Below are 240502 nucleotides of genomic sequence, written 5' to 3'. Positions count from 1 at the left end.
CCTTGGGGAAGATGGAGGCTTTGGTGGGTGTGATTGTTTGGCGTCAGATATGAGTTCGTTCCTTGGTCTGTTTCAGTCCCTGAGGGGGGTTTACGCGTTCTGATGCTGCGCAGATCGCTTGTTTTCGACTTCTCAAACTATCAGGATCTTGGAAGGAGGGGGCTGTCAACCTTGCGTTTTGCAGCATGCGTACCAAGATTTGATGGGAGTTGGAGTAGTCTTACGTGAGAAGTTTGTTTTGGTGTTTTCCGGCGCGCGGGCTGGGCGGCGGCGGCGGAGCATGTGATTTATTTGCGGACAGGTAGCGATGGGATCAGCAGGCTTTTTCTCATTTACTCGATTTGAACGTTTTGGAAATTTACGGGCTGTGATTGTGATGAGGGATGGTCATGCGGCTTTGTGCTGATGACTTCGGGGGAGGTTCTGATTTGCTGGTTGTTTGAGGATGTCGGCGATTACGTGGGGATGTGGTGATCCGTCGCCTAGTGCGGTTGTGATTATGCGGTAGTCGGTTCCCGGGTGACGAGGATGTTTTCAATGTCGTGGTGTGAGACTTCTAGCAGTTAGATCTCTTAGGGCCTGGTCTGGCGGTCTGATCTGATGATATATACCTTAAGCGTATGAGGAGGAATTTTGAGATTTTGAGGTTGAGGGACGTCCACTAATCCTCTTTGTCTGAACGTCCCCTTTGCTTACCATGTGTTATACCCGAGACGTCAGGGGTTCTTTTGAGTTGAGTCTTGGGGTAATTGCATTGATGTTCATTCAATTTGAGGGCAGATACGATGCGTGTTATGCTTGTAGGGACATACCTTAGGGGGAATCGCGCCGTGAGTTTAAAGTGTCGCTCAACTTCAGAGCTTTGAGTTGTACTACTTGAGTCTCAGCTCATTCTAATTCTAACACCAGTGTTCAAATCTAGTCCCTCTAATCTCTTGGCCATGCACGTCTAACAACTTCAGCTCGACTCTGAGTACCTAGACATACTGAACGCAATCCCATGCCAATTCTCCATATGCCCCGATTTATGTACACAGCACCTATAACGCCTTGAAAATTTTCTATATGACTTCACGCCAATCGCTCCGACCGCAAGCTCTTGCCACCTCCATGGCCAGATTGAGTTGATCTCGTTGTCCTTCGTTCAACCTGATCCGATAACGATTCAAGTCTTGCTCCCGAATTGTCGCCCCGTGGGTGCACAGCAGAAGCGCAACCTTCAACTTGTCCGTCGTAACAGTAGCCGTTTCCAAGCATAGATCCAATGCCGAGGATCCCCGCATGTTCCTGGCATTCACATATGCCCCCATGCTGATGAGCTTCTCAAGGATTTTCTCATCCTTTGGTATAGATGACCGGAACCGCGATAGAAGGTGATGATGCAGGGCTGTGTTGCCAGTCGCATCCGCCACATTGGGATCAACCTTGTGCTCTGCGGCGAGATACTCCATCACTTCAACGTTCTCGAACGCAGCAGCCTGGTGAAGCGCATGAAGGCCCGTCCCTTGATGCGTGATAAGCGACGAGCCGGCCGCGATCAGCGCCCTCGCCATGAGCGCCGTCTTTCCCTTGGCTCTCATCCCGCTCGTTCCAAGAAGAAAGTACAAGGGGTTCGCTCCGCCGGTGCTCAACTCCGGCCGGATGTCGAAGTTCGTCTGGAGCGACTCGCACGGAAAACTCGCGTTGTACTCGTCACAGAAGTCCTCTACATACCTCAATGACCCGTAGTTGCCCGCATCGAGCACAGGCTGCACCGTCGCCCTCTTGTTCGCATCCGCCCCGCGGGCCAGCAGCTGTGTCAGAATCTCCTCCCTGCTGCACATCGCAGCCCAATGCAGCGCGCCCATGTCGAGCCTCCGCGGCTCCCGCCACCACACCTGGTACTCGCACTTCTCGCAGTACCGGAAGCACTCGTTCGTCCACTGCAGGGGCATGGTGTGGTCGTCCTCGTCGACGTCCGCCCCGTTCTCCAGGGCCAGGCTTACGGCGCGCGCGTTGCCCTTCTTGGTCGCGATTAGCAGCGCGGAGGCGTGGTTGTGCCGCGCATCTTTCCGGTACAGCACGGGCGTGACGAGGTCGTAGAGCGCGCGGCACGTTGCGGCGAGGTTGGCGACGTCGCGCCAGACTTCGAAGCGCGGGAGCATGCAGAAGGGGCAGAAGGTCTCGGTCTCGTAGGGCAGGCAGGAGGACTCCCAGTACTTTTCGTAGCCGAGGGAGACTTCCTTGGCGTGCAGGTCGAAGAGGGCGTCGACGATGCAGAGGATAATCTCCGAGGGCAGGCGGCGGGTGAGGCCGGGTGCGCCGGGTTTCGCGGGCGCGTGGTGGTACGGGAGACGACGTTTGGAGGCGCCGTAGAGGGGGACATGGCTCCAGATGCAGGGGCAGCCAAAGAGCGCCGGAACCTTTTCTGAGGGTGTTGAAGACATATCTGGTGAGAGGTTAGTTATGATGAGGTCGTCATGAGAAGTGCGGGCTGAGACTTGCTTGCGTGTGCCATGTCGGTGAACTTCCGAGATATCGCCGGATGGAGGAAGAAGGAGGGAATCAATCAGCTATAACACAGCATCAAATATGGCGAAGTTTGTGTGTAAGGCTGAAGTTGCACTCTCTGAGGGGCCAAAGAGAGAGTGTGGGAGAGAGGATAGATGAATGAGTGAATGAGTGAACGAACGGGAACATCCATCGTGGCCGGGACGAAATGCGATGATGCATTTCCGAGAGTCATTCGCGGGAAATTTTTTCGTCTCACCTTCTCCGGCCCCTATTCATTTTCTTCGATGGAATCAGGGGTACGCCTGCGTGTCTTTCAAAGTGTCCAGCCGTTAGGAACCGTGTCATTCAGATGTTGGGGTTGAAGGGGCATTCCTTGTTCGAAGCTTGGTTAAATGCTGCTTACTCAGTTCTTCAACAACCGGATGAGGATTTCGGAGTGAACTCGAACTCCGAAACCATTCATCTGTAAACATCACGGCTGTGCCGGAACTTGGTGATTATTCTAACATCGCCTTAGAAGCGGCAATTCGTGATACGTCGCAGCATCATTCCAGCTAGTCATTTCCAGATTGCAGCAATGTTGACGAGACATTGGTTCATTCTGCAAAATATTCAGCAATCAGCCGTAACACATTCTATATTAATTTGATCCGTTGCGAGATAGTTGCGTTGATATGCAGTTTTGACGACGATCGGAACTGCTGAGCCGATCTAGCCAATAGAACTCAATTCTAAGCACACGCTAACGTCTCTCGCAGGTCTTCAAACGGGCCAACATCACGCCCTTGAATTGACTTTGGTGTGAGTCACTCAAGCGAGCTAATTATTTAGAGCCGGCCCGGGACAACGCGCAATTCAACTTATCTTTCTCAAGAAAAAAAGCATCAATTCTCATTCATCACTTTCGCCTCCATCGAGAATTCGCCGCTCTTGGCCTGACGTTGACTCTATCAAGTCCAACCAACGAAAATGGCCGACAATGAGGGAAACCCCATACGGACGCAGCTGCGTAATCTCAAAGTTCTTCAAGGATGTCTCGAGAAGTGCGACTTCACCACCTTTCCCGCTTCGCCCCAAGAAGCCTTCACCCACTGGCTCCTGGAGGCCGTAGAAGCTGGAGTCAAGGAGCCCCACGCAATGACCCTCTCCACGGTTGACGCGCAAGGGTGTCCGGATGCTCGAGTCCTGATCCTCAAGAACGTGGACCATCGTGGCTGGCATTTTGCGATCAAGGCAGATAGCCCAAAGGGCCATCAACTGTCAAGCAACGGCTACGCTGCTCTGACTTTCTACTGGCCCGATCAAGGTCGCCAGATACGCGTTCGAGGGAAGGCGTACCCGCTTCCTGTGGATGAGAGCCGGCGTGACTTTGCTGATCGTCCTTCATCTTCGAAGGTTTCTGCGCTAGCTTCCAAACAGAGCCAGGTGCTCCGGGATGAAAAACAGCTTCTTCAAGCTTTGGATGCGGCACGCCGAACTGTGGAAGAGGATCCTGATCTTGTTCTTCCGGGATGGACGGTGTACACTGTTGACCCGACGACTGTTGAGTTCTGGCAAGGTGCTCAGAGTCGCCTCCATCAAAGACTGTCTTACAGAATTAGGTCGGACGAAAGGACATGGGAGAAGCAGCTTCTCTGGCCTTGAAACGACCAAAATGTCCTACTAGTTTTCATGGACTTTGCCTGGGTCGCTTATTGAAGCATTGACGGTGTCTTCAGGACTGGATTCGCAGAAATGGAACTCGATATTTGACTGACATGAAAGAAATCTTGGGTTGCACGAGTTCTCACTAAATTCAGAATACATACATGTTCAGTCAAATCTCCTGTGAAACGAAACCCCAGGACACCAATTGCGCATGCATATGTCTGTATAACCGAAGATGAAATGTACGCAAGCGCATGTAGGCAGTAACTTTGATGGTGTTAGATGCAAAATAACTAAACAAGATGCTAAATGTCTCAAGCCAGGTACCCTGAAGAGAGAAATTGGAATAACAGGTAGCCCCTAGTAATCCTTGCTTCCAGGACCTCCCATTCACATGTGCCATTGCCGTTTACGTGGAGGGCGAACTCTTGGCCTTTTCGAGGTCTTTGAGTCTATCGGGTTCGGTTGTCTTGATTCGAGTGCAGGAATTGGCCGTTTTACGTCTGTGTCGCGCCATCTGAGCCTTCCGAGACGCAACTGGTGACCCCATCGCATGTGCGACGAAGCCTTGGGTTTTGCCGTAGCCTGGTATCCGGCAGTTTCTTTGTCGCTTTTCTTCGATGACTTTAAACTTGTTCTGAGTAAAGAAAGCCGTTGTGGACGAGGGACTGATGTGCCTTCTTCTCTGATAATCGTGTCCCGCCTCAGATATCCTTGCTCTGGGAGTGTTTCAAGAGACCTCCGAGGCCGTTGTGTTGGCAAAGTCGTCTGAGCAGGTGGATCATCTCTCGAAGTGACCGCTTCTTGAGGTGTAGACATCATTTGCCTCTTTAAGACTTCTGAAACCCTCATGTCAATGCCAGTATAGACACAGACACTAGTGAACAGCTCCTCTCGCCCCACAAGAGCCAAAGAGTTGTTTGCTTGGTATGAACGGACACTGACGGTGTTCCCAAGTACTTGCGCAATTGTTCGAGCCCAAAGAACTTGATCTCCAGTGCCATTGGTGAGGTCGCCGAGTTGAAGTAGCATCCGTGTAAAGAATTGAACACCAGAACGCTGTTCGTATGAAGCGTCTCCAGTTTCCGGAAGATGGCTCTCCAGAGCGATACCGGATGCGTCTGCGGGCTCAGCGTTTCCTCGAAGGAAGGCTTCAGCACTCAGAGATCCTCTGCTGCCCGGAAATAGTTCATAAATTCCCAGATACGGAGCGCCTTTGAATCCTGCTAAGCAATGAGATACGAAGGCCTGCATCTGAGGCTGGCTAGGAATCTGAATCGGAGGGAACTCTAGACCTTTCAAAATTGACCGAAAGAGTCTCCCAATCCAAGTTGCTCGAAGTTCACTAAGTGAGCTTCTCGAGCCCTGGTTTTGTATGTCCCCCCGATTCAATTGCAAAAGCACCTTGAGAGTACAGATCAGACCTAACAGGTTCTCTCCAGCTTCAGTGCCCAGACATTCTTCGAGGATTATTCTGACAGCAATCGCTCCAGTCCCGCGAAGGTGGGAGACTTTGTGACGTGCTACCCACCCGAGGAAAATGGTGCGGTATTCTGAATGTATCGGAAAGATGTGCCCAATCTTCATAAGAGGCCTGATGGTGTCCATTTTCATACTTGTAAGGCGCTCGTATATGCGGACCTTGAAGTTTGGATCAGCAAACGGTTCGACGAGAGTGAGTGAGTTTCCCATAATCTCTTCCCTCCTCATACCAGCCCAACCTATTCCATCGCAACTGCTCGCGTTGGTAAGTTCGTCGTGGTTGGTCTTAGCCTCCGCCTGTCTCACAGCCAATAGTAAATCGCGTTCTAACGAGTCACTTAAATTTGCTGGCTCAAGCCATGTCGATGCGTCAGAAAGGTGATCCAACTCAAATATTCTAGTCTCTACAGCAGATGGAAGTGAAACGTTTGAAGCTTCGAGGGCATTTTCGATGCTCAGAAACGTTCCTTCTATGGGAAGGATATAAGCGCGAGGAAATGTATCTTCCGCGGCAATGATACTTCCCAGAAGCCGGTTGTCAACTATTACCCACGATCCTGAGCTTCCCGCGGCTATATTTTAAACGATTAGCCACAAATTTGAAAAAAAGAATTAAGTGAAGTAGAACATACGTATCAACTCTTCCAGCTCTATGCTTAGGACTTCAAAGGGGGCATTATCAAGCACCATGGTCGAAAGCCCTGTGGCCACAAAACCAGGAATCAGACCCTGAGGAGTTGCGACAACGCATTTCGTTCTTCCGGTGCTTCGGATATCCGGCAGCGTGACGAATTGACGTTCTGTTATTATTTCGTCCACAAACAAAGAAAGGTTCCGTTCCGATGACAGCATGAGATGATTAGACATGAAATGAGTTCCGTCATTGATTGAAACGAGCGTCCAATCAACAGCTTGGTTGGTCCTTTCATCGAACCCGAAGCATTCTTCTTCGGCCACCTTTTCCAAAAGTTCCTTACTATGTTTTGCTAACGACCAACTTTCTTTGCCGTGCTTGTTTGAAGCTGAAAAGCTCCGGTAGTGCCCAGTCGTCAAATCCGTAAGGCAAGTCGTCAACGAGAATGATACCGCCAACGGTTACAACCCAATTCTCGTCTACGTCATCATGATTTCTCAGCCGAATCCTTGACCCAAGGGTATCACCACTGATGTGTGGAGTTGAAGCCGACGGCTGATAGTCCTGATTAGCATCGTAGCTAAATCGATCGAAGATGGGGGGCCCTCGAAAGCTAAGTTCAGAAAGCGTGGTCGAATACGACGCGAGTTCGGACTTCAAGTAGTGCCGTAGGTTTTCGGTGCCACAGAGAATCAGGAGTCTAGGCTGCCATTCTCTTTCATCGTCTGACACCATTCTGACTTGAACCGAGTATCTGACGTCGTCGGGTTCCCCGCAACTTGGATGTCGCATCAGGTATTCGATATCATTCTGAAGCAACGGTAGGATTTCCCGCAACTTCAGGTGTACGTCCGTTGGGACACGCGGTGCTGCCTGCGTCTCGAGGCGATCGAAATCGTTTCGGAAATGTTCCAAGATGGAGACAAAACTTCGGTAAGCCCGGAGTCTCAAAGCTCGTGGGGAAAGATCCAGCGGGTGTCTCCCTTGATCACTGTTTCTGGGGCCAAATAAGGATATCTCAATGACAATGGATGGTAGGCTAGAAAAGGCTCCAATACTTAACGCTCGAAGGAAAACCGCTGGATTTCATAGTTGCGGGTGTTTGATCATTTATTATTCGGATTCGAGTGAGAGCCTTGCCGCAGCATGCTCCTCCCCAACCAATCCTTCCGAGGATGGGTGTGGAACCTCACACCCTGCAGACAATATTGACTGCTTTTGGCATCCAGCCATGTCAAATCATCAAATCCAGCTGACAGCTGTGGTTTCACAAGCACACCGCTTGATTTACTGGGCCGCTTGAATTGGTCAAATATTCACTGCATCTGCATTGCTCGGCTTATTGCTGCCCGAATAGCCAGTGAAACTTGGCCAAGATGCAGCTCTCATTTCATGCCTTGCATCTGAACATGTCGCACACCCACCTCATCTGAGGGAGGGAGGTGAAGGTTGCAGCAAGAGACAACAAGCGTTTTTTTTATAATTTATTGTGGAGTTCCTGTCATCATCGACTGTGTCTTCTCTATGAACACATCGATAGAAAGCGTGCTACAGCGCTAAAGCTGACCACGGCTTCACCCCAAGGCAACCATCCTGGATCGGCAACACACGAAATTCACCGTAGTATGTATGCTGCTCATATAAACTGGAAATCCGGGTCATCAAGAATGCTGAGTCGTTTAGTTTCTGCATGTAGTCTTTGGGATGGACACCGAGCAGAAGAAAATCATACTTGATTGGCTCGATGGATACCGAACGGCTGAAGAGGAAGTTTGGCACACGCCATACTTCGAATTCATCGAGAGAGATCTTCTTTCGAAAACTAAAACAAGAGAATACCAGGACCTCTTCAAATGCCTTCAACTCACATCTCAAGCTGTCAATTTGCTCCTGAGGAAAGCGCAGCCTACAGATGGCAACCTTGACCTTTCAAGAGCGACAGAAGCGGATATTCTCATCAAGCTGAAGGAAATAACTGAGAATCGAGAGGAACCCTCGGATTTGAAAAGCGCTATACATCGCGCTGTTCGTTTGGCATTCCGTGTAAGCTCCGTCTGCCCAGGGGAAGATCGAACCGCTCAGGTATCCCCAGCCTGGCCAGACGACAAAAGCGTTGGGGAGTATATTCGCAGTACTTTCGACGCAGGCAGGATCGGCACATCTAACGAACTGTTGTCTCTCATAGAGCCTGAGGACTCCGAGATCGCTGCGGTACAAGCACGTCTCACACACCGCCTGACTGCTGTCAACATTAAGAAGCACACTCGCATCGAGATTACCGAGACCAAGTATCTGCCATGGCACCTGAAATTCGACGCAACATCCGATTACACCGTCTTATACGTGTTCAAAGATATGAGATGGCTGTTGGATGCATTGGAGATGAAGTACGTGGGTTCTTAAAAGAACACAGGAAGCCTGTCGCTAATTTCGCATAGAGACTTCCTCGTTCCCCGGGAGATCATCCAAGAGACCATCGCCTCACTCAACTACCTCTACCCTCGCGGCGAAAGGGAAACGTTCAAGTTGCTCGACCAGGAAGGGGTGAACTTGCACAAGTTCAAGCAGCCGTTCCCAGATAGGCCGCGACTCCGAGACTTCAGATACTACCGCGCCCGTCTTGTAGACGTTGCATACGAGTTCCTCAATCCGCCCAGAAGATGGCGAACAATTTGGAAAGACAGACGGAACCCCATGCAATTCTGGACCTTCTGGCTTGGCCTCTTGATTTTCTTCTTCACCCTGGGTTTCGGTGTTGCAGCCACGGTCTTAGCTGTCCTGCAGCTAGACGTAGCACGACACCCACCGAAGAGTGAATGAGGTGTTTATTGGCAGTGCATGGTTACCAACTGTCTTGTTGCCTTTCAACTCGCTGAGAAAGCCGAATAGTATTAAGGAGGTTTCATAGCCCATTCAGTAAGGGGTTTCGTAGTGGGGGAAACGGAGTAAGAGCACTTAGGCGTGTGCTCCATCCAGTACAGAGACCGCCTATTTTCCCTGTATTAGAGCGACCACTTTGCTTGAGCTTACATACTCTATCTTGACGTCGTCGTCATTATAAGTATTGTTGATATTACTTCTTCTATCGTTTTTTCCGCTTCATCATCGTCTTCGACATAAGCAATCACAAACATGCAAGAAACAGATCCGCGTAGACACAGGAGAATTCGGCGGTCTTCTCGTAATAGGATAGTAGTGTGCGAAGAAGCTGAGTGACGTATGCGTAGATCAAAACGTACTAAATCAACAGATAGACATACAGGACTAAGGTAGGCACTATTCGTCAGTCGAGTTGCGTTCAAGTTGGAAGTGTATGAGTTACGGCAGCAAGTGACAGATCAATCACTTATTATCATGAGCATGATCTGAGGATTTTGATCCGCAGTAGGAAATGGTAATCGGCTAGAAACCTTTGCCCATCCGCGACTCATACAAAACCCAAATAGATTACATTCTCAACCCACGTCTCCACCGCAAGTCCTCATCTCGCTCAACTAACCGAAGCAGAATGTCTTCCTTTCAGTGACAACATAATCATCATCAAAGAATCTGAGTCCGAATAAGACGGAAACTCTCGGATACCTTCGACCAAAGTATAATCGCAACGTGGGAGGACAATGTCGCATTTGACCATCATCCGACGGGCTGCTGCGTTCCATATTCCCCACGAGTCAGGCAGCCTTACGGGGCTCAATTCGAGTTCATCGCATGATGTCCGACACCCAGGCAGTCGGTAAACAGGCACATCAACCGCCGGACTTCGCGGGGTGCCGATTCACCGCCAGGACCCTGAAGTACCTAATTATCCCGGCCAGATAGTGGTTAGGTTTCTGCTCGTGTTCATATAAGTTGTGTTCTTGGCCCGCTAGACGAAGGCTTGAGTTGACACCTTCCCTTTCCCTACCCAGCTATTTCGATTTCCACCCTCATTAAAAGATACCCAATATGCGTTTGTCCACCTTCCTGTCCGGCGGTCTGTTCGCCATCTGGTAAGGATCCCCATTTCTCCCCATTGTACTCTTTCTTCACCCGCAATCTTACCATTGGCATTTTCAAAGCGCCCTCGCCGAGACCTCAGGCTACTGCTGCACCAGCAACGATAAGCAACAAGTCGTCCCGCACAACGACCAGACGCAGGATTGCTGTCGGGGGCGTTTCGACGGCGTAAGTTGATACTAACCCTGATTAGTGCATTTCCTATCAAGCGACCCCACGTTGAAATATTCTAACTCTCGGTAGACGGAATGCTGGCTTCCCGACAACGGACTCGACGCGCTCACGAGCTGTTGCAAGGGCAAGGGAAGCGCCATGTGCGCCTTCTAATTATTTGATGCAAAAAGGGATCTTATGTGTATCTAGATATTACCCAAAAATACAGCGGGGATTTATCTGGTGTCTCAATGAAAGCACTTAAACCATCATCATCTGACAAACGCCCCCTTTTTCAAATCAGGCGATGCATAAGCTCTTCCCGTACCTCAAGCTACCTCAAATCAGAAACCAAAACCAAGATTTCAACATGACTCCCCGACGCCCGTTCATTTCTCACGCCCTTTCAAAGCCTCAAACAAGTACGCAGCCGTAGCTTCCAAGATAGAGAGCAAGATTGAATATAATACCTCGCCCAAAACTCATTGGTTAAAAGACATATACCCAGGCCGCTCCAACTCCCCCGCGTCCAAATCTTGCCTACACGCCTCGCAGTACGGCAGAAAGCCCTCGAGGCGGTCGACGCGGCCGACGGGGCAGTACGGGCGTGTGCACATCAGCCCGTCGGCGCCGCGGACGGGCAGTAGCACGCGCTGCGCGCACTTGTGCACGACTGAGTAAGCGCCCATCACGACGCGGCAGAAGTGGCACTTGTTGGTCACTTTGAGGGTGCGGCACATCTTTTCTATCTTTTCGGCTGTGTTTAAATTCAGTGGTTACTTCTCCGGTTAAGTGGGTGCTTGGGGGTGATGGACGAGTTGGCGGAGGAGGTGGTGGTTGGTGATGCTTCGGACTGGAGGTTGTGTCTGAGGTCATTAGTATAGTGAGAAGAGGCATCGGAGGCATTCTTAAATAGGCTTGCTGAGGTGGTCGAGATGGTGAATTGGGAATGGGAACCGTCTTTGTGGGGTTTGACAATGTTAGTGTCTGGGGAGTTGGAGTTTGTCGTGGGACAAACCGATCAAAGGTCGTCTTTGAGAACGATGCAAGATATACATACCCTCTGTTCGCCATGAACAATGACTTGTTTTCTTTCTCTTTCACAAAGTCCCCGTGCTGTATGGCGGGTTCATCCTCGAGGGCTACCCGAGGGACATTGATGTTGACGCTGACAGTGACTTCTCATCTTCCAATTCATCGCGAGTCGACCCGCTGATCGATGGAAACACAAACACCATAGTAGCACACCATACTGTCTACAGTATTCATGTTTCTATGTCGTTGCTGATGCACGGTTGCCTTTTAGCCTCTCCACCCCTCTATGCATTCCAACCAGCCCATCCCCAAACTCCAAACACCCCGTTTCCTACGACCCTAAAGCCGTCCCGTCCCAGGCGGCATCCGGATCCCCAAACTAGCCATCCCCTTCGCGCCCGTCCCGACCTTCTTCACCTCGTCAACCCGGGCCCTCTGCAGACTGAACCCCGGCGTGACCCATCCGCCGCAGCTGCACCTGAACCCCCTCCAGCTGTACCTCCCCACCGCCGCGCCGCACTTGCCGTTGGGACAACACAGCCGGCCCTCGAGGGCGCCCTTCTCGAGCTCCTCCCGCATCCAGCTCAACGGCTCCACGAACAAGTGCCCGCACTCTCCCTGCGCCTGGCCCTGCGGCTCATGCTCGAGCACGAACCGCGGCGTGGCCAGCGTCCGCCGGCACTTCTTGCACCGCAGCTCCTTTCCCTCCCCCTCCCCGTCCTCCTTGACCTCCTCGTCCTCGAACCGCAGCCTCGACGGCGCCTGTCCTGCCGCGACGCTCTCATCAATTTCTCGCTGGAACGCCCACCGCTGGTAAATCGGGTGCCCCTCCACGTCCACGGGGCACCCCATCGCCCACCACATCTCCAGCTGCGCGATGAACCCAGGGTTCGGCTCCGCGATTTCCCGCGTGTTGCGCACCCACTTCACCGCCGCCTCGACGGCCTCCTTGGCGCGCTGCTTCACGCCCGCGGCGGTCTTCTCGTCCATCTTGGACAAGGACGCCTTCTGCGCCGCCTCGGTCGACGCCTTGGACCGCCCGAAGCGGCCCGGGTGTTTCCAGAGGAGGTACGCCACGACGACCGAGACGGACCGCGACTTGCCCATGGCGCAGTGAACGTACACGGCCGGCGGCTTGCTCTCGTCCGTCTCCAGCTTCAGCTCGTTGAACTCCTTCGCAGGGGCTGGGGCGTCGTCGTTAGCAGGCGTGATGGCGTCTGCATCCTCGGCCAGGTCCTGCTTCACAGTCGCCTTGAGCTTCTTCTTCTTTTCCTCGAAGCTGTCCTCATCTTCGGCCTCCTTCTTGCCCTCGGCGGCCGCCGACCCAGGATGCAGCCCCTCCTCAATGAAGCGCACCGCCGCAGGCAGATGCACCAGCAGATCCGAGTCCTCGACGTCGTCCACGTCAATGACCATGTGCTTGTAGCTCTTGCCGTAGTTCTCCCACGTGTCCGTCTCGCTCTTCAGCCCCGCGGGGTCGAAGCGTACGACGGAGAGGATGTGCGTGATGTTGCGCTCCTTGAGCGCCGACGGGCGGCGGAGGGCCCAGATGCTGGGCGTTGCGCGTTAGGATGGCGGGGTTATGGAGGGGAAAGGCAGGTAAAACTCACCCGCCGACGTAGAGCTCGTCGTTCCCATCCACACGGTTCAGCGCCATCTCAACGCAGCTTTTCCTGATGAGTCGGTGTAGCGCCGCAGCCTGCTCCCGTCCGTCGAGATTCTCAAACGGAAGTTCCCCGTCGCTGGTGCCTCGTGTCTGCCGCGTCGTCTCACTCTCCTCCGCGTTGGCGCCAAGGCCCATGAACACACACGCACTTTTTCTCGTCCAAGGCGGGGCTACGTCCGTCTCTGTCCCTCCTGCTGACCGGAAGGCACCTTCCGAAGTGTGATGAGCCGCTTGGAAAAAGCAAGGAATTGGGCGGTGCAAATCGTAAAAGCAATTCCGTGTTGCTCGGTGTAAAAGGTGCTGCGATATGAGAATGACGCAGTTGACGCAGCGCTTGGGAGAAGGTGAGTAAGGTTTGCGCCGAAAAGAGTCAACGTCTCCACTTTTCGTGTATCCGTAGTGTAGGTACTGCAGTCAGCGATGGCCGCAGGTGCGTGCTGCTGTGCTTGTTCCTGCTCTTCTCCTTCACCATCACCAATTCGCTTGCGGCAGGCACCCGCGGTAAAGGTTCGGATGACCTCGTGGCACCAGGCACCCTCCCCTCACTTCGTGACTTACCTATACGGGGCAGGTAGGTGCTACCACAGCAGCCCGAGTTGCCCCTCACCAAGACATTTTCTTACAGCAACCCGACCCCACCAAAACGTGACCCTTCCAAAAGAAGAAGCCGATCGTTTTTCTCTCCCTCCTGCTTTCTCGCTGCACCGCCCCCTTCCCGCTTCGCCAAACTAGTGATCGCCACATCTGCGAGTGGCTTGTAGGGCTGAAGTCATGTGACGTTCGGCGGCCTCTCTCGTCCATCACGATGGCCATGATGGTGTTGAGATCCATACGGATAACCAGGCCAGGGAACATGTCCCGACGCTGACAAGATGGCCGCTTTGCCGAGGAAAGCGCCACTACATCACTGCGAAGGATGAATTTTAGCGAAATACTCATCCGCAGGATTGCCCTCGGCCCTTGTCGTCGGGCAGATCATCATCGACACAGAACCAGACTTCAGTCACCAGCGGCACCCAGAATGTTTTGAGTCTTCTTGTTGTCTTATACTATTCTTATTCGCTACTGACCAACTTGTTTTTTTCCCGGAGCCCGTACAAAATACAACGCGGACTTGCCGCTCTTTCTAGTGCCATCATGTCATCATGTCGCTCCCCTGCTCTGGCCCAACAATGCCTGGTATTTCCTCCAATAAATATGAAAACATGTGCAACTAGACAACTTCCATCAGTATATACCCGGTGCCTGAAAGCCCCCTTGCTGCAATCACCAGTACTCCAAAAGCTCCGAAGTGGCAGGCCTCCACCTGTGGACACCGAGCCACATGCTTGAATCGACTACTTTTGATTTTTTGATTTGCTCCAGCTGTCAGAGAGCCGTCTCGTCCACAGCCAAGAGCGGGTATTTTCCAAGCCTTCAACTCTGGATAAGCGAAACGAAACGAGATATGTGATGTGGCCATCATCAGTGCAATCCAAATCTCTGGTTGCTGCCGCCAAATTATCGCTTTGCGCTGGGAAACGATTCCTCGTCGGGTATCCAAGTCGCAAATGCCGCCCCTCTCACTCGTCCTTTGCCGCAAATAATGCCCTCCACTGCATCCCTGCGGAATGACTCGTGCTCGCGGGGCTTGCTTTAAGCTCGACAACCTCCTTACTCGACACCCATCGCCTCATTCCAGCATGTCGGGTCTTTCAGTCACTTGTCGAGATTGCTCCGGTTGATCGTCTACCTGGGGGTGGGATCCTCATCCAGCATGCAGGCGTTCTCCAACATGTTGGTCCACTTGCCGCTGGTTCCAGCGTGGCTGTGCTTGAGGTGCTGTCGGAAGTGGTCTGCGCGGAAGAACTTCTTGCTGGCGTTGCACTCCCGGAACTTGTGAACCTCTTGCAGGTGGCGGATACGCTCCTCCCAATCCTGGTCCGTAGCATGACGGGGTGCCGTCGCACCAGGTCCCCGGCCGTTGCGCGGGAATTCCTCTCCACAGTAGCCGCAAGTGTCAGCTTCTCCGGGTCGGTTGGTGCTGTCGTGGAAAGCGCGGTCGTAACTGTGCAGAGCCGAGCAGCTCCAGCTGTGTCTGCGTACGTGGAGACTGTTCTGGTGGCGTTCCGCTTCATTCTTGTTCTTGAATCGGTTGCCGCAGAACGAGCACTCGTACTGCTTCTCTGCCTCGTGTGCGCTATGTCTGTTAGTGAATTGTCTCGTGCGCGTTGGAAAACCCGAACTTACTGTAGCTCTTCGGCCGTCTCGAACTTCTTTGGCTTCTTCGGACAACAGTCGCACATGAAGAAGCCCGAGATCTTGGCGCTGCCAGGCTTGCCAACCTCGGCGAGCTTGCGCGGGGAAGCGAGTGGCCTGTTTTCGCTGATGGTTCGCTGGTGAGGCGCACGGGACAACGAGCCACGAGGTGAGGGGTTCAGCGACATGGACGCACTGTAAGGCGAGCTGCAGCTAGGGTCGGTGCCGTTTGGTGAAATGCCGCCAGGTGAGATACCGCCGGGAGATGCACGTCCATAGGAAGACGCACCCATGCTGGCGATGCTGCCAGTGAGCAACGACAAATTGGAGCTGTAGGAACCGGCACGCCCACTGGAGGACACCGAGGTTACAGACCCTTGCGGGATGACGCTCAACCGGGGCGTGGGGGAGCCTCTCGAGTTACCATCGCGGCGACGCATCAAATCGCCCTGGGTCGTGAAGCCAATCGGCACACTGTCGTCGGGGTCGGCCGATGCGCGGCGCTTGACTCCTGCACCATCATAGTGCGCTCGCAATGGGTCCTCGATACGTAGTCTTTTCATTGAGTTGGTCTCCTCCATCTCCATATCCTCCACCTCGTAACTGTGCGAAGATGCATCGTCACTGTTGTTCCTTCTTGACCTGGTAGGCGGCGAGTATTCTTGGCCCAAGTGGAAAGGCTGGCTTCTTGGTGAGGGCGTGACGGCAGAATGAGGAGGAGTGTTGGTGTAACTGTCGGGCGAATCCAGCACGTTTGTCTTCAGGTGATACGGCAGTGTCGCGGAGGGCATGGAAAGCGGAGATCTCAGGTCACCGGACAATCTTCTCGAAAAGGGGTCTGTGGAAGAAGCGCTAGAGGCACTCAACAGAGACACGTTCGGTCTGTTATCAAAGGTCTTTAAAGGGTCGAGCTTCTTCTTCATGTCGGTGAAGGCGTCAGCGCCGGACTGGAACTGGAACTTGTTGTGGTGCAGTCCGAAACCAGCACTAATGCTTGGCAATGAGCATTCGGATCTGCAAAACATTGGCTCGTTAGCACATTGAACCCAAGACTGACAACAAACATTGGCTGCCGAGGTTGTAGAGGCCGACTTACCTAGACGAGGCCGAGCCCATGCTGGCATAACCCTCATCTCGTTCGTGCCTGTAGCCTGCTCTCTTGTAGTGAGGCCTGTCATCGAAGCTGCTCAAGCTATCGTAGCCACCGTGTTCCCTAGGGCTGTAGGATGACGGGTCGCGGTGGTATTGTCTGGGCTCCTGTTGAGGATGCATGGGACTTTCAAAAGGCATTCGTGGAGGAGGTAACGGGGGCGGCGCGTTGATTCCTCTGTCTGAACCAGGAATGGATACGGCAACAGAAGACGAGTACATGCTGAACGGGTCCGATCGGTCGGAGGATCTGGGGTTCGAATCTATAAGGATGCTGGGAAGGCCAGCAGGCTCCCTGTATCGTGATGGCGCCTCCATGGTGTCGGCTAATATCTGTGCAATGACAGCTGAGGCTTTGTGACAATCACAGCTGAAGAGGAGGCCACTAAGGTTTATAGTGACGGCAGCACGGGCGTCATGGGTGATGCGCCAGGGGGAAAAGAATTGAGATCGCGACGGGATACGAGATGTGTCCGAGGCCAAGGAGGATGCGGTGCAGGCCGTGGGTGGCGATGAGGGTCGGGTTCGCCGTTGGTTGGGGCTGGGGGCCAATGCCAATCCAATGCAGGTCGAGAGAGAAAAAGAAGAGCCTGTCTGTGTTGTTGTTGGTGGACTGTCTCCCTGGACGGAGCGGGCGACTTGGAGAAGAAAAGACAAGACAGCGGCAACGGGAAACAGGCAAGCCGACCGGTACTGGAATGGGAATTCGAAAACGAAGTCGACGAAAGAGGTCGTAGTTGTACACGGGACAGGGCGAGTCTGGCGATCTATTCGCAGACAAGACAGGTAGAAACAGCAGAGGACCGGACGGCGTCGAGGAATGCGAAGTGCAAATGTCGTCGGAGGAAGAGGAGTGGCTGGTGCTGGGGTGGGCAGAGTTCGGGTCGATGTCGTGGGGAGCGGACAGCTGAAATAAGAGGCGATGTGTGACGACGCCGCTGAACCCCGGGGGGCTTTGAGGCAAAAAGAGAGGCGACAGGTCGACAAGGTATGGGCGGGTACTGCTTCTGCAATCCTTGTCGAGAGTACCCTACCTTAGACCTTAGCAGTGGGCTGTATTCTGGGTAAGGTACTTGAGCCAGGTACCACCCAGGATGTGCGAGGGCAGGGCAAGGTAAGGTACTTGCTCCCAGGTCCAGGACCAGGTCGGGTACGGCTAGGGGAGGGTAAGGGTAAGGTCGGTAGGTACCTAGCCTGGGTAGGCAGTCCAGTCAGTGGTGTCAAGGGTGACAGGTGAAGGAACAAGGGAAGCGTACGGTGGGCGTGGAAAGGGCTGGCGTGGTAGGGCAGGTGGAGATGGAAGAGTGAGGAGGAGAAGAAGAAGAAGAAGCCCTGCTCGTGCTGGTGCTGGTGCTGGTGCTGGCGTCGGCAGCGGCAAGCAGAGCGCCCAGTAAGCGGTAAGGGTCAGAGGGGGGTGTGCACTACACTTCTCTCTCGGCTATCGTTCGCCCTCTCTCTCTGTGTCCGTCTCCCGTCTCTCGCCCTGAAAAGGTGTGTGCCGTAGGCAGGTACCCTTCGCTGTCGTTCGGTCGAGGATGGGAAGAAGGAGGAGGGCCAGCCAGGGCAGAGAAGAGCACAGGGGACAAAGTGCCGCTTTTCCTTCCCCTTCCTTTCCTCAAGGAGACAGGTCGATAGATAGCCAGGTCGGACCAGTGCAAGGCCCAAGTCAGGTCAAGACAAGGAAGGACAAGACAATACAGGAGGACTGAGAGCCTGTCTACGCCGTAACAGTATGTAGATGAAGGAGTGCCCGGTAGAGGCAGAGGTAGAGATGGATCGCTGGGTAGGCAGGAGAAACCTGGGAATGAGGAGACGCACAAGACAAGACACGCCCACACGCATACCACACTCACGTACAGCGAGCGGGAGAGGGGATAGGCCAGCACGGATAGGATAGGAGAGGAGAGGAGTGAGTGGATGGGGGGGGAGGGACAAGTTACAACGGGTAAGGTAGGGTAGCGGGAACGGTGTCGGCGGGCAGCCCTAAGAGGAATAGGATGCGGAAGGACTGACTAGTAGCACGCCAGGGAGCCCGACGGTTGGCGTGTGGCTGTTTCTTATGGCCGTCTAGCGGGATGCAAGCACAGAGCAGCGATGCAGCCCTGTCTGTCAATTTTGGGTCGGGGGGTCGGGGTCGGGTTCGGGGGTGCGCGTGGTGCGTCGTGGTCGACGCCGGGGTTCTCTATCCAGACAGGATTTGGGATTTTGGGACGGACGGACGACTTGGGACAGGATCCAGTGTCGATGTCGTCGCGGCTGACGAGGATGAGGACGGGGGACGGCGTCGAGGAGTCAGGACGAGGGACGGAACACAGACGGGGGGACGGGGGAAGGGGGACGGGGGACGGGGGACGGGGATGAGGGACGGGGATGAGGGACGGAGACGGGCTGGCGGGGGGTTGGCTCGGATCGAGAGTTCGAGAGTTTAAGAGGGGGGGTTGTTGTGTGTTGATATTATTATTGTTATGCTGATGACCCTGCGATGTGATGAAGCCCATGCGGCATTGGTGCTGGTGTCGCGGTGCTTCTGTGTTGCTGCTTTTGCCGCTGGTAATGTTGCTTTTTTGCTTTGCGGGCGGCAGGGCACACAAGCAAGCGTACAGGAGCAGCAGCTCAGGCAGACGCCGCAGCAGTTAGAGGCAGGTGTGAGTGAGCGGTGATGAGTGTGCGCGCGCGCGTGAACGAAGTGTGTTGTGTGTGGCAGTGACAGCGAGGACGTGTATGTGTGTGTGTGTGTGTGTGTGTGTGTGTGTGTGACGAAGCGATATGCGAGCGTATATCTGAGAGTGTGCCTGTCTAATGTAGGCAGGCAGACAACCTAGTTCTGTGTGTCTGTCTGCAGTTTGGAGGTCCAAGGCAGGCAGGGGAGGAAAGGGTTCAGAGGTGTTGACAGCCCGGCGTCGATATTGCAGTGAAGCAGAGAAAAGGTATCCAATGTATTCGTAGGCGGATCGGGGAGGCGCCGAGTACTTGTGCTTTATTGAGCAAGCAACCAACAAACAAACTCGTCGTATGTAGGAAGCGGCGGCCCAGGCAGACGGGAAGAGATTGAGAGCAGTCGAGCTTAGTTCAGCTGATCGGCCATCTGTTGCTTCCATGCGCATTCCTTTCCTTCCACGAGAACGAAAAAAGGGACCTTTGCGGGTTGGTCCTGCGGCACGGATGAGGAGAAGCTGCGCGAGGCAGGCGCAATGGGACGGATACCGTGCAAGGTACTTTTTGACCGAGGCAGGCAGAAGGCGTCTGAGAACTTTTCGCGATGTTGTTTGTTGCTGCCTTTTGCAAGTGCTTCCTTCCTTCTTGCTCTGCTGTGCTTTCCTGCGATGACGAAACAAGATGGGGGAAGCCGCCACAAACACCACACGGTCAAGAACGGTGAGATGGAAGCCAGAGCTACGGATACCTGGCCTAGCTAAGTCACCTACGGTACCTTAGGCAGATCACGTACAGATGGAGATGGATGGGGCCCCACGGTCCTGGTCCAGGACAAGGCAAGGCAGAAGAGAATCATCTTCTTCACCGCATCATCAACCTGCAGCCGCTACAACCACGGCAAATCGACGTTACCGCTGCTTGCTTGCCCGTCTGTCCATCTACTTCGTAGGCACGTCGGGCACATGATGCATCATCTTGGTGAGGTCCCCGCTCTCTGGTATCCATGGCCAAAAGGCCATTCGTTGTCAACGACGAGCAGGAGAATGCATGTGCACGAATACCTGGACGTGGGATGATGGCACCGGGAGACAGTCTTTTGGGCAGGGCAGAATGGAAAGCACTTTCCTCGAGGCACCTTGCCTTGCGGCAGGTAGCTCCAGGGGGCCCTATCGGGCTTAGCGCGCCATGCAGAGACCGGGTGGGAGAGGGGAGAGAAGGAAAGAGCAGGGGCTGACGGGCAGGGAAGGAAGGACATGGCCCCCGGAAAGCACTCAGAAGACAGGACAAGACTGGGCAGTCGCATGGTGGGTCAGGCAGCCAATGGAGTGGACCTTATTTTCGGTCCACAGATTGGGCGTTTCCCTCTTTCACGTCCTTTCCTTCACAGTACGGATACCTTCTTTCACTCAGAGGTGAGCAGCAATCGCAAACCGATGGATGCAGCTTCGACGACAGATAGATAGATAGATACCTGCCGCTTCCTTGCCGTCTGGGTGCTTTCTTTCTCAGTTGGGACGCAATGAACGAGACTTTGACTCTATCGTCCTGCTGATGTCTGGGTACCCTCTGGTTATTCTCTCTCTGACCCGACTCAGAAATACTGCCTAATTAGAGTAATCTGAGTAAATGCTGCTGCTGCCGTGTTGCGACGAAAGACACCCTGGCTGATCTTACCCATTCATCAGTCCCTCTGCGCGCATGTCTCTGTGTCTCGCCCTCTCACTCTTCCTCTCTCCTTCGCTCCTGTCACCGCAGAGCGAGCAGTGGTTTTAACCTACATGCTCGGTAAGGCAAGGAGAGAAACGCAGAAGACGACTGGAAGCACACAACTCCACACTCACCCATCGTGGCGTGGGAGGGGGGGTGTGAGTTACCAGCGCACACTCTCTCTGCTGAACCAAGCACTGGTGTGGACACAGCTAGGAGCACACCCTCTTCCAATGAACGCCGCCATGGGAAGGGGTGAAGGACGTTGAGAGGGTGGGGTGTTTTCTAGCCCTGCTGGCCCTGCTGGCCCTGGCTGTCTCTCGCACGGGAAGAACAGAGCGACGCTGGAGGAGTGGGTACCCGACGTCGACATGTCATTGGACAGTCATTGGCAGAGGGTGCAGGAGCACCTGGGACCAGTACTTGCCCTGAAGTAGCACTTTTTCTGAGTACAGGTCACTTGCGAGGAGGGTATCCGTACAGAGCAGGTGTCCCTTCCTTTCCTTCCTGCTTCTCCAAGTTGCACCTGCCTTACAATGCGCCTTCCTCGATTACACTACCTACCTACTACCAGTCGAACCTGCCTACACCGTACTGCGGGCTGATGAGGCACCTCGCACAGAGCAGGCAGGTGGCAGCCAAGCAGGGCAGGCAAGGCCAGGCAGAGCAGAGCAGGGCAAAGAGCAAGACATGATGAAAAATGCCAGCCGGACACAGATACGTACCTGCCTACCTACCTCAGCATCGTGCTGGGTTTTTGGCAAGCAAGCAAGCAAGCAGCAGCAGCAGCAGCTTTCGCTACGCCATGTAAAATCCTCCACTGCATCCAATGCGTACGACGGACCACGGAACTACACGTACTCTACACATGCAGTCCAACAAGTCCATGTCGACGACACTTTGACTGTCTCTCTCGCGATTCCTTTGGCAGCCAGGCTTGAGTCTTGTCAACATGATCCTCTTTTCGGCCCCCCTCCTCTCCCCACGTCCTCTAAGCTCCTCGCAAGGCAAACACCAAGAGTCATCATCGTCATCAACGCCATCAGCATCACTCATCACCCATGTCCATAACCATGGCCTTGCCAACGGAAATCACGATGGCACCTTACCGACATTCTCTGCCTCGCTCTCTTCGCTGTGGGGCAACTCGGGCACTCTCCACGAAGGAGGTATGGAGATGGAGATGGAGATGGAGCCATCTCCAAGTCGAGGTACAAGCGGTACAAGAGTACCCGTACCTCGGAACGCGCCGACAACTCCCTGGGCCCCAGGTACCTGAGACTTGTCAACGCCAGACCTCCGACCTCCACACTTTTCACTGCATTTTCTCAGCCGTCTGCTCGGCCATATGGTGGAGTCTTGGCATCAATCCTGACCACCAATTGTTGCAGTCGGCTTCGTCGTCGTCGTCGTCGTCGTCGTCGTCGTCAACCGTCAATGTCGTTTTCGCTCTCGATTCAAGGTGTCCCGTACCAGGGCAGTGTTTTGCCTCGCAAATTACAGTGACCTGCTGTAGTGGGGTCGATGCCACGCACGTCAACCTCGTCCCGTTTCTACGATGAAGACCAGACTCACCGTCCGAAAGGGCTATGCCGGGCGTCGAAGGCAGAAACACAACATACACCGTGACGGCCTGGCCAGACTTTCCTTGGATGCCGCCTTCAACGACACAGACTATTCAGAATGGCATGTTGCCCGGCATGGACCCATTGGACAGCACTACTGACTGCCTGATGCCCGGTGCCTGGATCCAGCGGGGCCGGCATGGACACGAGGATAGGTGCCTGCTTCATGCCTTAGCGGTTGTTGCTTCGGAGCATCTGAATCTGCGGTCATGCAAGCCTCTGTACGCAGTAGAGGCTCACGGAGCCGCCAGGGCCACGGCAGTCTCCGTCCAAATGCTGCATGTTTGAGATGTTCCGAAGCAACGTGCATCCGAACTGCTGAGCCGACCGATGCCAATGAGACACACTCGATGACTAGCACCATTCAACATCGAGCCTGGACCATCTGCGGCTCCTCTGTGTCGGAGTCTGGAACCATCGCCCAGTCCAAGTCAGTATTCTATGTTGCCAAGAGGCTGCCATCTGGATACGACATCTCCAATATCTCGCTCCCACTTTGGCGCAGAACCGTCTCGGAACGTACACGGACGGGATCAGCTTGCCAGTCCGCCGTCTTCACGGGGCTGTGCATGCCGGCACTTCGTCTCTTCAACCAATCAGCCATCGTAAACCTCTCGGGGATTACGCCGTCAGAACGTCTATCCCTGGGGCCCACCGTTTGCATATCTGCTGTCAGTCAGGTCTGCCCGCCGCCCGGCCAGGCCCTCCCCCTTTCGGCCTCGACGTGCAAGAAGCACACTTGTGAGGTATCTCCTACCCACACGATGCTGCTGCTCAGAACCACCACCACCACCACCACCACCATCACAGTCAGAGAGGGACGGGACGACGGAGCCCGAACTACAACGTTTATGTGCTCACCAGCACACGTCCCCTTTTCATCATCATCCACCTCTTTCCGCGGCTCCGGTTTGGAGTCTGCCACTAAAGAAGCCCGAGTTATCGCTCAACCGCGCATTATGCCTCTGTGCATATCAATCTCCGGCTGGCCATTGAGACTTAGCACCAAACTTATGACGGTCCTTCCGGACTGTATTCCCAATGGAGTAAGTTTCCGTCCCACTAAACAAGGACAAGATATTCGACGGACCATCAGCCTCGGTCCGCACGCGCTTCTACCATCAACTCGACTTCATCGCCGCGCAGCTTACTATTTGACAACTATTTGGAAGCTCGCGAAACCCCCCGTCTGATCTAGCTTGAGCTGCCCCGAACTCCCTTTGTCAAGGCACCCCCAGCTTATGCCCGACGCACCAAACCCCAATCAGGCCCCTATCCGCTTGCCGCATAGCTGGGCACAGAACTCCTGGATTTGATGAGACGCCAGTTGCCCTTGCCGACAATGTTGAAGCACCTAGGGCATCAGTCTCCTCGGGCCAACTTCCAACTTTTGACCAAGCGCCCACGACTCTGTGAAGTCTTCACGGGAACAGCTGCCCGTATTGGAACGACTATTCACCATGTCTCCAAGCGCCACAGATGCCATTTCGTCATTTAGGGCTGACACCGTAATATCCTGCCATCCTGGCGGTACCTTTTTTTGGCTTCTCACCCCAGTCGACTTCTAGCCAGCCTTCTTGAATGTCTTCCTGCTTTCGCCTTACAGAGACGGAGGACCTAGCTCGCTTACCTGCTTACCTAACCCACTCAGAAACTTGCATCCTACGGATACGCATACTTCACTTCACTCGGTCCCTCATGAGCAACCCGGCTTAGCTTTTTTTTTTTTTGGTCAAACGCGCCATCAAGCAACCAGTTCGAACTGTCCCAGAAAGGTGACAGATTGTTAGACAAGACATTGTCGCACATGACTTGGTATGGAACAGCTAGGCCTAGTATCTTTTGGTCGGGACATCGGCGCTTGTAAGACACTGACATGCTTATGCTTGGTCATGCTGCAGCATGGACTTTGAGCGAGGTTTACAGCGTGCATCGTCGTTCCTTTTCGGTGCATCGAACCACCCAGTAGCACCAAACGGCCACGAGCAATCCAGGCCTTGATTGCGGCACAGCTTGCTCATCCCAACTTTCACATGAAGATACAGCCACGCCGAAGTCATCCCTTCCATCGGTGGAGCTACTACCAGAGCTGGCCTACAAGGAAATGCCAAATCTTGCTGTCATTTTTGTCGTCGGAAGTCCATCAACCACAATCCAGTGCGTTTCTTTCCAGAACACGACGGCATGCACCGCACACTTGCCAATCTGCATTGTCCGCAGAGTTTGGTCTCAGCCAATGCCGTGATCAAACCATCCAATTACACTTTTGGAGACTCTCTGCTGTTGTTGCCAAGGGGCCCCTAGACAACTGTGCTCAGTCAGCCACAGACACCTCTGTTCAGCTATGCACGCTACGGAGCTCATTCCGACAGCAGCTTGTCTTGCCTTCACACGTCAGAGACGACACATCCACAGCCACGAGTTGTTGACGTGGAACAGTGCTTGCGTGGTAAGCACGACAAGACCTATCCAATCGAAGGGCAGGTTATCATGGTTTTTGGGGTTGCAAACTCCCACATCAGGCCCGCCTTTGTTCTGTTCATTTGCTACCGCCTGTTTTGGTACGAGTCGAGTCACACACGCCCAGCCTCCTGCAGCGGCACAGGAACCAAAACAGCGCCGGAAGGTGGAGAGCAGTGGCGTTCATCGGCTCCGATGAGGTATGCCCTGCATGCAAGTCTTCCAGTCTCAAGCGCCGCGCCCTATTCCTACTGTCGAATGTCATAGTCAACATTCCTTGTCTCATGACTGATCACCTTACTGGTGGACAATCGTCGTCGCGCGAGTCATCCTAAGACTCATATCGAATTGAAGAAGGAAAAATTCTGAGCGATTTCATGTGGCGAGGCCACAGCCAGCGACCTTCATCTCTGACCACATCCGCGGAGACTGGGAAACCAGAAGCCAGTCGACAGGATTTTGCTGGAGGGATTCTGAGGCGGCGTCGCACTAGGACGATTCGAGGCGGTAGTCCAAGTCTACCCCTCTCAGCCCTACACCGTTTAGGCCTCTGATTAGCTTCCTGCCACCAACTTGGCGTCAATATCGATGCAGGGATGCTCCCTCATGGCTCCGGGCGGAGACAGGGCGCTGATCTTACCGGTGCGAACCACTCGTGCACATTGATCGCAATCGGAACATTGTCCCTCCTGCGGGGAATGGGCGGGCAACGGATTGTTTGACACGATAACGAGACCTTCGCTCGAGGTTGCAATCCTCTCATGCCAGCGACCATCACCATGTTGGATTGCCAAGTATGGATTGGCAACCTTGGCAACCTTCAGAGACTGAGACAGTGATTGGGATCGTTGCGAGCGCTTCGGGATACAGCTTGTCGTTGCCCCAAAGACCCCAGCTCTTGTGCGTCTTATTCATCAGTGGGAATGGTTTGGCCCAATCCCATCGGCCCTCCTGTGTTTCGAAGGCAGATGAAAGGTAGTATTCAGCACGCACCCGAATGTGTCACACAGCGGCAAGTTCCCCAACCATTCTAATAATAATTTATCTTCAGGCCCGACTCCCGGCCGTAGTCGCGGCGAGCGACCTTTTCTGGGTGACTGGTTGCAGGACTCTTGGATTTCAATGGACCGCATCAACAATGAACAAAATGGTCGAGTTTGGCAGCGACGCCAATTTTGAAGCCAAATCCGCACGTCTTGATCTAGCAGGCGAGTCTAGGCAGGATCCAGTGCTTGTTGCGAAGTTGGCGCCCGTAGGGCAAAGAGGAAACCCGCCGTCGTGGTTGAGGTCGATTGCGCCTCCGCCACCAGTCTGGGCCTGCGCATTATGGGGTTATCACGGACATGTCTCCTACTTCGCTAGGAAAGTAAGCGGCTCTCGCAGCACGAAACTCGGCCGAGATAAGCACACAAACGCTGACAGTCAATGAACTGCTGCATCTTAGGGGCGTTGGCTAACTAATGTCATACTGGATGACAAGCACATCTCAACACTGAAATTGCAAAGCAACGAGCAGCACGACAGCCGCCGGACCCATGAAGAGTTGTGTACAACGCATCCACATCGGGCAATCCAAAAGCCGGCTCTGTCATGGCAGCTTCACATAACTAAGAATGCTAACCACTCAAATGTCTCAGTCGCAACCGGAGTGGTGAATTTAACGGATACAGCAAAGGCAATCCGGAAGAGTCCCCCGGGTCCGATGGCCATTTCCTGACGGCGAGAGGACCCCGGACCAACGGTCTTGCGGAGCTCAGGGGCTTGCCACTGAACCTCAAACCACCGCCGCTCGAAGGGACGCGACTGCTCGATGGCCCCCTCCTCGACTGCACGTCAACGAAGTCGACGACTCATCTTGAGTATCCCCCACATTTTCACCGAGGGCCCGAAACAAGGCGCATCCACCTTAGCGGTTGTGAACGGAGACGAGACGGATGGAATTATTCAAACGTGCGCGGTGTCCCAGGATTGGGGATTGCCACTCTACGCGAGGCTAGCGTCCGGTGGCAGAGCTTGGCAGACAACCTGATCAACAAGGGGGTTGAATGGAAAGTTCTCTGAAAGGGGACGATGCCACGCACACCTTCAATCACTTGTCCTCGTAGGGCGAGCCACATTAGCCGGTTCACCACCATGTAACATAAGGCATCACATCCCAGGCAGTGGGAGTCCCATGCCTCGGCACATGGAGACCCAGAGACCACCCTAGGCGCTGGAGACTGGAAGGCTGTGCAGCGGAGTGCGATGGAGCTTGATGGAGTCGCTCCGATGGGCGAAAGGGCGATGCCTTCCGTATTCGACAGAGCTCCGAGTCTCGTCGCCCAATAGGCCGCCGAGAACAAGAACGGCATGAAACATCACCACTTGTCCGAAAGCCAAAGCTTCGTCCATCCATACCGCAGTACTGCATTGCGCATATGCGACTCAACGATCCAAGCTCCAAGCTATTCATCCCTACGCAGTATTATTGCTGAATCATGACCCGGACAGCCGCGGGGGGCGAGACGGTGCATACGACATCGTGTAGGACACGCCAAAGGGTTGCTTACGGCGTACGATGCACCTCAATTTTAATTGACCGCAGCCATTACAGCACATACCGAACTCGCTCACACCCACAACCCTTGGTATTGCAGATCACATAGGGGTTTTGGCCCCCTGGTTTCCCACCTCCAACTGCCGAGGGTGTTCGCCGGCTTGGCAGGAGAGAGGCACGTCAAATCGCTCGCTGCTTGGGAAAGAATGTGCAACGATCGGCTTTAGTTTGAACGAAGCAACTAATAACGCTTGTCGACTCGCTTGATCAACCATACCGGTGTCTTGATCTCAAGCGGTCAGCTTGAGGCACCGTTCACGGGTGTGCAAGCGATGAACGAACGTACATGGCTCTTAGGGCTTGCGGTTTGCACCGTCGATCGCTTGGACCTGGACGAGTCACGAGCCACGCGACGAGCTGACTCATAAAGATGAGCTGCCATTTGCAGCCGCCCCCAAGCTTCTTTTCCGGTTGTCTGACAGAAGGTGATATCGTGGCTGGGCGGAGATTTGAGGCTGTCAAGTCTTCGATGAGAGTCGACTTACCGTCTAAGCGTCCCCCCGTCATTGGCGTCCTCTACAAACAGGACCTCAACCGATCACGCCCCGGAGATCACCATCGCACTCACATTCCGCAGCGAGGTATCTGCGCAGCGCGGATCACGACTTGCTCGCAGGAAGTCAAATTCCGTTTGTGTTGATCATAGCTTCTAGTCTCGGCTTGAAGACTTCAACGGCCCACCGTCAGCGCGCGAGTTCACATCAACATTTGGCATCCTTTCCACCGATAACAGCAGCACAGCTTGCAGAGGTGTGAACACCTATTAAGGCCTGCGGTGCAGTTCAATGCAGTCAATCCGGCTCCTGTTCAGACCCCCCGTAGATCTAAGTCCCCTGCCGGAAGAGATCTTCCACCCTAGCAGGCAACGCCCAGACCCCGTTGCAGCGCGTGCGTTACATGTCCATTCGAACTTCGAGTAACTTCGTGCTCACTTACACGGCCACGACGCCAGCCTTGTGTCGCACACCCCTATTTCCCATGTTAAGCGATCCAGTAATGGCGAGGGCGGGTTTGGGACGGTGGTGCTGATCAAGAGAGGCCGCACGGATGCTGTTTTTAGCAACATTTCACAGTTTGAAGTAACGCGGAAGACGCGCCCAGATTCTGCGATCTCGACCAACCAGCTTCAGATGCTGTCACATTGTCGGTGACAACCAGCTCCGGAGAACGCGCATCTAATGTCGGCTGCTGAGCAGTGTAACAAGCGCCTAGCAGCGAGGCCCAGAACGCACATGAACCAAACCTGTCCGGGGGTCAATTATCTTTGACCTGGGTCGATACGGATTCCTGGTGGGTCGTGGGGGCCATCTCGAATTCATCAAACCTTGGTTGCGAAAGCCATGTTCCAGCTAACATCAATCGGGATCCAATTTGCGGAATGGCAAGGTCGCCGGGTGGCCGGGTGCCGTGGTATGATACAACACCTCAGAGCGTATCAGACGAGGCGTTGTTCCTTGCAGCATGTCATTGTCCCGCCATCAGTGGTAGCAAATTTACCAGGCCTGTATTACCAGCGCTGCGAAGTTGCTGTAGCTGCCTACAACCTACGCGTAAGCAAGTTGCAGGGCACTATTTCGACTCAGGAACGCCTGTCTCTCCCACGAATAGTTTAGCCTCTCGTTATCAGACAGTGGGTCGCTCGGCCTTCATCTCCGACCTAGACGCAAAATGGCTCAGTCGAGGAGGGACTCTAGTTCAGTCCGTCGAAGATCTTGGGCAACGTTCATCATACCGGACAGGCGCTCAGGCTTGGAACAGGCATCGACGATTACTGAACGCTTAACATTCATGTTTTTTGCGCTTGGTAGCAGCGAAATATCAGTTCGATACTTCTGTGCAATTTGGAATCTGCACTTCTACAAGCTGACTAACTCTCGGTGCTGGAGGCAACCGAAGTGTCCGGGGGCCGGACCCAAAGTCTCCAGCAACGGCGGCGCGCTTCGCCGTGATTGGCATCGGGCATTCACAAGGGACAGAGAGAAAAAAAAATCCTTATAGGTGGCCTCCTCACTCTTGGAAAGGAGAAAGCGCAACCTAGCCCGACTGGGTGTCATTGCATGTCGTCTTCCAAGGCAGCGCGGTCCATCATGCAAGCGACTGACAAAAGACTGGATGTCATTGTTTCTGTCCCTTTGGGTCGTCGGGGTCTGGCCTCGTATCGGCGGAGAAAACAGCAGGGTCGAGGCATGACAAGAGACGAAGGTGGCAGAAAAACTATCAGGGTCCAGCAACAGCGTTGTCCAGATGTATCTGGCTGTTGAAGACAAGTCTGTTGCAACGACACCACCTGGCAAGGCTTAGGCGTTACGCGTTGACCAACGTCGTAGCTGTGGCGCATGCCTGCGAGTGTGGCCGACACTGAATATCGTTGGCTAACAGCGCTTGTCATTCTGACAAAGTATTGTCGAATATCGGCCTTGACATTCTTGGTTTCTCGCCTCTCTGGCGATGGGGAGCACACAGGTCGTGCGACAAACCAATTGCGCATCGGGCGGTGAAGGGCAACCCCCAATCAGTACTGACTCACTATCCAGCGACAGTCTCGCGGAGGAGAAACAAAGCGCCTAAGCCCGTATCACCACAGAGCACCACCGGCATCAGAGATCATCCCCAGGAACACAATGACGCCGGTGCACAAGCAACAAATCACATCCAGCAGGCCATCGCCATGGAATGTCTGCTGGCTGACTCGCTCATGTGTCATATGTTGACTCTCGTGGATAGAAGTCATACCAAGATCCCGGCTAATTGTCCTCAATAACACCTTAGCTGGCCTGCTTCTATGTGACCTCCAGCTGGCCAAAGAAAAGGTCTTGGGGCTTAACCTTGGTTTTGACACAGCGCCTCAAGATGCACTTCCCGGCTCGGAAAATCGGAGCAGAAGGCGAAGCCGGCACCTTCATTCCACGGAACCAAATATTCACGACAACGATGCAACCGCATCGAAACAGCAACTGTCCGACACGAACACATCCGGTGGTGATTGGGGTCTGAATGACGCCGCACAAGCTTTTTTGCGCCATCAATTAACGAGCTGGACTGGATTGTTCAATCGCTCAATCCCGTCATCCTGAAATTGGTACAGGAAAAGGTGTCACCCAAAGTCCCGAGTTCGGGCTGGATGGTCGATACATGCCCATCAAGTTTCACTTGCAACCATTGGGACGCACGTCAGTTTCGTTCGAAGAATGATACGCCCGCGGCGGCAACAACATTGGCTTTGCGACGACCTGACTTGGTCCTTTGTGGCTGAGTAAAAGTCTCTGGATATGTCTCGCTTGGCAATGTTGGGGTTGGAAAGCTGGGGGCTCCCAGCCTGGTTCTTGGGAGAGAAGCGCAACGCACGAACCAATCAAGTACCATGGAAACATGTTTCAATGCTGGCTTTAATCAGCACTTACAAGTGCATGCCGGAAGCAAAGGCCGGAATTGCGAATTCAAGCCTGGAAGGGCAGAGTGGCACGCCACAGATGCAGACCAAGCCCTACGAGGAGACTTGAACGAAGCCTCAGCTTAGACACGGTAATCGGAAGCGAACTGTATCGCCACCGGCTAAGTTGTCCAAGCTTTTTCAAGCATGCGACGTTCCAACGTCATGAGCACTTCAAGGAATGGCTGGAACAGTTGGGTATCTCTGCAGAGTCAGGCTTAGAAGGCCATGGACTCGACCAGGCAAGGCTGGTCGTTTAAGCATGCACAATCAACACGACTCACGCTTGCGCGCTGCGTGTCAACTGTAATAATTGAGTACGTTCGGCCATGCTTCTTCGTATTGCGGTTTTCCATCGGATTGGGTTTCGTCACGGCACCCTTGCTGCTTAGCGCTAATCGCAACGTCCCTTTCCAGGCTCGTGGTCATGTAACAAACGCCATGGTGCCAATTGCCTGGTCCCTAAGCTGACAGCCGAATTTTCAACTGCAGCAGCTATGGAGCAGCACCATGCGTGTCTCGCGTCGGATGGAACACCTACCAGGCCAAGTCTGTATTCGTGTGAGCAATTGTCCTCGACAGAATGCACGACACAGGCAGGCTACTCCAAGAGAAGCCATTGGTAACGTGCAATCAATCACCGGGATTCCAGGCCGGTCTCCCAGACAGACACCCCTGTCGGTCAGCTTGCTTCATTCCCAGAGCTACCACCAACAAAGGCAGGCCGGACTCTCTTGGGTCTGAACGCAAGCACCCGGACTGCATGCCTCTCCAACAGTCAGCCGGAACCACAGGGCTGAGAGACCTCAACGCCCGCGTCGGAGCATGGCAATGAGTTCCTTGCCCGTTTCGGCGACCTGCATGCATGGGCTGACGAGACACCACCACAATGGTTTGGTGCCAGCAGACTAGCTCACCAGAGGCGCAATGGACCATAGTTGTTTCGCCCGACGTGGCAGGGCCTGAACGTCAAAAGTGGCATGTCATGACTGACTGAGAAGCTCATGGGGGCGTGGCTTGAGCTGGTGTCTCGGGCATACCAACACCCACAATGCCGATGGAAATCGCACAGTTTTCGACGGAACTGCTTGTCAGCTCATGAACGCACGCTGGAATGGGGAAGATAGTGTCTCTTCGGCGGTCTCGACCTTCCCCCCTCTTTAGTCTTGTGACTCAGCGACGCTGCATGGGGGTTTGCTTTCTTTTGGTGATGGCACCCTTTTGGGAAATCAACCAGGCCAGCCACTTACACAACTCAGCCTTGCCAGGCATGCAGAACTACAGCGCCAAGAGGGAACACAACGGCATCTTGGGTCTCGGTGATGGAAGAACTCCAAGATTGGCCAGTATCTTCGTTTCAAGATGCGCCTCCATGACAGGGAGACGAGAATGATTCTCTAGACATCACGAGACAGATGCGGGTTCTCGCCTCGCCTTCATCACCCGATACGACACCGCTTTTCTTCAATGCAAATACCCGGACAGTGCTGCATCCTACACGTTGGCATTGAAGCCTGGCGTTGGCTACGAACCAGATAGGGTCACAGGCTGTCCCCCGCGGCAAGCCTTGCCACATTTCTTGCCTTTCACTCCATGGCGGGTGTACTTTGGGGGCGTAACGGCAGATCTCCACGGCCTTTATCGTCTGTCAGCAGCCACTGTGCCTTGAACTTGCAGCCTCGATCTTGGCACTTCGCAACATACACACGATCCTCCGATCCTGTCAAGCCGTATACTGACCAACGAGAAGCCTGGATCATATCTGCAAGCCTGACGCCGCCGCAAACCAGCGTTCGCGTGGACGCTGTGAGTGGTCGCGCTACGTACGTTTGCACCAAGGGGCTAGTGCGTTTTTGAATGACGGCTCAAGCACCAAATCCGCGAGGACATGTCCTCTCTCAAAATTGCTGATACGCAGGTCGCGGGCTGCAACGCTGCGGCCTAAGCACATGGAAGTAAGAACCTCATGACAAAAGGACTTTGAATGAAGTGACAAGCTCATTGTCCGCCTTTCTCTACTTATTTTTGGTGTCGTCGGATTTGGACATTGCAGACAGATCTGCTGGAGGGCGTCTGAAGGTGCGACCTCCCAGCCTGCATGAGCTTCCATGCGCACCTCGGACTTCCTCCTGCTGGTCTCTGTCTGCAGTCAGTTGACGCTTATGCACCCGGGCCTTACCGCGCCCCAGGTGTTGCGTCCGAGGTCACGTCAAATTGCCTCTCGACGACGACGTCTCCGGGCCGTGTGGTTGAGCGCAATCCGCGGGATCATGTAGCATGCCTCCAAGGGGGCGTTGGACTGGGGTAAACAAGCCGGGGACAAACAAAAGATGCGCATTACAACTCATATCGTTTCTCTGAAGCTATTGAGGATATTTACGCTTCCTCCATTTAACAGCCCTGGATGACGACGCGCTGCCGAGGCCCGTTCGGGGCTGAAGCGGGACTCATGCCGGCCTAGCTTCCGGATCAGTCGGGTGTCCGTTCGGTGGAGACGGTGTACAGAGGCCAAACCGATGCGTCGGGCAGGTGCGTGGATATCAAAGTGCACGGGAGAAGATCGTATGGTCCAGACAAGGCTGATGCCGTCTGGATGTTTTGGGTTCGCAATGTACCCAAAGCAGATCTACGTGGTCTCCCGTTCTACGGATACGGATCCATCGCGGCAGCATCGCCACCTCCCTGACCTGGACGAGTCAATCTCCGGGTGACGAACGACAGACGCTCAGTCCTTCTTAGACGACGGAGGTGTCAGTGCACTACTCAAAATCCGACGAAGAGCCCACTCGCAGAGTTACAAAGACCGACTTGTCAAGGACGTGGTTATGTTGGATCGCGACCTAGTAGAGAAAGCTACGCTGACATTTTTGGCTCGTTCTAGACCCCGCAAATACACGGGAGAGCTGGAGTTCGTGATGTTCCAGACAAGGGCACTCTTCACGTCGCCTCTGGGGTGATGCTCCATCAACACGGGGGGTGTCTATCTGAGCTGACTCGAAACGGGCAGGTAAGATGCTGCATCTAAATTTGACAGGACAGCAAGCGTTCATCACGAGATCGGCTTTCCGCACTACACGACCCAACAGCCTGACAACGACGCAGAAGGGCATTCGCCTAGAGGGCTGAAAGACTAAGAGACGGGGGAACTGCCACTTTCGGCAAGCGCATGGAATTGGTGCAGAAGGCTTCTGGAACTTTGGAAGCTCGACTGGTTAATATCTTCGCTGTCAGCTTATGCCGGTGATTCCTTTTGGACAGCGGCCTTTGGATCTTGAAAATTTGCAAGACACGCGCAAAGTCTGTCGACGCATGTATGTCCTGCAAGACGTCATGCTACCGATGTGTCGGGTGGCATTAGTTCAATGACTAGCCACCTGAGCGTTTACGACGTTGCATGACACGGGATACAGGATGCAGTTGACTCGCCTGGCTGGAGCCCTGCTGGGCGGAAAAAGTCGCCGCCGCGCCTAATGTCCTTCAAAGGAGGCTTTTGGTTGGGTGGACGACGATGATCTACCGCCCCGGCCACAGCAGCCCCGCGGTAGCACCGGCTGAGGAACAAGGTCTCGCAACGCCTGAAAAGCCATGCTACTGGTGCCAGTGGGCGTGTGCAAGGCCTCGCTTCAGGTGTTGAAGTTTGCAATTGCGCCGAACCGGCCACGGGTGCGGTGGCGGACCGTGTTTGCCTTGGCTGCGGCTGCTGTTGCTTCAGCCGCCGAGGGCTGGGCTTTGGCTGGGCTTTGGCTGGGCTTTGGCGCCGATGTTCTCGACACCTAGGTGTCTCCGGTCAACCGAGATCTTCATGTCGCACGGGGTGGCTGGCTTCTCTCACGCCGCGAATGAACGGCTCTCGATGACCTTGGGAGATGACCTCCAAGAGTGCCGGCCCCTGAGATTTCCTGCCCAAAACAAGCTGCGCCCAGCGATCAGCCATGCCGCAGCCGTAACACCCGGGATGGAACCCTTTCATCGGCGCGAATGCAACGACGCAGGCAAGTCGGGATCGACTTGCTACATGTCTTGCTCCTGTCCGTTTCTCACCGGCAGAAGCTTGACAGAGTGACAGACCAAGTGACATTTTCTCTCGGTGCTTACGCGGTCATCGGAGGGTGGCGGCGGGGTTGAGGAACGGAACTCAGCTGGTGTTGTAGCGACTCTGTGTCTCCCTGTGAGGCAGCCGTCAGAGCATCATCAAAGAGCATTGTTGTTCCCCATAGCGGCTCCTGACAGAGCTTCGGGACGCATTCCAAGCAGAAAGGCTGTGCTGCCATTCCATTCCCACCCTCACGGCACTGGGTTTGTTATGGGTTTGCAGCACGGCCCCCTAGGCCCTAGGCAAAACGGCTCGATGGGCTGGTGGACGGCGAAAAAAAAAAAAAAAAAAAAAAAAGCGTGTCACCCTTGGCTCCGAAGGTTCCTGGTTACGCACGCGTTCGGCGGCGGCAGCCAATGCCCGCGGTGCCCCGGCCGGAGGAATTGCTGTCTTGGAATCCCGTCTCCGGCGTCTCGACTGCCGGAGCCCTAACGCATTCTAACTCTCCCCTTCCTACTGGACACTAAAATCCCGCGACGCCCCCGTTTTAGGGAGATTGGCATCGAGGACAAGACCGGCCCCCCTCCCCATCCCTCCCCATCTCCCCTACCGCTGACCGGCCCTGTTTGTGGATACTTTGCTCGACCGGCGAGTGTGGCAGTGCAAGAAGCAATGTCCAGGAGGTTACGAGGGCCAATCGACGAGTCATATCGACCTTTGTGTGCTGTTGGGCGACAAAAGTCGTCGCTCTGTCTTTCTTCCTAGCTCAAGGAACGAAAAAGCTGGCAAGGCGGGGTTTCATGTGCTTGTTTTTGAGTTCAATCTCGGCAGGATTCCCACCAGGGACAAAGACGGGACGATAGACCAGGGCAATTTGTGTTCAATGGTTCATACTTGTATCGATTTGGACGAAGCTACGATAGCGTTCAATTACCGTGCCGTCCCTACAGGCGAGCGAGACCCCATCATGATACACGCACCCGTACGAATACTTGCCTACCTGAGGTACACTCTCCATCCGACACGCAAAACACCAACCAAGCCCGACGATGTCACTGACTTGGGGCGATTGATCGCTGGAGCTTCGAAAAAGGACCAGGGGTCGGCCCTTTGAACTGCGCTAATCGACAAACTCCCCTAATTATCTCCTTGGACTCCAGTCCGTGGTCCCCTCTCACACGCTAGGGCTTTCCCAGTCCTCCCCCGTATCAACCTCCACTGGCTCTGTCCAGGCCAGGCCCCCGACGTGCCGAGGTCGAGGACGGGGATAACCTCTCTTTTTGGTAGAGCGCGTTCACAACCATGGCCGAAACCACGCTGATCATGATCCCGCACTTTCCGCCCTACCGGCCACAGGTGGTGGTTTTAGCTTGGGGGGCTTTGGGAACACGACGCCAAGGGTCCGTTTGCCGCTAGGACAGCACGCTATCCCTCCAGCTGGGAATATGTCACAGGCCCGTAGGGCGGAAGAGGCAAAGCAGCCTCTTTCGGACTTGCTCGTTAGGGCTCATCTGACGGTGTGCTAGTGGTGGTCGACAATAGGGAGGGAGGGAGGGACATGCGCCGGCGCCAGCGTTCGGGTGAGCGAGAACCGGCCGTCTGCTGATGCTTCATACTAAAAGTAAAGTAGCACACCTTCTCGAAGGACACGCGAAGCGAAGAAAAGCAACAGTAATCGCCGACCACTTTGTTGCGCTGTGGTCGTCGTCGGGGTTCCATCTCGGACCGTGGCTTGCAATAGTCCGCACGCTAGCTGCCCTCGAGAGCGTCAAGTTCCTTCACGCAGACGCAGCGCTCGATTGTTGATTAGTATTCAGCAGTATTACACACTGCTTGGTAACAAGCTACAGAAACGACGAAGCGATTGAGCTACAGAACTAGCTACACTACCGCGATCGAAACCGTGTCCCGAGCCCCCCAAGCAGAACACAGATGCCGAGCCACAGCAGCGTTACGCGCGGGGTTCTTTCCACCATTCCATTGCCTCTCCTCATGCAACCTCGAAGCTTGACGGGATCGCATCGCGAACTATTCCCCATACGTGCCGTCTCGTCCGCTGTCAAATCTGCCTTCTTTGCCCAACGTCACTGGCACGTCAGCCACCCGCGCATCTACCCTGCCCTGCGAAATATTGTCAGGGCTGGCTCTGCTAAGGGTTCCTGCTGGGGTGAGGGGGCGTTCCCTCAGCGAGAATGGAACTTAGGAAGAACCCGCCCAAGGCGAGAGGGGGCCACAGGTAATCAATCGGTGAAATCTTGACTGGGCCTTTAGGCGTGTGCCGCGCCATTTGCGTTGTTGCCCTGTCCTGTCCCCTTCCCAAGCGGCGTGCTTCTTCGCCTTCGCTCCGTGAACCCCCAATTGACCAAACCACCCCTTCCATGCCGGAATATGGATGGATCATCAAGGGGGTCTTGCACTCTGTTAGAGTTTACGCCCTGGGCTGCTGGACATTGCACGCGCAGTTTTGGGGGCCAACGGGGGCCTGTTTTGCGACTTACGAGGATTTACACGAGGAACCACCACGGCCTCCTCTTCTCTCTGCTGATGCTGCTCTCACTTTGGTGGTAGGGCGAAGAAAGGGTAGCAACTATCCGCAAAAGGGCGTTTCATCCCCGTCTGGTTTGCCCATTTCCCACGCGATCAGCGGCTTACGGTGCAGTAGTTGTCCCCTCTTTCGGTCATCTCAAGGATGAGAAGAGAGAATGCCTCCCCCAATCTCGGCCCTATTCTCTTCTGACTTTGATGGGTTTTCGAGAAGGGGCCCCACATTCTTCAGCAACTGTTTCGTTCGTTCTCTCTTGGACCTGCCTGCACTGCCACCCAGGAACCAGGGGTGTGGTGTGTGGCCGTCATCCATCAAGCGAACGTCGAACAACGGACGACTTATACTACATCCGTACACCACCGCGAAGAATGATGCCTCGGTGTGTGTGTGTGCACCAGCAGCAAGTCAGCCTGTCACCTCTGCCAGGCTTCAGTCATCTTCCCTGAAGGTTTTTCTGCTTTCTACTCTTCCCGTCAGCGCAGGCGGCGACAGGTATGTACTTTGCTGACTGGGCCCCATCGTCGTGGAGATCGCTACCGGCGCTGTACCTGTCCCGGATGCGAGGGTCTTCCCTGGTTTCGCGATGCCGCCCGACGTCGCCAGACACGGCAGAGCTGCAAAGTGCGGTGAAGGGGGAGCGCTTCTCTCGCCCAAGCCTGACCCTACCGACCACTGGACTGGAGATACAAATGCCTGCACACGACACACACACACACACAGCACACACTCCTGACACGCAGCACGCGCTGGGAAAAGGAGGAGAGGAAAGGGCGCTAACCAGCCCTGCCGTCTTGTGGCCCTGGCGATCGCACGGCATCGCATCGCGTGGTAACACTGCTAAACGGCGGTGGCCGGGGGTGGTGGTATGTGACCCAGACCAGCAGTACAGCATTGCCATTTGATCAGGGCCACGAAACGGTAACGAAGGTTCACAGATTAAGCAGTCCTTTGCGCCCGCCCGGCCCCGCGAATGAATCGACGCAAAAAGGCTCGCCCGCTCGTTGCTGGAGCTAGCTTCTTCGTTGTTCCCTGGCCCCTGGTGGTTCTCGTTGGCCTGATGAAATACCACGCGGCATCCACGATCTCTCTCCAGCGGTTCGTCCTCCGTACGCTACGGGTGAATCACCTTAACAGTGACCTGATATCGCCGTTGCCGACGGCAATGGCCGGCAAAACCTATTACTATGTGTGTTATCCAATATTCGGCGGGTTTTCCGGATTGACGACACGGGACATGGTGTGCCTTCCATGGCGAAGCAAGCCAATTCTGCCCAACATCACAGCCCTTCGGACTCAAAGACCGCTCCAGGAACATGAATCGCGGGGTGTGCAGATAACTTTCGCGTCGTCCTCACTTTATCTTCCCAGCACAGGTTCGTTCCTTGGCCTTCACGGAGCTCGCCAAGCAACGTTGCTTTTTTGCGGTTCATGTTCGTCAAAAAAACCGCTGGGATACCTAACTTGGTTCTGGGGGTGGTCCCGCTTCTTCGCCCGTAGGCGAGAGTGTGAATCGTGCCGTCCGGTTCCCTCTCATCCGTCCCTCCCCCTTCCCAGCCGCTGAGTGGGTGAAAAATGAACATGGCTCGGTGGGAAAGTGGGAAAGAGGTGATCCCCAGACAATAAGGCTGGGTCTGGGCAACCCGGCAGGGCAGCAGGGCTGGCAATCTTAAAGAAACCTGGCCCAGCAGCGGCAGGGAACGACGACGGACTAAGCCTCATTGCAAGAAGTCTCAAGTCGGAAAGAATTCCGTAAGATCGCTGTTGTTTTGGTTGTTTCGGGCACTGCTCCTCCCTCCTACAATATATATCTGATATGCGCAAGGTGGTTAAGGTGAAATTTGGGGGTCGGAGGAGGGGAACCGGGGGCTGGAATAGGGCGCTAACACGGTACAGCACGCGCTCCGGATGGGGGCGCGCTACCTTTTGCTGCGATTTTGTGTTTGCAGTGGAACCCGCGCATCACAGGATGGAAGAGAAAGTGTCGTCATTGCGATCGGCTCGGGAAAACAGCGCGAATCGTTGTTAAAGGGGGAGTGGGGAGCAGCAGAGCAGCCAGCCCTGGGCAGCGACGGAGGGAGGGGAGGGGTCTTCCAAGTGGAAGGACAAGAAGAACCGCTTGTGATTCTCTTTTTCTTGTTTTTTTGATGTGCAATACTTCGGCATTAACCGAGAGATATGAGAGGGCCCCCCGTCCCCCCGTCCCCCCGTCCCGGAGCCGCGCCCAAGTCAGCATCAGCAAGCAAGCTGTGTGCAATATGTGTGAATGAGTAAGTTTTTGGGTCCCGTTGCTACCTGCACGACATGGAGAGTTGCATTATTGGGCACGCTGGACACCGGCCGGAGGCGGCGGCGGTGGTGTTCGCGATGGGGGCGCGGTCCAGCAGGAGGGGCAATTGTTTCCTTTTCGTCACTGCGACCACGGATACTTTTCTTTTGTTTCTTTGGCCTATTTGGGAACTGTTGCTATAAAAATACGAAAAAAAGGGACGGGTTTATTGCTTTGTCAAGTGTTCGTAACACGGAACTTGACTTGTTGTGTGCTGCGGTTGCAGTCTGACTTAGTCAGTGCCTTGCTGGGCTAAGAACCCGGTTGTCACCATTTTTTTCGTCCCATGGTTCAAGTTTGTTTTGCGGCTTTTGCATTGAAGAAAGGGCAATAGTTGGGCAAGTGGTGCAGGAGGAGCCACATGTTGCGTGATTGCCGGGTTTGGGAGACAGAGAGGGTTTTTTCGTCTCATCTTGCCACGAGGCTTAGGTTCACCGTTCACCGTTCATTTGCCCCGCGTGCGGTGGGTGTCCCATAGACAAGGCGAGAAGAACGAGGTCGTCGGATGGCGCTCGTGTTCGTTCTTGTAAGACCTCACCCTACTTAACCGATCACCCCCTATAACTGATCAGCTGAAAACGGGTAATTTTAGGTTTATAACTTTGAATATTAATGTCTTCTGATTTATTGTAACTATCATAAAAGGCCCTTAAAATGAAATTTAAAGTATTAACTAGTAAATTAAGCTATTTAGTCTTTTTCTAATATTGAGTAGTTAATATATAGCGTTACTAAGCGTACTGTTTTATATTTAATAACCTCTATAGTTTTCTACTTAGCCTCTATAATCTATAGTATTATTATAAACCTCTTATTAGGTTTTAGCTTAATTTTAGTATGTTATAATAGTTTATATTAATTAATAAATACTTAGAGATAAGTTATTTTCTACTATACTATTAAGATCTTTATATTATTATTATTAATTATTTTACTAACTTTAGTAAAAACTAATATATATACTATATAATCCTATTTCTCTCTATATTAATAGCCCTCTTATATTAACTTATATTTTTAGAAATTTATTAATTTAGTAAGAGTAGTAATAGTAAATTATAATAGTATTTTAGGTATTTTAAGTAACTAAAGATCTTATAGAAGTACTTTAAGTATATCTATAAATACTAAGACTATTAAAAATAAACTTATTAATAATTAAATAATATTAATAAGTTATAACCTGGTAGTTAGCTATTTAGTATAGATATTTCTAGTTATAAATATATTATTATAAACTTAGAAGTAGTAATATAGAAAATTCTATTTCTTAATAGATACAAAGTTAGATAGAAGTTTATAATTATATATAGCTTTATAGAAAGCTTTTTTAAGAGGTAAAAAGATTAAATTAATATATTAAATAGCTAGGTAATATAAAAACTATAAATAAGTTGATAAGCTAAATAAATCTATTTATAGTAATATATTTATACAAAGTTAGTAGATATATAACTTCTATAGCTATTAATAATTAGTAATTATTTAGATTATAAATATTTAGCCCTCATTACTATATAGAATAAAAACCCTTTTTAGCTATTAAAGATTTATAGCGTTGGTATTTATTTATTAGATAATATAACAAACTATCAAAAAATAAAATTAAATATCTCTAAAAAGAACTATTACTACTAAATATTCTAATTAGTAAAGATTATTAATTGTAGTATAGTTTAGCTAGTAACTAAGATATATTTAAATATAGTTATCTATATATAGTTTTTTAAAGCTTAAATGTATATAGTTTATCTCTAAAGTTTATTTAATATTAAATAGTTTCTATCTAATTTTTTATTAAACTAATTTTATCTATATTTTAATATAAGAATAGGGGGATATGTTCTATTTCTAGTAGATTAAATATCTTAAATAGATTTTTAATTGTAATAGTATTAATATTTTTTATATATTTAAAATTAATAGGTTTTATTTTTAGCGTTTTAATAATGAAGTTTTAATATAAAAAACCCTCTATCTACCTCTTATTAAAGAGGTATATATTACTACTAATATAGATAATATAAATTACTAATTTATTAACTTATTTATAAGTAGAAATAATACTAAGAGAACTTCACATAATAATTTATAATACTAGAGATATTTTTTAAACAAGCGTAAAGCGTTAATACATAGCTTTAGCCTTTTTATATACTCCTCTATTTCTAAAATAGTTATAAAACGTTATATATAGGATTCTTTAGTTATAAGAAACTTATTAAATACTTATATTACTTAATATAGCATCCTTAGTATTTTTAATATACTCTTTAGTATAACTTAATATACTAAATTAATTAGTATTTTTAAAAGAATTAATTTGTAGTATTATAGTGTAGTTAACGCGGTGGGCGCAAAAGATGTGGTGGTGTTATTATTAGCAAACGCGTCGTTTTCGGCTGATCGGTTATGGGGGGTGATCGGTTAAGTGGGGTGGGGTCTTAACAGCTCTGTTGCGGGGTGGGGATAGATAGGGTAAGGTGCACTGTTCATCCTGGTAGTGGTGCGCTTCGATGGCTAGGTTTGGGTTGTGCTAGCCGCGCCGGCGCGCGCTACGGAGCAGCCAGGGCGGTATGTGTACATAGTAGCTTGAGTCGTTGGAGGGATGTAGCCCCGTCTATTGGCGCTGTTGCTGCGAAGCACGCGATTTGGATTTATGAGCTCTGTTTGGGTTTGATCCGGCAGCACGAGGAGATGTTCTGCCATTTCTCCTTAGGCATTTGATCTGGTGTCAGTGACTTTGGCGTGTAGATCTCTGTTTTGGAGGGGGGGTGTGTATTCGTAGATGGATGGATGTTGCTGATTGTCGTGGTGCCTTATCTAGATTTCAATTGATTGGGCTATCTGGGGTTTATTTCGTCGATTGGGAGATTGGAACGTGTAAAGACGGGATTTCCTTGGTGGTTGGGATCACGGAGGCGTCTCCGGTAGGAGAGACAGAGAGAGAGGCCAAGCAAGCCTGAGGGGGATAGAGCATGCCGGTAGAAGAGTGCGTGGCATGCATGGTGGTTATTTGGATTAGGGGACGGAGGTTGTCGCGGATGTAGTGTAGTGTGAAGCAGTAGTGCGGATTGCCGTCTGTTAGTGTGAAGGGTTTTGGGGGGGAGAAGGGAAAGGTTAGGCTGGGTTTGCTAGCTGGGCTGGGCTGGGCTGGGCTGGACTGGGGTAGGAGGAGTTGGAGGTTTGGATTTTTTGGAGAGAAGTTGAGGTTTTGGGTTTTTCCCTTCTCGGGGGTTTGGGGTATCCTTCTCCAAGGGAGGGAGGGAGACAGGACTGAGAGGTAGGGGTAGCTTTTGCTGGACCTTGACCACTTTGACATGGGACTGCTTGAGACGGTTTGGTCTTGGCATTCTTCTTGTTTGTGACGCTGGACGGACGGGTGGGATGGACATGGACATGGACCATGGGTTGTTGTGTGTGTGTTTTTTTCCACACCACGCTCTTTGATACCACGGAAGTTGCTTGATCCCGGGTCTTAAGAGGCGCGGGTTATGTTTTGGGCACGGGATATCAATATGGGACGGGAACGGGTTCGTGATTGAATCATGACAACGGTTTGGCACAAGAGAGATACAACACGCCCCCCTCCACCTCTCATCGGAGATTATTGCACAATCCCAGCCTGGGCAGAAATATCGAAAATCTCTTGGTAAGGCGCAGCAAGGGGGCAAGAAGGGGGCTCCCCTGGAGAGGGTACTTTGTGTTCAATCTCTTGGTGACCTTCTTGGGGCGCACAAGGAGGCCCGAGGGGATGGACAGTTGTGCTATGCAGCAGCGATATAGATGAAGGGTCTCCACTGTTCCGTTGCTTGATTTGCGCCGGGACTTTACGGGATTCAGACTTTATTAAACTAGTTGCAAAGAGTCGAGTTGTCAAGAGATTGTGTGGCATGGATGACGATGGCGGCGGGAGATGGCGTCGTTGTCAGCGTTTTTGCGCGGGCCTTGTCACTTCATGGGGCCGCGGGGGGCCGTTTTGTGGGCGGCCCCGGGCGATGGGCGGCGTTGCGCTGCTCCTTGGGGGCGGTTTTTTGCTTTCGTTTTGGTTGCTTTTTGGTTGGTTTACACAAGGAGCTTGTTTTCGGGGAGAATTTTCATCTGGATAGCCTTAAGGCGCCGGGTGAGTGGGAGGAAACACCCGGCGTGAAGAGCGAGTCTGGGGCTTGCGGGTGTTGTTTAATGTTCCTTTGGGGGAGGAGTGTGGGTTGGTTGGCTTGTGGGGGACGGTTCCGGTGTTTTGGGGTTGTGGAAATCCGTCCGTTCGCCGCTTCGAACGTGGGTGAGGGTGATGATGAGGCGTATGGGAGGAGTCTTGCCGGGCGGGAGGGAGTACGGGTGTGATTCGTGATGCGTCAACTGGTTACGAGGGTCGTGCTATGAAGTTGAAGTCGGAATGCGGGTGTCAAGTGGCCTTCTGATGCCTCTCAAGAGATCGGAAGACAGTACAGTTGCAATCATATTTGGGAGTTGAACATGCAAGAAGGAAGTTCCCGCCAGCCATAAGCTCTTGCGTACGACAATACTCTTCACCGAAATCCTGCGCCTTGTACGTCGCTGCCGGTGCCATAGAGAAGCAATATCTCATCCTGTGCCAGTGGTTTTTGTGCAACCCTCTGAAGCTTCAAGCAAAGCCCATTAGTCGAAGCCCATCCAACATGCTAGTCATCGGGCCTTTGACAGATCTTCCCAATTTCAATACCCACTCTTGCATGTTGTTGCTGAGCCTCCGTCCTGTTCCCCAGTCCCAGTGGTCGTCTTCTTCATCCGCAATCGTGACTGTTCGAGCGGTGGAATACCGGCGAAGCCTTTGTGTTGCTTACTCTTGTCTTGCGATCAAGGCTTACGCGGCATAGGCTAATCGCTCGAGTGAGCCGTTGTGATCTCGATCGAACTACTCTCAGCTCCGAACAGTGTTCGCCGTTTCCGGGTATGTATGCGCAAGGTGCACAGTAAGCCGAGATCCAGCTTGAAGAACCAATGATTCCTTGTCCTGGAGAGCATCGTGCGATCTAAGATAGGCGCTCAGTCAGCTGTTGTTCTCAGGCATCACGAGCTCAAGGATCGGGAGTTGCTTATCCAGCTGACTCAAAACGAAATCGAGGTTCACGTAGCAGATCGCGGGTTGGTTGTGTAGAAGACGCGTTTGCGGAAAGATCACCCGGTCACTCCCTCACCCTGTATGCCATGCCATTGCGCCTTCAGACCCGAGGATTGTTCTTGGGTCATCATTCGTAGTTACTGAGTAACATCGGTTGTGACGATGACGGCGGCGGAGGTGTGACGCGTGGTTTCCGTGGACTGGCAATATTGTTGTTGAAGTTGTTGTTGTGATCTTCTCACCCCCGACGGGAGAAATTTCGGCCAGTTGAGCGGAGTCGAATGGAATTCCACGACGCCCCTCGATACCGAATCCGAAGGGTTTGATTTGTCAGAACAGAATGGCTGGAAGGATTCGCTCCCATGTTGTTCATCCCTAAATCCCCGGAGGTCCTTGCATCTGTTTCTGCGATCCATCGGCACAAGCGGGCTTAGCTCTTAGCTCTTGGCCCCTTTCGAGATCGAATCGCTGCAGCTTCATGTGAACTCGTGCTCTGCTCTCGTCAGTAATTGGGTCAAGTATCAAAAGGGAAACGTGTACTCGCCAAGTGAGGCTGAAAAGGGGTTTCTGATGAAGTACACAACAGGTTGACAATTCAGCGAATTGAGTATCTAGCCCGTCTCGGTTTCGGGCAAACTGCATGGTCCTCCTGGGTATTGCCAAGCCAAGTAGAGGAAACAGATTGTTAGCCTCTATATTGGGCTGTCGTAGGAAAGGTCATGCCTTGTACGCAGGGAAATGGGCATTCTCCGCCATGCAAACACGAAGACTGGTGATATGGCTGTTCCAGGTGTTCGCAGAAATATCGGGAGATTGATCACACATGATGTTGTAGAAAACGGACATTTCTGTGTCGCGAGACGTATGTTTATTGCGACTAATGTCAGCATCGACTTGCCCATATCATGAGCAACTGTCTCAATCGGTGAAGGTGAAAGTAAAGTCGTCGCGTATGCCATCGACTGTTGGTGCACCCCAGCACTTGTTTTGTTTCCGGTCAACCAAGAAACTCGCCATTCGCTATTCATTAGAAAAGATGCTGATCTTTCTGGGGAACCCCTCGTTGAACAGAACCCCGTATCTCATGTGCCGTAGTTCACTGGCAGTCGATAGGACAGATATTCTCGTGGTTACTCAGATGAAACAATGTCCGCTAGTTGGTCGATCCGAAGCTGCCGTTCATGTCTCTATCGCTCGACGAGTTCTCTTTTGGTGCGGCATAAAAATGCAGGCGAAGTGAGGGGCTCAGTTCCCGTGTGATCCGTAGCAGGGGAAGTACCTCACAGGTGGGGTCCTGTCAGCTTTCCAAAGTCCGAGAATACGTCCGTGAAGTAAGCATGCGGTTGTCAGCAAAAATTTCAGTAAGCTGCGCACGCGTTGCTCCGTGTCTTTGTTGTCATCGCACGAAGTCGGGCACCGAAATGAACTACGCCCGGGGCGGAGCGGCGCAATTAGTATGTAAACGGAGCGGAGCCCTCCGTAGCGTGTCTCGGCTTCCGCCAAGCGTTCCGGCACCGGTAAGCTGGGGGCACCGAAAGCGAGCCCGAAAGCGAATTGCGAATTATGAAACAGACCGGCCCCAGCAGCCCTAGCCTCAGCCCAGTACCAGCCTCAACCAGCTCTCTAATTGCATGAAGTCAGCAGATCGCTGTGGCGAGCGGCGGTGAGCCTTGCTAATGCGTTACCGGTGTGCTACTACCGGCAGCGGCAGTTAAGCTTGGCGGACGCTAGTACTGGGCTTAGCACAAAGAACAACGACTCGAGGGGACCACAAGGCGATGTGAGTGGCTGGATGGAGTCACAGGTTGACGACGCCTTCTCGCCAGCCGGGGTCGCGGTCCTAATGAAAGGGCGAAAGGGTAGGGGCTATTCTATGCTTGATTCGAGTAGCGGGTTTGTTGATGATTGCCCACCAATGGGATGGTCTGCAGATGGGACAGCTCATCGTCAATACGCCTCATGAGCGGAGTCCGGAGAATTGAAAGTGACGATAGAAGGTTATTTACATGATCCCCTGTCCCCAAGGATCGTGGATTTGAAACTTGCTGGACGGGATTGGCTCAATTTGTAGATTATGTGCAACGTATTTGTTGCTTAGAGAGGAGGGAGGCACACTTCTGCAGATGGTGACATTCCAAGATTATACCTACCAGTGTAACATTGCCCTCATGAAGGTCTGTTTACTGACGTACGGAGGCGGTAGCGAACATTCAAAATTGCCAATGGACCTAATGTTTCTTAATACACGTATGACTTGAGTAAAAGCAAACATATCCAATCCGCGTATATACTGTGTTTCGTGATGGTATGACGTGGCATAAAAATGTTTCCGCGTATAAAAATTCGCTCAGCGGCCAGCCCGGTACGCGTTTCACTGGGAATAGCTACGCGAATGCCTGCAACCATCCATCGTCCCCGCAATCACAACCATGCGCAATGGTAATCATCCGATCTCCAATTGGCTGTGTGTTATACTCGTGGGGTTTTAAGGGTTCATCGTAGAGCGAGAGCGAGATTCTAGACGGGATGATCTGCGGACATCGACATTTTGTCATTTGGCATTGGCCACGAGGGGGGAGCAGTCGCGGCTGTGGTGACTTCAAGGTGAAACTAGGCGTGGTGGTTGATGAAAAAGGGGGTTGAGGCACAAACGGTGTTCTCGGCATTGTTGAGTATAAAGACAACCTAGAATCGTGTTCTGTTCATCGGAAGAAACACACAAGCATCGCAATCATCTCATATTTCACTCGTTTTCTAGACCTTGCTTAACTTGACACCTTTCAACAAACCCAAAATGAAGTTCTCTATTACCTCTGCGACTCTCGGCCTGGCGTTGGCCGTATCGGCCAGGCCTGAGCTGATGAACACCAACATGATGAACAACCCTCACTTCAAGCGTGCCGAACGCGGCGAGTGGGCTCCTGCTGGACCTGATGACTGTACGTCGAGAGGGTAGTGCTCTCTTGGATTGAGTACTGATATGTTGCAGTTCGTGGCCCTTGTCCCATGATGAACACCTTGGCGAACCACGGTTTCCTGCCTCGCGACGGCAGGAACCTCACGCAGGACACTGTTGTGAATGCTTTGAAGGACGGCATCAACTTCAACCAGACCCTTGGAGCGATCATGTTTCAACAGGCTACTGTTGCCAACCCGGAACCTAATGCCACGTTCTTTACTTTGTATGAACCAAACACGGCCCCTTCAAAAAGTCTTGCATGCTGACTATTACGCAAGGGACCACCTCAACCGCCACAACGTCCTCGAGCACGATGCCAGTCTGAGGTGAGTAACACTACGATAGTAAGCCTTGATTATTGTTTGCTGACAACTTTGTAATAGTCGCACCGATGCTTTCTTCGGCAACAACCACATCTTCAACCAGAGCGTCTTCGACGAGTCCAGAGCCTACTGGACCAACGCCATCCTCGACCCCAAGCAGTTGGCCAACAGCAAGATTGCGCGTCAGGTCACCTCCAGGGCATTCAACCCCAACTACACTTTCACAGCCAGTGTCGAGAACTTCAGCCTTGGAGAGGTCGCTGCCCCTATCATTGTCTTCGGTGACATGGTCGCCGGCACCGTCCAGAAGGATTTCGTCGAATATTTCTTCCGTAAGTCGAACCCCAAGATCACCACTCAAAGTTGCAACCGTCTAACAATGCATCTCAGAAAACGAGCGTCTGCCCGAAGAACTTGGATGGACCAAGAAGGCTGAGGCCGTCACCCTTGATAACATCCTTAGCGTCACGAAGATGATTGGCGAGGCCACCAGCCTTATCACCGGTGGCGCCGAGGCTGCTCCCCACAAGCTCAAGATGAGGGACTTGCACATGGGTCTCGGACTCCTGGGTGTCCAGAAGTAAGTGGAAGGAGAAGATCAATTGGGCCAGCATATTAGTGCGCGTGCCTTGGCAACTCTGATTCCTGCAGCGAAGTCGGAAATTTGTCGGAACATGTAGGGTGCTTGGCAGATTGTACGGGGAACGTGGGCGTGAAGGAGACTTAAACCTTTCGTAAATAAATTGAGACTGCAGACCTGTGCCATGTCTGTTATGGGAGTAAATAGCACGAATCAAGTCTGACTTAGCATTTAAAATTGTTTTCGTTGTGCAGTATATAATGTTCGTTCGGCTAAGATTTCCCGACTTCCCAATTTCAACTTCTCAACGTCTGCTCTGACTTGCGACGAATGTGCTTGTTCTGGCAATTACTATTTCCTTGGCATTCATTGTACTTGAACGCCGTTTAGTGAAGTCACCAAATGATTCATAAAAACCACTTCTGGGTCTTCAATTCAAATCGGAGTCATCCACCAACGTCCAACCCTCGCCGCGCAGCTCAGCGTTCTCTATGCGCAGGTTGCACATCCTGCACTCTCCTCTGTGGGGGATGTCGTAGTGCTCGAAAATGATTTCTCCTTGGAAAGAGCCGAGAGGGTTGCTTGATGAGCTGCCAGGGGGATACAGCGTCTGCAGCTGAACATCAACCAGGTTTCCGCAACTCGGAACCGGGCAGGAGTACTTCCAGGCAATGACTCTGATCTTCATGTCAAGTAAGAAGAGAGGTCGGGATGAGGGGTTTAGGGATTGTAGGGATCGGCTCTTGTTGGTGGGGATCGGAGTCGAGGTGTCGGGAGCGGGGTACGGAAGTGCGTGACAGGGAGGAGAGGGCGTCTTGTTGCGAGACAGGCAACAATGCATAAATAGGTCTTGCGTTAAGTCTGCTGTTTTCAGCCTGTGCGCACAATAATAAAGTGAATTAAACTGCTTGTGAAGGTGAATATCTGAGATGAACAACGGGACAACTGTTCGGCAAGAAAGCAACTCAGCTGTGACGGCTGTGACAATTGAATGACTGCAAACTTGATTGTGTGAGCCCAAACGGATCCTCATGGCGGGACGGGAACTCGAGCCTGAATCATCATGGTAGGAAGCACTGAGGTTAATCACTAGCATGCCGCTAAAGATTCGGGCACGGCATATTGTGATTCACTTCTAGCTAGCCTGAAGCATTATTCGAACTGAACAAGAGAATGTTACGAGAAAGCAAGATGCATAGTGCTGCTTGAGCTGCTAATAGTAAGCTGGAATGCCCGATTGGTGAGTCGTCCCTGCATCGCCAGCGTGGCAGACCTGATGACAAGTTAGTGTAAATGCATGCTTTTGCTTGCGACCTGCCGAAAGAAGGGTATTCGTATCGTCACCGCAAACGTTACTACAGCACTCTGTTCCCGTCAATAACTTCTCGTTACATTGATGCACATGAGATTTACCTCAAAATTACAGGCGAATGGGAAAGGAAATGAAAATCATCAAGACAAAGCTGATGCTGCCCCGCTAGTTGGTTCTGGCTGCTTGGGAACTGCAACACAGCCCGAGCAGGACCGGCCCGCCTAATCTCAGCCCGAAGGCCCTTGAAAAGGAACGATCTCCAACAGTGATCATCAGCGAGAGGTCAACTGCTGAGCAGTGCCTCGTTGGTCCTTACAGTGATCCGCTTGACTCCCGGGCTCAGACAATAGGCCCTTCGGCTCTACCGCATCCTACGATTGACATCGATGCGAATCCCTCGCTGCTACCCAGACAAGTACCAAGATAGCCATCGAGGCGCAGTCATATTTGGATACTCCTACCCCTATTCAACTCAGGCGGAAGGTCCGCCTGCTTAACGCGGACACGCCATGCTCAACTGATGATGAACCGGTGTTGGCGTAATCCTTCGCTTGGGAAGACGCGCATCTTGGGAAAGAATCCGGTCCGTCCAACCAAAAAACCTTGCTGAAAACTGCCTTCAGTGGCCGCCTGGGGGCCACAATGTCTCAGTCCCTGTCTAGCTTCTTCTGCAGGCTCCCGCAACGTTGTTGCCTGCGATGTACAGCATCTTCTTGGGTTAGTGAGGAGCATCTCCCTCCTAAGGCTGCAGTGAATGCTAGGATCCGGGTTTGAAGCTCCCTGAAAAGCATCCATCAATTTCTCACGGGGAACCGAATGTCCGTGTGATGGGTGGGCCCGAACTTGCACGGATCTAAAGGAGCATGGATCAAGTTCCTCCTGAGAGGCGGCCATGATCGCTATCATCAACAGAGTCGGCCCGGGAGGATGCCTAGTTTCTTGGGTATAATCCGACTGTCACTCGACGATGCCCAGAGGCCGAAGACGACAGTACAGCGGGGTGTCCTCCAAAAGAGGCAGCGATGCGCCCACGATGCGAAGCCCAATCCAGAAGCCCCTATCCATAACTCGGACTGTTCGAAGGATCACGATCCTAGCACGGACGCGGGACAACATTCATCTAGAAGCCACGCGGGCCCCGCCTTTGGAGTTTAGAGGCTAGCTCATGTTTGGATAGCCTTGAATCATGTTTCTGCCCCCAATGTTTTTCTGGGCTGTGTCGGCTAACGGCAATTATCTAGGAACAGCCAGGTTGAACACTGGAGCCTGTAGGGCTGGAAGGTACCGAGCGTCTAAGAGGGGGACCTATATAATTTTGATGAGACTAGCTTCATAATAGGCATGATCACTATGTTAATAGTGGTTATAGGCACTAATTAACGCAGTAAAGCAAAGTCTATCCGGCCTAATAACTATGAATAGGCTATAGTTATTAAATATGTTAATTTGGGTGGGTGGTGCATCCCTCTGTTTATGATCGTTAAGGGTGTATATCACCTTGCTAGTTAGACTATGGAATTAGGTTTTCTAGGTAACTAGGTGATTAAACCTATAGCTAATAGATAGATAGATAATTAGATAGGCTTTAACTAGATTAAACACTTTAATAAACACACTAAGAACTAAACAGAGGGTGCCTACCAGATGCTTATTATTAACAGCCATAAGAGCTATTTATCAGCTGAATTTAATAATTACTATAAGCAGAATAATATTATAACTATCAGTATGTGTTACGGTCAGCTATCCGACAGTAGGGTCTGCTAACAGAAGCTGGGGATTGATACGTTCTAACAGTACACTGGGTCGTGGTCGTAGGTCGTAGTTCGTAGGCTGTAGTAGATCTGGTCTTCAGAGGCCAAGGTGATCAGTCTTAGACTCAACAAGTGATTCGCAGTGAAGGTAAGCTGAGAGTATCCGTGAGGATAAATACTAAGTTGATTGCTGAAGAGCTATAGAAGTCTGACCATGAGCCAGGCTCAAGGTCATACTATATATAAGTTCTGAACAGTGCCCTTGTCTCTTGTTACCGTTCCTAGTCCTAACGGGTTCTATTCATGCTAAGTACGGCTTCCGTATTCTTGGCGTATGGATCTAATCTCTTATCTTATCGTCATGTGACTTATACCATAGTTCTTCCGTTTCCGAGTGAGTCCCTGTTGTTCCTGTGATCCTGCAGTATAAATGTCCTGTCCTAGCCGCCCGACGCCCAAGTGGGTCGGTCAACTGTTATCCATGCATAACGGGTCGTAACATCAGGTCCCCTCTCCAAAGGTCTTGCCCTCAAGACCTAACATAAGTAGGTCGTTAGTCCTAGGTTGGGGATCCATCAATCGTGCTTCCTGATTTACCCATGATGCTAACACCATGTCAGGTCGCGTTCAAAAATCTAAGTCAGCGCTTCGTTCTGCTTGTGAAGACGTTTTCTATCGCTTTGGTTCTGACGACGTTATGCCTTATACTCGATGTTTTCGTGCGAAGCGTATATGTCGCATAGCAGAGGGCGCCAAAACTTATTAAGGTTATAAGAACCTGAAGCGTCCTTATGACGGTTTGGTGGTTATATTAAGTTGTGAGTTTTTGTTGTGTCTTATTAGGTGCGTCTGTGCTGATTAGTCGTAGTGAAGAGGCTAAGCGATCAGCGTTAAGAATAGGAGGAGAAGGAGGAGCAGGCTAGTGATGCCTTGCTGGACCTTCATGAAAAGTTAGCACGGGTCCAGGCTGAGGTGGCTGAAGCGGCTGGTCGGTTATCGCATATTCGTGCGATTCGTAAGAAGGTTAAGGAGCATCATATAGAGACATTTTCTCGAGGTATGCAGGAGTTAGAGGAAGACGATATTCTTCCTGCCTTAGATGCACATAAGAGTGGCGTGGTGGGCGATCTTTAATTCCTTAGTGTTAAGAATAATCCAGATTAGCAGAGTTTTAGTGTTAGTGAGGAGTTTGCAGACCTCGGTCCCTTGGTTGGTAGTGATCGGTTGGTGTCCTCAGGGGGTTCTTAGTCGTACTCTGGTGTTCCTAGGCGAATGAATGGTTTCCCTTGTCGCGGTCGATCTGCTTCAGTAGGAGGTCTAGTGAAGCAGTGTGGGTGTCTGATTCGTTTATATCTAACGTTCTTCTAGGCTAATATAATAGGTGTTAGTGTGGCTTCTCGTTCTTAGTGTTGTTACCAGTAGATCGTAAGTTCTTCTGCTGCATTAGTGATATTTTTAGCTGGTTCCTATATGTTGTCTTTATATCTATATCCTTTCTATTTAACAAGGTATTAATACCCTTCTGGTTCTTTGAGATGGTTGATAACTCGTTTGACTTCATATTCTGGTTCGTTATCTTCCACGATGATGATATCGTTTGTCTGTAATCCGCGTGGTGCTAGTTCAAGAAGTGAGATATAGAATACTAGGTGACACTTTATAGTTTCTAGGAGTCTGAGTTCATAGTTGACTAGTGAAATTACTTGTGAAATTTTGAAAGGTCTGAGTTTTTTATAGTTAAGTTTGTCGTTTGGTCGTTTTGTTTTGATGTTTCGCCGTATGAGGTAGGCGCTATCTCCCTCTTTTAAGGTTGGTCCCTCAATCCTTCGTTTGTTGCTAAATTTTGTCATTCTTTGTCGTACGAATTCGAGTTCTTTGCGTGCGTTTTCCTGGATATCCTTGATTTAGCGTATTGAGGCGACAGCTTTTACTGCAGCTGGGCCTGTTTAGGGTTCTCTATAGGCGGTTGGTTTGAATCCATAGTTGAGGTAGAAGGGGGATTCCTTAGTACTTTCTCCTACTGCGCTGTTGTAGGCGAACTGGGCTATTAGTAGCAGTACAACCTAATTATCCTGGTTATAGTTGACGTAGGCGTGGAGATATGTTTCGAGGATTTAGTTGATCCGTTCTGTTTGTCCGTCGGTCTGCAGGTGGAATGCAGTGGATATTAATTGTTTGATGCTGAGTTGTGATGTGATTGACTTCCAGAATTTAGAAGTGAAGATCTTATCTCTGTCTGATATAATTTCTCTAGGCGTTCTATAGTTAGCGATGATATACTTAAGAAATATGTAGGCATATTCTTCAGCGTTACTTGCTTCTTTATATGGGATGAAGTAGGCGTACTTCATGAGTCGGTCCACAATAACAAGAACGCTGTCAAAGTGTGTTCCCATAAGAGGTTCTTGAGACTTCGGTAGCTTGACGATGAAGTCGAGGGATATGGATTGCTAGGCGGTTTGCAGCACAGGCAAGGGTTGTAGCATACCATAGGGTTGATATCAAGCAGGTTTACTTTTGAGGCAGACCTCATAATCCTTAATTGCTTTTGCCACTCGTTCTCTGGTGACCTTTTCTCTATATTGTTGTCGTAGTTATTTCTAGGTTTTTATGATTCCTTAGTGACTATATGCAGGGCGAGCATGGAACTCCATAATTGCTTCGTCGTCTAGTTTGCTAGGCAGGCTAGTACTAGATCGTCCGGCCATCATTAAGAGTTTGGTTGCTAGCACTAGGTCTCCGTTGTTATTTCCTTTGAGAATCACCTGGGTTTCTTCAGGTACTAGGACGTTATAGTCCGGTCGTCAGCTAAGAGCGTCAGCTCTGCTATTATCTGATCCTTTGCGGTGGATGATTTGGAAGTTGAATTCTGATAGGAATTCTGACTATCTAATCTGTCGTTTATTCAACACTTTTGAAGTTGTGAAGTGTGAAAGGTTCTTATGGTCTGAATACATAAGTACTTCGTGTGTGGTTCCTGAGAGCTCAGGTCTCTATTCCTTGAAAGCTTCGATGATTGCTATGAGTTCCTTATTATGAATCTGGTAGTTGAGTTCAGGTCTGTGGAGCTTGCGAGAAAAGAAGGCACACAGGTGTAGTCGTCCTTCTGAATCTTATTGAGATAATTATGCTCCTATCGCATAGTCGGATGCGTTGGGTTCTACTTCAAACTGTTTTATTGGATCTGGAATGCTCAGGATGGGTTCGCTGGCGATAAGGTCCTTGATCTTCTGGAATGCTGTTCGTTATGGTTCCTCCCATATAAAGGGCGTGTCTTTGCAGCTGAGGCTTGTGAGAGCTGCGTTAACCTTGCCATAATCTTTAATGAATTTGCGGTAGAAGTTGACGAAACCTAGAAATCCTTAGACTTCCTTAAGGTTGTTGGGTACCAGCTATTCCTTAATAGCTTTGACTTTGTTTTCTGACATACAGACTTTTCCAGGGGTGATAGTGAATCTGAGGTATTCCACCCTTTGTGTGTGGAATTTGCTTTTCTCAGGTTCAACTAATAGCTTAGCTTCTTAGAGGGCTTATAAGACGTGGTGTACGTCTTCCTTATGTTTCTCAAGTGTTGATGAGAAGATGAGGATGTCGTTGAGATAGACTACTACGCAGATGTCGACATATTTGCATAAGACTTAGTTGATCATATTTTGGAATGTTGCAGGGGCGTTGGTGAGGCTGAAGGGCATAACGAGGTACTCGAAATATCCTTTTCGTGTTCTGAAAGCGGTCTTCTATTCTTCTCCTTGCTTCATTCTGATCAGGTTATAGGCTCCTTTGAGGTTGAGGGCTGTGAACCAGTTAGCTCCATGGAGGAGTCGTCTCATTTCGTCAATAAGTGGTAGTGGGTAGCAGTTCTTGATCGTCATTTCGTTTAGCATGCAGTAGTCGACGCATAATTGTAGTTTTCCGTTCTTTTTAGGTATGAATAGGATTAGGCTTCCTGCTGGTGATGTTGAGGGTCTGATGTATCCCTTCTTCAGATTTTCTTCAAGGTATTTGTCTAGGGCTTCTATTTCTGTCTGGTTGAGTCTGTAGATTTTGTTGAAGCGTGGTTCCTTCCCTTTTTTGAGGGGTATTTCGTGGTCGAAACTGGTGTGTTCGGGCAGTCCAGTTTCTAATTCGGCTGCAAAGAGTTTCTCATACACTCTATATTCTTCTGGGATAGACAGAAGTAGATCGTTCTTCTGTTTAAGATCTATCGTTGTCGGTGGTTGTGATACAGCTTCTTTTGTCTTGAGGTAACAGAGGTATCGTTTTGCTGTTCCTTGTCGTATTAATTCGTTTGAGGCCTGATTCCTACAGGGCTGCTCAGGGACTGAATCATCGTGGTCCTAATGGAGTTGGCCTTTGCTCCAATCTATCTGTGGGTTGCTTGTTCGTAGCCAGGGTAGTCCTAGCACTATGTCGTATGTTCCTAGATCGGCAATGTCGAATTGGATTCTTTCTTTTCGATTCAGGTAGCTCATCTCGAGGGGCGCAGTCTCATTATAGATGGTACCTCCTTTGTACTTGAATTCTTCTCCTTCTGCCGTATGTAACTGATATAGTTGTTCTTTTCCTCCCCATCGTATTTCTAGCCTATTGATGGCTTGGGGGGCAATGAAGTTTGCTTCAGCTCTGCTGTCGATTAGCGTGAGCATTATCTGCTGATTGATAGTAACTTTGAGTTCGATATTACCCTTATGTCCTTATGACATTTAATAAATAGATCTTATGTTTGTTGCCTGTTGTGATCCGTTGTTGGTAGGCGAGTCTAGTTTTTTAACTGCTCTGGTTGTCCTAGGTAGGTGATTTGCTTTCCTTCTCGTCGTGCTTTTGCAAGGCTGTTCTCGCAGATCCTGACCTGTGGGGGTCTAGGTCCGTTCTTTGCGATTCTCCAGGCTTATGCCTTTTCTTAGTAGTGAACTTAGCATTCGTCTTATTGGCATTCGTCCTATTTTATGTTGTCGTTATGTTGACATCTCATAGGGAACTGAGGACTAGGTCTGAAGACTGCAAGGTTGTCTTCAAACAGTACTATAGTCCATCTAATCATAACGGAGGTTGAGTAGATCTTATAGATAGGCTTGTCGTTATGTTTTCTGGGGTAGAACTAGTAGTTATGCTTTTCTCCTATATATTCCTTGCATTTATCGTGGAAGCACTAGGGCCAGAAGAGGGTTCAGTAAAGCTGGTGGTTGCTTCTCAGCGCGGGATGATCTTTCATATATAGCTGAGGGGTGTAGCTTCAGTCTTATTAGGCTGCTGAGGTGCTATAGAAGTGGCGTTATTGCTTATCTTGAAGCATATCGATTTCTTGGTATCTCAGAAGTTGTTTAGTTCTTCCTTCCTGGTCGTCAGGTTCCTCTTTAGAGCTGGAGTCGTCCACACTAGGGGTGAACCCACAGGTGATTTCTGTCTGAGCGTGTTGTCGGGCAACGTCGCGAGGTTCATCTGAGTCATAGGAAGAGCTTTCTCCTTCTCTGAAAGTCCAGTTGTTAGTTATACTGAGGAGTTGTTGTTCCGTTAGAGGATCGTGTTGGTGTTCTGGTTCTTCTTCTGATTCTTGTTGTTAGTATAGTCTTACTTATCTGTCGTCTTCTTATTGGATTAGCTCTATTTCCTTCTGGATTTATTGTTCTTCATGGTGGAGTTGTTGGCTAGTCATGTGGGGGATAATTAGTTCTAGTCGCTGAATTCGTAGCATCTTATTAAGTTGTTCAACTGGTTTTCTAGCCACTTTGCTGTTGCTGGAATACATTATTGCCAGGGTCCTAGGGCGAGTGTCTAGGATGGTCATATTGTAACCAGACCGTCCAGGGTTGCTATCCCTTAGGTAGTGTCCTGATATTTCTTTATCTTCAAGGTGAATTCAGCAGTTATCATCATAGCATCCAGTCCACAACTGGGATGCATATAGGGCTTTTGCAATTATGTTGACTTGTTGAGGTCGTTCTGCCACTGGTCTCCAGGGAAGCTTCTCAGGCTGTCCGCAGTCTTTAGCGATATAGCCTTGCTTGTTGCAGTTGTAGCACTTAGGGTTCTAAGGTTTTTTGTTGTTAGGTTTGGTCATCATGCTGAGATCTATAGGTCTGCTGTGTTGTCTATAGGTAGTGCTCTAGCGGGTGTTATTCCAGTTGTTGCAGGGTCTGTTGTCGTTCCGCTGGTTGTTAAACTTTTATTAGGGCTGCTATTAGTACTTACGTCCTAAATTTAGGTTTTGTCGTTTCTCTCCTCATTCCTTTCGTCGTTTATAGAGGCGATTATCAACCTTAATAGTATGTTCGATATAGGCGAAGAAACTAGGGGGTGTCTCCAGTTTGGCCATTTCGTCTTTGACCTCATCCTTGAGTCCTTGATAAAAGGCAAAAACTTTGCTTTCGTCGGTTATATAGAGTCTCGCAGCTAATCGCCTAAACTCTGCGGCGTAGAGCGTAGCTGACTTGGTTTGTCGTAGGTGGGATAGGTCTCGCTCAGCCTGTCTTTGTTCATCAGGGTCAAGGAAGAGAGATTCTAGGGCCTTAACATAGCCTGTGAAGCTGAAGAAGATGTCCTTGACTTCTTGGCTGTATTTTTCAACAGGGTTGTCAAGCTATTCCTGTTGAAGGGGTTCAAACCAGGCAAGGGCTTATCCCCAAAGGAAGGTGGCTGCGTGTATAATACGTTTAGTGTCGTTCTGGAAGGTGTTTATATAGAAGGCCTGGTAGGTTCAAACTTATACCAGGTGTCCTTTAAGTTATCCTAGGGTCCTGTCGAAGGTGGAAGGCGTGTTGAGCTTGAGGCGTTCTCATCCTTCGACTGGGGCGGATATGATGTTGGCGGCAGCTTGGAGGGTGGCGACTTCTTTTTCCAGATCCTGGTTCTTGCAGGCTTGTTCCTGGAGTTCGCTAAGGGCTGCAGCGTTCTGGTTGAATATTTCGCGCATTGCTTTAAAGTCGCTGTTAGTCTTGTCGAGCTGGCGCCTGAGTTCTTCGGTGTCATCCTCGCTGTCTGAGTCGTCCTTTATCTTCTGGTCTCCTAGTTCTTAGGCTAGGTTTTAGGTGGCTCGTCCTCCTGAAGTGGACGAGGATCCCAGGGTAGGCGACTTGACAGAGGCGCGGGAAGACATTATCGTTTGTTACTGTTAGTAGGAATCAATAGTCAACTTACTGAACAGGAGCAATCAAAGTGTTACGGTCAGCTATCCAACAGTAGGGTCTGCTAACAGAAGCTGGGGATTGATACGTTCTAACAGTACACTGGGTTGTGGTTATAGGTTGTAGTTTGTAGGCTGTAGTAGATCTGGTCTTCAGAGGCCAAGGTGATCAGTCTTAGACTTAACAAGTGATTCGCAGTGAAGGTAAGCTGAGAGTATCCGTGAGGATGAATACTAAGTTGATTGCTGAAGAGCTATGGAAGTCTGACCATAAGCCAGGCTCAAGGTCATACTATATATAAGTTCTGAACAGTGCCCTTATCTCTTGTTACCGTTCCTAGTCCTGATGGGTTCCGTTCATGCTAAGTACGGCTTCCGTATTCTTAGCGTATGGATCTAATCTCTTATCTTATCGTCATGTGACTTGTACTATAGTTCTTCCGTTTCCGAGTGAGTCCCTGTTGTTCCTGTGATCCTGCAGTACAAATGTCCTGTCCTAGCCGCCCGACGCCCAAGTGGGTCGGTCAACTGTTATCCATGCATAACGGGTCGTAACAGTATGCCTATACACTTATTGCATCTACTATAGCTATTAGATATTACCCTTTATTCACCTTTAAAACGCATATATAGTGATGAAATCAACCTATTTATTAGAGCCTCTATAAATCATATCACTAAGTCAGAGTTCTTTATTACCTTCTAATAGGCCTATAATAAGGTTTTTAATAAGGAAAACATTAGGTTTGCTTTCTAAGGCGCTGACATTTCACTATAGGACCCAGACCATATCATCAAAAAGATTAATATGTATTTACAGACGCCTACACCTCCTATAGCCAGCCCTTCTGTAAGGGGCTGGCCCCTAGGCTTGTTCAACGTAGAGGTGCCGTTGATTGACTATTCTAAGCTGAAGAAGGAAGAAAGGACTTTACAAGAGTAGGCACCTAACAGCGGTGAAGCAGACCGGGTTAGGCGGTGTAACGTAGCAGAGTAGTGGGTCCAACGGAGCCGGATCTCGGTAATTGCTCCGGCAAAGCCGGAGATATCAATCCGGGCTCTAGCCCGTGACATTACCCCCCCACTCCCCTCCGGCGGCGTGCCCGCGGCCCTAAGGCTAGGTCTCCATCGTGCTCCATCGCAGAGCCATAACGGCGTTCATAAGCCTCCAATGCTTCTGTCCCCTGGAGCGTCTCAATAGGCTCCCAGGTCCTCTCTGCGTATCCTTCCCACTTAACCAGAACTTCGCAGCGTCGCCCGCGCCCTCGACGCTTCCAGGTAGCGGCGTTAATACTCTCTATATTCCAGGTCTCCTCGCCTTCATCATCTATAATTAGTGGCAGCTGCTCATCATCTAGCGTTTGCCTAGGTAAAGGGTTGTTACCTGCACGCTTCAGGGTATCCACGTGGAATCGTGGGTATATAGCTGTTAGCATGTTAAGCTCTACCACATATAGTGAGATAACCTTTGTAACAGTATACTTATAGTGCAACTAATCCAGTTTCTTGCATAGCCTAGGGGACCTGTAGTGGCCTATATGAAGCTAGACTTTGTCGCCTGCTTCTAGTCTCTCCGTAGGCTGGCGCTTCCTGTTAGCCAGCTCCTCATAGCGTTACTGCGTTAAGGTAAGGGTCGACCGTGCTATATCCATCACATCCTCGAGCCTTGTTACCAACTTGCGTGCCAGGTCCTCACGAGGGCCCTCATGGTCTTCTGGGTCTGCCTCTTGAACCCAGACAGGCTCTAGGTGGTATCTATGTTCTAAGAAGAAGCTGCTCATGCCTATAGCGCTGCTATCGCAGCTGCAGAGCGCTAGTTGAGCTGCTGGGAGGTTATTCGCCTAATCCTTCTGCAAGTAGGTAATATAATTATGTAGGTAGGCCTAGATCTCTTAGTTTATCCTTTCTAGGCTGCCATCAGTCTGTAGGTGATAGGCAGTACTAAGCTGCTGTTCTATTCCTAAAAGCTTGCAGAATTGCCGCCAGAAGCAGCTCGTCCAGTTGCTTCCTCTGTCGCTCATAATTAAAGTAGGGACGCCATAGAAGCAGAAGTGGCAGCTTAGGAATTATTCAGCGCAGGCTTCAGCTTCTATACTTTCTATAGCTTCAAAGGTTACACCTTTTCCTAGCTGGTCGATAATTACCTAAAGGTATCCCTCACCCTTATCTGTAAGGGGAAAGTTAGTAATAAAATCTATAGCGAGGTCGCTTTATATACGCTGCAGTATTAGTAGAGGTTTCAGAAGTCCTTTTTGATACTCTCTCCAGATGTGGCTTCGCCTGCAGCTATCGTAATTACAGCAGAAGCATCATACTAGCTGTGACTAGCCAGGCTAGTAGAAGCGCCTACTGACTAACGCAAGGGTATTATCTCTACTAAGGTGTCCACTAAGTACTAAGTTATAGCTGCTTTGAACGATATGAGTATATAGTGTGTTCGCCTCGCTATCTAGGTCTTCACTACCTAATACCTAGATCTAGTCTCTGAATAGTAGTTAGTTACTATTATTAATCTCATACTCAGTAATCTGGACCTTTAGCTTGAGGCTAGGAGGGAAGCTTCTTTCTTATTATTTCACAGCATTATATGCCTGCTGGTAGACTTAGTCTTGCCCTTAGGTCTGGTCCTAGAGTTGCTGTAGTTCCTTATCGTTAGTGAACATAAGCACTGATAGGGCTGCCTCTACGCGTTATATACGCGTTGAGGTAAGGGCTACTTCGGGAAGAAGCTGGAGAATCCAGCCTTATTTGCGCTCATCCTCTAGAGACGTAGGTACGTCTTGTTTACATCTAGAGAGTGCGTCTGGCACTACTGCTTCACTTCCTAGCTGGTACTATATCTTGAAGTTATACTGAGATAGTTCCTCTGCCTATCAGCTTTGCCGTTCTATAAGCTTCTGCTTCGTCATAAAGTACTTTAGGTTCTTATGGTCTGATAGGATCCTAAAGTGGCTGACACTCTATAGCTCTGCTCTCTATTCTTATAGGCAGCTCATAATAGCTAGCATCTCCTTATTATGTATCAGATAGTTAAACTAGGCAGCGTTAAGCTGCTGTAAGTGGTATGCTACTGCGTGACGTCTTCTATGCTTATCTTCTTATGATAGTACTCCTCTAAGGGCGAAGCCTGAGCAGTCAGCCTCAACATAGGTTGTACGCTTAGGGTTAAGTTGGTGTAGAACAGGCTTAGCTGCAAAGATCCTCTTAAGCTCCTGGAACGCTGCTTCTTATTCCTTACCCCAGCAGAAGAGGACACCCTTCTTTATAAGAGCTATTAGGGGTCCAGCGATCTCTGAGTACGCTGGGATGAAGATTCAGTAGTAGTTTGCAAATCCTAGGAAGCTTCAGACTCCCTTAACCGTCCTTAGCGCAGCCTGTTCCTTAATTGCTTTCAGTTTCTCAGGGTTGCAAGAGATACCTACACCTGCAGTGATAATAAACCCTAGGTACTTAACTGTCTTAACAGAGAACGCATACTTATAGGGGTCTAGATGTAACCCTGCGGCGGCAAGCTTACGTAGTACTAGCTTAACCTTTGCTTCATGGTCTTGCCTTAAGCTATTTAAGTAGATCAGGACGTCATCTATATATGCTGTCGCAAAGTCGTCTAGGTACTCCTAAAGTATGCTATTAATATATCGTTAAAACGTAGCAGGGGCTCCTATAAGCCTAAAGGGAACAACACGCCACTTAAATAGCCTATATCTTATTTAGAAGGCTGTCTTACACTCCTCTCCCTCTGCAATTCAGATCTTATGGAACGCTGCTACTACGTCTAGCTTAGTGAGCCACTTAGCAGCGCTAACAGTCTGTAGCATCTCTCGAATCAAAGGAAGAGGGTATCAGTTGCGCCTTATAAGTTTGTTAAGGGCGCAGTAGTTAATATAAAAATATATCCCTCCACCTGGTTTGCATATAAACAGTACTAGGGCTGATGCTTCTAAGCTACTAGCGCAGATAAAGCCTTTATCTGGTAGGTCTCTTAGGGTCTTATAGAGGATGAGAAGCTCTTCTCATGATATGCTATAGAGCAGCCCCCATAGTAGTGCAGCCTCATTGCTGTCGCTCTCCTGTTTGATAGGGATCATATGGTTAACTCCAGGGCGATGCGGAGGAAGGTTAGCAGCTTCGTCAGGTTAGAATAGCTCTTAGAACTCAGCTAGTACAGCTGGTGGAAGGAGGGCCTTTAGGTCTGCCTTCTCAGTCTTCCTCATAAGAGCCTTCTATATATCTGCTAAGCTGATCGCTCGAACTTTATATCCTGCAGTTCCTTTGGTTTATTATTATGCCCTCTTATAGAGCGTTGCAAAAGGGGCTCCTAGGAGGAGGCGGGCAGCCCTGATCTGGCGCACTTGCTCTAGCTCTTCCTCGCCTTTCAGACGTAAGTCTACACCACCCCTCCTATGCTGTATACGCTAGGCAGCAGCATCATATAATATATGGTTCCTCTCTATCCAGGGTTTCCCTAAGAACAGGTCGTCGCTAAGGCCACGTATGGTATATGCAAAGATCTTCTCATTATAACCGCACAGCTTGAGGTTAAAGACAACTACGCCTGTTGCTTTCATAGCGCCTATAATGTCGCTGAAGCTGCCTAGTACCTGCTCAGAGCGATCTACTATTAGCAGGTGGAGCTTATAGGCAAGGTTGTGGTCGATAAGGGCGTATAGGTCGCACCTAGTATCTACTAAGGCGTCTGCTTAAGTGCCCTTATATATGTGGGTAGTGATCACTGCTGACTTGCTGCTTATGTGATGCTTAAACTGCTTCTATTCTGTGATATCACTAGGCTTTGCCTCTAACGCCCAACTTTGCGTTAGAGTTACTCTTTTCCCAAGCTTTCTTCAGCCTCAGAACTTCCTGGCTCCTCTGTAGCACTATTATTACTGCTTCCTTCAGGCTTAGGGTCCTTCTTGACCTTTTTGACCTTCTTAGCCTTCGTAGGGCTGAGAGGCTTCCGCCTAGGGCACTATACAGCGATATAGCTGATCTGGTTACAGTTGTAATAACGGCGACTGTCCTTCTTTGGTTGTTATAGGTCTTCAGATGAGGAGGAGCTGCTATGTCGGCGACGTGGCCTTACCCTCTCCTTGCCCTTAGCGCGGCTAACGCCAGATATCGCCACATCTCCGTCTGCGTCTTATTGGCCAGGTTGTGGTGCTTTCGAATAAGGTGGGGTACCCTTATGCGCCTGCTGAGGTAGGCTTTCAAGCTTGATAGCGAAATCCTGAACTTTGAGAAGCCATCTGTGGTAGTCGTCCTTAGGAAGTTCAATATAGATCAGACCCCTCTTAAGATGAGTACTAAGGGCCCCTTCAAGGAAGGCTATCTTAGCTTTATCTGCCCAGTCAGCGCCACCAGCCTCAGCTAGTGTTCGCTCAAACCGGGGTAGAAAGGAGGATAGAGACTGATCGTCTCGCTGGCGAAGGGTTCGTAGCGTGGTTGCTGCCTGTAGATCTGTATTTAGGTCCTTATACGTCCGGTCAAGGTACTTCAGGAATTCGACAGAGTCCTTCTGCCCACCTGGACCTCCTGCTGCGTAGAAGGTAGCTACAACCTGCTGTGGCCTGCTATCAAGGCAGGAGTTGATGAAGTACCAGATATCAGCATTACTGCCAATATACCTTGCATCTAGCTCTATCTTGTCGCGTATCTGCTGGGCCTATGCTGCGTAGTCCTTACGCCTTCCTGTGAACTTCGGGGGGTTTGGCAGGGGCTTCTTTCGCCCTTCCGTTGCTATTATTATACCGTTGCTTATTGCCTATATAGTTGTATCAGCAGTGGACGGTGTGGGTACGCTGCTCGTAAGCAGCGTAGGGGTCGCTCTATCTGTTGACATAAGCCCGTTCAGAGCTGTCAAGAGCTGCATCATCTGGTCCTAAAGAGGACGTATGCTTGCGTTAACTGCTTCGTTAACCCTGCGGTCAATCTCTGCAGTTATCGCGTTGTTTGCGCTACCCTCAGGCGAATCCATTATGTCGCACTCGTGAGGTTTCGTATAGCGTCTTCTCGTTACGCTACCCTCAGGCGAATCAGTCGTATCGCTCTCGTGAGGTTTCGTATAGCGTCTTTTGTTGTTGAGCTGAGAATATATAAGGGGCTGGCCCCTAGGCTTATTCAACGTAGAGGTGCCGTCGATTGACTATTCTCAGCTGAAGAAGGAAGAAAGGACTTTACAAGAGTAGGCACCTAACAGCGGTGAAGCAGACCGGGTTAGGCGGTGTAACGCGGCAGAGTAGTGGGTCCAACGGAGCCGGATCTCGGTAATTGCTCCGGCAAAGCCGGAGATATCAATCCGGGCTCTAGCCCGTGACAATATCCTTGTTTATTATAATTACAGTATTTAGGGTTTTAAGGTTTCTTATTATTAGGTTTAGTTATTATACTAAGATCTATAGGTCTACTATGTTATCTATAAGTAATATTTTAACAAGTATTACTCTAGTTATTATAGGGGTTATTATTATTTTATTAATTACTAAATTTATATTAAGGCTCCTATTAATACTTATATTTAGAGTTAGGTTTTTATTTTTCACTTTTCTCTTTATATTATTAAAAAAATAAGTTATTAATTTTAATAATAAGATTAGTATATTAGAAGAAACCTTTAGGGTAATTAATCTTAATAATTTCATCTTTAACTTTATCTTTAAGCTTTTAATAGAATATAAAGATCTTAATTTCCTTAATAAGATTAAATTTAATACTAAGTTATCTAAGTATGATAATATTTTCTTTAATAGATTTAGTCTATTATAGTTATATAAGATCTTACTTAGCTTGTTATCTTTTATTAGGGTTCTAAAAGAGCAACTAGAAGGTGTTTTTAAATCCTTAGAAGCTACTATAGATATTATAAATTTTAGTAAAATATTTATGAAGGGTTTTATATTTAAAGAATTCTTTCTAAATAAATTTAAACTACTTAAAGGCTTATCTATAGAAATAAATAGCTATATATTAGTAAAGCTATTATAATAGAAGTTTTCATAGTTTTTAACTTAGATTAGGAATAACTTAAGCTATCTAGAGGTATTATTATAAGTAATAAAAATATTAAGCTTAAATTTCTATTATTTTCTAATAGGAGTAGTAATAATATTAGTAGTAGCTTAGAGAGTATTAAGTTCTTCTTAAAGTTTTTAAACCTTTTTAAGGTTAATATCTCCCCTAATTTCTTTTTCTAATTTTTAAAAACTACTATAACCTTCTAAAGTTATTTATTAAGGTTTTTAATAACTTATTTATTTTTATTAATAAATATATATATTTCTTTAGACTTAGCTTCTTATTTCTAAATAATATATTAAAGTTTTTTGTATCCTTTTTTGTCACAGGCTAGAGCCCGGATTGATATCTCCGGCTTCGCTGGAGCAGTTACTGAGATCCAGCTCCGTTGGACCCACTATTCTGCCGCAGTACGCCGCCTAACCCGGCCTGCTTCACCGCTGTTAGGTGCCTACTCTTGTAAAGTCCTTTCTTCCTTCTTCAGCTTAGAATAGTTAATCGACAGCACCTCTACGTTGAACAAGCCTAGGGGCTAGCCCCTTATATATTCTAAGCTTAACAACAAAAGACGCTTACGAAACCTCACGAGAGCGATACGACCGATTCGCTAGAGGGTAGCGCAACGAGAAGGCGCTATATGAAAACCTCACGAGTGCGACACGATAGATTCGCCAGAGGGTAGCGCAAACGACGCGATGACTGCAGAGATTGACCGCAGGGTTAACGAAGCGGTTAACATAAGCATACGTCCTCTTCAGGACCAGATGACGCAGCTCTTGACAGCTCTGAACGGGCTTATGTTAACAGATAGAGCAACCCTTACGCCGATTATAAGCAGCATACCTACCCCGTCTACAGCTGATATGACTACATAGGTAATAAGCGACAGCATTATAATAATAGTGGCTGAGCCCTATAAACCAACCTTAACTAGACGACTGAGGCTAACGCTTCCTAACCCCCTAAAGTTTGATAGCATAAGACGATGGTTTCCATAGTGGGCTCTAGAGATAAACTTAAAGCTACAGATTAACGCTGAAGCTATAGGCGGAGAAGAGAGCGCGTTTGCATATATCTACGCCAGGCTGGAGGGAACCGCCTAAGCGACATCCTCCGCCTTCTTTGCTGATGGAGTAGCCTGAGGAGACACCTCCCCAGCTCGATTTATAGACTATCTCAAAAGAACGTATAGGGACCTAAACGCTGAAGCCTAAGCCTTAGATAAGTTACACACTATATGGCAACGAGAGGAAGAGAGTTTTACTTCCTTCTTTCCTAAGTTTGAGAAGGAGCTTGCAGCAAGTGGGGGAGGATCTTAGCAAGATAAGATCAAGATCAACTACTTAGAAGGCGTACTGAATTCCCAGTTAAGCAACCTATTAATAGGGGTACCAGAAGCGCCAAAGGACTACCACTAGTTTCTAAAACTGCTTCTCACTATAGGATCCTGCTTAGATAGCAGGAAGCTTAGGGAATGCTACCTCAGTTACACTTCTCAGAAAGTGCTGCAACCTAACTGCTAATAAGATGAAGACGGAGATATACTGATGTCTGGCGTCAGCTGCGCTAAGGGCAAGGAGAAGATAAAGTTATATTGCTAACAAAGCAGCTCCTCATCCAAAGACCTGCCGCAGCTTGTGAGAGACACCCGCAAGTGCTTCAACTGCAACCAGATCGGCTATATTGCTATATAGTGTCCTAAGCTGAAGCGTTCCTATCCTGCGAAGGTTAAGAAAGCTAAGAAGTGAGAAGAGAGCAGTAATAAGAGTCCTATAGAGGAGCTGGGAAGCTCTGAGGCTGAAGAGAGCTTAGGAAAAGAGTAACTCCACTGCAAAGTTAGGCGTTAGAGGCTGAACTTAGTGATATCACAAAATAGAAGCAGTTTAAGTATTACATAAGCAGCAAGTCAGCAGTGATCACTACCTATATATATAAGGGCACTTAAGCAGACGCCCTGATAGATATAGGGTGCAACTTATACGCCCTTATTAACTATAACCTAGCCTATAAGCTCCGCCTGCTAGTAGTGGACCGCTCTGAGCGAGTACTAGGCAGCTTTAGCAACGCTATAGGCGCTATAAAAGCAATAGGTGTGGTTATCTTTAACCTCAAGCTGTGCAGTTATAATGAGAAGATCTTTACATATACTATATGTAGCCTTAGCGACGATCTGTTCCTAGGGAAGCCCTAGATAGAGAGGAACTGCATCCTATATAATGCTGCTGCGCAACAGATACAACATAAGAGGGGCGGCGTAGACCTACGTCTAAAAGGCGAGGAAGAGCTAGGATGAGTGCACCAGATCAGAGCTGCCCGCCTCCTCCTAGGAGCCCCTTTTGTAACGCTTTATAAGAGGGCATAATAACACACCAAAGGAACTGCAGGATATAAAGTTTGAGCGATCAGCCTAGCAGATATACAGAAGGCTCTTATAAAGAAGACTGAGAAGGCAGACCTAAAAGCCCTCCTCCCACCAGCTGTACTAGCTAAGTTCTGAGAGCTATTCCAACCTGACGAAGCTGCTAACCTTCCACTATATCGCCCTAGGGTTAACCATAGGATCCCTATTAAACAGGATAGTAGTGGTAATAAAGCTGTACTACTATAGGGTCTGCTCTATAGCATATCATGAGAAGAACTCCTCATCCTCTGTAAGACCCTATGAGACCTACTTAATAAGGGCTTCATCTGCGCTAGCAGCTCAGAAGCATCAGCCCTAGTACTATTTATATATAAACCAAATAGAGGAATACGTTTCTATGTTAACTACTGCGCTCTTAATAAGCTTACTAAGTGCGACTGATACCCTCTTCCCTTAATTTGAGAGATGCTACAGACTGTTAGTGCTGCTAAGTGGTTCACTAAGCTAGACGTAGTAGCAGCGTTCTATAAGATCTGGATTACGCAGGGAGAGGAGTATAAGACAGCCTTCTGGATGAGATATAGGCTATTTAAATAGCTAGTTATCCCCTTTAGGCTCACAGGAGCCCCCGCCACATTCTAATAATATATCAACAGCATACTTTGAGAGTATCTAGACGACTTTGCAACAGCATATATAGATAACATCCTGATCTACTCAAACAGATCATAATAAGACCATGAAGCAAAGGTTAAGCTAGTACTATATAAGCTTGCTGCAGCAGCGCTACGTTTAGACCCTCATAAGTGTACGCTCTCTGTGAAGACAGTTAAGTGCCTAGGGTTTATTATTACAGCTGGAGTTAGTATCTCTTATAACCCTGAGAAACTGAAGGCGATTAAGGAATAGGCAGCTCTAAAGACAGTTAAGGGAGTCTGAAGCTTCCTTAGGTTTGCAAACTACTATTGGATCTTTATCCCAGCATACTTAGAGATTGCTGGACCCCTGATAGCTCTTATAAAGAAGGGTATCCCCTTCTGCTGGAGTAAGGAATAAGAAGTAGTATTCCAGGAGCTCAAGAGGATCTTTGCTGCTAAGCCTGTTCTATATCAACTGGACCCTGAGCGCACAACCTATGTTGAGGCTGATTGCTCAGGCTTTGCCCTTAGAGGCGTACTCTCATAGGAAGATAAGCACAGCAGACGTCACGCAATAGCCTACCACTTACAGCAGCTTAACGCTATCTAGTTCAACTATCTGATATATAATAAGGAGATGCTAGCTATTATGAGCTGTCTATGAGAATAGAGAGCAGAGCTATAGAGTGTCAGCCACTTTAGGATCCTATCAGACCATAAGAACCTAAAGTACTTTATCACAAAGCAGAAGCTTACAGAACGGCAAAGCTGATAGGCAGAGGAACTATCTCAGTACAACTTCGAGATATAGTACCAGCTAGGAAGCAAAGCAGTAGTGCTAGATGCACTCTCTAGATGTGAATAAGATATACCTACGTCTCTAGAGGATAAGCGTAAATAAGGTTAAATCCTACAGCTCCTCCCAGAAGCAACCCTACCCTCAGCATATATACAACATATAGAGGCAGCACTATTGATGCTTATATTTACTGACGATAAAGAACTATAGCAACTCTAGGATCAGACCTAAGGATAAGATGAAGTCTACCAGCAGGCCTATGCTGCTGTAAAACAATAAGAAAGAAGCTTCCCCCTAAGCCTTAAGCTAAAGGTTCAGATCGCTAAGTGTGAGATTAATAATAGCAACTAACTACTGTTCAGAGATCAGATTTAGGTCCTAGGTAATAAAGATCTGGATAATAACGCAAATATGCTTTGCACCTATATCGTTCAAAGCACCTACGACTTAGTGCTTAGTAGCTATCTAGGAAGAGATAACACCCTCACGCTAGTTAGTAGACAGTTCTACTGGCCTGGTCAGTCGCACCTAGTATAGCGTTTCTGCTGTAACTGCAATAGTTATAGGCGCAGTTATATCTGGAGGGAACGTTATAAGGGACTTCTGAAACTACTACTAATATGTTACGACCCGTAAACAAGGATAACAGCTGAACGACCCACTCGGGCGTCGGGCGGCTAGAACAGGACATTTGTACTGCAGGATCACGGGAACAACAGGGACTCACTCGGAGGCGGAAGAACTATGGTATAAGTCACGTGACGATAAGATAAGAAATTAGATCTGTACGCCAAGAATATGGGGGCCGTACTTAGCGTGAACGGAACCCGTTAGGACTAGGAATGGTAACAAGGACAGTATTACTGTTCAGGACTTATATATAGTATAACCCTGAGCCTGGCTTATGGTCAGACTTCTATAGCTCTTCAGCAATCAACTTAGTATTCATCCTCATGGATACTCTCAGCTTACCTTCACTGCGAACCACTTGTTGAGTCTAAGACTGATCACCTTAGCCTCTGAAGAACCAATCTACTACAGCCTACAAACTACAACCTATGACCACAACCCTATATACTGTTAGAACGTATTAATCCCCAGCTTCTGTTAGCAGACCCTACTGTCAGATAGCTGACCGTAACACTTTGATTGCTCCTGTTCAGTAAGTTGACTATTGATTCCTACTAATAGTAACGAACGATAATATCTTCCCGCGCCTCTGTCAAGTTGCCTACCCTGGGATCCTCATCCACTTCAGGAGGACGAGCCACCCAAAACCTAGCCCAGGAACTAGGAGACCAGAAGATAAAGGACGACTCAGACAGCGAGGATAACACCGAAGAACTTAAGCGCCAGCTCAACAAGACTAATAGCAACTTCAAGGCAATGCGCGAAATGTTCAACCAGAACGCTGCAGCCCTTAGCGAACTCCAGGAACAAGCCTGCAAGAACCAGGATCTAGAGAAAGAAGTCGCCACCCTCTAAGCTGCCGCTAACGTCATATCCGCCCCAGTCGAAGGATGAGAACGCCTCAAGCTCAACACGCCTTCCACCTTCGATAGGACCTTAGGACAACTTAAAGGACACCTGGTATAAGTTTGAACCTACCAGGCCTTCCATATAAACACCTTCCAGAACGACACCAAATACGTTATGCATACAGCCACCTTCCTTTAGGGATAAGCCCTTGCCTGGTTTGAACCCCTTCAATAGGAATAGCTTAACAACCCTGTCGAAAAATACAGCTAAGAAGTTAAGGACATCTTCTTCAGCTTCACAGGCTATGTTAAGGCCCTAGAATCTCTCTTCCTTGACCCTGATGAACGAAGATAGGCTGAGCGAGACCTATCCCACCTACGACAAACTAAGTCAGCTACGCTCTACGCCGCAGAGTTTAGGCGATTAGCTGCCAGACTCCATATAACTGACGAAAGCAAAGTTTTTGCCTTTTATTAAGGACTTAAGGATGAGGTCAAAGACGAAATAGCTAAACTGGAGACACCTCCTAGCTTCCTCGCCTATGTCGAACATACTATTAAGGTTGATAACCGCCTCTATAAACGACAAAAGGAATGAGGAGAGAAATAATAAAACCTAAATTTAGGATGTAAGTACTAATAGCAGCCTCAACAGAAGTTTAACAACCAGCAGAACGACAACAGACCCTGCAACAACTGGAATAACACCCGCCAGAGCACTACCTATAGATAACACAGCAGACCTATAGATCTCAGCATAATAACCAAACCTAATAACAAAAAACCTTGGAACCCTAAGTGCTACAACTGCAATAAGTAAGGCTATATCGCTAAAGACTGCGGACAGCCTAAGAAGCTTCCCTAGAGACCAGTAGCAGAACGACCTCAATAAGTCAACATAATTACAAAAGCCCTATATACATCCTAATTATAGACTGGATGCTATGATAATAACTGCTGAATTCACCTTAAAGACAAAGAAATATTAGGACACTACCTAAGGGATAGCAACCCTGGACGGTCTGGATATAATATGACCATCCTAGACACTCACCCTAGGACCCTGGCAATAATGCATTCCAGCAACAGCAAAATAGCTAGAAAACCAGTTAAACAACTTAATGAGATGCTATGAATTCAGCGACTAAAACTAATCACCCCCTGCATAACTAGCCAACAACTCCACTATGAAGAACAACAAATCCAGAAGGAAATAGAGCTAATCCAGCAAGAAGACGACAGATAAATAAGACTATACTAATAATAAGAATCAGAAGAAGAACCAGAACACCAACATAATCCTCTGATAGAACAACAACTCCTCAGTATGACTAACAACTGGACTTTCGGAGAAGGAGAAAGCTCTTCCTATGACTCAGATAAACCTCGCGACGTTGCCTGATAACGCGCTCAGACAGAAATCACCTATAGGTTCACCCCTAGTGTGGACGACTCCAGCTCTGAAGAGGAACCTGACGACCAGGAAGGAAGAACCAAGCAACTTCTGAGATACTAAGAAATCGACATGCTTCAAGACAAGCAATAACGCTACTTCTATAGCACCTCAGCAGCCTAACGAGACTGAAGCTACACCCCTCAGCTACACACAGAAGATCATCCCACGCTGAGAAGCAACCACCAGCTTCACTAAACCCTCTTCTGGCCCCAGTGCTTCCACGATAAATATAAGGAACACATAGGAGAAAAACATGATTACCAGTTCTATCCCAGAAGATATAATAACAAGCCTATCTATGAGATCTACTCAACCTCCGTTATGATTAGATAGACTATAGTACTGTTTGAAGATAACCTCGCAGTCTTTAGACCTAGTCCTCAGTTCCCTATGAGATGTCAACATAACAACAGCATGAAATAGGATGAATACTAATAAGACGAATGCTAAGTTCACTACTAAGAAAAGGTATAAACCTAGAGAATTGCAAAGAATAGACCTAGACCTCCACAGGTTAGGATCTGCGAAAACAGCCTCGCAAAAGCATAACGAGAAGGAAAGCAAATCACCTACCTAGGATAACTAGAGCAGTTAAAAAACTAGACTCACCTACTGACGACAGATTATAACAGGCAACAAACATAAGATCTATTCAGCAAATATCATAAGGATATAAGGGTAATATCGAACTTGAAGTTACTATCAATCAGCAGACAACATTTATGCTGATCAACAGCAGAGCTGAAGCAAACTTCATTGCCCCCCAAGCTATCAATAGGCTAGAAATACGATAGGGAGGAAAAGAACAACCATATTAGTTACACACAGCAGAAGGAGAAGAATTTAAGTATAAAGGAGGTACCATCTATAATAAGACTGCGCCCCTCAAGATGAGCTACCTGAATCGAAAAGAAAGAATCTAATTCGATATTGCCGATCTAGGAATATACGACATAGTGCTAGGACTACCCTAGCTACGAACAAGCAACCCACAGATAGATTGGAGCAAAGGCTAACTCCATTAGGACCACGATGATTCAGTCCCTGAGCAGCCCTGTAAGAATCAGGCCTTAAACGAATCAATACGACAAGGAACAGCAAAACGATACCTCTGTTACCTCAAGACAAAAGAAGCTATATCATAACTACTGATAACAATAGATCTTGAACAGAAGAACGATCCACTTCTGTCTATCCCAGAAGAATATAGAGTTTACGAGAAACTCTTTGCAGCCGAATTAGAAACCAGACTGCCCAAACACACCAGTTTCAACCACGAAATACCTCTCAAAAAAGGGAAGGAACCACGCTTCAACAAAATCTACAGACTCAACCAGACAGAGATAGAAGCCCTAGATAAGTACCTTAAAGAAAACCTAAAGAAGGGATATATCAGACCCTTAATATCACCAGCAGGAAGCCTAATCCTATTCATACCTAAGAAGAACGGAAAACTACGATTATGCGTTAACTACTGCATGCTAAACGAAATAACAATTAAGAACCGCTACCTACTGCCACTTATCGACAAGATGAGACGACTCCTTCACAGAGCTAACTGGTTCACAGCCCTCGACCTCAAAGGAGCCTATAACCTGATCAGAATGAAGCAAGGAGAGGAATAGAAGACTGCTTTCAGAACCTGAAAAGGATATTTCAAGTACCTCGTCATACCCTTCAGCCTCACTAACGCCCCTGCAACCTTCCAAAATATGATCAACTAAGTCTTATGTAAATATGTCGATATCTGCATAGTAGTCTATCTCAACAACATCCTCATCTTCTCATCAACACTTAAAAAACATAAGGAGGATATACACCACGTCTTATAAGCCCTCTAAGAAGCTAAGCTATTAGTTAAACCTGAGAAAAGCGAATTCCACACACAGAGGGTGGAATACCTCAGATTCACTATCACCCCTAGAAAAGTCTATATGTCAGAAAACAAAGTCAAAGCTATCAAAGAATAGCTGGTACCTAACAACCTCAAGGAAGTCCAAGGATTTCTAGGTTTTGTCAACTTCTACCGCAAATTTATTAAAGACTATAGCAAGATTAACGCAGCTCTTATAAGCCTCAGCCGCAAAGACACACCCTTTATATGGGAAGAACCATAACGAACAGCATTCCAGAAGATCAAGGACCTCATCGCTAGCGAACCCGTCCTAAGCATTCCAGATCCAACAAAACAGTTCGAAGTAGAACCTAACGCATCTGACTATGCGATAGAAGCATAATTATCTTAATGAGATTCAGAAGGATGACTACACCTGTGTGCCTTCTTTTCTCGCAAGCTCCACGGACCTGAACTTAACTATCAGATTCACGATAAGGAACTCATGGCAATCATTGAAGCCTTCAAGGAATAGAGACCTAAGCTCTCAGGAACCACACACGAAGTACTTATATATTCAGACCATAAAAACCTTTCACACTTTATAACTTCAAAAGTGTTAAATAAACGACAGATTAGATAGTCAGAATTCCTATCAGAATTCAACTTCTGAATCATCTATCGCAAAGGATCAGATAATAGCAGAGCTGACGCTCTTAGCTGACGACCAGACTATAACGTCCTAGTACCTGAAGAAACCTAAGTGATTCTCAAAGGAAACAACGACGGAGACCTAGTGCTAGCAACCAAACTCTTGATGATGGCCGGACGATCTAGTACTAGCCTGCCTAACAAACTAGACGACGAAGCAATTAAGGAGTTACATGCTCGCCCTGCATATGGTCACCAAGGAATCACAAAAACCTGGAAACGACTACGACAACAATATAGAGAAAAGGTCACTAGAGAACGAGTGGCAAAAGCAATTAAGGATTGTGAGGTCTGCCTCAAAAGCAAACCCGCTCATTATCAACCCTATAGTATGCTACAACCCTTGCCTGTGCTGCAAACAGCCTAGCAATCCATATCCCTCAACTTTATCGTCAAATTACTGAAGTCTCAAGAACCCCTTATGGGAGCACACTTTGACAGCGTTCTTATTATTGTGGACCGACTCACGAAGTACGCCTACTTCATCCCATATAAAGAAGCAAGTAACGCTGAAGAATATGCCTACATATTTCTTAAATATATCATCGCCAACCACGGAACGCCCAGAGAGATTATATCAGACAGAGATAAGATCTTCACTTCTAAATTCTAGAAGTCAATCACATCACAACTCAGCATCAAATAATCAATATCTACTGCATTCCACCTGCAGACCGACGGACAAACAGAACGAATCAACCAAATCCTCAAAATATATCTCCACGCCTACGTCAACTACAACCAAGATAATTAGGTTGTATTGCTACTAATAGCCCAGTTCGCCTACAACAGCGCAGTAGGAGAAAGTACCAAGGAATCCCCCTTCTACCTCAACTATAGATTCAAACCAACCGCCTATAGAGAACCCTAAACAGGCCCAGCTGCAGTAAAAGCTGTCGCCTCAATACGCTAAATCAAGGATATCTAGGAAAACGCACGTAAAGAACTTGAATTCATACGATAAAGAATGACAAAATTCAGCAACAAACGAAGGATTAAGGGACTAACCTTAAAAGAGGGAGATAGCGCCTATCTCATATAGCGAAACATCAAGATAAAGCGACCAAACGACAAACTTAACTATAAAAAACTAGGACCTTTCAGAATTTCACAAGTAATTTCACTAGTTAACTACAAACTAGGACTCCTAGAAACCATGAAGTGTCACCTAGTATTCTATGTCTCACTCCTCGAACCAGCACTATATAGATCACAGACAAACGATATTATTATCGTTGAAGATAATAAACCAGAGTATAAAGTCGAACGAATTATCGATCATCTCAAAGAACCAGAAGGGTATTAATACCTCGTCAAATAGAAAGGATACAGATATAAAGACAATATATAGGAACCAGCTAAAAACATCACTAACGCAGCAGAAGAACTCACGATCTACTGGCAGCAACACTAAGAACGAGAAGTCACACTAGCACCTGTTATACTAGCCAAAAAGAACAGTAGATATAAGCAGATCAAGCACCCACACCACTTCACCAGACCACCTACTGAAGAAGATCAGCTGCAATAAGGAAAACCATTTATCCGCCTAGGGACACCAGAAATCAACTAAGGCGCCTCTGATAAAAAGTTCGGAGTGCCTGGATTCTAATCGCCAAGGATGGTATCCAGGTCTATCGCACCAAAAGCGCCCACCAACCGCGCCTCAAGAACTAAGGAAGACTCAACAAGGGAAGGACTCGCTGCCCCCTCCTCTTCAGCCACCACCGAAGTCTCCTTGCGACCCTTTTTGAACACCATCTGCTTAGCCTTGCGAACACAATCCAGTTTCGCAAGCGCCTTATTCACTTCAGCCTGTGCCTTTTGCAGCACCTCTATTCTCTTTCGAAACAGTTCCTCGGTTTCTTCCTCCTTATCGTCCAAACGCTGAGACTTAACTATTAAACGTTCTACTATATATAAATTAGCATGAATAAAATATAACAGGCCTCAGGAACTACATAAATATTAACAGATCGTATCATCAGAAGCATTACACAAACGATAAGTGCCACCCATGGCGACACACTCTCTGCAAACCAAGGAGCTAGGCAGCATTTTACAGCGCAACCCCTTAGACTGACAGCGACGATAAGGCATGACTTCAAACCCGTTCTCCGCAATATTAAGGGAACGACGATAACGACGAAGAGTAGAAATCGTAGGATTTTCAGGAACGCAACCTGACATAGTGTCAGCATCATAGGTAAATCAGGAAGCATAATTAACAGATCCCCAACCTGGGACTAACGACCTACTTATGTTAGGTCTTGAGGACAAGACCTTTGGAGAGGGGACCTGATGTTACGACCCGTAAACAAGGATAACAGCTGAACGACCCACTCGGGCGTTGGGCGGCTAGAACAGGATATTTGTACTGCAGGATCACAGGAACAACAGGGACTCACTCGGAGGCGGAAGAACTATAGTACAAGTCACATGACGATAAGATAAGAAATTAGATCTGTACGCCAAGAATATGGGGGCTGTACTTAGCGTGAATGGAACCTGTTAGGACTAGGAATGGTAACAAGGACAGTGTTACTGTTCAGGACTTGTATATAGTATGACCCTGAGCCTGGCTTATGGTCAGACTTCCATAGCTCTTCAGCAATCAACTTAGTATTCATCCTCACGGATACTCTCAGCTTACCTTCACTGCGAACCACTTGTTGAGTCTAAGACTGATCACCTTAGCCTCTGAAGAACCGATCTACTACAGCCTACGAACTACGACCTACGACCACGACCCTGTGTACTGTTAGAACGTATCAATCCCCAGCTTCTGTTAGCAGACCCTACTGTCGGATAGCTGACCGTAACATAATACTACAGCATATATGAAGCGACCTCGCTATAGATTTTATTACCAACCTTCCCCTTATAGATAAGGGCGAGAGATATCTTTAGGTAATTATCAACCGGCTAGGTAAAGGCGTAACCCTCGAGGCGATAGAAAGCATAGAAGCTGAAGCCTGCGCTGAATGATTCCTGAACTGCTACTTCAGGTTTTACAGCATCCCTATATTAATTGTGAGCGACAGAGGGAGCAACTGGACAAGCTGCTTCTAGCAGCAGTTCTGCAAGCTTTTGGAAATAGAGCAGCAGCTTAGCACCACCTACCACCTGCAGACTGATAGAGGCCTAGAGAGGATGAACCAGGAGATCCAGGCCTACCTATGCAACTACGCCACCTACTCACAGAAGGACTAGGCATATAACCTTCTAGCAGCTCAGCTAGCGCTTTGTAGCTGCGATAATAGCGCTATTAGGATGAGTAGCTTCTTCCTAGAGCATGGATACAACCCAGAGCCTATTAAGGTCAAGGAAGCAGGCCCAGCAAGCCCTGAGGGCACCTGTGAGGGCTAAGCACGCAAGTTAGTAACAAGGCTTCAAGATGTGATGGATATAGCCTAATTAACCCTCGCCTCAACATAGCAACGCTACGAGGAGCTGGCTAATAGGAAGCGCCAGCCTACAGAGAGACTAGAAGTAGGCGACAAAGTCTGGCTTTATATAGGGCATTACAGATCCCCTAGGCCTTGCAAGAAACTGGATTAGTTACACCATAAGTACACAGTTACGAAAGTCATCTCACTATACGTAGTAGAGCTTGATATACCAGCAGCTATATACCCACGCTTCCATATAGATATCCTGAAGCGCGCAGGTAACAACCCCTTACCTAGTTAAACGTTAGATGACGAGCAGCCGCCACTAATTATAGACGATAAAGGCGAAGAGACCTGGAGTGTAGAGAGTATCAACGCTGCTACCTGGAAGCGTCGAGGGCGCGGGCGACGCTGCGAAGTTCTGGTTAAGTGGGAAGGATATACAGAGAGGACCTAGGAGCCTGTCGAGACGCTCCAGGGGACAGAAGCAATGGAGGCTTACGAACGCCGTTATGGCTCTGCGATGGAGCACGATGGAGACCCAGCCTTAGCGCCGCGGGCGCGCCGCCGGAGGGGAGCGGGGGGGTGATGTCACGGGCTAGAGCCCGGATTGATATCTCCAGCTTCGCCGGAGCAGTTACTGAGATCCAGCTCCGTTGGACCCACTATTCTGCCGCAGTACGCCGCCTAACCCGGCCTGCTTCACCGCTGTTAGGTGCCTACTCTTGTAAAGTCCTTTCTTCCTTCTTCAGCTTAGAATAGTCAATCGACGGCACCTCTACGTTGAACAAGCCTAGGGGCCAGCCCCTTACATTTTTTAGTAAAAGATCTTTTTCTATTAGAGTTGTACTTAAGGTTTAATATATCATAGTCCTTAGTATTAATAAATTCTTACGCTAAATTCTAAAGCTAGTTGTATAAAGATCTTAAGGTAAGATATTTAGCTAAAGTATAAGAGGATATCTTATCTATACTATTTAGTAGGTATTAATAGTTAACTTACTAAATAAAAGTAATTAAAATATTATAATTAGCTATCTAATAATAAGGTCTACTAATAGAAGCTAAGGATTAATATGTTCTAATAGTATACTAAGTTATAGTTATAAGTTATAAGCTATAGTAGATTAGGTCTTTAGAGGCTAAGGTGATCAGTTTTAGGTTTAATAAGTGATTTATAGTAAAAGTAAGCTAAAAGTATCCCTGAGGATAAATATAAAGTTAATTACTAGAGTTATAGAAATCTACTTATAAACTGGGCTTAAGGTTATACTATATATAAGTTCTAAATAGTATCTTTTACTTATATCTAAGTAGTTACTTAGGTATATAGGTAATTATAATTAGTTAGTAATACTAACTAATTACTAAGTATTCCTTCTTATACTCTACTAATTATTCCTTATCTTATTATTATATAACTTATACTATAGTTCTTCTATTCTAAGTAAGTCCCTACTATTCCTATAATCCTATAGTATAAATGTCCTGTCCTAGCCGTCTGACGCCTAAGTGGGTTATTCAGCTGTTATCCTTGTTTATGGGTTGTAACATGACAGCATCTGCGCCCCCTTTTTACTGAAATTACGTATATTTAATCCCTATATATGTGAAAATTTACCTAGCGCTATATAAATATTCGTAGTATAGTAATCAACCTATTTTAATAGCTTTAATTAATCTATTCTTATTAAATTTTATAATCTAAGGGCGTTATAATACCTCCTAAATATTATTATACGCTTTAGTAAGTAGATAATAACTTATCTGAATATTATTTATTACTTATTACTAATATTATATAGTAATAATAATATACATAATAACTAATATAAAATACTACTAAAGATCTTTTTTAATACTTTATTTTATTATTAATTAGGATTATTATACTTATCAAAAGGGTTTATTAAGCTATTACTACTAAAAAAGCTACTAAAAAAGCGACTAAAGAAGTTATTGTTACTAAAATTAGTTTTAAAACTAATAATTTAGTAACTTTTAAGTTTATATTATAAAAAAAGTATATGTTGGCAGTCTGGTTAACCTGTATAAGTAGGTATTGCAGTTCACTCTATACTTTTTTTCACAGTACTGAAACCTAATAGCAGCACTTTAACCTATGCCCGATCTTAATAAAGCAAATAAACAAATCTTAGTATAACTAGTCGTTAACGCTCGGCTTAACTTATCCCCGGCAGAAGAGGGCAGGCGGGCAGGCGGCGGAGCGGCAAAACGTACTGGGGAGAGCGTCGTTCGCGACGCGGCTAGAGCCTGGCGATAGCTTGAACCTACACTCGAGGGCGCAAACTCAATAGTGTGGCTCTTTGCGTGGCTAAAAGGGTTCTCATGGCCATGGTATAAGAACTCAACCGCTGCTTCGAACGAGGCCTCGAGCCTGTTCCTCACATCCTCCCATACGCGCGGCGACCCTACACGATGTCTTTCCCCCTCATCATGCCTGCGCGCAGGCTGAACAAGGCCGCCCTGGACGACTTGATCCGCGAGACCAAAGCCAACGAAATCAAGGGCTCCAAGGAATATGGCGTGAAGGGCGGGCGCAGCTCAGAGGAGCCTTGAGAGATGGAGGAGACTGACGAGAGATGGACGAGACTGATGGAGATGGAGGCAGCTGGAGGAAGACGGTTGAGGCTTATCATAATAGTCGAAGTCTGATGGAGGAGCGTGGAGGCGAAGATGATGTCAAAGTCTGGAAGTCATATGACCTGAAGGTCGTTAGCAGAGGGCGAGGGGACCAGTCTAGCTTTCGCAGTTAATACCAGTTAAATCTCACAATACAAGGCTAGCAGCCCATTAAACAAAGTATATATATATAGCTTCTCTATTATTATAAAGAGCTCTAAAAATATCTTTTTACTAAAAAGTAATAATAATATAAAAAAAATAAAAAAAAAGATGTATTATAAAAGATTTAGCTTCAAAATACTCTATTTTTATTAATACTATTATTTTAACTAGATTTAACTTTAAATAACTTAACCTCTTATTAAACTATTTAATTTGTAGATAATATATTTATAGCTTTTTACTATAGCGTTAATAATATATTTATATTATTTTTTAATATAGTTAAAATAAAAGAAGACGTAAATAATAATAAACTAACTTTATTATAAATCTAAGTTATTTATAGCTTAGCGTTTAAAAATGATAGTTTATTTATTTTTGATTTAACTATAAAAAACATCATATATAATAAATTTAGCTTTATTAGTATATTAAATATAAATAATAAAGATTAAGAAGTAAATAGTAGTATTGAATTTAAAGTAGAAATAGCTTCTTTATATGATCTAAAAAAAGCTAATGTTACTATTATTTAGAAAAAGCTAATTAATATATTTAAACTAATGCTAATTTTAATTTAAATATATTTACATATCAGAGGGGTTATGTAGCTAAATATTTTATAGGTTAATATTATTCCTTTTTTTAAATAAGCTAAAAAAGAGGTAAAGTTTACTTTATTATTGAGTAGTAATATAACGCTATATTAATCTCTAATAAGATAGTAACTAATATATAAATATTTTTACAAAATAGTTAAATAAGTATTTTAGTTAATGTATAAAAAGCGATTAATTATAAACTTAATAATTCTATAAATATTAAGCGTTAAAAAGAAAATATATATAAATAACTTCTCTATACATATATCTACTTAAAATATTATAATTATAAACATAATTTAAATAATAAGAAGTTTAATTAGTGTTATATATTAAGCGAAAAGTATTATAAGATTAAATCTTATTATATAGAGAAATAAATAAAAGCTATTATAACTAAATAGATTAGTATTAATAATATAGAACTACTTTAAAAACTACTTAATAAGACTTTTTATAATTAGTTTATTAAGGATTAAAATTACTAAAACAAAAGAAATAGAAATATTATTAAAGTTAATAATAACTAGAAGATAATAGTAATTGTTAACATAGAACATTCTTTTATAATAATAATAATAATATAAGAATAATAGTAACGCTAAACTTACTTTAATATTCTATATAAAATAAACTAATAAAGTTTAAGGTATAAAACTTTATAAAAGAATACTTGATTTATTATAACTTATAACTATAATATTGATCATGTAATACGTTTAGTTACGTAAGCACCTTATGTAATTAGCAGTTTAGCAGGTTACGTTTCAGATTATCTTTCCCCTCACTTTCCCTACTAGAGGATGCAACCTGCGAACAACAACAACCAGACTCATCACAATACATCTGTTCCCTTATTCTTATCTATACAATTAAATGCTCATAAATCCTCAGAATTATTACCTTTTATCATAACATTACCACATCTATAACCTTATACTATATAGGCGCATATACCACGCCCCTGAATACGCTTATACCCGTGTTAACAGTAATAATAAAAGAGAAGGCTAAAAATGCTATATTTTTATTATTAAGGTTAAAATCTAATTTAATTAACGATAATAGTAATATTATTATTAATATATATAGTAATATAAAAGTGCTAAATTGTTATTTTTAATGTCTTAATATATATATAGAGCTGCTATTATTAGTGCTATTACTATTAGTATATTAGCTATATATAAAGGTTTTATAATATTTATTACTAACTTTTCTATTATTAAACTTTTTAAATATTTATTAATTAAGTATTATATTTCTAATTTATTTATTCTTACTAATAATACTAAATGTACTCAAAAAAGCTTTAGATTAAGTAGCTAGCTTTATTAAGTAGTTTATATCTATCTATAATAAGTAATATAATATTAATAAAAAGTTTAAAAAGAAGCTATATAAACTATAATTAATAGATAGTAGCTTATAAGTAATTCATAAATTATTAAATATTTAGTTTACTAAATAAGGTTTTATTTAAGATTTATTAAAAATATTAAAAACTTAATTAAATTCTTCATAGATAATAGCGCTTCTGTAACATAATATCTGATTTTAATTTATATTTATATTATGAAGAGTTAAAAAGAGATATTTATATAAAAATATATGTTAGATTATTACAAGGGATAATAATAGTATTAATTAAAAACTCTATAGTATTAGTTTTAAGCGAGTTAAAGTTATTTTAATATATCAGCGCTTTAATACTATATTAATCTATTACATAAGAGATCTATAGTATATTAGTTAAAATTAGTTAATAAAATAAATATATATAGAGCTGTTTATTATTAAATATATATATATATATAAAAGTAATAGAAATTTAGATTACTTACTAAGATTAATATTTATAGCTTATCCTCCTTTTTATAGTTTAATATTATTAAATATATACTCTATTTTATTAAAATTAATAAAGAAATAATAGAAATTGCTTTTGATTTAAAATAGATAATACTTAATCTCTATCATATAGTTATATAGATATTCTATAAAATTCTAAATATTACTCTTATTATTATTCTATTTTAAATATATCTTCCTAATACATTATTTTAGATGATTAAAATGCTTCTTAATAAAATTAAAATTTAATAAATATAGAAATAAAAATTTAAGATTAATATTTAATATTTAGTATAAATCTTTAGTTTAAAATATATAATAATAAAAGAAGTTACTTATAATAATAATACAATTTAGCTCTAGAAAATATTTATATTTTAAAATAAAATACTTCTATAGCTAATAAGAAAAGCTATTACTATGAGTTATACTATAATATATAATTAAATATAGGATACTATTTAATATAAAAGCTAATTAAATTTATATGTATAAGTTCTAAAACTAATTAATCTCTATAGTTTTAAATATAATAAACTTTTTTAATATTTATTTAGTCCTTTATATCTTAATATCTTTATTAATATTAGAATTACTCATAAATACTAAATAGTTAAAGTAATATTACTATATATAGTATAAATACTTATATTATAATTTATTAATTTATTAAATAGTAATAATTATAAGCTTTTTATTTATCCAACTAAATAAATCTAACTATTAACTAATTATAGAATAACTAATTTAGATTTTAAAAGCTTTAAATAAGAAATCTTATATCTCTTTAAAAAATAGATTACTATAATACTATAGTAGTTTAAAAAGCTTTATATAATACTATATTTATATTTTTTATTAATTTTAGTAGTACCTCTTATATCTCTATATCTTACTAATAGCATTATATTATAATCTATATTATGAAACTATTTACTTAGTATAACTAATAATACTTATTAGCTTAGAAGCTTTTTAATTTTTAAATAGTAATGCTATTATAATTACTAATAGCTATAGATTTAATATTTAAAGCGCTATTATATTATTATTATTATTTTGCGTCTTTTTTAATATATTTAATATAATAAACTATAGATATATATTAACTAATAGTAAATAATTAGTAATTAAATATAATCTATATCATAATAAGCTTTAATTATAAATAAACTAAGTTATTTAAAAAGTTATTATTTTTATTAACTACTAAAGCTATTTATTTTAAAAAAACCTATATTAAACCTCTTAATATACTTTTATATTATTTAAAGCTATATATTAGATAAATATATAAAGTTATATAATAGGTTTCTTTTTTTATTCTTTAGTAAATATGATCTTAATTTCCTATAAAAATAAAATATACTTTCTATTAGTTAATTAGTATAAAGATAAAATAACTAGCTAGGTTAGTAATATCTCTATAAATAACTTAACTACTTTAGAGGTATTAGATAACATGGTTCATCAGTCAGCTGGCTGGACCAGTCAGCCGGACGTTTTTTTCTAAACACTCTTACGTCCAAATCACTTAAACCTTTAACGCATAAAATCTCAATAACCATAATGCTAATCTACACCCAAGAAGACAAAGTTATTCTTGCGATTGAAGTGATCTAATCGACACACACTGCAGGTAATAACTTAAGTATTTCGCATGCTGCAAAGACCTATAGTATCCTAAAGAGCATTTTAGCTGATAGAATGAATAACTAACTGCGATGCAAATAAGCTTAACCCTAATAATATAAACTCAATCTAATTAAAGAGAAAACACTTCTCTAATATGTTATTAAATAGGATTCTAGAGGATTTCCTTTCTGCCTCAGTAGTGTGGAAGATATAGCTAATCTCCTGCTGTAAGCCTATAATAGCAAGTCTGTTAGTAAGTAATAGGCTAGGCGGTTTGTAGATTTATAGGCTGCTCTAAAAACTAAGTTTAATTATCTAAATAATTATTAAAAGACTTTTTAAGAAGATCCTAAGGTTATATTAAAGTGGTTTGCATTATTATGCAATATAATGGCTAAGTAGGGCATCTAAGAGGGGGACCTATATAATTTTGATGAAACTGGCTTTATGATGGGCATGATCACTGCGTTAATAGTGGTTATATGCGCTGATCGACGCGGCAAAGCAAAGTCTGTACAGCCTGGCAACTGTGAATAGGCTATAGTCATCAAATATATCAATTCAGGTGGGTGGTGCATCCCTCTGTTTGTGATCGTTAGGGGTGTATATCACCTTGCTAGTTGGACTATAGAATCAGGTTTTCTAGGTAACTAAGTGATTAAACCTACTGCTAATAGATAGACAGATAATTACATAGGTCTTAACTAAATTAAATACTTTAATAAACACACTAAAAACTAAATAAAAGGCATCTATTAGATACTTATTATTAACAGCTATGAAAGCTATTTATTAGCTAAATTTAATAATTACTATAACATACTTTACTAATTAGCTGCATATATCAGTCAGCTGCACACTTTTCCTCATCTTTCAAACATCATATAAGTTTTTACAACCAGAACGTAGAAAATCAATAAGCTCTTATCAGCATCTGATTCACTAGACAATTCTACATCTTTAGAACATATTCGCGCATTATGGCCTGTCTTGCTGCACACACCGCAACGCTGTTAAGCTGACCAACCCTTCTTTAACGGACCCCTATCTTCACCTTCTTAAGGCGCTGGACGTTTCCCTTTACCCTTTTCTTCTAGGATAACCTGAGATTCTGCTATACTAAGTGCTCCTCTAAGCTGGATGTATATCTTTTTTGCTCTTTAGCGCTTAGTAAGCGCTATATTAGCATCCTGAAGTATATACACCTAATCTATCAAAATTATAATTAAGTGTGCTACTACCTGCGCACCTTTTGCTAGCTAGTTAACTACCTTAATTATTAGTGTTAGAAAGCTTCTCTAATAGGATGAGATCTAAGTTTTAATAAAGTTTAATTATGAAAGCGCTTTATGTTAGTTAGAGGGTGTTTATAACTGCTAGGCTAGTGGTGTTGAGGGATTAGTCGCAGGAGGTGTAGGCGTCTATATATATATATTAAGTTTCCTAATCATATAATTTAGGTCCTATAGTAAAATACTAGCTCTGCAGAAGACAGATTTAATATTTTTATTTATAAAGATCTTATTATAGGCCTTATAGAAGGTAATAAAGAACTCAAACTTTATAATATAGTTAATAGAGGATTTAATGAATAAGTTGATTTTATCCCTATACATATGTTTCAAAGGTAAGTATAGCGTAATATCTAATAGCTAGAGTAAGTAAGATGAATGCAGAGGTATACTAATAGTTATAATATTATTCTGCTTGCAGTATTTATCAAATTCAGCTAATAAATAGCTCTTACATCTATTAATTATAAGCATCTAATAGATACCTTTTATATAAGCCTAAATATGCTTTTCAAAATGCTTAATCTATTCCAGGCTAGTTTTATTATTAATCTATCTATTAATAGTTAGTTTAATCACCTAGTCACCTAGAAAGCCTGATTCTATTAACTAGTTAGTAAGGTGATAAGACCCTCAAATAATCACAAAAGGCAGGATGCACTATCCCCTCAAATTAATACACTTAATAACTGTAGCCTATTTATAGTTGCTAGGCTGGACGGATTTCGCTTTTCTGCATCTATCAGCATACATAACAACTATTAAACCAGTAATAACACCTATTATAAAGCCAGTCTCATCAAAATTATACAGATCCTCATTATCAATACTATATTTAGCTATCATATTGCCTAATAATATAAACCACTTCAAAATAACCTCTAGGTCCTCTTAAAATACCCTTTAATAATTATATAAATAATTAAATATAATCTTTAGAGTCAGCTGCAAGTTAATAAACCTCTTAGCCTAATGCTTCCTAATAGGCGTCCTATTCTGCATCTATAGCAGGAGATTCACTATATCTTCCACACTAGTAAGTCGCAGGGGAAATCCTCTAGAATCCTGCTCAATAACGTATTAGAGAAGTGTTTTCTCTTCGATCAGATTAAGTTTATATCGTTAAGGCTAGATATAGTTACAGCGTAGTTAATTATTCATTCTGTCGCCTAAGGTACTTTCAGGGATACTATATATCTTTGCAGCACCTTATATACTAAGTTTATGACCTAGAGCATATGTTAATCAGATCGCCTTAATAGTAAGAATAATCTTATCTTCTTAGGTGTAAATTGGTATTGCGGTTGTTGAGATATTATGCGTTAAAGGTTTAAGTGGCTGGGAATAAAGCGCGTTATGGAAAAAGTGTGCAGCTGACTGATATGCGCAGCTGACTAGTAAAGTATGTTAAGCAGAATAATATTATAACTATCAGTATACCTATATATTTATTATATCTACTATAGCTATTAGATATTACCCTTTATTCACCTTTAAAACATATATATAATAATAAAATTAACTAATTCATCAGAGCCTCTATAAATCATATCACTAAGTCTGAGTTCTTTATTACCTTCTATTAAGCCTATAATAAGGTTTTTAATAAGGAAAACATCAGGTCTGCTTTCCAAGGCGCTAGAGTTTCACCATAAGACCTAGATCATATTATTAAAAAGCTTAATATATACTTACAGATGCTTACACCTCTTATAGCTAACTTTTTAACACCTCCACCTTAGCAGTTATAAATACCCTCTAACTTATAACAAATTATCTTATAGTCTAACTTTATTAAAAGTTATATCTCTACTTATTAAAAAAGCTTATTAACACTAATTATTATTATAGTTAAGTAATTATGAAAAGGTGTATAAGTAATAGCATACTTAATCACTATTTTAACTAATTAGCTTTATACCCTTAAGGATATAAATATAGCACTTACTAAGCGCTAGAGGGCTAAAAGAATATAAGTCCAGCTTAAAGGGGCACTTAGTATAGAGGAATCTTAGGTTTTGCTTAAAGGGAAACAAAAAGGGAAACGTCTAGCACCTTAAGAGGATGACAAGGGGGGTCTATTAAAGAGAGCCCAGCTAGCTTAGAGACGCTGTGGTATATGTGGTGAGACTGGGCATAACGCGTGAACCTGTTCTAAAGATGTCGAACCCTCAGGAGATTCTGATAGCAACAACTAATAGTTAATTTAATGCGTTGTGGTTGAGAAATACTAGATGTTGTTGTGTATGTGGGAAAAAAACGTCCAGCTGACTGGTCTGGCTGGCTGACTGATGAACCATATTATATATTTTATATTTTTATTATATAATTATGTATTTAAATACTACTATAACTATAGTAATTAATAGTAATTAAGGTATTAGCGATATATTTAGTGCGTTTTGCGTGTGATATAGAAAAATATACGTTATAGCGTAAAATAGGCTTTTTCTTATATTTTTGTATAAGCGGGAAAAAAAAGGGGGGGCGGACGCTGTCAGTGCAACGGACTGTAGTGCCCCACAGTGAAAGCCAATGGGGGCACCCCATTAAGTCCTTGGTTCACTTCTAGGCGAGAATCTTCGCTGACCCTTTGATCGTCATGAACAATACTGCTTTGATGGGAGACGCTCTTTATGTCATGGAACTTGGACCAAGTATCAAAATCTAGTCTATGCTTTGTTCAAAACCAAAGGCCTTCTGCAGAGAGCTCACAGACTCATCGAAAATAATAAAAATTGTGTTGTTGAACGAACTAGAACATTGAGTTAAGACAGAGCTATTGTTTCGACTGCCGAAGAGCTTTCTTGCGGAAACTACGACAAGCTCATAAATGATAACCTTACTTAAGAAGGGGCGAATTGATGGCGGTGTCTGGGGTAACATTGGAACCACAATAAGCATACCCAGAGATCTCATCACTAAACCACAACGTCAACTTCAGGCCCGCTTCTCATATACGTAAGTGAGCCCCGTCTAAATTCAAACAGCAACAGCAACAGCAGTCATGTGCAGAATCACGCAGGATGTTGAATACTGCATCAACTGCGGCAGAACGATACTTTACCGCGACAATTTCGAACCGTGCGTGAGAGTGCAACAGTTCAGTAGATCATGCAGAACCCCAGCGCAGTGGTGCAGAGGCACACTCTACCGACACATCTATGAGACCTACGTTCAGTCTTGCCATAGATGCCATCCACACTCTCATCCTTACGCGGACGACTACGAGTACGAAGATGAGCTCGATGAAGAGGAGGACATACCACTGACTCCGCCTCATAGGCGGTCTCTCAGATTTCCCGCAGAGTTATCTCCACCCCGACAAACCCTCGCTCGACATGTCAACCGGCTGCCATCTCCCCCTCCCGCTTATCATAATACAGCAACTTCGCAGCGCATCTCTCAGCCTCCACCGCAGTACAGCCCGCCTCGCCGCAACCTGACTCAGCCTCAATTATACGTGCGAGAACCATCACCTGAGCCAGCTAGGGTTCGATTCCAGTCTTCCCCAGCTCGCCGCGCTCAAACCCTTCCTCAGGATCTATCAGCTCACGAAGTTGAGGAGAACTTCCGGGGCCCGTCTTATCATCACCCGGAAGCGCAAAACAATCGGTTGGACATCTTGCAGATTATTGGACAGCGTGATCGTCCACGAAGTGCACACGGGATTCGCGCTCGACTTCATCGTGCATGGCATGGACCCGAGTTTCGATATGATTAGGTGTGTTGAGACAAAGTTGGACACGAGCTGGAAGGTTTGGAGCAAAAGACTAGACCAAGACTGTACATGTGAATAGAAATTGATCTTTTGACTACTAAAACACATTCTCTCTCGGTGCCCTGATTCCTGGATTTGAGGCGTAATAGACTGATTGCAACAGGTGTACAGAGCAGAGCTGTGTACTTCACCAACATATAAATGCTTTGGGATCATGGCCCGCGACGAATACATCTGTGTATCAGATTTCAAAACCACTGGCTTGATCCTCAGTCATGTGGCGAATGACCCAACTGAAGCTCTCATGTCTTGCCTTATCCAACATAAGTCGGAGGTCAATTGTATGTCCCATGTCCACTAAGCAACCTCTCATGGAAGGACTTCGAATTCTTCGCACAAGTCTTCTTCACCATACCAACCATCAGCTTAGAACACCTAATCTCCACAACAGCGATCATCTCCAACCCTCCATTCTGTGCTTCTCGAACCCGCCATCGAGTGTCCAACACCACGCCCATGGGCGCAACGGTGTGAACGAATATGCCGTCATTCGTGCGCGTGTACTCATTGTAGCTTACAGCGTCGCGATGACCAAATAATGCAGGTACACTGTCGGTCACCATGTACGCCTTCGTCGCCTCGGTCGGGTGTATGTCGCTGGGGAGTTTGACCGGAATTTGAAGGTCGCAAGGTGAAAAAGACTTCATATCAGAGTCGGACCGTATGTGATGTTCCGCATCTTGAACAAGTGCGAGAGCTTTCTCGCGTGATATGCTCGCTGGAATCGGCGTGACTTGGGTTAAAGTGGCCGAAGTATCCAACATCTTTGATTGTAGTTGAATTAAGAGATAACATGCGGCGATACCTGTTTGTGCTCAATCTGGTATGGGGACCCCAATGATTTATTGGGATTCGAGCCAGATCGAGGAGCTCGATGACCGAGCGGCCAAGGCCCTTGACACAGGGAAAGTTTCACACATCCACAGTTGTGAACTATAATGTACGAGCCCCTCGGGTTATTGGCCCTAGTACTTGAGGGACTAGCATAAAATGCGTTTACCGGTGGGATGATTGGTTTCATCTCCAGCACGGCATATTACTATGGCAATTCTTGCACCCGGACGGGCCGAACCGATCTGAGCTACGAGTATATAACATCCATCGAGAGCATCTTATATTGAGATAGAGTAGTGAGGAAGGAATCAGGAACCACAAAAGAGTATCTCATAAGTCTCGTTGGCCTTGTCTCTTTTTGGACGTGAATTGATCGAAACTTTGACCTATATTATGCCTAGTTGGAGAGGCTGAATAGGGGCCAAAAGAAAACAAAAAAAAAACAAGGCCTGCATCATGACCGTTTCCTTTTCAATAACTCACTTAGTCTGCATGTGCTCGAATAAGACTTGCCACATAATCGTTCCTCTCTGCCTCACAAAACCTCCCTTTGGTCATGTATTGATGCCTGAGTGAAGACAGAGCACTTGCGTAGACGATTTCATGATGTAACACAGCCGCTTACAGCTGCTTAGTTGGAGTCTACAACTGTCAATTGGCGGTCTGAACTCCGTTGACAGGTCGAAAATCAACCCACCACCGAAAACCACGCGTCAGACACCACTGCGAGCGTTATCTCCAGAGACCTCTTAGTGTTGGACCGTATGATCAACTTTTCCTTGCACAAATGATGTCTTGCAACCCATGTCTATTTTACTCACAGATTGATGAACACTATCCAAGTTTGATTGAAGTGTTGAGTGGCCAAGGTCGAAGTTCTGTGCCAAAAGATTCAATAAGACCCAGGACCTTGTTTGAAAGACGCCGTCCCTTTGCTTGGCGATGCAACATCGGTCTCCCGTAAATCTTTAATTGAGAAAACGGCCAGTTGAATGGCTTCATCCCGCCGGCGCGGAAGGAAATGTCACATTCCACGCATCACATGGAGGCCCGTCCAACATGGTCACAAAAATGTCTCAATGGTGCCCAAAAAGATACATATTCTCTTGCGAACCATTTCCCCGCATAATTGCAAATATCTCCCAATAGCCTTCGCCCCAACAAATCATAGGCCATCAACATCAGATCAGTTCAGTGGACATCATGCGGATACTTGAATATGCTCTGCTGACCCTACTTGGTGAGTTCATCCCCCACTGACGAGTTGAAGGTATTACTGATTATTCAGTTTTTGGCCTGAGAATTTCGACGGCCGAGTGCACTTCCAAGGATGCCATCGATTCAGAACGATACGATTACATCGTCGTTGGAGCAGGCGCCGGTGGCATGCCTGTGGCAGACAAGCTTTCCGAGGCGGGTCATAAGGTCCTCATGATTGAAAGGGGACCTATTTCGTCCGGTCGATGGTTTCCTGAGGAGACTTTACTCAAAGATCAACTGCCTTTTGACAACTGGCGACCGGAATGGCTCGAGGGCACCAATCTCACCAGATTCGACGTCCCAGGCCTGTGTCAAAGAATCTGGGTAGACGGGAAGAATGTCACGTGTGACGACATCAACGAGAACACATCTGGCTGCGTCCTTGGCGGAGGAATGGCCGTCAATGCGGGTCTCTGGTGGAAGTCTCCTGACATTGACTGGGATCAAAGTTATCCAGAGGGTTGGAAGGCAGCAGATATGAAGGTTGCCGCGGATGCGCTTTTCAAGAGAATACCCGCAACTGACAGGCCCTCAGCCGACGGTGTTCTCTATGCCCTGGAGGGGTATAACGTGCTTTCGCGCGCCTTGAAAGCTGGAGGATGGAATTACGTCAACCCGGCAGACAACCCCAACGCGAAAAGCCAAACATTTGCTTTTGCAAACTTCATGTATCAGAACGGGGAACGACATGGTCCGTTGGCAACCTACCTAATAACGGCAAACTCGAGACCTAACTTCAAAATGTGGACGAACACGATGGCCCGCCGTGTCATCCGCAATCAAGGTCGGATCACTGGGGTTGAGGTTGAGTCTCGTGGTGACGGAGGCCGATGCGGCATCGTGAACGTAACGGAGTCAACTGGCCGAGTGGTGATCTCAGGCGGCTACTACGGCACACCGAAGCTGCTGTTCTGAAGCGGTATCGGACCAGAGGATCAGCTCCGTATTGTCCAGCAGAGCACCGATGGCCTCGACTTCATCGGAGAAACGCAGTGGATCAAGCTACTAGTAGGTCGAAATCTTCACGACCACACTGTGACTGACTTGCAGATCACTCACAAAGACGTCAACTATTATGACTTTCAGATTGGTGCATGGGAGAGTCCAATCCAAGCTGATGTGGATGCCTACTTGAAGAATCGGAGTGGGATGCTTACCATGACGGCGCCAAATGATAGTCCTATCATGTGGGAAATCGTTGATGGACCGGATGGACCACGTCAGTTTCAGTATACAGCGCGAGTGGCCGGAGCGACCAAGAACTCGATGACAATCTCGCAGTTCCTTGGCAGAGGCGGCACATCTGTCGGTGCCGTGACGATTAACCCAAATCTCACGATGTCGATTTCTACTCTTCCATACCAGCAAACAAGGGAGGATAAAGCGGCCATCATTTACTGATGAAGACTGTCAACTGATCCTGACATCGTGTTCACACATCCGCCCGCAAATATGACTGTGGAACAATACATAGAAGAGGTACGATCACAGGCGTTTGGCTCGGCCTTCTGTAAACGATGCTAATAATCTACGGATGCCGGTCAATATCCAGAGACGGCGTGGGCTTCATTATCTCGGTACCGCAAAGATGGGAATCGACAGCGGTCTTGAAGGTGGCACGTCCGTCGTCGACACTCACACGCGCGTCTATGGTACAGAAAGGCTGTTCATCATCGATGCTTCGATTATGCCTGGAATGGTCACAACCAATCCGTCTGGACCGATCATGACTGTTGCGGAAAGGGCAGCTCAGCGCATTCTAGAGCTACAAGGGAGTATCCTGTCTGGTGGTGTTGCGGATGTTTCAAAAGGGGCACAGAAGAGTCTGGCGAACCAACCGTTGTACAACATCCCTCTACTTACTTGCGCGCTAAGTATTGTCATTTTACTGATGAGATTCTAAGCCGAATGAGACACCCCATCGCACTAAACAATCGCAAAACTTCAGTAGCATAAGAGTGTTTGTTGCGGCGGAGGTTAATCCTGTTAAGCTCACAACTTCTGGCTGGCTGTATGAGGGTTCAGTTTAGATAAAGTCTTGTTGAACCCACTTAGCTAGAAATGGCAATCAACAAGCATGCACTCTATCCCACCGAGACTCAATGCATGCTAATACACGTTGATGATGGTCTCAGCCTCTACACAACTAAAGAGTTGACAGATTTTACCGCCGTTGCTTCCGCCGCCGAAGCTGCCTGACCCAATTCGAACACCACCTACGACGCAATGACCGACAGACGGGTCGCACTGACGCTAAGGAGACCTTCGTCCGAAGCCGCCGCTGACCAGGTCAGGATCAGGGCCCTCGACATCCCGGGCGACCATAGGAGATCCGCCAGCCTTATCTTCAATGATGCTGTCACCGATTTGAAGGTCTCCGCCATCATGCTCAATGAGGACGAATTTCTCCGTTGCTTGGGTAGTAGCAGTATCGCAATTGGAACGGGCCATAACTTGGCCATGTTGGTCGGCGCAGTAAGGCCTAGCATCGGCAGCAGCCGCAAAGAAAGCGGCGACTGCGAGCTGCTGGAGGCCCGAAAGGGAGAGGTGAGTGGACTTCATGTTTGTGTGGCCAAGCCCTTTTTAAGTTGAGATGATGGTAGTAAAATAACAGGCTTTGATTGCTTGAGACGGCAAGCTAGAACGAACTTTTAGAACGGACGAAGATCGCCATTTTATACCATTTGGCAGAGCTTTATATAGAAGATTGAATGAAAAGAAAGTAAGAAGCTATTAATCTTCCATTGCCGGGTTGATGGTGAAACAATCTGCTCGTCAATTTCGCCAGGGACGAACCTCGTCAGAAAAGGATACGAGTGCTTCGGACTTCTATGATAGTCAGATAAAGACTTGGAGAACACAAAGACTTTTCTGTCATAGCTTAGGTCTCGAATAAAGCACAGTTGCGTCTTGTTCGTAATGTCGGGAATTGACTTCGGCGACGGAACTTCCTAAAACTTTCTACATAGAGATGTCCGCATCATCACGACTATCCTCGGAAATGTTGGTGTTGTGAAGCCCTGGCCCGACAACTCGATCCGACAGAGCGAACGCCCAAACCCAGTTCTATCGTTCATTCGGAAGGCGTTCAACCACCATGAACTTGGAAGAGGGGAAGTGCTAAGCGCGCAGCTTCCGCACATAGGTAACCAACTTAGACGCACTTAGTGATATATCGTGTCTTGGTCGTGTGTGCTCTAATACAGCTGCTTCAACGAAACGCCCTTGTGGACATAACAGGGCATGAAACCGCAGGGAATGTCTTTAGCCTTCAACTCCATGGAACTCTAGCCAAAAGTCGCCAAATCGTGCGAGAGTATCAAAATTTCCGTCGGCTATCGGATTGAAGCCGAAACTTACCGAGGACTCCGTATACGGGGGATTTGCAACTAGCAACTATGGAACCGCACAATGTGAAATCTTTCCCGCCGGTCTGTATGTATCTGCCACATTCTTGATTCCACTAAAATTTCGTAGGGGGTCTGTGGTATGGGGATCGAAGCCCATGCCCCATATAAGAACGAGACTCCTTTTGGCTCAATCTTTCGCTCGGTGGGAAGTATTCCATAACGCTTTCAGCCAGACACTGCTCAACAGAATGCGTCGTATTCCAGTTCAGAAACGGCCGAACCATACGCGCCTAGTCCAAAGCCAGAGTCTACTTTTCGCAGACCTCGTAGCTCCCAGTTCCTTGGAGCCATATTGGCCGGACACCCGGTAATCCTCGTTTACCACAGAAGAGATACACCTTCTCGAAGGCGCCGCCAAAGACGTTTTTGCGATGTGCTGCGACGCAGCAGACTACCTGACAGAAAACCAAGATATCATCACTAAAGACATGGCGGTGCCCGCTTTTGCCTTGAGCAGGATTAAAACGTCGTGGAACCGAGAGCTTGCACGGGGCAGTATTTATGGACGCTTCGATGGGTGCTTTGGTGGCTTAAACCATACGGACCCTCGATTGCGGCAGCCTAAGTTCTACGAGTTCAACGCGGACACCCCTACCTCGCTACTCGAAGCTGGTTCAATCCAATGGCTATGGCTGGAACAGACTGGAAATGGAAGCGATCAATACAACAGTATCACCAAGAAGCTTATCACGGCTTTGGAAACGCAATCTCACCCATATCCAGCAGACGTTGGGACACAAGCCTGTGGTTCATTTCGCTGTAGGCGAAGGAGACTGTTCGGGGGAGGATGCCTTCAATGTGATGTTCTTGATGGATACTTGCCAGCAGGCGGGCTGGCAGACGAAGGCACTTACAGCTGAGGAGATCTCTGTCTCGAAGAATGATTGACGATTTTACGATGCAAACGGCGACCATCTCGACGTCATCTTTAAGCTCTATCCGTGGGAATTTATGGTGCAGGAGCCATTTGCGCAGTCTTGCTTCCAGGATATGGGGAAGATTGGCTTGCAAGACGAAGCAGGAAACTATGTTGGAGGAACCATTTGGATCGAGCCGCCTTACAAAATGTTATGGAGCAACAAGTCAATCTTCGCCATCCTCTGGAGACTGTTCAAAGACGACCCGAGGGGGAAATGGCTTCTCCCGACGTATGTCAATGAGGCACCCTCGTCAATGACGAGTTTTGCGCGCAAGCCAATTTTTGCGCGAGAGGGTGCCGATGTTGTTTTGCAACGTGATGGCAAAGTTATACAGGATGCATCTACGGGAGATTATGGCGCTGAAGGGTATGGTGTGGAGGAGCTTGCTCTACTTCCAGAGTTCAGGGCCGCGGATAGAAACACATACTACCCTGTGATAGGATTGTGGTTCATCGACGGCGATCCCGCAGGTATGGGAATCCGTGAAGACCGGACACCGATTACGACAAACACGTCCGTCTTTATTCCGCACTCGATTGAGGGTGGACCAGCGACGTACGAGAAACAGACAATCCCTGACAACGAGGAAATTGAGGAGCAAATAAGAGTAGCTCCGTTTTTTGACTCGTTTGATTGGGAAGAGAATGAGATTGTGAGCTTTATGAAAAAGGTTGTTCTTAGATGATGGTCGTTCAAAAGTCAATTTTGAAGGCAAGAATATAAGGGAAAAAACAAAGGTGTTAGGGCACAGTATGCTCGCGGGCACAAAATAACCTGGTGATGACACTTAAGGCCAGGTCAACTTCAACCAAGAAGACCGCAAAAAATAAGTGGTTCTCCCCTTCCAGAATCGAACTAGAGACCTTTCGATAACAATGTAACCATTACAGTCGAACGTGATGAACCAACTACACCAAGGGGAGTGACAGGGCTAAAGCCCCGCTTGGTGAGATGACCTCGATGGAGCCGCAAGCGGCCCATAGAGCGAGGGTGATTCAGGCTCCACATTTAACTTCATCATGATGCTGAATGTGCCACCCTAGTGTGAACTTTTAAAACAATCAGATGAACACGAGATCATGGTTTGATAGGTATCCAAGGTATATTATGCAGAAGACCCTACTGACTCCGGGATTGATAGGTCACTACACTGCATGTCCACGGACCCCTGCAGCTCTAAACCAGGAGACATGCGCGTTCATTTTTTGTCAACGTTATTGGCGTTTCTTTCCTTTTGTCTCTTTTTCCCATTTGAACCTTCCGATTCAAGAATCACACACTATAGCATTTGACTATCTGGTAGCATTTTCCCGTGAAAATTGACGGTTGACGTCAAGCTAAATGCCTATTTTCTTTCCAGCGACCGTTAGTTGTTCCCAGTCCCTAACGCCAGCATAAGTTGCTCCCACTGTGACACCTTTCACATCACTCTCTGCCGTACCGAATGCCAAATGCAAAAGTGTACCATCGGTCGAGTCACTGTACTCCGTCGTCGGCAGGCCCTTCCCAGAAACAGCCCCCCACATCAACCTACTCTCAGCCAGGTCGTCTCGCCAATCACCCTCATCGTATTCCGATACAAGAACGTGACCGCCCTTTTGGTCAATTGGATTCAGGGGAAGTGAATCAGAATCTGAGAGTCCCCACGACGAGAGCGGCTCGGGGGTAGTCACTGTAGATAGCTCGCGATTCGGCCGGAGAACGTGACAGGCAGCCGAGATAGCAGCCGAGCAGCTCCCGACCATGACTGTTTGTCCTGAGAGACGAAATCGTGAGGTGATGACTGGGACGAGCAGCATGGCGAAGAGAACGACCATGGTCGTGATCGCGGCTTTGAATGATAGGAGGATGTTGATGTACATGGTGACTTGTCCGTAACTGCTCGACACGATTTGATCTGGCGGAATGGCCTCGAGTGCTTTACTACATCAGTCAATTTCACCAATGGAAGCTTCAAAAGAACTCACGTTCTATTATGATGGCGTATACGGAGTTGGCACACAGCCAGTGCACCAACAGACCCGCTGCTTGCATGACAATAGCATATGGCAGGGGGATCTCCAGGAACGGTTCAGACTGCTGCTGGCCTTTTGGCACGCTGACGCGAAGTGGTTTGAGGTTCAGGCTGTAGGACGTCCATTCCCTGGCCATAAACATGCGGGTGTATATGACGTTCAGAAGGAGGCATGTGATAGATAGTCCAAGCTGTGGGAGGTTGGACAGGAGGGATGAGCCGACGGGGTTTGTGGCCAAGCTCCCCACGAAGTTCTCGAGGGCTTTGGAGGGATACCTCATTGCGAAGACGGGGTTCTCGGGGTCCTGTCCAAAGGTTCCCCATGTGTAGGCGCGCTTCCATCCCCCGCTGTGATTTCCACGTTAGCAAAGCGGATTAGCAAGTCAGGATAGATACAGACTTCTTACACTTCGCTTGCAAAAGAGTTCAACGCCAAGAATCCCAGAATCAAACCTACAACGCCGATGGAATATGTCTTGATCCAGTCGGAGAGATGGACCGAGCCGCCCCAGCGCTGCGTCCGTATCTCCCACTTTCGTGGCTCGGCGAGCCAGCCGTATTCCTCCGGCCGCTTGCGGGGTCTCCAGCGGCTCCTCCTCGAAAAGTCCCGCCACCCGAATGTGCACATGCCTCTGGTAGTGGCGTCGGGCAGGCGGATGAAGGAGTCGACGGCATCCCCGATAGTTGCCAGCGGTTTCCTTTTCCACAGGTAGCTTATAACAACGACACAGAGACAGCTCTTGAACAGCGCAACAATGCAAACCGCCAGAAACAGGTCGTTGTTGACGCGTACTCTGCAAGTGCCGACGATGGGCTCCGAGAGGCAGTACTTGACCGTCGACGTCTCGTTGAGTAGAGGGACGTTGCCCGGCGCGCCCACGGCGTCCCAAGAGATAACCCAGTTGTCGTCATGATCGAGCAGCTCATCCATCCACGTGCCGGTCTTTAGGTCGAGAAGGCTCCAGAATCTGCCCTTTGACGAGACGACGGAGACGTTCTCATATGGGCCGTGGTCGTTCTCCCATTTTATGGTCATGCCCGTAGCCAGACCGGAGCCTGTAAATCTATTGTTTCCAGAGTGGAAGCCGTAGAAGCCGGCGTACCAGAGACTGTAAACCGTGTCGTTCAGCATACCAGCCTTCCATGCCTTGGACTTTTCTGCCGTAGTCCACCCTCTGTCGTTGTTGTCCGCTTCCACCACCGCCACCATGTGTCTCCTGCTGCGCACATTGATCCACACGCTGTACGCCTCCAGGCACTCCTTCCCAGTAAGACGCTCCCAGGACTTTGCGTTAGCCGCCATGTACCGCACCTCGTCCGGGACAACATTCCTGTACGCCTCGTCAGCTGGCCCAGGGTCAGGGCCTAGACCAATGCCGGGAAGGTAGTACTCCCGGCCCTCGAGGAAACCTTCCGACACAACAGCAGTAACCCACTCCGTGCTCGTAGTCGAACCGAAGACGCAAGCGTTAAAGAGCAGATGAAACGGCACGGAGCTCAACGCAAACAGACTCCATAGCACACCGCGCCACGGCGACACGAAGCGCAGGTTGCGCATGGAGGGGATGCCCACATCCATCCACCGCGAGCGCTGATGCGCGGCGTCGATATCCGCCCGCGTCGGGGCGGCCAGCATCTGCATGAAGTAATTCGACGAGATGAGGATGAGGGTAGAGAAGGCGTTGACGAATGCTTTGAGGGCCATTAGACGCACACGCGCCGAGTCGCAGTCGCCCTCAAAGATCTTTGAGATGTTGAAGACGGGCGAGTCTGATGACCCGCGCGCGCGGGTGACGGCAAGGAGAATCCAGAGGATGATTGTCAGTGTCCATATTGCGCAGACAAAGATCAGAGCCGACACGCGCCAGCCGCTGAGGGTTTGGCCGAAAAGGTGTTGCATCTCTATCTTCCCCGTAAGAGAGAGCTTAACACGGAAGAAGGGAAGAGTTGGGAGATGCTTGGACTTGGCCTTGGAGGCTCAGGTTTCGGGAGGCATATTTGAATGTTTGTTGGCCTGGAAGATCTTCATCACTGCTGCAAGGGTCTCGTGTTCCAGGGCATGATCGATTGAAGCTATTCGTCGGGGTGTTTAGCGCCAGGCACGTAGTCTTACTAAATGAACGCTAAGACGGGATGTTTGTATGGTATGAAATATTCATTGGTTCCTTGGACAGGCAGATATCCTTCCTAAGCCTTACCAGCTTTCGCTTGAATATCCCAAGTCGGTAAATTGTGGCCTAGCTGGCTTTCCATATCTGTCTTACGTGAGATTTAGCGATATGAATGCGAGAATTGCTTTCCCTGGCCTCGATGTTGCCGTGCAGCCATGCGCCCCTGACAGGGATCAGCGCAGCGTCTCATTGGTACATTAGCGGCAAGTTCTCGACCCCTGCCGTTTGAAGAAGTTCTGAGGAAAGCTGCCAGCAGGAGACTTAGTATTCCAGAAAAGAGAATGTGTTGATATCAGCGTGTCTGTACTGGAAGGCAAGGTTGAATCTGACCTAAAGGAAATGTGATGTATTCGGCCCAAGCCTGGACCAGTATTGTTAATCAAGTGCTCAGACAGGTTAACGAAGTCATTTTTCAACGTTAGCAAATTTCTGCATATATATTTCTCTTGCATCTCAACTAACGAAGAATCTCTGTAATTTCTGTGTATAGAACGAGCTGAAGCAGTTAACGACATAGTGATTAGGATGTAGCGTTGGAGATAATTACTGTTCAGACATAAAATTAAACTAACTACTAGGTAATCTGTGGAGAAAACGACTATCTATCACTATCATCTCAAATCATAAAGAGAGCCTCCTAGCAACAACAAAATAGATTATTGACCTCTAATCCGCATAAACTATATAATATCAGAAATAAATAGATCATGATATGCTTAACATGTTAAAAAGTCATCACAAAGAAGCGCGATGATAACCCGCCTCACCACATTATAAGTACAGTGTTCGAGTCGTTTGAGAAAGCACACCTGAGTATCAGCTATAAGGAACGAATGCAAAAAGGAAATGTGGTTCTCCCCTTCCAGAATCGAACTAGAGACCTTTCGATAACAATGTAACCATTACAGTCGAACGTGATGAACCAACTACACCAAGGGGAGTAACGGGGCTACAGCCCCGCTTGGTGATGAGCTCCACTGGACTGCAAGCTGCTTATACCGTAGAGCGAACGAAGAAAAGCTGGATCTCCACACTTAGATCTGTCGAATTCTCGTCACAGAAATATCGACAACACGAATGATGCGAATGGGTTGGAAAGCCCAAAAAACAACTTAATCTAACCAGGGACGTTTGCATAACATGCTTGGTGGTTTATAACGTGGGAAAGCGCCGCTGTAGCCGCACCAAACTGCAAAGGAAACTTCGGAAGGGAAGAAGAATACTCTTCATGTCCTGGTTCTAAGATATCTGCCTCGCCCCAGTCGCGCAATGTGCCAATCGGCCTCACGGCTAACATAAGGCTGTCCCATTGACAGACGTTGGAATCCTACCAGGAGCTACAGAAAGGTGTTTCTGGAATCGGTAATATTCAACGCCTCTGCGGGCTGGCGAGTAAGAAAAAGAACAGTCTTCCGTGCAGCAAGTATGCAATTACGATTTGGAAAGTGGCATCAAGTACAGTCATAATGATGGAATATGTCAAATAGATCATCAATGTGCATGCGAATCAGGCAAGTCCCGAAGAACTGTTGAGAAAGACAAGATATGTTACTATGTACACGAATTGCAAAGTTCAGCCGTACCACGAAACGGGCTCATCATCTTCATACCCGCCTCACGACACCACCACGCGTCGGGCCCGTCTACTGGTGAACGCGCAGCGCGGCCTCCTGCAGGGGCGCAAGCAGGGCGTACGCCAGGGCGTTGTAGAAGAGCACATTCCCGCCGTTCTGGCCGAACTCCCCGGACGCCGCGTCCCTGGTGAAGAACTCGCCCGAGCGGTAGTCGGCGATGCCCTGCAGCGTGACGAGGGTGCCGTAGCCGTCCTCGTCCGTGAGGCTGTAGAGATGATAGCCGATGGACTTGTCGGGGTTGAGGTAGGCGGTGGCGTTGAGGTAGTACTCGTTGATGACGGAGGCGGAGATTTGCACGGCGCCGGGCTGGACGATGCCTCTGGTGGCGGGGGTTAGTGACCATAGCGGTAGGGTGGTTTAGTGGAAGGGGGGGGTTACGGGAGAGACTTACTCGATGACGGGGACGGTGGTGGAGACGACTTTATTGACGTCGACGGTGACGACGGCGGAGAGCGTGCGGCGGTCGATGGTGCTGGCTGCGCCGAGGAGCGGCAGGGCGAAAAGGGGGGCGATGGAGGTGAACTTCATGATTGCGCTAAGTTTAACTGGCAGATCGAGTGACTAGAGTCTGGTCTCTGAAGATTCGCGACAGATGGTATGATCGATTTGTGGCTTCCTCACAGACATGGTCGAGCAACGAGCAGCTATTTATCCAGACTTGGCTCCCTGTCTGTTTATCACACCATACCCCGTGGATAGTTGCGCCACTTCGGCCCTTCTGCACATATGTGAAAGGTTGCATTGTACTTGCATTGCGGCAGGTCGTCGGAACCAGAAAGCTTCTTCTGGGGTTGAGGGCAATATCGATGTTGGCTGTAATTCGTTGAAGCTTCGCGATGCACTCAAGCCTTCCCTGTCCCCACAAGAACCGCTGTACATGGCGAGACCCGTTGCTCCCGAGGCGTGCAATCTATACGCCGAGATTACAATTCCAGTTACCTGAGCTGAGTGAAGTGGTCCGCACTCGAGCTTCTTCCAGCAGCTCGATCGAAGGCGCGGGCCCGGCAACGGGGACCGATGTCGACGCACGACATCCCATGAAAAGCTGCAGTCAAGGATCCTGCATTTCACAATGCGGCATCAGTATTATGTCTATTTGCCATAACGGGCGATTTGTAAATTCGGAATCAGTTTTCTCCCAGACTCGTTGGTATTCTGGTTCTGGGCGTTGCATGTAACCTTGCAACTCTTGGTCAAGAGAAGGCGGATATTTCCCAACACAGACGTCACTTGCCAGATTCACAGTCAACTCCCCACAATCGGACGTGCGTGCTGCGCGCTACCCGAGAGAATCGCCGGATCTCGTAGATCTTTGCTCGTGGGCACTTGTTCCGGGCATGTCCCCCGATGCAGGGCTGTCGTGATGTGATGCTGGTTTTTTTTTTTTTTTTTTTTTTTTTTTTTTTTTTCGGTTATCAATCAGCGTCCGTGGAGCATTCGGTCATCCGGTGCATCTGGGTAAACTGATGTGCTCATCTGATAATACTACACCTATCGCGCCATTCGGTCAATGTAGACAGGTAAGTATCACATCCATTACGGTGCCGAGTTTGACATCCGACAAATAGTCATCATCCATTCCAAAATCCTAAGGATGGGTATCTTCAACAGTCTAGCTACTCGAGTAGAACGCCTCTAGCCGTGGCGATGGGTATCATTCGTGTACGTGAACCAAAAACGCCTAAATCTGCCGCCTTCATTCTCATAGCGCATCCCAGTCCTTTTATCCTTTCCTTTCCTTTTTCGCTTCTTTTGCTTTTTTCCCTTTCTTGGCCATCAACCTCCGCCCCCCACTCCCCAAGTCATCTTCCCTTGATGCATTACACACGAACCCATTACACATAATCATGAAATACCCCTCGTCTCCAATATCTCACTCAACTCCTTCAGCCTGACAGGCTTCGTCAAAAACAAGTCGATCCCGCTCGCGAACGCCTCCTGCTGCGCGCCAGCGGACGCCAGCCCCGTGAGCGCAAAGACGTTGCACCTGGGCAGGCCCTCCGCCTTCTCGTGGGCGCGGATGCGCCGCGTCGCCTCGAAGCCGTCCATGACGGGCATAGATATATCCATGAGGATACAGATGACGCCGCCGGCGTTCTTCTGGAAGCAACCGACGGCCTGCTTGCCGTCCGTCGCGCTGTCGAAGGTGTGGCCCAGCTTTTTCACGTACGAGGCCAGGATCTTGAGGTTCAGCGGGTTGTCGTCGACGATGATGAACCGCGGCTTGCCCGGCTTGGGCGTCGTCGGCGTTGCCGAGCCGCCGGAGCCCGGGGTGGCGGCAGAAGTAGCAGCAGGCGCCGGGTGCGGCGTCGACGGAGAGACGTCCTTGGACCGGTCGGGCAGCGCGATGGCGTCGATGGGATTTCCGGCCTCCGTCGCTGAGGGCGGTTCTTGTGCCAGCTGCTCCTCGATCGGAAGGAACTGCGGCTCGCTGATCTGCGAGTCTGGGGAGAAGACGTTGTTTGGAGTGCTCACGTCCGCAAACGCCTCGGTGCTGCTTGCTCCGGGGCTGCGGGCGAACTTCCCCAAGCCGAAGCCTGCCGGCCCCTGGTCACCGACGTCTGGAGTGGGTTGATAGGTGGCCAGGGACATGACTGTAGGTGTGGGGATTGCGCCGGCTTGTAGCTTCGTCCACCGCCTGAAGCTCAATAGCAGGACCTTTGCTAGTTTCCTCGGGCCGATACTGTACGCATAGCGTCATCAGCATCATATTGATAATTGGTACGTAGGGGGTACTTACGGTTGTGAGATGAACTCGAAGACAGCAGTTTTGCTTGTAAACCTCGGCGACAGGGAGAGTTGGCGTGCTGCGAGGGCATTTCGGCAAATGATCACGATCGGAGTGTTTATAGTACCGTGGCGCCGATCGTACAGAAGTTGGTCCAGGTGACGGTCTGTGGAGAGGATAAGGTCCGGAAACAGCGGTTCGGCTGGCTTCTCGTCGATGGGGTGCATGTGCAGCCACTCCCTGCAGAGGTGTTCAAGCAGGGTACTTTCGCTAGCGACAGTTCCGGGAAGACCCTCGAGGGCTCCGGGCCCAGAGTCAGTAGGGAAGCCCAAGAACCGGACCCGAAGGCCTTTCAGCTCGGCCACTTGGGCCTGAAATTCATTGAAGCCCGCAGACTTGAAGGGGTCAGAAGTCGCGGCAGAGTGAATGGCACCATGCAGCGGAAGTCGGACGGTAACTCTGGTGCCACGGTTTACCTTGCTCCATACGTGAATTTTACCGCCTAGGTTGACGACAATCTGGTGCACTAAGCTCAGCCCTAGACCTGTTCCCGCGGACAGGTTGTCCTCCTGGGCGAAAGGCTTAAACAGGTGATTCTGGAGGAAGTCTTCCGAAATGCCCTTTCCCGAGTCGGTCACTACGATCTCGATATGACCGCCTTTTGAGGCAGTGTTGCCCTTTGCAATGCCCTGCAGCACGTTGATATTGACAAAGCCGGTGCTCGTGTATTTGAGTGAGTTGCCCAGCAGGTTCATGATGATACGCCGTATCGCGCCGGGCTGGGTGTGGAAAGTCCACGAGACGGCCGGGCTGATGTCGAAGTTGACGGATACGTCCCCAAGGACCAATTGCACGTCTCCATGTCTGCCGGCACTCGAAGCCATGTCCTCCATCGCCTGCATGCTGTCAAGTCTCGACATGGCGTTGGGTTCGGTGTTGTCAGCGGCGCGGCTGTTGGCAAGTTGGGCGACGGACATGCGTTGATAGCTGAAGCCGGCGCAGACGCTGTCCACGACCTCCTCGGCGAGCACATCAATCTCCACGTTGGAGGAAATGCTCATCATACCCGCCTCGATGTTTGCCTTCTCATCCCGACCTCTCAGGCCCCGGTCGCCAAGACTGCTGCGCCGGCGTTTTGATTGAGAGCCAATGAAGTTGTTAATCTTACTCCAGTCCAGGAGGTGGTCGATCGTCTCGAGGAGGGTACGGCCGCAGTTTTCCACCGAAACCAGCGTCTCGCCCTGGAAAGCATCGAGGGGAGTATCGCGGAGCAGTTCCGTGCCGAGGATGATACCGTGTAGCGGTGATCGTAATTCGTGGGAGAGGGAGCTCAGTAGGTCCGTCTTAGCCTTGTCGACTAGTCTGGTTTTGATTCGATCAACCTCGGACATGACGACCGCGCCGAAAGCGCGGAGGTAGCTGAGCTCGCCTTCGATAGTCAAGAAGCGCGTCGCAGTCTTTGTGCAAGCGAAGCCGCCGGCGAACCAGCGCTGCTTATGTACATCCCATAGAGGAACGACAGCTATGCTTCGAGCCCCAGAAAATATTGAACTGAGCATGTTGCCCTCGTTCTTGCGTGAGAACGGGTTGCGGACCCGTCGACGGGGTTTGCGAGTGTTTTCTTCTCCGTGCGCGGGCATCAGCACAGCTTCGCTCATCTCCTTGACAGGGGTCCGTGTCATCTTCACATCGTCGCCTGAGAAATCGCTCGATTGGATGGAGCCGGTTTCGTCAAAGTTGAAAATTTTCCCTTCAGGGTATCTTCGCAGCAACTTGTTGAGGAGCCTTTCCGACATAGACGCGTGGCTTTGTGACGGAGGCCTGCCGTCGATGCTCGAGGCTGACGAAGTAGAAAATCCGAGGACCCGACATTGCGTGTCTTCTGACCCAACGTCGCTGCCCGCAATACTCCTCGGGCTCCCTTTCTCGTCGCTAGAAGACGACGTTGACTTGTATGACTCGGTAGACCTGCGTCTGGCGGAAGCGGCGGCCAGGCCTCCAAATGAAGCTATGCTGGCGTCCAAGAAAAGCACGCTCTCGACTTCGATGGCTTCGCGAATCACGTTTGCTGCCTTGGAAAAGACGTGCTGAATCTGGACGCGGTGGATGTTTTCGCCGCTTGCCCCGGAGGTCACAGTCTTCGCAGACATCTCGGAAACCGACGGGGCGGCAATTGGCTCATTTGGGATGGCCGATTGTGCTGGCGAAGATTGCCTTCTGGGTAGCCGCGAAGCCTGCGGGCGTATCGGTGGTGAAGCAGCGTCGGCCCCCGCAGCCTCTTCCAGCGCAAGTTCTTCCTCCTCTTTCTGTTGTACATGTTGTTGGTTCTGGTTCAAAACGCCCTCGAGAGACGGATTATCCTTGAACGAGTCTGCCGTTGGATTCATCCTCCAGCCGGACATTGTGGTCTTGCCCTCGACAAAGCTGCCCACGCCGCGAACCATTCTGTCCGAGCGACGAAGATTGTCCTTGTTGCTCTTAGTGTCCAGGTAATCCATGATAATGCGGGAAAGGTCCTGCAGGACGCGCGCCGACACATCGTCAAGTGACTCGCGAGGTGTGTTGTCAAAGACACAAAAGACGCCAATGTTGATGCCTCTCTGCGTGCGGATAGGCACCCCAGCGTAGAAACGGTTCTGCGGCGCATGACGGCAAAACGGCCTCTGGGCCGCTCTGGGATCCGCCGCCATGTCCGAGATCACCGTCACTGGCAACTCCCCTTCCTTTGGAACATCTTCCGTCTCTGGCGATGGAGGGACGGCGAGGGCGATTTCGCATATGCCGGCGGATCGGGGAACGGCGGTGCCGGACAGGAAGAGCTGCTCCTCGACAGAGGCATCTTGCTTGGCATTGGGGGTCAGGGCCAACGAGGGGGTCGCTTCGGCGACGATGTACTGATACTTGCTGTCGAATAGAGATATCAAGGCGCGGGTGCCATTCAAACGCAGGACGCCTAGCTCGGCAAAAGCAGTCAGAGCTGCATCGGGGGAGGATCGCAGCTCCGACGGTGGGATGATGTTGTTGACATCGTTGTGGACGGCCTGGGCGATAAGGGAGGGGTCATATCTGTGAGGGCATTCAGCACTGTGGGCGGCGAACTGGAGACAATTGGAGGCGCGCTTGCGCTGTGGAACGGAAAAGCCCCTCCCTGCCCGAGGAACCAAACTCGACGGCCACTTGCAATCATGGCCGCTCTCGTCGAGCGCAATGATAATTAATGAATACAAGCAACGAACCTGAAGGTCTCCCTTTCGCGGCGGCTCTCAGAGACGTTGCGAGCTGCCTGGAAGCTGGCCATGACGGGAGAGTGTGTGAAGCTCGTCCGCGTAGTGCACCAGCCTCAGAGAACGTGGTCGAGGGATAGCTGCGCTGCGCTGTGGCCAATGTTGCTGGGCTGGGGAGATCTGGAATACCAGTGCAAGGGGTGGGTGGAAGGCAACGAGAAGGGAGGCCCACCCGCAGCGGCGATTGCGCGGAAGGACTGCAGAGGCAAGGCGTGCTCGCTTGGGGCGGACCCTACTCCGAATGCGCTCCTTCCAAAGGGACGCAGGCTAGTCCAGCCCAGGCAGGCCTAGACCGTTCGATACTGCTTCATGTACGTTAGCCTGTGGCTCGAAGTGGTCAGAGGCGGCGGGGGTTGGGGTGGCTTGTACAACTGATAGGGGACCAGCAGACATGCGACATGCAGTGGAGGACGAGCGTAGTTCGGGTGGCGATGTTGGGGGACGGAAAAGACGCGCAGCCGAGGTACGGAGGTACTCATCACCCTGTCTGGTATTCCACAATGTGAAATGGGTCTGAGAGATACATGGGAAAGAGACACAGAGCCATTGATCGATGTAGTGCCGTCTGATTCGATGGTTTGGCGACGACTTGCCGAGCCGACAGGGTGTCATGCAAATCGACTGGATGAGCGTGTCCATGAGAAGAAGCATGTCAAAAAGGGAGAAATTCGTTGCACATGGGATTTGCCGACTTTTTCCAGAGATACGCTTATCCGGGAGCTACGCACCCAACCCTGCATTCGGGCCGTGTTAGGCCGTGTTGGGCCTACCGGTCGTAGGCACGGATGGGAATTTGTCACAAACGTCTCCCAAGCCGACGGTCTTGGGGTTTGTCGCAGTATTCTACATACTGGGCACGAAAGACAGGACTAAGCGCTTTGGTTGCGTTTGTCCGAAAAGGCAGTACATGTGGCTGATCATCGTTATAATTCTGCCATGCGCGACTTGAAGATATAGATATATCAATTATCCATTTTCCATGGCTGTTGAAAAATATCATTTTAGAAATGTGACAAGACAAAGAAGGCTGGGGTCTATGGTATTTTCGAAATTCCATTCAATACCACCCGAAAGTTTACTCTGGCGGCTGTGTGGATGGTTCTTACTGCTGAGACTGTGGGGTTCACTTCTGAACACACTTCTGGAGAAGCAGGGGATTGGCTTGGGGGTAGTTACCCAAGGGTTGGGCTTTCTGGAGCGCACTTGCCCTAAGCTTCATAATGAAGGTAGTTGACGGCAATGGCCGTGTTGTGACTCGGCCTTTTGGAAGCCCCTGCAGCATGATGAGAAGTTGTTCTGGTGGTCAGACAGTGAGAGGGTTTTATCTGTTGGTGCGAAAACCGTAATGTGCAACAAGAATCTCTGTTCAGCCCCCGATGCATCCGCATGTCCATGCAGAAAAAGACAGTATGGTACTGTAACGCTCTGAACGGTCCAGATCATCATCGCCAGTAGGCGAGCCCGAGTACAGATTGTCTCTGGAAAACAAGATTTCGCGAGAGAAAACGTCAGACGCAAATCATGTTTTTCAACAGAGATCCAGATCCAGAGCCAGAGAGAGAAAGACCGGGCAAAACCCCACTGCAAGTAACCATGGGCATTGGATGCCTGCAGAAGGTGATTTGGTCTCGAGTCCTCGACGAATCCCATTGCCTTGCGGACTTTACTCCGCTGACGCCCCCTCGCGCGTTCCAGTCTCCTCCGACGACACTAGCGGGAAACCACTTCAAATAATGCCAGTAACGACAAAGTAGGTGGAAAAACGGAGGAGACGAACCAACTTACATCATTGCGCCCGGAGACGCTCGAGAAGCTCCGGTCGCCCACTGCGTGGTGGCCGGCCAATCAGCAGCCGCCGTCTGCATCGGAAGGCTCGCCCGCCAATCACAGGCTGCATGCGGCCAGCGCCAATGACGTATGGGCTCCTCTCGCGAAACGAGTCTTGAATGGCCGGTTCACGTGCGGAGACCCTGGCCCCACTGCCGCCAAGCGGGAAAAAGACCCCTGCCCCACACCCCGTTCCAATGTTGGGTACCCTGCGCACAGCCCGTTTCCTGGTTGCTCCCGTCAGTGTCCAACTTTCTTTCTCTTCATTTTCTCCAGTCTGTTCAATTTTTGCCATGACCGAATGGGCACACGCCGGTATCCGTAGACAGACAGACAGACAGACAGACAGAGAGCGAGAGAGAGAGAGAGAGGGAGCGTATGTGCCGAAAGTCAGCCAATAACGCTCTTTCCGTCCTGGCGTGATTGTATTGCGGTGGCCCCCGCTCCCCCGTCACCCTGTTTGCCGTGCTTATGTGTGCTTGCTTGGTGGCTCGTCTATGTGTGTGTGGCGATTTACCTTGTTAAAAGCAGACTCTGCCCGTTGTGCGGTAAACAGGTTTTCCCATGCGTCTCCTCGATCCCAATTGCCCATCGCCCATCATCGACGATCGATCGAAGAAACGAAGACACCGGCCACCGCACAGCTGCAATTCGCATCCCCACTCCCGCAGACATTTCGATCAGGGATACGTCCTTTGCCCATCCATTGATGCATCCCATTTTTGAGATCGGCCTTTCTGACGGCATCGACTTTTCAAAATCCCCATCCCCACAACAGCAGCGACGGCGTCACCCTCATCTGGTCTCCGCTGGCCCCGGGCGCCGCCCTCACCAGCGTACTGTTCGCCTCATGGCCTCCAGCCACCACTCCAGCCCCATCCGCCCTACATCCCCGACGACCCATGAATTGTCGCCTCCGCGCAGGCGCCCGAGGTCGTCGCCCAACGCGAAGCCGGTCGGGGGCCCCGGGGCTTTTGCCGGCAACGTTGGTGAGCAGAACACCGCTGAGGGCGAGATTTCCACCCGACTGTCCTTGAGACGCCTGAAGCAAGGCGAAAGCCATCAAAGGGTATGTAGAGAAAGGGTGCACGAACCAACAACCATTGCAGAACCACGCTAATACAAACATCAACAGATTCGCCATGGAGCCTCAGAACTGCTGCGTCTATCGGAAAGCTTCCCCGGCTACCACGGTCAATCCGAAGGCGGCGGTTTCCACTTCGCGGCCGACCAAGCCCTCCCCAGCGACAGCGACCTGCACCACATGGCCCACCTGTCCCACAACATCGCCAACGACATTGTCGACATCTTCGCGCTGAGGAACGAACACCGCGCAACCAACCGGGGGCGGCATTCGCGGAGCGCCGCCCTCGCGAACGCGACCGCGATATCGCGTAAAGGCGACAAGGGCGGTAGCGAGGTCGGCGAGCTCTACTGCCACAAGTGCCGTCGCACCGATACCCCCCAGTGGCGGCTCGGCCCCGACGGGCCCATGACCTTGTGCAATGTGTGCGGCTTGATGTACGCAAAGAGACGGCAGAACCAGGACGAATTAGCCATGTCCGTTTCTTCCAGGATGATCAGGCACCTAATGGCGGATTGAATTAGTTGTTGTGAATACCATAAACTTTGTTGTGAACGGGGTTGCCGAGCGTAGCGTGGCTTTCTTGCGCCAGGAGTCAATTGTTCCAGCGGGCAAGCCTCATTTTTTCCGCGGGAGATAATCATTTTATGCGACGCAGCAAAAATAACATTTGGGAGTTATCGGAGCAGGGATTTGCAGAGTTGGAGGCCATCTTGAATACGCCCAGCAAGACAGCCATTTTGGTTGATTGTTTTATCTCATGTTATCTCATTTCTCTACGTGTTTCTGGCACTTGTGAGATTTCGGTACTCACTCTTACATTCTATCACAATGGTACTTGAGTATTGGAAATGCATTCGACCTGTGCGACTCCAGACATGGGTGATACTACCAAGGGAGGCGTTCGCATTTGAGAGGGGCGGGACTTTGGCATCCTCTATCGTCAGTCCAAGCACCCGTTTCAAGCACACTCTCAGTCCTCGGTCCATGCTCCCAACCAAACTTAGACGTCAACACAGGAAAGTCTGGGGTCCTGGGCCACGGGCTGGCGAAGCGGCAGTTACCGTTGATTGATTGGATTACTATGCAGGAAACTCCCCCAGGAAGCACAGTCCTTCCGTCCAACGGAGTCGGACGCAAAACTGTCAAGGGGGTGGTAAGCCCAAACGAACTTCATTCAGCCTTCAGCCCATTCTCGCGCACGCGGCACGTGGCTGAGGCAAACGCCAGATGGGGCATCTTTTCCCAAAACCCAACTGTTTCTCCAGCCCCAGAAAAGCAAACAGAGTTGTCAGATGCGCAGTGGAAGAAACGTGCAAAGATCTGCCACATCGTTACTGTTCAGGAATTCTGCGGTTGGCGCGATGGCGAGAAGAGGGGTGTGTGGCATGCCGGCGGCGTGTGGCGCTGCAGACGACGAGTGGAACGAGCCTCAACAGCAAATCATCCCCTTTCGGTATTACAGCATATGGACGGTGTTCCAAAGATTATCTACCATACTCACGATCTCTGATAGTTGTACCTGGGCTTGATATCGTGATTGCTGTGCCATCGGAAGTGTGAGAGAAAACTCTTCTCTGGGCGTGAGTGGAGTCCACTGAGTCCCCTTCGCAAAGACAGTTGACCCTCGCACATTGGGGGACCTCCGTAAGAACGTCTTGAGGATGCATGCCAATTGGGCCAGAAGAAGATGTTCGTAGTTGTTGAGAAACACTACAGAATATTCCGGGATCCTCTATTGCCCCGTAAGCTCGAAGGCGAAGCAAGAAGTCGCTGTTGTGTCCGACACAATGCCCCCTTCCACGAGACTTATCCCTCCTCACTACCAGCAGTCAGTAACAGGGCCAATTGCCACAGGCAGGCCCATGTCCATCCCCCGAATCCCCATACTATCGTTGTTTGCACCCGATCCAACTTTCTCTGCTGGCTCCCGAAGCTTCCGTCACGTGCGGCCCCTTGTCGAGACCACAAGCGGTAAGCGTTCCGGTGTGCAGACGACCCACCAGCATCAACACCATACGATTCAGTTCCATTCGAACGAGAAGAGATCCTATCCTCTTCAAAATACCTTGTTGAGCAAGATGCTACATACAAGATCCCTTCCCTGACGGGCGGAGAGTTGGTCTAAGTCCTGTTACTCAACGGGGGGCATCGAGGAAGACTCTATTGGTTTGATTCTTGAAGAAAGTCGGCGACAATGCCATCATTAAAAGGTAACGACGCGCCGAAAGAACTTCGCCAAGAGTCGTTCAAACCGTGGCTCTGTGTCCTCTGACCACCTACACTCTCACAGCCAGAGACCCCCCTTCTTGACATAATACCCTTTCACACGACATCAACAACCCTCAACGGACACGATGAAAGCCCTCGTCCTCTCGCCATCCAGCCGATCGGCCTCCGTCAAAGATATCCCAATACCCTCTCCCGGGCCTCGAGAGGTCCTCATCAGGGTCCGCGCCGTCGCCTTGAACCACGTCGACGCGCTGTACGCCAACAATCCCATAGCCGCCCAGGACGAACGGGTCATCGGCAGCGACTTCTCAGGAGAGGTTGTACAAGTCGGCGAGGGCCTTGACGTGGTCGATGATACGCGTGCGCAGATTGGAGCTCGCGTGGCCGGGGTTGTCCAAGGAGGTAAGTCTTGCACCTCGTCGCGTCGTGTACACATCTCAAGTCGATCCCCCGTCGTCTTCTCCCCTCCGGAAATCACACGCCGCGACCGCATTGTCCCTAATTGCAGCAGCCTGAGAACCTGGTTCAAGTCCCCTCGGGTGGCCTCGTTTCTCTTTGTCATCTTCATCGGCATCTAGATGTAACCTGGCGCATGTCCAACATCAGCTAACAGCGCCCAACAACAGCCTGCTCCGTCAACTTCCGCCCGGGTGCTTTTGCAGAATACCTCGCCGTCGAGTACGACCTAACATGGCACGTCCCGGCGACAATATCCTTCGAAAGCGCGGCGACAATCAGCCTCTGCGGTCTGACCGCTGCCCAGGGCGTCTTCGCCCGCCTGCAACTCCCATGCCCATTCTTTAACACCAGAGGCTTCTCGGGCCTCAACCTCGCTGACGACAGCCCTGTCAACGTCTTCATATACGGCGCGACATCCTCCCTCGGTCTGTACGCCGCACAACTCGTCCGCGCGTCTGGAAAGACTTCTGGTCGCAGGATACGGCTCATCGGCGCAGCCAGCGCGTCGAAGCACGCCATTTTGAAGCAGGAACCGTACGGCTTCGATGTCCTGGTCGACTACCGGGATACCGAGTGGGTTGAGAAAGTGCGTGATGCGGCCAGGGGAGGGGTGCAGTACGCCATTGACGCCATATCCAGAACCCCGTCGGTTGAGCAGGTTGAACAAACGCTGGCGGAGGAGGGCCAGTTCGCAGCATTCCGGAGTCCTGCTCTGGGCGGATTTGATATCTCCAAGATGAGGGTCAAGCCCCTGATTGGAGCTGTCTGGGAAGGGTTGGGGGTTGAAGTATTGTACCAAGGTAAGTGACCGTTGGATCTTTGGCTGACGATCGATCTGAGACATTGTCGCTGATTCTGGTCATTTGATGCTTAGGCGCAACTCTCCCCGCGAACCCCGAGGCGCGACGATTCACGGCCGCATTCTGTAACCACATGGGCTCCGAAGCCGCTTCTGGGGTTGTCAAGGTGCAGCCGAACCCTGTACGTCTGATGCCGGGTGGTTTGGAGAGGGTCGCTTTAGAGGGCTTTGCTCTGTTGACTGGTGTCGGGGGTGAACGGTCCGTAAGTGCCGAGAAGATTGTGTACACTATCTCTTGAGGATCCCGTCTTTGGGATCGACTTAGCATGACGTCTCCCGATTGCAACGTATCGGGCAGCTTTGCTGAGCTCGGCGAAGACCAGTGTCAGCACGGAAGCTGGGGCTTGCTTAATCTACATGGAAATGTGGTTGTCAAGTATTAGACGGAAACTTCCTGAGATCACATACACTAGGGAAAGGCTTGTATGCAACATAGACTCCACGTGTCTGGGAAAGTGAAACACAGGGGAGTCAGCGAAGAAGAGTACAATCGCGGGATTGTCATTGCTCAAACTTGTTGACTACAAGATTTCGCGGCCTATGGCGGGCTGTTTATCTGTTGTATCGTTGGATGTCCCGTCAACCTAAGGTGGCTGTTGCTTGTTGCGAAACGGGCATCCGAACTTTCCAGGTTGCCGCTAGTATTCAAGTGCTATCCTGTCAATTCACTATGTAAAGCCTGAAGCTGGCTTACGGAGCTGAAATCATGTGGCATCTCTGCTTGGAGTCTTTACATATGTTAATCATGTTACCAATACGATGTGACTGGAGCGAAGAAAGGATATGTCCGTCGCCAGTGTGTCAAGTACACGCCCATACCTTTAGATATCAATTACTTTAGGGACTGATATAGGCCGGAACATATTGTTGTATTCCTACTCTCTCATCAGTCAGCCCTTGTTAAAACCTTTCTTCCAGTCACAACCTTTAACTGTCAGAAGTGTTTGTTAACTCATCGAGCGTGCTGTGGGCGAAAGCTAAGTCGGGTGACCGTAAGCATCGGGCTGGACTGGCATGATGTAACACAGAAGTAGAGGCCAATAAGATACGGTATACCTCAGACACAAAATATCGCTGACAGGTATTGACTGCTGATCTGTCAGCAGGCACGTCGAGCCAATCTCACAGGTGATATGTATGCAGGCCGGGTTAATATCTGGCCGCGGATGCGGTTACACAAGCGCCCGTTTCCCGGTTGGGGTGCCGGATCAGGCAGCATCGCAGGTTCTTGAATTTGACAAACGGCATCGAGATTCGCATCGGGCGCCTTTGGTCGACCTTATTCAAGCCTACCTAAGCAGCGAACGATGAATCAGCTCCAGCATCAGGGTTCATCTGAGTCAAATGAGTATGCTCTACTTCTGGGTCCGCGTTTTCCTACCGGTTCAGGAGTCACCACGATCCAGCCTTTCCCAAGTTCCAGCAGTTTATCTAGTCTGTCTTCGACTCTGGCTTCGGGCGGAGACAGCAACCTACTCTCACTGGTATATCAATAGTGCCCAACAGCAGTTCGTTCCCCGCAAGCCTGCATACATGCCACCCGAAGATTAACCATCCAAATACCAGGCCATTCGATCCAGCGAAGGATGCGTACGATAAAGCGGTCAATATTCTGCGAAAGGATCTTACAGCAGCCGAGTGTCAAGTAATACAAAGGCAAAATTCAATTCAGGATGTCAGATTCGCTCTTGACAAAGCTTTGGAGGAATACCAGAAGAAATCGAAGGCTTCAAAGGTTCGAGACTGGCTGGCAAAGTGCTCGTCTCGAGTAATGTACTATGGAGGTAGGCTGAAGCCACTTTACACCGAGTTCTTCAGGAATGAAGCTCATTACGAGACAGCTGTATTCGACACGTTCTCGCAACACCATCCCGAATACGTATCTCTGGCTTGGGGTGCCTTCAAGTTTATATTCATTGTGAGTCTTCCTGGTCTTGGTACCTCTATCGGCTCTTGGCTAACTTACCGAGGCGGTTTTCAACTACGAGGAGCTGCTTGTGGAAGTTTCAAAAGCCGTTTCTCGAATCGCCGACGTACTACCTCGAACCGAGTTCCACTCGCTACTCTATTCTACCCCAAGAATGCAGGAGAACGTGACTCAGCTCTATGCAAAAACCCTAGATTTCTCGATCAAGGCTATCCAGTTCTACAAGAAAGGAAAATTGTCACATTCTATAGCCTCCATCGTCAAGCCCTTTAGCTTGACCTTCAAGCCAATCATTGAAGAAATTAGGGAGAGGTCAATACGTGTAGACGAGCTTGCTAGTGCGCTTTCTAAGGCCGAGATCAGAGACCTTCACGTGAAGGTTCATCGGCTCAGCCAGTCGGTAGCACAGCTGACTGAAATGATGGTTTGTGAGTTACAGCACAAACAACCCAAGCTCATTATTTTTCCACGGCTGCTGATTCTGGCGCAGTGCAAAACCAGTCAATCCTATCTTTTCAAACGCAACACAAGCAAATGTTTCAAAACACGCAAATAAATGCCATACGATCAGCGATACTGATCTCGGACACCCCAATCGCAGCCGATAGCCTGGACTGGTGTCGGTCTATGCGAAATCGTCGCCGGCAAAGGTCTTTTACTCAACTACCTTTGCCGGCGATATCTAGACTCAAGCTCTGGGTCTCAAATTCAACTTCCTCTTTGTTACTTGCAGAAGAGAGGGGTGTCACTACGAGTGCGCTCGATTTTGCCGCAGACTTTATCGATATCGTCCTTGAACACGAATACCCAGTTGTTTGGGCTCTTCCAGCAACTACGACCGTGTCTAACGAGACAGGAGAGCCAATTTCGGTGTCTGGAGTCCTTAGATCTCTTATATCCCAAATCATCGCAGTCAACCCCGGCCTTGTAGTTGAAGGTGCTAACCCCCTTGCAGCCCAGCATTTCAAGAGTCACATGACGATTTAAAAATGGTTTAACGTCTTAGAACGATGTGTCGTAAACTCTTCACGCTTGTTTGTTGTAATTGATATGGGCTTTATTGAAGCGGCTTTGCAACATGAAGAGTCGGAGGCACAGTCCTTCAGCATGAACGAGTTCATTGAGCAGATGGCGGGTATAGTGTCACGAAAGGTGAGTGGGGGCATTAAGGTGGTTATCGCTTCATGGAGACTCGGCTCATTCACGAATCTGGGCTCCGAGGAGGTTTTCAACGAGAATCGGATATATACAGACAGAGGGCGGCGCGTAGAGATGATGATGAAACAGCCCAGGTTTCGCGCGACAGATCGAGGGAAGCAGCGACAAACTACAGCGAGATTTAGATCTAGCATGGCCTGACAGACCCCAACGGACGTTTATATTTCTAGTTCGTGCAGCAAGGGACGCTTCAGGTGACCAGAGGAGTTATAGAACACAGCGCAATCACACAGGTCAAGCTCGGTTGTACTGAGCGGTGGCATCTGGGAGCCCGAACTGTGAGCCTTGCTGCGCCACGCCAGGTTGAATGTGACGTGGGCGGCCTCCGCCCAATCATAGGAATGTTTATATCCAAGTGGTCTTGTGCATCTGTCACGTGTGTAAGATTGACCGATAGCAGTTTGCCTGAGCGAGGAATCTGCCTCCCTCGTCTGCTGCTGTTGTCAGCATGAGTAGCTGTCTCTCCGGTTTTCACCTGTTCATCTAATCTGAGAACCATCGTCAGTGACACAAAGCTATCGAACTATCAGGGTAGCATCATCCAATAGCGCCCGATAGACTGCTCTCTTACGTCTCCTACATTCTTGAGTTGCCCTTTGTCTAAGCTCTCTATAACAGAAGCGGACAGTGACCCTGCACACGTTGACGGGAAAGGCACCAGCCTGTGCTCCTCGTGACAATAGTGTCTAGAATGACGACCAGAACGACTGTCACACAGCACGAGTAAGATCCTTCATCATGAGTACGCGTTATTCTTCCGGGCGGAGGGATTCCAGCTCAGATATCGACGACGCGATTCCGGAAGGAGAGACCAGCAGCAAACTCTTCATTAACTCGACCATTTCGCGCGACGTTGACATCGCACACAAGAAGAACAAGATTCACTCTCAAGCCTGAATGCAAAGTTTGATTCTTCGAGTAAGCCTGACCAATACCGTGAGAAATGTTGTTGTTTGTTAACGAAGCAAAGAGCACTGCGTTTAAGCAATTTGAATGAGCCCAATCAGCCAGGACCCCAAGGGCATGACCGAATGCCATTAATTTCCGCCAGAAGTATGCACAGGTCGCCCCAGGCGCCCGCATCTCTTTCACGCACGCCGCCGCCGCCGCCTCGTCCACCTCCGCCAGGGTGGGCCGCACACCACTCGGGAATGTACCCGGGAATGTATTCGGGTAGACGACTGCCTACTCCAAGACCACGACTTCCAGGTGACTACCTTTCGGGACAAAGGCCACCACCAATGTGGATGGGGCCGCCTCGCGAACAGAGTAGACCACGCGGCAGCTACTCAGATTTGAAGTCATCGAGAAGCTCCAAATGGCGAAGAAAGTTGCAGGAAAGCCGGGACGCAACTTGCACCCATAATCACTCGCTTCAAACTCTTGGAGATGATGTTCGCAATGCCCCAGGAGACAGAAGTGATGCAGTGAATCACTCAGGAACCACTCATCCGAAACTAGTCGAAGAAGATTCTCTTGCAGAAGCGCTGAGTGCGCTTGCGGAACAACACCTCGACCTTGATGTTCTGGACCAGTCCAGAGACACTTCAAACTTCATATCCTACCTTCTCGACACCATTCAGATACTGGAAGCTGAAGTCAACTACAACGATGCCTACTCTGAGATCAACGTCACCGAAGGTGACTACGACGAAGGGATCGAGCCAAGCAACCCAGCCGCTCCATGCTTCAAAACTATCCATCGAATTTATTGCAGCAATCCAGTCCATAATCATACCATGATGCTTTTTGAAGACGAACCGGAAGTCAGGACAAAGTCTTCATCTCCTCTCGCTATGAGACTTGAAGGCCACAATGTGATAGAGAACTTAGACTCCTATTTATCCGAGCATCCGGAATTTTGTTTCATCGTAATCAAAGAACATACGTGTGTTAGGAATCCGGCTCGCGAGTTACCACACCAGCAAAATGAATCACCAGAAACCAAGCAATCCCAGAGATCCGAACGGTTGGCAATTATATCACCTTTGCTCCGGAAAGCACTAGACCAAATCGCACAATATATCCTCCAGGAAAGTCACTATATCGTTGAGGATGGGATGGGTATGGACGCTCCTTATTCTTTTTTCTTTCATCATAGAGAGAAGCTTGTCGAACTTGCCGATGACGACACATACGGGTCGGTCCTGTCGCCTTTGCTAGGATTCTTGAATGAAAACTACGCAGAGGAGTACGAAGAAGCAGTCAGCATGTTTGACCGGGGGGTCGTCAATGCCCGTCATCTGCAGAAGCTTTTTCAGCCAAATAAATTGGTCATCTTGAAGACCTCTGACGACTTCAACGTCTATGCGTTGGACGACTCCCCGGAGATTTTGAAGGAAGAGGTCCTTTTCGTGGGATGGTCTTACGTCTATTCCGAAACCAGCTTGCGGCAAAAGATCTGGCGCGACAAAATGAGTCCTGTTGGCGATAAAGACGTCAAAATATCGAGTCTCAAGGTCCACCCGGTCAGCTTTGGAGGCAAGGAAGACATTGAAAATTTGACTCTAAGGGGCCAAGCATTTTGGGGAATGAAGGGGCAACACTATGGATGCTACACTGGCTGGGATCATCGGCACGAACATTGCTACGTAGGTCTTCAATTCTCACTTTGGCTCTTCGGAGATTCTCATGTAGTCTGCTGCTAAAACGTCCAAGAACTCATCTAGATTCATGGTAGATCTGGCTACTCATCAGCTCATGCACCCGTCAAAGAAAGTCGGTCGTCACGTTGCGATTGAGGAGCCAATCAATCAGGTCTGGCCAAAGCAAATCAAGTGGGAAGACAAGATAACACCCGAAACGATTTTGCTTCTTCCGTCAACTGTGCACGGTTTCAATCTCCAGGAGAAGAAATGGGGTATGAGGGACCTGCACAGAACATTCAGAAGTTTGAGTTCACGAGAATGCTGACGATTACGCAGTGGACCTAGACGTGGATAAATTCCATCCTGTCACTTGGAACAAGAACGCATTTAAGCGTCTGGTCCTTGAAGAGAAGACAAAAGAAATGATATATGCTCTCGTAGACATCCAAACAGCGACGAAAAGGATGGACGACATTATAACCGGGAAGGGGAATGGTCTCATAGTTCTTCTTCATGGCAGCCCAGGTACAGGGAAAACCCTAACAGCCGAGAGGTGAGAAAAGAACTTTGGAAAAATAATTGAATACTCATTGAAGCTCTCCCAGTGTTGCAGAAATTGCAGAGAAGCCCCTGTACCGTGTTACCTGCGGCGACATCGGTACTGAGGCTCAGGATGTTGAGAAGTATCTCGCTACGGTTCTATACCTGGGGAAGCTATGGGACTGTGGTACGTTCGCTATGACAATCTAATCTACGAACCAGTACTGATGCTTCATAGTTCTTTTGCTTGACGAAGCGGATGTCTTCTTAGAAGAAAGAACTTTTGCCGACTTGCAAAGAAATAGCTTGGTGTCAGGTAAGCGTAATGCCCATGGTAACCACCCATCGGTTTTCTCTTGTGGTGTTTAATCATATATCATAGTGTTCCTTCGAGCCTTGGAATACTCCGAGGGTATCCTCATCCTCACGTCGAACCGCGTCGGTCACTTCGACGAAGCCTTCAAGTCGCGTATCCAGGTGGCAATCCATTACGACAATCTCTCCAAGAGGTCACGCAAAGACATTTGGCAAAACTTTCTCGAAATGATTGAGGATTCTGCAGATGAAGATGCCAACATTGCTGAGCTTGAAGATCATTTGGATCAGCTAGCCTCGGAGGAGATGAACGGCAGGCAAATTCGTAATGCCTTGCTCACGGCAAGGCTATTGGCCAAGCAACGGAAAGAACGGTTGGAATGGGTCCATTTGGATCAAGTAATGAAGACTTCGGCGGCTTTCAACAAGTACCTGAAGACGGTTCGTGGACAGAGTGACGATAAGCTAGCACGGGATGAGGGGCGGCGATGAAGTCGAGGCAACATGCAAGGCGGGGACTCTTGGTTTTCTTTTCCTTCACTCTTTGTTTTGTATGAAAGATAAACGACGTTCAATTCAATGCTATTTATTAGTTTCCTTGACCCGAGTCAAATGCGGAAAAGTAGATCAGACCATTACATCAGACTTGGGAGTTCTTCCCTATCCCAATGGCTTTTAACGTAAAGTACACATCTGCCTAGGTGGCACAATTACCACCAGCTACCAGTCCCGTGAGAGTAGTAATTGATCAAAACAACGCAATTTGACCTCAGCGTCAATTGTAAAAAGCCATGCAAGTAGTCGTGTTTCTCATACGGCAAGTTGCGAATCCTTGTGATCCAAGCCCAACTTGCTTTCGCTTACCCAACAACAGCCATCAGCTGTAAGCAACACACCCCCAATATCTCAACTGTCCAAAGCCACCTAATTTTATAACGGGTCTTGGGTGCTGACAACCTTGAAGCGCCACCCGGCTTGGGGCGGTGGACTGATTGGGCTACATTGAAACGACCTGTGTCTCGACCAGCGTCCAATCTTATCGGCTTTGGTTGACGACAGTTGAGGGGCAAGTATCGCAAGCTCGTTAACACTCGCGCGCTGAAGGGTTGTATTTAGGATTTTTGAATACTTCGTCGGTGTTCGGAATCGGGGAATGAAGGTTGCACGGTCAACAAGTCCACCACCTTTCACCTGCTGGCGTGTTATTGGAAGAGTCATTGGGTGTTTACAAGAACGGCTAGCCCCTAAATGATTGTCACCACATCCATGAGTTTCTCAATCGTGAAATCCGGTCTCAGCTCCTCAAACTTAACCCGCTCACCATACCCATAACGCGCTCCGCACGCCCTAGCACCAATATTGCGAACAAACTGAATATCAGCAACCGTATCCCCAAACACCACTACCTCAGACGCATCGACGACCGCATCAGCCAGCCCAGCCTCACGCATCTTCGGCACCAGCACATCCGTAAAACTCCCAACATCAGGCTTCCTCGTCGCCCCAGGCGTCTCATCACCCACAATCAGTTCATCGAGCGCATACCCATCAAGGCTATTATTCCGCAGCGCCGCGTGGACGGCTTGCACGCCATTGTTGCTCACGATATCGACGGGGATCCCACGCCGTCGTAGGCTCGACAGGACCTGGTCGGCGCCGGGGAAGGCCGGATGAGCGATTGGCTGTGCTGCTAGGCGTACAGCCGGCGGTACTCGGAGATCCAGGGGTCCTGTTCGAGGGCAGCGGGTGAGGGATGCAGCGCGCGGAATGTGTCTGCGAGGCCGGCGCCGCTGGAGATTAGTCTGCGGATATCGGCCGGGGCGGGCGGCGGGGTGGATGGGAGTAATGAGGCGAAGGTCAGCTTGATTGTTTCTTCATTGGAGGAGTGCGTGTCGAAAGAACCTGCCGTCAAAATCGAGGATCACAAGGCTGGTGGTGGTCATGGTGTTTGGGGTGCTTGGTGGAGCTGATGATACGGTGGGAGTTCTACGTTCACGACCGGAGGCCAACAAATCTTTTAGTGCACGAGACATACAGGTCTGCCATCACTGCTTACGCCACCTGCTAATCAATATCAACGCCCAAAGTCGATACTGCCCGCTGCAGATCGGCCATAATGATAGGCAGCGACGAGCTTTTATGAAGAAATCATGAGGTCCCCTTTAAAGCAGCCGCGAGCAAGGAATCCTGGCAGGTTAAACACTCTGCTGTACACATGCCTTCTCTGGGCTTGTCGAAATGTCCGCGCACTCTGCAGAGGGGAGGGTTACTTCCGTATCCAAGCAACGAAGGCGCGAGATGTCAAACTTGAGCCAAGTAGGCTCGAGGATGGGCAGAATCCAGCTAAGTGGACCGCAGCTTCCAGAGGATGTTCACCCCGGCTCATCATTGGCTCGGTCGCATTCGAGTCGTGTAGTCCGAGCACACAGCCAGCCGCATTACTTGACTCTTTCCTCAAGAAACGAGAAAAGTCTCTGCAGTCAGTCAGACGGCTTTCATTTTGGGATTTGCCTTGGACGTATTGGGATCACGCGGCTTGATGTTTGGGAATCGGGAAGACGGAGGAAAGCACGGGACCACTCCGAGACCCATGAGGCAAACCCCACGCCGGCCCGGACCCGACTGCCGTCCCACGCTGGGAAATGTCTGGGGAGCTCTTGACCGGCCCATATTGCCGGAATCTGCCCTGGGCCAAAAGACCCTCCTTCTACCAAAGTTCCTGAACCCACCGCGGCAGGCCAGGCACCCATTCCACGAACAGCCACACCTCAACGGCTCTCCCAAGAAACACCATCCCCAATCAAGCACTTCTTAATGCAACAAACCCAATTGGTCAGGTCCCCTTTCTGCAGGATTGCGGACCCGAAAGCGCCCAAGCAGTGACGCCGCGCTACGCTTGACCTCTTAAACAGATTGAGACAAGGGGCAGACGGCGCGTAGGTCTAAACCGCAGTCGTGCAAAAAGAAAGGATTCAGCGCTAAATTCTGACGTAAAACGCCCGCAAATAAGGTTTTAATCTTCTTTTTGGGATGAGAAATCCGAGTCTCTGGGCGGGATGAATGAAGAGGGGGAATCTGCTGTTCGTCGGGTATATGTCATACAGCCGTCCGCACCCCCCCTCTTCTGTGAGATAGCATTTACAGTCTTGTATTTTCCGGAAAAGGTTCAGCCATCCCATCTCTGAAGTCCATCCCAGCTCACGAAAGCACACGAGTCGAGACGACTGCATCATGGCCAGCGCAGCCCCCGCGGTGATTGGAGAGCTGGCGGGGAACGGGACGGCCAAGGCGGGCAGCTTCCTTGCATTCCTCGCGGAGGACGTGCAGAGGTCGCCGGTGCTGTATTCGACGTTCGCCGCGCTCCTGGCGCTTCTGGTGCTGGTAAACAGGCTGTCGTCGCCTCCGGTGGAGGAGCGGGAGCCGCCGCTGTTGAAGCCAACGATCCCCGTGATTGGGCACTTGATTGGGATGATTAAGCACGAGAGTCACTACTTCAAGTTTCTTGAGTAAGTTCCCATGGCGAATTGAGGCGGGTTGATGCAATTGAGAAACCTGGAGCTGATGTTGTGGGTGACACAGACCTAGGGGCTTCCGGATCGCGACGCTGCCTATCCTGGGCGGAAAGGTGTACGGCGTGTGGTGTCCTATGCTGGGACAGGCTGTGCATCGCAACAAGGACCTCTCATTCGAGCCGTTTGCTCTCGAGTTTGCGCAGCGGGAGCTGGGGTTCGATAACGATACGCTCAAGATTCTGCGGGATTCGACACTGATGCCGGAGTTCTTTGACGGGATCCACGCGGGGATGACGCCGACGAACGTGCGACGCATGAATGCGAATGCGTTGAGATACGTGGCCAAGGTGCTGGGAGAGATCCCGGCTGGGGAGGCGTTTAAGACCACCAACATTTTCCTGTGGGTTAGGGACTTGATGACTCTGGCGACGGCTGAGGCGCTGTATGGGCCTGCGAACCCGCTCGCGAAGGATTCCAGTTTGATGGAAGAGGTTTGGTAAGTTCACCTGCGGCGTATTTCGCTTGATTTCACTGACACCACGTAGGGCCTTTGATGCGGGCTTGGGCCTTCTGATGCTGGGCGTCTTCCCATCCATCATTGCGAAGAGATGTTACCAGGCCCGCGCCAAACTTCAGGCGGTGCTGAGCGATTACTACGGAGCAAGAGAGGATGACCACGAGGAGGCGGCGCAAATTGTGAAGAACCGAGCAAACGTGCTCCGGAAACACGGCATCCCTGACAGGGAAGTCGGCACGTTCGAGATTGCTCTCCTCCACGTAGGAACGTCCAACACGATCCCAACTCTGTTCTGGTTTGTTGCGCATGTCTTCACCAACGCCGAGCTGGTGGCCAAGCTCCGAGCAGAAGTGGCAGCGATTGCCACGCACGGACCGAACGGCGAGGTGACCATCGACATCGGTGCGATTGATGAAAAGTGCCCGTTGCTTGTGAGCTGCTACCGCGAGTCCATCCGGTTATCGAACAAGGGTATGGGGCATCGCCGTGTGATGAAGGACACGACTATCTCCGATGGCAGGGGAAACACGTACCTCTTGAAGGAAGGCTGCAACATCCAGCTGTCCCACGAGGTCTCGCATAGCCTGGAGAGGGTCTGGGGAACAGACTACGACAAGTTCGTGGCGGACAGGTTCGTAGACAAGAAGGCCGAGGGAGACATCATGATGGAGAGAGTCAAGAAGGCTGCATTCATCCCCTTTGGTGGCGGAAGGCACCTATGCCCGGGACGCAATTTTGCGTTTGCTGAAAACCTGGGGTTCGTGGCTTCGCTGGTGTTGGGCTTTGATGTGACGACGCTGGACGAGAACATGAAGGCAACGACTGCGGCCCCAAAGATGGACCGATGTCCGATGACGGCTGCGGCGGCCCGACCGATCAACAATGGCGAGGGATTCGGTGCCTGCGTCGCGAGACGGAAGGGGTGGGAAAATGTCAAATGGCAATACACCAGCTGAGTGGTGTGAGGGTCCTAGGTTGCCAAGCCTTAGAAATCATTTCGCCCATTGACTCTGATCAGCTCAGAGAAGCGCTTCTCTTGGCACTGAAGCATGATGATGCAGCTGTACGACTGACGTTGGTGATGATGACAGGCGGCTCTCAATGGCCCCAGTCGTGGAGGGGCTAGTCGCGTGTCGCAGGCCTATGATCAGCGCTTATTGACGTCCGGCATTCGGAATGTGGAAGAGCAACCGATGGCGACGTGTTGCTGCAGCTGCGGTTCGACGGAGATTGGGCGGTGATGAGTGATGATGCTGAAAGTGCCAGGAATCAAGCTTGAAGCCCACAGAACGAGTCCGGGGTGGAGCTGTCAAGACCAAGACCAGGACGTGGGACCTGCAGCTGCATCGAGCTCATCGGAGCTGGAGCTGAAGCTCCTCTGGGCTCGCTCAGCCACAGCCACACGTGACAGCCACCGACATTGACGTCATGGCGGCGTCGTACCAGCAAGAAGCAATGAAAGCTGGAAGCAGGAGCAACGGGAGACCTGTTTCCCGCTTGGGTTGCTGCTGCATTTCTTGTCCTCCCCTTGGAAATGGAAATGTCACTGTGATTAAATAGACAAAAAAAGCTCAAAAAAAGCGAACATCTCGGCCAAACCCACCATTCCAGACCAACACACATCGAAATGAGCTACGCGTTCCGTCGCGTATGCCTTCAATTGCCTGCCAGCATCGGTACCAAGCATGGCTCGCTGTGTCAAGCTTTACGCCCAGCCGGAGTCGGCATCGGCAGAAGCATCCCAGCTTTCGGACGCGCCGCCAGTCATTCTGCAAACCGCCGGGATGAGGTCGAGAACGCCAAGGCCAAGAAGACCAATAGGGAGGACATGCACAAGGAGGAGCAGAAGGAGAAGGACGAACGCGCTGAGCTGTTTGCCTTGAGGAAGCAGGAGGAGAGGCCGTGGCACCGCGCTGGCGACGAGGTTGAGCAGCGGGAGTCGTCCAAAGATCCGACAAACGGTGATAAGACCCGCGGTACGCACCGACTTCCCGCTCCGAGTGCTTAGGTTCTGCAGTGCCTTGCATGCTGACTCTGCTTCAGGACGCCTGCTCACAACTCCGACCCGTTTATTGAAGCTCATCTTGCCGCTGCCATTCTACGCCGAGCAAACGAGGATCACGCAAGCCCCCAAGAAAGACGGTGAGAAAGATGGTGAACAGGAGGAGATTGCTCCCCTTGCACTCCTCGTCCACCCTCAGCAACCATTGTCATACCTCGAGAGGCTGCTCCAGGCCGAGATTCCGCCGATTGATGACGGCCGTCGGGAGCGAATCCCCAGGATATACTTCCGAGCCGAGGCAGACCACAAGGGAAACGACCAGCACAAGGCTGCGACGGAGAAGCAAGAAGGCAACGTTGCCTCATACTCCGGCCTAGGACGCGAGGGCCCAAAGAAGAAGCAGGACGATACCAACTGGGTTCGCTGGAGCAGCAGCACTGAGGTCGGCGACTTTATTAGGGATGCCGCGCGCGGACGGGAGTTCTCTATCGGCATTGAGGGCTACGACCAAGAGCTTCGCGTGGCGGTGCCCAGCTTCAACGACCGAACATACTACATGCGGATTCGCTTGCGTAAGTTGTCACATAGGGTCGAGCATTTCGCAAAACTGAAGCAAGAGTGCGACGCCCTTGCCCACCGAGGTGCGCATCGCATCGCCCAAGGCGGATTCGGAGTGCTGCTAGGCTGGTGGGGAGTGGTCTACTATGTGACCTTCCATACCGACTTTGGCTGGGATCTGGTCGAACCGGTGACGTATCTGGTGGGCTTGACCACCATCATGGGCGGTTACCTCTGGTTTCTGTACATCAGCCGAGAGCTCAGCTACAAGGCGGCGCTGAACGTGACGGTGTCCAAACGCCAGCAGGCGCTCTACCAGGCGCGCGGGTTTGATCCGCAGACATGGGAGCAGCTCGTGCATGAGGCCAACTCGCTGCGACGCGAGATCAAGATGGTGGCGACCGAGTACGACGTTGACTGGGATGAGACGAAGGACCTCGGCGGCGAGGAGGTGCAAGAGGTGCTCGACAAGGAGCGCAAGGATCGGCGACGGAAGAACGACGAGGACGACGTGGAGGAGGACGAGGACGATCGCGCGCGTGAGCGCAAAGACCAGAAAAAGCAAGACAAGGAATCGACAGAAGGGGACGACAGCAAGAAGGCGTCGTAGAGCATTTGCCTCTTTCCAGTGCGATACCCCGATACAGTGTATGATGTTATTTGCCCTTGCATCTTGAGCATGATAGACAGCGGTAGTATTAAGCGTCCAAATGTTCCGTCATGAGCGCTTACTGGCGATGTGAACGGGAAAGGGACTGGTGTGTAGAGTGCTGAAAGTCAAGCTGAACAGAATGCTGGATTGGAATTTCAGCTCCCCGGGGCCCCCAATGCAACCTCTTCACTTGGTATCCCCCGTCACCTTGGCAAACAGCCCACCTCTGACGGTGTGTCCCGGTGAAGAAGAGTGTCGGGTCGGCCTCACCGAGCCGTGCTGGCATCAGCCTGCACAGCATTCTAACCAGCCAGCACACCCAAGACGCTAACACGTGCGCTACAGAAAAGCTCACAGGCGAGGAGCCACCGTCACCCAGGCCCCAGGCCTGTACCATGCCCTTATCGGTTGGTGGCACCCCGCCGCGGCCGCCAGCGGGAGAGCTTCACCCCACATGATTGACGCATCATCATGCCACCACCCAACCAACAGGCCCCTGTTTGTCAGAATCTCCCTACCCTCGATATGCGACGGCGATGAATGGCCATCTCCGACCGAAGGAGGGGTTCTAGAAGGCCTCCCCGGATCTGACGATAGCCGCATGTGCCTGGGGACATCTCACGACGGCTGTTATTCGCGTTGTCGCGTCTGGAAGTACTTATTGTCGCTAAAAGAAGCTGCTTCTTCTCGACTCCGCCATCTCCCTTCTCGGCAGTGTCTCTCCTCTCTACCAAGGTTCTCCCTTTGCTCCGAGCACATCAGCAATCCCCGGCGACGGCATCTTGGAGACGACCACCTCGAGAAATACCTCAGCGCACACCTCCAACTCGCTCGTGCAACCACACCGACTCACCGCGACCTGACCCCTCCTTGGCCCCTCTCCCGCCCTCCACCAGCTTACCAAGGCGACTGCCCTAAGGGTCGTAGCTCCGCTCCACCGCCCAGAGCACGCCAGCCCACCACCATGCCTCCCCAAATCATCCACCTGCCCGACGGCCAAAAGTTCACAGTCACCCCCGTCTTCGCCGGCCTCTTCTTCAAGTCCCACGACCTCAACACCCACAACAACCCGTTCCCCATCGGCTGGACCATCGTCCTAAACACCGAGGACAACGACCCCGAGCCCTTCGGAGATGCTGCCGTCAACGGCGACCACAGCGACGATGAGCGCGCCCGCGTTGCCCGCCGGCACATCCACAGCTTCAAGCAGCCGACGCTGCAAAACGACAATATCTTCATCTCGTCCATCTCCCAGCCCTCGAGCACCGAGTTCAAGCCCGCCGCGAGCCCCACCCGCCAGATTGCCATGATGCTTTGGGTCACCCTGTACTGGTACTTCCACCAGCCCCGACCCTCTCCCTACCTCGTCACTGAGGCCTCGCGACTCACTCCCGAGGCAGCCCGTCCCAAGGGCGAGTGGCGCATCAACATCAAGCGCGACGGCGTCTTGCGCGGGCGGAACTTGATACCCAAGTTGGAGCGCATGGGGTTGATTGCCTCGCTGGACTCGGCCGTTGGGACGAGATTGGAGGACAGCGGGGAGGAGTGGTCGCAGATGTTTGTCTCACGAAAGATGTTTTGGCAGATACCCGGTCGCTTGTTCCTGTTCACACTGCAGAAGACGGGCGGCGGAGGGCCCTCAGACTCGCCGACAGGCAGCAGACCGACATCGCCTGTCCGCGCCGACTCGGCCCATTCTCGCCACCACACACCCATACACACGCCGCACCAGTCGACAGGCAGCCGCTTCGACGTTGACCTCCCCGGGGGCCCGCCGCCCATGTCTGCGATCATCACGCCCAGCTTCCCCATCGGCCCGTTCTACTCGAGCTCGCACCTGCCAACATACTACCCCCCAGCGCCACTGATGTACACAGTCACAGACGGCGTGAGGCACCCCATCCGCCCGAAGCCAGGCCGCATGGGCGAAGTGTTCTATTCCCGCTACATCCCGAGCGCCGGCCAGTACCTCTCCTTCCGCGTCGCCTCCCTCGCCCCGAACGCCGTGCCCTACCTCGGACCAGTCGGCCCAAAGCCGGCGGAGAATCTGCACCTGATGAGTCTCTCCGACACGGCGCTCCTACAAAAATGGCTCTCGAACCCCCGAGTGCAAGAGTTCTGGGGCGACTACACGCCGAACTTCCTTGAAAACGCCCTCAGCTCGAAGCACTCGTTCCCGGTCATTGGCATGTGGGACGGCATCCCGTTTGGCTACTTTGAGGTATACTGGGTCAAGGAGGATATCCTGGGCCAGAAGCTGGGCAACGACGCCGACAACTGGGACCGCGGCATCCACCTCTTCATCGGCGAGGAGTGGGCTCGCGGCCGGGTGCCGGCGTGGCTGTCCAGCCTGGTGCACTGGTGTCTAACGGACGACTACCGTACGATGAATGTTTGCTTGGAGCCGCGGATAGACAACACAAGGTGAGACACCCCTTGGTTCTGGGTGTGTGGTATTGGTACTAACGAACAATAGGTTCCTCCGACTACTGGAAAGTGCGGGCTTCGCTAAGGAGCGTGAGATTGCGTTCTCCCACAAGCAGTCGTACTTTATGCGGATGAACAGAGACGCATGGGACGGCCCGGCGTTGTGATGATTATATTACGGTTCCATTCAAGTTCGAAAAGGTGGTAGCTATATGACATTATGCAGCGGCAGTTGGTTTGCGACATGAGAGACAGCGAGCGTAGAGATGTTTATTTACATTCATATGCACATTCGCGGGACCCGAAATACCCTATTCAACCAGAAACCAGTTGCAACCCAAAAAAAAATATGCTTTCGTGATTCCCATGCGCTTTCACTCGTGTCATCGCAATCATAAAATACGATGCCATCGCAAAACTGACTCGGGACGAGCTCCGACGATCCACGGCCTCCAGCCACGACGTCACGGTGCAGTCACACCCGCCGGGTCGCGTGGACCTGACAAGGACTCCCTGCGCAAAAGGGTGGGGCCAGTGACAATTCACCCAGCTACCTACCTTAAATAGGGGGGTCCCCCAGCCTGCCGAAACGGCAACCTCCGACCGCTGACTGGGCCCTCCGCTGAGACACAGCCGTTATCTTGTGACCGACAGCCGCACCACCCAAACTCTCCAAGTTCGCGATAAGACGTCCTCCCGCCCCGACTGCAATAAACTCCCCGACCTACACGCTCTCAATGACCTCGCCACGCCAGACATGACAGGCCGCTCGCCCTCGTCCTCCGGCCTCCTCCCCATGCCCGGCTCGCCGTCCTCGTCGTGGGCGCTCTACCGCGCCCGCCTGTCCGCCATGTTCCGCCACGCCGACACGCAGGTCGTCGTGGCCTTTTGGCTTCTCGGTGCGTCGTCGCCCGCCCTTTGCCTCGTCACCCCCTTCCTGCTAACTCCGCGAGAAAAACAGGCCTGATCAACAACGTCCTCTACGTAATCATCCTATCCGCCGCGCAGGACCTCGTCGGCTCCGCCGTGCCCAAGGGCGTCGTCCTCCTCGCCGACGTGCTGCCCTCCTTCTTCACGAAGCTCGTCGCGCCCTACTTCATCCACCGCGTCCCCTACGCCGCGCGCGTCTGCGTCCTCATCGCCCTCTCCGTCAGCGGCATGCTCCTCCTCGCGCTCACCCCGCCCGACAAGTCCGTCGCCGTCAAAATGGTCGGCGTCGGCATCGCCAGCCTCTCCTCCGGCGGCGGCGAGCTCAGCTTCCTCGGGCTGACGCACTACTACGGCCCCATGAGCCTCGCGGGCTGGGGCAGCGGGACGGGCGCCGCGGGGTTGGTGGGCGCAGGACTGTATGTCGCGCTCACGGACTGGTGGGGCTTTTCTGTGAGGAACAGTTTGTTGTTTTCGGCGAGTCTGCCGTCGGTGATGTTTGTCAGCTTCTTTCTGGTGCTGCCCAAGGGCCCGTTGCGGGCGGGGAGGAAGGAGGAGGAGGAGTACACTGCCGTGCCGGGGGCGGACGACCTCGAGGAGGAGGATGTGGAGGAGATGCCGCAGGATGCGGCATCGTCGGCGCTGCTGGCGCCCGGGCTGGGCGTGACGAGCACGGCGTACTCGGCCACCAAGCACCACGATGCGTCGTTCGACGCGAACCTGGCGCGGGCGAAGCGGCTGTTCTTCCCGTTCATGCTGCCGCTGCTGCTGGTCTACGTCGCCGAGTACACGATCAACCAGGGCGTGGCGCCGACGCTGCTGTTCCCGCTGGAGTCGTCGCCGTTCAAGGAGTTCCGCGAGTTCTACCCAATGTATGGGTTTCTGTACCAGCTGGGCGTCTTCATCTCGCGCTCGTCGACGCCGTTCTTCCGGATTCATAGGCTGTACTTGCCCTCGTTCCTGCAGGTGGGCAACCTGGGGCTGCTGACGGCGCAGGCCATGTTTGACTTTCTGCCTGGGGTGTGGGTTGTTTTTGTGATTGTGTTCTGGGAGGGGTTGCTGGGTGGCGCGGTGTATGTGAATACGTTTGCGGAGATTATGGAGAAGGTGCCGGCGGAGGATAGGGAGTTTAGCCTTGCGGCGACGAGTGTGAGCGATAGCGGGGGCATCTGCATTGCTGGGTTTTTGGGGATTTTGATGGAGGTGCGGTTGTGTGAGTGGCAGGTTAGCAAGGGGCGGGACTGGTGTCGGAAGATTAAGGTGGGTTAGAGTATTAATGACGCTATTCAGTCATTATTACTATGATTATTCAATTTTTCGAATGTCGACTTAGTTTGGGGTGAGGTGAAGCTACGTGGGTATTGTGAGAGGCATCCCAGACCCCTCGCTCTGGAGTCCCGATGGCGGCCTATGCGAGCGAACAATAATGAGTCTCGTCGTCGCCCGACGAAGATGACTGTGGGGTTGGCTACAGACTGCCTGGTTTTGCTGTGTCCGCATGGCTACATTTTGGCAGTTCCTTATTCTTTCGACCGGTGGCGACGGTGGTAGAGATAACGATAGGACAAACGATGACGGCAATGATAACGATGGAGGCGATAACGACGACGACGACGACGACGACAATAGCAATAGTGTAGATATACCCAACGCAGAAAGAAGCCTCTTTAGCACATGAAAGGTAGGTGGTCTGAGTTGGGGAAGTATCTTGGCCGGGTTCTGGAGACTTATCCACGTGTCAGCGAGATGCTCAGGCTCATTTCGTTGACGTTGCATCGTGCGCCGTCGTTTGAGAGCCGTCGTCCACGTACGGCTCTTGCAGTCCCCCTTGCTGTAACATCACACACCCCATGAATTAATTGATGAAGGCGTCCAAATTGGAAGAAAGAGTATGTATGCATGGGCGCTGACTACGTCTACAGTATAAAATGAACCACAAACAGACCCTTGAAGCGATGCAGGTCAAGCGTGGCAGTCGGAAGCAGAACCCCCAAACCGCACCCCCTCACAAATAAATTAAAAAAACAGAAAACCTCACCTAACCCAGCCCAAAAAACTGGGTAAACATCTTCCACAATGACGAAAATGCTAAGATTTCATGTTCCGCTATTTACACAACCAACAACTCCTCCTCGCCCGACACGCAAAATCCGAGCCCGACCGCCGTTCGTATTCCCGAGCGCCAACCACTCGTTCGGAGATGATAACACGCGCGATTGATATCACGGAAACGGCCCGAAGTGTGAGACAACAAAGTCTCCGGAGTCGGGTTTGCCAAGAGGTCGTTGCGGGACGGGGTGTTGGTCTGATACCTTTCAGCTCGTGGGGGTCACCTTAGGTTTGCGGGCGGCTCTTGGAGAGGGTGGATGCCAAGCTTGGAGAGGGATGACTATGGCGGGTTGCAGATGGAGAAAAAGGAACTCTTACGTATTAAGGGAAATGTAAACAAAGGGATGTAGTCGTCGAGAGTAGAGTGAATGCTTCTCCCGTATACTTGCTATCGTCGTCGTCGTCGTCGTCGTCGTCGTCGTCGTCGTCGTCGTCGTTTTTGTTGTCGTTTTCGTCGTCGCTTCTACTGTTAGCATCACTGATATCGTCGTTTCCCCCCATGATTTTAGTTCATATTTTCTCTCTTTACTGTGATTCACTGCTGTGCCCAGTAAAACAATACTTTAAAAGTGTTGAGCAAAACAAAAGCATAGCCCCATCAGACACAGGAAACCCGGGCGGGGCCATTGAAATATCATGTGTTCAGAGAGACCCGTGTCACACACAATGCTTACTCGATGCGCTGAAGAAGAAAATGAGAGGTGCTTTTTTTCCTGCGGTATCTAACATGCCTGTGATGCATCCCAAAAGAAAGTCGCAATGCTGATGCTACCGTCGACGCCATCGCCATGCTATGAACATAAGAAACATATCCCTACAAAAACACAATGCTTCTGTTTGCAAGCCAGGTGTACCCTGAATTGTCTGTTGTCTTTTGTCGTCTCCCGCCGTCGTCGTCGTCTTTTCCGCCGCTGTTCTCCCCCCTCATCGTCCCCCTTGGCCGTCCCCCTTCGTCGTCTCCCCTCATGCCATGGGAGGAAACGGTGACCACCCGTAACTCATAGCGACCGGGTTCAGTCCTACGAAAGCCACAACAACCACGTAACAAGAATGGGCACCATGGGGCTCGTTGGCATCCTAAACAATCGGGCGTGGGGTGCTCGTCTTGCCACCAGTCCAATAGTCGGTCTTCCGGACGGCTCTCACTTCGGGTGCCTTCCAATCTGGCAACGACTCCTTCGTCTCTCTGATCGCGTCCATAACCCAGGACTTGATCTCACAGAGAGCACGGCGACGCTGGATCCGCTCTTGCTGCTTGACTTTGGAGGCGAACTCGCCATCTTCGGAACTGCCGAATGCGTGGACGTGAAACGTCACGAGGAGAGTGAGCGTCTTTAAAGAGGGAAACTGCCGTATGAAGTGGATGCCAACTAGGCATTGCCCTTGAACCCAACACGGACGGAGACCCCAGTCCATGGCGAGGTGCTGGATGTTGGCAAAGTTTGCTGCGTCTGGCATGGTGGCGCGGGGAGGAGCTGTTTTTGTCAGTTATCATCCTCAAATTCAGACAATTTCAAGCTCTTACCTCTATAGATATAGAGCGTATCCTTCTCGCAATTGACGTACGCCCCCCGTCCGCTTTCGCCTGTCGAGCGCACCAGCTCAAACTGTTCTTGCGTTCTACCCCGGCGGTGCTCCCTCTCATAGAGTAGCTCTGCACGAGATTCTCGGCAAACCTGCAAGACTGCGGGTATCGGCGCTTGGCGGCGAAGGGTGTGCTCCATGAGGCTGTAGTTCATGGCGCGTTCGATCACGGCAGGCCGGGGCACCGCCATACGCCAGATGCGAATGCGGATTTCTGGTGGGAGATCGTTGAATCTGTGGAAGGAGCGGGTGAAAGGGGAGCTGAGATCTATGCTAGCCAGGCTCATGGCCTCTGGGTCGAGCTGAAATGGGGCAGGCGCGGCTGTTGTTGAGAGTGGCATCTTGAAGGTGGTGATCTTGAAGGTGGTGACGAGCGTGGTGTGAAAGTGGCGTGTTGGTGAGGTTTCTGGTGTAAGCGTGGGTTGTGGTCGTATGTCAACTTTTGCAATCTCATCAGGAAGGAACAATCCCGACCGAAGTGAGTAACGAAAGCGAAAAGAAGAAAAGAAGATGAAAAAAGTTGCGAGAAGGGTTTGCCGGATGGAAGTCGAGACTCTAATAAGAGAAAAGAGGAAGGGGCGGTCCAGTATCAAATCCGAACGGTCGCCTCTTATCGCGATGGGAGGAAGTCGTGCTCGGCCGTCCGGTCGGGTTCGGACTGGCAGCTGCGGTGAAGGGAGCGCCTTTCAGGGTGAGGTGGATTGGATTTTGGGCAGGGGCGGGAAGGTGCAGCAGGAGGTTCAGTCCAGGGTCGTGTCGGGTCCACGTCTGATACCGCTGTCGTTGCTCTCGGGTTGCTCTTTCCGTCTGATGCCGCTGCAAAGTCTAGAACGCCAGCCGACTTGGCGGTAACCGTCTGCGTTGCAGTTGGGACGTTTTGCTGCGCGTGTAAGGTGATTCTAGAAAAACGGTCCGAAGTCGTTTGATATGGAAAAGAGAGAACAATGGCAGCGGCGGCAGGCAGTATTGATGGTATCTGCGCGGGCAATCTAAGAGAAAAAAAAAACGACAGAAGCAAGGACGCGTCTGGGCGAAGATGAACCGGAACGGACCCCTTTGATGGTTTTTATCAATGGGTGAAAAAATAAGACTATCCTAAGGCTACCGCATGACTCCCATTTGATAGTACCAAGAAAAAAACCATCAAAAAATGAGGCAATGAAAATTTCTCGGGTCCGGTTCCTTGCCGCCTTCTCCTGCCATTTCTCGCCGTTGACTGGTCGCCAACACCTCACTAAACCGTCCCGTCCCCTAAGAGCATGACACAAGTCGCCAAGCGGTCAGTGCCAGGCGTTTCGCTGGCTCGATCTTGAGCCCATCTTTGATTCAATATCCGGGTGCTTCCCTGGAAATCTGGCCATGATTGGACGAAAAACATACTCTACCATTTCCAAGGAAAAACAAAGCACCCATTGACTGATATCAAGTCAAACGAATAGGGGACAGGAGCGGCCCGTCAGTGGCATGTCAGTGAGCTGTTTCCCCATCAGGCCAGAAACGATTAATAGTGGGGCTCCAAACCACCGACTGCCACCACCGGGAACAACGGGCGCCGCGAGGAAACAGCGCAGGCCAGAGGCAAAACACGGGCACATTCTGACGTCGGAACAGCCTCATTTCGAAGAAACGGAAAGCCACCTCTCGGGAGCGCCCTTGCCTTGGCCCCTTGGCTTGCAACCCAAGGTAGCCCAGCCCCCGTGGACTACGATGAATGGGCCGTGGGGGTCCATTGAGACGAGACATTCATGCGCGACACCGCACGCAGCAGCAGCATCATATTGGTGGTCTATGTGCTGTGACTGGACCGCCTACTTCGTACAGCCGCCGGTAATCAAACCCCCCCGATTTCTTGGTTCACCTGCCGCCAAAGGCAAAGACACACGTCGTCCTATGCTCCGCTGAGCCTCGTCAATCTCCCGTCGCCTGAGCCGTCTCATTGTGCGCATCTCGTCACATCGTACCAGATTGTTTGATCTAGTTGCATCTCAAGGCCAAGGCCAAATTATTCAAACGCCCTTTGCGCACCATCTTGAGTCGCCGATCTAGTCCCCTTGGGCCACCACCACCACCATTACCACGACTCACGATGCTGAGAAGCTAAGCTCCATGCCGTGAAGTCCTACTGATCTTACAAAAGGCCATAGGGGTTCTTCATCTTTTTGTTATCTCAATCACGCCTCACTCATATGTTCATTTAATCTGAATACATAACTTACGTAGTCTTCAGAACATAGGATATCGGTCGTTGCAGGATGGTGCTCGGACCAAAGAGCCGCACCTCAACGACAGTTCTCACGCCGATGCGGCAACATTCATGTTCTAGAACGCTGCACGGAAAGTTTTCAGCTGAAAAGCTTCCGTCCCATGTCGACCTTTTCATTCGCGCAGCGGGTTTTGGTTGGAAGGCTATCTGAAGTATTTAGACTGGCATTTTGGGGAAACCCTGCCTTTTGGAGTTCTTGGGGAGAGAGGGAGGGGACAGTTTGGAGATGATGTACCTATGACGCACTCGCGGCTCACGGCACCCCTTGTGAAATGGGTCGTCACCACCATTGACAACATTGCGATTTCAACTTCTGATCAAATTATTTTGAACGTGATTGGTTTTGCCCGATCCTGTTGACAACACTGCTTCACCGACCAATCTATTCCAAAAAGACCATCCATTTCGGAAAACAACTCCGATTCGCACCTTTGACAGCAATATCAGGTCAAAATGTCGTTCACACGAGCCCTTGCAGTTCGCCGCGCAGCCATCCCGAGGAGTATCCCGCGGGCCTCAATGCCCATCGCAGCAGCCAGACAAGTGAGATGGGATAGCGCCAAGTCGAATGACGGAGACCTCGGCGGGCCGGGTGGCCAAGAGCCAGTGCCTCCCCAAAGCGGCGCGTCGCAGAGTTGGTGAGTTGGCCTGAACTTACGTCGGTTCTTTTATATTTACTGACTGCTATCAGGCCCACCCTGGCAGCGATCGCTGCTGTGGGAGTTGGCGTCGGGGCCTACTTGGTTCATCTGAAGGGGAAGCCAAAGGGCACGACGACGCCTGCAGCAGGGGACTTTGATAAACTTGCGGAGAAGGTTACGCCGGGGAAATAAGCGCTTCGATGAATGAAATTTCGAAAATTAGAAAGCTGGGCAGCTCAGGTTGTTAGATCTAGGTGCGCGACGGAGAGCCAACAGACTTGTTTCGTGGGCATCTCTTAACTTAATACACGGAATATTGACAGGACCTGGTAGCTGTTGCCCTTATTCCTGAGAGACGAAATTGCCTTGCTTGCATCAAGTTAACATGCCTGATCTTTCACCCCATGTTCCCCGAAGAGACCGCTTCCCTCTAGGTACAGCAATCGCACTGGGCCTCCCCGTCAGCCGCACGTTTTTTGTCGATGCAAAAGAGGGATGGCTTACCGTGACGTAGCTGTTAGCAGCAGAAGTTGTGGACTGGCAACTTCCAGAACCGACGTGCTCGTTGGAAGCACAGGTCGATTGCATCTCCAATGCGTAACAAGTCTGGAAGTTGGTCTGGAACACTGTCAGTCAAAAGGAAGTTCCCCAAGGTACAAAGTCTCTCCGGAAGGCTTACGCACGGCTGCACGACGGTCCTGCAAGCGGCGAAGAATGCCGGAACGTTGAAAACGACGAGAACGAAGGTGAGTGATCGCATATTTATAGAACGAATAAGAATACTGACTACCGATGGCGCAACAAAAGAGTGTAGCAAGATCTGATGTCGAATTGTGAATGAATTTATGGTAGACGTAAGTGAGCGTCGTCTATCCAAACTATTTATCCATTTGCCAGACCAAGCCTTCAGTTGTCCTATGATATTCAATAGATATCAACCGCACTAAGAATTGCAGCTCGACTTCGGAGAGTACCATCATCGCCGACGGCGTTTGAACCTCCGCCCGCCATCAAGTCCCCGGCAACTTTAGTACGATCCGCTATCGCGGCTGGTGTAGTCTTTTGATATTAAATTGGGAGTTCACGCTGCGTAACGGTAATCTGTATTCACTGAGAGCGCTGAGTAAATAGCAGACCTAATCAAACCTACATTGATCGCGGTGAAGCCAAGCTTGACGTGCCCCTTTGATGACGGGCAGTCACTGACTTGATCACGTAGTGGGCTTCGTCCCAGCAAAGCAAATACCAAATAGTGGCCGCGACTGGCGCAAAAACAATTAAATACATTATTATCACATGTAATGCTCAAGTTACTAACTAACGTGTATTCAAATGCTGGCTTACGTTTCATTTCATGCTGCATCACCCCCATATGACCTCAATTGCCGAACGGCTCGATTTCTGAACAGCCCCAATTATACACCCTTTCCAAATATTTCCAAGTTGACATGAGATGTCTCTCCGACTGCCTTCTTAGTCACCATCACGAGATCATCGACCGCGCCAAGGAAGCGTGTGAAGGCGTTGATTGCCCCAATCAACTGCCTGCCCTCGTAGCATTCAAGCTGCTCTCGGACATTCAAGTCATCCTGTTTTGCCCGTTGAACTTCTCTAGCCCTGAGAGCTCTACCTATCAGAGGCGTTGGCAATAGGGCAGGCAACGGCTCGCCCGAATCCCAAGACTGTTGAACAAGTGATAGTGTTGACATTAGATCCACAACCAGGTTCTCGTCGTCGATACTCATTGAAGACATGAGTCGAGCCCGGAGCGGAAGTGGCAGCTCGGTCGTGTAGAGACCGAGCTCTGCCAAACTTGCGTTGATGCTCCTACATAGGTATGTCGCCCTTCGAAGCGTCTCGGTGTCGATGTTGGAAGTAGAGAACTCGAACTTGGTAAGTTCTATAGGCCGACCAATGGCGTCCAAGATCCCGTCGCACATGGCTGTCTCCTTCTCGATGAATTGGACGAGATCCTCAGGAGGCATGCGCCAAGTCGATACCAGCAGAGCATAGCGGTCTTTTACCCCCAGTAAAGACGTGGACAGAATATGTCGATACTGCCGACTTCCAGTCATTGGCCGAGGGAACAGCCCGATGAGCATGGCGCTAGCGTTTCCAACGAGAACGAGAAGAACCCGCCGCCAGAAGATCTGATACCCAACACCGGGATTGCCGTAGGTCGGCACGTGCGAGTCGATCCAGCTGTATGCAACAACCATGTACGCAGTGGCGGCAAGCATGATACCCGCCGCTAAGTGCTCAGGTGGCGTGAAAAGCCTCCACCACATGAGAGGGATGATCAGCACAGCCATCACAGCAGCGAGGCCGTATGGGTTGCCTGGGCCAGACCCAGCGCCGATATACCAACAGACCAAGCCAACGGTGCCACCCGCTATTGTGCTCAGCGTTCGGATAATGATTCCAGACAGCAGGTCCGACATGTATGGCTCGATGGCAAGTTGGCCCATAACCATGGCCCAAAATCCCTTTTCGCGGTAATAAAAGCCTGCAGATGACGGGATGACGGCCGGCAGCGCCAAAGCGATGGTCACTATCAGCGTGCGCAAAGCGTGAATTCCTTCGACGTCAGTGAACCAATGGATTAGGCCCAGAAAGATCACGCTGGGCTTGCTCCTCGTTCGGCTCGTAGGGTTCCTCATGCTCTTGATAAGTGCGGCCGCCGTGTTTGGGTCGTCGGTCTTCTCTTTGAGCTTCTTCTTTCTGCTAAAAAGTCGAGGCTTCTTCTCCGGTCGTGAGACGGTGGACATGGTTCGAGCCAAGTCCACTGCTCCCTGTGTTGTGCTCGGAGTTTCAGTTTGGGATAGACCCAGACCAAAAAGGCGTTGCAACCCCTTTGGCAACCAAAAGCTTTTTCGAGGTCGGGACTGGTCGATCTTGATCACTGTTTCGAGCATCGTCGCGGTCTTCCGGGATAGGCTGATGAGTCTCTCCTGTAGCAAGAGTCCCACCATCAGACCGTACAGTGGAGGTACCTGGCCATTCTGGTCGTAAATGACTCTACCATCGGCATCGAATAGGTGTGAGTGCAGAGATGTAAGCTGCTGTGTGGATGCCTCGAAATCGACAAGTGCTTCGTTCAATAATTCCAGGATTTGCTGACGTTCCACATCGGTGGGTGGTGTAGACGCTCCTTGGAGTGCAGGCAGGATGGCGTCCAGGGCTTGACTCAGAGCACCCAGCAAAGGCTGAGCCGTTGATGATACCACATCTAACGTTTTATCCAGCATTTTCTCCGTGTCCGGATGTTTGACACTGTCGCGGAGATCGATTGCTCTGGCGATGTGATAAGCGAGCGGGCGCTGTTTGTTACCAGAGTCCTTTTGGTCCTCGAGAGCCATGGCAGCTTCGGTGAGAGCGCTGGCTTTGAGACTCTTCTCTTCCATAGTAACAAACAGCTGCAAAAGTCCATTGAAGGCAACAGATACCTGTCGGAGCGGGTCCTGTAGAGACTGAACATCCTCAGGGCTCCATTTACGGAAAGAAAAGTCCAAGGCCAGGAATCCGACGGACGACCCAAGACTCTTGTGCGCCATCGCTAGTTGACTCTTCAACTGCAACAGTCGATCGAAACTAAATCGGCTCTGGCGGTTTGCGAGCTGCCAAGTCAAAGCCTTGACAAAACCCTTCATGGGGCTCAACACGTCCGCCATACCGTCCAGTGCGATTTCTGACGTAGACTGCGGGAATATGGCAACGTTGCAGAATGCACCAATACCCACGGCAATTCCAACCGGGATCAGCATGCTCTTGGGGATCGTTCCTTGGAATGTCGGGATCGTGGGAGCACTCGTGAGGTAGATATCGGCGGTGATGAGGGCGAAGATGCCGACGAGTGTCATGTTTGGCGCGGCGACTCGTATCCGAGCCTGATTTCCTGTCAGCTTGCCCACACATCGACTCAAGGCTATCGCCAGACTCACCATCAGATAGACAAACAACCCCATCATGCAGAAGTACGTTGCCGTGACTCGCACATCGAGCAGACGTCCCTCGAATATGGCGATTTGCAAAAAGTCGGGTTGTCCTGCGTTCGGCGATTGTTGCAATTCCTGAAACTGCCTCATCAAATCTGCCTGGGGCCTCGTGGCTAGTGCTGCTTTCATCGTGATCGTACCCCAAGCCCACCCTATTGCAAGACCAACGCAGATCATGAGGCCGCTCAGAATATGAATGAGGACAACGCCAGATGGCGGCATCATGAAGAGAACGATACTATGACCACGGTCAGTACCTCGGACGAGGAAAGAAAAGAATACATGAATCCCACCATCCGAAGAACACAGCCTGCCCGATAACAGCCAGAGTGGCTTTGATGAAAATGAAGAGAGTGAGGATCCAAACAGCCAAGGAGCATTTAAATAGGACCTTGAGGTCTTTCGCGTTGAAATGATCGAGCCAGGCGGGCAGTCGTTTGGGCTGGTTGAAAATATTGAAATGGTGCTCAGCATCAGCTTCATCCTGAACGCGACTTTCGTCGTCGCATTTCGGATTGGGCTGTGCCATTCTGGTTCTGGTGCCACAGGAATGACTTTGTCGTCGAAGCTTTGGATGCTGGTTGTTGTCGATGGTGATGATGTTGTCGGATGGATGATATGATGAAGCACGGGAGAAGCAAAGCAATCAGAGAAAAATCTCGCTAAGTTAGGGCGAACTCTATAGAAGTCTCAGCCCTCTATTCCGACCTCTGCATATCGGGCAACGATCAGATCCTATCCCCAGATGTTAGAGGCTTGACGGGGTTGAGAAGCAAGATCCCGAGATTAGCGTGGCGTACGAAAGCGAACGCGAGAGCGACCCACTTGAACAACAGAAAGTCGACGCCTTGGCGAGGTTTAAAAAGTGTGCGAGCCCATGAAGAACGCCTCGCCTGATCATAGCCCAAGCCTATATATACTGCGCCAACTTTTTCTTCAAATTTCGATTCTTTGATTCCCAGGAGTTGATGTATGGGCTTTGCACCAAACAAGAGGTGAATTGGAGGTTCGTCCCAGATCTCACGGCGGGGCATGGGGGTCCTGGTACGAATGCGAACGCGACGGCCGCCCCCGCTGCTGTGGAAGACCAGGATTACGGGTGGTGCGAAAAGCCCGACTGCGTACGATACAACCTTCCTAGAAGCTTGGTATCCTTCATGCAGCCCAATAAGCAGGAAATACCGTGCTTGACCAGGGCGAGCTATGTGATTGGTTGCTCAACCCTAGTTTATCCAGGCACTTAGGGGCCAAGCACGTCTACAGACAATCCGTATGATACGCCGCTTGGTGTTTTGATTGCTACGAAAGACGCACTGCCAGCGTTATACTCTCTTGTGGGGTGGCATACATGGTAATGATCATTATAAGTTCGGATGGTGATGCAGTCGTGATTCAGATGCAAATACACGTGAGCATCGCGTAAACTTCGCGATAGTCCATGCAGCCTCAAGTTTTAGCCTTCTGCGCGTCCGGTTCATCAGCTGACGCTGGCTCTTGTCAAATTGTGAAAGAGCGGCCATCGTCTTATTTGAGTCTTAATGGATGTCTTTAGTGTTAGTGATCAGGTAGGACTTGTACAGGAGCCAGCGCAATTTCACAAGAGGATACAAGGCTTTCCAGCGGGGACTCGAAGTGTATCAGTAGAAGGAATCATGGCCTTGTTTCTCCACACTAGGTTTCCTTCAAGTTCGGTTCATTAGCGAATCCCTCTCGTTGTGTAGCTTGTCTTCATGTGCGAAATGGGCGCACATCGCTATCCCCGAGATTATCAACGTACTCCTTAACTACAATAGAAAAGGACTTATGACTCTCCAAATCTCTGTTAAAGCCCTGTGACACCACCAGCACTGGACCTTGAAGATATGGCATGCTTCAATTTGTTTTTACGAGTTATCATATTAGCTAAAGTTACTCTGTTCTCGATGTTGGGTGTTAGCGCAATGCATACTTGAGTACCTAGTCTTCAGACCTAATAATGCATGTATTTCACTAATTAAGATTACTCGACTGTAGGGTTTCTTTGCAGTTTCCCCTTTTAGTTTCTGTCCCGTGTCGAGTACATGAACAGTATCAACCTCCATGTTTGTAATCGACGCGACTGTGAAAAGATATTGCTAAAGGAAAGTCAAAGACATTCTAACCTTATTCGCCAAATGTAACTGCTGAGAAGTTTTGGGTTGAGATGTATCAGTACCACGTCGGCCGCCAGGCTGACGCGGTGGCAGTCATACTCATATCCCCATCTTCGCCTTCAGCCTTGTCACATTTTTTTCAAGACAGGAAAGCCCAGCTCATTTCTAAGCAGGATTGAAGTTCCAGTTTTTTATGGAAAGCACGTGCTGATGCAAGTTCTACTCACTTTTTTATTAACCGCCAACAATCGCGTGAATGACTCTTTGAATGCAAGAAACACCATGAGCGCGTTGAAAGCCCCAACTTGGTTGAGTCATGGCCATCGAACAAAACCCCGACGGACATGAAAGAAATTACAAAACCAACAAATGTTGGCGCCATATGTCGCGCACGCCCTTTGCGCCCTTGACGTATGCTTAAAAGCCGTGACACCCTGACGGATCCGCAAACTATTAAGTAATTTTTCCTCATTACAGACTGAATGGTTCCATTTTTACACATCCGAACATGGGGCTCTTCCGGGGCTCCACGCTCGGCCGATCTCGGGCGCATCGGTCGAAATTTTCCACAATGAAGTATTTCTACGCCGGGCGACCGGTTCGCTGGGTCTATGGTGATACGGTGCTGGAGGACTAGCAGTTTCTGAGCGATCGTCTTGTCTGGTGAAAAAGGTAGTCCGCCGGGCTGCAACCAAGCGCAACGTTGTGAATCGAGTCAGGGTTGACCATGTCGACAACTACGGTTGAGGTTATCAACGCTCCAGCGTCGCCTCTGGCGGAGCGTTCAGCCTCATCGTCAATTACATCGAGACCCAACCAGCCTGTGTTCCCCGCAGAAGACGCTCAACATGAAGACATCTCCAAGGGCAAGACGGTGGTTGTCATCTCATCGGTGACTTGTATCACCGGAATTAGCTCCCTCTTGGCTGGTGTGGTTACCGTCTGCATCCCTGCAATGGCAAAGGATGTGAACCTTGAAGGCAACCTGCTGCTTTGGTATGAGCCTTAGAGACACCCTGCCGGTGAACCATTGCTAACATCCCGTGAAGGCCTGCCTCGGTGTACGCCCTGACCTGCGGTTGCACTCTGCTCCTGTCAGGCGCCATGGCCGATCTCTTTGGAGCTCGGCAACTCTATCTCTTGGGATGCTTCCTCCAATCGGCCTTCACCCTCGCCTGCGGCCTGGCCAACACGGGAATCCAGCTGATTTTGTTCCGCGCCTTCGCCGGCATTGCGATCTCCATGTGCCTGCCATCCGCCGTCAGTATCATCACACACGCCTTCCCCTCAGGCAAGCGACGCAACATCGCGTTCGCCTCCATGGGCGGTGGCCAGCCCATCGGGTTCTCCGTCGGTCTCAGTGTCGGCGGTGTCTTCACCGACACCATCGGCTGGAGATGGGGCTTCCACATCGCGGCCATCATCAACACCGTCATCTTCCTGATTGCCCTCAAGTGGCTGCCAAGTATCGGCAAGCGCGAACCGGTGACGTGGAACCGCTTCCTGACCGAGGTGGATTGGATCGGGGCGTTCTTGGCGAGCGGCTTCCTGGCGATGGTCTCCTATGTTCTTGCGTAAGTCCAGCCCTGCGACGATCGGCAAAACCGAAAGATGAGACGAGGAGACAAACTAACCCGCCCCTCCAGCGTCATGACCGAGAGCCTGAGTGACATCAAAAAGCCGGCCAACATCGCACTTCTCGTCGTCTCGGGTGTCTTGATCGGCAGCTTCATCGGATGGGTCGAACGGCAAGAGCGCCTCGGCCGGCCGGCCATCATCCCGAACTCGCTGTGGAAGAACCGCAGCTTCACCAGCATCTGCGTCAGCGTCTTCATGGTCTGGGGCGCCTTCAACGCGACCGAGCAGCTGAGCTCCTTCTACCTGCAGTACGTGCAGCGGCTTTCGGCGATCGACACCTCGGTCCGCTTCCTCCCGGCCCCGGTGGGCGGCGTGCTCGCCAACGTCGTCGCCGGGCTCGTCGTGCACCGCGTCCGGGCCGACCTCGCAATCCTCATCGCCGTGGCCCTCGCGGCGCTATCCCCGATCCTGATGGCCGTCGCGGACCCGGCGTGGAACTACTGGTACTGCATCTTCTGGGCCATGTTCATGAACGCCATCGGCGCGGATACGCTCTTCACTATCTCGAACCTGCTGATCACCTCGCTGTTCCCGTCGAGGACGCAGGGTGTTGCGGGCGGTGTGTACAACACCATCGCCCAGATCGGCAAAAGCGTGGGGTTGGCGTCGTCGGGCGCCATTGCGAGTGCCGTGACGGCCAAGTCAGGCGTGGCGGACAAGGAGAGCCCAACGGCGCTCCTCGAGGGCTACCGGGCGTCGTTCTGGTACTGCTTCGCGCTCTACGGCGCAACCCTGCTTGTGACCATCTGGGGACTCAGAAAGATCGGCAAAGTGGGTGTCAAGAAGGAGTGAGAGGGTTGCGGACGGGAACCCGGAGCAATGGGTCGAAGGAAACCTCTATTCTCCTCATCATCGCCCAATTCAGGGGATGGGGGCCGTTCAGTGCGAAATCCGGACGAAATAGCCAAAGTTTCAGTGACGCAGTGCAAACTCTACTCTACTCGGTGTGCGGAGTTGATGCTTGCCAAGGCGACGGTGTGAATGCTTACCAAAATTCTGAGAGCAAAACACGTCAACGGGCTGTTCTGGAATCGCGTCCTAAGAAAGCTTGGGAGTCGGGCCGGGGCCAACCCAGCAGATCTTTCTCAGAGTTCCGCGTGTCGGTGCGGGGAGGATCCGCGTGCTGCTGGCGGCGAAAGCGGTCGAAGGTGGACAGACTGACTCAGCGGCCTAAGTTTCCACCAGCCGGTCGCATGCCTTCGAGAGCCCGAAGCTGTGGAAAAGGGACACAGGCGGGATGGGGCTGGAGATAAGGGGGGGAATAGATCTAGAATTATGAACCGTCTCATGAACTGCACGTGGAAACACGCAGTGATACTGGAGAGTTGTTTCCGCTAGCTAGCTGTTAGTCTCGTAAATATGGATCTGGCCGTTCAACATTATGCGTCGTGCTAAACCTGCGGACTGGCGTCATTGTGAGAGATCGGACTCTTGATAGTGATCCCGGAGCCCGACATGTTAAACTCCGACTTTAGTGACTAGAGCCAGCCTGCGAAAAGGGGGGAGAAAGAGGAGCCCTTTCAGTGGAAAATTGTATTCGTACATGGTAAGCAAAGTGATCTGGCTTGTTTACAAATCGCAACCCCTATCTCCCCCAAAGTCCGACGGATCCACTGCAAAAAAACCAGTCAAATCCGCAGTCGGGGAGATTCAATTATTATTAAGCCTCATAACATCGGTGCGTATTTGACAGCCGCAGCAACAGCAACAGCCCTGCCGAGAACGCGAATCTCCCGAAAGAGGGTCCGCCAGCGGAAAGTGGAAATCACTGCAACTCAAGATTTACGAGCAGTGCAGGGCAGAGAGATATACGGACTTACGGACCAAAGAGAGAAAAGGGGAACAATCCACTAGCCAGTCATATTTACGAGTGCCGTGGGCTAATGCCTAATGGGGGGCCACCATGATGCAATCGGAACATGGTTCACACAGTTCAGGACACCTCGGCCGAATTCCAGCAGATCGCACCGCCGCAACAGGCCTAGCCAACGACCCTGACTCGTCTCTGGGGCCGCGGCGCGGCTCCTGCGTGGCTTACGGTAAGCACCTCTCGGGGCCTTGGAGCTCCCCGACGACGGGTTGCGGACTCGAGCTGTGCCTTCAACACCCCGCCCGGACCGTAATCCATGGTGCTGGGAACGCGGGAGCGGCCAGCCTACAGACCGTGCCACAGGAGAAGACGGGACCACCCACGCATACAGATGTACACACACTTTAGACGGGCTGACATATCCAGCCCTTCCCGCAAATGGAACAGTTTCGGGGTGGTGAGAAGGGTCGTCGGGCGGGAACTACAGGGGCATGACCTCATTGCCACTTCACCGGGGCCGGCGGTCGGGCGGGTGCTCTGCGAACTCCGCACACACACAACACAGCTTGAGTCGATTGTTGACTCGGCCGCGTACCAGCAACAAACTTCAGCACTGGAGAATGATGGACTGGGCTTGGCGGGCTTGCGGCGTCTTATTCGGTGGCCCCGGTGTTGGTTCATGTCCGCAAACGCACACTTCTCTCTCGTCTGCCTTCTTTGATATAATAACACAGTCATCCCATTCATGCTATCGTTCTTGTTATTTCCCCAGATCTCATCAACAACTGTCGAGTGTAACCGTCTGTGAACGTTTCAACTAACACAATACATCAACATCAAACACACAGATCGCCAACCACACTGTTCAAAGATCAAACACTACTTAATAATACCAAGCTCACTTGAGCTTAGCCATTGGCAACACCACCCCCAACCATGGCACAACAACGAACTGACACACGAGACTCAACGGGCTCCTCAATCACAATGAACGGCAGAGCCTCATCAGATCAATGGGAGGCCGGCTTCGCCCCCATTAACACCGGCAAGAATAATGGCGACTCATCAGACGACAATGCTACCCTGTCCAGCCCTACGAGAGATACCCACCGCGACACCATGATGATTGAGGAGGAGGACAGGAGAGAGCTTCAGAGAATCGCAACCACGCTCTCACGGCGCCAGAGCGGCGTCAGCTTCGGCGAGCCGCAACTCTCCAACATCGCAACCAACGATCCCTCCCTCGACCCCACTAGCAAGTCCTTCGACCTCTCAAAATGGCTGCAGAGGATCATGCAGCAGATGTCCAACGAGGGTATCAGCATCAAGAAGGCCGGTGTCGCCTACGAGGATCTCAACGTCTCCGGAACAGGTGCCGCACTGCAGCTCCAGCAGACCGTGGGCTCTTTCCTCGCAGCGCCCCTGAGGATCGGCGAGCACCTGAGCTTCGGCAAGAAGGAGCCGAAGAGAATCCTCCACAGCTTTGATGGTCTCCTCAACAGCGGCGAGCTTCTGATCGTTCTAGGCCGTCCCGGATCCGGATGCAGTACCCTGCTCAAGACCATGACCGGTGAGCTTCACGGTCTGAGCTTGGGGCACGACTCTGTCATCCATTACAACGGTATCCCTCAGAAGAGGATGGTGAAGGAGTTCAAGGGCGAGACTGTCTACAACCAAGAGGTTTGTCACTTCATCCACTGTCTCATTTTTGACATCTAGCTAACGCATCTTTCACAGGTTGACAAGCACTTCCCTCATCTCACCGTCGGCCAAACCCTCGAGTTCGCCGCCGCCGTCCGCACACCCTCCAAGAGACTCCAGGGCATGACCCGCGATGAGATGTCCAAGAAGGCCGCCCAGATCGTCATGGCCGTCTGCGGTCTCAGCCACACCTACAACACCAAGGTTGGCAACGACTTCGTCCGCGGCGTCTCTGGCGGTGAGCGCAAGCGTGTCAGCATCGCCGAGATGATGCTCGCCGGATCCCCCATGTGCGCGTGGGACAACAGCACCCGCGGCCTGGACTCCGCGACCGCCCTGAAGTTCGTCCAGGCTCTGCGCCTCGCGTCCGACTTCACCGGCAGCGCCAACGCTGTCGCCATCTACCAGGCCTCCCAGGCCATCTACGACCTCTTCGACAAGGCCGTCGTCCTCTACGAGGGTCGCCAGATCTACTTCGGCCCTGCCAGCGCCGCGAAGGCGTACTTCGAGCGCATGGGATGGGAGTGCCCTCAGCGCCAGACCACCGGTGACTTCCTCACTTCCGTCACCAACCCCCAGGAGCGCCGTGCCCGCCCGGGTATGGAGAACCAGGTCCCTCGCACGCCGGAGGACTTTGAGATGTACTGGCGTCAGTCCCCCGAGTACGCCGCCCTCCGCCAGGAGATTGAGCTGCACCAGGAGGCCTACCCCATGGACTCCAACAGTCAGGCTCTCACCGAGATGCGGCAGATGAAGAACGAGAGGCAGGCGAAGCACGTCCGCCCCAAGTCTCCCTACACCATCTCCATGGCGATGCAAGTTGGCCTGACCACCAAGCGCGCCTACCAGAGGATATGGAACGACATGTCGGCAACAGCAACATCTGCAGTCATCAACCTCATGATGGCTCTCATCATCGGCTCGGTCTTCTACGGTACTCCTGACTCTACTTCCGGTTTCTACGCCAAGGGTTCTGTTCTCTTCCAGGCTATCCTCATGAACGCTCTCACTGCCATCTCCGAGATCAACAGTCTCTACGATCAACGTCCAATCGTCGAAAAGCACGCCTCCTACGCCTTCTACCATCCTGCCGCTGAAGCGATCGCTGGAATCACCGCAGACATCCCAATCAAGTTCATCACGGCAACAACCTTCAACCTCGTGCTCTACTTCCTCGCCGGACTGCGACGCGAGCCTGGCCAGTTCTTCCTGTACTTCCTGATCACCTACATCTCCACTTTCGTCATGAGTGCCGTCTTCAGAACAATGGCTGCCATTACCAAGACCGTGTCGCAGGCCATGATGCTTGCTGGTGTCCTGGTCCTGGCTCTTGTCATCTACACTGGCTTCGTCGTTCGCGTTCCCCAGATGGTCGACTGGTTTGGCTGGATCCGATGGATCAACCCCATCTTCTACGCCTTCGAGATCCTCATCGCCAACGAGTTCCACGGTCGCGAGTTCACCTGCTCGGAAATCATCCCCTCGTACACCCCGCTCAACGGCGACTCCTGGATCTGCTCTGCTGTCGGCGCCATTGCTGGCCAGCGCACTGTTAGTGGCGACGCGTTCATCAACACCAACTACCAGTACTACTACTCCCACGTCTGGAGGAACTTCGGCATCCTGCTCGCTTTCCTGTTCTTCTTCATGATCATCTACTTCGTCGCCACCGAGCTCAACTCCGCCACCACCAGCTCCGCCGAGGTCCTCGTCTTCCAGCGCGGCCACGTTCCCGCCTACCTCCAGGACGGCGTCAACCGCAGTGTTTCCAACGAGGAGATGGCCGTCCCGGTCAAGAGCAAGAACAGCGAGCCCGAAGCCAACGTTAGCTCCATCCCGCCCCAGAAGGACATCTTCACCTGGAGGGACGTCGTCTACGACATTGAGATCAAGGGAGAGCCCCGTCGGTTACTTGATCACGTTGACGGCTGGGTCAAGCCTGGAACTCTCACCGCTCTCATGGGTGTCAGTGGCGCCGGCAAGACTACTCTTCTCGATGTTCTCGCTCAGCGCACTACTATGGGTGTCATCACTGGTGACATGTTTGTCAACGGCAAGCCTCTCGACGCCAGCTTCCAGCGCAAGACTGGCTACGTTCAGCAGCAGGGTAAGCAGCATCTTCCTCACTCTCACTCACGCATGATTGCTAACATCTCCCAGATCTCCACTTAGCTACCGCAACCGTCCGCGAGAGCTTGCGCTTCAGCGCCATGCTCCGTCAGCCCAAGACAGTCAGCAAGGAGGAGAAGTACGCCTTCGTCGAGGAGGTCATTGACATGCTCAACATGCGCGACTTCGCCGACGCCGTCGTCGGTGTTCCCGGTGAAGGCCTCAACGTCGAGCAGCGCAAGCTCCTCACCATCGGCGTCGAACTCGCAGCTAAGCCTAAGCTTCTTCTGTTCCTCGATGAGCCTACTAGTGGTCTCGACTCCCAGAGCTCCTGGGCCATCTGCGCCTTCCTCCGCAAGCTTGCCGACGCCGGCCAAGCCGTCCTCTGCACAGTCCATCAGCCAAGCGCCATCCTCTTCCAGCAATTCGACCGTCTCCTCTTCCTTGCCCGTGGCGGTAAGACTGTGTACTTTGGCGATATCGGCGACAACTCGCGTACTCTTCTGAACTACTTCGAGTCCCACGGTGCTCGCAAGTGTGACGACGATGAGAACCCTGCCGAGTACATGCTTGAGATTGTCAACAACGGAACCAACTCACGCGGAGAGGATTGGCACAGCGTCTGGAAGTCGAGCGAAGAACGCACTGGTGTCTCTGCTGAACTCGAGCGCATCCACCTCGAGAAGGTCAACGAGCAGGTCGCCGGCACCGAGGAAGCTGGCGCTCACTCCGAGTTCGCCATGCCCTTCACCACCCAGCTCACCGAGGTCACCGTCCGCGTCTTCCAGCAATACTGGCGCATGCCCAACTACGTCTTCGCCAAGTTCGTCCTCGGCATCGCCGCCGGCCTCTTCGTCGGCTTCTCCTTCTACAAGGCGAACGGTACCATGGCCGGCATGCAGAACGTCGTCTTCGCCGTCTTCATGATCATCACCATCTTCTCCACCATCGTGCAGCAGATCCAGCCTCACTTCGTCACTCAGCGCTCCCTCTACGAGGTCCGCGAGCGCCCCAGCAAGGCCTACTCCTGGAAGGCCTTCATGTTCGCCAACATCATCGTCGAGATCCCCTACCAGATCGTCACCGGCATCCTCATCTTCGCCTGTTTCTACTATCCGGTCATCGGCATCCAGAGCTCCGTCCGCCAGGTCACCGTCCTGCTCTTCGCCATCCAGCTCCTCGTCTACGCCTCCTCCTTCGCGCACATGACCATCGCCGCCTTCCCCGACGCCCTCACCGCCTCCGGCGTCGTCACCCTCCTCGTTCTCATGAGCCTGACCTTCTGCGGTGTCCTGCAGTCTCCCACTGCCCTCCCCGGCTTCTGGATCTTCATGTACCGCGTCTCCCCCTTCACCTACTGGGTCGCCGGCATCGTCTCCACCCAGCTGCACGGCCGCCCAGTCACCTGCTCCGCGGACGAGACCTCTGTCTTCAACCCACCCGCCAACCAGACCTGCGGCGAGTACCTCGCCGACTACCTCAAGATGGCGCCCGGCCAGCTGCAGAACCCCGACGCCACCGAGTCGTGCCGGTACTGCTCGCTCAGCAACGCTGACCAGTACCTCTCCGGCAGCAACATCTTCTACGACGAGCGCTGGCGCAACTTTGGCATCATGTGGGCCTTCATCTTCTTCAACATCTTCGTCGCTGTTGTGTCGTACTACCTTGTCCGCGTCAAGAAGTGGAACTCTGGCTCGTCCAAGACGAAAAAGGAGTCCAAGGGAAAGGGTCCCGCCACCCAATGAGTGCGGCCCTGGAATGAATACAGATCAATGAGGACATAAGCTGTCCAGATTTAAACTCTAATAGTCTTTTACAAATTCATGTAGCGAGCGTTGCTTTTCAAGGAGGTATCCCATCATAAGTATAGAATAAACAAGACTTTCAATTATACGCTTTCTTCACTCATGTGCCCTACAATTATACTAAATGATGGTAACTCTTTCATTGCGCCAATTTGAAAAGAATCCTGGCGAAAGGAAGCTCGGCAATGATTCCTTGCCCAACTTGAGAATCATCAGCCCAACTCTTTCAAACACACTTGGTTGACAGACCGACCTCCCGAGAACCAGCACGTAAGCATACTTGTCTTCGCGCCCAAAGTATCCCGTGGTCAAAAGAAAGCACCAGACAGGATATTCAACCCCTTCTTGTCGATGGTGCGCACTGGAAAGTGTGCCTCGGACAGCAGTGTTGACCGCCTCGCCATTCAGATCGACATCGGCAGTCCCTAGAAACGAGTCTACGAAGAACTCCCCAGCAGGCCATTCAGTCAAAAAGTAGTGCCGGCCCTCCTGCGACGGCGGTGGATTGTGGAGATACTTTGCAGTGGCCTTGATCAGAAGACCTTCCAGGATGACATATCCGCTTTCCATAGACCCGAAGGGATTGACCTGAAAGGTTGCAGTGCATTCTGCTTCGATAACTTGGCACGGCTCCATATGTCTCAGTGATTCAACGAAGGAGGATTTCCACCAGGAAACGGCACCGTCGATAGAAGCCCAACTCCATGACGGCGCACCAAGGCATTCCCTCGACTCTTCTACCCGAGATCTGTTCCAGCTTAGATCATGAACCAGTTCCCTTCTCCACAATCCTGCGAGGAACTCGTCGTCCACCCGCTCTTGGAAGACTCGGGAGATCGCCGACAAAGCGACCAGCTTGTCCGCTTGGAAGGTAAGCTTACGCCCTGAATAGGGTGAGATAACCGATTTCCTCCATTGACGATGGAAATAATGGGCATCTTGCGTCGACATTCCGTCTCCTTTGGCGTGTATTCCCACCGAACCCCTAAACCTCCAGCTGTTATCCCCTTCTATACCTACTTGGGATTTCCTGAGGTCGAATTCGTCACATTCGCAATCTTCAAGCGAGCGACAGGCCCACTGGAGCTCGAACTCGCCGAAAGAAACGAAGCGCTTTGCCAGAGCCCTCTCTTGGAATGCCCATCCTCGCTCTGACAATGGACCGTCAAAGTTTGCGGAGAACAGCGCCTTCCTGTGGTCCAACACCGGCCGATAGTGGATTTTGCTGAATTTACGCGGACTCGCTGCGCAGGGAACCGTCACGCCGCCCCTGGAGTAATGGCGGCGGCCCAAGAAGCCCTTCGTACCGTCAGATGCAGATGATGCGCCCAGAACCAGATAGGCATAGCCATACACGTCAGCCATCCTGGCGGCTTCGCACTCCCAGTCAAGGACGTCGTCTTGCACGATGCAGAGGGAGTCGATCCAGATATATCGCATGCCCAGATATCGTGTCACGGCGACGGCATCTTTGAAGGTTTGTGGCATGCTGCTGAGATCGATCCCGTCTTGATGCAGCCCGATGTTCATCTTCAAGGTTCTGAGTGGCTGAGACGGCCCCCAGCAGTGGCTCAATGCGATGTATTTTTCGTCTTTTTGCGACAGGTTTGCCGTGATGACAAGCTTTGGGGGGCTGGTGGTGACATCGAGGACTCTGGTCGGCAGAGGGTGATCTGAAGGTGGGCAATCGGTATGTGAAGCCTGGCAATTTTCCATCCAATGTTTCAAGAGAAGGAGGCATTCTTCTGAGCCAGCAGTGTCCGACATGTCACGGTCATAAGGGATGCCCTTCCACGGAAACCGAGAATCTAGTTCAAGAATAAGTACAACGTACATTTATGCCAAGTTCCCTTGCAGCAAAACCTTCATAAATAATTAACGTACCGGGAAAGTTATAAAAGATGATTGTCTCCCGTTCAGCTGGAGGCGTGTTCACGTCCGGGATATTGGGGCCCAGGAGGAGTTGTTTGCGGCCGTCGCGACTGTTGCGACTGTACACGGCGATTTTGCCTTTTTCAAGGTCTGCAAAGTCGATTGCGTGTTTTTTCTTGAGCTCATCGTGCAGAGCGACGATGAGATGACAGAAGTTGCAGTATAGGGAAGCATGGGTCCAGGTTCTTAGGCCGTGCTCACGACTTAGGTTCGAGCTACTTTCTGGCTTGAAGCCGCACGTATCACACCCATTAGTCCTGCGGCCATAGAATGGATTTACATGGCGTCTGATGTCGTCAGGAATCTGGAAGGATGCATGTGAGTTCGGCCGAGAAGACGCCATGTCGCGGTTTGTGAACGGAGCTACCGGTGGAGGAAATGGTTCCCGACTGCCGGATCACCTCTTTTCTTCTGGGTCAGCTGACGACATTTTACAGAATGATGTATTCCGTGGGGCTTGTCGTATTAACTGGGGGTCGACTTGTTGGTGCTGTGTGATTGAGCACCAACAGGACTGGGGCTTGCCAAGCTGGGGTTCCCATCGCCGAATTTCGTAAACATCAAGCAATTCACTGTATACAACATCACAAGATCATATGAACATATTGGTTCGGAGTACGATTCAAGGTCATCAATGCCAAATTGAGCAGACACTGTACACCAACAAAGGTAATGATGGGTTAAAATCGCAGGCTTGGTTCATGGTTTAATATGCTACTTGAGACAGAATTCACTTGTCAGGTGACACTTATCTCACCTGCCCTGCGAATGCTTGGTTTGCCTGATCACTTACCGCTACTCAGTCTCGCAATATCACGGTAGCATCAGAGACGAAATATTCGAAACTTCCAATCACCAGAGATCACCAGCAAGTTCATATCACCACGTGAGAGCTAGCGCACGGCGCAGTCTCATTTTAGAGGTCCTCGACGCTGGACTGTCTCAAATTACATCTTTTGAACTCCACCATCGCCATCCCGGCATAAGTTATCCCGCACGAAGCTATTCCGTAGATTCCCACAGAGCTGTTCACGTCTATACGGTCTCGCATCTATTTGCCGCCCTTCTTGGCCTGTAATTGCATCAGTCTCAGATTCTTCTATCTCAGGGCATGTGTAGAGACTTACAGCTTGCTTGTTCTTCTCATTCTGCTTGCGGCCATCCTTGAACTCGCCGCCAAGCTTATTGAGGGTTGCGTTGTCCTTCTTAGGGTTGCCGGTCAGGCCCTTGGCTTGCTTAGACTCCTTGGCTTGGGCACCTTGAACCTAAAGTTCCAAGATTAGTACCGAGAACGCATCGTTTGCATTTCCGGGGTATCTCACCTTCTTCAGGCCATCGTTCAGTTGCTTGTTCTTGGGGTCGGCGTTCTTCTGGTTCTTTGCGCGTTGATTCTGTCCAGCCTTGATATCCTTTTGAAGGTTGGCCTTCTCCTTGGGGAAGTTTTTGGTTCCCTCGGCCTGCTTCACCTTTTTGACGTCCTTGGACTCGGCCTTCTGGATGCCGATGTTCTTGTCGATGCCCTTGACCTCCTTGGAAGTTGACTTGGAGCTACCCTTGTTGCCGCCACCACCCTTCTTGCCACCGTTATTGGCCCGCGCCTCAAGTGCCTCGAGAGCTTCTCCGTCTGCCTGTGCCGGTACTGGCAGGGCAGCGACGAAGGAGAAGAAGAGGAAGATGGAGAGGATGAGCTGAGTGAAACGCATTTTGAAAAGCTTTTGAAGAAGGACCGAATGGTATTAATAATAGACCAATAGGATTATTTGATGAGGGACCAGCCGATGGATGCAAGACGTGAAAGACGTGATAATCTAATGTGGATAGCATTGCAGCCCCGAGGAGATGGGTGATTTCCGGTTCATATATATAGAGAATCCGTTGACTGTCCCGAGATCACCATTTGCGAGTCATCGTCTCTAATGGAGGAGCACATGCGCCGTTGTCCGAGGGACATCGAGCCATCTGGCCATCATCCACCGCAGGATGGCTCCAAGTCCTTCAGCCGCGATGCTTTCGAGATCGTTTCGCTCTTCCGTGATTGAAGCTCCCGGAGTGTCGCAACCCACACGGCGATTGCGCCCGCTCTCTCGTCCGAAGTCAGGAAGTATTGACAAGCGACAAGCTTTTAGGTGGAGTCGAGACGAAGAAAGTTTAGCCGCACATGTGTTTTGGGCTGAACCTGGATGCCAAGGCCGTTTTCCCTTTCTAAGCTTTCGGGACATTATCCCACTTTAGATGCCAAGATACGTGGCTCCCTCGCTCGGCCGCGATTGCGCTGTTTGACGCGAACCTGTCCGTTCATAGGGTGCAGCAAGGCAGGAGGAAACAAACTCGGCTGGATTCAAGATGGAAGCCACCCTAGGGCCAAGTTGGTGATAGCTCTCTGCGAAGCGGGAAGTAAACTGAAGATGTCACGCTTCGTCCCAATGACCTAGTAGAAAGCAATCTGAAATCCGGCCGCCTCGCACAACCCGAGGTTTACACCGCATCAAGTAATCACGATGATCTGCGGCATGTCGTGAGAGTCAGAATCTGCTCATAGAGAAGGAGGTCACGGGGGCAGAATCACTTCATTCCGGTTACCGAGGCCGTAGTGCCACAAAGTCGCCGGTCGACTGGGACGAACTCTGCAGATCAGGGCGATCATATCAGGGCAAAAGATGCCTCTTGCGTGGTCCGTCAGACCGCATTCGTAACATGAGGCCTACGCCGGGCTTCTCCAAACGAATAACAGGGCATCCTCCACATGGGCCCCCGAAAACGAGGCTCCACATCCGTACCAGGACAAAGTGAGTAGCGGATGCTCATCCGGTGTCTGGCAGACTGTAAACACGCTACTCGCGGCTCCCGCCGCCCTGCGAGGCGTGCGGCCGGCCTCCACCTTTTCTCCGCGTTGCCGCCTTCCCCGCGGCAAGGTGGAGTAAAGAAAGTTTAAGCTATCGGGACTTGACATAATTCTCGCGACATAAACTCCTGACTAGTGCCGAAAGCCCTAAGCTTCTTTTTCATCGTTGTTTTAGCCATGTTGGAGGATTAAGCTTATCGCCCGCTAACTTCTGATGACGTTGCAATGCAGGAAGGAGTAATTAGGCAAGGGGGTTAGAGCCCGACGTTGAGCCCTTGGTGTCTTTGACCGGGGTATGTCCTGGGTGATCTACCGATCATCGTCTGAAGATTGTGCTCACGACAATGTTACCACATGATCTCCGTCCGTCCAAACAACACCGCCAAGAAAGGTCCGTCGCCAAGAGCTGCCACTGATGTGCCGTTCACTGCACCGTCGATCCCTCTCCGAACGCTCGGCTCCGTTAACGAGTCAAACACTTTCCTTCGCATTATTCTCTCATCACAAGCCATGACTAAAACGCCCTTACTCGTCAATCCGATCTCGCCTGTTCATTGCGCGTCAACCAGCACAAAAGCAGGTCTAGCCGTAAGTAAGGCGTACCGTCTCATCACTTGCCCCCCGTTTCAAGCGCGCGCGCGTTCTAGGTTGAGGGCCACCCCGGCGCTAGTCGGAGCTTATCAACGAGCGTTGAGTCTCAGGACAACGGGACTGCAACTTCCCGCGCCTGTCTCATGCGCAACATTCTCAAGGCGCTCAAAGAGACGATAATTTGAGGCTTGCTGCATAGTACGTGTAGGCGGCAGGACACCATCCCCCTTTCGGCGTGACGCGTGGTCGGAAATACGGCAAGCTGCATCCCACTTGCGCCGGGTCATCCCAACTATATGCCGGCGGCATTTAGATAAGTTCCGGATATGTCCTTAAGGGTGTTCAGAGCTTCTAAATGCTAAATTGAGGCACCTTACGCCTCGTCGACACGGTCAACCTCGCGAATGTTTTGGTCTAGACTCTTCCCATCATCCGCCTTCGCCTGTTGGCTGTGAACCTGACGATCACCTTCATATCCACTAAGTTGAAGAGTTAGCTAGTTGCACCGAGATGCACACAGTCTTTGGAGGAAGCAGATGAGAACATACAACAGTGTGTCCATCTGATCTATCGTGACACCCTTAGTCTCGGGAAGGAAGAAAAATGCCCAAATCGTCGCCGTGAGCATCCAGCAGGCGAAAAAGAACCATACGCCATAATCTAGACTGCTGAAAATGTACGGCAACGCTTTCGTGATGATGAATTGAATGAGCCACTGCGTGAAGGCCGCGAAGGTTCCCGTAAGATTTCGAAGGGCGCCGGGGAAGATCTCAGCCGAAACGATCCAACTAAGAGGGGTTAGTATTGCCGTCACGCAATTGCATTTAGTCGCGACTTACGGAATACCGTTGAGACCGAAAGACCAACTAGGGGAGCACGTGTTAGCTGAATGTTAATTCCTTATGCAATTTAAGGGCTTAAGTTACGACTTAGAGACGAAATAAACTCACAAGACGGAATAAACCATAATAGCCGCAGTAGCAGCTTGGCCACCAGACTTAGTGGACGACGAGAGTTCACCACCTGCAGCAATGATTGGGGCCGGGTTTCCGACCTGAAGCTGTTAGAGCCTAAAACAGGATTTCGTGATCTTCCAGAAGAAGCTTACCTTTACATAAGCACCGACAAACCACAGGCAAAGTGAACACGCCAGTGAAGAAATGATCGTTGGTCGACGGCGACCCCAAATGTCGATGAGAGCTCCGTAAAAGATGATAGAGGCAACGGCCTTGACTAGGCCATAGATTCCCGTGTACAAAGCCACATCGGAGATACCAATAGAGCCGAAGAGTGTTGGAGAGTAGTAGTTGATAGCTGACAGTTTGTTAGAGACTGTCGATTTCGGCATGAAACGCGACGGATGCAGAGAATATCTGTGGCCAGGAATGCTTCAAACTTACCTGCGGCACCAGACATGTTCTGCAAAGTGAAGGCAGCAAACACAAGCAGAAGGCGGTTCCACATGCCCTTTCGCGACAGCTCAGACAGAGAGCCACGGATGTATGCCCAGAACCCGTTACCATAAGCCTTCGCGACGGCCGCTTCCTCAGCAAGTCTTGCGCGGATCATTTCCACCTCTTCTTGCATGTACTGATGGTCTTCCGGAAGATGTCTGAGCGCTACGAGAACCTTTGCTCCCTCTTCCTCCCGTCCCTTTCTGTAAAGCCACAGCGGTGACTCGTGCAGGAAGAAGCCTCCGATGAGCAAGCCACCTGCAGGGATGAGCTGGACCGCCATGGGCAGGCGCCAGGACGCGGAGCTGTTCGGGTTCATGTTTTGGTTAATACCGTAGTTGATCCAGAAACCAATGAGAGAGCCGGTCTGGTATGTGACTTCAAACAGGCCGGTGAGAATACCACGAATTGAGGGAATCGACAGTTCAGCGATATAGGACGGCACAGTCGCAGTGATAACGCCGCAGCCCCAGCCGGTCAAAGCTCGGCCGGCGTACATTGATGCTAAATCGTTCGTGGCAGCGACCATGGGAATCGCGCCTGCGAGGAAGACCAGATTGCTGATGATGAGGGCCCATTTACGGCCGACATACTCCGTGACTTCGAGTATTAGCACAAGTTCATCATGACGAGAGAGCTACGGCTTCATACTGAAGAAGCACATAAGCGCGCCGCCGAGGGCGCCGGCCTGGAAAGCCGAAGTGATGTTTGACGATATCTCTTTCGACATAGCCGAAGTGATGCCGAAGTCTCGCACGAAACTTGCTCGCGCGATCGTTGTTCCGATGAACGCCGAGTCGTATCCAAACCTTGGCAGAAAGCATTAGTGAGGACCCATTATCTTCAGTCTTCTCTGCGAGTAACCTGAACCAAAAAGCTTAGGAACATACAGCAAGGATCCTGTCGCAATGATTGCAGACTCGATGTAGAGGCGCCAGTTGTACACCTCCTTCGGCGTGGGCCGATCTTCGACCGCGCGAAAGCCGCCCATCTTGCGCTGCTATTGGTGAGCCCTAAGAGGATGGCTGGGTTGGTTGAAACGTTGCGACAAGCTTCAAAGCTGTATGCGAGTTTGTTTTAAGCTTTCGAGACCTTGGCCAGCTGCACACAATCACGCGCGCATTGCAGGAGAGAAACAAAAAAGTGAGCGAAAGCAGGAGAAGGTTCCGAGGAAGACGAGGTTCATCCTCGATTTCCGCTACTTATCCCCGCAGAGGATCACCCTTCCCCCCGTCCCACACTCGGTCCATGGGTGCGGGGGAAATCTGGGGAATGGCGCGCCTGCCTCGCGAGTCTGGCGCTCTGGTTTTGGAGATGGCAGGGGTTTGTGTGGCCGCGCACGTCGCCCTCATTAACCCGACACCGACGACTTTCCGAGGCAGAGTTGCACCAATGAGGCCGACCTGACCCGAGGGGCAGGGAAGCTGGTGAGGAAACGGCGTGGCAATTGGAGAAGGGCCTGGCGATGGTGGGGTTGTTGGAGCTGAGTGCTGTCAGGATTGGACAGTTCGATCCCGTTCCTGGCTCGGTGGCTGGGGTGATGGGCGAGAAAACCTCGGTCGAGCGGTGAGGAATTCAAGGTAAAGCGTTCACCCAGAATAAGTTACGCTCAGATATTCGCGCAGTGGTTGAAAATAATCAACTCAGTTTTGATATTGTGTTCTTGTTCCGAGCTAGAGTTAAAAGCCAACGAGTATCTTCTAATACATGTCAAGACCTCCGGTGATACCGCTATCCACATCTATCACGACGTGGAATTGGAAAAAATGCATGTATTTCTTGACTCCATTCAAACAGGGAAAAAAAAATGAATTTCTTCTCATGTTGTCTGATTTGAGGTTGGTTTGTCAACAACCCTGCTCACCTTGAAACGCATCCCCGGTGTCCTCGTCTCCACCCCCACTTGCCTTTGATACCGTCGCGGAGAAGTTCCGAACCTAATGCCAACGATTGTTCACGATACAGATACAGCAAGAGCATGTGGTAGTGTTGTTGGTTTTCTTTAGTCGCCGGCACGTCTCTTAATGCGGTAAGGATGTTCACGTGAAGCTGATTACATACAAACAGAAAACAGAACATAGTAGACAGAAACAAACTCAAATCTTCCGAAGTAGAACCCGCCTACCGCTAAGTCTAGTGATGTTCATTCCTCGCAGTCCACTGAACAGAATTCTTACTACGTAGTAATGAAAATCCGAGGCTCCATTTAAAAGCATATTGTCGCCGGAAGCAAAAGAGTCTAGTTTCATCAAATGACAGCCAAAGCATCTAATATTCCAGGTGATGCCAGACTGCCTGAACTCCTATTCCTCCTTTCTTCTAGCAGCGTGGACAGCTGGCACACAGAGCAGCGCCGCTCCCAAGCATATACTCAACCCGCTAAAGAGCTGACCGCGACTATAATCATTCGTCGCAGTATCAACAAGAATCCCGGCAATCGGCGCCCCTATCAACGCCGCAAACGCAACAAAACACCACATCATCCCCGTCCTAGCCCCGACAACGCTCGCATACGGCGCGAGCCTCGGCACAATAGCATTCGGCAAGGCGACAGCGATCCCGGACATGAACCCGACTGAGACGCCCCAGATGGTTATGCCCGTCACATCGCGGATGCCAATCCACCCCAGGATGAGCGCCCCAAGACTCAGGCACCCGACGATGAAGGGCGGAATCCAGTAGCCGAGCTCGACGAAGAAGAGGCCGAGGCAGAAAAAGAGGTAGGGTGTGTCTTGCAGGGCCGAGGAGTCTAGCAGCTCGCCCCCGCGCCTGCGGGGAGAACTTTGGATGGGATCTGGGCGGAGGAGGATTAGGGCGAAGAGCGAGGTGACAAGACTCCGAAAATGCGATTGACCCAGGAGAATCCCATGCGCGGCTCGAGATTCCGGAAGAGAATGGGGAAGAGGACCCCACCCACGGCTGATCCGGTTGCTGCGATGCCAGTGGCGATGGGGCGCTTGGTGGTGAAGGCATTGGAAACGATTGAGACGCCAGGTACGTAAAGCAAGCCACTTCCTAACAACTGCGTTAGCTCCATAAATATCAGGTACCAAGAATGATTGCTACTTGCCGATGCCAATGCAAACACCTTGCGAGAGAACTATGTGAACATACTCCGCCGCCAAGCTGAGCATGAAGAAGCCATATACGACGAGGAAACCACCGGCCGCGAGCAGACTTCTTATGTATCCGCTGTCGTACAGAGGACCTGCGAGAATACCGGTGAAGCCCAGGAGAAACACTTGAGTCGTGCCGATCCATGAGATCGCCGAAGGCGAACTTGAGGCGAGTTTCTCGGTCTGATAGTACGCCTGGTACGCCCCGTACGTTGACGCGATGCCGTAGGTGTTCATGAAAATGAGCCAGGAGCCCCCGACTCTGAGCCAGGCTCTGCCTCCATTTGGGATGTTGGGAAACTGGGAGACTGCGTTTGAAGCTGGTTCTTGTGTTGCTTCGGGGGCTCCCTCGGTGAGGGTCCTTAGCATGATAGTTTCGGGTTCTGCGGAAGTCATGGCGTACTCAATCTTCCGTGATCACTTTGAGGGTACATCCAAGACGTCGCGGTAGACGTCGAACGCATCTTAGAAGTCGGACTTGCCCAAGGGATGGCAGGACGTCCCATGCTAGCCACGTGTCGCCGCGGGTGATAAGAGATCCGCTGGCACGAGCAAGCGGGGTAAGGCAGCATTCCTCCGTCATGATCTCCAGGTTGCATAGCCGAGTGCCATTAAGTGCAACTCATGATGATGAGGCTCTGAACTTTTATCCGAGTCTGTAAAGATGAGATCGCTCCACTCCGTCCACTCCGTGGACTCCGTGGACTGCGGTCCCATGCCCCCATTGGCTTTTCAAGACTGCGTGTCGATTTGTCATGTATGTCTCCCGGTGGTTTGCTTCTACTTGTTTTGGTGAACAAATCTATTATCCAAAGCATTTAGCTATGACAGACATGTCCATTCGGAGTGTACGATTTTGACAATCGTGCTAGACTGCTAGTTACTCGAAAATTGCGTTCACGCAAGCCTGCTTATCCAAGGTCAAGTAAAAAAAAAAAAAACCAGCTGTCTGGCTCAGTCGACAATTCTGCGACGATGAAACTCGCCCCTGGTCTGCAAATATACGGAAACGCATCGGAACTTGGAATGACGATCCGGCGAAGGCTTGCGCATTGCCGAGCGGAAGACTGGACGCTCGGCCCCGGTGATGCGGGCCGCGCAAAATTGCGGGCATCGGCCCCACCCGACCGATTGAAAACCGGGATTCCGCTTCCAAATCGCGGAAATGACCGACAGCTCAGAGATTGTAGCTTTTAGGTTCGCGCACACTCTGCGGCCAAACGGCACTTTTCACTTGTTGAGAGTTCCGCCCTTGACGAGAGAAGAAGGAAAAAAATCAGAGGATTGCGGAGATGCGTTCTTCCGTCGGCAAACCCGGGGGTTTTCGCCCCCTCTCCCTGTCCCGCGCGTGATTCCTCATCATTGTCGACTGCCGACTGACCGACTCCAGAACGATCCGGTCGGCTTCGCATTAGCAACAAAACCTGGTGAGGCTGGCCGGCGGAAATATAGCGAGAATTTGACAGCTCGCGATGGCCATCAGCTCACTAGCATTCGTTCTGGAAACATTCATGCGTGCGCTCATGACCAACAAAACCTGACTCTGCATCCCACTATTCCCCCACACTGCCTCCGCAAACTCATTTTAATGCCTCCGCAGAACTCTAATGCCCCAGTGGAAGTCGTCCGAACAGAGCGCGAGCTTGGGCCAGAAACCACCCGATTGACTGGTACGAACGACGCAAACAACACGCAGTTAAGAACAGGGTGGTGGCACATGTACCAAGGTCGGAACGGCATGGCGCGTGACAGCCCCCAGAATTCGCACCAGATCCAACGAGATCCATCTAGCGGCGGGGCTGGTCTGGCGATTCTTCGGCCGTTTAACCTTGCGTCCCCCCATGTGTGGTAACAGCGAGCAAAGCACCGCTGGAAATTGCAAATCCCCACGAAGTCATGCGCCCATGTTGGAGTTGGCGGTTTGGCTACGCGCCTTTTGGGTTACCGGTCTGCTTCTTCTTGCATCGCAGCAGTGGCTGGCCAGTCAGACGATGAGCCCTGGCTGGACAGAGACTTTCGGGGAACGCAAGACGTGCCAGCTATGCTTGGGGCTATTGCTTATCATGCATGGGAGAGCACGATATGAGGCCAAGAAACAAACGCCCAGGCCAGCCCGTTTGTTTTCTTTCTCCCCCAGTCCATCCGCACGAGGAGTTTCAGCGAACTATGTCCCGACCGACCCCCGCGACTCCGCATCTCCCGCAATTTCTCCCTCCTTCAACACCACCAACAGTGCCACTACCCACCGCCGCCGGAGTAGCGCGTCTCCAGTCCGGCTTGGCCGCCCCGCGATTCCCATCCCCATACCAGCGACTTCCCGACCGCGTGGTGCAGTTCCTTTCGGCCCGCAACTTCAGTCCAAGGAACGACCTTTCCCTTGGCTCGTGTGCCCATAGTAGGCAATCTTCGACTAGCCATCGTCAACTCGTCATGACCAGCTTCGCCGAGCCGCAGTAGCCCGGGATCATGACTCCGTATCCTTGCGTCTGACGGCGGAGACTCAATCTTGGCTCGGCCCTGGCTGACGTCGTATCGACGGCCTGCCTGACAGCCTCTTCCCCGGGTGCAATGGGAAACGGATGGGGTCGGATCGTCTGACGCGCGCCGCCTAGGTTGGCGGTATATAAGATGAACCGCTCACGGTTCACCGTCCAGAATGTCTGGGACGTCAAGCGGCGGATTTACCAGTTTCTACAGCACAGCATGGCAATTCTCAAAGGTAGCGCCGTCTTCACGGCCATCGCGTCTCTCGGGGCCATTGCGGTCCCCGCGGCGGCGACTGTGCCGACGACAATCACGCCCGAGTACCTCGCGACGGCGGGCAACAACACCCTCTTCACGCGCTGGAGGCCGCGCTCGCACTTCCTCGGGCCTCACAGCTGGATGAACGACCCCTGCGGCGCCGTCTACGACCCGGCCACCGAGACGTACCACCTGCACTACCAGTTCCATCCCAACCACGTCAACTGGGGCAACGTCTCCTGGGGCCACGCCGTGTCCAAGGACCTCTTCCACTGGACTGACGTCCGCGACTGGTCCAACGACTCGTCCGTCTCCATTGCCGCCGGCAGATACCCCTCCGGCCCCCTCTCCCAGTTCACCGGCACCACGCAGGTGGTCAACACCGAGGGCCAGAACGACGGGACCCTCCTGACGTTCGGCACCGGCATCCACGCCCTGCCCACGAACTGGAAGCAGCCGTACATCACCGGCACCGAGGTCCAGGCCATGTTCACCTCTGACGACCACGGCGAGACCTGGCAGGAGGTCGGCACCGTCATCTACGGGCCCCCCGAGGGCTGGAACGTCACCGGCTTCAGAGACCCCAGCTTCTTCCCCTCCACCGACCTCGACGCCCTCCTCCAGGTCGCCGAGCCCCACTACTACATGGTCCTCGGCTCCGGCCTCAAGACCGGCGACGTCCCCGCCACGCTCCCCGGCGCCGCCCGCCCCGGCTTCATCGGCCCCCGCATCCCCCTCTACTCCGCGCCCGCCTCCAACCTGACCGAGTGGACCTTCCTCGGCGCCCTCTGGGAGCCCGCCGCCAACTCCTCCCTCGGCGCCCCCGACGTCACCGGCTCGTACGGCTACAACTTCGAGGTCAGCTCCCTCTTCGACCTCGCCATCGGCAACTCCTCCGACAAGGCCTGGTTCGTCTCCATGGGCGCCGAGGGCGGCAACACCACCTCCCACTGGAAGGAGCAGTGGGCCCTCTGGAACCGCGGCGACGTCGCCCGCCGCGACAACGGCTCCGTCGAGTTCACGCCCACCTCCGGCGGCGCCCTCGACTGGGGCATCTCCTACGCCCAGGCCACCTGGAAGGACACCCGCTCCTCCAACGGCCGCCGCGTCATGTGGGGCTGGGCCAACGAGGACATCGCTTCCGACTACGCCTACAACACCTCCAAGCAGCTCGGCTACCAGGGCGCCATGAACCTTCCCGTCGAGCTCTTCGTCAAGGAGACCGCCGGCGTCCTCAACTGCGGCGAGCAGCAGGACGGCTCCCACTGCATCGAGAGCTGCAACGGCTACACCGCGCAGACCCTCGGCCTGCGCCCGCTGCCCGACGTCATCGCCCTCCTCCGCGAGGGCGCCGCCGAGCAGGACATCGAGGTCGGCGAGCTCACCGACGCCTCCAAGTCCGTCGCCGCCGACCTCGGCTCCTCGTACGAGCTGACCGCCACCCTCTCCGGCGCGGACCTCCTCTCCGGGCCCGCGGGTATCGTCGTCGCCCAGAGCCCCGACGACGCCGAGCGCACCACCATCGTCTTCGACCCCGCCGCCTCCGAGATCCGTGTCCTGCGCGACCGCAGCTCGCTGCTCCCCAACTTCAACAACGCCACCTTTGTCGGGCACTTCCAGCCGTACGAGATCCACGCCAAGGGCAGCAACACCACCGCCACCGAGGACCTGACCTTCCATGTTATCCTCGACAACTCGCTGCTCGAGATCTGGGTCAACGAGCGCTTTGCGCTGACGGCGCGCATCTACCCCTCGCGCAACGACAGCACCGGCCTCAGCTTCTTCGCGGGCGACGCGGCGCAGCCCAGCGGTGCTAAGGCCAGCTGGACGGGTGTGAAGGTCTGGAAGGGCCTGGCGCAGGCGTGGCCTGAGAGGCCGGAGGACACCAGCGTTCCGTTGGTTTGGGACACTGCGGAGCAGACGAACAACTACACGTGGTGGGCGGGATACTAATGATGCATCCTGGGATAAGCCAGGCATGATTTAATGCATGATTTAGACGTAAAAGTAATCTTTATAACTTGAATACAAGTATTTGAAGTAATATTTCGAACCTTCCTTTATGATGATCTAGTGGTGCATAGGTAAATACTGTTTGTCTCGACTGTTGGCTCTCACCTGATGCGGCGCTCCTGTTCAAGGAGACGACATCAAACGACTGTCTCGACAGGCATGTGGTTCCTGTGAAGAAAAAAAGTACCAAGGGAACAAAAAAAAAAATCAATCTGCATGCACAACAAAAAAAGGAAAATTGAAAGGGACGAGACTCGAACTCGCGCGGGTTGCCCCACCAGGAAACAGATGTTAAGCTGACCTTAACCTGGCGCCATAACCAACTCGGCCACCCTTCCGTGTGGTGATCTTCGTGATCGGGTGTTGCGTTGGATGCGGCGGCAAGATCTGGATAACCCCTAGAGTGGAGCCACGCGGGCGCTGTGTCTAAGCCGTGGTTAGCGTGGAGGAGCAGGCCTGGAGGATAATGTCCGAGTGGAACCACGATGGCGGCAGCCGTTGCCGCTAAGCCGGCAGCTGAGTGTGGGAGGGAGGCACTATAATTGTTGTTTCTTGGGAAAAACAATTTGCTTTGGCAGGATTAGCTTGGGGAGGTGTTGGACCGGCTGGTCCAGGCGAGAGGCTGGTCTCCAACCGCGCGGGTGAGGCTGGACTAGTCGTGTCTCTAGGATTCAAGGGTTAATTGAGGAAGACAGGATTCAAAGACAAATGCCGGGGGAAGTTGCTGTGTTTTGTCTGCGTTCTAATTAGAGTGCATCCATGGATGCGATATAGGAAACACGCACCGAGCGGTCATTTTGCTCTCAAGAGACTTACATGGCCTCCACCCATCGAGAGCGCAGTCCACCACATCCCCACGATGGTGTTGTCCATTGATGATATGACTTCCGAATGCAGTAGCTTGGCTCTAGTCTCTCGAGACAAACACGAAGAGACCTGCCAATGATCGCCCCCATCGAGCTCGGATGATGTTCAAGTTCACTAACTTTCAGGGATCGAACGTGCGGTGCAGCCTCTCCCTTCTGCATCAGGAATGCAGCTGCAGCAGCTGCAACAGCAGCCGTCAAACAGGCAGGCGAGAGGATCCAATCATTCGGTAAACAAGTGTCATTCCTTCCCGCGTAGCCCATCCATGTGGAGATCTTCCGCGTGTGATCATCGCGATCTCCCTGTCGGAGCACCAATCAGTGCATGCGCGTCTCGTGACGTCATGAGTCCATTGCCCAAAGCGGAATGCTGTTGCCAGCTACGCGCTTGACGTCGGCGGCGGCTGAATCTAGACCTGGCTCCAAACCATGTTTTTGGAGCTCATTGCAGCTTCAAAATACGAGGGGCTCCCTGGCTTTTGCATTCAGGACCACCCTTTGGTCTCCATCCCCGACATCCTGCAGACACCATGTTCAAGGGACACTCAACAGAAGAAGACGAGCAGCTGGCGGCGCAGCAACAGCCGCCGCCAGCGACTGCTGCAGCAGCACTCCAACCAATCGTGGACCCCTCAAATACGCCAACTCAATCGGACTTTAGCTACTCGAGCCAATCCACGATGGGACAGGAACCGGAGATCGTGGAGGCACATGAGGACGAGAGGCCCACGGACAGCCACCACCTTGCAGACATGGCGACCAAGGAGACGCCAATCGAAGAAAAGGGACACGCGCAGATGGACCACAACGCGGTCGAGGTCAAGAACTTGGGCTGGAACACCCACGCCAAAGACGTCGCGCAGCCGATGGTTGGTGGCTTGTCAAATGAAGAACTTTGGATCCTCGTCCGACGTTTCGACAAGGTAGGGCCTAGATACACGCTATGACTGAATGTTGTGCCATTGGTGGCCGATACTGATGTGCCCCTAGCAAGTATTTCACGTCAAATCGATCCCAGAGCCACCGGTAAGCTTCGTCCAATGATCCCATCCAACCCTCCCCGATTTAAGGTTCTGACACCCTGCAGCTGGCATCTCTCGACCTTAACATTGCAGACGAGGAGGAATTCTCGCCCGACAAGCTTCGCGCCCACGTGGAACGCCTGTATATGACAGTTATCGTTGGCGCATTCTCATTCTGGAAGCACATCGTTCGCATCCGATCGTGGCGCGAGTGGAAGCGCACTTCGGCCTTTCTATCCGTCTACACCGTAGCCTGGCTGCTTGACTTTGTCATCCCCGTGCTCGTCAGCTTCCTCATTGTACTTGTCCTAGTTCCCGAAGCCCGCACCTTTTGCTTCCCTCCCGCCCCCGCATCCCTCATCGACAGCAAGACTGGCGGCGTCAAGAAGCCCGCGTCAGGCGTCCTCGCTTCCGACGACTCCATAACGGGAGCCCCCGAGAAGCATGCAGGCGAAGCCGTGGAACAGGAAGCGCACAGCTTCGTGACAAGCATCTCGTCGCTGGTCATCAGCACCGCGGCGGGCAAACATCCTCAAGGCGATCCCCACACCGACACTGCTGCGCCGGACCCTACTAATATCACTGAAGATGTCGTCAACGCCAAGGACAAGACCGGTGGGGCTACGTCGCCCACTCACCACGACAAGACCAAGAAGCCGGTCTCTGAGACGGTCTGGACCCAGGCGAGGCCTGTGATGCGTGCTATTGCGGATGTGAGTAGACATGTATGCCAGCTTTGATTTAGGCATGTCTGATTTGTTCAAAGTTGGTTGATACGTACGAACGATTTGGGAACGCCCTCAGCCCGACACCACCATTCCCCCAACAACGGCCCCGACTTATCCTGGCCAGCGTCCTGCTCCCCATGCTCCTCGGATCGCTCTTCACAACTTCCTACATGCTTATCAAGGGAACCGGATTCATCGTCGGCTTTAGCTTCTTCGGCGACCCCATTATCCAAAGAGGCCTGGTGTTCATCAACCGGTCAGTCTTCCTGTCAACTCTGATTGCTCGCGTGTCTAAAGTATGTCAATGTCCAGCACCTACCCTCATTGGAAAAAGTATGTTGAATTGCGAAACACCATTCTCAAGGGCATTCCCACAAATGCCCAGCTTACGATCACGCTGCTCCGTATCGGTGAGAGAAACAAGGCGCCCCTGCCGCCGCCGCCCGTTTCTTCGACGCCCCCTCCTGATGAGCCTCACGCCACTGCGGGCCAAGGCCTGGAGCACCTCGGTAAGTTCCGACGGCATGCTACTCAAACTCAACGACTCACGAACTCACAAGGCGTCGACCAAGACGAGATAGACGAAGCCATCCAGCCCGACGAGTTGGCCCTCGCGCCGGCGGAGTCGGAGACCGAAGAGCACAAGCAGAAGAAGGGCCACCGGATTTTGAACTTTATCAAGAGCACCGCCAAGGGTGGAATCAATACCACACTCGCCGCGGATAAGGTCAAGGCCAAGGTCGGAGCCAAACACGCAAAGGACCGCCTCGGCGTCGTCAAGAAGCAACCCGATCCTGAGAAGGGTCCGATTAGCTTTCCGGCGAGATACAAGGGTAAGCGGGGCCACGCATTCATCACAGCTACGGCCACAACTCCTGCGCTGAGTTGGACAACGGAGGCGGAAGATGTAAAACCTGTGTGGTCTGTCGCTATTGGGGATATCCAAGTAAGAATTTGCTCCGCAAAGCTTGGGTCGCCACATTCTAACATGGTTTCACAGGAAATCCGGAAGGTTGGAGGTCTTGGATGGAAGTCCAAGATCTTTGTGGGGTGGGCGACTGATCGTGAGATTGCCGATGGTCTCGTTATCACCGATACCATGGGCAAGGAGCACCATCTCACTGCAATCGTCACCAGGGATGAGTTGTTTAATCGCCTAGTTGCAATGGGAGCCCAGATGTGGGAGGCGTGGTAGTTGCAGGTGAACGACTTATGATGATCAGAGAAATGATAAACGTGTACGCTTAGCACATGTGATTTGAGCGAATTCAAAAACATTACCGAAATACCTTTGAAACAATCCCTGATCATGTTGCTAACAAATACGGTACGAGTCCCCCCCTCCAACGAGGATGGACGTTGAAAATGGAAGCCCGAGTGTTTGTATCAATTGACCTTCTTCAATAGGGTCAAGTTAACACCATTGTTGGAACACCCCAAATTGATAAAATCTACGAGATTTCGTGGAAATGGAAACCTCCTCAGCTTGGTGTAAGTTACAATGGCGCTAACCACGCAGGGGTAGACTCTAAACTTCCGATGACCTCATCCCTCGATGCTTGCAGATCGTCTTCTCCCTAGTTCCTTGCCAGCGCTACAAAACGCGTCCACGTCTGTGTTCGCGAATCCCTGAACCGTTTCGCCAGCACATCACGGGTTACATCACCCGCATCTTGCGCTGAACAGCAACTGCCCGAGATCAAAGTGCCTTCCCCGCAATTGCATACTACTTCTCAACCTCAGAATTGCCTCGGCGCGGCCCTTCATCACGCGGTGGTCGCGGAGGAAAGGCCGCTGGCGAGGCCGCCAGCGGGGCCGCCAAGCGGAAGCGGGACGCGTCCGATGCGGGGAACTTGGATGGCATCCAGAAGCGAAGGACGGACAAACGCAGTATGGAGGAGGGCCGCGAATGGCAGCATCAATATTACCAGGGCGTCAGCGTCAGTGACCTCCCCGGCATGGGGTGCGGGTGGTGCCGACTCATCACACCAGAGGTTCCGTTCCACTCACCGTTCACTTGCAAGGGTCATATTGAGAGCATGTCTGAAACGGAGGGGCCTGGCAGCGGCGGGCTTCGTCTCTGTGGCCCCAAGAATTACATGGGTGTTAATAAGGATGGTGTATTTGATGCAGTCTTCATGATACCTTACGAGCACATCGGTAGGCATTATCCCCTCTCTAGTTGTGTACTACTTCTCACCACGTCACAGAGCTTGTGCCATATCCAGCAGAATTCATCCAACCGAGTCCAATCTTCGTGCTGACATATAGTTTTCAGTGAAGCCACTGCCCTGAGGCCTTCAAAGGGAGCCTTGATGAAGAGAAGTTCTTGATCGCCGCTGCCGCATTCGCCCACACAAGTGATGCGATAGAGTGGTGATGGAACCCGTCAGGCAACAACTTGAGCTGACTGGAGAAGGCCTACCTTGGCCAGCTTGTTGACTACTGATAAAGGCATCCTCTCAAAATCACCAATGCTCAAACTCGGGCTTAGATCCTGGAGCCAGGCACGTTCTCGGAAATCCAACGGTCCTAATCTCCCGTCATGGTACAGGCCTCTTTGCATAAGGGCTGCTGAGCGTGACAATACCGCGGGACTCTCGAGGGAAGCTTGCACGCTTGGCAATGACAAAGACTCACTCAAAAATCTGACACTTTCTGGCCACAGCGCATACGGTCCATTATCAATGGCTTGAACTTCGATCACCTTACGCACAGCGTGCCTGAGACGAGGTGCGAGAGCCCTGCAAAGCAAACTCTCAAGAGACCGGAGATAAGCCCCCGGTCTCATGATCAGGCCACTATCTTGCGCCCACACGGCCTCGATACGTCTATCGCTGCCCCATAGCTTTGCGACACCGTCGCGGACAACTCGCGCAACTCTATCGAGCAAACGCGTCTCCCCTGCCGTGTCAAGAACCTCGCCATGACGAAGGACGCATTGGCAACAGATCTCAAAGATCAAGATCGGAAGCTTGTCGCGGGCCACACTGAGGGCGGTTGGGTTTCTAAGCTTCCACGGAAACACAAAGTCAACATCATTGCCTTCCATTAGACGGTCTTCTCTTGCAACGCCTATCAACTCGGCTTCGTTGACTAGCTCTCCGATTGCCACCACGTCCACCGGGTGAAGCTGCTGTTGCGGCCATCTCGTTACTGGGTCATCGAAAGAGCGTTCGACGTAATCAATCAGGCGCTCGGAATGCTCCGTTGGGTTGATGTCGTTTGCGGTATAGTCGACTTTGGCGTTCATGAATCGGAGGTAGACGGCGACCATGGCAAGGTGAAGCAAGTCATCGGGTAGCATACGTCGAATTGAGGCAACCAATTCGCCGATGATGATGCATTCATGCGCGAGAAAAGAATTGCGGAATGTAGTGCTGGTGAGATTCAAGGCTAGAATGTCTCGGGGTTGTATGATTTTGAAAATCATCAAGATGATCTCCGGTGGCATCTGATCCAACCTCGTCTTGCCCTGAGTAGATGCGTTCTCCATGTTTGGGATGAGCTAGTTCGTGACTGCGCGGAGGTATGGCCATAGATCGAGAATGTGTGTGACTGCTAAAGAAAATTTTCAGGGGGCAGCTTGAAGAAATAGGGGGTAAAAGGAGCTTGCAGGAACACCTTGGTGAGTCAAGTTATGAATTGTCACTGGGCCAATGGTCGCTGTTTTCACGAAGTCGAAGGCGCCACATCCATTTTCCTTTCTCCTATGACACGCACTGCCGAGACATCAGGGTAGAGTTTACGCTCTCGTGCAAGAAAACACCTTACGTAACTTGGCGGGTTTCGTATGTTTCGAGGCCTTCGCGTCCTTCAACATCCCAGCGGGTACAGGTAGACTACCTTACTGTCTAATTACTGTTCAAGACGTGCGGGATTGACACTCAGCAACAGTCGACGCTCTCTCTCACCAATGAGACATTTACAGTCAACTGAAACTTCCGAAAAATAAGCCAAGGCTGGGGAGCTTCAAGTTCTTGTCCCCAATGAACAAAGGGTACATAAGCTAGCTATTCAAGGATCCGAAACCAGCTGTCGGTCACTTACACCCGAAAGCAGGCCCAAGATGTTCTGTCAAGTCATGAGTGGAGACATAATGAGACTTGGACACCAGTCCCCGCGCCGACGTAAACCGAGCGACTAACCTCCAGAAGTGGAAATCTGAAGCAACGATATCTCTGCCAACCAAATTTTGCGTCGCTTTCCGAAGCTCTGACGGCGTTGAGTGCAACTCGTGCCCCTGTTCGCTATCTTCCCCGCGGGAAAGTTCGCCGGTTGCCGGAAAACTCACCGGGAAATTGCCGAGAAACCCGCAGTATAAGGGGATTGGTGCGGGAAACCCCTCGTCCGGAAAACTTGGGTATCCTGAGTCAGAGTACGGGGCTTCAAGAGTGTTTCCTTTGATGTTCTCGAAAAGTTATCGGGTCGCTTGGGCTGAGCGCTTCGGCTTGCGGCGGCAGACATGGGAGGTGTAAGTGCCACGACGATAGCAACGCTGGAAATGGGATGTTGGCCGTCTGTGTGCCCTCAGCGGCTGCTGAGAATATAAACTAATGTCTAGCTTGAGATAATGCCTGTTCTCTTGGTTTGTATGTTAATTAACAACTGAAGACGCTTTGCTTTGACGATACCCCTTTGTTGAGCTCTCTGTGCCGTTTGCACTATTGTCCCCATCATCATGGACGACACCACGCAGCCCCGAGTAGGGCAATACTCCAAAGACAAAAACCAACCCGACAACACCTCCAGCTCCCACCCATCACCTTCAACATCCGTAATATTCGATACATCCGACGAAGACATCGAACAGAATGCTCCAACGAAAGAGACCTCCAAGACCTCCCCCGCCGACGCCGACGAACCACCCCCAGACGGCGGTCTGCAAGCCTGGACACAGGCCCTCATGGCACACCTCGTCGTCGTTAATACATGGGGCACCATCAACTCCTTCGGCATCTTCCAGACCTTCTACCGCGACTACCTCTCCCGGCCGGCGTCTGACATCAGCTGGATCGGCTCGATGCAGGTCTTCTTCCTCTTCGTCGTGGGCGTCTTCACCGGACGGCTCACGGACGCGGGATACTTCCGCACCGTCTTCGGCATCGGCTCGGCACTCGTTGTGCTCGGGAGCTTGACCGCGTCCTTCGCAACGGAATACTGGCAGCTGTTCCTGTCCCAGGGGCTCTGCATCGGGCTCGGGATGGGCGGGTTGTTTTGCCCGGTGATGGCTGTTTTGTCGACGTACTTCAAGCGCCGGCGGAACCTGGCTATTGGCATTGCCATCAGCGGCTCGGCTACGGGAGGCATGATATATCCGGTCATGGCGCGCCAGCTCTTGCCCAAGATTGGTTTCGGGTGGACGATGCGGGTGATGGCGTTGATGCAGCTCGTGACTTTGCTGGTTGCCAACATCTTTATGAGGTCTCGGCTTCGACCGAGACGTGCCGGCTCGCTTGTCGAATTGTCGGCTTTCAAGGAGAAGCCATATCTCTTGTTCACGATTGGCATGTTCTTTGTATGTCGTGGACAACTCCAAACTTGTACAGAAAATGCTGACCGCTTTTAGAACTTCTGGGGTGTCTACTTTGCCTTTTACTAGTAAGTCCAGTCACAACAGTAAAAGCCCATTCAAGCATCAGACACTGACATGAAGTAGCATTGGCCCCTTCAGTCGCGACAAGTTGTCGTTCTCCTATGATACCTCGATCGATATCCTGATGATAATGAACGGAGTTGGAGCCATTGGCCGCGTCATACCCGGCTTTCTCGCAGATCTGTTCCTGGGACCTCTCAACGTCGTCACACCCGCTGCTGCAGTTTGCACTATTCTTCTATTTTCTTGGATGGCAATCAAGAGTGCTGCTGGTTTATACGCCTGGGCTGTGGTATATGGTACGTCAATGTTGAGCTGCCTTGGACACCTGCGCCCCACGCTGTTATCGAGTTTAAGATACAAACATCGCTAACGTGTTTCCAACTTATAGGCATCTTCGGAGCCACGGTACAAGGTCTTTTCCCGGCCGCCCTATCGTCTCTTACAACCGACCTTCGCAAGGCAGGCACACGGATGGGTATGGTGTACTCCATCGTCAGTTTTGCCAACCTAACCGGCCCCCCTCTCGCCGGCGCGTTGATCAAGATTGGCGGGGGAGAGTACACGTACGCTTTCATATTCGGAGGTCTCTGCTTGTGCTTAGGAACATCGTTCCTCATTGCTTGTCGTATTGCGAAAGGAGGGTGGGGGCTGGCAAAAGTTTAGTCATCGGAATTTGAGTGGTAAAAGAATATGCATAGCGTGATAGGTTGGGTAATCAACGAGAGATGAATAACAGTTATTGATTTTTAATGCTAGAGCTCTTCTGATATTAGATTCAATCGTGCTCTTCAGACAACTACAACAATGTGTTGACCATGGTTCCGGCCCCACTCTAAATTCCGACCCGGGCGGGTTCATCAGCAAAGATGCAGGCACCTGAAGAGAATTAAAAAAACGTTGGTTTCTCTTGCTTCAACATACCTTCCTCTCTTGCCGTCTTGGCGCGCCTCACACAGTAATTCCCACAAACTGGAAGCACGCGATGGCGAACTTCCAGCCCATCGATATGGCAATAGCCAACCCAAAGCCTCGTTTCGTTCACGATCCGGAAACGAATCGGAGCTCAAGGCAATACCTACTTCAAATGGCCGACTACGATGGAAGCCACGGTTATCCCTATTGCTGGGGATTTACCATCTTTCGCACCGCTTACGGGTCTGATGAGGCATTCACGAAGGCCGTTGAGCGGCTCAACAACTACGCTAAACACTGGGCCTACCATGACCTCACTCGTCGCCGAGGACGAGAGCCCAAAGACCCTCTGCCTAACCAGGATCTTTCAAGTCGGTATCACAGCTACATTATAGATGATCTGGGACTCGCTGGAGCAGATGCGGAGGAGGTTGGAAGACGATTCGATGCCTGGGTCAAGGAGCATCTCAACTGTACCGGCCAACGCGATGTTCCTAATGCCCGTTTTGGATTCTGTTTGATGCTTGACCAGCAGAGTATCCATGCGATTCTGGCCATGCCCGAGGATCGGGAAAGTGTTACTGACAACATGGGTCCGCCCAGGAACCAGCGTTGGATCAAACTCGTCACTGGCGAGCAATGGGCTGACCGTGGATGGCCGAAGCGCGGTAGACTATGGGGTCGTGCGGGGATATATGAATTCTGGGGGATGTGGTTCGACATAGAGGATGCGGATTTTATCTACGAGGAAAACGGATGGGCTGAAGACCCGTGGTCCGAGACCGACGGGGCTCTGAATTGTTGGGGTATTCCAGGCGTTGACTGGTAGTATTATCCTAGTGTAATATGCGAATGGGACTACATCGCGTGGCACTCCAGGTTCAGAGCTCCTCCGTATCCTCCCAGTCATATGTTGGCCCGGAGCAGTACGCGTTCCCAGACACCAAACTACTCGTGCACTCCGAACACTCGCTCCCAAGTGATGGGTTAGCAGCGACGAACAGTGCAATGTTGATGTCCGATGACAAGCAGATCGTAGCGCAGCACTCACCCTCCACGGACACATGGCATCTTCCACATTTCATCGTTGTTCCCTCTGCAATGGTTGCGTTGTTTGACGGATCGATCGGGAATGACGTGTAACCTGTTCCCCCGGGATGGGGTGTCACAGTATCTCCACCACTTCCAGGAGTTCCGTGCACGTAGTTACTCGCCATTCTGAGGTGCAGCGCATAGAAGATTCCGAAGAAGCCAATGGCGCCAGCCAGGTTGCTGCAATCGCGGTATACCCAAGGGTTGGATCTCTGTAAGTCTCCGGGTTCAAGGTCATGCGCGGCTTCGAGACCGGAGCAAGTATCTTGATCAGTGTAAGAAATGATACGACCGCAGCATAGCGGCAGACAAAGCTCGGTACTGTCGGGGATACTGTTGCAGTCAAAGATCTGAGGGTTCATGCTGTACAATGCAACAGCCGAGACATTGTTGATAGAGGCCACTTGCTCGCAAGATGCGCCTCCCTGACTGGCGGTATGCCACTTGTCGGATACGCACAAAGTTGATCCTTCATCAGGTTTTGGGGACACTGGTGGGGGAAGATCAGTCGGTCCGGTTTCCCCGCAAGTCTCGTAGATGAGTTCCAAGTCGCTCTCATAATTATCATCGTAAATTGAATATGAGCTACTCTGCATGAGAGCAAGACGGTTGATATAGCATCTGGAGCACATCTCGGACTGTGGCATTTCCCGGATCGAGATGACGCTGCTGAACTCGGCAATCAAGTCTGCAGTTATTAGCCTCATCGGTTCATTGAGTTGACTGATTGTCTGATCGGTCCTTATCATTGCAGTGAAGTCCCGGTTTCCGGATCTTTGAGACAGCTCGTTGTATCCTGCCCACATGCGCCCTGCATGAAGAATCGGTATCTCCACAGAAATATTCTAGCCCTGACATCCAGCATGGACGTTGTCGAACCAGCTTTGCAGTGACATCCCGCAACCCGAGCAACCAACCGAGTCAGTCAACGTCTTGTTGCCGAGCGTACCTCTATATCCCGGCTCTTCAAACATGCTCACCCAAAAGTCGCACAGGATCTTTCCGCTTAACGCTGTCTTGCATGTCTCAGGCACATTCTGGTTGCAGAGTCCATTGAGGGTGAAAAGTTGAAAATCCTCGAAATCACGCTGACCAGTGACATCTTTGGAACCCTCCAGCCAGGCCAGAATGGAAGACAAAAATCCATTGATGCTATCTTTGGCCAATGTGGTAACCCCGCTAATAGGGATCACCATCTCTACGATGGCCTTAGTGCACAGGCTATACACCCATAAATCCGAGCTCTGCTGGATCTCAACAGCACGATTCTGGCAGTCGTTCGTGTTAAGACACTCCTGGCTATAGTCAAAGAACCATGAGTAAAGCCCAGCACCGAGGATGTATACTGCGGAAGAGTCGATGATCCGCAAGGCCCACGCAGAATAGCACCGCGCGTCGCTGGTACAGGAGAACACCAACAGCACCCCCGAACAGGAACAACCCATGTCACCCTCCATCCCGGCGCCCGCGTGGGTTGTGGGTCTTGGCGAACTCGCAGCGTTGAGAAGCGTGCTCGAATCCCGGCAATCGATTGGCTCCTTTTTTCAACGTCCGCCAAGCTCTCCAGCTCTCGCACATCTTTCGTGTCACAATGATTCTGGGAGAGCTGCTCCTTCAGCCACTGCCGCATTTCTGCAGGCGCTGATCATGCTACCATCATTACATAGCGACCGAGCCTCCCGAGTGGAAACGACATACTGAGCGCCCAAAGTGTGCCGTGTTTCGCCCTTTCGCGTCCGCCAGCTCCGCCCCCGTCGGTCAGCAATATGGAGCTTCCAACACAGCTATCTAGCCTGTCATCGACCACCTCCCCGCCTCGTGTCTTAGTCGCCCAGCTCCTGCAGCTAGCTGGGGTCTGGAGAGATCAATGGCACTAACGCGAGGCCAGCCGGGCGGACGAGGCAGCCCAGAAGCATGCGCCTGTCATCTCGTCCAGGCAGCCCGTCCAGGCACACCAAGGTCCCTGATACCACATCGCTGCCAATCCTATGCGGGAGGCTCGCCCTGATTTGGAGCTTTCGGCTTACGGCAGGCCAGAATGCGCGATCCATATAACCGTCCCCTAGCCCCCCGGACGCTCGCAGCATCCACTCTCTCAATATCCAAGGCAGATCATCCGTCGTGCTCGTTCCTCATCGCGAACCGCCGTGTTGCATCAAAACAGAATTACTAGAAAGAGAGTGCTTTGAAGGCCTGACTCGTAACATGAGTGCCTATTAACGCGGCCGAGCCGTGTCCCGCCGGACTGGCCCCGCCGAACATACCCGGAGCCGAAACGAGCATCTTCCACTTCCCAACACCGCACCTCCGTGCCGCTGTGCGCCGGGCGAGCCGTCATGGCGGCAGCCCTCCACCAATATGACTACATCTTTGCGATAGCCACCATATTCTCCTTTCTCGATGCCTGGAACATTGGTAAGAACCTCCCGTCGTGGAAACCCCCGGCAAAGGCACTCAACCCAACCCCGGACCAGCATCCACTGACGCAGCCCAGGCGCAAACGACGTCGCCAACTCCTTCGCGACCTCCGTCTCCTCCCGCTCCCTGACCATGAAGCAGGCTATGGTCATCGCCACCTTCGCCGAGTTCGGGGGCTCCGTCTCCATCGGCTCCCGCGTCGCCGACACGATCCGCAACCGCATCATCGACCCGCACCTCTACGACGACCGCCCAAGCGTGCTGCTGCTCGTCATGATGTGCGCCATCTTCGGCTCGTCCGTCTTCCTCAGCGTCGCGACCCGCAATGGCCTGCCTATCTCGACGACGCACTCCATCATCGGCGGCATCGTCGGCGCAGCGACGGCGTCCGTCGGCATCGACAAGATCTCGTGGGGCTGGGGCGGCGTGTCGCAGGTCTTTGCGGCGTGGGTCATCGCGCCGGGGCTGTCGGGCGTGCTGGGTGCGGGGCTTTTTCTTGTGACCAAGAAATTCGTCCTGACGAAGACGAACGCGGTGAGGAAGGCGTTTTACTCCATCCCGTTCTACACGTTCCTGACCTTTGGAGCGTTGACGAGTAAACGAATCTCTCAGTTGATTTAGTTCTCCCGTCACTAACATATTTGTAGTGCTCATGGCGTGGAAAGGGGTCCAGACCGAGGTCGAGCTGACCCCCGCCCAGATCCTCATCGCCGTATTCTCCGTCGCAACAGGCGCCACCTCTCTCCAGGCATTCTTCATCCTCCCGTACCTCTGGCGCAAGATCGTCAACGAGGACTGGCAGCTCGAGTGGACAATGATGTGGAAAGGCCCCTGGCTCCTCAACCGCCCGCCGCCCCCTCCGCCCCCGCCGGGCGTCAACAAGATCAACATCAAAGATTACTACCGCGGCCACCTCACAGCCGACGAGCTCGCCTACGTCCGCGCCTCCGAGACCCTCCTCGAATCGATCCAAACAAGCCAGACGCCCTCTGACCTCTTCAAAGACGAGCCGCCCGCCGTGCTACTCCCCTCCCCGGCGCTCGCCCTCCCGCAAACCCCTTCCTCCACAGAAACAGTAACCTCCCGCCGCTCCTCGGAAGACATCATCCCCCCGCGCCCCGCCGGGCCCTGGAACAGCCTGCCAGTCCTCCTCTGGCGCCTCAACCGGCTCGTCCTCCGCGGCCTCGAAAAGGACGTTGTCAGCCTGCAAAAGCGCAACGCCCTCCTCAGCTGGGACATCGAGGACATGCACGCGCGCGCGGCGCACTACGATAACCGCGCCGAGTACATGTACAGCGCGCTTCAGGTCCTCACGGCCTCTACAGCGTCCTTCATCCACGGCGCCAACGACGTGGCCAACTCCATCGGGCCCTTTGCGACGGCCTACGACATCTGGCGGACAGGAAGAGTGGAAACGGCGGTCGGCGTGCCGCTGTGGATTTTGTGTTTCGGCGGCGGCGCGATCGTGTTGGGGCTGCTGACGTACGGATACCACGTGATGCGCAACCTGGGGCACAGGCTGACGCTGATCTCGCCGAGCCGCGGGTTCGTGATGGAGCTGGCGAGCGCGATTACGGTGCTGATGGCGACGCGGCTGGCGTTGCCTGTGTCGACGACGCAGTGTATCGCGGGCGCGACGGTGGGAGTTGGGCTTGCGAATGGGGATTGGAGGTGTATTAACCCGAGGTTGGTAGCTTGGATTTATTTTGGGTGGTTTATTACTGTGCCTGTTACGGCGCTGCTGTCTGGGTCTTTGATGGCGTTGATATTGAACGCCCCGAGGTGGGAGGCGGATTGGATGTAACAGTTATCGAACCTGGAAGGCTCACATGGCCTTGGTCCAAAGATTTAGACGAAGATAACTCATGTCAACTCAGATGAAGCACATGTAAGAGTTCAATGGCAGCCGTTTTGGCCTAGAGCCAGGCGAGACCGCCTATTTATCATGTGCTATCTAGAGCGACTACTTTTCCTGTGGTTCCATACTGTACTCTACTTTTTATCCTCATCTACATTATAACTATCGTCGTTATTGTCGTCGTTATTATCTTTATTGTCGTCGTCGTCGTCGTCGTCGTCGTCGCCGCCGTCGTCATTGCCAGTCCTCATCGGCATCGTCGTCCATCATACTAGTATCTAATCAAGTACACCGGAAATATAGCCGCCCAGAAACAGAAAACATAGGTATCTTAGCCAGGAGCCTAAACGAACCCATCATAAGCGAAGTTCCCGTGCACTGATATCTGCCCTTCGACGCGGCGGACAGTTCCTCTTCTCCTGACTGATAGCTTTCAGTGCAGCGCAAACACATGCATCTGTTCCTTTTTGGGCAAATGGGAGGCAACATTTGAGTTGTGATCAACATAGCCTTGTCCAACCAACGAATAGTGCTCGACGCATTCAGCTTTCTTTGCGAGGTAATCTGGCCACTGCAGTGGCAGAAAGAAACGGTCGAACCGGTGGGGTAGTTTATGCTCATGCAACGCCTTCATAATTGTGGAATTGACTGCTTGGGAGCCTGCTACCTCCTTTCGCCTAACGACGAGAAGTGGCAAGGTTATCGGGCGACGGGCAGTGGGATCGCCTAATAGAACAACGGCGTCACCTATGCGCGCTTATTTAGGAACGAGCACGCAATGTCCCGTATCGGTAGCGGCCAGCCGTCTTCCAGAAAGACAGTCGTCAGTCTTGAATTCGAGATACCTTTCGAGAAGATACGGAATGCCATGGCAGATAGACCTTTCCGTCCCAAGACCGGTGCTAAAAGTGAAGTTCAGATACGCTCGATGAATGTGCGCTTGCGCGGAAATCCACTGAGAAAACATGACAGTGAAGGCTTCATCTCCCATTAACTCTTTGTTTAACTGCCGGTTTAAGTTCTCGAAGAATCGGACCCATTCTCGACCAAGGGCCTGACACAAACTTTTGTGCCTGGCTTCGCATCCTTGTGGAAACAGGGGGTTCCCACTCACGAGAACATAGTCGTTGTCAACTTCGTCTATGGGTCCAGTTGCTTTAAGAATGACATCGTACATGTTCAATAATCTTTATCGGACATAGGAATATCGCTCCCGGGACAACAGAGTGTTGACAGTATTTCGATTGAGAGGCAACACAGCGCTGACACTGCTGATTATTCCGACGTCGTATCCCGTGTGCGCCAAAATGGATGGCACGCCACCAATGCTTAGAACGTGATGTTTTCCCAAAACTGACTTTGGTTGGTCTCTGATGTGATTTGTCAGGTTAGGAGCAAGGCATTGCCATTCCGGAGCCCAAGATGGCAAGCCCTGGAGACGCTCCTCGGGGTGCATATCTTGGACCTGTGCCATCAGACCTTTTATGCCTTCTTTTTCGAGTATGTAAATGGCCATTCTGCTAAACACAGCCTGTACGGAATCCCCGTAATCAACATCTAGGTATTCGCCAACGCGTCGCAAGTCACTTATGATGCTGAGATTTGCGTACACGTAATCTCGTGGATCGGCAACACCGAACCCTCGACGCATTTTTAGAACATCACACAGAGACTTCCCGTCTCCCCTGGCTCGGATATTCCGAGTTTCGTTCATGTCGTCTAAGAGGCTTATCAATGTCCGATATTCATTGGGAAGGGTGGCGGTTCCCAGCTTGAACTCGGCAAGCAAAAAAGGACAAAAGTCGTCCCAGCGAACCCTTTGACGACCGCACTGAATCCAAGGATTTTTAGAAAGAACTAGTTCCTGCAGCACCCAGACGCGCTTGAATCAAGGCCGTGATAACACATCACGAGCGGCGGGTTTGACAAGAGCATTTGCCTCCATCGGCTTCGCAAGGATGTCTGCGGCAGGCGCAGCCCCTTGATCCATGCCAAGCGTCTCGTGGTGAACCTCTGCAGCTCTCCATGATGTGGCAGAGAGCAGTTTGGCCGCATCTTCAGTCAATTGCCCCAAGTAGATGATGGTACTCGGCGCCATTCCATAGATTTTTCCCATCAGCTTAACTTGGGGACTGCGTTCCGGCACATCACCCTGGTTGATGCAACGAGCATCAGCCCAAATCCTGCGGGCCCGCGTGGCGTCACGCATATCACGCAGCGCGTCATGTAGAGACTGTGTGATGGCGAAGTCTTTGCCATCGAGAAAAATCAAACATGGCCTTTCGTCACTTCCCCATACGTAAGACAGGGCTGTGTAAGGTTCGATCAAGTCGTAGTCAGCTTCTGCCAGCGTGGTGCACAGTAGGGATCCCCTGAGTTCGGTGTCGTAAGCGGAGGGTTGGAGGACCAGCAGCCGGATGGAGTCCGGGGACAAGAGCGGTTCGTACTGATACGCAGTCATGGTTCCGCCGACCTCGTCACTCGTAGCGGATGGTTGGCGGGCTTCTTATTCTTCCCGTGCGCGGTGGTAGTGTCGAACCGATGCGGCTCACTGTCAAGAGCCCGGTTCCGATGGTCTGGCACTAATTTCGACCGAAAGTGGCAATGCACCCCCGAAGTTTGCTGATGTTCCCGCGCAAAACTCGCTCCGACTGTCCGACTTTGTCCGTGTGCGCGCGTGTGCTACTGGGTTGTACGATGCTTGCAATTTGCAAAGATAGCAGCTCATTGGCTCATGAGGCAAGACCGTTTTCCGTTGAGACCACTCAATTTTGCTGTGTCTGCGCGGCTCGATTTCCCGTGCACCTAATTACTCCTATCGCAAAGCGAGAGTAACGACAGCGACGATAAGGACAAGGACGAGGACGAGGACGAAGACGACGACGGTTAAGTGATTAGAGCATAGCCACAAGAGAACTAGTCGCTCTAGCACAATAAAAATAGGCTGTCTATTTCCGTTAGGTTTGAACTCTGCCTAAAGTGCACCCGCAGCCTCGTCTTGGCAGAGATGACGCTTCGCCTCTCGATCCAATACGGTTGCGATGACATGTCTCCACGTGACCCGGACGAATGCCGGTGTTTCTGCGTCGAGTCAGCTTTGGTTTCACGACATTTACTGTCTTTGAAGGTCGCCGAAGAGGTTTTCACTGCTTGGCAAGTTAAAAAGTACTTGAGAAAAGGTGGTCTGGAGCGGATCAATGTCGTGGTTTTGCGCTTCTTCTTGCCAAAGAAGGGCGAATTTCGAGATGGAAGCCGTCACAAGCGAACGGCAGTGGCGACCGAAACAGGATGAAACCTTAGTCAGCAGTCTGCGAAGCGCTAGCGGGTGGGTTTCTGGAAGATCTGGAAGGAGGAGCAACCCGTGCCTTCCAGATGAGAGAGAGAACAGGGACGGGAAGCAGGCGAGGCAGGTCCGTCGGGGACGGGGGAACCTTCCGGGGACTTAGGACCCGTGGGCGGCACCTGCTCTGCCTTTCGATTCCACTTCAAAGTTCAACGAGGAAGTAGTGGATTCATCCGAGGCAGGTTCGAGATTTTCCGAGCTGATCCGAGCTTCTCGTCTTGGGTCGGGATGAAAGCCGACACGTGCTTCGCACCGGTGCTTCGCAACGGTCGGTGATCTGCGTGCCTCTGGTGTCGAATCACAATCGCCCTGGGTCCAGCGCGGGTCGACGACGGGCCCAGACCCAGCAAAATCCCCCTGGGGGAAGGTGCGACCAGGCCATTCACCTCTGCAAGACTGCAAGACTGACTGCAAGAAGCTTGGGACAAGCTTGGAAAGGGACACGCTACCAAGTGCCTAGCGTACGAGGTACGACTGCGACTGCGACTGCGCTAGCAAACCCCCTCCGCTTCTCAACTTCCTCCCCCCACCCGTCCGAATGGCGCAGGACCATCGACGAGACGAGCTGCCCCTCACTTCGACATCACCGACGGCACCAATGATGCCACAGGCCCAGAGGCGAACCGAAGCCGTCTCCAAAAAGTCTCCAAGGGAAAGGGAAAGCCGCCATACCCCTTTCTGCAGGCTCCACAAACGACGTATTCGTTCCTCTCGACTGAGACTTCTCGCCCAGCTTCACGCGTATTGGATGCGCGCATCCGAAGAACCACGACCTGACGACTGACGCTGCATGTCGCCCATTCGGATCGACTGCGCGTGGTGGTGTTCCTGCGCAGGCCCTCCACTTTTCGTTGTTCCATGAATCCATCTCCAACACGCTCCAAGGAATAGGAGTGAGCCATTTGGTCATTGATGCGCATGCAATCACACCCTCTGCCCATCTCAACCAAGATTCTCCTCATCTTTCTTTTCGCATTGTGGCATCGCAATCCAATTCCCACCAACCCCCTTTTCGCCCCTCCGCCCCAGAGAGGGCAGATGGTGTTCACAAGCGCTGCTGAACCACTTTTTCGATTCACCTTCGGCGCTCACCTACACTATTCTTGGGGTTTCCCCTTGCCTATCACTTTCCACCGCCCACGCACACAAACAGCCATCATTGGACCGATTGGAGCTACTCCAATATGGATACGGGATATTACGTACGCTGCGAATGCGACGCCTCAGTACGTACTGTGATCACTGGCAATGGATCTCGCCTCAGTCGTGGCTGTTAAGTGGGGTGTTCAAGATTGGCAAGCATATCAGCCGTTCACTATTGTCGGGGGTTCTGATTCGTCTCTGTGGCGTTCGCTACTGCTGTGCTGCAGCCTGCTGCCGTCGGTTGGGGCTTCCAGCTGAGGTGAGCTGAAGACTTCTGCTTTTCTGTGTGCCTTCGAACATCATCTGCAGAACATTGACCACGGGCTGACTGCTGCTGGCCTTCCAGGTTCCAGGACACCTGCCGAAGAAACGCGCTATTTAAAAAATCGTGATGCACGGCGCCAGAAACATCAGATGAGATGGGAAGTCCGTTCGCTGGGTAGCATGTTTGGTGCGTCTGGGCCCGTCATCGGCTTGGGGGCGGACGCCAAGTATTCTCCAACATCCACGACGCTTCCCGCCTCCATCAGCCAGTCCAAATCGTCAGTCGTCGGGAAGAAAGCCACTATGTGTGCCACTGGCGCTCGCTAGCAGACTGACAGGTTCGCTATTGCAGTGGGCAACGAGCCTGGAGGCGGCCTTTTGACCAAAACCCCAACGGAAGAAGCCACCATCCATGTCGCATCTCCTCACTTGGTTGCAAGGTTTCTATGGGTTCGCTTTGAGGCGCAGCGGGTGCCGCCAAGGAGAATTTCCGTGGCCAAGAGCCTGGATCGACCCCCCTGGTCGTCATTGTGTCGTTGATGGGAAACGGCCTCCGCTCTTGTGCTTGACAAGCGCCATTTCTCTCGGGCCAATTTGCTCCAGCAGCTCGGCTCGCCAAATGAACCTTTTTCCTGCTCGCTTTCTACCCGCCAGTTTGTTGAAGGCTCGGGAAAAGAGAATGAGAACGAAAAGAAGAGCCGAAAAACGAGTTGGAAACAGGGAATCAGCAGGCGAAACTCGAGTCGAAATTTCACGCCCACCCTCCTTTTTCTCCAATCAGGCGCGCATTTCCGTCCAGCCTTCTCCAACTTCGGCAAACTTCCAACTGTTCCAACTGCCCAGCCGTCGGCCGTTGGTCCCAAGTTCCAGTCCAAGACAAGTCTCGAAGAGGCGCACACTCCTCCCAGCCCAGCCAGCCAAGGCCAAGCCTAAGAAAGACTAGGCCGGCGTGTGCCCTTTTTCGAGAAACATTCTCCCACCGCCTGCGTTGCAGCATCTGAGCACCTCTGCCTTTGGACCACGGGCGACGCTGGCGCTCACAGTTGCCACGTCCAGAGCCGTGCACGGAATTGAGTTTCAAGGGTCCTGGGTCCCGTCCCACTCGTTCTCCATTCTTTCTCGCTTCTGACGCGTGTTCTTGACTCTGCCAACTTTTTCAGCGTGTGTGTCCGCACTGAGATTGCTCTGTGTACGGTACGGGTACGGGTATGGGTGCCTCGATGAAGTACCATAAAAAGAAGTCTGGAGAATTGGATGGGGGCCCCGAATCACGGTTCACCCGCGTATGGTCCAATACGCGCACCGCATGATTCAACAGCACCCCGAATTTCATCGTTTCAGCCTTTCAGGGTCCTGTCAAGGCCCTCGGTCAATCAGATAAGCTGCTTCCGGCCCACGGCTCCAGCGTCCCGGCTACTGTCCTTGGCCGCAACTTCTTTGCGAGTCGGGTCTGCTGTGTGCCCTCGGTTCCCCGTTTTCCCCCATCCTATCCCCCCTAAGCTTCCCAAGACAGACGCGAAGCTGCACAAATGCACAGTGAAAGACAATACGCTGCGCCCCGGGGCTAGCGAAAGCACCAGCGGCCAAATTACTGGATTGGAGCAGGGGGGAACAAGATTGGGAAAGAAAAGAGGGGTGTGTGAGAGTGTGAGAGTGTGCCGCGGGTCGCCGTTAGCTGCTTGCTTGTCATTCTGCGCTTGGCGGAGTACGGCGCGGCTTGGTGAATGGTAGGTGAGTAGGAGACGAGGGGATTTTCCCATTTCCCGTTTGGTTTGGGGCCCAGATTGACGGATGGAATGCCCGCACTCAATCTCTCTCTGTCTCTCTCTCTCTCTCGCTCTCTCTCGCATCTCGCAACGGCAACGTGGGACCCTGAACCCACCACGCACACTGTTTCGATTCCGACCTGCCTTGCTGGGAACAAGCTGTTCTCTGTCCTTTTGGTGTGCCTGACTCCTGTTCTCGTCTTGTTCCTTCCCGGTCCCCAGTCATTCTCAATTCCCCCATCGCATTTGCCATTCACCAGCACCACCATGTTCCCAGTTCCCAGTTCCCAGTCTTTTTTATTTTTCCTGGGCTTGGGGTGTGCAGCGCGGGATGGACGACAAGAAAAGTGATCCACACCACCACGGTCGTCACTCGTACGGGGTACGACGAGTCTTGGTCGCCGTCGGGTCTCCCTATCCCAGCCCCATACCCATCCCCATCTCCATCCCCGTCCCCATGCTGTCCTGTCCTGTCCTGTCCTGTCCAGTCCTATCCCATGCGAAGGTACTGCCTCGCCCGTTGCCTTCCCGTACCTGGCCTTGCCTGCCGTCGTTGGCCTTTATCCTACCCTCATCCGCCCGTAATTGTGTCGTCTCTCTCTCGTCTGATGATGGCGCGACTCTCCTCCAACACCTCTCTCTTGCCATTGTGAAGGTGGCCAAACAGGGATTCGATCATCTGAAGCTCGACCGGTCTTGACTCTTCAGCCTTTTTCCAGGTCCATCCAGTCAAGCAAGCACCAAGCTTCTGTCGAGGGCGATCCGGTAGTAGAAAACAGCTCAGCTCCTGCCACCGACTCTTGCATCTGGGCGCAAACGGTCCTTCTCATTCTGTCGAACTTTGTCGATTTTTCGCTCCTGCCACCAGCCCACCCGCCCCAATCTTCGGGTTGCGAGCGACTGCGACCCGGAAGGTGAATTCGACTTCGACTTTTTCTTCGACCGCCACGTTTCGTTGAGCGCCTTCTTTCCTGATCGAGGTTTTGTTGACTTCCTTCGCCTGGTCGACCAACACACCTCCCGGAGCCCATCGCCAGGCTCCCGCATCCTCACATCTCGAGCTCCTTCCCCCTCGAGACTTCTTTCCGCCGCTCGTTTTTTTGCGACCGACACTTGTCGACCACCGAACCGAATTCCGAGCGCATCGCATAATACAGACACCAAAAGCCATGATGGATCGCGACAGCAAGATAATCACCCCTCGTGAGGTCGAGGGCCTCATCGCCGACGGCAAGGTCATCGTCATCCTCGACGAGATGGTGCTTCGCCTCGACAGCTGGCTCCAGAAGCACCCCGGCGGCCGCTTGGCTATCCTACACATGGTGGGAAGAGACGCGACCGACGAAATCAAAGTGTAAATGACTCTCAACTTACCTCGCGCTCATTTTCTGTTCCTTCTGGCTCCCGTCCATCACCACTCTGCGTCGCTATGCGCCACAAGAGATCTGGGTGGGATCCCCCTGGTCCATTTCCGAATTCGGAAAAAGGGTTCAGGAGTCTGGCAGAATAACACCGATGGACCAGAAGTCTGGTTAAGCTTATTTTTGCAGCGGCCCCTCAGGTTGGAGAAAGCGAAAATGAGGGTGAGAGATGGGAACGGGCCATTAATATTTCGCATTCGGACTTATCAAGACTCCGTCGTTGATGTGTAAAGTGGAATTAGTGTGCTGACATATCGCTTCTTTTAGGTATCATTCGGCGGCCACACTGAAGACCATGAGGGCCTTCCGGATAGGCCGGAAGCCTGCGGGTCCTTGGGTCAACATGACACCACCAATTAGGGGCGGCGTCTACACCAAGCAAGACACCACGCCTGCAGATGCAGCCGCAGATGTCTCCGATGCCCCTGCCGACATCGTCGATTGCCCCTCGTCGGATCTCGACGAGGATTCCACAGACGATGCCATCAGCGAAGTCTCCGATGGGACCTCCCGCACATCCCTGACATCCGACTGCAGCTCTGCCGAGGAGGACGTCAAGGTCCAGGACAAGGTCGACACCGGCATCCGGAGACGTCTCGCCGCCCATGGCGATCTTCAAGACTTCACCGACGATGGCCTCAAGCTGTCCAGCCGCAGCCAGGCCCCCAAGACCGCCGCTGAGTTCACCGACTGGGCCATGCAGCAGGGCATCGAGAAGGATCTCGATGAGTATCCGTCTCTCGACCCTGCCGTCCAGCAAGATATCCAGGCCAAGTACCGCGCCTTGCACGACCGCATTCAGGACGCCGGTCTCTACGACTGCCCTTACCTCGACTATGGCAAGGAGATGGCCCGTTACACGACCTTGTTCGTGTCTTTCCTCATCTTCCTCCACTACGAGTGGTACATGACGTCGGCTTGCTTCTTGGGTCTCTTCTGGGTAAGTCGTGATGTTCAGTTTGATGGACCAGGACTAACATGACACAGCATCAAATCATGTTCACCGCCCACGACGCTGGCCACGGTGCCATTACGCACAACTTCTCCTTCGACACCCTCATTGGTCTCTTCATTGCCGACTTTTGCTGCGGTCTGTCCATGGGATGGTGGAAGAGCAGTCACAATGTCCACCACCTCATTACCAACCAGCCTGTAAGTCAGCCAGCTTGAATCTGCCAAAGGATTTCACTAACACGCTCAGGAACACGACCCCGATATTCAGAACGTCCCTCTCTTCGCGACGTGCCCTTCTTTCTTTAAGTCCCTTCGCTCCTCCTACTACGACTTCACCTTCGTCTGGGACGCCGCCGCCGACTTCCTCGTCCAATACCAGCGCTTCACCTACTACCCTGTCATGGGTATCGCGCGCTTCAACCTGTACCTCCTGTCGTGGCTTCACGTCCTGTCTACCAAGTCCTCTGCTCTCGGTAACAGCAAGGCCTGGTGGATTCGCCCGACCGAGATCGCCTTCATGGCTTGCTTCTGGTACCTCTTCGGCTACCGCCTTGTCCTCTGCACGCTGCCCACCTGGCCCATTCGCGTCGCCTTTGTCCTCGTCTCCCACATCATCACCATGCCGCTGCACGTTCAGATCACCCTCAGCCACTGGGGCATGTCGACCTCGGACCTCGGCGAGAGCGAGTCTTTCCCCCAGCGCCAGCTGCGCACCACCATGGACGTCGACTGCCCTGCCTGGTTGGACTTCATCCACGGCGGACTCCAGTTCCAGGCCGTCCACCACCTCTTCCCCCGCGTGCCCCGTCACAACTTGCGCAAGGCCCAGGTCTTTGTCCGCGAGTTCTGCGCGGATACCGGCATTCCTTACTCCATTTTGAGCTTTGTTGATGGAAACAAGAAGGTTTTGGGTAGACTCGAGGAAGTCAGTGATCAGCTCAGAATCATGCTCAACTGCCAAAAGTACATGGCGGAGACGGGCGAGAGCGGGCTGCATTAGACACATATAATACACGCATCAGGACGGCGTTCAGGGATTTCGTAGAGTAGACAAAAGTTGATTTCTAATTCTTCAAAATATTCATGATCTGTGTTTGGTGAAATTGTCACTTCCATGCGGTGATCAGAGCCCAAGATTGGAATAGGGGCCCAAGAGCTCAGGCAAAAGCACCAAGACAAGCAAATTCTAGCTTCAGTCAGCTTGGTAGTAGCTGCACGTCACATCACCCAAGCTCCAGGTAAGCTCCATAAAGCTCTACACAAGGCTTGGCCCAAGATTTGAAACAAGGACTACCCCATCATCGTTTTCCGAGAGGGCTGCATATCCGGAGGGATGGGTGGTGTGCAGATGCCGCATCACTCTTCCAGGGATGACGGTTCCGGGGATGAGGCCGTGCCGGTTGCCGCCGCTCCGCCACAGTTACCCCCACGCTGGAGTTTCAATTGATAGAGTGTCCGTGGCGATGTGGCGAACGGATGGAGATGATAGATGGCGGGCTGGAGTTCTCGGAGGCGAGCACGCGAGACGTGGGAGGCCAGCACTAATAGGCCAAGTCCCGATGTAGACTTTTCTAGGTCCTAGTTCGTTACAGGTGTGTCTACGCATGCGGTTCCTTGAAGCTATTCGACGACCAGGTCAGGCGTTATCACAGAGAACACTTTACGAACTTGAGTGCAGATAGTGTATTGCCATGTAATTCCTGCCGTCCATCTGACCAACCGATTGGATGCTTCTCTTCTGGGGGAATTAACTCAGCATCTAAGTGGTATAAATTTGTCCAAAGGGGCACGTTTTTGCTCTGATTTGATGTATGTAATCTTCCGTGTGGACGCTCCAGTTGGATGGTAAGACTACTTGTGAAGGGGCCGCGTCTGGCCTTTTGGTGATTGCTGAGTCTTACGCAGTATCACGGAACCGGCGTTCGAGAACGACCAAGGAGAAGGCGACGAACATGAAAGGGAAAGAAAGAGAGCTGAAAGATGCGGGGAGCTAGGCATATGAAGAAGGATGATGCGGGATTCTGAGGTTCGAATAAACATCGTGTTGGGAGGGATTGCGTGCGAATAGGAAAGTCCGAGCCGTTTGGGAGACACTGCCGGGGAGCACACAGCCAGGTAGGGCACTGATGGATGTGACGTTTCTCTTCAGAGAGGCAGCACGCTTCATTTTTTATTCGCGGGTTTCGGAAGCGGTTTGCAGGTTTTGGACAAGTCAGCTGGTAGGGGGCTTCTGCGCGTACAGCAATGGTAGTTCGCCGTGTTGCCTGATCTCTCCCGTCTTTCCCCTTCCTCACTCGGTATATAAGATGGTTGAACTTTCCATCCTGCAGGACCAACTGTCAGCAGGCTAGGTGTCTCTAGCATTCAAGTATTTTGACCACTACACCCATACCTACGCCAACGACTTGAACCCTAAAGCATGTCTTAGAGCTGCTCTGCGACTGGGGATGGTGACTTGTACGGTGTGGATGTTCGTGTTGGTCTCTACTTCCAGTAGGCAGCCGGCGTCTTGCTTCGCAACTTCGATACCTCTTAGCAGATGATCTCGGTCGCACGAATCGTCAACAATACCGTTGGTCTCACCATCGTCCTGGCACCTATGATCAACACTGCCAGCAGCATCTCTCTAGCCGTAAACTTTCTGACCGTTTATCATGTTGTAGTTGCCCTATTCTATAACGAGTCCTACAACCTAGTCATCAAAAAAGACAGTCCCGGAACGCCCACACACGTGTTCAGACGGGAAGTTCATCGACGTCGAGAATTGAGCGAGCTCAGAGGCACTGGTATGACTATGGCACGATAAGCATCTAAACGATTATCTGATGGGCAGATCGTCAGAACCATCACGCTGTATGACCTTGATCAAGTGGATTGCCCGAACTTTCTAGGGGCAAGTCCTCTGCGCAATATCTACTGAAACAATAAAAGACTCTCGAGGGCTACTCTGACCCTCGATCTGTCCATGATAGAACGGATGATTGTTCCTGTAATGCAACGAATTACCCTCGTAGGATAAGAGGAACGGGCCGTCGCAGTGACGCAGAGGTCAGACTCTGACGCGAAATGGGGATTGGATCCATTTATGAGCCTTTCAAACGCCAAAAGAAGACCCAGTCAATCCGAGACTCGCAGCAAGATTTTTTGGTAAGTTGCATAGAACCATAAAGAGTCTCTTCGAATATGTCTTAGCCAAAAAGCTAAATGGTGCAAAAGATGCTACAATGTTGTAATGTTAATAGGACCCATATGCTGACGGGGAAGGCGGGGGTTGCATTCATGGATCTTCTCGGACGCAACGGAAGCTTGCCAGCGCATTGTAGATCGACCGACTATGACTAAAGAAATACCGCAACACAGACAGTGAAAGCCAATTGACAGAGACTTCCTTGCTTGGAGTACACGTGTATTAAGAAGTACGAATATACATATTTTGACGGAATGCGAACATTTCGCAAGCTCGTTGGCAACGACTTGCATATTAACGGCTTGGTAGAAAGTTTTCACCAAGAGCCAAGTTCCCACCTATCCTCTTTACATAGGGGCTAAATGAAGTTCAACTTCTATCAAGCTATCAAGCATTGTTTTTGAATTCATACATGGAACGCAAGCCTGCCATGGGGTTGAAAGACAGCGAGTATAATTGAACTCAAAGACTGCTCTTTTCTACACGAGAAGAAAAACCTGAGATGCTCGTAGCCTTCGGTAAAAGTAATAAACGGCCCGAAAGACGGGCCACGGCCTGCGCGGCTGTGTCTCGGCGTCGCCGACCCCGCGCGCGGAAACCCCGTCCCGGGAATGAACTTTAAACTTTGCCTCCCGTAGCAACTGCGGAGTGAACGGGTCTTATTTTAGCCAAGCAGCGCAACGCATTCTGTGAACTCCAGATTAGCCCTACTTGCGAATCATACTCATCATATTAGGGATCAGCACTCTGAACAAGGCTGTGAAACGAGGGGCTTTCCGTGCGGGCGGCAATGGGGTCTTTTCTCCCCATTTTCTCAACTTGACTAGTGTGCGATTCGCGAGGCTCATTCCAAGCAAGATTCTCAGTGAAGTCGCTTTCGGTATTGAACATCGCCTTTCCTGAAGATGCCCTTGATCATCCATAAACAGCGCAACTCAGTAAGTGCCAAGACCTGTACTTGAGTTATAGCGAGTGCTGTTAGTCGATGTGAGGTATAGCTTTATAGGGTATAACAGGGATCATGATAGCTCGATATTGCCGAAGCGTGTGCTTTGCGATGCAAATGCCTGCCCTGACTCAACCATGCGCCGCGACGTGCTACACGCATTCTCTCCCTTTTCCAGGGAGCCAAGCATTGCAGCACAGCTACTCAGGCCTGTATTTTCGCGATCACCGCCTTAACCAACTTGTGGGTGGCAGTAGTCAATCCTTGTGCGGATCGCCCGGTGCAGAGTAGACTTTGCAATTAATGAAGTTGAGTTTAGAAATTTGCGCGCCAAGGCCGCTCGCATCCTCAAGTCTCTAGATTGTGTGATTGAGGGAATTGAATGTATGGCGACGGACATTGAGTCCACTTCCGTGACTTCTGTAGAATTTAGTATGTTTGTTTGTATAAAACTTGTCAGTCTTCGCAAACCAGGGACAACGCAGCAACCATCGAGAATCACTTTCGTCTGCGTCTATGGCTAGTCGCGTCGGTCTGTGACTTTGATACTTCCATCATTGTCCAATATGTCGCGTTCTTCGACACTCTACGACCGCCAACATGGCGTCGAGCTGGGCCTTGGATCGCACGCCGGCTCGGAGGAGACGCTTGCGCCCAAAGGCGTTCATCCTCGATCGTGGGGACGCGCTCGAAAGACGTGGGACACGAGCTTGGTTGTGTTCCTCGAGTTCTTCACGTAAGAAATATTTGCCCCTCTCTTCAGACTCCTGGTGCTAACTTCAGCAGGACAATGGTCAGCACTGCAGGAGTAGGTCCCACCGATATCAGAGCGGATGTCATAATGAATGCTGACTTGTTCAAAAGACGCCTGTCGCTGCGCATCTGCATCATGACCTTGGTGTCAGCCCTGTTGTAGCAACTTGCATGTTTGTCTCAACGTAAGTGTCAACTCTCGAAATGCCCACAGACAGATGTACTAAGATAAAAAAAAAAAGATATCTCATCGGCCAAACTATCGGCGGGGCTGTCTTTCCCCCCTTCTCCGAGTCCTTCGGCCGCAAGAAGCTCTACGTCATCAGCACTGTCTTCTACAGCTTGTTCTGCATCCTCATCGGAAAGGTCCCTACCATCGCCGGGATTGTGGTGGGCCGTTTTGGCAGCGGGTTTCTTTCTGCCATCCCGACGGTGATTGCGACTGGAAGTATTGAGGACCTATGGGATACGCACGCGCGAGTGTGGTGGATGTTTTGGTGGGCGTTGCTGGCCAACCTTGGTATCCTGGCGGGACCTGTCTTTGGAGAGCTGATTACGGCGCAGGCTGCTTGGTACGTAACCACTTTCTCTAGTCTTTGGGTGCCTCGACTAACCTTCATCAGGCAATGGGTCTTCTATGCCGCAGCAATTGTGACAGCAGTTGTGGCAATCCTCTTTCTGACTATCAAGGAGTCGCGTCCGTCGGTGGTGCTGGGTCATGCGATGGCTAAGGATGATGCCGAAAGCAAGAGCAGCAAGTGGCACATCCCACTGAGCTACGAAAAGTTCGACATTGTCCGACCTCTTCGGCTGCTATTCACCGAGCCGATCGTGTTCTTGGTGGCTTTCATCAGCGCCATTGCGTTCGGGCTCATCTACCTTTTCACAGAGGTATTACCAATGGTCTACGAAGAATTGGGTTTCACCGACGGCTGGAAGAACATCCCCTTCCTTGCTCTATTCATTGGTATGCTTCTCAGCGTACTTACCAGATTTTACGACCGCCACGTGCTGGCCAACGCGAAACTGCCCGTCTCCCCTGAGTCGAAGTTTACCGGGTATCTCATCGGAGCCCCGGCACTGGCCATCGGTCTCTGGTGGTTCGCGTGGACGATCCCTCCGTACGCATCTATCCACTGGATAGTTCCGACCCTGGCCCTCGTGCCGGTTGGGTATGCGGTCAACGAGTTTGACCACGTCTTGGCCGGGTACCTATCCGACTGTTACGAAACATACACGGCTAGCAGCTTCGCAGCGTTGGCGCTCACTCGATCTCTGTTCTGCGCATCATTCCCGCTCTTTGGCCGTATTCTGTTTGATGCGCTCGACTTTAACAGAGCTTCATCTTTGTTTGCCGCGTTAGCTACGGGTCTTTGCGTCGTACCGCCGATGCTGGTACGGTATGGTGCCTGGTTGAGAGGACGGAGCAAATACGCGCACAAGTGATTTTGCATTCATGGAGTTAGGTTACATAGCGAGAGGGAAATCAAAAGTTCACCGTTTTGTGAAGTTGGCGAATGCCCTCAGCATCATTACCGCAATGTGCTAAGTGACCAGACCAATGCGATACATCCACTCAATTCTCTTCCGTAAAACTCACGGCACTTTGACAAATATTACAGCCTCTACCGGAGCTCCAAACCTTTCTAGCCACCAAAAAAGCCGAATACTCCTCTTGGATTTAGGTGTCTTGGAATTGGTTGGTTTTATTTCAATGCCTGTATTGACAACACTCGATCGATCCTAGGGTACACTGCCATCACCTGCTGCGGCGAACCTGATGACCCCCCATACTGGAAACGAACATGAGAAGTGCGTATAATTAGTCCCAACGCTGTGGAATTCCTATGTTCCACACTCTTCCAAACTCGGCTGAATTTACAGATCTGTCAGACGCTACTTCTGACAAGCCTCCAACCTAATTACCACTTAAGTCGAATACACTCATTGGTATGATACCTGACATGGACTGGGCTGTATTGCTTCCTCGCACTAGAGCCAGGATGCTCACAAATCGTCGTTACTATTTTCGCAGCGATCGGGTTGGATCTTTGCCCATTCTCGGTTACTGGAAGGCTTGTTGCGCAGAAATGTTGATCATTGATGTTCCTCAGGACAATGCGTCAAGAAAATGCCAACGCTGGGTCTTGGTGTATTAATACTACTCTAGGAATGGGTATCTTTAAACAATGCTCTCCATCGCTTGCTCAAATCTTATCGCGGCAGTAACCCGTGGAAGCACCAGCAGCAACACATGACTACGCTTAGGTCAGCCCTTGTTTTCAAAATCACATTCATTGCGATGGAGCCGACTCACCTTTGTCCAGTCACAATTGTTGATAGCCTTCGATGGGATGAGGGCGATGAAGTTCTTCTTGTACCGGTAGCACTCCTTAAAATTTTGCCCATAGTAGCCGACCTCTCCGGAGTTGTCTGCGCACGCCTTGACAGTATCGTCGTCCCAGGGGACGTTGTCCTGAACCTTCCCTTGGAACTCGAAGTTGTCTCTCTCACACCTATGTTGCGAAGTTAGTCATGCGCATTGACCAATCAGTGATGGGGTGAGCCGTACCAGCAGTGCTTGTACTTGGCGCACGCTTCTGTTGAGGCGACGGCGAGCGCTGCGACGGCAAAAAGGGCTGAGAGCTTCATGATGGTCGATTTGAGTGGCAGACTTTCGATTTCGTTGAACGGCTGGATCTCTGCATTCTGGCAGGCGGATTGGTGTTAAATATGGACTTCGGACTTCTGGAAGACGGCATCCGAGTGCGAGTCAGCATCACCATCACCTGTGCTGGCTTTAAATTGCACAGCATCCCTTAGTGGGGGTACGAATGACTCGATATTAATTGACGTCTAAAATTATGGCTATTCGGGGCGTAGATCCCTTTAATAAATGGATTCTCATGCATCATAGTCTCGGGAGTAACGGGAGTAGTTGTCGAACCGATCACCGAGTGATAAGAGCAGCGTTAAGCCCACGTGGTTGCGCGGAGATGGGATGAGTCCGTGGCATGCCTCATCCACGTTCAAATCGCGTCTTTGCCAGAGATTATCAATTGAATCATCGCCGACATTTCAGTTGTACCACTCTAGGATATCACGCTCCTCAAAACTTCTCGAATCTATGCTTGATCCAAGTTCCTTGTCCGTCAGCGGCCTCGAGGCCGCAAGTATCTCGGCCCACTTCACATTCCTCTGCTCAGGTCCGCCGTAAAATTTCGTGAGATCCGGCTTGATGACCTTGACTGCGCTGGTCTCCACAAAGTTATCTGTCGATTGCCGGAATTTGCTCAATCCTTCCTCCGCATCCACAGAGTAGAAAGGGCCTTCGTTGGGGATATACTGGTACTGCATGCACTCATTAAAATGAACTTGCGGTATAGAAGCGAAGAAAGCGTCGTGATCAGAAGATAGGGCTTCGGTGAGCGTCGTGATTTGGGAAGAATTGGGCGGTTGCAGGACGGTCCAGGGGTCGCGACAGGTTCCCTGGGTGCAGGACTTGGTGACCAGGAGGATTGCATTGAGGCGGGTGAGCAGTCGCTGGTGTGAGGTGTCAGTGGAGTTTATCAGATTGACGAGTTCGTAAGGGTCATCCTATCTCGAGTCAGCTCCTGAATAAGCTTGATCCTGGTAAAGTCGTTGCCTACCTGAGTGTTTCAGAGCTCCATCTCGTTGGTGCACCACTTCACAAATAACCATGAGAACTCATTCCCAACCAACCGCAGAGTCTTGTAGCTGTTGTCTAGAATCGTCCCAACTTCAGACGCAGCGGGTGCCTCAATGATTCTGGAGCCCCAGAACTCCACGTTCAGCAATTCCCTGCCCACCCCTTGGTTCTGGCTTTTGTAGCCTGAGTCAGGCTGAAGCCATTGGCCAAAGAGACTGCGTCCATCGAGAAATGGAGGAAAGTCTTCGGGGTTGACTCCAGCAATTTCTAGGAATGTTGGAGCGAGATCAACATGCGATCCGGGGAGAGAAGATTTGACGCCGCTGGGCACTCCAGGGCCTCGGACAACAAATGGGAGGTTTGTGTCGTCTGCGTACGGAGTCGCTTTACCGGCTGCGACACGGTTGGCTCCGATTGTCCAACCGTTGTCTGTGGTGTAGATGAGTATCACTTCCATTAGAACTTTATCTTCCAGCCTTTTTGCGGAAACTTACTGTAGGTATTTCCACTGATTTGCTTGTCCTCCAGCAACTGCACAACAGCTTCAATGATCTCGTCTACTCCCTGAAGCGATTCGATTCTCTGACGGAATAGCCAATCACCTTGCGCTATTTCTGTCTCGTTCAACTGGCGTAAATTCTTCATCCAATTGGACTTTTGCATTTGAAGTTCATCTGGGGGGTTCCAGTTGGGGGGCTTTGGAGAAGTGACGTTGGGAAAGAGGCCCTTGTGTCGGAGAAGTGGGACTGGAGCGTAGAAGTTGTAGTTTTCATGTGGAACGGTGGGGGCTATCTTCAAGAAGAACGGCTTTTCCTGAGATGTAAGATACTCGAGCCTGTCTAGACTACAGTCAATTAGTCAGAGTGGAGTTGCCTGTGATTTGAAGAACTTAAGACTGTGCTTGAACAATGTCTGTTTGGTGGAAGCCGGGGTAATGTCGTGGTCGCTCGCCGTTCTCGGACATCACAATGTTGTTGAAGTCCATTGTGTAAGGGTCCGTCTTGTGACCAGATCAGCCGTCTTCTCCAACCAGATGGTCGATCTATGCAACTCACTAGACTATTGATGAAGTCCCAGCCTTTCGGTGCCGGACTGTTATAGTTAACTGTGTTGTATCCGTTGAGAAGTTTTCCTATATCTGTCTCTCTGAATCAGCTATGTCCTTTGGTGCGGAGTTGCCGAGACTGACTTTCTTACATTCAACTCTATAGCCTGCCTTCTTCAGCCAATGCGGCAAGTAGTCGTTGTCTTCGCCGGCTAGAGTCCATTTATCGTAACTCCCTCTTCACCAAATCTTAGTCTCGGCAAGAATCAATCTACACGGGCCGCGAAACCTACCCTGCATCGCTAACATGTGTGATGTTGGTATTGTGGCTCTGCTGACCTCGCAACATACCTGCACGGCTGGGACAGCATTGCGCTGCGGTGGTCCAGTGATTGGTGAACTCAGTTCCTTTTGAGATCAGCTCACGATGTAGAATGCTTTGAAAATCAGTTGAGCCAAGCCGGCGGTCCTGATCATCTGTCATGATGAATACGATGTTGGGCTTTTTCGGCCTTAGTAATGCTGAAGACACCATGCTTGCTGCCATGATGGCATGGAAAAAGTGAGATGACCGCATGGTTTGAAGTCACGAATGCAGTGATCAAAGCTAGGTTTGAAAGTTTTGAGACAATGGTACTACAGAAGTTGGAAAGGAACGTCAGGGAGGCCGTTCGGTCTTATCGACGCTTATTTAGACATCCGGTGTTTTTGTTGATCTCGCAGGATCTCGCCGGAAATCGGCCGTTGTCATTCGTGCCACCCGTACAAAATTGAATGATCGTTGTCAGTTCAACATCATGGATCGTACCCGTTCGTCCTGTCGGCTATCGGCCGGGCGGCCAGGACAAGTTAGCTCAATGCAACAATTCCCGCGATGGTGATGTTGCACCCCTCAAATCACCACATCACAGCAGCAACGAGCCCGTTTTTCTAGAAGAATCCAAGCACACTTTTGATGCATAATTGGTTCTGCCCATTGCGCTAACTGGCGTGGACTACTCGGCGCCGCAATCATCGGAGTTGTCCTTGGCGGCGTACTGTCAAGATCGACAGAGAGGACTCTGGCTTTTCGAACCGTTTGCAGACCCTCCCCTTTATATTTCCGTGAGGTCTGTGGTGACAACTATCTGAACAATCCTAGCAGCTGATTTATTCGGTTTAATATTACGCTCTCCACACTAAAGGATCGCTGTAAGGACTTCGCCCCAGCCTCAGTAATCCCCGCTACCGCAAAAAAGCTGAAGTCTGATTCTCTTTGCGACCCAAAACATCAATTCGGCCTGAATGCGGGTGTGCGCGTTATCCCAATTCAGATTTGATTGTAGTATCCGTAAAGCTGCAAGTTTCGCACGCTGCATGAGAACTACCGCTTTATGCTACCGGCGCACACCGATTCGCGTTTCAGTATTCGTAAAGCACCCCGTGTCTCTTGGTCTGCGATTGCTGACTTCGACTCCACCGAGAAAATGTGCCCGTACCTACTTACAGCTGTGCAGGCGTTTCTTCAATTTCTTGGCGTTTTGAAGCATCGTAAGTTTTTTCGGAACTATCCTTTATCTCATGAGTCGAGTCTTTGGCTCTCAGAGATGCTACTATCGTCTGTAGTCCGTCGACGGTATTGCTGAGCGAGCATGGAATACCTGCCTGCAACAGAGTCAGGAAACGAAACTACTGTCAGAATCTGATACTGTTTCCAGGCGCAAGCGGGCACGAATCACACTCGTGACGATACCCCGCTACGGAGATCATGTTTCATTCTCCAAATGCTCTCTTTAAGGCCCAAGTCGGGGTGCCCTTGTAGGTACCCGATAGCGATTTGCGTGCTACCCGAATACCCGGCTCGGTGATAGCTAATGACTAGCTTATCCATGGAACATTTCATATACATGCGAACATGCCTGCGCAAAGGGGCTCATGATAGTTATTACGCGAATGCTTTTCAGCGAGTGAAGGTGCCAAGCCGGGGAGTTAGCGCAGGCCGACAGCTGATTCCAAGAGTCTGTTAACCCACAAGCGAGATGGCCGATGGAAAGATCCGAGTGGGATGAACAGGGGCCACTACCGATCTTGGGCGGAGCTCCATCAGGTTGACAAAATCAGTGAGGCTCAGCTTGTTGCGTACCGTGAAGTTGACTCGTGTGTTAGTATCCGTAGAAAATTGTGCGCATATTACATCGGCTACTGATGTCGCGATTGGCCCAGTCATGCTTAATCATCTCCGTACGCTTTGAAAAACCTTCAACGCCGACGTAGCGACTTCATGACGGACGACGAAGATACAGCTCGTGCTAACCTCAATTGCATCCGAAGCAGCCGGAGCTGTCAGTTTGTCACTAACCTTCCCCGCGGGTCACCGAATCCACGGTTTGTCCGACCTTTGACGAACACGTCTGCGCCGCCGCAACATGATCTACTGTCTGGAAATAATTAACTTGCAACATGGGACGGATATTGGGCTGCAAATGGCTCAGGATGTTCACACGAGAGATTTGGGGCTAACGGCTTCGTGGGGGCTTTTTTCTCCTTCGGCTGATATGTGAGGGATCATTTAAGCCGCGAATCATGTCTCAGCCGGTGGTATGTAGGGCTCTGTATTTGAGGGTGGGATGTGCGATAAACTTTCTGGAAACAATTTCTTCGTTACAGGAGAGAACTTTAAACTGCGCTTGTTCGTAAAGATGCGGGAGGAGTAGTCCGTTTTGGGATTGGGAAGAGATTTTGGGGCGGACATATCCGTGAGAAAGAGTGGTAAATGGCATCCGTGCCGGCCGAGAGCAAGGTTGCTCCCTGGCCCCCAGCTTCGGCTTTGGACCCCTGAGTGGCTAACGCACACCAACGAACCGTCCGGACTTTAATGAGTCCTCCATAGTCCGGGCAGCAAATCCCTTCCTACGCAGCCTTTTTACCACTTGAGCCTCCAGTATAGACTTTAGACTAGAGCTACCGTTTGCGAGGTATTCGGCCAAGAACCCTTACTGAAGGATTTAGAGTGGCCCCCCTTTACCCCTGAGCTATGCCACCTTGGCCCGAAAGCTTGTCAAGGACGTTCTCTCTCGAGTTCTCCGCGTGGTGACTGAAACTCGTTTGATGATGGAAGGACTTACGAATCGGTATCTGATCATCATGCAGTTCATCAAAAGTATATAGCTAGGTCGTCCCGCCACATCAGACGGCTTTGGTTACGAAGTTCTTCATCCGCTCAAGCATTTTCTTGTCATTCATTCCTTCGTTTCTTGCAACCTGTTGACCAACTCAGCATCTGCATTCTTGAAACATTTCGCCAAGATGGCCCTATCCATTCTTTCCGCTTCTCTTATGCTTGCCAGCATCGTCGCCGGTCAGACGCCTGGTAATGCAACCGATAACCACCCCAAACTTGAAACATTCCGCTGCACCGTCAAGGACGGATGCGTGAAGAAGACCAACTTCATTGTCGCCGACTCCAGCCAGCATCAGATCAACACCAAGGAGGGCGTCAGCTGCCTCACTGGCAACAACCCGCCCAACGTTACCGCCTGCCCCAACGCTGAGGATTGTGCAAAGAACTGCATCATCCAGGGCATCACCGACTATGCCGATAAGGGTGTCACAACCTCGGGCACTGACCTCCGCATGCAGATCCTCAAGGATGGCAACAAGGTCTCTCCCCGTGTGTATCTGCTCGAAGAGAACAAGCAGCGCTACGAGATGCTGCATCTTACCGGCAACGAGTTCACTTTCGATGTCGACATGGTGAAGCTGCCTTGTGGCATGAACAGCGCGCTGTACCTCTCTGAGATGTTGCCTGATGGCGGCAAGAACACCAGCGTACTGAACAAGGCCGGCCCCGCTTACGGCACTGGATACTGCGATGCCCAATGTTTCAAGACGTCCTTCATCAACGGAGTCGTAAGTACTTTGACTGCTGCGCACGGTCAAGAACCTCGACTAACAAAATCTGCAGGGTAACATTGACGGCAAGGGTTCATGCTGCAATGAGCTCGATATCTGGGAGGCCAACTCTCGCGCCACTCACATTGCTCCTCACACCTGCAACAAGCCCGGTCTGTACCAGTGCACCGGCGACGAGTGCGAGAAGACCGGCGTCTGCGACAAGTCCGGCTGCTCATGGAACCCGTACAAGGTCGGTGGCAATGACACCACCTTCTACGGCAGGGGCGCCAACTTCAAGGTCGACACGACCAGAAAGTTCACCGTCGTCACCCAGTTCCCCGCCCAAGACGGAAAGCTCAAGTCGCTCCACCGCTTGTACATCCAGGACGGCAAGGTCGTGACCAGCAACGTCGTCCAAATCGAGGGTCCCCCGAAGATCAACTTCATGAACGACGACTACTGCAAGGCTACCGGTGCCGACCAGTTCATGACTCTGGGTGGCATGACTGGCATGGGCGAGTCCATGACCCGCGGCATGGTCCTGGCCATGAGCATCTGGTGGGACGACGCGACTGCGATGGAGTGGCTCGATACTAATGCTGCTGGCCCTTGCAACGCCACGGAGGGATTCCCCGACTCCATTGTCAAGGTTGAGCCCAACCCTGAGGTGACTTTCAGCAACATCCGCTTTGGCGAGATCAACTCTACCATGAACATGAGGTTGTAAATAGCGTGTATCTTCAGTTCAGAACTGTAAATATTAGCCTTTGTCGGGTGCAAATACATCAAGATATTGTAACAATTACTCCCACTTTTATTAAGAGCCGAGATGATTTAGGCTTTACTGGCTGATGCTGTTCGTGATTGCTATCTCTCTGTCGCAACCGTGCGCGTGACTTCGATACCAACATCATTTGGAGACCCGCGACCAGAGTTTCTGAAAGTCTCAACTTCCACAAAAGCGCGGTTCTGAGGTGTGCCCTTCTTCCGTTTCAAGTCTCCCAGACCTTGCATTTCCCAAGACAAGTTCTCGTCACTGTCCGACATTTGCTTAAACCCATCGCTTCGGACATGAGACGCATGTTGACCGGGTCGACTTCCAATCGTTGCAGGGCCTTGCGACTTTGACGGCGCAGTGCCGGTCGTTCGTGAACCACTGCCAATTGATAGACTAAACCATCGCACTACGGTGCGATCGAACACTGGGCGTAGCATAGGACTCGAGGCCACCATGACGGCGATACCCGACTGAAGCACGCCACTGACAGACGCAGACGCGAAACCTTTAGTGATATTGACGAAATCCGCCGTCAGAGTGTAATACAGGCGAACGCCTGAGAAGATGATGGTGCCAGTGTGGTCAGGTAAGTCCCAAATAACTCCCCTTTCTGGTTATCCCGACAAGGTTGACATCGACTCACATAAATCCAGCACCAAAGACGACGCAAGTCGCAATTTTGTGTGCTCTAGCCATCTGGAGGCCGCTGACAACCTTGATGGGAAGGACCACAATGACAACGTCGGTAATGATGTCGAATATTGCAACAGCACTGAAGGCGACTGTATAATTGCCACACCCAGTTTTGGTGATGTAGATGTCCCAAGCGCTTTGGATTGGCTGGCAGACGACGAAACCCAACAACGCTGTGTACAATGCCCAGACAGAGGACAGGAAGATGGCAACCCAGCTAGTGTATCGAAACCACGTACTACTACGCGAGAAGATCCGCTGCATCAGAACGACAATGCTGAGCTTGATTGCCAGCAGCTCACTCGCGTACATGACTTGTGCGGCAAGGAATATCTTGACAAAGTGGGAGACGTGTAAGTCGGGATCCAGAACCTCAACGTCATGTCCTGCACCGCCAAGTACACCTCCTGGTATACACGCAAGTCAGCATTCAAGCCTCCTCTGTGTACATACCGTCGATAGCGGAAATAGGCATGGGGTATTTTACCCAGGATAAAACTCGTCGCGACGCCGTAGTAGAGTACCTGGTTGAAAAGGTCTGTTAAACAGTCCCAAGCTTCAAAGCGCGAATACTGGGCTCAGGGAAATACATACCTGCCCGGCGAAATACAAACAATCTTCCAATTGAAACGAGTTTCCGGTGATCTGACGGGCAATGAGGCGCATTATCGTCCAGAGGGTCGTTAGCACCATCATGATACCAGCTGTGACCACAAGCGATGCCCCATCCTGTGTCATATGCGGATACCTTTCCGTGATGGTGATGGAAGACTCCTGTCTGACATCGAATAGAAGAGATGTGATTGCCTCCATGTTATCTCTTCTCGGTCGGTGACTACCTATAACAAAGAGACACCATATTTTGATGGAAAATGCATCACCTTGACGATCATAACGAGCACTTTGTGTGGCTTATACCAAAAGCCGCGGGATGGCACACCATTACTTAAGAGGTACGTCTGCGCGTGGTCAAAGTCTTTCTCGTTTCTACACGCTTGCTTCTTGCCATGGCCAAGGCGGATGTTCTCCCGATGAAGACCGCCCTGCACCAACTTCCATCGGTAGAAAATCTTCTCGCTTCCGCCATATCACGCTCGATATCTTCCCCCCCCCCCCCCCCCCCCCCCCCCCGGTTTTCCGTTAAGCAGGGCCTCTGAAGTCGTCGGGTGAGGCAACAAACCCCTGTCTACTCCAAGCCCGCGGTTCCACAATTGCATGTCTTCGTTGCAACATCGAACCAACGGAACCGAGTACGACCCTCTGTGCTAGCCCTCTTCAGGAAGCCAGATTGGTATGAAAACCGCACATTCCCCCAGTCTGTATGCAAGAGAAATTTTCCAGGAAGAGGCACAGCTCACCAACCAACTCTCCGTAGGATCAAACCCCGGATCGTGGAACCTAGCCGGTGCTTGGCGAAGAACCAACAGAGATTAAGTCGCGCTCTAGATGCTCTGATCGAGTCGGGGAGCTAGGTATAAACATCCGAAAGATAGGGTTTCTGTCTGTCGGCCAATGGAATGAGGTGGTTTAGAGAGATTGGGGGGCAAGAATACCGCGGCACTGACCCAAGAAGCAATGTGCGCCGATGCGGGCCAGCAGATGCTTGAGTCTCAATGTCGCGGGATCAAAGTAACAAACTAGAAATGCGTTGTGCAATCCAGACAACTCTGTGCGGTCGTACACTATGCCAAGTCTTTCCTCGACAAGAATGGTCCGGGTAGTTGAGTTTCCATGCCGCTAAGTTGCATCAAGGAAATGCACCTCTGGATGCCGGGTAACATGCAGAAAACAGCTCACTTGGAGCTTGCTGCATCTCTTCCAAGGGTCGACATCACGAGCGGATCACACGGAAATGAATTACGCATTTGTTCATCGCTCCCATGGTGCCATGTAGCCCGATGGCTTTCGGGTTTTGCTTCTAATATTAACCCAATGACCCATGAATCTCAGGCTTTCGAGTGAACCTTTTCACACGACGAAACTGCAGCAATCTACCATTAATTAAGCCTACGAATCTCTTCAATTGTCTTGATGTCTGCGCCGGGACCCAAAACCATGCAATTCTGGGACTGTATTGTTGTGGGCGGGGGCATTGCCGGGTCCGTCGTCTCAAACCGACTCCTCCAGCATGAACCCGCCCTCAAGATCTTGCTCATCGAGGCCGGTCCCAACACCCATGCCGTCGAGAACATCGAATGGATTGACATGAGCAGCGCGATCGGCGGGGAGTACGACTGGGGCTTTTCATCGGTACCGCAGGTAAACCTCGATAACAGAGAGATCGTCTCGCCTGTGGGGAAAGGCCTCGGAGGAGGCACGATCATTAATGGAGGTCAGCGCGCAGATGACTTACTTGTTACCGTAGATACAGAAAGCTGATGTTTACTCCAGCTGCTTGGGCTCGCGGCCACATGGTTGACTACGACATCTGGGCCGAGCGAGTTGGCGATGAGAGGTGGAGCTACGAGGGCCAGTTGCCGTACATGCGCAAGACCGAGACGCTCTTTGACAACTCGACAAACCCTCTGGCACATGGCCACAGTGGCCCTATCAAGATCCAGTCTCCCGGTTCGACCGATAGGGTGTTTCCCCTGCGTGATGCTCTGCTCGACTCCTGGAAAGAGCTTGGTGTCGATGCGCTCTCACAGTTTGACAACAACGCCGGAAACAACCTGGGCGTCGCAGATCTGCAAGAGAACCGCGACAAAGGGAAGAGGCGGTTAGCTTCGCTCAGGTACTCTCTTGAAAGGGTTACAGTGCTAACCGACAGCCTTGTTGCAAAGGTCTTGGTCGAGAAGTCGGCCACGGGCGACCTCGTCTCCCGCGGCGTTCAACTTGCCAACGGAACACAGATCCTCGGCCACGAGACCATCTTAGCCGCCGGCGCCTACCGCACGCCGCAAATCTTGATGTTATCCGGCATCGGGCCTGCCGAGACATTGAACAAGTTCGAGATCCCGGTCGTCCTCGACCAGCCCGCAGTCGGCAAGAACTTCCACGACCACGTCCTGATCCCCACCGTCTGGCAGCTGAAGAACGCCTCAGCGGGCTACTCTAAGGAATCCGGCAACCCCGTGTTCAACCAGTCCCAGTACGGCCAGGGCGCCTTCATCGACTTTATGACCGTCGTCTCGCTGCCCAAAGACGGCCTCAAAGCCGCGATCGAGCAGGACGAGGGGCCGATCACCGACCCCGCCGCGCACCCACTGCTGAACCAGGACCGAGCGCACTCCTCGCACCTGCTGCAGTACTCCGGGGTCTCGGCCGACGGGTCCGCCGTGCTGATGATCTCCGTCGTCTTCATCAACTCCGCCCGCGGCTCCGTCACGATCCAGTCCGCGGATATTAATGACACGCCGCTCATCGACCCCAACTTCCTGGGCACGGCCGTTGACCGCTACGCCGCGCGGGAGACGATCCGCCGCAATATCAGGCTGTTGACTTCGAACGAGACGGTGCTCGGCCGGGAGATCATCGCTGGCGAGCTGGCTGCCAGCCCGTTGACGGCGGACTCGACGGACGAGGAGATTGATGCCCGGGTGCGGGAAATGGCAGGGTATGTTGTTAGCTCTCCCTGGTGTTTGGTGAATATGTGGTTTCGGTGCTAATTGCTGTAAAGGGGATGTTACCATCCGGCCGGAACTGCGTCGATGGGCACAGTCGTGGATACAGAACTGCGCGTCATTGGGGTTTCTGGCCTCCGCGTTATTGACACTTCTGTCTTTCCGGTCTCTGTCTCGGCGAACTTGCAGGTCGCGACATACGCTTTGGCAGAACAGGCAGCAGAAATCATCTTCTCTGCCATGAAGAAGCAATGATTTAGGGTGCATTCCAGTGCTTGATGAAGGGCCTCCTTACTAACGTGCATTTAATGGTTGATCTGGGCATAGGCTTTGCAGAGTTGCGAGCAAAGAGAGTTCACCTGTCCAGGGCCACCAATCGAAGTTGCAGGATTTGAAGTTGAAAAGAGTCATGCGAGGGGCATGCGGTCCTGTCACTGCAACAGACAGGTACATAGGCATGAATTGACTCGATCTGAGCCAGACGATATAGACTCTTGGAATAATGAGCAACGGCCTCAATGCATTCTTCTTGCAATCTTTGTCAAAGGGGTTAGACTTTCTCGTGTCAATTAGCTTGAAAAAAGAGGCTGAAGTGCACCAGTAACGACAGATTTTGGAACCAACGGTCAGTCCGTCTCTGTGGTAAGCGCCACTACTGGTATGATCCCGGGAAGAGCAAAGATGAGCGGGACGTGATACGAAGCAGTCGCATAGACTGTTAATAACGCTGTCCCTATCTTGCCTAACTTGTCAAGAAGTAGCTCCCGTCGGCTTGCCCCGCCCCAAGTGGGACAAGAGTCGCCCGCACAAGTGATGTTGTTGTATTAACTTGTCGAAACCCAAGGGGAGCCTGAGCAAAAGGCGGATACTCGTGAACGCAGACAGCAACACGGCCCAACATGTGGCCCCTTTCAAAGCCGGATTCAAAGTTTTCTTCAAACCATTCCAACTCTAACTGGCTTATCCCAGGTCTTGGGATTGTGGATAATAAACAAACAATTGCAACAAAAAAAAGGAGTAACTGGAGCATGACTGGAGAAAGACTTTTTTTTCCTGTTGTCGATCATGCCGACGCTAATGAGCCCTGGCGATGCCGAACTATGGAGAAATGAGGCTTTGGAGAGCCCCGTCTGGAGACCGGAGATCTACACAGGATAGTAAACATAAAGGAAAGCCCATCATCACGATGAGGCAGAGTCCGTCCCCATCCCGCCCTACACTCGTTGCCTGATTCCCTTGAGCCGTCACTCTTTACCAACCCCCCTCACCCATCGTCACTCCTTTCGAACTTTCCATAATGCATCTCACCCCCTTCCTCGCCGCCCTCGTCGCGGCCACAACCTCCGTCTCCGCCGCCGTCCTCCCCCGCGCCGAGGCCTGCACCAACCCCGCCGTCCGCAAAGAATGGCGCGAACTCGCCCCGGCCGAGAAAGCCGACTACCTCCGCGCGGCAGTCTGCCTGCGCTCCCTCCCGCACCAAAAATACGCCCCCTACGAAGCCGTCGTCACGCGCATGGACGACCTCACCTTCACCCACTGGGCGCTGCAATCGCGCATCCACTTCGTCGCAAACTTCCTCCCCTGGCACCGCTGGTTCGTCCAGCTCCACGAGGACCTTCTCCGGAACGAGTGCAACTACACCGGCGTGCAGCCCTACTGGGACTGGACCATCGACGCGGACGCGCGCGCGGTGCCGAGCTCGCCGCTCTTCGACGCCGAAACGGGGTTCGGGGGGGACGGCCAGTTCACGGGGAGCGACGTGCCGGGGTTCCAGAGATGTGTGGTCGACGGCCCGTTTGCGAATACGAATTTGACGCTGAGCATGGGCTGGCCGGATGTCGGGGAGCCGGGGAACAGGCTGCACTGCCTGACGCGCGAGTTTAACAGCGGCGACGGGGCGGACGAGAACGGGGTGACGATTGTGGGGGACATGCAGGCGGGCGCGTTTGATTCGAGGGTGATGAATACGATTTATGCGTTTGAGGGGTTTGGGGATATGGTGACTATGCTGGAGGGCCTGCCGCACGCACAGGGTGAGTCTTTGCGTTTCTCTCCAAAGTAATGAGAGACGAATGCTGACGAGTCGTGCAGTTCACAGCATCATCTATGGCGACATGGGCCCGGCCACCTCGCCCAACGAGCCGCTCTTCTTCCTGCACCACGCCAACGTCGACCGCGTCTGGGCCAAGGTTCGTTCTTTCATCGAAAACACTCCAAGTCCAGTGTGAATGAGTCGCTGACACCCATTGAACAGTGGCAAGGCCGAAATGCGACCCGCCTGGCCGACTACACCGGCTTCCAGGACACGGACAAGATCTACCCGGCCGCCATCACCGACAGCATGCCAGTGCTGGAGCTCGCCGAGACGGATCTCCTCGTGCGGGATTACATGGACACGCTATCTGGTCCTTTGTGCTACGCCTACTCATCCATGTAAAAATAGGAGGAATAAAAAAACAAAGGAAAGGGGGGGAGGCAAGCCATCATGAGCCTGAAGCGGGCGTAATCTTTATACCATAATAAATTAGTTTTAAAAAGACAACAATATCATCAATCAGTTTGAGATTGGCGGCTGATGTAGAAGCTGAATATGAACGCAGTCGAAGTAGTCGTGCGTGTGTGTAATGTCATTGGACACTAAACCCGCAATCCCGGGACCGCCTCATGGATCGATCTATCTGGAAAGGGGAGCAGACTCATCCTCTCCAAAAAGTAAACTCCAGCACCGCCGCATGAACCCGCTTCACCCAGTCCCCGAACTACATCTGACTTTTGCAGCTCAACTTACACATATTGGGTGATCCTCCCCCATGGTTCATTCGAAATGGGAACACTGTAAACTCTCATGCTGGACTGAACGCTAAACTCCCGGTCACGCCGGGACCCTCGCACCTTTTCCCCTAGGGTCTCTCCCCGCAGCTCGTTCTCCTCCACCTTACCAACCACACTGTGGCTGATGACGCACAGACCACCGCTTATCGCAATCAGCATCCATCAGCGGCTTCCTCCAAGTCGGCTACGTCGGGAAATGACGGAAGGGATTTAGAGGTGCGGGGGGAAGCAAGCTGCGAAGCACATGGCACGATCGGATGAAACAGGCGTAGCATGAGCTGTCGCGCGTCCGCTTGACCAGCACCACGCGGTCCCGGAGCTACGGACGACAACGTTAGGTTATTTAGCTGCAGCCGGGTGCGAATCATCACATGCGCGCTCTGGGGAAAGGGGGAGGGGGGAGGGGAACAGCAGCAGTTCGGAGCTTTAACATTGGTTCGCTGTTCCGGAGGTTGCATTGGGACTTGAACCTCCGAGATATCCACGAGCGTTGGGAGGCACATGCAGCCGAAGTGTAGTCTGCACGCAAATCACATATGATACTGCCGAAGGGGTGAGGTTGAACTTTTCAGTTGTTTTTTGGGGGTGCCATGTACGCAGGCTTTGCGACGAGCTCGACTTGTTGGTACAGAGCGTGCTCTGCCCAGGTAAAAGACGTGTAAAGGAAAATAGTAGGCCAACTTGCTCCGAGTAGACAGTGCTTCTGTCTCCCGTGTGTAGGTATCAAGTAACTCCCGAGTCCGCACCAGGCGTCGTGGTGGTTCCCCGCCAACGCAACACTCTTGGTGCATTGCAACCAGTCGCGGCGGGTGTGCGCCGCCGCCATCCATGTTTCGTTCCCGAGCCCCGATTGGCGTCGTCACATTACATGACTGCCGAGGCGTCCGTACCCAGCCGAGGTCATCCCCCGTTTCCAAGGGACAAACAGCTTTGGGTCCATGTAGTCTTTTCCTCGTCTTTCTTACACGCGTGCCGCCTGAAATTTTGAGTTCCCGTCCTTGGTGTCGCCCCGTCTGTCGCTCATATCCATAAAAAGCACACGCAATTGTTTCGTTTTTGTTTTTTACGTTTTCAAGCAATATGCGTCTCTGGTGGTGTCTCAACCAAAGAGGGCGGCGCCGCCGGACTCGACGGCCTCGATCTCGGCCATGTCGAGGGGCTGGCGGCGGAAGCGGGCGGGGAGCTCGGAGCGGTCGAAGAAGATGCCGGAGGCGGGCATGACGGGGCCCATCTCGTGGCCGGAGGTGCCGCCGATGCCGGGCTCGCCGTTGCGGATGGAGCGCTGGAGGGGGCCGTGCTGCTGAGCGTGGTCGCGGTAGGAGCTGAAGGAGGTGTGTCTGGCCGGGGCGGAGCCGTTGCCGAAGTTGGGGGGGAGGGTGCCGGTGGGCGAGGCCGGGTGAGGGGCGGGGGTGTGGTCGACGGAGGCTGTTGGCGATCGTCAGTATGGATGTCCATTGTGAAGCGGAGAGAGGGAAGTGGACGTACAGGGAATGGTGCGGCGGCCGAGGAAGCGGATGCTGGGGGTGCGCTCGGCGTGGGCAGCAGCCTGGCGGAGGACTCTGGTCGCGAACATTTCTGCGGTGGTAGGAGAGGTGTGTGGTGAAGAATAAAAAGGTCCGAAGCTGGTCGGTAGTCGCGAGTGTATGTACGTGGGTGGTGGTCCGTCGACTCTCCTCCTTGGTGATAAAGCTGTGCGTGGCGCCGGGCGACTTGTGCTGGGAAGCTTGGTGGGGTTGGGGTGTTGTGCGTTTTGTTGTCTGTGAGTGTTGGGCGAATGCGCGAGGGAGGCTTCGTCGCTTTATCAGCAGGGAGGAGAGCGGGTGGGAGGATTATCTCGGGATTGGGGTGAACGGTGGTGGTTGAGGGAGGAGAGGAAAGGAAGGCGCGGGCGAGGTCGGGACGACGGGCTGTTCTTATTTAATTTTTTTTTCTTTCGCTCTCAGAAGCAAGGTGTGTCGAGCCGAGAGGCCGTGCCTGCCTTGGGACTTGGGTCCTGGGTCCATGGGCCGGCACATGTGCGTGTGCTGTGCCTGCGGTGGTGTGGTACCGTGCCGGCGGCCACCTTCCCTCTTTCCCCCCCTCCCCTCTCCTCTCCTCTCCTCCCCTCTGATTTTTTGTCCTTGGTCCGAAATTCGTCAATTGCAACGGCGTGGTGGGTTGGGTGCCGAAGGTTTTGCATGGTGGTGCGGCGCCTGGCGCGTGTGTCGACCGCTAAACCGGAGTGGACGGTGGACATTGCGCACGTTTAGTGGGCTGTCGCACGGGCAGGTGGCAGGGGGGTACCTAAGGCAGCTGGGCTTGGGTTTGGCAGGCTGCACCGCTGCTGCCAGGGGGGGAGCTACACCACCTACGGTAGGCACCCAACAGGCTAACAGTGTGGAGGGACCGGGGGCATGTCGTCGTTAGGTTGCTGATGTGCTTGCAGCCTGCAGATGTGCGAGTGCAACGTCCAAGCCGGTCCCTGCTGCCTGCTGCGTGCTGCTTGCTGGCCTTTCCCGAGTGTCACTGTCAAGTCTTAGCACCGAAGCCTGCTCTGCTCGCTGTACATAGGCAAGGTTGGTACGCCAAACAAATCACAAAAGTGGCCGAAACCCGAACCTCGGGCGTCGAATCCGCGGTGCACACACACAGCACAACACAGCGCACTCAACACCACCCAGCAGGAACATGATTCCCGTCGTCTTGGCCGCCCTCAATCTCAAGCCCCGAGAACCACCCGAGGGCCACAGGGTTCGGTTCGGTTGCAGATGGCCATCCGGGGTTGCGTGTGAGAGATGACGACGTGGTGCTCCAGCACGCAACAACACAATGGTCATCATCCTCCTCTCGTTGCATCCCGATGCTCCCTCCTCCATCGGCAACAGCCAAAACAGGCAAACATCGAGTTCTCCGACCTTCGGCCCCGTGGAATGTGTTACAAACACCCATTTCCAACAAGGCAGGTCCGCTATCAAACTCCTGCTGTCGGCTTGATCGTCCCAGTTTCAGGGGTCCCCCACCACCGCCTACAACCCAAACGCCAGAAACGGCTGCCGTAGCCTATGTGCTCCCCTCCAAGGAAAGGAAAACCGCGCCATTCTCAGACACGACGTCCAAGAAGCTTGCACGGGCAGATTCGCGGCTGGTCGACAGGGAGTCGAGCTGCTGCTACTGCAGTGCCCCCCGAGGAGTCCACAGCCCTAACACTGCAGCCGCCGGGGGTTGGGGGACCTGGATATCCCACGCGTTCGGCCACCAGCACCACCTGTGAACCAGTCCACAACATTGAATGATATGGACACCATTAACAATTCGTCACTACATCTCCAAAGCCTCCAGTGGTGCCCCTCCGCCGCTGGCCCATGTCTCCTCGTCTCCGTTCGTGTGCTCCGCCGCAGGCTCCCCTCCACGTCCAGCAAAAAGCTCCGCTCTCTCACAGACATCCATGCAGCACCGCAAAAACAAAAAAAAACGAAAGTGACCAGTAACAGCGCAGCTCCCCAATGGCGGGACAAATAACTATTTTACACGTGAATTGCGCCTTATCTCTCCCCTCCCACGTCATGGCTCCGAATCGTTCGATTTCCTGAACCCCAAAACGCTAATTTGCACCTGTCTCCATTCCCGGTTTCCCCTCCAGATCTTCCGTCTCCAGTTATCTCGCATCCAAACCGAGAGAGCGTCGAGGGCCACTCCTCAGAGTCTCGCAGACTTTTGCAACTTGCAACAATTGCAAAGAAGAACCACACACCCCCGTCTCAACTCGTGTGGGCCTTGGTGTCTGGCGGCTGCTCATCTCGGACCGCGCCTTCCTTTCAACATGCTCCCGCTACACCTCCTCAACACCTCAACAGAGCCTGTGTCGCAAGCACCGGCACCCGGACAGACCTCTGTTGCACCAAAGCATCCAACGCCCCTGGTCCCGTCCAAACAAACCGCTCCAATTGCACACAGCTCATCCCCCCAAGGGAAAAAAAAAAAATCATAATTCGAGCCGAGAGATTCATCCAACCTTTCCTCTCGCACGAGCGTTCCGTACAAACCTTGCGTGTGCAGCGACCCCCTACATCACCCCCTTCACCCGCGCCCATGGTTTCCCCAGACTTTTGTGTGCTTGATGTGACGCCTGTTTTTGTGATATGTCAGCCGGACTAGCTTCAATCTGCCACGGCGTCCGGCGGTCGACAACGGGCGCCACCACAACCACCATTCAGGGACGAGGAATCTGACAACCTGTCGGTGGTTCGGGAATACTCCATCAGGAAAAAAAAAAAAAAAAAAAAAAAAAAAAAAAAAAAAAAAAAAAAAAAAGCAGAAGACACGGCCACGCCAACGGCAACGACAGGCAGCACACCCAAAAGCAGAAACAAGCCTTTCCGCGCGGTCTTCACGGCGTTGGCGCCCCGATCCCTGCCACCCACCCATCTCCCCTTCTTCTTTTCCCTCCGAGACACAGAAAAAAACTCGACTGAGATGTGCAGCCTGCATCGAACGATTCTGCGGGCTACCGGAGACCGGAGGCTTCCATTGGCGCCTGAACCTTCTGCGCAGCCACGCCCGAGAAAGCAAGATTCTGTTTGGGATGGCTGCTGCCCGTCCATCCAGCCCCCGCGGCGGCACATCGAACGTCCCGGGGCGCGGAGAGGGTGTGCTCGTCAATGGGCTCGATTTCCAATAGCAGCCTGTGACCAATGATGTGTCCTTTGGTGAATTGATAGCGTATGCAGCAGAAGCAAGCAGCAAGCTGCAGAACGACACAGCACAGCGGAGACCCGGATCTCGTGAGGCCAAGGAAAAGACGTCGTATCCCTCTGGCGAGATGTCCGTTTCCCGCCCGAACCATGCCTACCCAACGCCCCCACGGAGGAAAGGCAACCTGGGTCCCAGTGGTCGTGCATCGCATTGCATCAGATGCGCCGGGGATTCAACTACGCCCTGGGGCACCCCCAGCTCTGCCTGCCTGCCATACAAGGTAACTCGACGTCGGGAAGCACGTCTTGTCTGCCCTCGAATCGAGTCTTCCCCAGGCAGTCAGTCTTGATGTCTGCGGGGAGAAGCAATCGTCGAAACCCTTATGTCCCAGCTTCAGCTTCTTTGCCAACTACCACGGCCGCCCAGGTCCTGAACATTTCTATGATTCCCATTAGTTGGTTTCCCCGGACTTTAGGATACTTTGGTCAAAGTGATCGTCCGTCCCGCCGTCAACGGCAAAGCGGGAGCGCGCTTCGCGCTCCTCCGTCGCTCACTGTCACTGTCCCCCCTCGTCGTCTCCTTCCGGTTGTAGACGGCCGCCGCTGGTGGGTGGGATGTGCTGCCGATAGCGGCGCTTCAAGGCGAGAAAAATGGGTGGGAAACCCGCCTGTATGCCCGGCCGCCCTCCCCTCCTCCAGGCCTGCTCCACACGTCCATCAGCGCTCTCTCGGGTTTTCAGCGTTGTGCCGTGGAGCTCCACCGTCCTCACTTTGCATTGTCAAGCTCTTCATTGCTCCTCTTGGCGCGCCTCCCGCCTCCGTTGTCGGGACTCGGGAACCAGGTGTGGTCGGCTTTGGACCGTTTCTGGGCACTGCTCGTCCGATGTCTGTTCCTGCTGCTGCATTCCCGACGCGGGCGGCTGGGCGGGATCGCCGCTCGCGCGGGTTTGGGTTTGATTGAGACCTGACCTGGCCCGGTCGAGTTATCCGGTCCGCTAGCAGAGAAAAACTCTGGAGGGAAAAACATCCCGAGGCGCGGCACTGAGTGCACCGTTTGAGGTAAAATCCGCTCCCCCCGCATGAACCGCCCGGTCCGGTCGGGGGAGGATGTGAATTATTAATCTGGGTTGACGACATGCGATTGAAGCGCCGTGGAGTGTCGGCAGACGTGTCTGACAATTGCCACATTTTCTCCGACAACACGCCTTGGTGGTTTACTTTCTTGTTTTCGTGGGATTGTAGAGGACCTTAATCTGTCTTTGCCTTTTCCAATTGACTGAGCCACGGCCAACTCCTTTAACGGAGGTTATTTCTATTCGCAAGTCTGCGTGACTCGAGCCTCCCTCTTGAGGACCCCAGTGAGAGGGAGCTTGGGAAATAAATCTGCCGCCCATGCATCCCAAGCCTACAAGGTACTCTCGTCTACTCTTAGCATCTGGATCTTTCAGCCCCGTGCAATTATCTGTTTAGACGCCCCCTCTGGCTGACGTGGCTCTTAGTAGCCAGTCGTCAGCTTTTTCAACCTGCCTCATAATTAGGGCTCTTGGGCCTTCTTATCTCGGGGCTTCATGAGACGCCTGTAAGATTCTATGACGACGCATGCATATTCGTAGCCAAATCCTACTGGGGGGTTCATGCATTAGCAAATACTTTGGAGGATTCCTTTCTTTGTGAGTCTTCGTATTTTCAACAAGCTTTGTCAGGACGTCCCAGCGATACTCCTTCTAGTGCACTGGTAACGACCCAGCTAAGACGCCTAGTAATTCTGGCAACTGTCACAATCATCAACGAGAATATGAGAGCCAAAAGGCGTGAGGAATTGCTCAGAACTCAGCTACTTTTATTTGCAAAAGCGTGAAATGTTAGAGACAATACCCGTAGAGGGGGTAAGTCTCTCAGCCTTTTCTTCCTGTTCTTTCTGCTCCTATCCTTCTGATTCTTCATCTATCCTGTCGCCTAGAACAAGTCCGTAGCTCTAACGGAGTGATACGGGAGAGCAAGCCTTCCCTTTTAATATGAACATAGGAACTTAACTCTTGTTTCGCCCAGTAAGTCAGGCTGTATGAATGCGGCGGCTGGGTTCATCCAACAATAGTCGTTGAAGCTCTACGACTGTTACGCCTGATCCGAGGCCTCCAAATGGTGTGGTTTTCAGATCCCACGGCCTTGACAGGCTTCTGCAAATCGTTCTATCGTCTTATGAACTCTCAGCTACTGTTCTTCATCCTATCCTTATTTGTATCTCCGGCAATGAAGCATGTGGGAGTATCTGTCATGGCTTGCTTCTCCGGGAACGAGAGGCCTCAAAGTCTCGTCATGCTAGCCCAGTGCCTCTTCCAGCCGAACTCCAACTATGCCATCCGCGCCGCTGTCTTCCTCCTCCCTGTGCCACCCCAATCATCTAGCACACGCTCCTGCCGCGGATGTCGCAGATGCTGACGCAGTTGGTGCTCTCGTCGTATCCCTCATTGCAGTCGCATCTGCCGGTGTTGACGATGGTGCAGCAGCATGACTGGAGCACACGAAAGTCGGACTGCTTCTTTTCCGTTCTTGCGACTCGGTGGTTTGTCGATGAACATGTGCTCTCGAGGACGTAGTTTGGGCGACCGCGGAGAATGATTCGCGATAGGGGAAGAGAAGGAAGCGCTAGACGTACCTTGGCTGCAACACTGCTGACGAGGGCGAAGGTGGCGACGACGACGAGGGCGGATTTTGTTTTGTGCTTGGACGAGTGCAAGGTCCTAGGTTGAAATGGAGGAGGTGATGCTTTCCGCTGACTTGACTGAGATGTTGATGTTTTCGAACTAGTTTACCATCACCAGCAGAATTTGGGGCTTTTTTTTTTTTTGGGCGGCGTCTAAGTACCCGGATCACATCTTACGATCACCATCCTCACGCCATATCTCTGGCTTGACTCATAGTCGTGTAAGGCAATCGAGGCTCAAAGAGTATAATAGATTACCATTGGGACTCCTCGGAAACCGGAGAATAGGAGATTGTGTCTTATGTTGGGTTGCCTTCGGCTGGATGGTTCCGTAACTAAGCGGGATTGCTCCATACGAGCAAATTCGGGGAACTTACAGCTTCGGGACCAATCAGAGCGGTATCGCGGAAAGCCTTCCTACTACCCTACCGCTTGACGGCGCTGGGGCCATCACGTCTTCGGGCTCGCCGGATAAGCAGGCGCAGCCGTCGCTCGGTAGCTTCTACCTAAGCGCTCTCTTCCATTCGGATAAATTTCCCTACAGATTCGTTGCCAAGTCCTTTTCAGACTTGATTGACTGAGTGGATGTTCTTTTCGAACTTTCGGGAATTTGAGCAAATACTGAGCTACTACGCCCTTCGACAATAGCCAGTCCGTTTTGCTCAAAGCTGACTTTGGAGATAACCTGATATCGTCACCAGCGAAGTTCAAGACTGCTCGAAATTGCGGACCAGGTCGCGAAGATGGCAGAATGATTAGCCAAAGAAAAACAGACGTGAAATCAAGCAATGAGGCTGATGACCGAAACTAACGGTCTCCCGGAACCGGACTTAAGACGTCTGGAACGCCTCATACCTAAGACTACGTGCTTACATAAGGCCAACATTATTGCTGTTCGTAAACTCAGTCAACCCCTGAATGATTATTCAAAGGAACGAATTCTGGATACCAGGGAATTCTTGAACTGTTATTCAATTACTCAAAATCATATGGTTCATTTCGTCATAGGTGCTGACGAAGTGACGCCGACATGGGCTTGTAAGCTTTTGACCAATCACACGAACCCAATCACATCATCCAAGAAAAAAAGGGGACCCACCAAAAAAGTTGAAGCAAAATCCAACTGTCATCGCATCCCAAGCTCCCGGCTCCGTTGCGCCAGCGCATTCAATGCGGCATAACCACCCCGCAAACAAACAAACAAACCACGCCACGACCGATTGAAGGCCGCCGACCGGGTCATCTTTAAGTAGACAGTACCCGCCCGCCACCGATCTCCTCCCCTCTACTCTAGGTAAGCATCATCGCCGCCCTCCATCCTCAACCATGTCCACCGCAACCACAGACCTACCAGACCTCATCCTCCTAACGCAACCCGCACAGCCGCCTCCCGTCAGAATGGCAGACCCAAAGGACGGCGACACGTGTCCCGTCGACCACAAGGCCCGCGAAGCCTGGCTCCAACACGCCCGCGCCGCGGGCCCGAACGACGCCGCCACCTCTCCAGCCCCGCCGCATCCGATCCCGAACGAGACCCCGCCGTCGCAGTCGTGGACGCAGTCCCTCCTCTCGTACACGCCCTTCTCCGGCACATCATCACAGACGACGCCAACGGCGGGAGCAGACGCGTGCCCCGTGGACCATAAATCTCGCGAAGCCTGGCTCCAACAAGCCCGCGCCGCCAACGCCGCCGCCGCTCCTCACCCAGACTCCCCGCCGCACGCCCTCCCTCCCCAAGCGCAACAATCACCGCCCTCTACCACATCCTGGACGCAAACGCTCCGCTCTTACGTCCCCTTCACCTCTTCGCCACCTCCCCCTCCCGCGCAACCATCACCGACGGGAAGAAATCCCCTCGACACCTACCGCGAAGTCTCCACGATCCCGCGCACCTCGACCTCGAGCTACCCCTACGACACCCCCTCCGCCTCCGCGCCGCCGCCGACGACGTTACAAAGCAGCCACGGCGCACCATCAAACAACGAGCAGGAAACGGGCGCGGACGCCGCGACGGGGAACTGGGTGTACCCCTCGGAAAAGATGTTCTTCGAGGCCATGAAGCGCAAGGGGCACGACACGCGCGCGGCGGACATGCGTACCGTTGTGCCGATCCACAACGCGGTGAATGAGAGGGCGTGGAAGGAGATTAAAGAGTGGGAGGCGCCGTATACGCAGGGGACCGCGTGAGTACCACCAGCCTGGAGGAACCACCAAACTCGGGGATGTGAGAATGCTGACGAAAAGAATAACACAGCTGCGACGGCCCGCGCCTGCACTCCTTCGCCGGCCTCAGCACAAACATGTCCCCCAAGGCACGGCTCAACACGCTGCTGGGCTACCAGGCGCCGTTTGACCGGCACGACTGGGTGATTGACCGCTGCGGCGTGCAGGTGGATTATGTGATTGACTTTTACGCGGGGCGGCCTGACGCGCAGGGGAAGCCGAGCTTCTACCTGGACGTAAGGCCGAAGCTGAATAGCTGGGAGGGGGTGAAGATGAGGGCGTTGAGAGGGGCCGGGCTGGCGTGAGAGAGAGGTGTAGTTGCGCCAGGGAGTGTAAGCATGGCGTGTGGATGTATTGATAGCGGGGTTGTGCTGATATTGTACTTGTAATAGACGTAGATGCCTTGGGGGCATGGTCTTCCCACTCAGACACTGTACAAAATATTCCCGAGATGGGAGGATATCACGAGAGTGGCCGTGTGGAGGGCCACTAAAAAGATCGATCTCGAAAGGTTGTGGCCAGCAGGCCTGCATATTCCGGCATCATTGTCAGAGATGGAGGGAACGAGGTGAAGGGGCACCTGCCTCCAGACTGAGACCTACCTTCATCAAGAACTTAGGGTTCCTTCCTCTCCAACAATTCCGGCTAGGTGGTCGAGAGGTGGTGGTACGGTGACTGGTGTGTGCGTGAAGTTTCCGCCGCTTCTCATCTTACGCATCGTTCGACCCGCGTTCTAGTCACTCTTTTTGGTCTTTTTGCGTCTCTTCTCATCTGAGCGGCCAGACATGGTAGGAATGGAGGTCCGGGGTGCTCCTACCTGGAAGTGACCACTCTGTACCTCTTTGCCAGGGAAGGAGCAACCTGGGAGGTGGGCATCAGTCTACAACGTATGTGAAAGAGCGATCTTGTGGGCTTAATGAGTAAACCAGTTGATGTGTATTTCTGAGAATCATGACATATCATCAAAGGGCAATGAGAAATAGCAAACAATGCCTTTCAGGCTTTATTGGTATCTCATGGTGCAAGTGATTGTGCAAACATTTCCTTTCGTCCTTATACCAGTCCTGAACGCCAGATCCCTGATTCTTTGTGATTGATCTTCACCCCGCGGGATACACTCCATGCAATATGAGCCGTGTCTACAGATCCTTCTTACCATCAACGTCTTCATTTGGGGGCAACATCCATGCAGCAGAAGTATCCAGGCTGACGTCGCCCTGAACCCAGCCCGCGCGAGCCAGGTGAGAAGGGTTGGCGATAATCTTCTCAACGTAGTCCCTTTCCGGGTCATTGTCAGGCATCATGGAGTGGACCAGAGACACCGCTGAAAACCAGGCATAAAGGGTCGTGGTGCTGATGCCCTCTGACAAAGGGTGTCCAAAGAGAAGGATCTTGATGACCACCAGACCTGAGGTGTTACACTGGCAGAGCTTATACTGCTTAGTCTCTTTAAGAACCACGGATCCGGGGGCCATGGCATCAGCGTAGCTCTTGGCGAAGACAATCTTGGCAAAGGGGCGGCCGTCGCGGTAGATAACGGGCTTCCAGAAGATGATGTTCTCCCTCTTCGCGACCTCAGCAGGCGTCAGCCTAACATTGCCCATAGTCTTCATGTACTCCTCGAAGAAGATGGTGGCGCGCTGCTGGTTGAAGTTGTTAAGCTGAACGCAGCGGACGCCGAGGTAGTTCATTCCGAGATGGACGAAAACGAGAATGATCATCAGCGCAAAGACGGCCTCTCTGCTCTCCACGTGGCGCACGACGAAGCTGCCGACGATCAATCCGATCAGCCCAACAGCCGTCTCCTGCGACGACTCCTTGGCGTTGAGCTCGCTGAGGTTGCCGCGGAGGGCAAAGTGCTTCGACAGCGCGGCCTTGCTCGCGCCGGCGGCGACGCCGCACATAGCGCGCAAGGCCTCGGCGACGATGAGCGCAGCGACTTTGGTCGACGATCCGAAGAGCGGGGAGAAGAGGTCGAGGAAGAAGGCGCTGTCGTTGAAGATATCAGCGAGAAAGCGGTACTTCTTGCACTCGGGCTCGATGACGAGGCCGAAGCGGTAGGCGAAGCCGATGGTGGCGAGGCGGGAGATGCCGTCCTTGAGAATGGTCAGGAGGAGGGCGTAGGTGGCGGATGAGTCCGCGTCGCCGACGCCGAGGCCCTGGAGGATCGCGCGGTTGGCGAGCAGCGAGGTGATGGTGGAGAAGAAGGCCTGGAGGGAGTCGTAGAGCTGGTAGCCTAAGTAGTCTTTGGAGACGGAATCAGGGTAGCCGATGGGGAAGAAGGCGTCGGAGAAGACTTGGCGAATGTTCATTGTCAAGAGACGCGAGATTGTGGTGGGAGAATTCTCGGTGGGCATCTGGGTAGCTTGTTAGGATGTGAAGGTGAGCTGGAGCAGGGCCAGATTTACCTCGGTGAGGCGACCGTCGGAGTCGTGAAGCCAGCGGCGACGAATGAGGCCGGAGGAGTCTCGCTCGTCAATCACGATCGCCTTTGGTTCCTTGGACGACGCCATCTTGCTCGTCGCCCTCGAATTTGCGGGTGTTGTGAAAGGTTGTGTTGTGGCGATGGAGAGTGAGATGTGATTTGGAGAAGAAGGCAGAAAGTGAGGTGGGGTCGGTCGAAGGACGAAGGGTGAAGGCTAGGGAGAGAAGGTGCGACTGCAGATTCAACAAGGCAGCAACGCCCCAAACGACAAATCCCAGAAGAAAACGAGAAAATTGATGCGCGAAACTCGACAAGTAGCTTTATTATACGAATTGTTCTATATGTCTGGCTTTTTGCAGTGACTATTACTCAATTGAAAATTCAACTTTGGTCGCGCCTACCGCTTAGCGGGCTGGCCATCCTCGCCGACAAGGTAAATGTCCGACTTGATAGGACCCTCGCCAACACCGGTCTGAATGACACGGCTGACGCCGCCCTTGATGATGCCAGCGACGGTCTCATCCAGAGTGACGGGCGACTGCAGGCTGCTGGCGCCGTCCTTCCAGCCGGTGACGGCGCTCAAGACGGGGGTGAACGCGCCGACGACGGTGGCGGCGTTCTCCTCGAGGTAGTAAATGACGGCGTTCGGGCCAGCGTCGAAGGTGTACGCGGCGACGGTCTTTCCGGCAGCAGCGTTGATCTGCTCGACGGCGCGGATGGCCGCGCGGGAGACGTCGTTCATGTAGAAGATGGGCGGGTAGGTGTCGGAGCACGAGGAGTGGAACGAGTTGGAGTCCTTCATGGTGACCTCAGCGAACTGGGCAAAGTCGCGGCGCGCGATGGCGTCCTCCATCTCGGCCATGTGCTTGGGCACGACCTCGGCGACGCGCTGCTTGAACAGGCCCGACGTGGCGACGGTCTGCTGCATGCCCGAGGTGGACGAGACGCCCTTCTTGGCGGCGCTGACGACGAGGATGAGCGCGCGCATCTCGGGCCAGTGGGACGCCTCGGCGACGAGATCGGCCTTGGAGTCGGAGCCGTCGGCCTGCTCGCCCATGCGCCACGCGACGTAGCCGCCGAACAGACTGCGGCAGGCGGAGCCGGAGCCCTGGCGGGCGACGAGGGACAGCTCGGAGGGGGAGTCGGGCAGCTCGTAGAGGTCGGCGATGGCGCGGACGAGGGCGGCGAAACCGGCGGCGGAGGAGGCCAGGCCGGCGGCGGTGGGGAAGTTGTTCTCGGTGACGATCTTCAGGGGGTAGGTCGAGAGCTTGGGGAGGGAGGGGTTCTGGGCCTCGAGGGCGGCGCGGCGGGCGCGCAGCTCGCGGAAGCAGGCCTGGGTGCGGGCGCCCGAGACATCGGAGGATTCACCGTTGAGGATGAGGGAGTCGCCGTCGGTGTAGGAGGCGGAGCAGGAGGCGGTCGTGAGGGTTCGCAGGTCGGCCTGGGAGAGGGTGACGGAGAGGGAGCTGTTGGTGGGGAGGTTGAGCCTGGCGTCGCGCTTGCCCCAGTACCTGTGTACGATTAGCGACTGTCGGATAGAGGGTGAGCTTGGAGATGTGCGTACTTGACGACGGCGATGTTGACGGGCGCCGTGGTGCTGGCGCGGTAGACCTTGGTGTCGGCCATTGTTGCGATGGTGTTTGCGTGCTGGAGGCGGTCAGAAATGGTCGAGGCGGGGCAGCAAACGCGGTGAGGGGCTCGCCGGATTGAAGAAAAAAGGGGAGTTGGTTGGGGGAGACGAACCGTCGGACTTGAAGTACTTGTAGCAAACTGGACTCGTTCAGCTCTGCCGCGGCGCAATGGGTATCAATCGTCGAAAGGGCAAACAGGAACTGGGATGAAGACGGACGAAGCCCAAGGCCCGTGTGCAGCCGGCACCTCGCTGAGCAGCTCTGCAACCCGCTTGGCGGGGTTCGTGAAGTTCCCTTCAGCAAACAGAAGTCCTCTCAATTTGGCTTGACATGCGATCCTTGCCCGAACAGGACTAGTGCGGGGTCCCGTCAGGGGGATAAGCACTGCGACCCCTAGGGTCCGTGGGCTCGAGCTAACCCGCCAGGGTAGGACCGTTTGTGTTTGGCGGGAACGGCGGCCGAGACAACTGCTGAATTCCATTGCCTTGACGGGTTGGATGGCAGAGACTACCCTGTTTGAGCTTCTTCGTTGATGACGGCGACTCTCAAAAGTTCATCATTCTAGCTTATAGTATCACATATCTCACGGTAAAGGTCAGCAACAACAATCACATGGCACAGAAGAGACCAATATTGGTTTTGGACAAATGTATTGGAACAGTTTATGTAAGCAATACGGAGCAAGTTGCGAGTTGAAGTTGTAAGTTATGAGTTGAAGCTCCAAGTTGTCCAAGCATTTCCTCCACATCACATGAATCACCTTTGATCCACCACCTTGATCCCAACTAACCATCGTCATCCATCATTAACCTCATCATCCATCATCATAATCCACATCCATCATTATCATCCATCATCAATCATAAGTCATGAACATGATCATCATCTATCACCATCATCACCCTCCATCATGCTGGGACCTCACGAGACACAGGCTCGGCAGACAATGGGGCCTGGAGTCCTTTTGCTCAACAGGTCGCGGCAAAGAAGCCCCAGCTCCATCCTTCCATTCACTCAGGCCGAGATATCTCGACCACTGGTTTTTTTTCCGGGTTGTTTTTTGTTGTTGGGCGCTCCTCAATGTGGTATCCGCAAGCCGTTGCAAAGTGTTCCGGCCACTATTCCGTTTCTGTTCTTGTTTTTGTTTGTTGTTTTGGTTGTTGGGTGTTGTTTAATGCGGTGTCTGTCCGTAGTCCACTGCGAAGGTGTCCAAGCCACTGGTTTTGTTGTTTTGTTGTTTTGGTTTTTATGTTGTTAGGTGCCCTTTAAAGTGATACTCGCAGGCTGCTGTGAAGATGTTCCAGGCACTGGCTGCTTTTTTGGTTGTTGTGTTGTTGTTGGGTGCCTTCCAATGTGGTATGCGTAGTTCCAGCCACTTGGTTATCTTTTTTTTTTTTTTCTTTTTTTTTGTTTTCCTTTTCTTTTCTTTTTGTTGCTGAAGGGGGCTTGTTACCATGATGGTCAACCCTAATGACTGATAACTGAGATAGTCCTGTACGGCCATCGCTCCTTAGGATGGCAGGGCTGGCGGTACGCAGCAGATGCCGTTGTCGTGTTTTCTTTTGTTTTGGTGGGTGGGTTGACCTTGTTGCTTGACATGAGCCGGACGCAGGGCTAGCTGGAGGCGGGACATGGAAAACGGGGGCAGACGTCGACTGAGATAGAGACAGACAGACGTGATAGTGCCGGCGGAAGAGGCGCTAGTAGTCGCGGAAGTAGGAAAGGGAGGAGTTGCGGCCCATGTTCTCCTCTTCTTCCGCAGTGAAGCCCCAACCCTCTTCTATGCGGTTGGCGATGGAGTCGGCCACGGAATTGAGGAAGCCAAAGTCATGGGACCACCTGGCCTCGCGCATCAAGTCCTCGACCTGGTGCTTGTCTTGGACCTCTAAGTCGATTGGTTGGCTGAGCAGCCATCCGGTTCGGTTGCGTTCATGGCAGTGGATGCGCTTCTCCACGAGACGGAGAAGGAACATGAGGACGTTCTCGTCGCGCTCCTTGAAGGGATAGCTGAGAGCGCGGACCCCGATGTCGAAAGCGTCGTTGAGAGCGTCGCCGGCGGGTAGCTTGCTGTCTGGGCCGTTGACGAGGTTGATGTGGCCGAAACGCTCGATCCAGAGATCGAAGTTGGAGGTGCGGGTGGCGAGCTCATCCGGGGTGAGGGCTTGGAGAATCCTGGCCTCGGGATCGGAAACGGGCCACTTCGGGGTCACCTTTTCCTTGGGGTCCTCGTATATCTTGAGGTCCTCGTAGCAGCTCTCCGGCGCGAGAAGGCGAGAGCGCTTGTGCCTGGGAACCGGCTCGCGCTTGGCCAGGAGGTAGTCGAGGTTGTCGGGGTTGTAATGTAAATCCAGCTTTTCCAGCCGCAAAGAAGTGGGTGAATGGCGGGATCGAACGTTCTTCTCCACACGGTACTCATCACTGCGCTTAGAGGGGAAGCCGCGCAGTTCTCTAACACGCTTACTGACACCAAGAGCCATAACGGCTTTATTTGTCTTGCGAGCCAGGGGGCCAGCGTTAGCGGACCAGGCAAGAGAGTTCATTATGAAGTAGGTGGGTGGGAGATAGCGTAATACGTGAAGTGAGAAGTGAAGGTATTGTGTGAGGTAATAAGCGAAGGTAGTGTGTAAAGTAGTAAGTGAAGAAGTTCGATGTCGAAAAGCGAAGGATTTGTAGTATGCCTCGAGAGGATGAAGAAGGAAGGGAAAGAAGGACAGCAGCAGCCCAGAGGGAATTTCAGCTTAAGTATCATTCCTGCTCAATGGACTTGTCACCATCCATCCATCTACGACTTTTCCTGCCATTAAGGTCAGGGACTCATGAGCTCTCCAAAGTTTTCAACTATCATGGGATGTATGAAAGGTGACAGTAGAGACTTCACTGAGGACTACAAAGTTGACATACATGGATGGAGGTGGCGTAGTAACCTTCAAGGGTGAATGGTAGAGGTAACGGAGAAGTATGGGCAGCGAAAACCCCAGAAGAGAGACAACCTACATACACGAGCAAGAGACCGCAGTGGAGATAGCGAGGCACAACAGTGATTACGGGGACGGACTGCGGAGACAATTCCTAGCGACTACAGAAACAACTAGAAGTTGATTAGGAATGAAAAGCACCTTGCAGACAGGAATGACTAAGTCTTTTGCTCAATTGACTAAACTTTCTTCAAGACCTTGCCAACTGACATTAAAGTCTCGGGCTTCCAATGACTCAGCCTAAGGCAAACTCAGCAGACTCAGCAATTCAGGTCCATCGCAACCTCGAGGGATCAGTGGCTACATACAACAAGCTCCCTGTAACAAAGCAAAACGAAACGCAAAGCGACTCGTGACTCATATTGCTCTCCACTAAGTCGCAAAAAGTTCTTCACCTTTGTCCAGTACGGTCCAGGTACGCTTCCCAACCTTCCCTCCGGTACCGAATAGCCTCGGCGACCGGAGAGGTTGCCCCAAGAATACCTCTTCCAGCAATGATGAAGTCCGAGCCGCCAAGGACCGCAGACCTTGGTGTCTGGTACTGCTGACCAAGCTCATCCCCCTCCGCGGACCTGTTCACGCCCGTCGTAAAGGTCACAAAGTCCGCACCCTCTCCAACTGTCGTCAAAGCCTTGGTGGCCACGAACCCAACGACAGACTCGGGGTACCTCGCGGCCATCTCAACGCACCTCTCTGTGTACTCGCCACCGGCCAGACTACCTTGGGAAGTCATCTCCGCTAGAAGCAGTAACGCTCTTTGCCCCTGAAATGGGAAACTAGGATGCTTGATGGTTTGGTCGAGCGCGTCCACAATGCCCTCCCCGCCGAGGATGGAGAGGTTGACAATGTCTGCCCATTCGGAGATGCGCAGCGCACCGCCGTGGTACTGCCCGATGACGGTATGCCCGATATCAACAAACTTTCGGTCCTCGAAGATGAGGAAGTTATGTGTTCGCGCGATGGCTCTGAGGCCATTGATGGTGAGGTCGGAGAAATCTGATATCATGTCGATATGTGTCTTGAAGACGGCGATGTATGGTCCTATGTCTGGAACATGTTATCTTAGCAGGGAGGTCAGCTGTCAAGAGCACGTATGGGTAGCTTACCATAGGCACATTTTAACATCTCTGCGGTGGTTCTAAAGTCGGCGGAAATGATCAAATTCGACTTCTTGGTTTCGGCGATCTCGAACAACCGTTTGGCGACTGGGTGTGGATGTGTTTGTGCCCGCGCATGGTAGGCCGCTTTCGGATTGCACCCGTTGCTCTCGGTCTCGGTCTTCATTTTGTCGCTGCCCACCCCATGAAGGTGGTGATGCTAAGTGATGGATGCGGGCATTGTAGAAATTTCATGGGAGGGTGCGAAGGTGACTATCCAGGTTCATCATCCGCCACCAAAACTTTGTCAGCCAAATACGTCCATGCACCTTTGCCGATGCATGTTCGAGGCGAACACACAGTGTCCCAGGTTGCGATGTTGTTAATGAAGTTTCGTCTCGACACACGCCTGTATATGGATTTGAGAGGTGCAAGAGGACGGCATATGATGTTACGTGTTGACTTACATACGGCATGCATTGTGGAGGATGAAAGAACATCACCAGCATCAGAAGCTCACTGTTACTGAGCTGCGAGGAGGTAATGATAGCAGCAGATAGATACGCTCAGGCTACGGTGCAGAACACATGCGCTGTGGTGCCACGACGACGGAAAGCAGGCATGGCTCCCAGTCTCTGTGTAATCGAGACACACTCACTGACATCCTTTTCTGGCTTATGGTCCGTGTAAGCACTGCAAATACTCGAATTAGACGGCTATGACAGTCATACATAGCAACTCTAGCAAACATGCAATTATAACGAGGTTGTTGAAGCAACCTATAGGACAGGTCTGGAACGAACGTCAAGGCTTCAAAATTACGGGCCTATTATTTCCAATCTGTTCTGGAGAAATGCGCGACTGCTGTTAACCAGCGAATGTGGAATGCTAGGGACCATATCCATAACTGTTCTATGTGGTCATTAGACTGGTGCAGTAACCAGACCCAACATGACGCTGCTAAGACGCCCCAGGTCTAGTAGAATTAGATAGACGGTTCGCCTCGACAGCATTGTCCCTCAGCTCATTCACGCAGAGGGTAATCAAACGACCGGGTGACGCTCTCGGGCTACTAAAGTCTGGTAACATCCTGTCCGGCGCTCTTAAACATTTAGTCTGCGATGCGGTTGTGAATGGTCATTGGGGCATGACTGGCAGGCTCCGATATCGACTTCTGCCGATGGTGCTTGCGACCCTGTTGTTTCTGTACCTCATATACGGTGGTCCAACAACGGCAACGACCTTGCGATGGGTAGAAGCTGACTCTGCGGGGGAAGTGCCATGAACCAATTAACCATCGGAATGGAGACGTCTGAGTCTTCCCGATAATCGCTGCCATCGTTGATACTGATCTCATTCTACGCGTGGATATTTTGTCATTGCTATACCACATAGATTCTATGTGACACTACCACCCCTTACTCAAAGAGGCTATTTACCCTCGAAGTCAATGACTGCAAAAAAAGCCGTAGGTGATTGGCTGTACTGCAGTAGAGAGTAAATGCTCATCACGCCTCGGCCCTAGATAGAGGTAGAGGGCCTATCCCACACACCTCACACCTGCAGACCTTACCCCCGGACCTTCGGCCTCGGTTGAACAACAGTCCTTCATTTGTTGTTGTGAAGCACTGCAAAGGTCGCCTGACATCTTGGCCCCTAGTTTAGCACAGCATCTCTGCGCAGCCGGGGTGTTATCGTCCCTTTTCCCCGGGGTCACAGAAAGACAGGTACAAGCACCCGTCACTAAGCTTGCAGTGTGCAAGAGTAGGAGACCGACAACAGAGGCGTGGAATTTCATCTTGATTTTTGTGGGAAAAGCTAGAAAAATGTAAGCGATTGCCCAGGTCTAAGTTCACTTCATTGAACGCTCACATGAAGATTTGTATTTTGACTTCTAAGAAGGACGTTGGGGATTGGAGGAGTCAATTGACTGAGGCGAGGAATGAATGAGTTGAGTTGAGGATGTGATTTTCAAATTTGTGATCTTGCAGCCTTGCGCATTGCTTTTATAGAAGGTGCTGGAAGTCAATATCTTCTCTGACTAAACTATTGAAGTATCTACTATGGCAATAGTAAACACACAAGTATGATGTGATAAGCTGTATTCTACCCAAGTGAAACTGTCTCCTAACTTATCCCATCGGCTGCCGTAAAACTGGGTCATCATATTGGGAGGCCTTGCTGGCGTCAGGTGGAAGCCGGTGGAATAAGGAGAGTTGCAACCGGCGGCCCCGGCCTTGTTTGAGGTATTATTATCATTCTAGGCCGACCTTGCGGCAAAGCAAGGCCGCTAAATTTTGCGAGTAAGATTGAATAATTGAATTATCTGGAAGCCTTCAGCTTGAGAACCTTATTTTGAGTTCATCTGGGTCAAGCTCCTCAGGGATGAGCTGATACAGATATCGGACGTCAGCTGAGGCGAGACGAAACCGAACAGGAGTATCGAGCCCCCAGAAAATGAATGGGTCTGCAACAGACCTTGGAAATCAACATCAAATGACTTTCACGCGCCGGCCTATCATGGTGCAACTCTAAATTCGTGTAGCTGAATTACCGATATCAACACTTGAAGAAAGAAGAAGCTTCTTCGTCCGCTTCAATCTCGTGTACTCTCTCCAGACGAACTCCGAGATCTAAAAGAGCCTGTCTACTATTTCTTGACATCATAGGCTTTTCCTGTTCGAACCTGTCTATTCGATCGTCCCAGAAATACCAAAACTCTTCAAAATCTTCAAAATCATCAAGAGCAGCCCCGAACTCCGTCATTAGTTCTTCCAAATGCTTCGCCATATATCTATTCTCTCCTGCATTACCATTGTCACACGCCTCTCCTCTTATCTCAGCCACTTCAGAAGGATGCATTACCGAGACAAAGCCGTGGACAGCTGCGAAGTGTAGAATGTCGAAGTCCTCCACTCTTGTGTCGTACTCGTTGTGTTCACAGCACGTGTGCCGCATTCCAAGTCTTTCGAAGGTAAAGACTCGAATAAAATCAGCCGGAACGTCTTGATTCTCTTCAAGAAGGAGGCAGAGACGTCGTGCATGAACTGAAAAGGCTTCCTCATTAAGTCGACCACTATGTTTGCATGCCCCTAACCATCCCTTTGCAAGTACAGAAGCGGGAGTGCAACCGTTTGGAGCACAGTAGCACTGACACGGATCCCTTGGGGCACTGGTAAAGAATCTTCCTGAGAGTAGAGGAGGCTGTGGGGAGTATCGGGCTCTCCTTGAGGTCCAAAGCCCGAGAAGATATGCTACACGATGAATGACCTTGAAGTCCTTCTCATTCGTGTTCAATTCTTGGCCATCGCTCGCTTCACTCAGGTGGGGGACTGGGGTAAACAGGTTGGCTTGATGTTCGTCGAACCAGTCGACGAGTCTCGATGTTTCCCATAGATCCAAGTGCGCCACAACCATTAGAGGGGTGTATCCTTGCCACATTAGATCAACCTCACAGAACCCGGCCTGAAATAGTGCTTCGGCTATGGTGGCCGTCATGACTGGCGAATGATAAATTGACCCAGGCCGCACAAGTTTATACTCCCCCGGAACCCAAACGCCTTCAGCCTTTCAAGAGCCGATCACATCGTAATCCTCTCCTTGTAGCATCACTTTGCGGCCTAGCTGAAAACGTTCCATCTCTTCATCAGGAAGCTGGTCAAACGCATAGTCTCGGATAGACTTCCGTTGCTTTGCCAGCTCCTTAGCTAGTATCTCGCAGATTGTGGTGGTTTGATGGTTGAGAAGAAACAACGCATCACGCGTGAAGAAGTTCCCCGTATTCTCTAAGTTGATACTTGCCCGTTTTTCGAGCAACAGCTTGACAGATTCGGCTTGTTGCCAAGCAATGGCGCATGGATCGCGGTTAACCCGGTTTTGTCTTTCTCGTCAATAATGCCGTGGCATGCCTCTTGTGCTAGCTCAAAAAGCAATTTTAAAACGTTCGGCCAGTAGACAGCTATGTGAAGCGGCGTTTGATTGTGATGGCCTCTCTCGAAGATACGATCGGGCGATGTGCTCATGATCTGGAGAACAGATGCTTCGGACTTCTGGAAAAGTGCACTACATAGCTCTCTGTAATCAAAAGCTTCTTGGTTGAAATGTTAATTTCTATTGAAACCTTCAGAACGCATCGCAAACTAGGTACGTACCTTCCAGCGGGTTGGAAAGGTCTCAATAAATCGACGGGAATACCCCCATACTGCTGTGGTGTGCCGACTCATATCCAAATGGGTTTGGATTTTCCGCGTAGTAAGCGTCCAAGCCTATCAAACCCCTGGCCACATATGGGAGTGCGTCAGTAGAGTTTGGGAAATCGAGCTGTTTGGCGCAGCCGGTACTTAACAACCATCGTAGCGGAGTAGAAGGGAAGAAAGATCAGTAACCTCGATAGCATTGTAATCTCGATTGTAACTGACCCGTATGAGCCAGTTCCATTGACCGGGACACCCACATTGACAAGGGCTCCAAGAAACTTGAGGTAAACATGAGCCATAGGCTCAGACCACTCGCTGCAGATTCGAGAGCAAGCCCACTGATACGGGATTCAGAGTTAAAGGGTTATACAAGCCGGTATTTGATTTGGTTTGGGTCCTGTTGACCTACATGAAGAAATTTCATGTCGTTCGATAAGGTATCCGTTGGCCACCCCTTTTGTTGCTGAAATATCTCCTTCAGGTCCGTTAGGATAGTCAAACACCTGCTCTCTGGCTGACCTTCACTTCTTGCTAGCCTCAAGCCATTCAAGTTGCCAATGAGCAGAAAAGAAGGGCTATTTCCCGGAACGATCGCTCGAGCTGTGAAATTGCACTCGACTCTGTAATTGGTGACCGAAGCTAAAAACCTGAGAATTGTCTTGAGAATATGAAATCCTGTTGCACTAGCTCGACTTCTATTGGGGAAGGCAACTGGACAATCCCCCCTATGATGAGTATCGATAGAACGCCGAGAAGCCCAGCGATGACGCGGACCAATGGGTTTGCAGGTGCATTTAAAACCATGGAATCGCGAAGATTGAAAACGACTATGATGAATTGAACCAGCTTGGGATGGTGCGGCCAGCATGATAAATGTTGAATGCCGGGATTACAAGCTTGCTAAGGAGGAGGCCTAGCAAAACGTTATAGGGCGAATTACGAAGGAATGCAATTACTACTTGATCAGATGGACGCACTCAGCAGGACGATGATCAAAATCACTAGCAGGCTACAACGAGCTGCAGGTGTTTCCATCACTAGACGTCGATTAGCAAGTGTCGGACGTACTGCAGCAAACCAAGGCTTCTAGTTCTTGAGGCTCAGATAGGTAGCACAGAGGAACGAACTTTCGGTGATGTACTATAGGTATTTTTGGAAGAGTATGTTTCTTCCTTTCAGTCTTCGTACCTAGTTCACTCAAGCATGCTGTTATACAACTTAAGGTGGTGTCTTTATGAAATTAAAGTTACCGCACGTTCCAGGACATTTTCACTTCATGGCAAGTCTGTTAATAGGCCCTAACTGAGCTTTAAATAATAAGAGACAGGAGGTCGAAGTAAGTGCGCTTCAAAATGTTATTTGTGAGAATTCTACGTTACCTAAATTCGTGAAATCTGCATATGACTACCGCCTCTCCCGTGTTTTCTGATTCTATCGCTAAATTAACCAAAGACCGAGACGTTTTCCTACGTATCAAAGACCTAAGAAAAGCGATAGAAGCACCAATTCGACTGCCCAAGCCTCCAGTTCTCTCCATCCATACAGCCATGAATGTAACACCCACCAACATACTCCCAAGTATCGTCAGCCTGAAGCCTGGCAGTAAATGGGATTCGACAACCCTGAAAAATGGCTAAAGAATCTCCACAACGGGCATGTGCTGGGGCCCAACCAAGTCGACCGCCTTCTGAAACAAAGAAACATCGATTCCCGTAAATTTGATCGAATGTGTTCTTGAATGGGTAGGCGTGTGGTCGCAAGACAATCCAGTACGTCATGAAAAGAATCAAATCCTGGTGGTATAATTCTGTACAAAATGGCTTCAGCAGCAGATACCAATAGCCGAAAGACATGCCAAAGCTATCATCTGGTTCTCGCTCGGAGGATGAAGCTACTTCAATGCGGTTATATAGCAGAGTCCGCCAAAACGCGTTGAATGTTGCCCCTGACATAACGTCCTGGTTCCGTAAATGTGGTTCTGCAAGCAGTCGGGCTCAGTGAACAAAAGATATAGTTCTGATGGCTAAGTCATGTGCCTCGTTCCATCCCGCTTGAAGGGTGCTCAAAGGGTCATTTTCTTCTCCTGGAAATTTGGACATTTTGATCATATCCGTAAGAGGCATCATCGCCTTGATCTTGTCGAATACAAAGGTTTTCATGTGCAGTTCTCTAACCTACTTCTTGATTAGCAACATAAGCCAGCATCTAGCTGTGTGCCATATCAGATATCACAATACGATTAATGTAACATACTTTGTAGTAGAGATAGGGAGGGCTCGGCGTTATTGGGTAGTGTAGCCCTCCGTCCGGATCTTCAACAATGATCTGGATTTCGGGGGCCATAAAGTCTTTTGTTCGGCGAAGATTGCTTGTTGAAAAATGACGGCTGAAAGCAATGCCTCTAAGCTGACCCGAGAAGAAGTTAGGAACCCAGGATGGTATGTGCGAATATGCACTCCGGCTTGTAATGGACGGATAATCAGCCAAGGCATCCAAACCTTCGAAGTCCGGTATCCGATGACTTTCCATTACGCTCATTAGACCAACTTGTGACGCCACCTGTTCTAAGGTTCTTGAGTAGTCAACAAAATGTGTCCAGATATCGGCGGATATGCCCGCGATTGCGAAAAATCGATCTCTGGGATCCGTGGCCTGCATGCCAAGGGAATTCATCAGGTGAAACCAAATTGGAAGCTTCTGACGTCTGTTGCGTACTGCGCTGCTATAGAAGTAATTTGCCATACTGAGCGCTGGCAAATTGGAAAACCCACTTGTCAAACCAAATGCTGTTGAGAGATTTCGCTTTGTTCCAACTTGGAAGGCAATCCACATTAGGTGCTCGACGTCGACACTTTTTTCGCCTCTCCAAAATGAGGGCTTTGATGATAGAACGAGTTCTTGTATCACCCAAACTCGACTAAACCATGGATGTCTGAGAATACGAAAGAGGGCTTTCCACGATGCGTCTATTTGTCGGATATTTTTGACATTCGGAATGTCTAGCGCCTCAAAATCGAAGTCTTCGTTGGCTGCTGATGCCGGGCGTTGTGAGGTGCTTGGATGTGTTTTCATGTAGACCAGTTTGACTAGACGAATGGCTTTCTCGTCATCAGGCTGAGGAAGGCCCAGCCATATTATTGTGCGCATAGCAGTGTTGTATATGTCGCCCATGAGTCGAACTTGTTCGGTTTTCTCGACATTATCGTTTTGGTTTATGCAGATTGCATCAGCCCACAAACCGCGATCACGACATCGGCGTTGATACTCAATGATACCTTCATATAGACTCTCCCCGACGTCAAAGTACTTCCCATTACAAACCAGACGTCGTTTGGGGTGACAACCTCCCCATACGTAGGAGAGCGCATCGAATTCTGCCGTATCGAGTGAGTGTTCACTCAGATGAACCTCAAGTGGTAAATTTCGATCAGGGCTACGGGGTTGTTGGAAGGATAGGAGTCGAATACGCCTCCCTTGTAGCGATGATGTGTATTGGAAAGCAGTTTTGTTGAGATCCATTGTCTGCGTCGGATACTAAAGCAGAACTAATGAAGATCTCAGAAGCACTTTCGGGGGATAGGAGTAGGCAATCGCTACCATACAAAAGCTTGTTCAGCGAGTATTTGGCGAGAACCATAAACAAAGAACTGAAGGAATGTGAGAGGCAAATTTGCTTGTTCTGCGCCTGGAACAATGCGCTATTTATCAACCTCATAAAGCTGCAGATATCAGATTGAGTACATAGGCATGAAGAAGTGGGACTACTGCCTTGGGCGAATTCCGCAGCTGACCTAGGACTGACTTGCCTACAGATTAAAGCACCCAATCCCTACTGCATCCTGCCTGAAATCGATGACAGTCATTCGCCGGTTCTCGAATGGAACTGCGATGCTGCCTGGCTCACCCTGGTCGTGCGACCGTAGCGCGGCGGCTGATTGATCCCTGTTGAATCCTTGGGTAAGCTACCCCCTGTAGGCCTGCCTAATCCCAGGAACCAGTAAGCTGCCTCCCACGCTGAATCCTAAGATCAGCAAGCTGGTCACAGTTAATCTGCCCCTAATCCCAGGAAATAGTACTCCCTCACACTATGAACCCTTTCATAAGCAATCTGGCTGAATGATCCTGGGACAGGGTAAGCCAGCCCTTGTTGGCATCCAATTAATCCTAGGAATGAAGAGCTGTTTCCCACCCTAAATCCTAGGATCCAGTAAACGGTCCTCCCCGTTCCCGTCTCCCAAGTCCTAAGAATAGTAAGCAGCGTCATCCTCAGTCGATAGGCTATCCCCTATAAGCCTCGCCCTAGCCCTAGATATAGCGCTGCTTTTTGCACCCTGCAACTCAGGTACCTAACATTCCCAGTATATGAGAAAGGTCTGTTGTATTGAATGCAGATGATATTCTTGAACGGCTTGGTCTTAGACGCATGGATTTCGTACTGCCTGATCAGGAAGCGTCTCTCAGAGTGGTACGTAGTGAATAGTGGTCAAGCCTGCCAAGCTACTATTAATAGTAACTGTTGTGATACCTTTAAGTATCTAAAGTAGCCTTACGCCTAGAGAAAAGTATAAAGTAACTTACTTCTAACCTACTTATTTATACTAATAATATTCTAGCATATTAGTGTTATAACCTATAAGCAAGGATAATAGCTAAACGACCCACTTAGGCGTTAGGTAGCTAACATAGGACATTTATACTATAGGATTATAGGAATAATAAGAACTTACTTAGAATAAAAGAACTATAGTATAAGTTATATAATAATAAAATAATAAAAACAATTAATAGAATATAAAAGAATATACTT

The 240502-nt window shown here is 51.1% G+C and overlaps 52 protein-coding genes across 52 annotated transcripts; 30 read left to right on the top strand and 22 right to left on the bottom strand.

Moving 5' to 3' along the window:
* Nucleotides 1–1061: 1061 nt before the first annotated feature.
* Nucleotides 1062–2426, bottom strand: Rnasel (2-5A-dependent ribonuclease; the record flags this gene model as incomplete). Its single annotated transcript, XM_037330037.1, has 1 exon — nt 1062–2426. One exon carries the CDS (start codon nt 2424–2426, stop codon nt 1062–1064), a length of 1365 nt encoding a protein of 454 aa, XP_037171839.1.
* A 1036-nt stretch (nt 2427–3462) lies between these two features.
* pdxH (Pyridoxine/pyridoxamine 5'-phosphate oxidase) lies at nt 3463–4137 on the top strand (the record flags this gene model as incomplete). Its single annotated transcript, XM_037330036.1, has 1 exon — nt 3463–4137. One exon carries the CDS (start codon nt 3463–3465, stop codon nt 4135–4137), a length of 675 nt encoding a protein of 224 aa, XP_037171838.1.
* A 3823-nt stretch (nt 4138–7960) lies between these two features.
* On the top strand, nt 7961–9076 carry CGCA056_v014793 (uncharacterized protein; the record flags this gene model as incomplete). Its single annotated transcript, XM_037330035.1, has 2 exons — nt 7961–8643; nt 8695–9076. 2 exons carry the CDS (start codon nt 7961–7963, stop codon nt 9074–9076), a joined length of 1065 nt encoding a protein of 354 aa, XP_037171840.1.
* A 1125-nt stretch (nt 9077–10201) lies between these two features.
* On the top strand, nt 10202–10579 carry CGCA056_v014792 (uncharacterized protein; the record flags this gene model as incomplete). The annotated part of the gene is made up of 3 exons (XM_037330034.1): nt 10202–10245; nt 10315–10420; nt 10496–10579. 3 exons carry the CDS (start codon nt 10202–10204, stop codon nt 10577–10579), a joined length of 234 nt encoding a protein of 77 aa, XP_037171647.1.
* Nucleotides 10580–11779: 1200 nt separating this feature from the next.
* On the bottom strand, nt 11780–13241 carry yvh1 (Tyrosine-protein phosphatase yvh1; the record flags this gene model as incomplete). Its single annotated transcript, XM_037330033.1, has 2 exons — nt 11780–12992; nt 13051–13241. The coding sequence occupies 2 exons, from the start codon at nt 13239–13241 to the stop codon at nt 11780–11782; spliced, it is 1404 nt and encodes a 467-aa protein (XP_037171842.1).
* A 1593-nt stretch (nt 13242–14834) lies between these two features.
* Nucleotides 14835–16811, bottom strand: CGCA056_v014790 (uncharacterized protein; the record flags this gene model as incomplete). The annotated part of the gene is made up of 3 exons (XM_037330032.1): nt 14835–15285; nt 15336–16358; nt 16441–16811. The coding sequence occupies 3 exons, from the start codon at nt 16809–16811 to the stop codon at nt 14835–14837; spliced, it is 1845 nt and encodes a 614-aa protein (XP_037171841.1).
* Nucleotides 16812–38233: 21422 nt separating this feature from the next.
* Nucleotides 38234–38518, top strand: CGCA056_v014789 (uncharacterized protein; the record flags this gene model as incomplete). Its single annotated transcript, XM_037330031.1, has 2 exons — nt 38234–38407; nt 38480–38518. The coding sequence occupies 2 exons, from the start codon at nt 38234–38236 to the stop codon at nt 38516–38518; spliced, it is 213 nt and encodes a 70-aa protein (XP_037171542.1).
* A 9247-nt stretch (nt 38519–47765) lies between these two features.
* CGCA056_v014788 (putative sterigmatocystin biosynthesis peroxidase stcC) lies at nt 47766–49068 on the top strand (the record flags this gene model as incomplete). Its single annotated transcript, XM_037330030.1, has 6 exons — nt 47766–47910; nt 47961–48153; nt 48209–48256; nt 48314–48585; nt 48644–48833; nt 49062–49068. The coding sequence occupies 6 exons, from the start codon at nt 47766–47768 to the stop codon at nt 49066–49068; spliced, it is 855 nt and encodes a 284-aa protein (XP_037171543.1).
* Nucleotides 49069–89898: 40830 nt separating this feature from the next.
* CGCA056_v014787 (uncharacterized protein) lies at nt 89899–90337 on the top strand (the record flags this gene model as incomplete). The annotated part of the gene is made up of 3 exons (XM_037330029.1): nt 89899–89975; nt 90025–90122; nt 90177–90337. The coding sequence occupies 3 exons, from the start codon at nt 89899–89901 to the stop codon at nt 90335–90337; spliced, it is 336 nt and encodes a 111-aa protein (XP_037172450.1).
* A 610-nt stretch (nt 90338–90947) lies between these two features.
* On the bottom strand, nt 90948–91436 carry CGCA056_v014786 (uncharacterized protein; the record flags this gene model as incomplete). Its single annotated transcript, XM_037330028.1, has 1 exon — nt 90948–91436. The coding sequence occupies one exon, from the start codon at nt 91434–91436 to the stop codon at nt 90948–90950; it is 489 nt and encodes a 162-aa protein (XP_037172255.1).
* A 1273-nt stretch (nt 91437–92709) lies between these two features.
* On the top strand, nt 92710–94167 carry CDH-1-3 (Cellobiose dehydrogenase; the record flags this gene model as incomplete). The annotated part of the gene is made up of 4 exons (XM_037330027.1): nt 92710–92746; nt 92795–93457; nt 93698–93774; nt 93817–94167. 4 exons carry the CDS (start codon nt 92710–92712, stop codon nt 94165–94167), a joined length of 1128 nt encoding a protein of 375 aa, XP_037171439.1.
* Nucleotides 94168–97241: 3074 nt separating this feature from the next.
* On the top strand, nt 97242–97781 carry ygiC-0 (putative acid--amine ligase YgiC; the record flags this gene model as incomplete). The annotated part of the gene is made up of 1 exon (XM_037330026.1): nt 97242–97781. One exon carries the CDS (start codon nt 97242–97244, stop codon nt 97779–97781), a length of 540 nt encoding a protein of 179 aa, XP_037171549.1.
* A 652-nt stretch (nt 97782–98433) lies between these two features.
* On the bottom strand, nt 98434–101010 carry CGCA056_v014783 (uncharacterized protein; the record flags this gene model as incomplete). Its single annotated transcript, XM_037330025.1, has 3 exons — nt 98434–99014; nt 99064–99458; nt 99518–101010. 3 exons carry the CDS (start codon nt 101008–101010, stop codon nt 98434–98436), a joined length of 2469 nt encoding a protein of 822 aa, XP_037171438.1.
* A 1914-nt stretch (nt 101011–102924) lies between these two features.
* CGCA056_v014782 (uncharacterized protein) lies at nt 102925–103443 on the bottom strand (the record flags this gene model as incomplete). Its single annotated transcript, XM_037330024.1, has 2 exons — nt 102925–103234; nt 103307–103443. 2 exons carry the CDS (start codon nt 103441–103443, stop codon nt 102925–102927), a joined length of 447 nt encoding a protein of 148 aa, XP_037171548.1.
* A 1317-nt stretch (nt 103444–104760) lies between these two features.
* AHK5-0 (Histidine kinase 5) lies at nt 104761–108941 on the bottom strand (the record flags this gene model as incomplete). Its single annotated transcript, XM_037330023.1, has 3 exons — nt 104761–105598; nt 105656–108709; nt 108880–108941. 3 exons carry the CDS (start codon nt 108939–108941, stop codon nt 104761–104763), a joined length of 3954 nt encoding a protein of 1317 aa, XP_037171437.1.
* Nucleotides 108942–111604: 2663 nt separating this feature from the next.
* On the top strand, nt 111605–112357 carry gtaG-0 (GATA zinc finger domain-containing protein 7; the record flags this gene model as incomplete). Its single annotated transcript, XM_037330022.1, has 2 exons — nt 111605–111823; nt 111890–112357. 2 exons carry the CDS (start codon nt 111605–111607, stop codon nt 112355–112357), a joined length of 687 nt encoding a protein of 228 aa, XP_037171547.1.
* Nucleotides 112358–114195: 1838 nt separating this feature from the next.
* Nucleotides 114196–115627, top strand: ccsC-2 (Trans-enoyl reductase ccsC; the record flags this gene model as incomplete). The annotated part of the gene is made up of 3 exons (XM_037330021.1): nt 114196–114472; nt 114697–115329; nt 115404–115627. 3 exons carry the CDS (start codon nt 114196–114198, stop codon nt 115625–115627), a joined length of 1134 nt encoding a protein of 377 aa, XP_037172195.1.
* A 1105-nt stretch (nt 115628–116732) lies between these two features.
* ATAD3B-2 (ATPase family AAA domain-containing protein 3B) lies at nt 116733–123610 on the top strand (the record flags this gene model as incomplete). Its single annotated transcript, XM_037330020.1, has 11 exons — nt 116733–116896; nt 116955–117306; nt 117359–117743; nt 119995–120174; nt 120721–121124; nt 121192–121393; nt 121458–121674; nt 121727–121848; nt 121900–121977; nt 122044–122417; nt 123218–123610. The coding sequence occupies 11 exons, from the start codon at nt 116733–116735 to the stop codon at nt 123608–123610; spliced, it is 2871 nt and encodes a 956-aa protein (XP_037172194.1).
* Nucleotides 123611–125207: 1597 nt separating this feature from the next.
* CYP7B1-1 (25-hydroxycholesterol 7-alpha-hydroxylase) lies at nt 125208–126961 on the top strand (the record flags this gene model as incomplete). The annotated part of the gene is made up of 3 exons (XM_037330019.1): nt 125208–125482; nt 125556–125984; nt 126034–126961. 3 exons carry the CDS (start codon nt 125208–125210, stop codon nt 126959–126961), a joined length of 1632 nt encoding a protein of 543 aa, XP_037172203.1.
* Nucleotides 126962–127632: 671 nt separating this feature from the next.
* Nucleotides 127633–129175, top strand: CGCA056_v014776 (Calcium uniporter protein 6; the record flags this gene model as incomplete). Its single annotated transcript, XM_037330018.1, has 2 exons — nt 127633–127981; nt 128049–129175. 2 exons carry the CDS (start codon nt 127633–127635, stop codon nt 129173–129175), a joined length of 1476 nt encoding a protein of 491 aa, XP_037172202.1.
* A 1006-nt stretch (nt 129176–130181) lies between these two features.
* Nucleotides 130182–131811, top strand: sidL (Acyltransferase sidL; the record flags this gene model as incomplete). Its single annotated transcript, XM_037330017.1, has 2 exons — nt 130182–131641; nt 131694–131811. The coding sequence occupies 2 exons, from the start codon at nt 130182–130184 to the stop codon at nt 131809–131811; spliced, it is 1578 nt and encodes a 525-aa protein (XP_037172201.1).
* Nucleotides 131812–132401: 590 nt separating this feature from the next.
* On the top strand, nt 132402–133840 carry BTN1-0 (Protein BTN1; the record flags this gene model as incomplete). The annotated part of the gene is made up of 2 exons (XM_037330016.1): nt 132402–132543; nt 132606–133840. The coding sequence occupies 2 exons, from the start codon at nt 132402–132404 to the stop codon at nt 133838–133840; spliced, it is 1377 nt and encodes a 458-aa protein (XP_037172200.1).
* Nucleotides 133841–135757: 1917 nt separating this feature from the next.
* On the bottom strand, nt 135758–136605 carry CGCA056_v014773 (uncharacterized protein; the record flags this gene model as incomplete). Its single annotated transcript, XM_037330015.1, has 2 exons — nt 135758–136155; nt 136206–136605. The coding sequence occupies 2 exons, from the start codon at nt 136603–136605 to the stop codon at nt 135758–135760; spliced, it is 798 nt and encodes a 265-aa protein (XP_037172199.1).
* A 2375-nt stretch (nt 136606–138980) lies between these two features.
* On the top strand, nt 138981–139360 carry CGCA056_v014772 (uncharacterized protein; the record flags this gene model as incomplete). Its single annotated transcript, XM_037330014.1, has 2 exons — nt 138981–139165; nt 139219–139360. 2 exons carry the CDS (start codon nt 138981–138983, stop codon nt 139358–139360), a joined length of 327 nt encoding a protein of 108 aa, XP_037172198.1.
* A 1223-nt stretch (nt 139361–140583) lies between these two features.
* CGCA056_v014771 (Uncharacterized protein) lies at nt 140584–143692 on the bottom strand (the record flags this gene model as incomplete). Its single annotated transcript, XM_037330013.1, has 3 exons — nt 140584–143055; nt 143110–143401; nt 143457–143692. 3 exons carry the CDS (start codon nt 143690–143692, stop codon nt 140584–140586), a joined length of 3000 nt encoding a protein of 999 aa, XP_037172197.1.
* A 2330-nt stretch (nt 143693–146022) lies between these two features.
* On the top strand, nt 146023–147725 carry terJ-3 (Efflux pump terJ; the record flags this gene model as incomplete). The annotated part of the gene is made up of 3 exons (XM_037330012.1): nt 146023–146291; nt 146345–146869; nt 146942–147725. The coding sequence occupies 3 exons, from the start codon at nt 146023–146025 to the stop codon at nt 147723–147725; spliced, it is 1578 nt and encodes a 525-aa protein (XP_037172196.1).
* A 2005-nt stretch (nt 147726–149730) lies between these two features.
* ZRA1-2 (ZEB2-regulated ABC transporter 1) lies at nt 149731–154298 on the top strand (the record flags this gene model as incomplete). The annotated part of the gene is made up of 3 exons (XM_037330011.1): nt 149731–150423; nt 150481–152551; nt 152605–154298. The coding sequence occupies 3 exons, from the start codon at nt 149731–149733 to the stop codon at nt 154296–154298; spliced, it is 4458 nt and encodes a 1485-aa protein (XP_037171629.1).
* Nucleotides 154299–154478: 180 nt separating this feature from the next.
* On the bottom strand, nt 154479–155888 carry CGCA056_v014768 (uncharacterized protein; the record flags this gene model as incomplete). The annotated part of the gene is made up of 2 exons (XM_037330010.1): nt 154479–155242; nt 155375–155888. 2 exons carry the CDS (start codon nt 155886–155888, stop codon nt 154479–154481), a joined length of 1278 nt encoding a protein of 425 aa, XP_037171512.1.
* Nucleotides 155889–157341: 1453 nt separating this feature from the next.
* CGCA056_v014767 (uncharacterized protein) lies at nt 157342–157993 on the bottom strand (the record flags this gene model as incomplete). The annotated part of the gene is made up of 3 exons (XM_037330009.1): nt 157342–157362; nt 157418–157555; nt 157613–157993. The coding sequence occupies 3 exons, from the start codon at nt 157991–157993 to the stop codon at nt 157342–157344; spliced, it is 540 nt and encodes a 179-aa protein (XP_037171633.1).
* A 2103-nt stretch (nt 157994–160096) lies between these two features.
* Nucleotides 160097–162168, bottom strand: qutD-4 (Quinate permease; the record flags this gene model as incomplete). The annotated part of the gene is made up of 8 exons (XM_037330008.1): nt 160097–160202; nt 160272–160511; nt 160563–160589; nt 160674–160777; nt 160832–161037; nt 161124–161777; nt 161829–161986; nt 162068–162168. The coding sequence occupies 8 exons, from the start codon at nt 162166–162168 to the stop codon at nt 160097–160099; spliced, it is 1596 nt and encodes a 531-aa protein (XP_037171597.1).
* A 5785-nt stretch (nt 162169–167953) lies between these two features.
* Nucleotides 167954–168988, top strand: INVA-0 (Acid beta-fructofuranosidase; the record flags this gene model as incomplete). The annotated part of the gene is made up of 1 exon (XM_037330007.1): nt 167954–168988. One exon carries the CDS (start codon nt 167954–167956, stop codon nt 168986–168988), a length of 1035 nt encoding a protein of 344 aa, XP_037171598.1.
* Nucleotides 168989–170444: 1456 nt separating this feature from the next.
* CGCA056_v014764 (uncharacterized protein) lies at nt 170445–172859 on the top strand (the record flags this gene model as incomplete). Its single annotated transcript, XM_037330006.1, has 7 exons — nt 170445–170837; nt 170905–170940; nt 171002–171649; nt 171703–171920; nt 171977–172173; nt 172225–172610; nt 172665–172859. 7 exons carry the CDS (start codon nt 170445–170447, stop codon nt 172857–172859), a joined length of 2073 nt encoding a protein of 690 aa, XP_037171634.1.
* A 1194-nt stretch (nt 172860–174053) lies between these two features.
* CGCA056_v014763 (uncharacterized protein) lies at nt 174054–175160 on the bottom strand (the record flags this gene model as incomplete). Its single annotated transcript, XM_037330005.1, has 1 exon — nt 174054–175160. The coding sequence occupies one exon, from the start codon at nt 175158–175160 to the stop codon at nt 174054–174056; it is 1107 nt and encodes a 368-aa protein (XP_037171630.1).
* Nucleotides 175161–176345: 1185 nt separating this feature from the next.
* Nucleotides 176346–177992, top strand: apdF-7 (Aspyridones efflux protein apdF; the record flags this gene model as incomplete). The annotated part of the gene is made up of 5 exons (XM_037330004.1): nt 176346–177182; nt 177234–177265; nt 177324–177559; nt 177652–177826; nt 177989–177992. 5 exons carry the CDS (start codon nt 176346–176348, stop codon nt 177990–177992), a joined length of 1284 nt encoding a protein of 427 aa, XP_037171631.1.
* A 253-nt stretch (nt 177993–178245) lies between these two features.
* On the top strand, nt 178246–179004 carry CGCA056_v014761 (uncharacterized protein; the record flags this gene model as incomplete). Its single annotated transcript, XM_037330003.1, has 1 exon — nt 178246–179004. The coding sequence occupies one exon, from the start codon at nt 178246–178248 to the stop codon at nt 179002–179004; it is 759 nt and encodes a 252-aa protein (XP_037171632.1).
* A 2599-nt stretch (nt 179005–181603) lies between these two features.
* Nucleotides 181604–183379, top strand: pho-4-1 (Phosphate-repressible phosphate permease pho-4; the record flags this gene model as incomplete). The annotated part of the gene is made up of 4 exons (XM_037330002.1): nt 181604–181682; nt 181762–182280; nt 182333–183307; nt 183372–183379. 4 exons carry the CDS (start codon nt 181604–181606, stop codon nt 183377–183379), a joined length of 1581 nt encoding a protein of 526 aa, XP_037171595.1.
* Nucleotides 183380–185431: 2052 nt separating this feature from the next.
* het-6-8 (Heterokaryon incompatibility protein 6, OR allele) lies at nt 185432–186004 on the bottom strand (the record flags this gene model as incomplete). Its single annotated transcript, XM_037330001.1, has 1 exon — nt 185432–186004. One exon carries the CDS (start codon nt 186002–186004, stop codon nt 185432–185434), a length of 573 nt encoding a protein of 190 aa, XP_037171596.1.
* A 1920-nt stretch (nt 186005–187924) lies between these two features.
* CGCA056_v014758 (uncharacterized protein) lies at nt 187925–188620 on the top strand (the record flags this gene model as incomplete). Its single annotated transcript, XM_037330000.1, has 3 exons — nt 187925–188112; nt 188195–188288; nt 188339–188620. The coding sequence occupies 3 exons, from the start codon at nt 187925–187927 to the stop codon at nt 188618–188620; spliced, it is 564 nt and encodes a 187-aa protein (XP_037172254.1).
* Nucleotides 188621–191231: 2611 nt separating this feature from the next.
* On the top strand, nt 191232–193434 carry SLD-1 (Delta 8-(E)-sphingolipid desaturase; the record flags this gene model as incomplete). Its single annotated transcript, XM_037329999.1, has 4 exons — nt 191232–191413; nt 191748–192420; nt 192468–192632; nt 192682–193434. 4 exons carry the CDS (start codon nt 191232–191234, stop codon nt 193432–193434), a joined length of 1773 nt encoding a protein of 590 aa, XP_037172251.1.
* A 3699-nt stretch (nt 193435–197133) lies between these two features.
* On the top strand, nt 197134–198766 carry CGCA056_v014756 (putative MFS-type transporter; the record flags this gene model as incomplete). The annotated part of the gene is made up of 5 exons (XM_037329998.1): nt 197134–197303; nt 197354–197375; nt 197432–197505; nt 197563–197892; nt 197944–198766. 5 exons carry the CDS (start codon nt 197134–197136, stop codon nt 198764–198766), a joined length of 1419 nt encoding a protein of 472 aa, XP_037172250.1.
* A 761-nt stretch (nt 198767–199527) lies between these two features.
* CGCA056_v014755 (uncharacterized protein) lies at nt 199528–199972 on the bottom strand (the record flags this gene model as incomplete). Its single annotated transcript, XM_037329997.1, has 3 exons — nt 199528–199578; nt 199638–199836; nt 199893–199972. 3 exons carry the CDS (start codon nt 199970–199972, stop codon nt 199528–199530), a joined length of 330 nt encoding a protein of 109 aa, XP_037172253.1.
* Nucleotides 199973–200398: 426 nt separating this feature from the next.
* ARS-0 (Arylsulfatase) lies at nt 200399–202582 on the bottom strand (the record flags this gene model as incomplete). The annotated part of the gene is made up of 7 exons (XM_037329996.1): nt 200399–200917; nt 201040–201419; nt 201485–201834; nt 201887–201990; nt 202046–202128; nt 202188–202273; nt 202329–202582. 7 exons carry the CDS (start codon nt 202580–202582, stop codon nt 200399–200401), a joined length of 1776 nt encoding a protein of 591 aa, XP_037172252.1.
* Nucleotides 202583–205320: 2738 nt separating this feature from the next.
* On the top strand, nt 205321–206635 carry GUNC (Endoglucanase type C; the record flags this gene model as incomplete). The annotated part of the gene is made up of 2 exons (XM_037329995.1): nt 205321–205923; nt 205979–206635. The coding sequence occupies 2 exons, from the start codon at nt 205321–205323 to the stop codon at nt 206633–206635; spliced, it is 1260 nt and encodes a 419-aa protein (XP_037172247.1).
* Nucleotides 206636–207325: 690 nt separating this feature from the next.
* On the bottom strand, nt 207326–208192 carry CGCA056_v014752 (uncharacterized protein; the record flags this gene model as incomplete). The annotated part of the gene is made up of 3 exons (XM_037329994.1): nt 207326–207786; nt 207867–207903; nt 207974–208192. The coding sequence occupies 3 exons, from the start codon at nt 208190–208192 to the stop codon at nt 207326–207328; spliced, it is 717 nt and encodes a 238-aa protein (XP_037172246.1).
* Nucleotides 208193–209434: 1242 nt separating this feature from the next.
* On the top strand, nt 209435–211197 carry betA-3 (Oxygen-dependent choline dehydrogenase; the record flags this gene model as incomplete). Its single annotated transcript, XM_037329993.1, has 4 exons — nt 209435–209711; nt 209771–210098; nt 210150–210935; nt 210999–211197. The coding sequence occupies 4 exons, from the start codon at nt 209435–209437 to the stop codon at nt 211195–211197; spliced, it is 1590 nt and encodes a 529-aa protein (XP_037172249.1).
* A 1042-nt stretch (nt 211198–212239) lies between these two features.
* Nucleotides 212240–213379, top strand: ustQ-6 (Tyrosinase ustQ; the record flags this gene model as incomplete). Its single annotated transcript, XM_037329992.1, has 3 exons — nt 212240–212975; nt 213034–213131; nt 213197–213379. 3 exons carry the CDS (start codon nt 212240–212242, stop codon nt 213377–213379), a joined length of 1017 nt encoding a protein of 338 aa, XP_037172248.1.
* A 1494-nt stretch (nt 213380–214873) lies between these two features.
* On the bottom strand, nt 214874–215347 carry CGCA056_v014749 (uncharacterized protein; the record flags this gene model as incomplete). Its single annotated transcript, XM_037329991.1, has 2 exons — nt 214874–215199; nt 215260–215347. 2 exons carry the CDS (start codon nt 215345–215347, stop codon nt 214874–214876), a joined length of 414 nt encoding a protein of 137 aa, XP_037171671.1.
* Nucleotides 215348–222474: 7127 nt separating this feature from the next.
* On the top strand, nt 222475–223676 carry CGCA056_v014748 (putative cytochrome c1 heme lyase; the record flags this gene model as incomplete). Its single annotated transcript, XM_037329990.1, has 2 exons — nt 222475–223331; nt 223403–223676. 2 exons carry the CDS (start codon nt 222475–222477, stop codon nt 223674–223676), a joined length of 1131 nt encoding a protein of 376 aa, XP_037172156.1.
* Nucleotides 223677–224510: 834 nt separating this feature from the next.
* CGCA056_v014747 (RUS1 family protein-like protein) lies at nt 224511–225884 on the bottom strand (the record flags this gene model as incomplete). The annotated part of the gene is made up of 2 exons (XM_037329989.1): nt 224511–225728; nt 225780–225884. 2 exons carry the CDS (start codon nt 225882–225884, stop codon nt 224511–224513), a joined length of 1323 nt encoding a protein of 440 aa, XP_037171667.1.
* A 309-nt stretch (nt 225885–226193) lies between these two features.
* On the bottom strand, nt 226194–227422 carry mvd1 (Diphosphomevalonate decarboxylase; the record flags this gene model as incomplete). The annotated part of the gene is made up of 2 exons (XM_037329988.1): nt 226194–227307; nt 227361–227422. 2 exons carry the CDS (start codon nt 227420–227422, stop codon nt 226194–226196), a joined length of 1176 nt encoding a protein of 391 aa, XP_037172151.1.
* A 1705-nt stretch (nt 227423–229127) lies between these two features.
* CGCA056_v014745 (uncharacterized protein) lies at nt 229128–229967 on the bottom strand (the record flags this gene model as incomplete). The annotated part of the gene is made up of 1 exon (XM_037329987.1): nt 229128–229967. One exon carries the CDS (start codon nt 229965–229967, stop codon nt 229128–229130), a length of 840 nt encoding a protein of 279 aa, XP_037171666.1.
* Nucleotides 229968–230793: 826 nt separating this feature from the next.
* pyrG (Orotidine 5'-phosphate decarboxylase) lies at nt 230794–231686 on the bottom strand (the record flags this gene model as incomplete). The annotated part of the gene is made up of 2 exons (XM_037329986.1): nt 230794–231449; nt 231509–231686. 2 exons carry the CDS (start codon nt 231684–231686, stop codon nt 230794–230796), a joined length of 834 nt encoding a protein of 277 aa, XP_037172306.1.
* Nucleotides 231687–240502: the final 8816 nt, after the last annotated feature.

This window comes from Colletotrichum aenigma (assembly GCF_013390185.1).
Source record: "Colletotrichum aenigma strain Cg56 chromosome Unknown KSG_Cg56_contig10, whole genome shotgun sequence".
NCBI classification, from domain to species: domain Eukaryota; kingdom Fungi; phylum Ascomycota; class Sordariomycetes; order Glomerellales; family Glomerellaceae; genus Colletotrichum; species Colletotrichum aenigma.
This window is presented reverse-complemented; position numbering and strand designations above follow the sequence as displayed.